The 223989-nt window shown below is 38.3% G+C and overlaps 2 protein-coding genes across 15 annotated transcripts; one reads left to right on the plus strand and one right to left on the minus strand.

The window, feature by feature from the left end:
• Positions 1-8491: 8491 nt before the first annotated feature.
• On the minus strand, positions 8492-26454 carry LOC128859309 (uncharacterized). 2 transcript variants are annotated; one of them, XM_054096197.1, is made up of 7 exons: positions 26334-26454; positions 23485-23787; positions 22253-23347; positions 10926-11136; positions 9716-10255; positions 9536-9650; positions 8492-9468 (listed from the first exon to the last, which is right to left on the minus strand). In XM_054096197.1, exons 3-7 carry the CDS (start codon positions 22520-22522, stop codon positions 8826-8828), a joined length of 1779 nt encoding a protein of 592 aa, XP_053952172.1. In that variant the 5' UTR covers positions 22523-23347; positions 23485-23787; positions 26334-26454; the 3' UTR covers positions 8492-8825. The 2 variants fall into 2 exon arrangements, with proteins under 2 accessions (XP_053952172.1, XP_053952171.1); XM_054096196.1 differs by lacking the exon at positions 23485-23787.
• Positions 26455-31562: 5108 nt separating this feature from the next.
• Positions 31563-212360, plus strand: LOC128859310 (potassium voltage-gated channel protein eag). Of its 13 annotated transcripts, none has more exons than XM_054096198.1 (19): positions 31563-32105; positions 77813-79369; positions 79476-79576; positions 155656-155776; positions 170933-171045; positions 176962-177066; positions 185829-185960; positions 187870-187982; positions 188220-188363; positions 191959-192055; positions 192207-192553; positions 192781-192936; positions 193087-193159; positions 196306-196505; positions 199662-199914; positions 200194-200603; positions 202353-202643; positions 203836-204003; positions 205079-212360. In XM_054096198.1, exons 3-19 carry the CDS (start codon positions 79498-79500, stop codon positions 206297-206299), a joined length of 4023 nt encoding a protein of 1340 aa, XP_053952173.1. In that variant the 5' UTR covers positions 31563-32105; positions 77813-79369; positions 79476-79497; the 3' UTR covers positions 206300-212360. The 13 variants fall into 13 exon arrangements, with proteins under 13 accessions (XP_053952173.1, XP_053952178.1, XP_053952174.1 ...); XM_054096203.1 differs by having other exon boundaries at positions 202356-202643; XM_054096199.1 differs by having other exon boundaries at positions 77813-79296.
• The last annotated feature ends 11629 nt before the right edge of the window (positions 212361-223989 follow it).

Below are 223989 nucleotides of genomic sequence, written 5' to 3' on the forward strand. Positions count from 1 at the left end.
CAAAACGAAACAGTATGTAAAGCAACTAAGAACTAAAATTGCATACCTACACATAACAAAAAACAAAATGTATTAAATTAAAAAAAAAACATGTCTAGCAGTTGCAGGCCAAATGAGCAACGATTTCAACGGTTTTGCGCTGAGAAAAAATTATATATAAATTCATAAAAATACATGAGAAAGCAGAATTCACAAAAAATAGAAAAGAATTTACTTTAAGCTCACGTACCATAATAAAAAAATATAATAATAACAACAACAAAAACACAAAGTGCTAGAAACTAAACAAAAGAAGGTTTAGTAACTAACTCATAAGCGCTAGTTGTAAAATCAAAATAAAGAAGTAAAATAATATAAAAAACCCAAAAACAAAAAAAAAAAGAGGTTGTCTGTAAAGTCGGTTTACTGACGATAGTTTAACGTGACAACGTCATAAGAAAATATTGATGGAATGGTTGCAATTTTCAAAACAAAATTTTAATTTTATTTGTTTGATAGATATTTTGTATGGATATAGAGGAGGAGGTAAATGGAATTGCAATGGAATGGGTCAAGTTACATTTACACAAACGTGAAAAATGACGAAACATTTATCAAATTCATGAAAGATATCTTCAATTTCGATTGTGCATCAGACGTTAATAAGTCAACAACACTAAGAGGCAACATCATCGATTTGCCTTTTTCAAGACACTTTACTCGAAACACTCCCTTTCATTTCCTATTTTTCCTATCATCGTTTATTCTCAACAGAGAATTGGTTCATTACCATGCACACAGGAAAAAGGCATATGCAAATATAAGTATGTGAATTTATATACAAATGCGCATATACATACATATACATACATATATATGCTCACTCAAGTAGGACAGAGCCAGATGTCGAACGTTGACGAACGCGGGGACCGATAGTGCTCTTTGTCGTTCGTTCCGCGCTTTCGCTTGCAGTTCAAGCACATTAGCTTACATTTGCTTGCGTACGGAATAGATTCGTATATTTGATATGTCCATATGATTTGTATGCATCTTTACATATAGATTTATTCTTTTTGAAAATTGCGCGAAATTGTATATGTATATGCATGTTTATATACATATATTAGTATACAACATATCTTATAAGGTATGTGGTAAATATTATTGTACCATACATTTTTTCCTTCATATATAATAAAAAAATTAATAATAATAACATTAAAACAACAGGTATTATTAACAAACTTGGTTTTATTTTAAATCCTTCAAGTAAATCAAATTAATAATAATCAATAAGAAGGCATATGCAAATACAAATACGTGAATTTATATATGTACATTTGCGCATATACATACATATATACGCTCACGTAAATAGGAGAGAGCAAGATGTCGAACGTTGCCTTTCGTTTGCTTTGTTTGCTTTGTCGTTCGTTCCGCGCTTTCGCTTGCAGTTCATTCAAGGTAACGACAAATGAGCAAGGTAACGGCAATGAGCAAGGCAACGACACATTTTTTCGTGCGTGCAGCCTGTTAAATCGAATTATAAGACGTTATCACGTCAAAACTGGAGGAACATTGAAAACGTCACTAATAAATAAATGCATTACAACAAAAAACGAAAATAAAAAACAAATAGCAGAAGTTACCAAAAGAAGCAAGTGTTAGGCATAGAAAAAAAAGTATAATAAATGAGAAAAAACTATATATGTATGTATGCATGTAAGTGAGTGTAAGAGAGCAAAGTTATATGGTTTGATGAGTTGTTTTTATTACAAGTTATATTTCTGTTGTTAGGTGAAAACAATATAATTCAACAATATAACAATAATTCAACAATATAAATATAATTCAACAATATAAGTGAAACGAAAAAAAAAACAAAAAACTATACAAGAGCAATGGAAAGTAGCGCAAAAGGCCAAAATGATTATATAAAACAAAAAGAAAAAGTTGAGCAAAAGTGACCGCAGAAAAATAAATATAACTAAATTGAAAACTGAACGAATAGAAAACAGCTGGCAAAATTTTTTAAATATTCAAATGATATGTGCCAAAAGGCCACACTTTATATTCCAATGTGGATTGAGAGTGAAATTGGAAGTGATTGTTGTTGTTGAATACTGCTAGAATGACAGTTCCCGACTGTCGTGGGAATGGGAAATTTGAAGTTGAATATTCCACTCAAACTTTAATTTAAGATCTGCCTCTTTAAGTAACCTTAAATTACCTTAAAGTAACTCAACAATCAATTCGTTTTCAGTGGTTCTCTACAGAATTTCAGCAAACCTTGCTTTTGTGCGATAGTCAGAATATTTTTAATTTTACAGCTGCAATCCATCAACATTCAATGCAAAGATAAACTCAATGGAGTGCGCCAACCTAGCTGTTATTTTTGACTAGGAGCTAAAGTGCCGGCGAAGACAAGCTGCATGTCATAAATTAGTTTGCCTGGCCCTTATTTAAGTAAGAAATTTAAAGTTCGTGTGCTTTCTCCGTAACAGCGTTAGTAACACTTTCAAAGACGGACGAATTTGTTGCAACTACTAAACTTTAATTTTTTAAATATCTTGTGGAGCCTTTTTGCACTCGATGCCGTCTGTTACGATTCGCCCTTGGGTTGCCATAGCTGTCGGGTGTTTATATACATATTTATATTCAAGGATTCCGAAAATCAGCAACATTTGACAAAAATTGATGGGTAATGCTTTATGCTATTACAGCAACAACAAACCCTGGTCTTCACCCTGACTCCTGACGCATTTACAGTCCCCATATCTTCAGTACTAGTGAAACATTTTCAAAATAGTAAGTTTTCTTTCTTAAAAACGATCCAGTTGAAAGCCACTGGAAATGCCAGCTCGGCAATGCTCTTGAGAGGAGAGGAGTGCGTCATATACCAGGATGACAGATAACAAGATTTGGCCATCCGAAGCAGAATTGTGAGAGAAACTTCGTATGCCAAGTCCTCGGGGATTCAGCAGCAGAATTTTTATCGCAGATTTCGCACGTCTTCTCACACATCACCACACACAAGTGCTGGCTGCTTTGATTTTTTTATATTACCAATACAATCTCAAGGTTTGGTCGTCGGAAACAAACTGCTTTCACATCCCCTGTTGCGTCAACAAATCATCTAATTCCTTCAAATTCATTGAGAGCCGGTTAATGGTCTGGTGCTGGCCACACCTTTTGAATGCCTTTCACTAAGCGTCATATGTATATGTATGTTGAAAACGCTCCAAATTTGACTCCCATTTTTTACACTGAAAAATTAAGTGCACTGTATTGGAACACCCTGTATGCAGCATCATTCATTCCAATAAACTATGTGCCTCATTTTAGCCTGCGCGCAGCTACATACATATGTACGTACATGTGCAAGTGCAGTAGAGCAAGTGGCAGGAGAAATGTTGGAAATAAATTTCGGCGAAAAATGTTGCTGCAATATTGTTTCCAGCTGAAAATGTTGATAGCATCAACTCGGCACCCAAAAAAGTGCCGAGCTAAGCGCTCGGGTGAGCCATATATGTATGTGGTGCAGCAAATGTTGCTGGCAGCATGTGCCTAGCAGAGAACTGCAGCGGTGTACTGCTACTGCTTGCACACCGCTTCAATACTCTGTTTTTCTGTAACTGAAACGCAAAAATTCCACAAATAAAATTTCAAGACCACTACTCATACTCAAACGGCAAGTGATTTGAGCTGAAGCATTCATTTCCATGACGGTCAAATGCAAAAACTGCTCTCTTTTTGTTCGATCTTCACAGTACATTTTCAGAAAAACTTCACGCATTTGAGCGGAAAGCAAAAGAGCGGTGTGTGTGCTGATCAATACCGCTATTACCGCGATTGCTGAGTGTATGAATATCTCGTATACTCGGGTGTTAGATTTGAAAGCAATCGTATATTCAACTTCGGCTAAGCGGTGTGACGTGTGAACTCTGTCAAATGAGGAAAACACCGCAAACACCGCGTCGTCATCCCTTGCAAATAGTGAGATTGTCTGCAGTGTAATTCATAGCAGCGCACGGAAAAAAAGGATTTTTATAAATACATATGTAGCAGTATTTTTAAATGAAAAGTTTTTTCTTTATTGAAGCAGTGATATTATTTTATTATATTATTGTATATTACTATTAATTATGACAGAAAATAAAATGAACTTTAAAATAAAAATTGAAAACCAAATTCATTCTTTTACAAATTACTTATCGTACAAAAACAAATAATAATTTTTCTTTTAACTTACTTCTAAAGATACTTATATATAAAGATATAAAGAAATTTTCTCAGCAATAAAATTTGAATTCTCCGCCATTATAAATCTTTTAAAAATAAACATATAATCACATGCACATTTATATATACATACATATCTGCAAGTAGAGTGATAATGCACTGCCGACGAAAACAAAGATAAAAAAAAATAAATACGAAAGTGGACTCTTTCGAGTGCTAATCATTTATGTATTGGGTGAACGCGCGATGGCATAGATATTTTTTAGCGGTACTCTTTTGCTTGTGTGTTATGATCTATTTGTGCAGGCGGTGTTTTCAGTACTTTTGTCATTCGGTAGCGGTCATATGCAGCACCGCATAGCCGAAGTGATCACACAAGCGGTAGTTATAAACGAAGCAAAGACTGAACAAAGAAAGACTCGGATGTACAAACGATATACATAGAACATTTACTGCTCTGTTGCGGTTCTGCTCAGCGCAAACACCGCTTAGTTTGCGTTGGTCGTACATATTGATACCGCTTTTTTTGTGAGTGGATCGCAAGTCAGAAAAATACCACCGCTTGCAGTTCTCTGGTGCCTAGTAACATTACTGCGTAAAGAAAATCCTCAACCATTTTTTTCGACAAAGTTAATGCCTGGCATTCTACGTACATCTACCCGTAAAGGTGATAATATCAATAATACGGCAGCAAAATGCGCCTGTCCACTCACACATACACACTAACATGTTGAAACTAATAGTGTAAGTGTGCGTGCTAGAAAGGTTTAAATAAAAATTAACAAGACAAATTTAATCTAATAAAGAAAATGTATGTATGTTAATTCTTATGTAAATCGTAACAGACGATCGAAAAACAAAATGTTAAAGAAAAATCGTTAAACTAAACAAAGATAAAGAAGTACGTAAAATTAAAAGCAAAAACAAAAACAATATAAATAATGTAGCAAGTAAACATATTGTGAAAACGAGTCGTAAACAAAAAAACAAAAAAAAAACAAAAGAGTAAAACAAAAGGCAGAAATGTACTAAAGATAAAGGTAAATTAAATGAAGACAAGATTATTATTTAACATTTAAATAAATCATGTAATTATATTAAAGAAATTTAAGAATTATAAAAGAAATAAAAAAAATATTCATTTATTCATTTGTATCATTTATTAGCAACTAAATCACGCGGCGCTGTAAGGAAAAATCTGTTTCTCTACAGAAAACGTTAAATTAGAGAATTCTCACGAGCTACGAATAGTGTGAATTGTCAAAAATGAAGTCTAACCGCCGCCGGGGTGTGGTGAAACTTTTAACAGAGATGTTTTACAGCGATTTCTCCTGTAGCATATTTGCCCTGCACAATTTTTGGCTTCTGTAGGAAATCAAATTGACGAATAGCCGACGGCATTTTGCAAAGTATTTGCTTGTGCATTTTTATGTTCGTTTTGGTAATTTTAAACCAAACAAATTTGATGAACATTTTTACTAATTTTTTGAGTCGAAATTAATTCATAGCATACAAGTGTTTTGGTATATCGACATATGTATTTACATTTGAATATGCATTTATTTGTTCCTTTGGCAAACCAAATTTTTTTCAATTTTTATTACAGGGAATAATAATATACATACATTTGTATGTATGCATTTTGTAGATAGTATAAAACTTTAAAATAAATAAAGGAAAACTTCAAAGAAACGTATTTGCATATATGGGACAACTAAGTTCAATTGCATCTTTATTAAATACAGTGTTGCACGCATACATATGTGTGCACTGAAGCAACATGACCTACCTCACGAGTATCGCCTTATATAATATTTCATGTAAATAACCTAATGATCCAATTCCTGCCTCACAAATGCTAAAACAAATTTCTTTTGAATATTCATGTACATATTATATTTGTATGTGCGTATGTGCACTTGGTGCCCATATCCCTTCAAACAAATCAAAAAATTCTGCATACAAAACGCTTCATTACCAGGCACACAGGAAGATGGCATATGAAAATATAAATATGTAAATTGAATTCAAGCAAAACAATGCTTATTAATATACACATATGCATGTGCATACAACCGCACATACAGGGCACTCACTTTATTCCTCAAAATGCGTATGTCGTTCAAAGCTAAAATTCTATGCCCAGCGACTACAAGAACAAAATGCAGTCATAGACGCAGGCGTAGCGGCCATCATTCTAGTTGCCATAGCGCTGAATAGTCGCGGCGGCGCCGAACAGTTTCAACTATTGTACTGTACAACAAAAACTCATCATCAAAAAATTCATTGATAAATTCGAGCTCATACTTCTAAGAGCAAGTACTTTCATTCATAAAACGAGCCGCCCATATGTCAATTTTCTCGACAATTCGAAAATAGTCAATATTGGAATCTGTTCTCTATTTCACCAGAGAATGTTAATGTTCCATTCCATTAACATTCTCTGCCATTAACTTCTCTGCTGTTAGTATGTACTCGAAAACAAGCTATTTAACATGTGCTCCTTCTGATTCCATTAACATTCTCTGCTAAAATATTCCATTCATCGGCCAGTGCACAAACCATTGGTGTACTGCCCACCTCATTAGCTTAGCAACGAACCGCATTGAAACTAGCGGAATTTATACGCTACAGTTGTCTTCAAAGTGTGAATGTATAAGCGATTCAGCGCATAGCAAATTCAACCCAAAGATCAAATTAAGTGGGTTTTGACTCACAATTTACTTAGGGCTGTGTTCGTAAATGCGACATGACTTGCATCATAAGCATCAGTGGCAACACTGCAAGTTTGACTTTGATACTTCTTATACAATTTTTGACAATTTGCAAATACGTTTGTTTGCGTTTTTGAACGCGTATAATACAATACTAAAATGGAAATTTTGCTGAATCTAACACTAGACGAAATTTGTGAGCAAAGAAAAGATAGATTTCCTTTAAATTTAAGAAAAAGAAGGCTATTGAAGTCAAAGAGAAAAATGTTTAGGTACAAATGTTTGTCTTTAAAAAGAAAAATACCTAAAAACAAATCGTTTATTAAAACAATAAAGTCGTTTCCCGAGGACATTTTCTATTCCCATTTCCGAATGAATTGGGCCACTTTTAAAGTAAGGTTTTATAAGTTTTATGAAAATTAATAATTTATAGTTTCACTTTAATTAGGCTTTGGAAAAGGCTTTGACTCCACACTGGGTAACTGCAAGGCTTGGCCGTGATGGTAATTCGTTAGAGAACTGTCTGTACATGACATTATGGAAGCTATGCAATAGCTATGCAGGGTGACGTTCCGACAGCTTTCGGATCGCTTCAACATTGCAAAAGGAACATCACACCGTGTATTTAACAAAACAATCCAAGCCATTTGTAATCTTAAAAGCGAAATAGAATGGCCGTCTGTTGACCGTCAGCAAGAGGTCATGACAAATTTTGAAAATAGCAGAGAAAGTCCTTTCCTTTTGTTATAGGATGTTTAGATGGAACGCATTTTAACATACCTACCCCAAGTTTAGATGCGATTAGTTATATTATTATGATCGCAAACTGTGTCTCCGCATTACTGAGATTTTCACTAAAAATTTAAAAATAATAATTTATACAATTATTATTAACATAATTTAATTAAATTTCAATACAAAAATTAAAATAAAACAGTTTTGCACTTACTTTTCATCAAACATCGTAGTTAAATGCAGTAAACAATTTTTTGATAGAAATTATGAGTGACAACTGATAGAATTGTTGTCTTTTTGAACGCTTGCAGTGCTGCCATATTGGCATTTCTGAACGTTCTGTTTGTTATGCAATTGTAGTTTGCGCGTCATGTTGCATTTACGAACACAGCCTAGTTTTTCATCATATTTGAATACTTCCCTCTAAAGTACCAGGAATTTTCACGTGAGTGCTAAATTCACGCCGATCTATCAAGGCAGCAAACGATGGCTAAACAGAAATGCTTTTAATGGCTAAACAGAGGCTTGCTGGCTATTTTGGCGAAAATGAAGTGTGTAGAGAGGCGTGCACTAATTCTGGGTATAAGAATTTTTGTTTTTATTGTTGCCGATAATTGTAGAAAAATCAAAGGTGTAAAAAATAATATTTTATCAGTAAATTTTTCTCAATTTCTTATATGTAGACCCATTTACTTTACTTTCATGCCCACATTTTTAACGAGCGGCAATCTGTCTGTCCAGGAAGGCAATTCGCCCATTGCTACATTTCCAATTCAAAAATTTCTCATTCCTTCATTAAAATTAAAGATATTCTCTCTGGATTCTTTTGTACGCTTACTTATGTAGCCAATTTATTACAATAGTTAAATGCATTATATATATACACGCACAGCGTTTTAAATGCTATGCGTGTGCACTTACATCTAAGCCATTTACAGCCACTATACAAATTTCGCAAGGCCTTTATAAAACTTAACTGGTAGAAAACATCTTCACAATTCTCAAAATCATAACAATTTTAAATGACTTTTGCCAATACAAAATTACAACCTACAAATATCTTATAACATGCGATCGATCGATCATCGCCCTCTTCTAAGGCCCAACCCTATAGTCTAGTCTAATCTCTACACATATCCCCTCCTTACCGCGTGCTTAGCTCGCGTATTGCGCTTTTAGATCTTTTCGCATTATTTTTCCCGTTGGATTCTTGGGTATTGTTTGAGCAAAAACGATGCCGCCGTCTAGTTTCTTATATTCCGCCACACGTTCGGCCACATAGTCGTAGATCTCTTCTTCGGTGGCTGTCATGCCTTCGCGTAGCACCACAATGGCGCGTGGAAGTTCGCCGGCAAATTCGTCTGGTCGTGGTATGACAGCTGCTTCTAAGATCTTTGGGTGCTCGCGGAGAATGCCCTCCAGCTCGGCGGGTGGCACTTGGAAGCCTTTCACTTTGATTAGCTCCTTAATGCGGTCGGTGATGAAGAAGTAGCCGTCGTCGTCGTAGTGGCCAACATCACCAGTGCGTAACCAACCGTTAGGGTAGAAAATTTCTGCATTGGCCTCGTCGTTGTTAAGATAGCCTTTCATGACTTGGGGACCACGAATGCATAGCTCGCCGGTCATATTGGGACCCAATCCCTTTTGGCTTGTACCGTCAATAGGTACGATTTTTGCCTCAGTATTGGAAGTAGGTGCACCAGCGGAGCCATAGCGGGTATTATTTGTTGGAACCATCAGAGTGAGCGGTGAAGTTTCGGTCATACCGTAACCCTGCAGCAATTTAGTATTTGGGAATCTGTGGATAGAAGACAGAGCATTTTGTCATAAAATCAACTTTAAATGGAATCAAATGGCATACTAACTTCTTTAGGAAACGCTCAATATCTGCTTCGGAGATAGGCGCTGCACCTATCACTGCGTATTTCAAATCGGGCACCATCTCTTGTGTCAGCTTTGGGTAGTTGATCATAAAAAGTGCTGCAATGTGTGAAAAGATTTATGTGAAAACAGCGCTGATGCCACAGTCGTGTCCAAACACTTACCGATTGGCGGCACGATGTTCAAAAATGTCCCCTTGTATTCGTGGAGCGATTTTATGAGATCTTCAGGACGGAATTGCGGCATGGTAACCAACTTGCCGCCAATTGCCAACTTCGAGAGCATAACAATGTTAAGACCGTAAATGTGGAAAAAGGGCAGAATGCCTGGCACCACCTCTTGCCTTCCGGAGGCCCTTAATTTAAATCCAATCTCCAGCTGCTCGCTGTTAACGACAAGGTTATTGTGTGAGAGCTGCACAGCTTTCGGTAGACCAGTAGTGCCCGATGAGAAGGGAAGAAAGGCCATGCTATCCGGATCGACGTCGTAATGCTTCAACTGTGAGTAGTCGGCGGCTTGTGGGTTGATGAGTTCAAAGAAATCAATAGCACCCGCGGGTAGTTCCTCATCTGGCTGTAAACGAATCACAGCGATGGGAAGATTCTTTTGTGCCAATTTGCAGGCATCTCGTATGACGCCATATCCAAGACTGGTGCCGACAACGAACTTGGCATTGCTCAGCTGAAGCTGACGACCGATCTCGTCTAAAGTGGAAGAAAGTACGAATAAAAAATAAGGGAAAGTTAGTTAAATAAAAGAATAGTGTTTGTGTGAAAGCTAGAGAAAGTTATGAAATATGAGACGAATTGGCTAGCGGTAGACGTCTAGCTTTCTTCGAAATCAGTCTTAGTTGAGCACAGATTTCGTTTTCAGGTACACCATACGAGTATATTGTCTAACGTGGCTTAACTTTTCATGCATACTGTGCTGAACTGCACTGAATCATTAGAAACTCGAAATGTGCTCATGCATGCGCAGTAGCCGTGAAGGTCGAACAGTGAACCTATCACAACACAACAAATAGCAAATAAATAAACAACTAAACAACTACGACATTGCACTCGTCAAGCCGAATTGAGCAGATACAGATACAACAAAACACCGCTGAAGTGGAACTAATCAAGCGGCGAGTGGGTTTATCTACATATACAACTCATACAATGCAACCTGGAACAAAGAACCTACGCATCGTAAAATTATATTAGTTGTTGCATTTATTTTCTCAACCTTATTAGATAAGAACTGAAATTGCACTGGTAGTATCGATTTGATAAACGTTCCAAGTTATGAAGAAAATAGGTATTGGCACGTCTTGGCTTGGAAGTCATACTGTGCTTAAATTTTTCTTTTACAACTTCTCCACCCTTCACTCACCTGCTGTGTATATTGGATTCACTGTTGTCACCGGTAGACCCGCCTCTATAGCGCCCAACACCGCAATCGGATATTCTGGCAAGTTTGGCAAGCACACGGCTAACGTATCGCCTAGTCCGAGCTTGAATTTGGTTTGCAGACGTGTGGCAAAGGCAGCGCTACTGTCACGTAACTGAGCATAGGTGTACTGACGGCCGCTGAGAATGCAAACCTGCAAGAAATTAAGCCCGAAAATATTTAAAATAAAATATAGAAAAATGCAATACATATAAATAATATAAAAATTGATTTATTTTTCAATTTAAAGATTTTTTATCAAAATAAAATATAGAACAAAAAATGGGCTGTAAAGTGAAAATAGTTAATTTATTTTTTTATTTAATTTTATTTTTTTAATTAAATTTTTTTTCAATTCTTGTTTCAATATTTTCTTTTCTTATAATTTATTTTAGTAATTTTTTTTTATAACTGTTTTTTTATAACTTTTTTTATAAATTTTTTTTTTAGTTTTTTTGTTTTTAATTGAAAATTTTTTATAGCTAATTTAAATTTTTTATCAAAATAAAACATAGAACAATAAAATGGGTTGCAAATTAAAAATGGGTTGGTTAATTACATTTATTTTTAATTTTTGAAATAGAAATGAAAATAATGAAACAAAATTATTTTGACATTTTTTCTCATCAAATTTGTTTCTAAAATTTTAAAACTCATCATCAAATTTGTTTCTAAAATTTCGAAAGGCGGAAAGTCGAAGCTGCGTCTTTTTAATAGATCAACAAAACAACAAAAATGTTTGATAGATAAGCAAATAACGTCAAAAGCTAAAGGCAGAGATTAAAAATAAAAAAAGCATAGCTGAACGTTCTAGCTGAGCCAGTTTTGCTAGATTTTTTATGTGTCAGATGCCTGAAGTTGAATAATCAGTTTGCTTTCATGCACTTTTTAAATTTTTACTGCAATTTATTATTTTTATTGTGCAATTAACTAAAATGTGCTGGGCGATGCAATTAAACAGTCGTTGACGCTTGGTGGCACTGGTTATTCCGTTATCAAAAAATTCGAGAAAAATAAACCAAACAAATAAATCAGCTAAATAACATGGTAGTGCATGATAAGAATATCATAGAGGGTGTTCCAAAAGAGCTCTCAAGATTCGAAATAAAATTCGAAATTGTGCAGACTTCTTGACACAAACAGCTGATTCGAACAAGAGCCACTGGTGCAAAAACTTATGGGTTTTGGGCAGAATCTCTTTACGATATCTGATAAGAATCGAAGACGTAGACGCAGCCAGTTTAATTCGATACGGGACAAATTTTTCCGAGAGACGCAATTTTGATTTCAATGGCTTCACATCAACTGTGTCAATTCTTTTCTCAAATTAACTAGTCAATTTACCGACTGGGATTATTTCCGCAAAATGTTAGAAGAATCTGAAGACAATACGTTTCCAATGGAATCAACAACAAAGATAGATGCTCTGCTTGGTCGAGCACACCTCCTTTAATGAAAATTTCCGCTGGCCACAAATACACAAAAGATATAAAAGAAATGGTGCTAAAAAAGCGAAAAATGCGGCGTAGGTGGCATCAAACAAGATCACCTGTTGATAAAGCAGCTTTGAACAAAGCAGCGAAAGATCTCAGCCATAAAATTAAAGAATACAAAAATCAATCATTTACAAACTACGCACAGCAATTAAATAATAAAAGAGACACAAACTACTCACTATGGAAATGCACCAAAAAGCTTAAACAGCCAGCTAACCATAATCCACCAATCAAAGTAGGCAATAATGGATGGGCGAAAACCAACATAGAAAAAGCAAACATATTTTCAGATTATCTAGCAAAAATCTTTACACCCAATAGCGACACATCACCAATACTAAATAATGATGGCATAGCCAATGATAATTATGGCGATATAGTACCCATAACTGAAGATGAGATGTGCGCCGAGATAAAAAAGTAGAAGTCGAAGAAATCTCCAGGGTTTGATTTAATAACTGCCGAAGTCCTCAAACAAGTTCCACGAAACATCATTACTAAGTTAACAAACATAATGAATGCTTCTTTAAGCTGCAATACTTTCCAATCTATTGGAAAATAGCTGATGTCATCATGATTCTAAAACCAGGAAAGCCTCCAAATGATGTAGCATCATATCGACCGATTTCACTGTTGCCCATCTTGTCAAAACTGTTGGAAAAATGTTTGATAAAGCGCCTGAACAATATCATAGAAAATAAACAAATAATACCAACACACCAATTTGGATTTCGCGCGCGCCACTCAACTATTGACCAAATTCACAGATTAACTCGTATCATCGAGAACACATTTGAAGAAAAAAATGTCTGTTCGGCTGTATTTCTCGATGTCTCTAAAGCTTTCGATAAAGTATGTCATGCTGGCCTGCTGTGGAAAATAAAGAATGTACTGCCAACAAAATGTTTTAATATCTTAAAAACCTACCTGTCTGAGCGCTATTTTCGCGTCAGGTACGAAGATGAGTTCTCTGAACTGAAAGAGATAAAAGCTGGTGTGCCGCAAGGAAGTGTGCTTGGACCTCTTCTCTATCTACTTTTCACTCACGACCTGCCAAACAGCAGAAATTGCTTTATAGCAACATTTGCTGATGATACTGCAATATTAACCGTCGGAAAGACAGAAATAGAGTCTACTGCACAACTGCAGCTTGCTATCAATAAAATATACAACTGGACAGATAAATGGCACATTAAACTGAACGAAACAAAGTCTGTACACATCAACTTTACAAACAAAAAGACCAACTACCTGCCAATATACATAAACAGCATTAAAGTACCATACTCTAATACAGCAAAGTATCTAGGTATGACGCTCGACACGAAACTTAGGTGGAGTGCGCACGTGAAAAAGAAAAGAGAAGAACTGGACCTAAAATTCCAAAATATGCATTGGCTAATGGGTAAGCAATCAGCGTTATCCGCACCCAACAAGATACTGCTTTACAAACAAATTCTCAAACCTATCTGGACCTATGGGATTCAGCTATGGGGTTGCACCAGCTATAGTAACACAGCGCAAATACAAAGATTTCAGACTAAGGCACTCAAGCATGCAGTTTGTGCTCCATGGTATATTAGGACGCAAGATCTAGAACGTGACCTCAATATTGATTCGGTTACGGCAACCATAAAGAAATTTGCAAAGTCGCACGCAGAGCGACTAAGCAAGCATGTGAACAATGAAGCCTCGATTCTTAACGATAATACAAAATGGAAACGAAGGCTCAAACGTAAAAAACCTCTAGATTTAAACTAATTAATAAATAAAAATCAGTTAAAAGTATGAATTGTATTTTGCTGAGGATTAACTCAAATTATTTGTTGTAACAAAACTCCACAAAAATTGCTCGTTAGTATATATATGTAATGTTATACTAGTTGCAATGAAAATACTAATAATAAAAAAAAAAATTCTTTTGCGTTTTTTTTTTTGATAAAAAAGCGAATAGGCCAAGGTACTATTGTAAGGGAAAGTGAAGCAAGAAAAGGTAAAGAGAGGATGTATTGGGAGACGACAGGTGTTACTTTGGGTTGAGTATGCAATTGAGCAGTAAAGTCCTGTCTTGACGATGGTTGAAGTGTCTGCTGACATGTTATACTGGCACGCCTGTCATTCCCCCCCACAGTCGGTTCTAGTTCGTTGTCATAACAACAACCACAACTGGTATAATTCACACTGTGGTCGGACCTGGTCTTTTCAGCTTTCATCTGAACGTTTTTTGTTTTTTATATTTTGGTAGTTTTTTGGAATAAAGGTTGAGTGGTTACGGACTTTCCATAAAGCAATAAATAAACTAGGACGCATAAGAAGTATTAATAACATTTTCAAGGCCAAATTATTTATAGTGAGCTTCACAAATATTATTTTAATTTTGGTTTTATTTTATTTTAAATTAAAATTTTTATTTATCTAAAATTGCCGCTTAACAAAGACTAATATTTGTATGTATGTGCATATGTACTATATATGGATGTGATTATTAAAAAATCTTTAGCGTAAATAAACAAAATTCAAGACAGACAATGAAAAAAAATTAATAAAAAAATTCGCGCTGTTTTTGTTTGTTTTTGATTTCTTTGTTTGATTTTCTGTATCATTCCAAAGTTCAGTAGACCAATGTCCAAAGTCTAGATCTAAATTCGTGTATGTGCCTTGGAGCGAGCGCGTTAAGTGGGAGCGCAAGGTGGTAAACAAACAGAATGATTTACGAGTCTGCGCAAACCCACACATCTACGTATAAATGTTTAAAAATACGAAACAGAAACGGCGCAGCGAACGGTAGTTGAAGGCAAGCAAAATTGTGTTGCTTAAATAAATGATCGCGATCGCGCTTGCTGATGATGCGTGTGTGTGCTGGGGGCGCGTCATACAATGACAAGCCGAATTTTTCACTGACAAACAAAAAACAAAAACCAGAGGAGAAAACCAACACAAACAATTGAAAAGATAAGCGATAGTAGCCAACAACACTGTAAGACCGACAATTAAACTGTTGTTCTGGCATTTAATATTGTAGATAGGCTAATTGCGCGATTGTGTGTGGGGAAGTGTTTACATTAACGTTTCAACAACTCTGCAGTGGCTTAAGGAGAAGTGATTATTATAGACATGCAAATGCATATACAGTATGCAAAGTTCGTATTAGTACACCCTCTTACAAATAAAAATACCACGTATATTTTCAAATTTACTTTAAAGCAATTGATTTCAATCGTAGTGCGTCATAGTCATAAAAAAATAGAATAATAACAAAAACTCCGAAACATTTGCATAGAATTGAAAAAAATAGCTTTAGTAGCAGTGTAGCTATTTCTACTGCAGGCAAAATTCGTATTAGTACATTTAGTATGCGTTGAATTTGTAAACAATTTTTTGGTATTTACCGCTATTTTCGAAACGATTGTGTTAAACATTCAATGTTTAACCTTGGACAGTTGCGTTTTAGTAGCCATTTGTTGAAGTTCGCGAAGTTAGTTTGCAATGTCGCCTAAAGTAAGAGAATTATCAAACGAAACTAGGAGATTAATAATAAATATGTACAAAAACGGAAAGTCTTTATGCGGAATTGCGAGAACATTGCAGAAAAGTGTGTCTACAATACAAAACGTAGTCAAAATTTATAGAGACAGTGGAAGGATTGACAAAAAGCTTCGAAATGTGAACAGGGTAAAGCTTGGACAGAGGCACAAGAGTTATTTGAAACGCCTTATCAGGAAAGATCCCACCGTCAGTGGAGTTTCACTAGCTGCAGAACTAGAAAAATACTTTTCTATCAAAGTTACACCTCAAACAGTGCGCAATTATGTAAAAAAATTGAGATTTAGAAGCAGAACTGCGGTTAGAAAACCGTATGTAAGCTCAGTCAATAGAAGAAAGCGTGTTATATTCGCCAGGAAATATTTAAACAAAAATATGCTGTTTTGGAAGAGGGTAATTTTTTCGGACGAGTGTAAGTTTAACATAAAAATGTCCGATGGACGCATAAAAATTTGGAGAGATTGTAATACTAGCCTTCAAAAACGAAATCTGCAGCCTTCTTTCAAGCACGGTGGTGGTTCTCTGATGGTACGGGGATGTTTCGGGGCAAACGGAGTAGGAAAGTTGCATTTTTTTGATGGAATTATGACTGCGAGGCAATATATTGATATTTAAAAAAAGAATCTACACAAAAGTGCCAAAAAATTGGGTTGCAAAAAAAAATTTATATTCCAACAAGATAACGTCCCTAAGCACACGGCGTTGGATACAAGGTTAGAGATCCTTTATAACTGTCCAAATTATCTCAAAACACCACCACAAAGCCCGGATATTAATCCCATAGAAAATTTATGGTCGATTCTCAAAAAGCAACTGAAACATCATCAAATAAGGAACCGAGAACATTTCAAAAAAGTCCTCAAATCAGAGTGGAAGAAGATTTCTCCAAATCTCACAAAAAAATTGGTGGAATCTATGCCGAAGAGATTGTGTGCTGTTCTAAGCCAACGAGGGTATCCTACAAAATATTAATTTTCTGAACTATCCTTTATTTACTCTTTAAATCATTAAAAATATATGTGTACTAATACGAATTTTGCTTCTGTGAAAAGTGTTAATTTTTTTCTTTCTTATTTTTTTTTTGTAATTCAATACACTTTGTGAGCGGTTTTGTTATTTGGCCTTATTTTAGTTAATTATCTATAAAACAAAATGGTTTCAAGCATGTACTAATACGAATTTTGCATACTGTACATAATTATGCAGTTACAGAGCAGTCATGTTTACCTTGATAAACTACGATTGCAATTATACTCGAACATATCTGTTGCCACAAGCAACAACTGCCAATTAAAAAGTAATGAAAAACTCTACTAACAAAGCTCCATTTCCACCCCTCGGCAAATATTTCTTTAATTTTTTCCGTTTATGAAAACTTAGAATAATAGAAAACTTTACTCTCATGCTCATATACCCTTATATGTATATATGTACCATATTGTATGTATTTCACCTGCTCTCCAGCGCAAAACCCAAAAATGTATTTATTTGTACGGAAGTTGGAAAAAATAAAAATATGGCACAAGGCGTTAGAATAAAATACTTGGACTCACCGGCAGAGAAGCGTACTTGTCTTGTATTTGCCAACCGTTTCTAAAAATATATTGGCTACTGTGGAGTATGCATACATACATATGTGTCGTTTACATTTACAACAGCTCTTTTTTTATGATTTCCGACTTAGTCACTTTTTGCTTGTGACCTCATTTACGCATTCTCATTAAGGTGGCTGGCAAATAAAAGTTGCTATTTTTCAGATTACAGCAAAAACTATGTATGTATGTTTGCATTATTTTATGGCAACCACCAAGTTTTTTCGATTCAGCAGAAGCAGATTCGTGAGCCAAAGATGTGATGCGATAGTCTCTCAAGAAACTAAACTCGTGTTTTTGACTGCAGTGCCGAATCAGTTCCCCGACGCACAGCCGGCACACGCACATACGAAGTGCTCTGCTTCACAGCCGAAAAACACATTTTATGTTATTCATATCAAAAAATTTTACTTAAATGCGATTAAAAAAACAAATAATTTTGTAATATTAGAAAGCAACAACACTAAAAATAATCAGAAATACCAATATTTCATAGATATTATAGAATTTCGCCTTTGAATATGCCTATGAAGCGGGGAACAACAACAACAGAAACAACTTAAAAAACAGTCAACTTTTGCCCAAAGCTGAGATTAGCTGATCCCTGTAAATATTTAGTACATATTAAAGTAATTCTATATGCCAACAACAACAACTGCACAATTTAATAAATGGACTCTGCTCGAATTCTAATTACCCTCCACAAGTGATTATCTGGTGTAATCAGATAACGAGCGATTTGCATAAAAATGAGCCTAAATTAGTTCGATACATATAAAAAACACCCTAACCAAGGTCAATTGTTGTTCTGACGCAATTAATTGCGTACCTTTTCTGGTACTAATCCCGTTTGAAATGTAAGAAAGTAGAAATCAGCAAGAAAACAATGGTTTTTGTCCAGTTGCCGCCGGTGATTGCTGGGTTTTCAGACCTGTTTAAGGGGTTAGGCCAATGTAGAAATGTCAAGAAATCGATGCTTTTCACTTAAAAGTTGCGCTAATAGTTTAAAATTGGATTAATAAGAGGATGATGGTGGGAAAAAATCCCTAAATACATCTAATTTTGAATTTTGGAGCAGTTGAAGTTAAATTTTTCTAGTAGGTCGGAGTCATAACTCGAAAAAGTCTTGACCGACTGATTTAAATTGTAACTGTATATTATTTTTTTTTATTATATTTCAGAAGTTAGTTTTCGAGTATGAAAGTGCGGATAAATTTTTTTGTTTTTATAAACAATTTTCGAAAAATTCTTTTTTGTTAATTGTTAATTTTTTGCCCAAAACTTTTTCTAAATTTTTTATTTTAAATTTTTTAATAATTTTTTTTTTAATTTCGATATTTATTAATTAAAAAAATAATATTTTAAAAAATCTTACGCACTTATATACTTATAAAATTAGAAATTGCAGCTGCAGTTGGTTCGGCTACGCGCTCGTCAAAAAGGCGTAATATGTAGAAGAAAAGCTCTGCAGGTGATATTTTCAGTCATATTAATTTTTACAGCTTAATAAATACAATGTAAAGAGCTTTTTAAAAACTTTCCGCTGGAATAAATTCTAAAAATATGCTTCATTTTTTATCTTAAGACATTGAACTCCAAAGTGACAATAAAAAAATTCTAATGTTGTGTTAAAATCAGAAAAACTTTGAAAACTAACGACTATCAGCTAACAATAATCTGTAGCTTCTTCCCTTTGGAGGCCAATCTCAACAAGCACAGCATAAAAATAAAATTTTCAACGCAAAAACTGAGATAAGCAAAAAAAAAAAATAAAAACTTCAGTACAAAATCGATGAATTAAAAAAACAACAGTTATTTGGCTTGCAAGAATTCAATGAACTCGCATGTGCCTCAAGTGCTTGCACGAGCATGTGAACACGTCCTCTTATACATAAGTATATACAAAAACATATGTATGTGTGTCGAGTATTTATATTTGCTTGCCTTCAATTATCGCCAATTGCCTGCAATCTCTGTAAAAATGTCTACTTCGGTGCAACAAGTGTTTTATCAGCATCGTGTACCTACGCACATACATAAGTAGGTACATATGTACATCTGGAACATAACTTGCATACTTCAATAACGTCAAGGGGCTGCATGGGTTTGAAAATTAAAAAAAAATAAAAAAAATTAAAAAAATTACAAAATAATAATAATAAAAAGTAAGATATGCTTTTTTTCTTAGTTCTCTGAATAGTAAAATATATTCAGCATATTCGCCCAAAATTTTAAGTCAATTAAAAGAATTAGTCTTTTTTAGTATCTTTAGGTTAACTCGCCCCAAATAAAGCTCGTGGGCATTAAGTTCTGTTACCTAGGAAGCCAACTACTTGAAAGTGGTGGATTTCCCTACAGGGATCTATAACAGAAATTGATATGAATGTTTTTGTACTTGGATTCCCAGTTGCACTTAGTTTTATACATACATACGTACATATGTAGCTGTGTGCATATAGACATTAAATTCTGTTCAATTGAAAAGCGAGTGCAACTTTTCACTTGTGCAATGAATCTCGTCAATTGTTAGTGTATTACGTGTATGAATTTAAGTAAGTAGCTACGTCAGCCTGTTATTAAATGCCTGAGTTGAGTAATTTTTCCGGCGATTAAGTCAACAAAGCATTTTGTCATCTCATAACTAAATTCTGATAAAAGTCTCAAATGAAATTATATGCCAGTTTTAGTGTATAATTAAAGTGTATGTAGAAGCAGTGATTTTCATACAATGCAAAAACTATTGAAAAATAATTAACAATTATTGTCGATAATTGATTGCTTTTTTTTCTTACTGGTGTAGAACAAAAACTCGCGAAAAGCTCAGCTGAAGAACGAAATGTCAGTTCTATTTTACTTTCATTACGTTTCCTTAGAATTTCGATTACTGTCTGGAATTGAATGTTTCGCGACAAATTGTAAACAAATTTTAATAATTCAAAATTCTTAGTAATAATAATATAATATATATATAATATTAAGATAAGTTTCATTAAATAAATCATTACACTTTGCGGCATTATACTAAACCCGACCCAATGTAAGAAACCCTAAATAAAAAAAATATACATATATATATATATAATATATATGAAAAAATAAAAAAAAATAAATATATATGTGTATCAAAAAAATTCAAAATAAAAAAAAATAAATGAAAAAATAAGTAAAAAATAAAAGAAGGGGCAAAGTCCGACTACAATTTCATTAAAAGCTCATTGTAAAATTTAAAATTAAATTTTCCGTTCATTTTTGAGCAGTCAAATAAAAGCGAACACTGGCGACAAAAGCTCACAAATTTTCTATCTACGATATATTTTTATTCTTGCTTGCTATATTTTGCAGGTGCCGTACAGGTGCAGGTGCACGTATTATGTGTATGCTTCTCATCTATGACTCCCCGTTTTTAACAACAACTCAAATTTGCTCCAACTTTGTAATCTTATCAGCGGCATTTAAATCCCCCGGTGGCTCTCGCTGTTCAAAGTTCGCTCAGTAATCAGCCATAGTTTTTTAGCTTTGAAAAAAAAAAAAATAAAACAATGCAATGCAAAACAAAGAAACAAAATTTAATTGTGACTATAAAATAATTGTTTTTGATTACGTTTTATTAACGTTTACGGGTTAAACATTTGTTGGACGGCTGATTTTTTTGCTGTTTTAACTTTTTTGCCGGACGACTGGCTGGGATTTATGGTTTTTTTAAGATACAGCTACTACACAAAATTCCGCAGCGAAATTTAAAACAATTAATAATAGTTGTTCCGGAAGAATACTGTACATAAATACAGGGTGTTTGAAAATAGCCTAGCCGAGCCCGGCAGCCAAAACAACTGCTTACATCAATATTTTTGTAATTTTTTCTAGCATCGATAACTCTCATGCAGCTAAAAAGACAGTCTATAATTGCCTTTGCCCTCAGGCAGAAAATGACAACCTTCCGTTGGCATTTCTGTCTTTGAAAACCAGCTCACGAAGAGTAATTTGCTGTTCGACAAAAATGTACTCGTTTGTTAAAAAAATAACAGGTTTCAATTACTTTACACTTCTCTGTTTACTTTTTTATAAATGCAAAAAAATTTCGATTGCGACACAAAATCTGACAAAGCTATACATTTATCGCCACTGAGCGCTCAGACATTTATTTTTTGTCTCATTTTGCATAAATTTGGAATGAACAAGCATAACTCCAGATTGCGTACCAAAAGCACTCTTGCTACTGAAAACGCTTAATTTTGCAGTTTAATCAACCAATCATAAACGAAAGCTCAGCTCATATTTACTATAAGAACAGAGTAACTTTAACAGCACGTCAATAAAATTCTTGTGAAAGCTACTCCCCGGCATGTGAAAGCTTCTCGCTGGATTTATTTACCGTTTTAAATTAACATAAGCACAGTAAAAAGATTTTGCAAGATTTTTTTCTTCCGCCACGCTGTTTATTTTCCACACTATGAAAGTTTCTTTCTGAAACGTGGAAGCTTATAAGCCGCAAATAAAAGCCCACCATTTTAGTGAAATTAAAAATATTATAAAGGAAATTCTTATCAGCTGTCGCGGAGAAACTAATAAGGAAATAAAGGCGCCGATGCTTCACTTACACAAATTATATTTACGAGTGAACGCTTTTTTTCCTACTCACCGTGGCAACATTTTTTTCATATTTTTTTATATCCCGCCACACATATTTGTCCATCGTCAGATTGAGCAGCTCGATCGGCTCAAAAGGCGATTGCTTGATGTAACCTTCCTCTTCGTTGTAGATTAGAAATTTGTCCGGGTGGCTGAAGCCCGTCTGCGTGGGTTGCGCGGTGGCAGCTGTGCTTAAATGCCGGGCGCTGGATGCAGCGGCAGTCGCGGAGGATTGCATAGGCGGCGCAATAAGCACGGAGCGTACCAAACGACGAATCATTTTTCAAAAGCGAATTAGAAGTGTACGTAATGCAATAAAATATTTTATAGTTATAAAAAAACTTAAATTAAAAATATTTTCTCTTAGTCCTGTTTGAGCCTTTGAGATCACTTCACTTTTTTGAGTTTGTTGGTGGACAAAAACACTTAACAACTTTTTCTTTATCACCGTACGGTGTTTAATAGACTTGTTCGTCTGTGCAACTTTTTAATATTTGTTTTTTCTTTTTTATTTGTTCGTTGTTGGTATTTAGCGCAAGCGCATCTAAAGTCTTTGGGTGTCGCGGCACAACTGATCGATGGTGGCCGGCTGTGTGGAGCTCTCGTCGCTGTGCAGGCCTTTTGTAGAGAGCTACGTTGTTATTTTTTGTTTTTGTTGTAGCTCTTGCGCCAACAGCACTGCCTACTAGTCCGATTGATATGAATGTGTATGTGTATGTGCGTGAACTGATACTTTTTGTTGTTGACGCTGTTTGATTTTGGCTGAATGTTTTGCGTTTTCGAGATTTCGAATAGGTACCGTATTTTTTGTTTACTTTTTTCGTACTTATGTTTTTGTAAATAGGCTGGTCCACTTACATTTTTTTATCAAATTTATTAACGAAGTTGTTCTCGTAATGTTTTTTATTTTTCAAAAATGGCTATTTGGTGCAAAGTGCAACCTGCGCTGACTTGTTGTTGTTATATTTGCTATTTTCAACGATTGCAGTTGTTCGTTGCATGCCCAATAGCGAAAGAACATTGAGTTTTTAAAATATATTTTCTTATTGTATATGTACGAATGTGTGTGCCTGTGCACAGTGCTTTTGCATTCGATTTATTAAATCTGTAAATAAAAAATAAATGAATGTAAAACAGGCATCGTAACTACTTATTTTTTCTTTACTGTTGAGCATAATTAGTATTTTTTACAATATTTCTATATTTTATAGTATTTTGTTATACACATTGAAGTTCCATTACGTTGAGATTACATACATATGTATGTACGTAGGTAGATATGCTTATGCTGCTGCACAGCAAATCGAGCAATTCTTGTGTACGAGTAACACTCTTTAAAATCCCTAATGAGGACTAAAAGTTTCTTGGCAGTCGCATTTCTATCACTTCAAAGCTCCAATCAATCATAAATCCCAGATAATATCATGCTTGGTTCACCCAGGGGGGTTAAAGATTAGGCTCCACCGAAAACAAACGAAGCGGGGTTCACTGCACTCACTTCAGCATATAAACATCTTAGTTCTCTGATATACGATTAAGAAAAATCTGAAGATAGGAGAAGAAGAAAACGTAAGGTCCGGATATTGATGAACTTTGACTTATGAATTGTGGAAACTCGTCTGATTCCTAAGATTTAGTTAAAAAGTGGGATCCAAATTCACCTAACCTCGTAAAAGCTGATCAGTTCACGAGTAGAGATAATCCAGCCTTATTTTTATCCAAACAGTTCTCACAAAAGCGGCTCGAAATTATATTGACTCTAATGGGTTCATAGCCGTCAACTTGGATTTTCATCGGACAGTGCCCAATCACTGAAGAGAGGTGCTGCTGTGTTAGTACCAGAGGCTGCACGACAGCATAAAATCTACCAGCGGTTAGAAATCATTAGTTTCGTTCAACTCGAAGATCTCCTGTCCAAAGCAGATCGCTGGTAGCCAGAGAAAGCCCCAGGTTAACTGTGCGCGGATAAACAAATTCAAACCAATTTAAACCCGGCTTAACTTAATCAAAATAATTTTGAAATTTCAATTTACTCCCGCCCCAGGCACAATTATTCCTTACTTTCTTGTAAGCGCTTAAAATTCTTAATCTCTCTTCAGTCTAAATGATGTCTGACCACATCTGTGACCTCGTCGTCAGCATCAGTATTTTCCTGTTTATTCTAGATGCTGCCTAGTCAGTCGCTGTGTCGTTGCGTCATTGACGTCACTTGACTTTGCTGATTACAAGCGCATGAAATACTTAGGTATGTATGAAATTATGAGGTATTATGTACGCGATAATGCGCTACATGCAAGAGACAACAAAGCGGTTTTGGAAATTCAGGGGGAAAGACATTGCGACTGTTCAGCTATAACAGCCTTTTTTGCTATAATTATCGAGGCGTCTATCGAAACCAAGTATAAAACTATTTTATATACATTTATTCTCTAAATGAGGCTCGAATGAAACTTCATCTCTTTTCATTACGAGTATCTTGCCGAATTAGATCTTACAGTCCCATTGGTAGTTGATGAAACTTTTTTTAGAGTCGTAGGCTAATAGAAAAGCCCTCTGGGCTTCTGATGCTGTATAGTTATGTAAAAAGCTTTGCAGATTACTGTGAAAGCTTTCGGATTTAAGGGGAAAGCACAAACACTTTTTTCGGATTTTAGAGTAATGTAACCGGACTCAGCTTTAATACACAAACTTGCAGTGATAATTTTCGGCCTTAGGCCTTTCTGTGCGGCTTGCATCGTGAATAATTTAATAACATTTAATAATACTTTGGCTGGTTGGACGGGTGAAAGTTCAAATTTAAGTAAAAATAGATGAAATACAATATTTAATACAATTGGATTTTATATAACGCATCAATATGAATTAATTAAACGGCTGTAATAATCTATAAAAATAATTAACATAGTGAGACGTAGTTGGAAAAATAATCTATCTTTCTGTTATTTTTCTGTCAATCGTTCAATTGAGTAAATATAATTTATGTATGTGTATGTGTATATGTATGTATATAAAAGTTATTGAACCGCCTCAAATGGTTGTACATCTTGTTGTTGTTGTAATAGTTCACTAGGCCCTGCAAGTGTGGTGTAGTCAACAATCGTTATCGTCTAACTCATCTAACGGTAGGACCAGAAAACGTGCTGTTTCGACAGGTTTGGTCCAGAGAGGGAGGGATGTTAGGTGAGCGAGTTTAAGAGGGCAGGTCTTGTAAGTAACGGGTGTTGTATTAACTGCACATGGCAATTTTAGCTCATCTAACCTCTGTGGTACATTTTGGATGACGGTCAAAGAAAACTAAAATACTGCTATTATTGTTCTCGTTTTATGAACTGAGGCACTTGAATCCCAGTAGAATTTTACTTCATTTCTTTAGAATCAATCTGAATTTGGAGAAATTGTAAGAATAATAGTATAATGATCAAAAGAGTACAAGATATACTTAGGCATATTCTTGGAGTGGTGCAAGTTTTTTAAACAGAAATCCTAACGAAAAGTAAATTTAAAAAATATATACTTAAATGCATACATACATATTTATATTATATTATACAGCCCTATCTGTCTGTTCAAAAATATGTTTACTTTCTGCTTTGAGAAATTTCGAAAGGACTCAGTATACTTTCCCTTACCTTACAAAAGTCGTCTGAAACTCAAACTCTTGGTCTACTCACAGCATCGATTTCTAGCATAAAGTTAACCATTTTTCTAGCACAAGTCTACCTTAGTGCTCGCTATCAATTATTAAGATACTTTAGTCCTCTTTTTTATATCAATTTAAAAAAAAAAATGATGAACTAATCGTATCATTTCATTTCTTATGCCAAGAATTAACTCTCGTTCCAGGTACTTTTAATATATCGGACTCGCTTTTCACCTTTGAGAAAACGATACTATCCTTTTTCCATAAATGACTAACGAGGGTATACCATGTAATTTTTGATCTCTATGCTTGTCAAACTGCAGCCTGTCTTGAGCTCCTCACGTAATCAACCAAGAAGTGCGATTTCATGGACTAAATTGTGATAAGCTAATTTTTGCATGCAAAAATATTTTATGTCATTTGTTAATGTCTACGAAAACTTCTTACTCACATAATTTGCTTTCTAGCACAAGTTGGAAACCGTAAAATAGGCGCAGAACAAAATAATTTACACCAGACGCTAAGTAACTGTACTTAACTAATAATGCAAGCGTTCAATGGGAGAGGCAAAAACAAACTGAATGATAAAATTTTTGTTTTCAAAAGGCGACTCATCACAGTAGCGGTATTCTCGATTAGTAGGACAGGGTCTGGCAAACGTACGGAAATTTATTAGGACATTTTGTATTATTTATGGAAGTACAAAAAAAAAAGTTTTTAATAGTTTTGATTTTACTGTTCTAATTTTGCTATTTTTGTTTAGAATTTTAGAAGCAAAACAGTTTTCTTTTCTTCTTTTATTTTTCAGACGTAAGTTTTACTGTTTTTTTAAGGAATTTTATTTTTAAATATTAAAAAATTATTATTACTTTCACATAATTTTTAGGAATTTTAGAACTAAATATGAATTATTTTTTGATTTTACAAACCTAATCTCTATTTGTGTATCTATTAAGAAATTTTGGATCTAAAGCAGCTTTTTTGGGTTTAATTAAAGTAAATTAATAAAATATTAGGATATAATATTTGAACTCTTTTAATATTTTGGAACTGTTTTTTATTTTATATAAATTTTGCAGATAATACATTTGAAGCTTTTTTTCAATATTTTACTTTATATTTTTTAATATTTCAGAAAAAAAATTTAAAAAACCTTTAAGGCCCACCCCTCGATTGTAATCATTTAGAAAATGTGAGTGCTCTATAAATAATCCTCGACTGGCTGCTTATCGCCTGCGCAATTCGTACGAACTAAACGAATACCGTAAAAGAGGGCACGTCTCTAAAATGCTCTTCTATGTTAAATGAGGGGACCTCTTAGAGTGTGAGAGAACTTGCTCGCTGGCTGGGTTGCCTTGATAACTTATTTACATATTTACACAATCTGCTTTGATCAGTGCTTTGCGTGCATTTGTGGCCGCTTAGAAATATCTATTCGAAGAAACAACAATAATAAAAACTTACCTGGATCGTTGATAGTTGCATTGGACTTTGCTCCCCTGATTAGCGTTTTGGAAACTGGTCGCTGCAACCTGCACGTATGCATAATTCATGTGTGTTTATTTATGTATAGGCATATACAAACATGTTTGTTGATTAACTGATACCGACATTTGTAAGTGAGCGAATCGAAGGGGAAACAAACAAGCATATTTCCCGTTGCAACTTATGCGTTACAGGTTATTGGATATTTTGGAAAAAATTCAATCACTTGCTGAGCTTTTAGAACTGTAGATTATCCAAGCAAAATGTTGACCTAATTATTAGGAATAATAGGCTTGAATTAAAATTTTACGCAAAAAAATTGCAATTGCTTTCTATACAGCAAGAAAGTTTTAAATAAAAATAAAATAAAAAAACAAACCATTACAAATTCAAGTTAATATTAATCCATCAATTCTCTGTATAGTTTTTAGCAGCATCTATGGGATTAATGATCGCTAATACATTATCTGACAAATGGATTTCTAAATTTTTCTCCTTTTTACTCTTTCTTAGCACAGCAATTGACCAGCGATTTTTTTACCAGCAGCGGAAATCTGGATTCCTGGCCATGTGTGAAGCATCAGAAAGAAAATTCACCGACGAAATAGCTAAATTTGAAAAAGAGCCTCTCTGCATACATAGGAGTATATTGCAATAAAAAGCGAATAGGATATGCAAGAACTGGATACACAAATGCATTAATTCCAGGGCTCAACCAAAAATTTGAACAATGTGAAACAGCGGTATTTCTGAGTTAACCAAAAGCCAACGTTAAGGGGATGCTGCAGACAAGCGATTAGTGAACATCACTGAGCAGCATCAAACTATTTTTAAAAAACCTTAGAAAAATGTAACATATTTTTAAAGTCTGATTAAGAGACATAGCCTCTAGCCTAAGATCATTAGAATTTTTTCATTTAAATAAATAAATCTAATCTACTCACTTTAGGAAGAAATGTCTTATTTATACGTTTTCGGTTATTGGGCTTGTGGGCGCACCATAATTAGTGCGACCATACATATTTGATTTGATTTGTACTATAAAATGCGACCTTTTGTGAGTATACCCCTCTATCACTGCTATTAGAGCTTTTTGTGTCAAATTATTTGCGCCAGCTTTCGTATCTTATATTTCGTTGGGGGTGTGGGACATAGGTATAATAAGTAAAAAACACAAAAACGGCCAGATGAGCCGAAAGCCTCACTAGTACCAAGTTGCCCGGGCTAAATTCTTTCAGTCAAAGTTCTATAACTCTCTCAGGTTTCCTCTGAATGCGAATGCCCTTGAATTTATGTCATTTTATGTCAATTTATGTCGTGTTGAGCGAACTCCTTTATCTATCTATACAACGTTTGAACCATTTAGTCTATGGATACAATTTGAACGAGTATCTGTGCTCCTGTCAGAGAGGTCAGGGATTTTTTAATCACATCATAACTTGCGAGCGATATTCACTTATACATAAATTGCAAAAAAAATTATCAGCAAAATTTTTAAACTGGACACGCCCGAGCGTTCGCTCACAAAAAAGTGCCATCAAGCGATAAGCTTCAATTCGATTTGAGTAAAATAAAAACTAGGAAATACGATTTTTGTTTATCGGCTTAGCAATTAAGCCATAAATTCAATTGTTCTGCGCAAAAATCGAAATAGGTGGGCAGCACAATGCGAATTTGGATAAAAAAATTGCAAAATAATAAAATAAAGAACTGAAGGAAGAGTGAAACTGCGTGTGGTAGGTGGTTATAAGAAGTCATAAATATTAAAAGAGGTTGTCTGTAAAGTCGGTTTACTGACGATAGTTTAACGTGATAACGTTACAAAGGAAAATTTTAATTTTATTTGTTTGATAGATATTTTGTATGGATATAGAGAAGGACGTAAATGGAATCGCAATGGAATTGATCAAGTTACATTTACACAAACGTGAAAACTTACGAAACATTTATCAAATTCATGAAAGATATCTTCAATTTCGATTGTGGATCAGACGTTAATAAGTCAACAACACTAAGAGGCAACATCATCGATTTGACGTTTGACACATTACACTCGAAACACCCTCTTTCATTTCCTACTTTTCCTATCATCGTCCTATTCTCAACAGAGAAATGGTTCATTACCATGCACACAGGAAGAAGGCATATGCAAATACAAATATGTGAATTCATATACATATGCGCATATACATATATGTATATGCTCACTCAAGTAGGAGAGAGCCAGATGTCGAACGTTGCTGAGCGCGGGGACCTCTTTGTCGTTCGTTTCGCGCTCTAGCTTGCAGTTCAAGCATGGTAACGACGCATGAGCAAGATAACGACGTATTTTTGGTGCGTGCAGCCGGCTACATCGAATTATAAGACGTTATCACGTCAAAAATAGACCGCTCAATATGCATTGACAAACTCGGTGAGAAACATCGGTTTAGTATGAATTCATCGAGGCGTCCGTTGTGGGGGCGCAAAAGACGAAAAGCCATTAAAATCAAACGGAAAAACCAGAAAGCCCCAGCGAAGCAAAAGTGTGTATGTGTGTCCATTTGTACGGATAAGTTGATGCATGTAATGTGAAACAGCCCTCCACTTTCTGGCTAAAGGGTATGAGTGAGTGGTCGAGGCAGCCGAGATGTGTGACCCTGAAGCAATAAAACGAAGCGGAGGTGCAGCTGTGATAGTAAACAAGTGCTAACCCACTGATTTTCGCGCCTTGGGAAGAATTTTTGGGAACATTTTTGGATACGTTGAGCTTTTTCGACTCATCCCTCCGATTGATGTGCCTGCTATGCCATAGCATATTTTTGTTTACGCTTAGAATTGTCAGTGGAAATTGTCAACTTGTTGGCGCGGAAATTGTGTTCAAGAGTTTTATTCAGTTGGCAACTTTTTGCGCGCATGGCAAGTTTATGCAACGTTTTGGTAGCTGAAACTTGCGCTAATGGCCACCAGATGACACCTTTGCATAACATTTGTGGTGGGTAAAAGATGAACATAACGGTGGTCCAGTTTTTCAGAGCAAACTTAACTTTAATTTCAAGTTAAACTAAGTTTAAGCGCTTATTTTCACAGGGTTAAGCTAAGTTGAAATATTTACCACAGTTAAACTTGCGTTCAAAAATTAGTCCTGAATGTGGTGAGAATTACGCAACGCTTCTGAAAAAGTTGTGAAAAGAATTTATATATTGAAAACAGCTCAGCGGGACTGATAGGCTTTATTTTTCGTTTAAAATTTTAATCTTTTCAGTTCACCACTTTCTCATTTTCAACACTTAACTGTGCACCAGATTTCCTATAAGAAACGAAACGAGATTTTATTCAATCGAGGCTGAAACGAATGGCTATTTTTCAGACTTGGAAAAATCCTAATATTCGGAAGGGATCAACAAACTAGCACAGCGTTCGAAGAAGTGTATAAGTCTAAAAAAAGACTATGTCGAAAAATAAAAAGGTTTACCCCAAACAATTTAGTAGTTTTTATTTTTGCACGGCCTTTTCAAACGACCCTTGTAGCTGCGTGTTCTTAAGCGCATATACGTCTGCGCTTAAATCTGTAAAATCTGAGACAATAAACGCACAATTTTATATGCGCTTATGAAATAGTTGCGCATAGAATCGATGCTTGCAAGTTGTGTTGCAATCTGCTTTATCGACGGCAAATATTGAAGGAAATTTCAACAGATAATTCCGAAAACAATTAAGATAAATGCAACAATACACACTTTCCTATTAAAACCTTTTCTTACTGCTTGCGGCTTCCAGTTCGTAGTTTACGTCAATAAATATTGATTGGATATTAATTGAACGGTCATTCCAAATGCTTTCATGGATTATGGACAATGGTCGATATTCTTTTTTTGTTGTAAGCGCTGATACATAGGCGCCTAGAAAAACATGGCTAATTTAACGTTTGCTTCAACTATTAAACAAAATTGTACTTCAACACACTTTCCCCCAACAGCTGTTCACAATTCACCTCAAAACTTTCAATTGCTCGCTTAACAAATGCTTGCTGTCTCTCTTTCGCACACTAAACTTCCTTTGAGCGCGCTCTCAATAGGCAGCATACTGATGCGTGGACTCTCATTTGTGGCTCTCTCAGCACGCCTGACCGGTGCCTGAGAATCCACCACTCGCTTCAAAGGTTCTTCTCAAAATAGTTCTGTGTCATTTTCGTAGTCAACTTTTAGGTGCGTAACCAAGTGCTACGTTGTCGCTACAACGGCGCGGACAATGTGTGTGCGTGTGTGTGGGAAAAACGTTTTTGAAAAATTACCAACAAAAAAGTTCACTTTATATCTAAAGTTATAGGATAAAAAGAAATATGCAAAAAGAGAATTAAATTCATGAAGCCCCATAAACTTTGTGGAAAAAATGTGAAAATGTGAATTTATTTTGCGTTGTCTGCGCAAAAACGCCTAAAAGTAGACCAGTCCCAGGAGTGACGGAAAAAATAAATTAAATTGGAAACGTGTATTCAACGAAAGGAAAGATTTGCGAAAATCGCAACGGTAAAGGTGATGAAAAGTGAAATTTTTAAAGAAAAGCGAAATTATTGTGTAATGACATTGAGTGTGGCGAGTGGCGAGCGAGTCACGACGACGACAACGGCAACAACGACGACCACGACTACAAAGACGGCGACGCGACAATTGCAAGGAGCAAGTAACAGTCGGAGTAGAAGCAGCAGGTCTACAGAAAAGCAAAAGCGCTGAAGTAGAAGGACTTTCGAAACACTGAAGTGAGCCAAAAAAACTAAAAACAGGAAAAAAGAAGAAAAAAACTATATACACGCATACGAACACAGGCGCGAACACAAAAGAATACGAATTCGAACACAAATAAAGCCATGCGGCACGCACGAACACGCAGCCACACACACACACACACAAATGAATGTATTAGAGCGCCAAGGAAGACAGACTGACTGGCTGGCCGACTGGTTGCTCTGTGTGCTGCTTTACTGTCTGACTCGCTGACTGCCAGGACGTTGGACCCTGTGTCTAATGGGCCGCCTGGACGGGTGCTCGGTTGGGCAGTCGGTCAAACTACTCGTGCGCTCGTTCGTTTTCCCCTTCGCCTCCTCTGCTTAGCCACAGCTGTGCGCTTGCAAGTCAACAGCGTTCAACAGGATGCAGCAGCATGGGTGTGCGTGTGTGCGTGTCCATGCGCTCTGGCATGCTGACTTTTCCGCGACTGCACTCGCGCGATTTCTGTGCGCCGCTTCGTGCGCGTTCGCATTGCTTGTTCGTTTTGAATTATGACATACACCTAAAGCAACACACACACACAGCTAAACATTAGAAGGAACGTAAATAAATGACATTTGGTATTTCCCTTTCGTTTATTTTGTGTGCCAGTTATTAAAAACGAAAACGCCAGAAAGTGACATAGTTTTCTCAAAGCGAAAGCGAGTTTAGCGAAAGTTTTGCGCCAACAATGAAAGCCGTGTGGTGCTCTATGATTTACGAATGCCAGAATATGAATTTTCTTCTTTAACTTTCACATGGAATGTAGCAACAAAGCGCCAGAAGAAATGACACAATTTCGCGTATGGCGCCTTAAAGTATGCTTCAGCTAAGAAATTGTGTGCCAAGAAGCAGTACTCGCAGTAGCAGCTTGATTTTGTATTTGTATGTGTGAGTGTATGCGGTGTGCTTGGGCGTTGAATTCGTTGGGGGAAAATGTTAAGGACATATCTCAAGCGATGAGTTTGTTTTACATAACGCCAACGAATTGTTGCGCACTTTATGGGGCAACCAATTTTTTTAATTCATTGGGTATTTAATCTTCGGATTGATAATCTCTTTAACTGTAGTTAATATGCATTAAAAGGGCTTACAGGTCAAATCTGGGACCTTAAAGTCTGAGGCCATGCAATAAAATTCCTCAAAGCCAGCGCCATCGGACCACTTCGACTAATTTTTAAACTTTCAGCATAACTAAATGCTTAAGAATTTGAACTGAATTATCTGAACATGCAAGGCAAGGCCGATAATATCGCGACCTGAGGTAATTAGTGAATGAAAGGTATGGTTTTATATGTATACTAGCTTTAACCCGCGGCCCCGCTCGCGTAGGAGTAGTTTTGAGGGATTTAGCATATGTATATAAAAGAATTACAAACAATAATTTCCTAGAAAATAATTTTTTATTAATAACCATAATATTACAATACCCGGTATCCGTTACTATGCCTCGTTGAATAAAATCAAAACAACCAATCAGAAAAATTTTATTTTTATTAATTTTCTATCTCAAACCGTTTTTGAACTTTGCATTTGGGTCATAGTTGAACAGCTTATGCGGATTATGAAGTCTAGAGTGTGCTATAAATAGTGGGAAATGGGAAAAAATAAGATTTTTTAGATTAAATTTAAGCAAATATTCGATTATTAGTGACGAATGAGAGTCGTGGCGCGGCCTGGGGGCTGTGGGAAGGGAGTTCCATCATAAAAGCATGCCTATAGCCTTCATTGGGTGAAAATATGAATGTATACAATTTTTTTCGTCATTTGGTGTTGTCGTTTCGTAGTGATGCGCGGACAACGTACAGACATTCTCCTTTATAGTATAAAGAAGATTTCTTACTTTTCCATTTTTTCAGGTGGAGTGCTTTTTTACAACCTGAGGACGAGAGTCGTTTAAAAATGTCGTCTGTATTAAAATGAAACCTACTTAATTGTTTGGGGTAAACTGTTTAAATTTTTCGGCATAGTCTCCTTTACCCTTATACACTTCATCCAACGCTGATCTAGTTTCTTGGTACCTTCCGAAAAATAAGATTTATTCAAGTCTGAAAAATATCCATTCGTTTCTGCCACTCATTTTTTTAAATTGGGAAACAAATAATCACTGAATATGTGAAATGTGAAATGAGTTGGAATTCTATTTCCATTAATCTTGCGACCACAACTGCTCTCGCAGGAGCTGGTGCTTTGTCCTAAAGGAAAAGCAAAATCACTCGCCTTTTTCCATGCATACGAAGGCCAAACACAAAGAAGGGGACCGTTCCGGTTGAAACTTTATGTGTGATCTTCCATGAGATGCTACTAACTAAACATAAACTCAATATGCTATCTCTTTCACTTCTCATGGGCTCTTCAAAAGGCCCTCGTATTATGCTTTATGCCACTGGAAAAATATTCTTCGGAATTCTCATCAAAGTGGTTTTCTACGGCCGCTTTCATGTCACTGTCGTGAGTAACATTTCGTCCGTAACTTTTTTTGATTTTGCAAAAATAAGGAAAAAATTATTGCCATCCACGTCTGCATAGAGCCGGTGGACAATTCCAGTGATTACCGAAGTTTTTAAGGCATCCCTCACATCCCGCGTTATGTGAACAGGCATCGCGATCGTCGAGAATTGCGATATCTAAAGCAGACAATTTTTAAATTTTTTTCATTTACAATTAATCATGTAAAAGCTCCCCAATTTATACTTTGCTAATCTGTAGGTAGCAAATAGCAGGCTACTACTCCATTCTTTCTTCGGGCAGTACTAATTTTTCGACTTTTTGAGCATTTCTCAGCTTGGGTCTCTACCGTCACTGAGGAATCGCCTGCACAGTTCGTTTTTCCTTGTTGAAATAGCTGAGCTCATTTTCCATTATATATGAAGATTTGGAAGTCCCAAGAACCGATTGTATTTCTTCAAGCTCGCCCAAGGTGAAGTGGCCTCTCAAGGCTACTAATTATGGTGGCATATAGAAGGTTAATCCCGGAGGATTGCGGATGTTTTTTCGAAGCATTTTGTAGAATTAGAGGTGGACTTATGTTAAATTATTGTTAAAAATTCCCGAAACTTAATTATCACATTTCGTAATTAGTTTCTAATGGGCTATAGTTTACGGTACATCCTCTGATGTGGTACAGCCTTTTATGCTTGAGCTCGGGCCTATAATTGGAGGCTTCTTATGAATTTGAGTCTCCTGTTGGCTCATTTAGAGCAAACCCACCCACTAACCTATAGTGAGTCTTCGTCATCCAAGGGCTACATATTCGCAGAGTGTGTACTCGAGTTTCATCGCCCAGCTCGCAAAACTGGCAGATGCTTAGTACTTATTTCCTGAAGTCATAACGAAGGCTACATTGCCCCGTGTTGTATTCAGTAAGTATTTGTAAGGCCTCTCTATCCGTTATTTCATTTCCTTCAGAACCACTTATGAAAGCAGTGAGAGAAGTGGATACTATCGAAGGCGAAAAGTCTCCGTATGCTCAGAGGAGTGGAACCTGCTGTGCCAATAGACATAAATGGGGCTCCACGTTGAAGAAATGTTAAAGCGGTTCCAAGGTGGAAATAAGTGAAGGAGGAGGAATGTTATTGAGTTAGTGGGAGCATGCTCCACTGACCACTGGAATGAGGTACAGGACATTCTGACATTTTCTACGCTTAGGAGCCTACTTGACGTTCTTTTAAAAGGAAGAATAAATTGTTTCGTCTGCCTCCCTTTTGAGCTGTCCATCCAGTATCTTATGAATTCTATGTCGTCCCAGCAACATGTCGTAATTTAATGTTTGATATACGGATTAGGTTTCAAGCATGGACCAACCTTCTCTAGTCGCCTTTAGAAAAATAAATTAACTGAAGAAGTGAAGTCCTTTGATAATTTGAAGCGCCGAAATGTCTCCGACTGTACACTGCAAAAGCTTACGTCACGCCGCTATTGAAACAGCCTTTACTTTAGGAATGTTCATACATTTCTTGAGACATTTTGCTAAAGAAAATTTGCCACTGGTTTTGATTTTGACACTCCAAGTATGCTGTAGAGCTTTTCACGCTTACGGCTAGGTTTTTCTTCCAAGCTTTACACTCATCCAAACCAAATTAAGAGAATTGAGTTCACGTATCAAAGGCTGCTCTCCCTGGTCAGCAATTTGCCAACGATTGAAATATTAAAAATTCAAAAGGATATTCGCAACAGCAGTAACGAGTAAGCGCACAAAATCTGCAGAAGTAATGTAACTCACACACACACACACACGTCGCTCACCTGGTAATGGGTCTGTTTTATGCAGCTACATACATTACTTATGATATTGTAATATATTTAAACAAGTATATGCATATTAAACAACTTGGCACATTATGCTGTAATAAGTTCTGTGTGGCACACGCAATCAGCAGCACCAACAGCTGTACGGGCAGCATAGGTAGCTTGTTCCTTGCGAGTAGCGGCTGTTGAATAAAAAATTATAAATAAATTTACGACCAGCGAAATGTTTGTGTGTGTACGTGAGTGGAGTCGACATTTGTGTGTGCGAAAGGTTGCTTGTTCAACTGTCAATGGCAATGCAACGAAGCGCGTCTGTCTACACACCGAGCCATCGAGTATGGCTGCCTACTGCTGAAAGCACCGCAATGCCACAAAAGCCACAGCCGGGTTGACGAGCTGCTCCGGCTCCAGGTGGAAGCAGCAGCATTTTTCAATACACTTCTACAACTTAATCCTTCTGGCTGTACTTCTTATGGAATTACACCTGAAACGCAAATGTTGTTGTATTGTGTGGCACAGACGTGTGTGTGTGTGCCAGTAAGAGCAAAGCGGAAGTGGCTGCTGGCTCCTGACTACAGCTGCTGTTGAATATTTCAGTTGGTTTTACCACTTCAGTCACTAAAGTCGAGCACACTTGCCGATTGCTTCTGCTGCCTCAACTACCGTTGCTGGTATCGAAGTTTTCATTGTAGTTACTGCGTTGCGTTTATTGCCACCACCAGCTCGAATCGTTATTTTGCAACGTACTTTCTATTTTTCACAGCCATTCTTATGCACAGATATGCCTCTGATTATATTTCTATTTTTATGTTCTTTTCTTGTATCCTTTTATGTGAGCATCCTGCGCTCGTATGGAATGAAGCCAAGCGCTTCAGTTAATCTCCTTGAAATGGCAAAAAAGACGCTTTTCCTTATTGTGGTTGCCTGGATATGCCAATGAAACTTGTTGGGTTCTGCAAATGTGAATTTGTGCCCTCCTTATCCTTTGAAGTGGCTTATGTGTTTATCTGCATAGTTCTGTAAATGCGTTTCTACGTACCTTTTATCCTTAGAAATGTTTTGTATAGATGTGTGTGTGGCCTCCGCAAATCTCACTGTATAGTTTTTACTATATCCGGCTCGATATTATCCAAAACTTCCTGTATCCGATCGCTGGTTCTTTCATGTGGGATTCTGGTGCGCTCGTGTATGTGTGTGTGCATGTTATATTGGTTTTTTGTTTTAATATTAACGACAGGTAAAGAGTTGCCCAGCAATAAAAGCAAATTGCATTACAGTCAACATGTGAACTTTTGTATTATTTACTTTGTGGTTCAAGTAACAGCAAATATGGTCGGCTGCGGCATGGGAAGGGCAACTTCCACTTGGATATGTTGACTATCCTCAGATGAAAGGTTGTTTTTCTAAGCAATTTGTGTTTAAATTGTTCTCTGCTGCCATTCAAATGAATCCTTCAGTAGCTATGTGAAGAGTGTTTTTTTCTATTGGTTAAGGCAGAGTGTAGTGTTGTTGCTTTGCTGATAGATAAGGGACACATTTTTCAAATTAATTTGTTTTTGTTTGGAAATGAATATCTAAAGCACTTATTTCCTTTTGGTTGTGTTGCTGTAGAGATTAAGAGGTTTTGTCATTGTGCCTCGAAAGAATTAAGCGTATTTTGGAATTTTTTTTTGCGAAACAAATAAGTCAAGTTTTGAAAAAGATACTTTATTTTACATTTCATGAGCTGTAAAAATTAATAGAAAATAAAATAGTGGCTGCGTAGCTGACTTCGACGAAACCGATTTCCTTTGAAGGGCCAAATTGAGCAACTATATCTGTAATTTATACTTGGCGGTCATAGAATAAAATTTCTTTCAATTATACAGTCAGTAGCATATTTTTCGGTATATGAAATTTGAGGAAGTTCAAAATTAAAAAAAAAACTGAATTTTTGTTTCCAAAAACTAATCAGCCAAACATCGACGACATTTGGTTCCAACAAGACTGCGCAACTTACCACACAATTGCAAGAAACAATTTGGTGACAACTTTCCTTCCAGAAGAGGTCCTATCCCCTGACCTTTTCGTTCGTAAAATTTAACACCTCTGGGTAATTTTTTATGGCACTATTGTTAAGTCATTGGCTTATGGTGACAAACCAACAACTCCTGAAGCATTGGAAGGCAATATTCAAGCCACCATTGACGCCATACGATCAGATTTATTGGAAAAATTAGTCAAAAATGGGCTAATCAAATAGACCAGTTAGGACCGGCGAATACTCGAATATTTCCAGCTGTGTTATTTCATCGCGAAATTGTTGCCTAACAAACTTTGAAAACGTTTTACTTGATCCAAACTCTCTCGTTTTATTTGAGTCATCGATGCCTAAGTTTCTAATTCGGTATGGCGCTTCAACACCGAGTACGGCCAGTATTGAGAACTGACTCTCATAAGTGTCTTGTAGACATATTTCACTCTTTTATGAACTAAAAGCGAAAGTTAAGTAGCAAGAAACTCACTTTCACAAAAAAAAGTACCACTTTTCCAACAAAAGCTACTTTCACTGTTTTTGGTTATTTTCACTTCCTGTTATTTTTACTTTTTTCACGCTTTTCACAGTTCACTCCCTGTCGTGTGTGTTTATTTTGTGTGACACATATTGCAGTGTTGCCTTTTAAGACATTTGGCGCATTGCCAATCGTTTCAGCCAGTTGACCGACATCAGAAAAAAGAAAGAAAGCCACTTTATATTTTCCACGTGAGTCAGGTAACGAAAGTTTTATAAGTAAATTGCCAACAAACAACAACAAATGTCTAAAACGTTTGCAATATCTGTGTCTATGGGCCGCTAGTGGCTCCTATTTTCGAAAAAAAGAGCTGAAATTGAATGTCGCCAGTGCTGGGGGCAGGCAACACCATATAATACGCGCGAAACCAGATCAATAATAGTAAAAAATCCAAAACAAAGGAACATAAACTGCACTGCTGATGTAACAACGGTCGTGTAGTTGCTGCAGATGCACCCCAATGCCGCACTCGAGCTGCACGCTGTTGCCTGCCACTAAAGCTGCACCTTACCGCAAATTTTGTTACATGCAACTGAGTGCGCGGCGCCAAATGGCCTCCAATGTCAGCTGTCAAGTTGAGTTTTCTGATGCTCGTTAAAAAAACAAAAACAGTGTTATTGCACAATGCCCATGTCGTGGTAGTTGCAAACGCCTTGCCACTGATTGATGGTCGCTGCATTAGCAGCTGTAACGCTGCTGTCTTCTTTCACCTCAGTGTTCTTTTTGCACTTTTGTAATTCTCGGCCACAGCTGTTGTTGGTTTTGTTGTTGCTGTTGCAGCGCATTTGTATGCAAATATTTTGCAATTACCAAGTTTCATTGCCACTTCCTGCCGTTTGGTGGTGGCCTTTGCCTTTAGCTGCTGCTTACACATTTGCGTCTCTTTAGCGCTCTTGCATCTCTGACATAAGTTGACATTAACCTTTGCTTTGCTTGCCTTTGAGGGGCATCAGCAAGTCGAGGCAGTGCCACGCACCCATAAAGCACCTAACTGGATGTGTAAGCTGCTTGCAACATGACCGCACACAAAAAAGGCACCAAAAACAAACACGAGCGGCTAATTACCACGTGCTTGGTGGTCTAGTCGTATAGGCGCGTGTGTCAGTGTATGTTTGTGGGCCCCGAAAAACAGGTTAATACGCGTCGCGATCTCTGCGCCACTTCCTTCTCTGCCACTCAGCTCTGATATGCGCTTCAACATATTTTTTTTAACTACTCGCGAGTTGATATTCTTTCTTTGTACTTCATTTTAACTTTCCCTTTTTTTATCGTTCACTTTTGGAGCGGCTTTTGTTAATTAAGTCTTGGCGTGTTTCGTGCGGCATTCATGGCCCTCACTGAACTGGTTCTTCCTCTTCTTTCTTCACTTGTAACCATTTTTATAGTTGTTGCTTGTTTCGCCTTCCCTTCTTTTCCCACTAAGGTTAATCGCTGTCCCTTCCATGACTGCTAACAACTGTATTTACATTGAAAATCCATTTAAGTTAATTTTGTTGCACGCATTTGTTCCGCCATTCCTCTATCACATTTCGGCTTCCTTCTACCATTTTCCGACTTCTGCCTCACTTTCCCAATTTTTATTAGTTTTACATAGCTTTTCTTCTTTTTCTTTCCAGTCCCCAAACCTTTTCTGTACCCATTAACACTTCATGCAACATTTACTTGCCACTCGAGTCCTCCTTTCGCTTGCACCTTACGCGTTTCTTTCTTTTCTCCGCACCAGCTAAGCGGATTACGCGTCACTTTTTGGCTTCGCTCTTCTGTTCTTCCTAAGCCACCTTGACTTCCAGCGCTTCTCCGCCCTGTGGTTGGTTCGCGCTGAAATATTTCATTACATTTTAATTGCATTTAATTGGGATTTATTAGCATTATTTTTCATAGGATTCGCTTTCTCTACCCATTTTCGATTTCATCGCCTGACTGTAGAAAATTCAAAGCCTAAAAGTATGCTTTTTTTACCAGCCTTTCATAGCGCTGTACGAATACATATATTTCGGTGTTTGCGATTAAGGCCAATTAACAGCAGCAAAAATGACTAATCGGTATAAATTCCCTTGCCAGTGTTTATTTTTTGTTGTTCTGTTAGCGTAGCTAGTCTCACAATACGACACTGTCATATCTCAAACTTCTTCTAAACCGAATTGTTTTGCTAATTTAGAGTGCAGCAGTATTGAGCATTTATCCTTTAACTAGTAACTATTTATTTATTAAACAACGAGGCTCAGAAATGCGTCATTATGAACCTCAGCTAGGGTGAGCAGCATTGCCTGGGAGACTACTTAGAGACAAACTACCTCCCACACATAGTTTTGGTTATATGGGATGCCTAGCAGAGCTCACAGATGACCACATAACCTTTTTTAGGTTCAACAATTCTCTCTTCATAAGTCTGATGAGAATTTTAGATCGGCTTTCAATTGCCAGGGAATTGTATTGTATTTGTAAAAGTCTGACTGTAATGTGAACTCACAACGTCATTTCATTCAACTATTTCTCGCCAAGTCATTTTCTACCTGACCTTTCCAACTCAGATAAAGATTTCCTCTGCCTCTGCTACCGAATACTTTCAGCCCACGAAGCCACTGGATCTTTATTTGCTGCGCTATGTCTATGTCATCGTAAAGCTCATACAGCTCATTGTTCCATCGCCTACGATACTTGTCGTCGCGAACGTGAAAAAGTCCAAAAATCCCCCGCAAAATCTTTCTTTCAAGCTCTCTAAGGGACGCGTCATCAGATATTTTCATCGTCTTAGCTCTGTGCCATACTATATGACGGGAATGATAAGACCCTTAAAAGGTGTTAGTTTAGTTTGTCGCGAGAGGACTTTACTACTTGATTGCCTACTTAGTCCAAAGTAGCACTTATTGGCAGAAAAGCTTCTACGTTGGATTTCAAGGCTAAAATTGTTATCGGTGTTATTGCTGGTTCCTAAATAAACGAAGTTTCTTAGAACCTCGATGATTCATTTGTTTATCTGCCAACAGGTAGGAAAATGTTGCGATTTCGCGCGTGATTACTCAAAAAGAAATCATTCATACTGAGCTCTCAGGCAACGAGAGGCATAACTTATATTTCGGAATAACTAAAATACAGTCGTATTGTCAGCGCCTTCGTATAGAATTCAGCTTTGTTAGGCGCCCTGTAATGTGCTTTTGGTACATAGGCACACGGCTGTAAATGAAATCGACACCAATTCAGTGCCTTTATTGCTGAATTATATTGAATATTCCAGAACTCATTCCGAGCTATCAAAAAGTTATTGGAAAATTATGACAGCTATTACAGCAAAAAAGCATAAAATCTCCAAAATAACGGTATATGTGTTCATTTGCCAACTTTTTTGCTTCCCTTCATATACATCTAATGTCGCGAGGCTCCAAAGGCATTAGTGGCCGATATTTTCAATTCAATTTCTACTATTTTAAATCTTTGAATTAGGAAGGAGACAAATTTTTCAGTTAAATCCCAAAGTAAAGTGCATGCGCAGAGCGTCTTTTCGAAATAAATAATTTATATGCATTTCTTGCAACAACAAAAACTATAAATTTTACTGCACTGATTCCCTGGTTTGTTTATTGTTTTTGTGATGTTGGTATAGTTTGGTTGGTTATGGAAGCTGGAAGCAAGACAAAAAAGCATTATGGAAATACGTGATAAGAATACAAGTGTTGCCAGATGACAGTGAATTGGAAGTGAAGGAAAACTGGAGTTCTTCTTACAGATTATTATTTACGATTACGGCTAATTATGTGGCTATATATTCACCATGACGGCTCAACTGGTTCATTTGAAACCGTGTCGGTTCCATTCAGCTAGCTTTAGCCGTATTCAGCGGCGGGTTTCTAACGAAATCTCTATGTTGATAACTAACGTATCTGGCTTAAATTCTGGTGCTTGTAGTCGTTTTCAGCATAGTAGCAAAATCCAAATTAATGGATATAACCACGTCATCAGATTTACGAGCTCAAAAGTGATAGTTTATTCAGCCAGCGGAATGAGTGTCTTAAGGGCGTACTTTCTTTTCACTCTAAGTTCACTTTCAGAAGTCTCCTGATGTCTCTCCAAGGCATATGCAAATTTTCCTTTCGCTTACATTTTCTTTTATTTTATTTTATTTATTTACGTCCATCTGGTAACTTTGCGCCAACAGCAAATGGTCGCTGCTGCATAAATCAATAAATACAGTTATATCCACGTCAGAATTGCTCAAAAATGTTGAATGTGAGAGGGCATTTGACTTTTGTTAAGCTAAAAATTGTAGCAACAAATACAAAAAAAAAAGCAAGAGAAACCGAAGACGAAGAATAAAATGTAAATGGGGGTCCTGAAAAACAACATTATTTCGTGCATTGTGTGACACATTGTGACCATGACAAAATACGAAATGACTTGTCCAATGCATTTTAAATTATTTCTTTTTAACGAAATTCGATACTTCCGAAGAGGGGCCCATCCGATGTGTGGAGTTGTGTGTTAATTCAAATGTATTTACGTATGAAAAGTGCCGGAAAAAAGCAGATGCGATGTGTTTTAGCATACTTTGCGGCGCAATATTACTCTTCGAAATGACAGGCTAATGGTGTCGACAATATCCGTTTATGAACGGAAGTGCTTCTGTTTACATGGACAGAGCTGTAAGTGTGTATTGTAGGTGTGCAAAAAAGCTGGCATACGTGAAGCCATTAATGTAAAATCATAAAAAGAATAGTTGATGTGAAGCGAAGGTGATAGGAGTTCACTTGAATTGAGTTCAGCGTGAAGAGGATATGAGAGCATGCGGAAATACAGCTGCCTACATACACACACACAAAGCTGCCCGTTGTCATGCATGTCTGCTAGTTGCAGTCGTGTCAATAAATTGACAATTTATGGCATGATAGATATGCTGGTATGCTGCAAATGAATGCACCTAGAAAACAAAAACAAAAAAAACACACATTTTTCATGTCATTCAAGCTGTGTGCAGGACAAGCGATACTTATTATATATATTACCTACATACATTTGTATATGCCACTTTCCGTTGTGTTGGTGACTGAAATATGCGTGCTGCATTCATCACTTTTGTTGTAAAATATTTTTTCAGGTAATTTATTTTCTTTGCTTGACGCATTCACAAATCCGTATGAATATTTAAAATAAGCAGATTTTCATTTAGTTCATAAATTTACAAATTCCAAAGGCCATAGGTGGAAAATCGCCAAAAGCAGACTTTTCCTTTATCTTGCTGAATTATTTAAATAGTTTTCAAATAAGACTTGTCAATAGCTAAACATTAATTTGGGCTGCAAACTAAATTGATGGGAAAAAGAGATTAGGAGAAAAGAAAAAATGTATATGAAAACTTTGTGTGAATCGAATAATTAAAGACTCAGTAAATATTCAAATGTAAATATTTAATACATATAAATTTAGAATGTGGCAAAAAGTTTAATACCTAAATTTATACAATTGTCCAAAAATATCTCAAAAAAATATAATATTTGGAAAATAAAATCTACTTATCTAGGAAGATTGAATGCAAGAAATCTTAATAGTCGGATTCAAAAAAAAAAAAAACAAAAATTAAACTACTTCCATCTAGGAACAATTTCTTTTTATCAGACATTCAATCAAAAAATTAAAAAAATGAGAAAACAAAATATTTCTGATTAGCAAAAAGTTTGTTCCAAAAAACTTTCTATTTCTCAAACATCCAGCCAAAAATTGAAAAAAAAACTTTTTTCCGAATTGAAAAACCCAAAACAAATAAGTAGTTCCGGATCTACTATAATATATATAAAACTCAACCTAGCTCAAATTTGGAGATGATTTTTGCCCATATTTACTAGACATAAAACCAGGAAAGTCACATAATTGAGCACGTAAAAAGCAAAAATTAAGAAAATTTGAAATTCTGATAAAAAAAAACAAATTATTAAATAAAAAAATGCGATTCAGAATGAAATCATAGACACATTTTTTCACCCCACATGCATAAGTAATCACAAGAAACTAAAATTCCTGGATTTTTAATAAATAAATTTCTAAAACAAAAACATAAAATTACACCAATAAATGAATAAGTTTTTCTTTATCTTGAATTTTTTGTATACAAAAATTTCAATTTTCGAAAAGAGAATTAAGGGTGAACGATATGAAGAATCTGCTTGTATCTGTAAAACAGCTCATGACATCAACGTCAAAATCGTTTTAATGACAGTTCAGTATATTGTTTATAAGCCATCAAAAGCATTTGCGTTTTGCATTTGTTGAATTTTTTTTTCTGTGATGAAATTCAAACGTAATAGTGTGATTGCGTTATATTTGGCTGGAAAATCACAACCAGTCGTGAGCTCAGTCACCTCAAAGTGAATAAAATATTTGTGTATCGCACTATAAAATGTTACAATTATACTGGTAGCATTGCAAAACGCTATGGAGGTGGACTAAAAAATCCAGAAATGGTTCGGAAAGTGAAGGCTCGACTTGAACGAAATCCACGTCGAAGTGGAAGAAAAATGACCAAAGAACCGAAAATATCACAAGACAGCATTCGACGCATATTGGAAAATGAGCTCAAGATCAAGGCTTACAAGTTCCAAAAAGCAAACGATCTTTCACACCACAAAACAAAGTTCGTTGCGAAAGAGCAAAGGAGTTGTTGCGCTTGCACGAACGTAGCGAAATTCCTAACATTATGTTTTCTGATGAAACAAATTTCCGAATTGAGCAGTTCATAAACACTCAAAACGATCGTGTTTACTTAACCGAACGCTCATACGAGAATTTGAGCCTACGTATGGCCACTCGAAGCAATTTCCCATCGCAAGTAATGGTTTGGGCCGCAGTGACCGCCGATGGACGCTCTCCAATCATTTTTATCGAGCCTGGTGTCAAAGTGAATGCGACTTATTATCGGGAAAATATTTTAGAAGCTGCTTTAGAGCCGTGGACACGCAAACATTTCGGTCGTAGACCATAGACGTTTTAACAGGACTGGGGACCATCTCATAAAGCTCGTGTGAACCAAGAATGGTTAAAAAATCATGTTCCACACTTCATTTCGTCCACACAATGGCTTTCGAATTCGCCAGACGCAAATCCGATGGACTATTCCATCTGGTCCATTTTGGAGAGCTAGGTGAGGACTAAAAAATATACCAGTATGGATGCGCTGAAAAAAGCGATTAAACGAGAATGGGCCAAAATACCTCAAGATCACATTCGTTCAGTATGTAACTCATTTTTTGACCGTTTGAAGGCTATAGTCAAGGCAAAAGGTGGTCATATCGAGCTAAAGTGAATATATGATAAAATTGTAATCATTTTTGAACATATGTAAACACGACAAATGAAATCGATAATGTTGACGAAATTGAGAAGGAAACAATAAAGCTGTCAGCACAGATACAAAAAGCTGCTTGGTTAAGTACACCTGTAAGAGTCCAAAAAATTAATCGCCAAAGATATCCTTCGAATATAATTGAACTCATAAAGGAAAAAAGAAAAATCAGAAAAAAGTGGCAGTCGATTAGGTCTCCATCACTTAAAACACAATTAAACAACCTCACCAAAACAGTGAAATATGCTATTCAAGAAAATAAAAACAGAACTTTAAATATAAAGCTACAAAACCTATCTGCAGATAAAACCTCTGATTACTCTCTATGGCGGACTACGGCACATATGAAAAGACCAATTCAACATAATCCCTCAATTAAACAGCCAAATAGCAACCAACCTTGGGCAAAAACCGATTCGGAAAAAGCTGAGTTATTTGCACAACACCTCCAAAAAATTTTTAAGCCATTTGAAACGATAAATTACACTTTGTTTCCCCATACTGTGCAAGAATCTGTTGAAATTACAAGTTTTACCACTGATGAGGTAGCAAATGAAATCTCCAAACTAAAACAAAAGAAAAGTCCAGGATTTGACTTAATCACAGCCGAAGTGCTAAAGAACTTATCTTACAAAGCGCTAATCAAACTCACTTTAATAATGAATGCATGCATTGAATTTAAATACATACCAATGCATTGGAAAATTTCTGAAATTAAAATGATCCCAAAGCCAGGGAAAAATCCCAACGAAGTCACATCTTACCGCCCAATAGCATTACTCCCAGCCATCGGAAAGCTATTTGAAAAACTATTTTCCAAACGATTAAAGGATATAATTTCTAATAAACAATTAATACCATCTCACCAATTTGGATTTCGAGAAAAACATTCAACGATAGATCAGATACATCGTATAGTACACATCATAGAAGAGGCCATAGAAAACAATCAAGTGTGTTCAGCAATATTCCTTGATATCGCACAGGCGTTTGATAAAGTGTGGCACGAAGGTCTAATCCGTAAGCTCAGAGCGATGCTCCCATATCAATATACTTTGCTATTGGAATCATATCTCACAGACAGATATTTTAGAGTGAAACAAAGACAAGCATACTCAAACATTAAAAAAATTGAAGCTGGTGTACCACAAGGCAGCATTCTTGGGCCAGTACTGTATTTGCTCTATACTGCAGATCTACCTGTTTCAAATACAAGTAAGATAGCCACTTTTGCTGATGACACGTGTATCTTAGCCTATGGAAATAACGCAAATGAATCAACTAGAAAGTTACAGGCATCGATAGACGGAGTTGTCGCATGGACTGAAAACTGGAGAATCAAACTAAATGAAAGCAAGTCTGTTCACGTAGACTTTACAAACAAGAAAATAGCCTATAACCCAGTGAAAATATCATCTGCTACTGTTCCATATAGTAATACAGCAAAATACTTGGGTATGACTTTGGATGCAAAGCTCAAATGGAAAGAACATGTCAAAATTAAAGCAACTGAAATCAACTTAAAAATTAAAAAAATGAAATGGTTAATTGGCAGAAAGTCTACATTGTCAATACAGAATAAATTATTAATATACAACCAAGTAGTTAACCCGGTATGGACATACGGCATTCAATTATGGGGATGTACCACTAAATCAAACATTGAAGCTGTACAACGCCTGCAGAATAAGATTCTCAGAGACATGGTCAACGCACCTTGGTATGTGCGAAATCACGACCTGCACAAGGATCTGTCGGTGAAAAAAGTCGCTGATATAATCCAAATTCTTGCAAGTAACCATGAAACCAGGCTGAAAGAGCACATAAACCCGGAGGCCGCAGAGCTTACCAAAACAGTCTGCACAAGAAGACTTCGAAGAACTAAGCCACGAGATTTAGTCGCCAACGCTGTATAATTGTTTGTAAAATATTTATAATTGTTTTTAAATTTCAATGTTAAGGATAGAATAATGTTACTTGTTAGCTTATGCTAGGCGTAATACCATGAAATGTATACAAATTTTATAACGTTTCAATAAAAAAAAAAAAAAAAAAAAAAAAAAAAATTTTTGAACAATTTTGTCTTTGAAATCAATAACAACTAATTTCACACAAAAAAGTTATGGTGTTTTGAATAGGTAACACTTCATATCGTCCACCCTGTATATCCATATTAAATAAAAAAGGAGAATAAAATATATCTACTTTTTTAACATCTTCAAAAAATCCCAAAATCCAAAAAAGTACACTTAAGACAAATAAATAATATTTTTTGTTGGCTACTTTATTTATAAAACACTTTATTTTCAAGAAACATGCATCATAATATTAAATAAGTAAAATAAATTTTGTGCTCTCATTTTTTGATGAACTTTTCCAAAATGAAAAAAAAATCTTCTTACTTCAATTTTATATATTATATGTAAAAAATTTAGTCTTCGAAAAGCCCAATTGAGTTTTTTTGAAATAATAAAATAATAATAATTCCGAATATCTGGGAATCTTCTTAAGTTTTCGGCTTCCCGAATATATGGCGATAATAAAAGGGTGAACTTATGGCAGTAATAAAAGTCGTGGCATTGGTACAGTGTGAACGTATAGCGGAATATGATATCTACCTTTTCACTGATATCTAGGCGACGATAAAACCGCCAACAAAGCAGTTGAGAATTTCCAAGGTAGCCCTGAAATGAGACTAGTTTTCTAAGTCATCCGCATAAAGCTGTTAGCGCTAATTTTAATATTTCTTACTGGGTTTTTGTTGGCGCAAATGAAGAAAAAATCCTCTATGAATGTATTAAATTGCCCACAATAATATGTACATACATACATACATATGTACATCTTGTATTTATAAATGATTTATGCATTCACTTTCTTTGCTGGTCGTCATTCATTGTCTTCACATTTTGTCTTCCCCTTCCTTATTTTTGCTTCGATATCTGCTCCTTATCTGCTATTTTTGGCAACTTAATTATTTGTAAACATAAATAAATTGCGGCCACTGCTATGTTGATGAGTGAGTTTATGTGTACTTGTGGGAGTGTGTGTGAGAGCTCGTTTGTATTGAAACGTAACCAGGATATGCGATTGGTTTAATTTCACATTTGATGCGTTTGCCAATTGCTGACGACAGCACCTCTGTTGATGGTCTGAAAGGGATTTTTAATTTGTGTGAAAAGTGGGTAGAGAGCTTTAAGAGTGGCACGAAGGCATAAAGGAGAAATTAATGGCTTTAAGTGTGGAATTATTATCGTATAGGCTATTAGTATTAAATATATATAGAGTAATGTGGGCGAATGTGATGGGGTTGAGGAAATATGATCAAAAAGTCTTAAACTTTAGCTAAAATGCACAAAATTTAAGCCAGTTTTAAAGCAAATGCATACAAAGTTTACCAAGCTATACTCTTTCGGTTAGAGTTTAATATCTCTGTAAAGCTTTCCCTGATCTAGTTGAAACTTTGATACAACATTTAGGAAAATTTTACTTCAGCTTACCTGGCTAGGCCAGGTTTCTGGTGCGCTAAATTACCCATTTAAGGATATATCCACCCAAGATTTGTGGGCAAGAATGCTTATTTGTCTTTTTGGTAATTGTGTGATAGAACTCAGTAGCAGACGCACATTTCTTTGTAGCATACATACACACAAACAGATATCACACATTCATGCCAAGGTTACTTCTGATCTACCAAACTCTCGTCTGCTTTCTTTTTCGTGGAGCACTTACGGTTCGAAAATACTTTCCTTTTGCTTTAAGTTTATGTCCTATTCTTCTTCCTTTGATGCAAAGTAGCCATCTGCACAGAAATTTATAGCTAATATAGAAAGTTGGTTGACCCTCAATTTACAAACCATTGCGTCTACAAACAAATGCTCACCTGCAGCGTGGGTTCAGCTATTACTTACGACGAGCCTGACGGGACCATATCACATAATGAAGGCGGTTCTACTTGCGTAGATCTTCACATCCTTTTTCCTTTATGCTTGTGTATGTGTGTGCGTGAAGAGGTCTTCCAACGCATGTACGTGATTGATTTTCAGTGCTGTGTTTATCCTCCGGGCAGTTATGTACAATTAGGCGAGCCTACACAGCTGCTATTGAACCCAAAACTACCCTGCAAGAAAATTGATCGCCACGTGACCCACCATCTGACCATCAGTGCTGAGAAATTTCTCATTTAATTTGCTCATTAAATTTTGAGGCCAATATGAACAATTTGGTATATTCTGTTATTGGCTTATGGTGCTTAATCACTCTCTAACATCAAATTATTAATCTAATAAGTCGAAATTTTAAGAGCGTATGCGTATGGGTTGGTTTTCATGTATGGTAAGTATTAGAGTTGCGGTCATTCATGAAAAGAGCTATTTTCTTATAGATGTATCTACACACACTTGTACATGCCCTTGTATGCATAAAGATTCCAGTAATTCCAGTATGAAAGCAGCCACCTGCCTATGCTGAAGCTTAATCAGGCTGAGTAGGTGCGAGGGGAGGGAGTGCCATAATTCAGCAGGCACAGAAGGCACTAATAATACATAATCCCGGAATTCACAAGAAATGCCAATCAATTAGTTTGAGGTTATGTTTGAGGAAGCGAGTGAGCGAGTGAATGTATCATGCGTATGTAAATGCTGAAGGGTAAAGGAAAACGAAAAGGAAGAGAAGTTTGAGGAGAAGAAATAATATTTGCCTTCGTTTTTAAAATACACACATTCCGTGTAGCGCATAAGTAGTTTGCCTTGAGACTAGGACATATTGGATATGGATAAATAAAATGGAGCTGCGTACAATTACGTAACTCAAAACACAGTATATCCACAGGCGCAAAGCTGATTTTGGCTGTCGGAGTGCGGTTTGCGAAGTGAATATGTGATTTTTTGTGGTTGAGTGAGAGAGAGAGAGTGTATGCTTGTGTGGTTGGCAATGAATCGCTTTTATGGCATTCTTTATGACATTTTTTTGTAAGAGATTCCAACTAAGATACATTTAATAAAACAAATATGGAGTGTAACTGGGATATAAAAAATGCAGTATTTTTTACATTTAATTACGCGATGGGAGTTTGCTCTTAGATTCGATAATAAAAAACCATTTGAGAGTAAATTAAAGGTCATAAGCAGTACAGTGTGAAAATCTGGCGTTTATATGATGATAAATTATTAAAACGAGCGCTAGAGAGTAAAAAAACATGAAAGTTATATCTTTTTAAGATTTTTGGTTCCCACGACAGTCGGTTCTACATTACCGGACCGATCCGGATTTATATAAGGACTGTCAACCCAGCAGCATTCAGCGTATATGTATGGGAAATATTTGCTATAACAACAACAACAAAAACTTCTTTTCTAGACAAATTAATTAGTTTTATGTATGAAAATGGGCTTCAAAGCCAAATGGTAGTGCTTAAAATACCTTTCTGTCCTTTTAAAAATATCTCAAGATGTTACATAACCTCAAACGGCAGTCATAACTGACATTTCGTTTGTTGGGGAATAAGCAGCCAAAATGGGCATCTCTCACGATACACACTGTCGCAGTTGTAAGCAACACGAGAAAAAGGAAACGATTTTCCATTTCCTCTGTGAATGCCCTGCCCTATGGAAGCAGGATAAACCACTGTTCGATAGTCTCAAACAACTGTCTGGCTTTGACATCAATAACCTAATAGGGTTCTTAAGCCGCACAGACTGGATAAATTCCTGATGTGAATATCCGTTAAACAAGTTGAAAACGAGGATGTAACAACAATGGCAAAATGATGCGGAGGCGATAGTTGTATTCTGGATGAATTACTATTTCAACCAACCAACCAATATAACTTAAAATTTAGTTAACAAATCATGTGGTTTGCTACTTTAAGTTGAAATGTCACGAAAACCTTACATCATGGAGATTCTGAGTAAGATTTGGGTTGAGAGCCTATGGAAAATTGTTTTCTAGTACTTGTTTCTGTAAGTCAAAAAAATTTTGTCGGCATTTGGTTCCTGCACCGCCACCTTAGCCAAGCCTAGAACTTATTTGAAAAAAAATTCCCGTTTAAACTAAATTAAAATTCCGTCTGTTGCAGATGTTTTGCTTATTTGAATCAAGTGATTATGATCTCAAAGAAGTGAGCTCCTTGCAAGCATTTTTTTCTCTGCACCTTTCCGCTGCCACATGACAATTTTTCTTTTTAAAACATTTAACTAATCTGTTAAATTTGTTTTCTCTACCAAATTTTACCGTCCCTTCAATAATTTGTGGTTTAAATTTAAAAACTTATTCTTCCATCATCTCTCCGCTTAACTATAGCTTCCGCACTGCCTTTTTTAGTGCTCATAATTGCCAATGAATTTACTTGTTTTACACGCAAAAACTTTTCGACGCAAGTTCGAAGCTACAAGAACCAACGGAAGGCAGTGAACAGCGGAATGAAAAAGAAGAAAGATGATAGAGGCGGTGGAGGCAGGAGGTGCCATTTTTCATTTTGCAGGTTAGCTAACGTCCGCTGCTGGCGCTTTGCTGCGTAATCGATTTCGATTTTGCGACCGTCTATCGCTTTTTGGTATCAACCACCGATTTATTGTAGTAGTTGTTGCAGCAGTCTTACAAGCAGCCTCATCGGCGCATCTTTCTCACCTCCACTACCAGCTTACCAGCTTACGACTGGTGTGGTGGGAATATTTTGCTCCTCGTTTTAAGCTTATGCCACGTTGCGGTATGTAAAAAATTCCCAATATTGCCTTGGCGGCGTTGTCTTCTGATGTCCTTGCCGAAAATATTCAGCTAAAAATAGTTAAACTTGAATATTGAATATGTTTTTGCTTGTGGTTTGCAGTTTGAAGAGTGGCCGGGTGGTAGAGGAGAGAGTTTCAAACACTTTTAGTGAGAAGCAGGCGGCAGGCAACTAAGAGAGGCGGCATTTAGGCGGTTAAAGGTGTCGATTGATTGAAAATGTGGAGGAATTGATTTAATTTTGGCAGAGCTTTAGGTCGAGTTGAATTTAAAGTGTTAGCTGTACTTTTTTACTAGCCACTTTTTTGTGGAAGAATTAGCTGAAATATGTAGGTTATGAATCCTTGAACTCGTTTGTGGCGATGGTAGCGGAAGTAAAAATATTTTATTTCTTTGGTTTTATATCTTTTGGTATTTTAATTTGTGTAGATTTATTATCTTTATTACTGTAGTTGAAGTATCTTCTGCGCTTAGCAATAGCCGCCTTGTTTCTCCTTAAATACTCAGCAAATTTTATTATATTTTATTTCATTTCTCTTTTTTTAGTCTTTTTGTGTTCTGCCAGTGGCGCCTTCGCGTGACCCTTTGTTACCAAATTAACTTAGGCTTTGTTCACTTTTGTGCTGGCGACAGTTATCTGTGCTGTCAGTCACGCTTGCAATGTTGCTTTTATGCAAGCATGTCGTGCTAAAGCAGAACTGTCACTCCCTCTTAACCTTTCACTTCCACTTCTGCTTAGCCTTCTCACACTTTTTCTTTGCGCTTCCAGTCGCCACTGTTGTTAATTAAATTTAATTGTGCCGCTCTTTCACATACCACCACTGTTGCACTGTTGCTGCTGCTGCACGCTGATTTTGGCATCGTCATCGCACTGGCTATTGTTCTAGCCCAATTGACATTTGCCATATGTTGCGGGCATAACCGGAATTAGCTGCGCTGGAGGTGTGAAAACGTGACTGAAGTATGGGCCAGCCATGCGCGCATATTTGGATTTATAAATATTTTGGAGGGAATAAAAAGATGGCTAAGGAGGAAGAGCCCTCAGAGAGGATGAAGAAGTGAGTGACGCAAGGTAGGAAGACAGCAAATTTAATTACGTGCTTCTAAATTGTCTTGAAAAGGTGAAGGTATGAGACATGCATAGTATTTTAAATACTAAAAATATATTCTCAATGAAAATGTTTCAATAGCCGAAACAAATTTTAAAAATTTTCTAAGCGCGAAAATGTTAGCAGCGCTCAATTCATGTGCTTCAGAAGACCCTCAGTATGATTTCGGATTTATATGCGAATAATTTTACTAGTTGAGTTGTGTTAGGGATGCCTAATGGCGAACAGCCGAAAAACAGACAGTACCGCAAAAAAAAAGATGTTTGTGACAAATTTTTATCGAAATAAGAAATAGTAATTTTCATATTTTGTGAACAAATAAAACTCAAATGTTCCTTGTTCATGGAATATCTACAATGAAAATGTAGTATAAAAGAAAGAAAGTACAAAATTTCTGCAATATTAGTTTTTTTAAATAAAATTTTTTTATAACAAGTTTTCGAGTTTATCGAGATTTTCATTATCGTTCCTCTAGCAACCTAAAAGTAACCAGTTCAAAGTCTTAAGTCTACTCTGCTGAGCGGAAGTAGTTTATCAGAAATTCCTCTGCCCGGCGTTAGGAATTGTTTCGCTTGTCGCTGACCGATAGAACCTCACCAGTGTTCAACGAATTTCTTCTCTTTCTACTTTCTGAGAAATGTGGCTTTTTTAAGTCCACAGAAAGGTTCAGGGAAAATTACAGGCATGTCTGGCCTTTTTAGGTAGACTATGGTGTTGGAATATCACTCATGGCCATGAACCTTTATTTTTGTTCAAATTTTCATGACTTTGAATCAGTTTCGTGCACATATAAACATTTATTTAGATACCCTCTCATCCATCCACAAGTACCACTCACTGTAACCAGCATGTATTATATGTACGATCGCTCAGACTTTCAAAGGAGGTAGAGAAAATTTGTTGATCAATTTTGTTAAAAAACAAATCAGCTCCACTATTTCTCGGTAGCAAGGAAAAGGAAAAGCAAAGCGAGCAAAATAAATAAAAGCAAAGCAACAATAAAAAGGGTCAAGTCCGACGCTCAAAATGCTAGTAGCCAATAAAATGAATGAAAGTCCTAACCATTATTTTTCTTTAATTCAATAAAATACAGCTGTATTCCAGAAATTTATTTGCTAACAATTTAGTGGCAATTTCAAGAGCAGTAGCAGCAATTAAAACGGCATGAAAAAGTTGGGCATAATTATTGGTTAGTCAAGTGCAAGCAGAATGGCGTTGAAAGAGGAGAAATAAAATAACAGTTATGTGTAAAAAATAAGACACGGGCGCTCATATGCCAGGGGGGGTGGCAAAATACTCGTGTGTTTATGTGAAAAAAATATGTTAGTGTACACAAACACAAGCACAAGAGAGAGCTTAGTTAGAGAGTAGAAGAGTAGAGCGTGAGGATTTGAGTGCGATATGGTGGTTATATGAAGCTTATACTCGTAACAATAGATAGGCTGGCACTTGTATACATGTAAGATGTTAGGCCAAGCTTCTTCTTCGATTTCTGGTGCGGGGCTTGGTGCGGCCTTAAAGAAGATTACTGGTATAAGGTGCCTCCAAGTGAAAGTTAGAGGCAGGTTTTCCATGACAGAAATGAACTCGAAGATGTGTCATCCCTTGCTGAGAAAGCATAGCCTTTTCATGTTTTATATTCCTAATGAGCATCGAACCCTGCACCTACAGTCTGTTTGTCATGCACAACAAAACTCGCCTGTGTCAACTCCTGAGTTTACAGTCAAACATCTCTCATATTTTGCCTTCCAACTGTAATTGCGAGCCATACACTTTGTTGGCAAGCAGTGCTTTAGTATGTTTGTGTATGCGCGTGTATGCGTAAGTGCATATTAATACAACTATCTGTGTGCACATGCCTCTGTATGCTTTTGCAACACACATTTCATTATATACGCTTTTATTTGTCCTGTGTGTCAGACAGTGTTGTCTCGCTGTGGCCATTTAATACTTTCCGTATGGTTGGCGTCGCAATGCCAGCAAATGAGTAATTAATGCAAGCAATTTATAGTTGAATTTTGAGCACAAATGCAAGCATGGAATACAAATTAAATACAGCGATTTATAGAGAACTAAAAAAGTTGGGACAGATATTATTTTTGAATTTTTTAGCACAAACAGTGTTTTTTTATATAATAAATGCAGTTCAGGTCCTTTTTTGGAAAAGGAAACTGAAGTGGAAGCTCTTCTCGGTTTTGCCCGCAATGTTAGGTTGAGATAGGTCGGGTTAGGTCAGGTTAGATTTACTAATGTTAGCAAGAGCCATAAAGGTCCGTTGTGAAGCTTGAAAAATATTGATCCAGCTCTTTTTCAACATGTTCTTAAACCTGGGCGGTCATCCTTTAAAAAGTTTTTATTTTTAAGCTTTCTAGTGTTTTCATAGTTTCTGTTGCTCTAATTTTTAAGTTAAAAAGCGATGAAATGTATTCTTTTGGGTTTGATTAAAAATTTACTAGACCTAAGAATAAAACCCATTTTAGACATTATTTATATACAGGATCTTTTTAATATTGATTTAGAATGGGCCGTCCTCAAAACGACTGTGGATGGGGCTTAGCGTGTATAAAAAATATGGCTTGTCAGGGTTAAACCAGCTTCTTCTGCTAGCGAATCCGATCAGCCTCTTCAAAGAATCATGTCTGAGTTGCCCAGGTATTCATAGAAATGGAAGCGAATTCTTGGAAATTGTAGGATGTGCTGAATGGGTTCAATCCTTCTCTTTCTGCAATGCTTCTATGGAAAATATTATATAAAAATTATTGTTCAGTACATTGCAAATATTTTTGGTGTGCCGCAACTGGAGTCAATCCAATTTTTGTTAAACAAATACTTCTCCTAAACAACATTAATTCATATTCTCTGGTCATCTAAATAAACCTTTTAAATTTTATATAAATAAAGAAGTGATTAATTTTTTCTAATTTTGTTCTTTCACCTCTTCACTTTATTCACATTGCTCTACATTTTTATTTAGAACTATTTTCCACTAATGTGAATACAAATTTCTGGCAATAATCTTAGTCTAACCAAAGCTATTTGCTATACCTGGCATACTTCAAGGCGTTCTAGTTCGGTTACAACCAAACATTTTGCTTCATTTTCAGATACTGCTGTTATTTTCTTGTATTTCTTACGCTCACTCAAAGCAGGCTCCCTCTATGTCCTCGCAAATTTTTGGCTGGCAGAGTGTTGGAAAACAACAACAGCGAAACTACAACAGCATACAGCCAAAATTATTTAATTATCGAAAAATTCCCAAATGTGCTGTAGCGCTCAATCTCAATAGCATGTGCAAGGGTACGCAAAAATTTACGCCAACACTCGCAGCAAATGTCAGCAGCTCAAAGTTGGTTGCTATGCTCCTCACCACCTCTTCTATTCAATAAAGCAAATCATTTAAACGCCAAGTGAAAGTTGCTGCCAAAAATTCTAACGATTTCTATGGAAATAAATGCAAAAGTGAGAGGCAAAGGGGAAGTGGGAGGTGGGTGGCTCTTCTGCCTCTTCCAAAGCCACATTGTGTGTACTAGGGCAATCATAAGCTAAGAAATCATTGCTGTCTGCGCTTTGTTGTACAGCTCGTGAGAGTGGCGCGTGGTTGTAGTTGTTTATAGCTGTTATCTATGGCGTCACTGTGCCCTGTTTCGCATCGCGTTTTGGCGTCAGCCAAACGCAGCATCTATTAGCTTCTTGGCGCACACATTCCCACGCCTATGTAGGTGGTACAAATGTGAACGCCCAATACTGGAAACCATGTCTGTCAGCTGCCAATCAATGCTCGCTGCTTCTTTGTTTACTTTTTGGGAATATTTTATATTTTAGTTCCTTTTCGAAACAACAAACTTTTATTTTTTGCTGAACTATTGTGACGGAATGGAAGTTGGAAAATATAGGTTTGGGGCAGTGAAGAACTGCTTAAATTAAAATAAAAACTGAATATAAATTTCAAATTAGGGCATCCGAAATGTCAAAAACTAAATCGATTTAGACCGATTAGGCAGTTGAAATAATGAAAAAATTAGTCCGTAATCCCATATAGAGAAATTATTTGGTTTAAATAAGCGGCAAATAGCATGTAAGGGGGTCATGCCGTGAGAAGGTTGTTTTTATACAATAGCTTTCTTGAAAAATTCGCATAATACATATTTTAGATATAAATACAATTTGCGGATATAGTACTTACCCTTTTTTTGTATTTTTCTAACTTCCTGTTGGTGCGTGACTACCAATCGGGATTCAGAGAGAACGTGGGTTCGAATCTCGATGATACACCAAAATTAAGAAAAAAATGTGTTTTTCTAAGAATGGCAGACCCTCGGCAGGCAATGGCAAACCTGCGAGCGTATTTCTGCTCTGAAAAAAGTCCTCATAAAAAATATCTGCCGTTCGCAGTCGGTTTGTAGCTGTAGGTCGCTCCATTTGTGGAACAACATCAAGACGCACGCACCCAAAAAGGGTGTACGCGCCTATTATATATATATATGGTATATAAATCCAAAATTGACGAGATTCTATACCTGCTCGACGTTAAAGCGATTTTCTGAAACTTGTTGTTTCTGAAGTCGATGAGTGCTATAACTAAAAACCTAGTCCACATTTTTGAAATTAAAGAAAGTAAAAAATTAGTCGATCTTTTTTAATTCAAAGTCGGTTTTTTGTTTCCAATTGTTACAAAAAATTCAAAAATGAAAAAAAGATCCTCGCATACATCGAGAAACATTTTTTTAAACAAATGCGTTTTGACTTATTTGGTTTAGCTCTGTTACGAGTACACCAGAAAAGAATTTTTATTCGGAAATTTTCTTATTTTAAAAATTAGAAAAATGGTTGCTTCTAAAAGCCTTCACACGAATTTTCAAGAAAATCTACATTTTCAACAAAAACAAAACAAAGTATTTAAATTAAGAAATAAGTACTACGATCAAGTACTAGTTCTTTATTCTTTTGGTGGTTTCTGTGGATCTTCTTCTTCTTAATTGGCGCTATAACCGCTTACGCGATTTTGGCCGAGTTTAACAAAGCGCGCCAGTCGTATCTTTCTCGTGTTAACCGGCGCCAATTGAACACACAAAGTGAAGCCAAGTCCTTCTCCACCTGATCTTTCCAACGCAGAGGAGGCCTTCCTCTTCTTCTGCTACCACCAGCTGGTACCGCATCGAATACTTTCAAAGCCGGAGCATTTGTATCCATTCGGACGACATGACCCAGCCAACGTAGTCGCTGGATCTTTATTCGCTGCGCTATGTCTATGTCGTCGTAAAGCTCATACAGCTCATCGTTCCATCGTCTGCGATATTCGCCGTTGCCAACGTGCAAAGGTCCAAAAATCTTACGCAGAATCTTTCTCTCGAACACTCTAAGCGTGGCTTCATCGTATGTTGTCATCGTCCAAGCTTCTGCGCCATACGTTAGGACGGGCATGATGAGAGCCTTGTAGAGTGTTAGTTTTCTTCGTCGAGAGAGGTCTTTACTGCTCAGTTGCCTACTTAGTCCAAAGTAGCACTTGTTGGTAAGAGAGATTGTACGTTGGATTTCAAGGCTGGCATTGTTATCGGTGTTAATGCTGGTCCCTAAATAAACGAAGTCTTTTACAACCTCGAAATTATAACTGTCAACAGTGGCCTGGGTGCCGATACTGTTTGTTTGAAGACAGGAGGTACTTCGTTTTGTCCTCGTTCACCACCAGACCCATTCGCTTTGCCTCTTTATCCAGTTTGGAGAAGGCAGAACTAATAGCGCGGTTGTTAAGGCCGATGATGTCAATATCATCGGCATACGCCAGCAATTGTACGCTCTTATACGAAATTGTGCCTGAGTGATTAAGTTCTGCCGCTCGTACGATGCTTTCCAACATCAAGTTAAAGAAGCCACACGACCGCGAGTCACCTTGTCTGAAACCTCGTTTGGTATCAAACGGCTCGGAGAGGCCCTTTCCAATTCTGACGGCGCTGCTGGTGTTGAGCAACGTCATCTTACATAGCCGTATTAGTTTTGTGGGGATACCAAATTCAGACATCGCGGCATACAGATAACTCCTCTTCGTACTGCAGCTCTGAAATCGACGAAAATATGGTGGGTGTCGATTCTCCTTTCGTGGGTCTTTTCCAAGATTTGGCGTATTGTGAATATTTGGTCGATGGTAGACTTTCCAGGTCTGAAGCCACACTGATAAGGTCCAATCAGTTGGTTGACGGTGGGCTTCAGCCTTTCACACAATACGCTCGCTAGAACCTTATAGGCGATATTTAGAATACTAATCCCGCGGTAATTGGCACAAATTGCAGGATCGCCCTTCTTATGGATTGGGCAGAGCACACTTAAATTCCAATAGGCAGGCATGCTTTCATCCGACCATATTTTGCATAGGAGCTGATGCATGCACCTTACCAGCTCCTCGCCGCCATGTTTGAATAGCTCAGCCGGCAGTCCGTCGGCGCCCGCGGCTTTGTTGTTCTTTAGCCGTGATATTGCTATTCTCACCTCATCATGGTCGGGTAACGGAACTACAATTCCGTCGTCATCGATTGGGGTATCGGGATCTTCACATTCTCTATGACATGCGCAGCTGTCACTGTTTAATAGGTTCGAGAAGTGTTCCCTCCATAATTTAAGATTGCTCTGTACGTCAGTCACCAGATCGCCGTCTTTGTTCTTACAGGAAAACGCCCCGGTCTTAAAACCTTCTGTGAGCCGCCGAACTTTGTGGTAGCATTTTCGGGCGTTGTTCCTATTGGCCAGCATCTCAAGCTCCTCGCACTCACGTATTTCGGCCTCTCGTTTCTTCTGTCGGATAATACGTCTCTCTTCCTTTTTCAGCTCTCTGTAGCGATCCCACATGGCTCGCGTTGCGCCCGATCGCAGAGTGGCTCTATAGGCGGCATCTTTTCTTTCTGCGGCAGCATGACATTCCTCGTCGTACCAATTGTTTTTTCGGGCTCGCCGGAATCCGATTTCTTCTTCGGCGGCGGTACGTAGGGAACGAGAAATGTTGCTCCATTGCTCGCGCATGCCGATTTGTTGGGCAGTGCTTTCGGAGAGCAGGAGTGAGAGTGGAGTGGCGAATCTTCTGGCTGTCTGTTGTGATTGCAGCTTTTCGATGTCGAACATTCTTTGCGTAGGTAGATGTACGTTTTTAGCTGCACAGAGGCGTGTGCGCAGTTTGGCTGCAACAAGGTAATGATCCGAGTCGATGTTGGGTCCTCGGATCGTACGTACATCTAATACACTAGAAGCGTGTCTTCCATCTATCACAACATGATCGATCTGGTTTCGTGTTTTTCGATCAGGGGACAGCCAGGTAGCTTGGTGGATCTTTTTATGCTGGAATCTGGTGCTGCAGACTACCATGTTTCGGGCCCCGGCGAAGTCGATCAGCCTCTGTCCGTTACCGGATGTTTCGTTGAGCAGGTTGAATTTTCCGACTGTGGGACCAAAAATGAATTCCCTGCCCACCCTGGCGTTGAAGTCGCCAAGCACGATTTTTATGTCGTGGCGGGGGCAGCGCTCATACGAAGGTTCTAAGCGCTCATTCGCTCAACATTTTTTAGTGGGTCACATAGCACTGCCTTCCGATGGCACCTTTCAGATGCATACGGCTTTTGCTAAGCCTAAAACGACCCAAGTGTTTCTAAGTTACAGCGGCCACCGACTTCGGAAACTCGAAAATGGGTAGATTTCAAAAGAAACGAGTTTAAACTCTGCCTCTTGGCCATCAAGTGTTTGAAAGCCTCTTACTAATTGCCGTATATCTCGGAAATTGCTTAATTAACTGACTTGAAAGTAAAATTTTAAGAAAGTTCCTAGTACTCTTACTTCACTTAACATAGAAATACTCCATAGAATACAGCGCTGGCTTACCAGTCAGGGGTTCTAAGTTTAATGCTTGAGAGAGATCTAATAAATTTGCAGTTCCTCAATTAATTTTTAAATTATTGTTGTTCCATTTATTATTTACGAACTTAATAATTTATTTGCCATATATTTATAATTTATATGAAAAATTTAAATGCGCACAATGTTTTGTGTACTCCCCTCATAGAAGAAAAACAGGCCACACCAGTTTTTAGCCAAAAACACGAAGCAATAATTTTTTGTGTCACAAACTGTAGCCATCACGCGACGCCACGGTCGTCATATGTGAGAAGGGCGATCATTTACGTTTACTATTTTACTTTTACTGCTGCACTGACAAATGGATAAATGCAGCTACTTTCAACATGAGTAGCGAAATGGTTCGCAATTGGCGAAGTCGTGCTACTGCTGAACCAGAAATTTACTTTCTCACACAAGCACACATACATAAACATATGTGATACAACTTCGGTCTACTGTTCCACTTGTGTGTAACTTTTCTTGGTATTTTATGGGTTACCGAGTAAAATGTCAACATCTGAGTGCATGGAAAGGCAAATAGTAGCTTTGGCTTTCGTTGTTTTAGTATAAATATTTCACATATGTATGTATTTATGTACAATAAAAACATACATATATACAACAAAAACATGGAACAATTGTTCTCATGTGTCATGCACCATTTTCCGAACTAATGCAATTAACCTCTTCCCTTCACCTGTTAAGCGATTGCTTGCTTTTGGTGGCCGAGTGCTTGTAGACACATCCGTTTAAAATAGTATACCCCTTTACTTTTATTTATTTTTCTAATATTTTTGATTTTTATTTAAAATTAAGTGGTGGCACCTTTACTGCAGTGTTCTATGCTATTTTCTCGTATTTTATTTAAAACATTTCCTGCCTCTTCCATTCGCCTCACAGATGGTAGTGGTTACCCTCGCTTGCGCCCCATGCACAATAACAAATTTGTCGCGTTTATATTTCCCCTATTTGGTAATTTTTGTCATTTACCAGCTTTACTGATGTACTGCCGTTCTTCTACTTCCCATTTTTTCACAAATTCTATTCACGCTGCAATTGTAGTTTTTGCTTCCCCTCTTTGCCTTGAGCGTGCAACTAAGCTAGCTGCCACAACGGTGGTTTTGTGCTCGACTATTGTCACACGGAATTGCTTAGGAGTTACTCACTTGCGCTACTTCAGTCGCCTGTCGGGCGCTTGGTCGAAGGGTTGGTGGGTCGGTGGGTTAATCTATCTGCCCGTACACGACCTTCTTTGAATGCTCCATTTTGGTTCCCTTACTCTTTCACACACACTCGTATGTATGTATGTGTGAATGTGCTCGTAATGTGGTTTTATTGTATGCGCCATTGCTATGGTTACTCTGCGTTGAACTACTGCACATGCAGGCGACAATATCGCGAATGTTTCCAATGCGGCCAAGGGGCAGCAACTAAGGTGCAGAGTATTCCCAACACTGCCGCTTGCCTCACTCGCTTCATTGCTTATTCAGTTGACATTTATTTACACAACACAAAACATACAAATATACATATAATCACATATATATACAGATCCTTTTGTATGTAAATATGTGCTTGACCTATTCGGCTCGACTAGTTGCCTGGCTGACTGGCTGAGTGGCACATTAACGTACCTCGAATGTGGCAGCAAAGAAAAGGTCGTTGATTATTGATTTTTTAATTAAAATTAAAGCAAACTGCGTGTGAGCAGGCGAGCAGCGGAACAGTCGAACAGCGGAACAGTTGAATAGCAGAATTGAACGCAAAAATACCTGAATGAAATGGTGAACTGAGAAGCACAAATGAAATTCCATACCAACAACGCGGTTTTAGTCGGCTGACAGTCTGACGCTCCCTTGCTCACCTTTCTAACTACCAGGTAATTAAATCGTAATACGATATATGCCGCAATTTAAGGCATTTTGGCTAATCCATAATTGAATGCCAATTGCTTTTGCTTTCACGGCAGAGTGCAGAGTTGGAGCAGCGCGAATGTGGAGCGAGGTGAACTGGACGTGGCTAAAACGATTTGTGCGTTGCCATTAAATGCCAACGTTAGGGCAAATGCAGTGCCTGTTGGTTAGGAGGCGGTGTTTGTTTTTCAAAATATCATATACTATAGAAAACTTAAACTATGCGCCAGATTTCAGATTTTTTACATAAGCACATGCGAAGCTGATGATTTGATATTAGAAGCTTCCACAACCAGCTGGACTTATGAAATGAAATATAAAAAAATGTTAAATATATTTGCACATACATGAATTTATTGTTAATAAGTACGCATTAAGAAAATGAAAGTAAATAAAAAAATTGATGCCCTCGACAACCAAGCCGTCAACTGGCACAGTTATTTTATTTGAATTTATTTAGGATAATTTTCTTAGCCAACCAGCAAACACAAAAAAGGCTTTAACTACCGAACCGAGAAACTATTTCTACCTTCAAAGTGCATCGAAGCACTCGAAGCATTTCCCATAAGTAAAACTATCAGAAAAGAATTTCATTCAATAAAGCAATGATTGAAAAAAGTTACTTGTTTTGGGGGAAGATTATCGAATGTTTACTGTGCAAATACAAGTCTAGGGGAATCACTCATTTCGCCTTGTATGGATTGAATGACACTTAAATTTTCATTCTGTGCTGGAGAATTAGTAAGCTGAGTAGGAAAGTTAAGCTGCTACGGAAACATAGATACGGATTTATCTTTAAATAGGTCAGTCAGTAATCTCAAAGATCCAAAGAAGAGAGTTGTTTTGAAATCTGCACACAATTTTTAAAAACTAAACGGAGCTGTTTATTAATCCAATGAAACTTCCGTGTACGATTAGCTGAGGGCAAGTGGGTAGTTTAAAGGAAAGAGGAGAAGTACTGGGGAGATTCGAGCTGAGTGTATAAGCGAGTGATTAACTTTTATCATGATGAAAAGATTTATAGGGGTGTGGAGAAGATCAGACCATTTATCGGCTCTCTGCGAATTGAAAAGGCTCACTTCATTAGCTGACGTCACATGACGGCGGTTTGTTTTCGAAAAAACTGAGATTGTGTTGGTGATGTAAGAAAAAAAAATTAACTCGGTCTCTGCTCATGTTACTTCGTTTTCGTCTGAATCCCATCTAATAGGACGAGTGTGTGAGTCCGTGGGAAATAAGCGGGCAGAATTCTGCTGCCGAGTGCCATGGGACGTGGCAACCGAAGTTACTCTCACTTTTTTGCTTTTTCACCGTAGCAGGTGGCCAAACCTGGTAGTGTTATCCTTATATTTTTATTACCAAGTGGCTTATTGAGCGATAAGGCTTCGAGTAATTTTTTATTTGCGTATGATAGCTTTCGGTGAGGTTAAAAGAGGTAGTAGTTCGCTTTTGCCTGAAAGCTGCTTCTCTCAAAACGCTCACTTTTTTACCTTTTTCAAACCAACCTGGAATCTTAAGCTTATAATTATCAAAAGATATGTCTACTTACCGCTTATTCAATTTTTTTTCCTTTATAATTGACTTATTACTGGACGAAATGTAGGTCAGTTTTTTAATGGCTCAATACTGCTCAGTTATCGACTTTTCGTAGGATCATAGAAGTCTGGAACTGACATAAAAGGAAATTTTTCGTTCACGCCAGGCTAAAAAAAAGGATTTTAGAATTGACTGCTTTAATTTTCCTTTTGATCAGCTTCAAATCCACTCGAATGCTTGGATATTAATGAATTATTAGTTATATCAATGCATCTCTTTCACAGCCTAAAACTCAGGCGGTAAACTAAAAGGCGGTAAAGATTCACGGAAAGTGTTCGCAGATGGGCTTCCCCCGTATCTCTTTCACATCAGATTCAGGTATTTTAATCATTAAATATGTCCACTAATAATACCAGAAGTTGGCTGTACCTACGTTTGCCCAGTAAAAGTGAATATCTCGCGCGATCTGCTTAGATTGCGAGTACCATGAGCTTAAGCCATCTGCAGTCATTTGATTCCTGGCAGTTATGAGTGAGTGAAATTCGTTGGCCATCCGAAGGTAGGTGCTAGTGGATGTGGGTCGTGAAAGATACTCGTGCAGTTAGAATCCACTTTGGCAAAATTTCTGAACTATTTGTACTATTAGTGGGCTGGTTATTTAATTGACTGTTGCAGACTCACAAATTCTGTCACTTAACTCAAACTCCGCGACGTAGCCCTTGACTCTTCAGCTTCCAATATTGAGACGTATTATTGCTATACGTGCTGTCCTTAAAGACTTTCTATCCTTCCCACTCAACTTAGGAGTTGTCGCTGAAAATTCTACTATGTATAAGCTCTCGTTGTTGGATGAAGCCACTTGACATCAAAGAACCTAACCTCGAGAAATTTTAATCTTTATCTACAAAATTAATTTTTTATCTACAAATTTGTTTAGCCACATTCATGAATTTAGTCACATTTATATAAATAAAATGTATTGAATTTCCTAAAAGTGTTCAACGAGGTTTCTAGTACACCTAAAATAATCTTATTCTTAAGATTTTTTCACACAATCATCAATAATAAAATTCCTTTCAAAGTTGCCCTTTCAGCAAAATTTGGATACTGCAGATGTATCCAGTCGAATCTTTTGCGCCAATTTCACTGATGTTAAATTTTTTTAAATTAACTTTATCTGAGGCAGAGAGGTGAAACTTTTTATGTCAGTTCAAAATTAATGCATGGCTACAGTGGTTCTTTTAGCGCATACATGCAGACAAATTCTCACTTTTTCTTTGTGGTCAGGAACCACTTCTGAGTTATTTCGAGAACACTACAGCTATCAGCTGTTTACGGTACTAACTCATATTTGCACAGAACTTTTTTCTTTTTTAATAAAACACAACTTAGCTGAATTGAGTCCATTAACGTGCTTGCATGTGTATGTGGGTGTCAAAGTTTTACTCTGCGCTACATAAAAACATTTACACCCGCCGGTCGAGTGGCGTTGGCGGACAAACAAACCAAAATAAATGAGTATACAGGGCAAAATCTGGGCTAGGTGGCGAAGGTGAGGAGGGCAGTGGCTAGAAACGATTTGTAGTAGTTGTTGTTTGAGAATATTTCATGTGGCGCACAAAAGCCACGCAGCTACACACACTACACAAACCAACATTAGTGCAAATAATAGCTATTGCAGCTCGTTGTCTGTCGCACTTGGCTGGATCTCATCCTAAGTGTCACGACGACTCGAGTGGCGTTTAATATTAATGAGCCAAACACACACACACACATACCCACATGTCTAGGAAAGTGGTAGTAAAATGTATGAATATTTGGAAATCCTGTGTTTGTGTGAATGTGTGTGTATGTGTAAATTTATATTCATTTGCTGGCTTACACATGTCCTGCCACTTTCACTTAATGCCAGCAGACGAAAGAGTGAAAGAAGACGAAGAATTGGAGGGAGGCGACATAACCAAAAAAAAGAGCAAACAAAAAGAAGGGAATGAGTTTCGGACATCAGCGCCACTGTATGTAAATGCGTAATAAAAGAAAATTGTTGCTTTGTCACAAATTCTTCTCCGAAAAAAATTAAAGTTCAGTAAATATAGTTTGCTGCACTTTTTCTAGCTTTGCCCCGCTACTTCTTCTTCTTCCGCTGCCTCGGTTCGCGTTGTTGTCGGCCACAGTTGATTTTTTCTATTGCACTGCTTTTCTTTAGTCCTCACTTGATTTGCTGTTGTTCGCCACATTCTGCATCTTATTGGAGTCGCGTGTAAATGAAGTTGCTGGAAAAATTTCAACGCGTGGGAAAATAGACGAGATATCAGGAAAGTGGAGATGCGCCAAGTCATAAAGTGCAAGAGGAAAAATGTTCGCTAATGACAAGAAAATTTGTTTACCCAATGAATAGCGGATATTAAGGCGAATACCATATTTGGATTGCTATGGGGCGGTTTAGAGGGTAAGCAGCGGAAATTAGAAAATGTCGGGGGAGTGAAGCATTTTGTAGTGTACACAAGTAAGTCAGTGCTAATGACCTACTGACATTATTAAGTACACTGATGCCGAGTACTGGTGGCTAAGGGAGGGACTTTCGTTCTTTTTATCCCAAATTGTAATGTGAAGATGTACATAGAAATTATTTATGTGGTTCGAAAGGCATATATCAGCGAATTTTTGGTTATTACTTTGGATAATCATTTATTTAAGTTCTAGGATATATAGTCCAATTACATTTTGAACAAGATATGGCACCTTTATGCTCAATTGTGCACTTTTTGTGAACAAAATTTCAAACTTTTTACTCAGAATTACGAAATTTTATAGTTCGTTGAATTTCGGTACGATAAGGTGCAAATTTTAAGTAGATCAAAAATCACTTTAATTTTTGAGAATTTTTTTGGACGCATTTGTGTGCATTTTCTCTATTTAAGACCTACTCCACTTTTTTTATATGGAAGAAAACATCCATCACAGTCAGCAGAAAAAAATGTCAAAAATCAACCCTATTGTTCGACCACTTGAAGCTTGCACTTTTTAGATTTAGAATTTAAAGGGTTATAAAACTATGTACGCAAAGATTTTCCAAGGAGGTCATCTAAGAATCAAGTTAAATTCCAGATGGAAGAATTTCACAATAGTCATCTACGACTCCGTGCTCCCCACGACGATTGTATTAGATGCGCGTGCGCATAAATCAGCGCCACACAATCGCCCCCTTTATCAATGCAAACTGTATGAAATTGTGCTTTATAAGAGCGGCTAAATTTCTATAAACATGAAATACTGGAATTACGCCGCCATCAATCTCTTCCTCCGCTGCCAACGCACAACTAGCTGATCGATGACATTTCCTGTGAGTTTTCGTTTTTGGTAATAATTTATAAGTTCTCTGCTGAACGCACGCTACTCTCGCCCTACACACACATACAGTCAATGTCAAAAGAAAGTGTACAAACTTTGAATGTATTAATATTAGCTTTATTGAATACTTTGATGGGTGATACAAAGAAACATAATAGGACTATGAATAAGTTCGTTTCGGTTTTACAACAGATGGCGTAACTTGATTATTATTCCATCGATCCACATTTCCAAACATTCATTGGAGAGCTACTGTCGTAAGGCACAAACGTCAGTATAAGTTTTTTATTTGAAGCGTAAACAACAATATTTTTACCACACTTGAAAATGTCGAATTTCGTGCCAAATAATGTGTTTTTGCGGGGAATTCTTCTTCATTATTTTAATATGAAGAAAAAAGCAGCCGAAAGTCATCGTATCTTGGTGGAAGTTTATGGTGAGCATGCTCTATCTGAGCGAACGTGCCAGAAGTGGTTTGCACGCTTTAAAAGTGGTGATTTTGGCTTGGAAGACGAAGAACGCGAGGGTGCGCCGCCAAAGTTCATGGATACCGAATTGGAGGAATTGCTCGATCAAGATCCGGCTCAAACGCAAGAAGAGGTTGCAAAAACTTTGGGAGTTGATCAATCAACCATTTCCAAACGTTTAAAAGCCATGGGAATGATCCGAAAGGTAGGCCATTGGGTGCCGTATGAATTGAAGCCAAGAGACGTTGAACGCCGTTTTATGGCATGCGAACAACTGCTTCAACGGCACAAAAGAAAGGGTTTTTTGCATCGAATTGTGACTGGCGATGAAAAGTGGGTCCATTACGACAATCCAAAACGTCGGGCAACGTATGTATACCCTGGCCATGCTTCAACATCGACGTCGGCGCAGAATATTCATGGCCTGAAGGTTATGCTGTGTATCTGGTGGGACCAGCTGGGTGTTGTGTATTATGAGCTACTGAAACCGAATGAAACGATTACGGGGGATGTCTACCGACGACAATTGATGCGTTTGAGCCGAGCACTGCGAGAAAAACGGCCGCAATACGCCGATAGACACGACAAAGTTATTTTGCAACATGACAATGCTCGGCCACATGTTGCACAAGTGGTCAAAACATACTTAGAAACGCTCAAATGGGATGTCCTACCCCACCCGCTGTATAGTCCAGACCTTGCGCCATCCGATTACTATCTCTTCCGATCGATGCAACATGGCCTGGCTGACCAGCACTTCCGTAATTACGATGAAGTCAAAAAATGGATCGATTCGTGGATTGCGGCAAAACCGACCGAATTTTTCACAAAGGGAATCCGTGAATTGCCAGAAAGATGGGGAAAAGTAGTAGTAAGCGATGGACAATATTTTGAATATTAAATTTGTAACCATTTTACGTCAATAAAGTTTCAAATTTCGAAAAAAAACCGCACGAACTTAATCATAGTCCTATTATTATATTTTTTTAATTCATATTTAATACTATTCGGATTTATACAAAAACATAAACAAAATTATTACAACGAAAAAAGTTATGAACGAAAAATCTTATATACTTCATAGTTTAGGCGTCAAATGAAAGTGTACAGAAGAGCAGGATGCATATTCAGTATTTTGTATGCTTTCCATTTCCCTTTATCACTGCTTGCAAACGTCGTGGCATAGAATTAACAAGGTTTGCAGTCACTTCTGGTGCAATTTTCTGCCATTCTTCAGAAATCGCGGCTTTGAGCATATCCTTACTAGTAATGGTTTTTTTTCGGATTTGTCTGTCTAGGTGCTCCCACAGATGCTCAATGGGGTTGAGGTCCGGTGACTGGGGAGGGTGATCTAATTGCTTGGGTACGTGATATAGCATCCATTCTTTGACAACTTTCGCAGTGTGCTTAGGGTCGTTGTCTTGTTGAAATACCCAAGACCGATCCAAGCTCAATTTTTCGACACTAGGGCGCAGGTTATTCTTCAATATGTTGAGATAGTCTATTTTATTCATAGTGTTTTCCATGAATGTCAAATTACCTACCCCGCCAGCGGCCATACACCCCCACACAATCACCGAGTCACCCCCATGCTTCACAGTGGATACTACATTACCTTCTGCAAGTGCCGTATTTCTGGTTCGCCAAATTTTTGTTGCTTTTTTCTTGCCGAACACCTCAAATTTGCTTTCGTCGCTAAATAGTACGTTATTCCAAAATGAAACGCCGTTATACTGGTACTTTTTAGCAAAGTTTAATCGCTTTATTTGATTAGTTTTCGAGATAAGAGGTTTTTTCCGCGGAACTCGCCCATAGAGACCGTTCGCATACAATGCTCGACGAATTGTGCTAGCACTAACCGGCTTTCCAGACGTTTGTGAAATATTATTGGACAAATTTATAGCAATTTCTGACGGATTTATTTTCACACTTCTCACAACCGGCCTTATTTCAGCAACATTTAGTCGCCTTGGTCTGCCGGATTTTGGACGATTTTCCAGCTTGCCATACTTTTGTTTCTTGTCAATAATTTTTTTTAGAGTAGTATAGCTTCTGTTAATAATACCACCGATTTCGCGCAAGGTTTTGCCTTCCTGTGATATTTTATCACGAGCTCCCGAATATCCAAAGACGTTTGTTTTTTCATTGCGATTTTTTTTTTTTTCAAAGCAACTACCGATTGCGACTAAGCAAAGACTTTAAATGAATCGTATACGATGACTCTCACAATAGACGGAACTATGTAACGGTTCTTTTCCAAGTCCGTTATCTGGCAAACACGTGGTCGATGATTTGTACACTTTCTTTTGGCACCTAATATATGAAGTATTTTCGATTTTTACTTCACAACTTTTTTTGTTGTAAGAATTTTGTTTTTGTTTTTCCATAAATTCTAATGGTATGAAATATCATTTAAAAAAATATAAAATGTTTTTTAAAATTACCCAGCAAACGTATAAAGAAAGCCTTTATTATCACATTTCACGTTTGTACACTTTCTTTTGACATTGACTGTACGTACATACTCGTATGACATGAGTAATGCGTAAATGAATTTCACTTTTGGTTGTCGCTGTGTAGTCCAAATGGTGTGCCAAAAATTGTGGCTTATAACGAAATTCGCAGATTTCGTCGTATATTTTTCACTTAAATTTGTTTTGTTTTACTTTCTTGTGCATTCACTTTTCACTTTCGCTTTAATTTTTTGCTGTGCTACGCTTCACGACACTCGCCTTGTTGAACGCTCTTGCAAGGTCTTTTTTTCAATGGAAATTACTAAACTTAAGCGTTTGCCTGTCTGTTTGGTTGGATGAACATGCAAAACGGTGGACGTGTGAGTGTTATTACTTTTAATATTGCTTTACTGCTTTACTATGTGACGCTGTTGCTAAGGTGGCATTATACGATACAATCGCAAATGTGGAAAACATTATTTGTATTGTTACTGTTATTGTCATTGCTGTTGTGATGGGATTATGTTGAAAGCACATTTCGAACAAAACTACGTTTTGGCTTTTGAGTGTACAGACATTCTTACATACATGCCTCCCTACACTAAGAGTTTCACTGTATTCAAATGCAGGTCCTTTGCATAAGAAAGCATGCAACTGCTTGAAATTTGGTGGAAAATTACTGACTAAGATTTGCATGTGTATTTGTAATGGTAAATATATACAGTTATGCGTCTCATTTTTAAAATTAATAGGCATTGCATAGGCTCAGCTACGTACTACGAGCCAGCTAATATGTGGACCTCAGCAGAGACTTTTTAGTACGCAATTTTATTGTTATTATTATTTAGCTTTGCATATCAGAAATGCTTGCAAGAACTGCTGGTGATTGTTATAATAAAATTTTGGTGCTAGCAAAATTTATTTACCTATAAAAGGTCAGCTTAGTACTCTATTTCATGCCAACTGTGAAGGTCAGTAACCAACCTTCATGTCAGGGTCACACGCCGAAAAGGCATTTACATGCAAATGGAAGTAAGTGTTGTTGTAGTGTCAAATTTGAACGTTTTTTTACAAATAATGAAATTAAAATAATAATAAAATGTCAACGTAAAGATTTATGTGCTGATTACTGGAACTCAAGGAATTTTCGTATGTTAAATTCTTTGCAATAACTCGATTTTCAGTTCAGTTGGCTACCATTTGGTAGTCCCGGGCTCGAAATCCCGAGCTTGAACCACCAAATGATAGACATATTGTTTTCTAATAGCGGTGGCCCTTTGGCACGCAATGGCACTCTACAAGTGTATTTCTGCCATGAAAACAGCTCCTCATAAAAAACCATTTGTCGTTCGGAGTCGGCTTAAAACTGTAAGTCTCTGCATTTGTGGAGCTACTTCAAGACGCAGGCCATAAATAGGAGGAGTAGCTCGACCAATCCCAGCGCAAGCACGCTAAAAGGGGGTAAGCGCAGTGATTTATTTATTTTATCTACAGAAAACGATTACGTGCACTCTGGCGCTGTACAGCTGTTAATGTAGGCTTCTCAGTTTGGTCAACAGCTTCTTTTGTTGACAATTTATACTCGGAGAGAAGTTTGGATATTAAGAACTAATTAAGTTGCACTAGAAGTGTCAGAAAATATCGTTTGCTCATTTGCAGGATCATCCTTTGGACATACACCGCAAATTGGCATAGACATTCATTTAAATACCAGACAGAAGGATGTCGCTCCATCCACAGTACCACTTGCACTGTTACACTACTCCCCATCTAATTTTAGTTTCTCCAAAAATTTAGCCCAAGCTATTAAGTCTTATGTCACTCGCTTGTGATTAATTAGCAAACCTTAAAACTTGTTCGAGATTGGTTTTGAAATTAAATCTCCCACAAACTCTGAATGCTTATACACTTACGATGGCACAAAAGAAAGTTTTTTATTTCGTAAAAGCATAAAATATACCGCAGGTAATCAGATAAGTTTGCGATAGCAAAACTTTTTAACAAAAATATTGCTGCAATGCACGCATACACACATACATACAAAACACAGTTAGCCAACTTGCTTGCAGCTCCCACAATCCCAGCGCTGCACTTCGGAAGGCTGCAAAAATTAAAAAGGTTCGCCGCACGCTTTCGATCCTTTCATATTGTCTCCTCTGGCGTGACGTGCGCAGCTTCAGCTGCAACTGCTGCAACATGACCCTTCTGCCCCCATTCATCTTGGTTTGCTGCTTCGTCACGGGGTGTGTAAATTGTGCTCTTAAAGTGTCGCTGTCGAACGCTCTGCTGGCTGCTCATAATAGCATTTGAGGGGATGCGAGGAAGCGCGGAAGAGCGCGCGTTTGTTTGCTGCAACTTTAGTGCTTGTGGTTGCGGGTTCGTGCAACACGTCACTGCCACAATGTTTCAAATAATTAACAAATTAGTTGCTGAATGTAGCAGCTGCTTGTAATTATAATAGGCGAAATACTTGGGTTGCAGCAGCGCGAGCGGCAACGGGAAGAAGAGGCAAAAGATAGAAGATGAAAAAATAAGTGAAAAAATAGGTGAAAAAAACCTACAACAAAAGGTCAAAATGTGCTACCCACAGCAGCTGTATCAGACAATAGAGTTGTTGTAATAACAGCGGACCACAAATAATTATACGCGTTGGCAGACAGCTGAAGGAGTGAGTGAGGCAGCGCTGGCGCATGACCAACAATGCACAATACTGCATTTTATGAATAGCAGCTGTCTAAGTTGCCGCTTGCAACAAGCTAGATTTTCGCTAATTAAAGCAAAATATATACCGTTATAGATACTTTGTTCTATTTCAGCGTATTATTATTGTGGTTGCTGTTTATAGCAGCTAAGCTTTTCATTGACTGCAGGCAGCTGGAAATATCAGATATTTGCCGTCATCCCACATTGACTGAGAATAGTTGTTGTAAGGCGGTAACTGCGTGAAGGCAAGCTCAGAATAGAATTTGAGCATTTTTCAGTATTTGCGGAGAGGGCGTTCGATTGGGAATTTAAGCGATGGGCGACTCACTTTAACTTTTAAATATTTTCCTAGACTCTCTTAGGAGTTGACTTAAGAAAAAAATGTGGATATAATAATTTTACCTCTTTGAATATCGGTTAAATAATAAGTTTCCGTTCAAAGTACTTGTTGAATTTAGATTGAACATACAAGAAAAAAAAATTGCAAGCCAAAATACGAGGCATTTTTCATGTCGGTAAAAAGATTATTTAGAATTTATTTATTTTATTTTTAAACCTAAGTCAAATAAATTGTTTGAAATATTTTTTATTAATTTTCTTTTTGTGTGCAAAATGGCATGCCACAAAGGCCCCTGGCATACCATATAATAGGAAGAATTTTGGTTTTCATTGATGATGTGCTAGCTTAACACTTTATTGCGTGTTGTCGTCCCCGTTTTTTATAAAAATGCCGTAGATTCACTTATTTTCTTTCTATTTAAGTGTTGTACTTTTTATATTTAGAAAGGGACTTAAATTTTAACTTTTTTCGTCTCCTTCATTAATAAATACTTTCCCTCCTTTTTGTACTTTATTTTGTGGAGTGAAAATTAAAAATGTGAAAAAATCCTCCTCTGCCATTTGCGCCCTACTACGCCCCTTCCTTCGTTCTTCCTTCCCAGCATCCGCCTGCACTTATTCACTTAAGCAACTGCTTTACTTTGGCTGCCGCTTTCTGTGGCGTTGCATCCTTTATATAATTATTTCCCTTTTCCGACACCTCAGCTCTAAGCGCCATAAGATATGCCTCTGAATTAAATTTTGGTGAAAGGAAAACGAAAATCAAAAGCATGAAAATGTAGTGCTTTTTGCTTCCACAACGCTTTGAGCTCTATGTGCGCTTTTGCTGCATTGCTGCATTACGCTGTGCTGCTGCTGTAATTATGAGCTGGTTGTTGTAAATATTTTGTAATTTTATATACTCACTTTTGATGAGCATTTCGTGTATCTACGCTGGTTGCCGCGGCGAGTCTGTGCATGATTTTTTTTTGTACAATTTTTCTGCTTTTAGTAGAATCGCGAAATATATCCCAGTTTGTGGCACCGTACTGCGCTGTGCCATATCCGTTTTATCTGTGTAAGTGTATGTAATTGCTGATAGCAATCGCTGAGCTGTGGTTATCTCTACCAACATAATAGCAATTTTTTCCCACTTATTTTTGCTTATGTTTGTCTGGCTTTGTTTTCGCCAAGCCACAAGCTACGCTAACTACTAGAAAAGTAGAGCATATTCTTTACGTATTATTCTCAGGAAACTATTTCCGTGCATAACTAACTGTAAAGTGACCACTATGTGGCGCATTGCAGGGGTGGTGTGATTGGGTAATATTTCTCTTCATTAAAATGTGATTTATTTTAAAGCAGAGTTCATTTATTTTGCACTCAGCAAAATGGACTTTCAGAAAAATTTATGTAACTTCAACTTTGCAAATGTGAGGAGTTAAACGAAATATTTTTTATTCTTTTTCTGAGGTGTTAATGGCCTCATTTGAATGTTGGTTGCATTTTTGCCCATAGTTATTTAGTTCATGGAGCTTACATATTATATATGGACTTGATTTTTGGCTTCACGTCAAAAATATTAAGAAAACAATGTTTTAAAAAATAGTTCCTCTCAGAAAAGTTAACCTTAATCAATTTCCAGTGAATAATTCCCAAGCGGAAGTAAAAGCTATTTGTCATCTATAGGATACGCATGACCGGCTTCCCAAGTTCTTTATCCAGTTAGAGTAGAAATACTCATTAAGCCATTTAAGAGGTGCAACTAGCCTAACGGTTTGAGAATTAGATTCCAAATAATTTTTATTTTTGAAAAAACTATTATAGATGACGGTGCTGGGTGTTTTCTCTCACATAGACAGTGCATTGAGAATTAGTTATATGAGTAAAATGCCTAAAATACCAGAAAAAATTACCAGACATCAATGTGAATTTTAAGTTAGTTGAAACTTGCACTCTATCATACCAAAATTCAAAGGACTATAAACCCGCACACTTTGAATACCTATGAAATATTTTTTAATCTGATTAAAAAGTGTGAAATTTTGATACAATTTTTTTTTCCAGTTACACAAAGTGTGAAAATTGGGTTTATATACAAATAACTTTTAAAAACTTGTTAATTAGTGCTATTTGCCAATACATACATCTGCGCGTAATAGTATTCTTTTATTTTTTGCATTTAAAGTTCATTTGAACAATTAAAAGAAAGTTGACAGGAGTAGACACGCATGAATCAATTTTTCCTTAGAAAAATGAAAAGTCAGTAACAAATCTTGAATACCACAAAAATTTGTTAAAATTTAGCAACCACAGCACGAAGGGCAACAATAAATACTATAAAACTTTCTCAAAAATTCAGTCAAAGAACTTTTGCTTACTTAACAGAAAAGTTATGCTCGATAAAGTTTACATTGCGCACCTCACTTCACTGCCTGTGTCCGACGCACGTGGCGTATGAGCAATCAAGACGTGCCGAGGAATGCCAATCGCGCTGATTGAAAAGGCGACTGTTTAAAAGATCACACACAGCCAAACATATCCACACTTAAAGGCCGTATAAAGTAATATATTTCATTTTCCAATTAAGTGGCGAATTGACCGCATGATCAGCCGATGCTGGTGGGTCAAAGATTGTAAAAGAACGGGTCTGCCGGTCGGTACAGTCAGCTGGTCAGCCGGTGCCTGGCAATCAGTATAATCCCATTGATTGATGCGATTTTCAGGAAGGCATGTTAGGAAGGTCTTGTTGATTTTTGCTTTTCACTTGTAAATGCATGCATTTGTATGTGTGCACGTATGTAAACAACAGCTGCAGCAATCAAGGAATAATTTGTTGGTTTTTATTGTTGTTGTTGACACGTGTTTACGTCAGGCATGAAAAATGAAAGCAAATAAAATGGAATGCTGGAGTGGATAGGTGGAGTTTTTACGGAAAATGTTAAAAAACCTCTGAAATCTCTATCCACATGTATGTTCATCCCTGTATGCATGGGGCGGACGGCGTGTGCCTCGCTGCGGGTCACTTGCTGGTCACCAACAACATTAATCAATTTCTGTGCTAATTTTTTTCGCTCTTTCGTTGTTTTTAATGCAATTTTTTGGTTATCTCTTATTTCTCATTGCAGTTCATTTCAAAACAACTGGCACTCACCCACACAGAGGAGGCCGTAAAGCAACAAAAGCTTGAATATTTCAATGGATGCGCCATAGCAGCTGCAACAGGCGAAATTTTCGCAAAACAAAGTGAAATGGAACTAAAAAGATTAACGCATTTTTTAGTCCGTTTCAGTGCAATTGTGAATATATGTGTGTGCTTGTGTGCGCGAAAGTGATTATGTATGCGTGTGACACCAGTGCGAATAACGTGCAACACGTTTGCTCGCAAAAAGCAAATGAGAAGAAAAATAAATAAATGCAAGTGGAGTGTGTGTTAAAAGTAAAGGAATTTTTATTGCAGCGCCGCAATGTATGCAATGAAAAAGTGTAAGCGATAAAGTGTTCAATATTTATACCATTTGTTACTGTCGATATTTACTGGCGAGTGCAATGAATTTGTGAAGCAATTAACATCAATGTGGGAAATAAAAAAATTACAACAAAAAGTGGTGAGAAATGTAAGCGAAGTGTTTAATTGAAAAGTGTGAGTTGACAGTGCCGAGTTGGAAACAAATTAGCACTTTTCCATTTGCAGAATGTACTACCAAAGAGCAAATGGAAAAAATAAAAGAATAAGGGCAGAGCGGAATACTTCTACAGATGGAGATGCTAACGGCAAACATTTTTATATTCCATAAAATTAGATCACGCCTAGAGAAAAAAAGGGAGAGCAAGAGTTAGAAAAATGCGAAACATCAGTAGAGTCAATAAATATAAGAATCTTTAATAATAATTAATTAAACCCTGAGACTCTATGTTCCACCTAGAAACCACAGGGAAAATATATTTATATAATTACACTTCATAAATAAACTTTCTTCAATCTTTCGAGGCTATTTTGCTCAGAGAGGCCATCAAAATAAAAAGAAAACACGAAGTACAAAACAACGCATATTTATTGAAATAGTAAATGATAGGCCTAAAGTGTCTAGAAACCGCAAAACAAAAGGAAAAATGTCTAACCTTTCGTTTAAAATTAATTTTAAATGATTCCGAACCAGCAGAAATATGTGTAAAAGTGCAAAAAAAAACGCCCGCTATTCAAAATTGTTGCCACCTAAAACAAAAGAAGGCGTAAGCTTTACGCTCGTTAGCTACGCCAACTTATCGCTGTTTCTTAACTGAAATCCATCAACGCTGTGAAACGGAAGTGAAAACTGGCTGAAGCAAAAACTTACCAGGCATTAAAAAACAAAAAAAGTAATAAATAAAAAATCTAAATCGCATAATTTATCATGTTTTATTACCAGCTCATCGCGCCACTCCGCTGCCACTGTACTCGCTCACTTGAAAAAACCTATGAAGCACGTGCGCGGCTGTAAAAAAATCCTTCTCGCGCGTCGTCTTTCATTGCCTTTACTTAAGACCACCAATATCAGTGTTAACACGCCATTGATAAATAACCGAAAACAGTCGTTGTTGCTGTTGTCACCGTCAACATTCGCCAAAGCCTGTGAGTCAACACTGTGCTGTCGATTTCCTGTTTTTGAAATTTCATAATTTTTTGTTGTTCTTCTTAAGCTTGGGTGCGTTAGCGTGTTACATTTTTTTTTGTTGTTATTGTTTTCTTTTCTTTTACTGTTGCCTTTGCCGTAATCACTACAACCAAAAATTGTGTTGCTGTTTCAATAGATAAGCAAACAACGCAAGCAAAATGCCGGGTGGACGTCGAGGACTTGTTGCGCCGCAGAACACATTCCTGGAAAACATCATCCGGCGCTCGAACTCACAACGTAAGTATTAGCATACGTAAATATTAGTACGAAATATATAAATAGAAATTAAGCTCTTAGATAAAGGACGCTGTCTCAAATGAAATCGTTATACTTTATTTCTAATCTTATACAAATAAACATAAAACTGCTGAATTGAGCTGAATAAAGATACATTGCAGAAATGCGTAAAAAATGCTTAACTCGAATAATTGGGATCGAGAAATTGTATGAGCAAATCTTTTAAAGGAGCTGAATTACGCTGAATTCCGTTGATGCGATATCTTATATTTGAAAAATGACTTCCTTAGTAATGTGTCGAAATAAGCTCAGTTTGATTCAGCCCAGGCGAATAATGCTGAATTGCAATAAAACGCGCTGAATAAAGCTGAACTGTAGGAATGGATAAAGAATTCATATCTTTTATAAAAAATCTAAAAAAGTCAGATTTGTTCGTTAAAATCCCATATTCTTCCGAAACAAAAATTTAAAGCAGGATACAAGTACGGAGAAAATTTATAGTATAAGTTCTGATTTAAAGTTTGAGCGCTGCCTGAATGTAAAGGCAACAAAAAATTTGATTTTGCTTTTACTCGAAGTTGAAATCTTTGTTTCAAGAATAATATTTTTCTTCCACTGAGATTCGTAGCTGCAATCGATGCCATTGACAAACTTATGTTGCCTGCTGGAAGCGTTCGCTATGCTAGATATAGCCTTGATGAACACAGGAAGTCAACAGACGTATCAAAAGGCGGGAATGGGGTCTATAATCGACCTTACCTTCGTGAGTTCTAGTCTTGTTCGCGACACGAAATGGTTCGTCAGCCAGCATTACACTCGGAGCGATCACCTCGCAATAATCTGTGAAATAAGGAAGCACGGCGAAGAAAGGTTCTCAAATAACTACGAAACGCGGTACAAAATTAAAACAATGGAGGCTGAGATTATCGAAATCATGCTGGCAGATGTAACTCTCGGAGGGGATGCATCTGAGAAAACAAAACAAACCATGAGACACCTAACAGAGGCATGCGACGCAGCCATGTCCAAAACGAGGCCCAATAAGCGCAACAGCGAACCTGTCTACTGGTGGACAGCAGACATTGCAGAACTGCGCAGCGAATGTTTAAGAGCAAGGCGAATCTACCAACGATCTAGGGGTACGGACAGTTTTCAAGAAAACCAGCTCCAATATAAGCAAAGAAGGAAGGCCCTAAAAAAGGCAATCAAAAACAGTAAACGCCGGTGTTTCCTGCAGCTATGCGACGATGCCGATAACGACCCTTGGGGCCTCGGTTACAGGCTTGTTATGAAAAAGCTCAAAGTCTTTAAGCCACTCCCAACAACATGCCCAACTACACTGCGTAATGTAGTAGAAACTCTGTTCCCCGTCCAAGACACTACAAGAGACCACGAATTGGTAGGATCCTGTGAAGGCGACCAAAATTTGCAGCTAACCAACAAAGAAGAACTCCTTATGGTCATAAAACGGATTAAAAATAATAAAGCTCCCGGACCGGATGGAATCCCCAACGAGGCCTTAAAAGTTGCTATCCAAAGTCGTACCGACATTTTTGTAGATCTCTACAATACATGCCTAAAGGAAGGTACATTTCCAACCCAGTGGAAGTTGCAGAAACTGGTTTTAATACCAAAAGGATCCAAGCCTGCGGAAGACCCTACAGGCTACCGCCCCCTGTGCATGCTCGACACTGCAGGAAAAATCCTGGAACGACTGATTGCAGTCCGTCTGGAGGCTGCTATAGAGGATGTAGGCGGTCTATCACCCCGACAATTCGGATTCCGGAAAGCCCGTTCAACAACAGATGCTGTGTCTGCAGTCAAGACCATTGCGCAGAAGGCAATTGAAGGTACTCGATGGCTAAACGGTAGCAAGGAGTATTGCCTAATTGCGACACTAGACGTCAAGAACGCCTTCAATACGGCGAATTGGAGCAAAATTCTGATCGCCCTTGATAATTTCCACGTTCCAAGGTACATTCGCAGGATTGTCGCCAGTTACCTTTCCGACAGAACACTGCGCTATAAAACCGATGCTGGGGTAAAAGAGCACAAAATAACTGGCGGAGTTCCACAAGGCTCAGTCCTGGGACCCTTACTTTGGAACGTCATGTACGATGGAGTCTTGCGCCTCAGTCTGCCTCTAGGGTCGCAAATCATTGGATTTGCTGACGACATAGCTGTTGTGGTCGTGGCCAAAACACTCCGTCGAGCCGAAGAAACATGTAACCGGGCTGTCGGCATGGTAAAGAGATGGTTATGTAACAGTGGTCTAACTCTTGCGGACCATAAAACTGAAGTCGTACTAATTAGCAGCAGGAAGATTGTGGAGTCAGCTAATATAATGGTGGGCGACCATGGTATAGAATCGAAGCCATTCATTAAGTACCTGGGCGTAATAATTGACCGTAGGCTCAATTTCAAAGATCACTTGGTGTACGCGAGCAGCAGGGCGGCAGAAGCAGTAACTGCGCTAACACGACTAATGATGAATATCAGAGGCCCTAGGCAAAACAGCAGGAGACTTCTTAATACTGTGGTCTCATCGATTTTGCTGTACGCAGCTCCGGCATGGGCGGAAGCCACAAACTACAGCTCGTACGTGAAGTGTATGAAATCGGTGTACCGATTGAGTGCCCTCAGAGTGTGCTGCGCGTTCCGCACGGTATCGGAAGACGCCATTATGGTCATAGCAGGTCTACTCCCAATAAATTTAATGGCAAAAGAGTACGCTGAAGTTTACCAAAACAAAGCTACTTCAGAACGACAGACAATACGCAGGATAGCAAGGGAGCGCAGCCAGCGTTTATGGCAGGAAAAATGGAGCTCGTCTCCCAACGGACGTTGGACGTACCGTTTGATTCCCATTATTTCCAAATGGATTAACCGTGAACATGGACAGTTAGATTACTACCTGACCCAAATACTGACAGGACATGGGTGCTTCAAATCCTACTTATACAGGTTTAAGCACGAAGACGACCCGTACTGTTCTCATTGTGCACCAATTGCAGAAGACGCAGAACATGTTTTGTTTGTCTGTCCGCGATTTGCGTTAGAAAGGGGGGAACTAAGCACTAGGGTGGGGAAGCCAATTACGGCTGATAACCTAGTCGATATTATGATAGAGTCCGAAGAATATTGGTCCGCTGTATGTAATATGGCAAAAATAGTAATCTCCAAACTGCGTAGCGCTGAACAACAGCGCAGATCTTCATGAAGAGGCAATAGGCCGCTCCCCCTTCCGTGAAGTACTACTTAACGGTTGTCCCGCGGGAGGGAAACGGAGCTGGGGTGGGTTTTTAGTGGGTGAGCCGAAAGGCAAGTCTCACACTTTTCGGCTTTCAATGCTTTGTGCCACCTCCATAAAAAAAAAAAAAAAAAAAAAAAAAAAAAAAAAAAAAAAAACATTGAATAAAGTTGTGAATGTGTGTGTGTGTGCATATGTTTGCATTTTGTGGCAGTGTTGGTACTCATAAATTGTCAAGAGCACAGGCGGCAAAGTGTTCAATAGGCATGCGATGTCTGGATCATAGAAATCTATACGGTGAGTGAATCCGCGTGCATACCTAACTTCGCATTTTTAATTCAAATGTTAAGTCTGTCCTTTCCTATGCTTTTGAAACATGGTGACCATCAGTTGAAACTGTTCATCCTGCACATTTGGTGGCCATATATAACGGAAAATGTAACGAAGATTTTCCTCATTGCTATTGGACTAACTTAAGTAGATGCTTCGACAAGTCTGAGTGGCTTGAAGAAGCAGTGAATCGTACAAAAAGACGATATCAATAATATTAGAGGAATTCCGCACATTAACTGGGTCCTGAACCAATTACTTATAAGAGGATACTTTCAAGCAACCAATCCTTCAAACTGGTCGCAGTAATATGTAAATTTCTTTTTTTTCGATTATCCGTTATTGCAGTGTTTTCAAGGCTGATGTATCAGCTATAGAATAGATCGAAGCAGTAGCGCTAGGATCAAGCATCTTCATATAATATTTAGTGACTCGGAGACGACAATAAGGGCTAGACCAACCAAAATAGCGTACCTATTTGGTTCGCGGGCCATAGCCACATAAAAGGAAGTTCTATGGTTAGCTGGTATGCCATAAGCCACTTGCACACTACTGTTTAAGGAATTTTCAAGTGACTGCTACTGCAACCTAATCAAACCTATGAGTAAATACTTCCATTTCTTCTTATTACCAAAACTTGCTAAAATTCGGTCTTACCTGCCAGTCTAGCAAGTGAAAGAGAAACCTATCAGCTTTGATTTAAAAACATCAGACGGAAACGGCAACACAGGCGCGCGCATACCTCAGGCATCCAAGTAAGCACAAAAGAAAATGAAAAATTCCTGCAAAATTCCACTAAAGTAGAAAGTACTTATGTCAGCATTTGACATCAAACATATATTGGCAAGCATGAGCAAACGGAGAAATAAAGAAATCACGTGCACGTATTTCAGGCGATGGGTGAGTAGGGTGCAGAGGATGCCAACCTTCATATCGCTTAAGCTGGATTAAGTGCTTTTTGAACTGTCAAGCTGGCTGCGCACTAACAACTGCCAGACCACATTGTGGAACTCCGGCTGCGGTTGATATGCTGCGGTCGAGCGGCATTTACGCACAGGTGAGTTGCTTGCAACATAACTCATGTGAGTGGGGATGTGGATTGCGTTATTCGTTTTATAAGAGCCTAAGGGTTCTGAGGGAGAAATGTGAAAAGTGCTTTTAAAATTTCGAAGCAAATAATCCGCGTAGAGAAGAAGTTCTATTTGTTCATGATATAAGCACCGAGAGACTGAGCGCATTGCAATGAATTTGAAAATTGAATAAAAATACTTGGCACGAGCAGTAAAAAAGACAATAAAAAGATTAAAGTTCGAAATAAATTAAAGAATTAATTACTCTCCTAAAATCACAAGTGCAGGCAAGCTAGCACTCAGCTAAATTTTTGCACAATATTGAATTTTCGCTTAAAAGCGCCGAGCCACATACCGAAACAGGATTTATTTTTTCCCAGCACCTTTGAGAACTTTCATTCGTTGAAACTATCGAACTAAGTAAGTGCTTGTCTTTCTTGCACAACCAATCAAGCCAATACAATTTTTAATCAGCGCGCTTTCAACGCGTTTTTCTACCAGCCCCGCGAACTGGTTGAAAAAAAAGCAGAGCACGTACCAAAATACGCGGCAGCAACCGGCTGGAGTGCAACTGTTGCTCAACGCAAGTTTTCATACCTATCTGTTACACTCGACCACCCATTTTCTTTGTATTTTTTTGTCACTCATTCTATTTCTTCCGCTACTCTGGCAACGCAACGCCACTCTGGGACCAACGGCGCTGTTATTGTCAGTCACCAACAATTCTGCTATGGCTGTTTCTGTGGTTTACATTTTATGAGATTTTTGCCAGCCGACATTTTCTATTTTAAGTTTTTTTTGTGTGGGAGAAACGGTGTGTTAAATGGCGCGTAAAAATTGTGCACCGACCGGGCTCTGAACGACTTTGTACGCGTCGCAGAGCAATAATTTCTGTCGCATGGTGCTGAATTTCGTAGAACGTAGATGCGTATTTTAAACTGAAATTTCTAGGTTTAATCTGCAGGTGGCCACTTCAATTTTTGTTTAGGAGGATTCAGACGAACACGAAAGGTTAGTAAAAATCAAAAAAAGTTCAATATTTTAAATAAAAAAGTTTGCTGAATTGCGCTGAATTGCACTTTAATGGCTTAAGGATATATATTTTTAGTGGAACATACTTTCAAGCTTAGCTGAATAAGCTTAGAAGGGCTGACATGAAATGATGAAATTTATCGGTCGATTCTGTTTAGCTGAGGAGAATTGAAGCGAATTTCTTTAACGGAGCAAACTAGAAATTGATAAAAATCAGAGAATATAATATTTTCAATGAAAAAATGTTTGATGAATTGCACTGAATACAGCTGAATTGTGCCGGTGTAGCAAGTCAGGATATTTAGTTTAAGTGGACAAGTTTTTGAACTCGGCTGAATAAGCTGAAAGGAGCTGAATTGACATGATTTACAGTGATGGTGTCTAAATTATGTTTTTTGCATAGCCACATGTGCTTTCAGTCGACTGAATGTGCCCAATTGAGCTAATCCACAAATTTGCAATTTAGTATATGGATATTTTAGCTCGGTCAAATGAGCTGAATGCAGCTGAATTTAATTATGGTTCTTCAGTTCCATTCTTATTGGAAACATTTTTCAGTTAGACAGAATAAGTTAATAATCTCTGTAAAATATCTCAGCTGAATGTGATGGTTTCAAAATTATTCGACTTACTATAAATGCTACTTTGTAATAGTAGTGCAATATTTTTGGCTGATAAAATTGAGCTGAGTAGGTGGCCTAAAAATTAATGGTTTAGACCTAGTTTGCCTGAAAATTGGAAATGGGGATTCAAGTTATAGTACCGTAGTATATTTATGTAAAATGTATTTTTAATAGTAGCACGCGATGATCTTTTTAATTAAGCTAGCTTAAAGATGCTGAAGAGAAAAATGTTTTAATTCGGCTGAATATGTTAAAAACCTCTGCGGAATAGAGCTGAGTTGAGCAGACTTAAAAAACGTCCTATTCAAATTCTCTTCTTAGTACATAAATTGGTTCAAGTCAGCTGAATAACTTCATAAAGTGGTAGAAAAATGCCTAAAGCTTTGTAGAAAGTACTGAGTTGAGGTGATTTAGGAATTATTGGAATGAGGAACTCTTTCTTCAATAGTAAGAAAATTACTAGCTGAATTGACTGAGTGGAGCTTATTTGAAAACTATAGTATTTAACTTAGCAGACTTTGAGGGATTATAAACCGAACTTTAAATACGAAATTTACTAAATCTTCAGAGCGCTTTAAGCCTAAAATTGCTGATTAAAAGCCGAGTTGTAGTATTTTAACCCTTTTCAATAATAAGCTTAAAAAAGGAATTTGTATGCGGGCTGATTTGCGATGTTAAGTGTTGATATTTTTGTTTTCTGTGAACTTATTAAAAATATAAAATAAAGCGTGGAAATAAATCAACTTAGTAAAATATAGATAATAAAGGCTGATTTTTTAGCTATTATCTTTTTAAACAGTTGGTTCAAACAGATGGCGCACGTTTCGTGTTTTGTTTCACTGTCAAACATCTTCAGTTTGGTCTATAATTTAATCACGAATCGTCTTACAAACGATCAACGCTTGCAAATCATTGAATTTTATTATAAAAATGCATGTTCTGTTAGGAAAGTTTAAAGTCGACAAATTGTGTTCAGCGACGAAACTCATTTTTGGATCAATGGGTACGTAAATAAGCAGAATTGTCGATTTTGGAGTGAAGATCAGCCAGAATAATTGCAAGAGCTACCAATGTATCCAGAAAAGGTCACAGTTTGGTTTATGGGCTGGAGGTATCATTGGACCGTACTTCTTCAAAGATGCTGCGAATCGTGACGTAACTGTGAATGGTGAGCGCTACCGTGAAATGATATCCAACTTTTTTTTGCCCAAAATGCAAGAGCTTGATCTGCATGACATGTGGTTTCAACAAGACGGCGCCACATGCCACGTAGCACGCATAACAATGGACTTGTTGAGAAACATTGGAAAGAGTATGCCAAAATTGGACTAAGCGGATGGACAATTTGAAGCGCAGTCGCGGTCAACATTTGCATGAAATAATCTTCAAACATTAAATTGTATGGACTTTACTATCGATTCAAATAAAAATTTCATGCATTTTTCTGAATTTTACGTGTGTTTTTTTGAAAAACTTTCCTATAGTTCTTAAAAAATCACCCTTCATTTCCTTAAAGTCAATATCCTCCCTTGAGACAATGAATAAGTACTCATACTAAGTAAGCCAATCCAATCCGTTAATGTGCGAAAGGTGCAGCAAAAGGAAGAGAAAATATGAAATATGGGATTTATTTTGCTGTCGTAGTCAAGAAGCAACAATTTTCTCGGAATTCACTTCAGATGAACTGCAATAATATTTGTGATAGGAGGTTGGGGTTGAGCTTTCAGCATCATTTTTTATATTTCATCATGAGGCGTTGAAAATTTATCGATGGCACAATTAATCAAAGCCTTGCCATAAACGTGCCATAATTGAAATTGGGATTAAAACGAGTAAGGAGAAGAGTCTAGGATAACGAATTGGTAAATCGGTTGGAGATAATTGCAAATAAAGATGAAGGAAAAATTAACGAAGCTATAAAAATGGGGGAAAATATTAAAATGCAATATAGAGAGAGATAAAATTGAATGTGAAATATGAAACAAAAATAAATTCTTAGATAATTTATGTACTTACTATTAATACAGCAAATGAGTGTTAGGAGTGAAATAAACAAGCGCTGAATGGCTACTGAGTAATCGAAATTAAAAAAAGAAAAATAGTTTTTCGATTCACTGAAGAGACTTTAAATGTGCTGAAAATTGCTAACTACACTTAATTGGAAAATAGTTTTTTAATGGTTTTGATGGGGGAAAAATTAAAAATAAAAAGCGTAGTTTGTAGGCTGAATAGAATCAAAATACGCCAATTCATTTGATGTTGCTTAAAATTGTGTAAAATAAGGTGCGTGCTGCTTGAAGGGTCGAGCTGGATTGACTTAAAATGTGTAAAATGTGCTTAATTTAAGCATTACTACTAAAATATTATCCAACAGGGTATGCCCTCAGCATTCATAGAAGCTGAGATGTGTTGAATGATTTGAATGTTACAAATAGAAAACTCCGAAATCTGTGTCTATATATTACAATAAAGCTAAATAGGGCAAACCAGGAAAGAAATAATTTCGTGTTACTTAAAAGCATCGGAATAAAACCATTTTGGTATATTAAGTTGAGCTGAATTGCGCTGATCAATGAGAAACTTAATAATCTTGAAAAATGTAGTACTCCAACGCTGAATAATACAAAACAATGCATAATTCATTAAAATTTAGTGAAAAATGGCAAATATAACAGGACTGATGAGTTTCAAAGAGCTGAGTTTAATTATTTTCCTTAAATTTGTGCTGCATAAAACTTTGTTTATGCTTTTATGTGTGCTGAATTGAACTAATTGAGTATATTTCGAAAATCGTGACAGCTGAAATAGGGTAGAATCGTGTAATGAAGAATACTCTTGCACTAAACAGCATTATATATAGCTAAATTTAAAAACTCTAAAAAAAATTGTACTAAATGGGAAAACGTGCCTACATTTGCTGAATAGAGCTGAATTAAGCAAGCTAAGCACACAAGCAAATATTTGTGCGTATTTCCGTTTTGATTTAAGGGGATATTACGACTAAGGCCTTTGTTTACTACAAAAACCGCAAACAAACAATATTATAATTAGATATTTGAACCGTTATAAATAATTTAAACAGGGGGGAGGAGGTACGCCTATAACAACTCAGCAACATTTATTGAGGAATTGTTTTGGAGAGTGAGACGGAATAAATTATTCATTAGCTAAAAGTTGAATAAACAATACCACATCATCTTGCAGAAAAAGTGTGTGTGAAATTATTTATAGGCTTATATATTACTTGGCAGCAAACAACACATTGAATATGATAAATTTTCATGTGCGTGCACCCAAACCTACTTACCGTATTTGGTAAGTTAATACCCCACTAAGCCTTTGTTATTCCTCCGCAGCTGGTATACATTTTCGAATTTTCTATCTGGTTCCTTTTTGCCTCCAGCGCCAAGCATGTTTCGCTCCTTTTTTCTCATTCCTCATAGTTCCACAATTCCTAAGTCAGTTGATTCTCCGGCCTTCATTTTGCTCTTGTGTTACCCGTCGCTTTTTTGCTAGCGCTTTGAATATTCTTCTAATGCCACAAAATCGTTTAACACTTTGTTATACGCCGTAAAATAGGCTACTTTCTCTTGCTGTCTTGTTTACATTTTGCCAACCGACAACAAACTAATGATTGCTCACTTTTTTATCATCTTTGGCCGAGTGCTGCAGTTGTGCGTTCGTCTAGCTGCTGTTGGTTTGTTTTTCTGCTGCTTGACTTTTGCCTTTATCTTTGCTATTTCGCCAATTTTTCTTATTTGAGTTCTTTTTTTTTGTCGGCGGAAACGGTAAGTGTTTGTTGTTATTTTTAGCATCATTGCAGGCGTTGCCGTTCATTAAAGCAGCTCACAGCTAAAGCCACAATCTTCTGTATTTCCTTTTGTCTCCTTACTGCCGGCACCTTCCTATGCTCTTCAATTTCCACTGATTACTTTCCCATTTTAATCGTTTTTCTAATGATGCTGACTCATTGAGTCACTTGTGTTTTGTTATCTCCACTTATTTCCTTCATCTTCGTTTTGTTGCTTGTTTTTTGAGAAGTCTACTTGAAGGCGTTCACACTCAAGTATTTGTTTGCTTGTTGGTATTTATTGCCCAGGCATGCTGTGTACGCCCAAATATGATTGTTGCTGTTGTGGCCTGCGGCTGCTTGGTGTTGTTGGCGCATTGTCAACATTTGATGCTTTTACTTGTGAAGTGTTGGCAATTTCGTTTTTTGTTATTTTTGTATTTTTTTCAACAACCAATTTTGGGAGATGCAACGCACGAGCGGATGTTTATCAATTTAGCAGCTTTCATTAAAGACTAATTCGTTAAGCTCGAATTCCTCTTTTTATGCAAAATGCATTTTAGGCTTATGAACTTTGTGTCTGGCCTTGTTGTTTTTGGCTGGTTCACTGCTTGGTCATGTTTAATGTTACGTTACTTTACAGAAAATTAATTTTCTTAATTAATTTCGGTGGAATCATTCAATCATTGAAATTTGAAATTGGATATAAATTGCATGCCTAAAGAAAGGAGCAGCCGATTAGAGATTGGGGTGGGTGCACAGGAATGAGTCAAAAACTTTGGTAGTGATAGTATTCCCTTATCCCCAAGGGCAAGTGCTTTTTGAGTGGTACTTAAGCAGACAAAACGCTGATCGTAAAGCCAAGTGAAGCAAGAGAAAAAATGTGGGGTAAACAGAAAAAGAAGAAAATCTTAGATTTGGCTTACGCGAGTGTTTTCTATCCTTTACCCATCATCTCTCAGCTCATAAAGGCAAAGTAAAAGCACGACAGGCTGGGTGGTTAAATACTTGTAGGCTGTTGTGATATCAATCTCCAAATAGCAATTATGGAAGAAGCTATTACTTACCAGGATTTTCATTCTTGGAAACCAGTTGGATATCTGACTCTGTGAATTGAAAAGTCAGCCTCGGCTGGTGGTTGAAAAAAAAACAAATAAAGGGTGGTTAAGTTTCAAGGGCCGGTGTTGATTTTTAAAAAAATACAATTTTTTAAATAAATTATTGTCATTTCTCTTTATTCTGATAATATTAGTATGGCTCAATTACGTATTGAACAAAATATTGGCCAAATGGCCGCGGCCTCGGCGGCACACCTCCATCCGATGGTCCAAATTTTCGATGACGCTGAGGCATAATTGAAGTTCTATGCCGTTAATGTGTCAAATTATTTCATCTTTTAGCTCTTGAATTGTTGCTGGCTTATCGACGACCACCTTTTCTTTCAAATAACCCCAAAAAAGAAGCCCAACAGTGTCAAATCACATGACCTTGGTGGCCAATTGACATCGCCGCGATGTGAGATTATTCGGCCATCAAATTGACATGACAAGTGGCACCGTCCTGTTGAAACCACATATCGACCACATCCATATCTTCCAATTCGGGTCATAAAAAGTTCCTTATCATCTCGCGATAGCGAACACTATTCACAGTAACTGCCTGACCAGCCTCATTTTGGGAAAAATACGGCCCATGCCGCTGGCCCATAAACCGCACCAAACAGTCACTCTGTGTGGGTGCATTGGTTTTTCGGCAATCACTCTTGGATTACGGCTTCAAATACCTTGAGAATTCAGTCTTTGAGGCTGGGACTTACTGGTATACAAAATGTCTTTTAGATCACGGAACTTTTTGCTTCTGCAACTCTCGCATTTCGAAAAATAAACTTGCACTCATTGCTTTTTCCGGTATTATAAAATATTTCGCTTTTAATTTTCTTGTCCTTTCCACAAAAATTTGCAATTTTATTGTTGCTAAAATGAGATTATTTAGAAAAAAGTAGTTGAGGTCAAATGTTGTCAAATATGATGCATAAATATATAAAAAATTAAATAGCCTTTCCCCACAAATAATTTACGAGCATTCATTGCATCTTCTTCATCTAAAGATGAACTGAAAGGAAAAAAGTAAAACATTTGGTTGGCAGCAGTGATAATATTGCTTCGGTTCTTGTCTAAAATACAGAATAAAAAAAAAATTCAAATGCATTTTTAGATGCTAATTTTCAAAGCAACAACTATTTCCCTTTGTTTTCTAACTTTTTTTTATTTTTTATTTTTTATTTTTTTTTTTCCAATAACGATACTTTTTTATGTTGTTTTGTAGGTTTCAAAGCAACAACTATTTCCCTTTGTTTTCTAACTTTTTTTATTTTTTATTTATTTTTATTTTTTTCCAATAACGATACTATTTTTTGTTGTTTTGTAGGTAATCAGGTTTTGGTATTCATCAAGTTTATTTATTTTATATTTTTAATTATCTATAGAATTTTATGCAATAATAGAGTAGAATGGGGTAAGATAGGTCATTTTTTTTTGAGAGCTCTTGCTACGGTGTTTTTGCATTGATTTTGAAAAATAAGCAAGATTTTGAAAGGTTATTTATCTGCTAACATTTTGGTTATACTGACTTATGTTTGGCTAAATATCTTGGAAGCTGCATTCAATAACACAAAGGTCCTTTTTTTCGATATTTTCACTATATGTGAGGGGAAAAGAACAATGTACATGGCTTGGAAATTAACGTTTTAACTTTTATTTATAGAGTATGAACACTGCACATGTTATAAAAGTTAGGAATTTCTCTTTAATTCATCACGCGAGCACGTAATGTTTCGAACGGAATTTTAAATTGTTTAGAGGCTGATCGAACACTAGCGCCATCTCGGACTGCCGCGATTGCGTTTTTTACGTCCTCTTCACTTCGTTTCGGCGTTTTTCGCACATAATTACGCACCATTTTGCTGCAAAAACAATTAAAATTTATTTTATTCAATTAAAAGTAATGACCTATAATGCCCCCAGACGGCTGACCTATAGTGCCCCCAAGCACATGTTTTATGTTAGTGTCGATATTTTTTTTTTAAACAAAAATATCAAAAAACTAACACATTATTCGTGTTCAGCATTATTTTCTACGTAAAATAAAACTCACCTGACAAATATTTACATACATTAAATGTACTGAACCGTAGAATAAAAAAATGCTATGTCGGAGAAAAGCTCACAAAAAACTGAACGACGCCAGAACTAGGATAACTAATCAATGGTGACGGCCGCAATGACAGTCGCGAACGTTGTTCCCCACCACGTATTCAATTCACATAAGACGAGTGACCTCTGCAAAAACAGTGCGACGGAAACCCCACCTACCTATTGTGCCCCCATACCTATCTTACCCCATTCTACTCTACTTTACAACGACATTACGAGGCTTTCAGACGTTTTATCAAGTTTATGTTTGGCTTCAAGTCCGCTGACTATTTAACTTGTTTGTATGTTTGGATTAGAATTAATGCACTTTTATTTAATTTTTTTAATTTATTTGGAATTAAAATTCGCATTTGAAAATCCACAAATAAACTAGCAAGCTGTGCATACTTATAGGCGCATAGGCACTCGCGAATGGAATGAAGTGAAAAACGCTTTCTACAACTTGCCAAACAATCTCCCGCTCCCTTCCTCTACCACTCAGCTCTTCTCTCTTCCTTTTTCATCAATTTTTGTGTACATTCGAGCGCAAAATTTATTAATATTTAATAACGCCTTACACGCATTTGCTTTGACCTACTTTGAACCTTGCAGTGCCTTCACTTGCAGGTGCACGGGTGTGCAAGGCAAACATTTATATTTGGTTTTCTACGCTGCTGCTGCTGATTGCTTACACTAAGAGTTTTGTTATTGTTGGCCTTGTTGCTATTATAACTGATCTTTGTTTTTGTAACAGCCATGAAACACGCAATAGATTGCTATTTATGCATTTTTCATAGATATTTGCATAATTCAACAATTTAATAAAGTCGTTCTAACTAAGTGTCTTTATGTACTCACACAAACGTAGTTGGAACAAGCACTCTCACACGTATGCGCACTCACACACACAGCGCAGCATTCTTTAGTCCAAATCGTATTTAAAGTCACGTTCCACCTGCTTAGATACGACGCACACACCTGCCCGATCTGCCTGTACCACTCTGCGTGCTATGCGTTCGACTTCTAGGTAGCCTATTTCTAGGCGCCGCCCTGCTCACGTTTGCTCGAGCTGCCTCTTCTTCAGTTTTTCGTCTTCCACTTTTACTACTACTTCTGCTTCTTCATCCGCTTTCAAGTTTAATGTTGCGCATCAATTTTTTTGGTAATTTTGCTGGGTTTTTTTTGTTGGCTAGCAACGCATACACACAAGAGAGCAACCACATTTATACTCGACTCTGTTGCTCATCGTACAGTCTCACACTGGACAGGTTGAAATGGTTTCTCTGTTATATGAATTTGCACAAATACTTTGCTATTTATTTAAAATTTCATTTTAATGGCATTTGTTAGCTCTTTCGGCTTTTTGGGAATATCCAACTCTACAAGCATTAGGAATTAGTTGAATTTTTAATACGGTCATTGTTGCCAAAATGAACTAGAGTTGTTCCGCCGCCATTCTGCTCTGTTTTGTGTTATTCAACACAATTCAGCACATCCTCTGGTCAACCAGTCGAACTTTCAAATATGTTTACTTGGCGTTGATTAGCTCGCTCTTTGATATTAAAACTGTTTTTGCGTTAAAAATGCATTCGCATAACTGCAATTGCCAATTGACTTTTCGCATTTGAAAGTTTGCTTGTTGTTGTTAGCAGAGACGCTGAGTGGCAAAAATGTAGATTAAAGTACTGCACATTAAAAATTCCATTGCGCTCGCTCACAAATTCAGGCCAAACAAGGCGATCCAATAAAATTTATGCTAAGTTTTGCTTCTATTTCTATTTCCATTTCACTTCCAAGTCCCTCAGATATGTGTTGTAGTCTGCTTTTAGGCGCTTGTGCACAAACTAATGCAATTATGCACAATGAAGGCAATTCTGTGTTGGTTGAAGCGAATTAAATAGTTTTTAATGAGTCGGAAGTGGAAATGAAAAAGAAATATTTGAGCGGAGGAATGGGAAGAGAAGTTCTTACACTTCAAAGTCAAGAAAGTTGTTGTGGTTATTTTTGTTGGAGGCTTTGGATAGGCCATATTAGGTGCTAAGTGGATGGACAGCGCAAATTAGAGCAATAAGAATAATAAAATAGGGATTATTAGCTATTAAGGATAATTAGCTATTACTGGAAAATCATTTGATAAGTGAAGAAAATAGTGATTAGTGAAGCGGACATTTTTAAATCCGTTATTAAGTGACCTAGAAAAAAATGCAATCGGTATGACTACTGCGATTGTTCTTGAAGTAAGCTTCTGTTACCTTTCAGTATAAGAACTTTTTTATTTAGCATGTAAAAGTATTCCTTATAAGTATAGAAATCCTAATTTTAGAGCATCAATTACAAAAAATAGTGAACTGCGGAAAAAATGTAATGTATGTATGTAAGCCTTCTGTTGTGAGGAATTATGTAAATCTTCTCTTAATCCTGTTAATTATTTTTTCCGAGTGAAAAACAATGTGTGGATTTGTTCACGCACCAAGTAGAAGTGGGTGCAATGTATTTTCTCAACCTTATTTATAGTATCAAATCTGCAAAGCATACACTGTTAGCTTAACGAAAAATACAGATAGAAAAACAAATATGATTAAAATATTATATGTATGTAAAGTGTTTTTCAGTAAGAGCGCTTCAACTTTTTTTTTTGAATAAAACTCAAACGGTTTGACTTTTTTAACTAATTTTTTTTTTATTATCGAGTTTGAACATATACATTTAAGTATGAAATTCGATTTCTTTTGCATGACACGTGTGCACGTTTTACGAAGTCCAATCGTTGAACCCAATTTTCGACCACTCTTTTGCATAAATCGGCCGAAATTCCAGCAATTTCGCGTTCAATATTGGCTCTGAGCTCACAAATCGTCGCCGGCTTGTTACTGTAGACCAATGACTTCACATAACCCTAAAGAAAATAGTCTAGAGGCGTCAAATCACACGTGCGCGGCGGCCATTCGACCGGTCCATTTCTGGAAATAATGCGCTCATCGAACTTACTCTTGAATAAATCAATTGTAGCGTGTGCTGTGTGGCTTGTGGCCCCGTCCTGTTGAAACCACATGCCGTCTAAGTCCATATCATTCAACTGCATAATCGTTTATCATGTCGCGGTATCGATTTCCATTCACAGTAACGTGGCGATCGTTCTCGTCAACGAAAAAATATGGGCCAATTACGCCGCCGGCATGTAAACCGCACCAAACAGTGATTTTTTCGGGATGCAACGGTGCCTCATGAATCACGTGTGGATTGCTTTCTGCCCAGTAACGCATATTTTGCTTGTTGACAAAGCCATTGAGCCAAAAGTGAGCTTCATCACTGAAGATGATTTTTTGGAAAAAATCTGGATTTCAGTAGGACAACAGAACGATTATTTTCATAAAAAATTTGCACGATTTGCAATCGTTGCTCAAGTGTGTAGCGTTCCATGATGAAATGTATACTAATGAAGTTTACAAATGGCAAGCGAAAAATAAAAAATATTGCGTCGTTCGCCCTCCCTATCGGAAAAAAGTTGAAGCGCACCTATTGAAAAACGCTTTACATGCAATGCTAATTTTTGGTACGGTTACAGATATCGGATGTTTCTACTGTTATTTTATAAGGAATGCCTGTAGGTATAACAAAGAAAGAATGACTGTAGGAATAATAAAGGGTATTTTCTATAATTTAAACTAAATGGGGGTTTATGCAGATTCCTGCTGCATACATACTCCCCCCGTTGGAAGGTGTAGGCTTTCAACCAAATCTGTTTCAACCGGAAGTGCTGAAATCTTAGTTATACAGGGCGGCTGATGAATTTTGCTACATTAAGAAACTCAAATAACTTTTTTTTTAGTGTATGGAATTCATTTATTTTTTTTTTTCAAGTTGAAGGTCATTAAATTTTATTAAATGTAGCTTAACTAGTTTTAAAAATAATAGGACTATGAATAAGTTCGTGCGGTTTTTTTTCGAAATTTGAAACTTTATTGACGTAAAATGGTTACAAATTTAATATTCAAAATATTGTCCATCGCTTACTACTACTTTTTCCCATCTTTCTGGCAATTCACGGATTCCCTTTGTGAAAAATTCGGTCGGTTTTGCCGCAATCCACGAATCGATCCATTTTTTGACTTCATCGTAATTACGGAAGTGCTGGTCAGCCAGGCCATGTTGCATCGATCGGAAGAGATAGTAATCGGATGGCGCAAGGTCTGGACTATACAGCGGGTGGGGTAGGACATCCCATTTGAGCGTTTCTAAGTATGTTTTGACCACTTGTGCAACATGTGGCCGAGCATTGTCATGTTGCAAAATAACTTTGTCGTGTCTATCGGCGTATTGCGGCCGTTTTTCTCGCAGTGCTCGGCTCAAACGCATCAATTGTCGTCGGTAGACATCCCCCGTAATCGTTTCATTCGGTTTCAGTAGCTCATAATACACAACACCCAGCTGGTCCCACCAGATACACAGCATAACCTTCAGGCCATGAATATTCTGCGCCGACGTCGATGTTGAAGCATGGCCAGGGTATCCATACGTTGCCCGACGTTTTGGATTGTCGTAATGGACCCACTTTTCATCGCCAGTCACAATTCGATGCAAAAAACCCTTTCTTTTGTGCCGTTGAAGCAGTTGTTCGCATGCCATAAAACGGCGTTCAACGTCTCTTGGCTTCAATTCATACGGCACCCAATGGCCTACCTTTCGGATCATTCCCATGGCTTTTAAACGTTTGGAAATGGTTGATTGATCAACTCCCAAAGTTTTTGCAACCTCTTCTTGCGTTTGAGCCGGATCTTGATCGAGCAATTCCTCCAATTCGGTATCCATGAACTTTGGCGGCGCACCCTCGCGTTCTTCGTCTTCCAAGCCAAAATCACCACTTTTAAAGCGTGCAAACCACTTCTGGCACGTTCGCTCAGATAGAGCATGCTCACCATAAACTTCCACCAAGATACGATGACTTTCGGCTGCTTTTTTCTTCATATTAAAATAATGAAGAAGAATTCCCCGCAAAAACACATTATTTGGCACGAAATTCGACATTTTCAAGTGTGGTAAAAATATTGTTGTTTACGCTTCAAATAAAAAACTTATACTGACGTTTGTGCCTTACGACAGTAGCTCTCCAATGAATGTTTGGAAATGTGGATCGATGGAATAATAATCAAGTTACGCCATCTGTTGTAAAACCGCACGAACTTATAAATAGACCTATTAATTGAATCGTTGACACAAGTGCGGCATCTTAGTAAAAAGTCGTTCATTGCTGCTTTGAGAGTTGCGACAGGAATAGCCGCAATTGTTGCCCGAATGGATTGTTTTAGTTCATCCAAATTTGTTGGCTTTGTTTTATAAACTTTTTGTTTACATAAACCCCACAAGAAAAAGTCAGGTGCAGTATGGTCAGGCGACCTGGGGGGCCAACGAAATTCGGAGTTTCGTGAAATCAGTTTATTGGGAAATTTTCGTCGCAACTCTGTCATAACAGTCTGGGCTATGTGAGCGTTGCCCCATCTTGTTGAAACCACACAGAGTTGAAAGGAATTCTCTTTCGGCGTAGTTCTGGATAGAAAAATTCTTTCAGCATTTTCAAATAACGGTCTCCAGTAACCGTAACGGTGTGACCATTTTCTTCAGAAAAATAAGGCCCGACAATACAGCGTGAAGAAACCGCACACCACACTGTCACGCGAAGAGGATGCAATTCCGTCTCGTGGAGTATCTGTGGGTTAGAAGTACTCCATATTCGACAATTTTGTTTGTTCACATTGCCGTTTAAATCGAAATGGGCCTCATCAGACATGAAAAGGCAGTTTAACATGTTTTGGTCTTCTTCCACCATTTGCAGGATCTTCTGGCAAAATTCCAAGCGAATCGGGAAGTCTGCTGCATTCAGTTTGTTAACCATTTGAATTTTGTAGGGAAATAAGTCTAAATCTTTGTGCATTATTGTTTGCAAAGACTGTCGGCTGACACCAAGTTGAGCAGATAAGCTTCTTGTTGAAACCCTTGGATTGCTTTGTATAGCTTCAGCTACAGCAGCGATCGTTTCCTCCGTCCGAACTGGTGGGTTTCGATGATAAGGCCTTCTTGCGACTGTTCCTTGCTCAGCAAAATTATTCACCAGTCTCATTATGGTCCATCTGCTCGGGGGATCGCCGCCAAACATCCGCCTGTACTCTCTCTGTACCAAAACTACGGACTCCAGTGCGTGATAGCGGCGGACTATCCAAATTCTTGTTTGCGTGTCCCAGTTATCCATTTTAATAAATTTTAAAGATCAATCTGCAAATTAAAACAAAAATGGAACAGATAACTTAAAAAGAAAAAAAAGTTATCCAACTTTTTTTTGGTAGCGGCTTTCATCAGCCACCCTGTAGCTCGTTTTACTGTCCCATTTGCTGTTTTAATGATTGCTGCTCTAACATATCCGTTAGCGCCACTGAAGGCGTGTTCAACCCGACCCAGACTTCATTTTAATGGCGGTTGATTGTCATCCTTTAAAAGCACCATAGCACCAATGAGAAAGTGCGCTGGTGTAAGCACGTCAAGATCGTCTGGATTTTTTGTAATTGGACAAAGGGGACGAGAATTTAAAATAGCAGAAGTTTCACAAATGAGAGTGCGAAGCTCATCGAAGGTTAAAATAGAGACGCTAACTTTGCTATAGAAATGAAGTCTTGCGGACTTGACCACAGCTTCCCATAAGCCGCCAAAATGGGGCGAGCGGGGAGGAATAAATTTCCAATCTTTTTGATTTTCAATGCAAGCTTCAGCTACTGCTCTATTGTGATTTTGATCGGCGAATAGTCTTCGCAGCTCTTCTAGCTCATTTTTTGCCCCAACAAAATTTGTAGCGTTATCAGACCAAATAGTGCTTGGTTTGTCTCTAATGCTGATATCGTTTGAGTGCAGCAATGAACGATGACGTCGATAAATCTTGGACAAGTTCAAGATGACATGCTTTCGTTGAAAAACAAACAAAGATACATAAGTAGCATTTCACGGGTGGCCGGTTGCGCACCTCACATTTGTACTGGAGTGGTCCACAATAGTCAACACCTGTTGTATTAAAAGGTCTAGATGGTCGCACACGGTCTTTTGGAAGTTGACCCATAATTTGCTGCAGTACCCTGGACTTAAGGCGGAAACACCTTTATTAATGATTTTTGAAACTATTTTGCTCCCACCAATAGGCCAAAACTGCTGACGGATTGATGCTAATAAGCTCTGCGGTCCTGTATGCAATTGTTTACGATGATAGAATTCAATGAGTGCGTAAGTGACTGGATGCTGCTTAGGTAGCAAAAGTGGGTGTTTTGCCTCGAATTCTAAATTCGAATTATAGAGGCGCCTTCCAACGCGTAATGAACCAAAGTCGTCGATAAATGGATTGAGTGACAGTAAACGGTTGCAGGAAGGCAACTGTTTGGTTTCTTTCAGTACTTTGTATTCTGATGAAAAGTGCACTTGCTGGATATGCCTGATTAGCAGCAGTCTACCACCTTTAATGTCGTCGACTGTGAGAAATCCAGCTGATGGTAAAGTTCGTTTTGATTTAATGTGACAAAATTTGTAAACGTACGCAAACACGCGCTGTAACTTGCTGAATGAATTTTGGAACTTGCAACCGTAAGTTGCATCGATTTGAGTTGCAGCAATTAAAACATGGTGCCGTCTTTCTGGAAGATTAGATAAGAAATCCATATTGCTTGGTCAATGCGCTGAATCAAATTGCAGGAATGAAGGTCCATTAGCCCAAAGGGTGTTATTTATAAGCTCTTTTGGAGTGCAGCCGCGCGAAAGAATATCCGCAGGATTCAGTTCGGTTGGAACGTGATGTCAGGTCATACCTGATGTAAGCGATTGTATTTTAGCCACGCGATTTGATACGAATATGTTAAAATTACTGGGAGCAGATCGTAGCCACGACAATACAACCATTGAATACGATCAACAATGGCACTCATATGATAGTTGACTATTTTCTAAAATATTTGAAACCAATTCCGCTAACAACAACGCAGCAGACAACTCGAGTTTCGGAACCGTGATCGGACTTGGAACATAGAAGATGTATTTTGTTGACGCCGTGCTTTTCAACGCGCGTGTAAACACAAGCACAATAAGCGGATAAACTGGCATCACAAAAGACATGAATTTGAACGCGGGCTTGCAGTGCAAGCACGTATCGTGGAAAATGAAGATTGCTAACGAATGAAAGTTGACCACACAATTCCAACCAAATGGACTATAGCGATTGCGGCAGGCTTTCGTCTCAAACCAGTTTTTCCTTCCTTAAGGCTTGCATGAAGATCTTCAGCTTTGTGATAACTGGGCATATTAAGCCAAGTGGATCGTAGAACCGCGCTATGACTGAAAGAATAGATCGCTTTGTAATTTTCTTCGAATTCAAGATTGCTGTGAAACTGAATAGAAAGTTGTCTGAGATACGTTCCCACACAAGGCCAAGTGCCTTTGTCACATCTGTGTCATCATGAAACTTTATGAATTTTTCAGAATTACTTTCGTCTTCATCTTTCAAAACATCAACTTTATTAGAACACCACTTTCGAATTGGAAAGCCTCCTCGTAGGAGTAGCTGTCTGATCTTTTGCTTCATTTGTATGACCTCCTCGATTGAATCGCCACCAGATATCAAATCATCCACGTAAAAATCTCTTCGAATGATTTTAGCGCCGACTGGAAAGATTCCTCCTCATCAAATGTAAGTTGCTGCATCGCTCTAATAACTAGGAAAGCTCAGATGGGTCATCGCGCAGTGATACGGTAAGTAGTAAACTGGTTTGTCTGCTTGAAATGATGCCAGCGACATATGACCAAGATCCTAATACTCCTGCATAAATGCCGAATATAAAAGTTTTGTGGATTCATCCTTTTGGAGTTTTCTTTCTAGCCCCCTGAATCTACGTAAAGCAAGATAATACGATTCACCAAGAGCATCAAGATCGGATTTAGGTGGCAGTCCTACTAAGTAGTCCCCTGAAGGCAAACGAAGAAAATTTTGTACGAAATGCTGCTCACAAAAAGCGCCCTCTTCTGATAATGCTGGATTTTCGATTTCCCAAAAGTGTTTAACAATGTTTGTAAGTGTATCAATACTATCATGTGGCGGTGTTAAATTTCTGAATGCCGAAAGAGTTATTAATTTATTATTGATATGTGATACGCCTCCAGAAACCACCCAGCCCAACTTAGTTTTTTGCAGTGTTGGTAGGTGATCAGCAATTCTAAATTGTCCAACGGAAATTAAGTCATAGAACAATTCCGCACCGATCAAAACATCAATACGATTTGCTTTAAAGAATGATGGGTCAGCTAAGTTAATGTTGTTCGGTATGTTCCAGCCCTCAATGCTGATATCAAAATTCGGCTGATAGTCTGTTATGCTTTGTGTTATTAAAGGTGTGAACGATGTTGAAAATCGACCATCTTGCGCTTGGGCAAATATGTCGACGCATCTGTCTGCATTGAGGCTCGATTCCCCAATGCCAGATACTGAAACTGGTGAATGATGAGACCGAAGTTGAAGTTGATTTGCTAACCGGGATGTAACGAAATTTAATTGAGACGCAGAGTCTAAAATAGCGCGACAAGGAATTAATGTACCAGCACGATTTTTTACTAAAATGATGGCCATTGCTAACAACACACAATTATTAGACATATTTTTCGAGGCTAAAGGTTTAGGACTTGCAACTAATGATGTTAATAGCGCTGATTGCGATGTTGTAACCTGGTTATTTTTTATAGGCGATGCCATAATTGGTTTTGGTACACTATCTTGCTTGCCATGTAAATGCAGTAAAGTGTTATGTTTTGCTTGGCAATACCTGCAATTGCCAGAATTGCATTGCTTGATAGTGTGGCCCTTACGTAGACAATTTAAGCTCAAATGAAATTTTTTTGCTTCCTTATAGCGCAAATTTGGAGAAAGATTCAAAAAAGAAGTGCAACCAGTAAAGAAATGCTCTTTGGAATCACAAAAAATACAGAGTGGAGTGGGCTTGCCACTACCTACAGTAACGAGTACGCTTGCTTTTGATTTTGCTTGAGATACAATATTTTTCCCCTGTTTGCCAGGTGCCTGTATGACCATAGCGTTTTCCAAATTCTCCATCATACGGCATCTTCTTTCCAAAAACGTTGACGTATCAATCCATGTAGGTAATTTGTGTGCAGATAAATTCTCTTCCCATTTTTCGTGCGTTTGTCGATCCAGTTTACTTGTAATGAGGTGAATGAGTAAGCCATTATATATCTCTTTAGTAGTTGCTAAAGTTTGCAGCGCTCGTAGATGTGCATTTACTTGATGGCTTAATTTTCGTAACCCCTCTTATGGGCCCATTTCCATACCTTGTAGCCCGAAAATTGCCTTTATGTGTGGCTGGAAATAAAGTAATTAATGAAAGTAATTAGAAAAACGTACTTTTAATAATTCTAAAGCTTTGTCATAATTATCTTCACTGGGCTCGAGTGAGCACACGGTGTATAAAGCTTCATCACTGAGACTGGTGATCAAGTACTGCATTTTTTCTAATTTGGACATCTCCACGTCTTTGTCTATTGCTGAAGTAAACGTGCTGAAAAACGATGGGCAGTCGAGATAAGATCCACTAAAAACTGGAATTTTAAGCTCAGGTAGCCTGGATCGTCGTTGTAACTGCTGCGGCGTAATGTCGTCCCAAGAAAATTGTCGTAGTGTTGAAGAGTGCGCGCCAGATGACTTATGCTTTGTATTCAGCCAACGATTTATTTTTGCCTCTACCTCAATATACACTTTGGAGAAATTTTCGTCAGCATCAGACTCAAATTCCTTGCGGCCCAATCGCCTAAGTGTTGATCGTGCATTTTCGAAGTTTGCCTGCAAACGCTCAGCATGTTTAAGTCGCGCAGAAAGTTCGGCCTCATCTAAGTTTTTTAGCTGCTCGTTCGTAGGGAAGCTATTGAGATTATCTAGCTGGCGTTGAAACGCATTGCCTTCCTTTTTGTAGAAAGCGGTTTCACCTGCCACATCAGGATTCTTATCAGATGACTTACACTCTTTCGGCATTTTATAAATATATTATATTTGTTTTGTTGAGTTTTATTTACTTTTCATTGCACTAATTGTCTTTATGTTTGTACTAATCGTTAACAGTTAATAGAAAAAACACCAAATGTCTTTGTTTTAAAGCGTAAAACAACCTGTTTGCCTTCGATAGCTGTACTTGTGTAAATGGTTATAAACTATGTGCGTACAAATATGCGTACCGAAATTACTTCTACTTGGGATACGAAAATTCGAATACGATGCGGTTAATCGAATAATTATATATGTATATTATGATTTATTCGATCACGTCGGGGTCACCAAATGTTATGAGGAATTAAGTCTTCTTAATCCTGTTAATTTTTTTTTCCGAGTGAAAAACAATGTGTGGATTTGTTCACGCACCAAGTAGAAGTGGGTGCAATGTATTTTCTCAACCTTATTTATAGTATCAAATCTGCAAAGCAGACACTGTTAGCTTAACGAAAAATACAGATAGAAAAACAAATATGATTACAATATTATATGTATGTACATGTAATGCTAATTTTTGGTACGGTTACAGAGATCCTGTTATTTTATAAGGAATGCCTGTAGGTATAACAAAGAAAGAATGCCTGTAGGAATAATAAAGGGTATTTTCTATAACTTAAACTAAATGGGGGTTTATGCAGATTCCTGCTGCATACACCTTCCCTTTCATTGTACTAAACAAAGAAGTATATGTGCTTTCATGTATTCAATGTATTTTTAATTATATACAAAATTAGGTGATCTTAACCTGTTGAGCGATTAGTTTTTCTTAGACAGTTCGATTTACTGTGCTGAATTAATTTCAAGCGAAGACTGTCGATGCAAAACCGGTTTTCAGCCAAATATTGGATTCACCGTGCGCGTTGGTTGAACGAATATGATAACGATTATCAGGAAATTCAGTGTTCATGCTTACTGTATAATGTGGAAATAACAGGGAAATTCTCGTTTTTTGCTTAACTTTAAATTTCATAGCAAATGTAATTTCCTTTTTCGGCATGACGCACATATACGACATTAACTTAAAAATTAACTTTTGAAATTGACGCATATATACGACATAATCGCTTAACAGGTTAAATTAAACTATTTCTTGGCGCCTAAAAATAGGATTCGTTATTCTTATATTAATAATGGCACTAAAACAATTTTTGTAGCATATTTCTAGGCAAATTCCATTTGTTCCAATTAATGCAATAAGTAGTTTTGCATAGAAAAAACCTTTAAGCGCTTAAAAGCATACTTTTTTAAATATTTGAAAATATTCTGCCATTTTCCTTAACCCCATATATTTAAAAGACTTTTTGTTCTACACTTAATTTTCATTTAGACGACACTTACGCATTCTCATTGTGCTGATTTCACTCACAATTACACAATGCGAGCCTATACGTATTTCTATCCTCATAATATTTATATGTAAATAAGTGAATAAATATGAAATGTCACATTTAATAGGAAAAACAGCCGTACGATACGTTTGATCTTATGTTGTGCTAACGCCTAAAGGTATGCAAACAAACCCAGGTATGTCTAAATTTTCAAATCTACTTATCACATAAACTAACTACTCAGCAATATTTGCTAACAAGGCCACTTTCTGGCAAACTCAACGCCTAAAGCCATATTTGCGTAAATGCGAAATTCTTTATTGCCACTAAAAACACAAAAACAAGTTAAATGCTGGCATTCAAATCTTCTTCCATCGCCTGCCGACTGTTGCATGGCATTGAAAATCGATAAAATGGCACTTGTTGTGTATTTCTGTGTGTAAAACCAGCTCAGCAGTCGAATGGCCCCACTAAGTATGCAACGCAGTGTACGCACGCAAGCTTAAATGACGCAGCGGGCGTGTGTTTGTGTGCACTGGGATTCTTTTAGGAAGGCTGTCAGGTAGCGTACATTAGAGCAAATAGTCGCAAAGACATTACGCTAAATCAATTTTATTGTGTAATCAGCGCCTGGACATATGCAAGCATTCGAGCGTAAACTGACGTGAAAGCATTTACTTCCATGTATTTGTGAATGCATACACAAGTCTATTGAAGCATGCACGAACGGATGAGCAAAATTGTAGTTGGAGCTTGTATGAGTAGCACATCATGCAGGGAGACACAAACACATACACACGCACACGCATGTAAGCATGGCTGATCGGACAGGGCAAATGGATAGGACATGAGTAGCAAATGTGTTGTTGCATGCAACAAACGACAGCGATAAATGCAATTAATAGAAGCAGGGGACATATAGAATCATACGTGCACACATACACACACACGTTTGAGTAAATGTCAATACTATAGCTGCATTCATTCGTAGTTATTTACAGCGCAATGCATTCTATTGCTCAGAGCACTAACACTAATTGCCATGAAAGGCAAGGTGTGTGTGTGTGTGCGTAGTACAGAGAAGGAAATTGCATATTTTAATTAAAAAGTTTAAATGATAGATGGACGTAGATGAAGATAGACTTAGCACAATAACTCAGCTAGGTGCATGCAGTAAATGAGAGAAAGAGATTTCTCTATCCACTTTTTATCGTTAATTCAGGAACCAACTAAATAATTTTTACAAAATTCACTTCTTCTGTTAGTTAGTGGTTTTCGTAGAGTACAAGTCGCTCCTTCCTGGTGGCAATTGGTGGTTAGTCGAAACACAATGCTAACCCAAGAGTTTCTCTACTTGGTCATTGGTAATTGGTTCTCATAGGCGGGTTGGAACAAGCTGAAGCAGTAGAGATTTACTCGTATGTGTGTGTTTTTTCAAGATATTGAGATCTAATCGGTAATTCTTTGCATATTGTTGAGCTTCCAATATTTTTTGGCAGCTGTATCGCGAAATAAGAAACTAGGTTTTTTTTAACACGTTATAATTTGTCTTTTAATTTATTGCGTGGCCGTGTTTATAACAAGTTCAACTGCTAATGCTTATTTGCGAATATTTGCACGTATATATATATGTGCATATGTAACTGTATTAGGCAAGCGAAAGGAGAAGTAACGTTATGTATACATATCTTATGCTAAGTAAATGCCTGCGTATACTTTGTATTTTTGTATGTTGTGCATATGTAACTGCATTAGACAAGCGAAAGGAGAAGTAATGTTATGTATACATATCTTATGCTAAGTAAATGCCTGCGTATACTTTGTATTTTTGTATGCCGTTAAGCGAAAAGGAATATTGTAAGGAATGTATAAAAACTGATAAATAATATAACATGACATTTTAAGGTGACCAGCTAACATAACATTTTAAGGTGACCAGCTAACATAACATTTTAAGGTGACCAGCTTATATAAATTATAAATATTGGCTATAGTTAAGAAGTTATTTTGTAGGTTGTGGAACGGGATTAGCTGCTGCTCCGAACATCCTCCCCCCCGTTGAAAGGTCAGGGCTTTCAACAGAAGCATTTACAGGAAGGACGCACAGCTTATTGATAGCTCTACGTGTAATGCCAGTAGGTGTACGCAAGACGGCTACTCGTGCAACATCGTCAGTTCCAGTGATGAGTTCAACTACCCGTGCCAAAGGCCATTTTAGTGGAGCCGTGTTTTCCTCTTTGATGCCCACAATGTCGTTGACCTGGATGCTAGGCTGAGGCGTCCGCCATTTAACTCGCTGCTGTAGAATAGTCAGATATTCTTGACTCCAACGCTTCCAGAAAATTTGTTGAATGTAGGATACGCGTTGCCATTGGTTGAGCCGATTATAATTCAGCGACGTAAGATTAGGTTCAGGAAAAGCGGTTGGTGGGCCACCAATCAAGAAGTGACCTGGCGTAAGCACATCAAGATCTTCTGGATTCTCTGAAAGTGGAACAAGAGGTCGCGAATTTATTATAGCTGTTATTTGACATACCAAAGTACGCAATTCGTCAAATCCAAGAATTGAGGACCCAACTGAACGATATAGATGCTGCTTGGCTGTTTTAACCGCTGCCTCCCATAGGCCCCCAAAATGCGGCGAACGAGGCGGTATGAAGCGCCAATCAAATCCATTGCTAATGCAGTAGTTATTAACTGCGCTACGATGGTTTTCATTGAGGACTAAATTTCGTAAGTCGTTTAACTCGTTTCTAGCGCCTACAAAGTTTGTGGCGTTGTCTGACCAGATGCAGCTAGGTATGCCGCGCGTAGCGACGAAGCGTTTGAGAGCGCCTAAAAAGGCGTCAGTAGAAAGATCTTTTACTAGTTCTATCCAAATTGCCTTTGTTGAAAAGCAGATGAAGACACTCAGGTAACATTTTTGTGGAGATTTGTTGCGAATTTCAGACTTATAATAAAATGGGCCACAATAATCTACCCCAGTTATCATAAAAGCCCGTGTAGTCTGAATGCGCTCTTTAGGTAAGTCAGCCATGATATGCTCGAGAAGACGCGGTTTTGATCTACAACATATGATACACCTTCGTATGGCTCGCGCAGTAGTTTTCCTTCCTCCTATGGGCTAAAACTGCATGCGAAGAGAAGCAAGCAAGGACTGCGGACCTGCATGGTGGTATTTACGGTGATAATGTGTTATTATGGCGAATGTCAGTGGGTGATCCCTTGGAAGGATGCATGGATGACGTGCTTCAAAGCTGAGCGTTGAATGTCTTAGTCTGCCACCTACACGAATAAGGCCAAAATCATCTAAAAATGGCGACAGCGAAGCGATGGGGCTTGAGGCGTGAACAAACTTATTGTTTTTCAAGGCCACATACTCGGACCACAACTGCGCCCTTTGAACGATGCGAATCAACAATTGAGTACCGCGATGAATATCCTCAAACGTGAGTTGCGAAGTTCTTGGTGAGATTCTGCTTGTTATAAACTTGTTTACATATCCAAAAATACGTTGCATCTTGCCAAACGAATTTATGTACTTAAAGGATAGTGTTAAGTCGGTTCGATCATTTGACAAGAGCAACACCTTTTGTCGAAGTTCTATAATTTTAGCTTTAGGTGCGCAAAATTGGGGCCAATTGTTGTCAACTTCTCGCAAGAACGAAGGCCCGTGCATCCAAAGTGGAGATTGTGAAAGTGTCGTTGGTGAGGCTCCCTTCGACAAAATGTCAGCAGGGTTTAATTCTGTAGGAATGTAATGCCATTGCATACCCTCTGTAAGTTGCTGTATCGCGCTTACCCGGTTAGCAACAAACACATTAAATTTAGATGGCTCTTCACGCAGCCATGAAAGCACAATCGATGAATCCGACCAACAGTGAAAGCGGCCGGCGAAAAATTTCATTTTGAATATCCCACTTACTAATTCCGCAAGCAAGGCAGCAGCGCAGAGTTCCAGTTTGGGTATCGTAAGTATCTTCAATGGAGCGACGCGAGCTTTGGAACACAGTAGATGCACTTGCGCGCGGTCATCCATTATCGAACGAATGTAGATACAGGCACCGTATGCTTCGATACTTGCATCACAAAATGCATGAATTTCGACGGTGGCTCCAGGCTGCAGTACGTACCGAGGGAATGATAAATGCTGCACTTCGACGAACTCGTTGCGAAATGTAGACCAAGCAGTGTTCAGTGAGTGCGGTAAGCTTTCATCCCACTCCAGCTTATCCCTCCACATGCGCTGTAAAAGAATTTTTCCTCTGGTCAAAGTGGGGCCAATGAGTCCAAGCGGATCATAACAACGAGCTAACGTAGATAACGCCGATCGCTTGGAGTTCTTGCAAAATTCAGGTTGTGACGTAAACGAAAATAGCAGATTGTCATCAAACGGCTTCCAGATCAAACCCAATGCCTTGGTGATGTCGCTGCCGTCATTAAACTTAAGCAAGTCTTGTTTATCAGTATCAGGAATATTACGAAGAACATCTGGACTATTGGAACACCATTTTCTTAGCTGGAAGTTACCTCGAGCGAGAATATTCGTTGTTTGTCGTTTGATTTCTTCTACTTCTTCCAAAGTATCGCCACCACTTATTAAGTCATCCACGTAAAAGTCTCGAATTATGGTTTGCGAACCAAGTGGATAAACTGAGGATTCATCCGACGCAAGTTGGTGCATTGAACGAATCGCTAGGAATGCTGCAGATTTAGTTCCATATGTTACAGTGTCTAATTTATATATATTTAAGTCATCTTCAGGAGAATCACGCCACAATATACACTGGAGCATGCTATCCGGTGGGTAGATCCGGACGCATCTATACATTTTGCAGATGTCTCCAGTGAGTGCAATCGGAAACGTACGAAAACGAATTAAAATATTGAAAAGTTTGGGCTGAATTGTTGGTCCAGTCATGAGTAAATCATTAAGTGATAAACCCGAGGTTGTAGCTGCAGAACCGTCAAAAACAACTCTTAATTTTGTTGTAGTACTTTCGTCTTTAATGACGCAATGATGCGGCAGAAAATATTTGCACTCATGGATAGCAGAGTTTGGAACTAACGACATGTGATTGAGGTCACGATACTCTTTCATGAATGCACAATATTTTGCCTTGAGCTCAGGATTACGTACGAGTTTTCTTTCTAGGTTTTGAAATCGGCGTCGAGCTTGTGAGTACGACTCACCTAACGAATCTAAATTTAGCTTTGTTGGCAGGCGAACCGAATATGCGCCTGAGGCTAAACGAATGAAATTTTGCTTGAAATGCAACTCACAGTCAAGCTCCTCCTTAGAATTTTTAGAAATCGGTTCAACGATATGATCGATCTCCCAAAACTGCCGGACTAAATCATCCAGCCGATCATCAATACTGATATCTGTAGTTGAGCTGTGACTTGCTACGAGTGTTGAAAGTTTGGGGGCCTGTTGCTTACCGCCAGACAGAACCCAGCCAAGGCGAGTTTTTTGAAGTAATGGTATTTCAGGTGCTAATTGAATCTGTCCTACGCAAAGTAGCTCATAGAAAAGTCCTGCTCCGATGAGCAGATCAATACGCTGGGGCACGTTAAAACCAGGATCAGCTAGTTGAATGTTTGAGGGTATGTTCCAATTAGCGATGTTTATTGAAGCGACTGGTTGACTATCGGTAATTGTTTTCACCACAACAGCAGTCATATTTGTACAAAAATCTGAAGTCCGCGACTTCAGAACTATATCAACGGAGCACCCATCAGTCGAAAAGCTTGCATCTCCAATGCCGGAGACTGCGACCAATGATTTCGTCCTAGTAAGTTGTAGCTGGTTAGCGAAACGAGTTGTAACGAAGTGAAGCTGCGAGCCCGAATCTAGGAGGGCGCGGCAAGGTACGAAGGTTCCAGCACGATTTTTAATTAGAACAATTGCAGTGGCGAGAAGCACAACATCAGGAGAAGGAGTATGAGCATGGGACGTGACAGATAATGATGCAGTCCTAGCATTCGATTCAGAAGTAGTGCAAGGTGCTTGGCACTGCGTAGTTGGTGGAATGGATAACCGATCAAAATGTAACAGTGTATGATGCTTCGCTTGACAGCTGCGACAGGGTCCCGATTTGCAGTCACGAATCTGATGACCTTTCTTCAAACAATTAAGACATAGGTTGAGCCTTTTAGCTTCTTTCTGGCGTAGATTTGGCGACAAATTGACGTAGCGTTGACAACGGTAAATTAGATGTTCGGGGGATTCGCAAAATACGCAACTACCTACTGAGCTATTCGAAGCAACAAAAGATTTTCTTGGATTTGTACTCACGCTTTTGATGACTTTTACTGGAATGCTAGCTTGTGTCTGCAATGCATATTCGACGTTTTCGAGTGTACGACAGCGTTTTTCTAAAAATCCAGCTAGTTGGTTCCAAGAGGGTAGGTCGTTGCTTGTCGAATTCTCCTCCCATTTGGCTTGAGTCACCTTGTCTAACCTTTGCACTATCAACTGAATCAGGATGCTATCGGATATTTGTTCTTTTGAGCCGATTGATTGTAGAGCGCGCATGTGCGCGATTGCCTTGTCTGTCAATGCCCGCAACGTGTGTACGGACGAATCCACCTTGTCCAACTCAAATATTCCCCTGATGTGTGCCTGAAAGATAAGACGTTTATTATCAAATCGTTTTTGTAAAAGTTCTAATGCAATTTTGTAGTTAGTGTCGTTTATCTCGAGTGATCCCACGGTGTCCAAAGCAGCACCACTAAGGCAAGACCGCAAATGTTGAAGCTTGTCCACTTGTGTCAGTTCACTGTCTTTGTCGATTACAGATGTGAACATTGCGTAAAAATTTGTCCACTCCGTGTAAGCCCCACTAAATTTGGGCAACGTTAGTAGTGGCACACGCGAACGATTTGCGTTTACAATTATAGACTGTGTGTCCGCGGTGTTCATCCGAAAAGTTGAGCAATGTTGTGAAGTACTGCGCTTCCCGATCTCCCGTTGCAGAGTGGCTCTGAGATTGACTAGCGTGGTATCGAATTTGGCGGGTAGGTCACTGGTAATCGACTCGAAGTCCAGTTCCTCCAAACTTGTGTGGGTGACCGAAAAACTGGATTTCAGCTCCACCAATAATTCCAGTATTGCGTTGAGAGCATATTCATCCTTACTGTGCAGATTATCAGGATCCAAGTCGGTGGCTATACTTTCAAGGCGATTAAGTATAGCTTTCGATTTCATCTTCAGAAATGTCACTCGGCCCATAGGCGGACCCATAGTCGGCCCATTGGTTGGACCAACATCACACATATCGTCTCTTGCTGGTGTACCAGTAGCCGGGCTGAATGGCATGGCGAACAAATAGGTTAACTATAACGCTGCGCGACACGTATAAAAAAAATAGGTGCGTTATACTCGACGACAATGTTATACGGTAAAAATAAATGCACCGTATCTAACTGGCCGGAACAACTGTTTTAATAAATTTCGCCACCGGTTAATAAGTTTATTGCACTATTTTACAGGTCCTATTTAATGTCTTATGTACTCCGCACTAAGTACACAACCAAAACAATGCTCGAAACCGCAACGGGAAAATATGCAACTTCAAAATTATTTAATTTAAATTATTAAATTAACGCGAAAAAACACGGCGATCACGTCGGGGTCACCAAATGTTGAGCTTCCAATATTTTTTGGCAGCTGTATCGCGAAATAAAAAACTAGGTTTTTTTTAACACGTTATAATTTGTCTTTTAATTTATTGCGTGGCCGTGTTTATAACAAGTTCAACTGCTAATGCTTATTTGCGAATATTTGCACGTATATATATATGTGCATATGTAACTGTATTAGGCAAGCGAAAGGAGAAGTAACGTTATGCATACATATCTTATGCTAAGTAAATGCCTGCGTATACTTTGTATTTTTGTATGTTGTGCATATGTAACTGCATTAGACAAGCGAAAGGAGAAGTAATGTTATGTATACATATCTTATGCTAAGTAAATGCCTGCGTATACTTTGTATTTTTGTATGCCGTTAAGCGAAAAGGAATATTGTAAGGAATGTATAAAAACTGATAAATAATATAACATGACATTTTAAGGTGACCAGCTAACATAACATTTTAAGGTGACCAGCTTATATAAATTATAAATATTGGCTATAGTTAAGAAGTTATTTTGTAGGTTGTGGAACGGGATTAGCTGCTGCTCCGAACACATATATAATAACAAAAACTATATACTGGAATTAATCCTGGATCTACTTTGGGGGTAATCGGTAAGTTCCTGCTGCCGAAAACTTAATTGGAAAATGTAGCAGAATGATAGTTTAGACTTGGCAGAGATTCAGCGATAAATTTAATAGTTTCAGGGCCGCTTAAATCAGAAGACGATTTCATGATGCTCAGCCGACTGATGCAGTTAAACTATTTGAAAAATTGTTTACAAGTGATAAATTGAAGTCACTACCATACGTAAAAGCGAAAGTTTTGTGAATAGGAACCCACAGTTGTGACAGCTGACCAGGTTAACCACAGGCTCCTATAGGCTACAACAGGCTTACCCCATATAAAGCGGAAGCGTGAAACTTCTGGCTAAGTGGCTCATACCAGCTTTTGTTGGGATTTTACCGTAGGTTTGACCGGAAGATTTCTGATTGAATTTGAACCACATCCTGGATGAGAATATTCTGCACCTATTTTCTGCAACTTTCGTTTGATGATATTGACGACAGCGAATGATAGTTTCATCTCTCTATGCAAGGATTTGGAATCCACTCTGAGCGAAGTAGATGATTAGCAGAGGATTAGAGCTCATTCTCAATCACAAATTGTGGGAATTAATGAGAAAAAGGCTTTAAACAGCATAAAATTTCCTAAAATAGTAGAAAGCCGCTGATGAAGTGAAATTTGTATGGAAGAAATGTTGCCAGGCACATAGCGCTGAATGCGAATGCAGCATAATCGCCGCTAGATGTCGCCCCTTCTGCTATCGAAAGCTGTTAGGTAGGGAAATGGGCTTTTCGTTAAACTGATGCTTTTGATATGTCAGCTGAGGAGGCTACATATGGATGTGATTGGTAGTTTTTTTTTAGTAAGACCCAAGTCAAATGTGCCTAAAAACCTAAAAGTAGGCAACGCTATTCAATTTTTTTCTGAAGTGCCCATACGATAAGCGTAGGGGAAAAGTGAAATCAGCAAAATAAGAGGCGTGAGGAGGAGGCGAGAGGAGGAGGCGAGAAGAAGAGAAACAAACAATTTCTAAAAAAAAAAAAATAAGTAAACAGTTTGTGTTAAGTACAGACATAAAAAGGATAAGAAAAACGACCCGCACAAAGACTTTGAAAATAAAATATACATTTTTTTGTGCTCTTTCAATTCCTACTTTTGAGCTTCAATATTTCGATACAAGTCTATATATGCGTGGGCGTGTTTGTGGGCCTCACATCTGACTATGTATGAGTGTATATCTCGGATTCGTGTTTTTTGAAAAAATTTGTGCCTGTGGCAGTAAAAATTCACTTATTTTTCAGTGAGTATTCATCACTCTTGCCTGGCATTTAAACCTAACAGGCTCTGGCTATTTTGGCAAGAAAAAAATGTGTCACTTATATGAATGTTTGTATACTTTTCTTTTTCCACTGTTGTACAAGGTGAAGCAACTTAGCTGAAGTTAGGGGTTCTTGTTCATTCTGTTGGGTTCTACGCACATTTTCGACTAGAGAAATGCTTCGAACTTTGTGTGCTTAGCCTCAATAGATCCATTTCCATGGGTGTGTGTGTAAATTTGCTCAATATTTATAAGTCCATAAGTGCTTTAGTTTGCTTACTTTGCAGTGTTTTGTTTGCTTGGCCTGTCTTCACTTAGCTGTTCAGCGGGGGAAACGAAATCAAATATGAAAAAATTAAAGAAGGTTTACTAAAAAAGCTTCTGGAGTTGTTGGAGCACATGAAGTAAGGGAAGGCTATCGATCTACATTCACGCACACATGGGCTGCTTCATATTGAGACATTGAAGCCAGCACATTGAAACGTGTGGATATGTGCTTCGCGTGACAATATGAGAGGTTGCATATATTGAGGGATGTGCAAAATAAGTTCACATAAATTTTATTGCTGATAAGCGTAAAACATGGCATTAACGACATTACCGAGGACCGACAAACGCTTTGAAATCACTTTACCAGCTGCCAGCAAAATGCCTCCCTCGTATTTCCTTCGAAATGTATGCCCCGCGTAGGAATCACGCGCATCAGTTGTCAAAGTCGGTGACTGGTGTTAGGAATCGCGTTACTGCTCAGTGAATATAATTTGTGTTGCGCTGTTGCTTTTCATATTTGCTTCAAGTCAAAGTGCGCAACAAAAGCTAAGCTAAGTTATTTCTTTTTGACTCTGAATGCAATTTTCGACACACTTAACTGTTTGGCACTGCATGGCTGCAATTATTTTTTTCAATATGCTGCTTAAAACGTGATGGATGTTGCAGTGACTTGTGTGATATTCTTTGATTACTTGCAACAATTGAGGAATAAACTTACTTGGTAATCTGTAAGCAATAAAGTTTTCTCAGAACTTTAAAGCTTACTTTAACTCTAAGTCGAATATATCTAACGCTTTTTCCCTCCTACCCAGTTTAAGACGATTAAGAGACTTTAGAATGAATGAATCTGAATCTTGTTTGACTACAATTAGTAGGGCTAGGGCAGAAAAATCTCAAAATATTCATATCTATATCGCTGAGTACCTGTGCTGATTCATATCAGCCACCACTTCAATCACTTAATTATTTCCACATCCAAGAATACAGAAGAAGGTGTCATTCAAACCTCATAGTAACTATTTCTTATTTCACGATATTAAGTTCTAATGCCCTTAGTGTAGCCAAGCTGAAATGAATATACATATGACCTACCTTTCAATAGACTGACTCTTGTTTCTCCACTAGGAAGACATTCCATTTATACATCAGAGAGGTTCAATGTCTAATCCGCAGCCATCAATCAACGAGCCATCAAAGTAGATGGTAATGCGATCTTTCTCATTAGATATGGTCGCCTTTGAGTTCTCTCTAACCAAGAACTGGTAATGAATCCTCAAATCAAAGCCCAGGCAACGTAACTTAATCTCGGCTACTAGCCAAGTCAGCTTTGATTCCATAATTCGGGCTATTTTAATTTCATCCAGGATGTATGCTTATCAAGAGTTTGCTTGCTTCCGTATGTTAGATGCAAAGTAGTTTAACCTTCGAGTTCATAATGTGTTAAGTTTTGTAGGGGTTAAAGTGAAAGATTAAATTGAACTTCTCCTAGGATGTAGTCTTTTCTAAGATGCTCAATGCTTTTGAACTGATTGTACTCCTTCTGACTGATCGCCTTTCTACTGATCCCTTTCTTCCTCTGAACTGTTGCTTTTCTGATTAGATTCGAACTACTATTTTGTCTTTGTCTTTATGAACCATGCACTAACACTCAAAAGACGTCTCAGTGAAACATGTACAATATTTAGGTGTGAGAGTTTAATTGAGTTCATCAAAATCACGAGACGGTTCAGATAAGGTGGGGTTGGTTTGGGAGTCAACCTTTTTGAGCTTCGAATAAATTTCGTCTCCAACAGTACGTCTAATGCAGCCCAACCTAACTTAAATAATTTAACCTTATCGACTTCTGAGAGCGCTGGCGCGTTTCTACCTTTCGGTTGGCACAGAGTTCGTCGACCCCTAAGGTCGCTCCCCGTATAAAGGTCTATCTACACACATTAGTTCCGTGTCACTTCAATATCTGTTGTTGCTTTAGTCTGAAATGGACCCTAGACCCGTTTCAAGATTTTCAAATACTTCGGTAGTTAGTTCCTCCATCAGAAAAAGATATCAGAACGTACACCAAAAACTGCTACACTCAACTGATTTCCCTTAGGAACTCTAAATTTTTGGGCTAACTAAGCGACTGACCAACTTTTTGAAGTATAATCATATCGAAATTGTATATATTTCCAGCTCTTCTAATTTGCATTCATGCGTAAATGTCTGCTGTTATTTGACTCCTTCATCTTCTCTTTCGTCTACATATTTTTTTTTTTGTATTTTTTGATGCAAGTTATAACTTTCGGTAAGTTCACATCCGCTTGCTATGTTGAAAACTTCAAAGCTATCAACGTAAATGCTGCTCTTATGCATTTCTTGCCACTTACTATGCGTATGTATGCGTATGTATTCGTGCATTTGCCTTATTTGTATTTTCATTTAACCGAAGGAATTGCAAAAGTTTTATTTTTGAATTTTAGGCCTGCAAACATTATTCCTTTCTGGTTTGTATTCGAACGCTTAGCTGCGCTCAGCTTCCGGAGCGCCGCCCTATTCTGTCCACTCACCCAAGTTTTGTTGCATATTTGCGGGCGTATGTCGTCGGCAGAAATCTTGGGGGGTATTCATTTTTTTCTCTGGTTTCTTTGATAGTTTTGCCACAACAGAGTTCAAATTTAGCCAAGTGGAAATAGTTAAGCAAGAAAAGTTTTGCTACAAATGCACGAAGGTTTTTCTCAGGCGCGGATGAGACGGAGGAATTTGCGTTTGAAAATAAGACAAAGTTTGCTAAGTATTTGGAGAAAAGTTTTATCTAATATTTTTGAAGCAGCTTTTTTTAACAATTTTGTTGGAAACTATTTTTAGATGCTTCTTTTTTATGAGATTCGCTGCCAAATGCGTGCGGATGTGGTGGGTTGAAAATAGTTTAATTTAATTGTTGCTCGAATATCTGAGTAAATGTTTATTCTCTTAAAGAGTAGTGCACTTTTGCACAGATCATCGACTGCTTGCTTGACAGCAGCTGTCTTCGTATGGAAGCCACTACAGTGATGCAGAATCCCTAGCTTGCGCTTTATGGCGAGCTCCGCAGAGAAGACTTCTGCAACAGTCTTTCCGTTCAACTACGTCATCAGCATCATCGGTTCCAGCTTTCCCATTCACGCATTTGACCTCAACTCTATTATTGCCGATCAGTGAATAGATTCACTAGGACTTGTTTCCAATGGACCATAAGTAGTCAAAAATCGAAAAGTGTCTGTGCTTTTATTGATATATGACGGACGACGAAGTAATAATCAGAGCGTTGTTTAAGGACTGGATGTCTATAGTTTAGTGTGATCGCCAAATGCAATGCAAAAATGTGACGCAAATGATGGTCATTTGGCTTGAATTCTTGGACGAGCTATATTTTATAGGCACGTAAGTCAAGATCCTTAAGTAACATTTCTCACGTAGTCAAAGGAAAAATGCCAGAAAGTTGAGAACGAGCATCGAACATCTATGAACATCGCGAGCAGATTTATTTTTTTAAAGTAAATTTCCATAGTTTGGAAGCGTTGTTCTGGCGTTAAACGATTAATGATGACTTTCAAACCTTATTGAACAGAAATTCCAGTACAGATATCAGCGGAAGAAATCCAATCCTTCTATCCAAACTATATTATATTTTTATAGCGAGCGAAGAAGATGAGATCCCGAGGTGACTGTTTTGTGTAGTTTAAACTCTCTAACTATGAAAGAGCTTAAAGTAAATGCAGAGAAGTTGGTCTAGATATTTTCCGTAGCCAGCAAAAACTAAACAGCAAAAAGGAGGTATACTTGGTTGCAAGGTACTGCTTACAATAATGCAATACTATGTTCTTGGGAACAGTTGCAGAAGCGTACATTCCATCTGCTGGATCACGAATTGTGAAGGCTGTTGACACATACTCCCATCTAGAGCCTTTAAAATGGGTTTTCGTTATGAAAGATGCAGCTGGATCTTAGAGGAAGACTAGTTAATAGCTAATAATGTTCGCACCTCATAAATGTGCCAGACCTCCACTCAATAGAAAATAGAAGTGAGGACGATGGAAGCTACTGACCAAAGAAAAGCAGAAAATGACTGAAATGATCTGTCGATGACAAACTGCTCAAGTGAGTAACTTAGGTAGGCGAACGCTTCAAACTGTCAGCCACATTACTCATTTTCGCTTAAACTTAAACTTTACGTTATACTTTGTGGCAATATTTCACCTTGCTTCCTTAAATTCCTCAAAAATACTTTTTTACGCTTTTATGCAGCTTTTTTACGATCAGCGGAATAAAATTTCTCATAGAAACCTTTCAGGGTAAAAGTGTTGGCTTTCATTGACTTTCAATTACTTTCTTTTAAATAAACACACCTCAGGCATTTACACTTACTGGGCCGAAAAATGCCAAGCGCCTAAAATGACATTTAACAGCAGGCGACATACTGGCGTAGGCACAACTGCAGGAAAGGGAAAGAGCGGGACATTGTTTGTCTGCAGCAAACACAAAACGATTTCGAAAGGTACTGAGAACCAGTTGCAGCAGTTGATAAAAATGTAATTGCACGAGTATTAAGTGTTGAACGATATGGCCATTTGGCTGCCGGTATGTTGCAGGCAGTAACAATTAAATTGAGTAACGGAAATGGTAGCTTAAAGGCAATAAAAGCAGGAAAAATAGGAAAAATTTATTTGCCTTGCTGCCTCTTGCGTGCTAAATGTAAACATAAAATAATTGGTTATGGGACACATTTAACTAACTGACTTTTTTTACTAAGGCTAAAGTCACTTTGGGCTCTAGTCGTTGTTTCTTAGAGGGAATGGTATAAAGGTCATAGAAGACGACGGTTTATAGAGAGAAAAAGATAGAAAAAGTATCGGTTGGGAAGTAAGGGTATGCTCTGTATGTTTTAATTGGTATGTTTTAATTGGTACAGCCATCTCGTTTTGGTTAAGTGTTACCCACTGCCTGACTGCCGACATGGGCAGTCTACCAAAATGAAACCTTTCTTATTCTCTTATGTAACCCCAGTATAGCTTGGAGCTGCTCTGCCTGACGCTGTAGTGGAGCAGGTTAGAATGCAACTAAGCATACAGCAAAGCTAGCAGCTGTAGCCACGCTGCCGTATAGTCACATATGTAGGTGACAGTTGCATACCTACGAAACCGGAGAAATAAAGAAACTTTTATGAGGGAGACCGCTTGGCTACCAAATTTTCAGTTTATCTGCCCGAAAAATGTAATTTCAACTCACATATTACTAAAAATATATTCTGTTCTTCTCTCTTTTAAATTCAGTTGTTCATTCATGTGTGATTCTGTATTTTACCCACTCGGCAGAAAGTGCTTTGCATCTAAAAACCATCAGCCTTTGAAAGGAAATATACAATCAAGTTAAAGACAGATGTGAATGTACTATTTTACCACACATAAGATACCAAAAACATCATAAAATTCCAACAGCACATTTGTAAGTAATCACCGCTTGAGAGCTTTCAACTAAGAAATTTAAATTCCATACAAAAGCCACAAAGCCAACACCCGAGTGCTTACGCACGCACCAACATTTCTAGGTGCAGGCAAAAACTTACAATAATATTTTCGAATATATGAAATTTCGTTTGGTTACCCCGCAAGCCGCTCAACAACACACGCTGCTAAATATTATATTTGAATACACAAAGCTTAAATCCCTAAAATTATGCAATGTAAATTTGCTTAAAGCAAATTGGTTACTAAGCGATTCTTTACATAAATCCTTCGAGTTAGATTTCGCAGAACGCATCAATCAATAAGTGAAAATTCATTGGATAGTTGTATGAATGTGTGCGTGTGTAATGGGCACGTGCATGCATAGTAAATATAAGCCTCAGTGTATGCGTAGGAACAATGACACTTGTAGTGTTTCTAAATCGCAGGCGTGCAAATGCTAGAGCAGAGAGGAGGGTATTCAAGCGAGCATTTGTATGGGTGTGTGTAATTGCGAGTAAGCGCGTGTTAGAGACACACAGTTGTCAGGAGCAACTGACTTAACGGCTTGCAAAATATTTGTGAATTTACTTTACTTACGTCTGGGAATGTGTGCGCACGCTCTCGTGTATGTTTGTTTACAATGCATGTGTTTGTTTATGTAACTTATGCCATTGTATGCTTAAGTGGCAATGTAATACGCAGAATTGCAACAACAAGCGCTCGAGTAGTTGCACTGACTTTGTGGGCGCGTGTATACAGATGTATTTACATATGGGCACAACTACATGCTCACCTACGTTTGCACCTTGCTGTGAAAAGCCACTCAAACTACTCAGCAAATATTCTAGTTCACGTACTAGTATTTGGTGGGTGAATGGCGTACTAGTTCGAAATGGCTTAGAATTGGACTAGTTAAAAAATATATGAATAGAGGTAAATGCAAAAAAAAATTCTGATATTTGAAATAAGAATGCTACAAACGTCAATCATCATCAGTCAATCATGTGTCTTTGGTGCGAATCGACAATGGTACAGAAAGACCAAATTCTGACATTGAAGAAATAATCACTGAAACTAGGATAACCTGGGCAGTGAACACGTTCAAACCATTTAAATCACCGGGCCCAGATGGATTATTCCCTGCCCAAATACAACATTCACTCAACTACATCATGGAGTGGCTGACGGCCATATTTAAGGCTGCTCTGAAACTGAAAAGTGTCCCATCAGTATGGAAAGAGGTAAAAGTGGTCTTTATCCCTAAAGCGGGAAAAAGTTCACACACAATACCTAGGGATTTCAGGCCAATAAGCCTATCCTCCTTTCTGCTAAAGACATTAGAAAGAATTTTAGAAGAGCATATTAAGGCTAACATCAGCCCTAATAAGCTCAGCATCTCACAACATGCGTACTGTAAAGGGAAATCAACTGAAACAGCACTTAACTCACTTGTTACAGAAATCGAGAAGTCATTGTATAATAAAGAATTCACACTGGTAGCCTTCCTAGATATCGAGGGCGCATTCAACAACATCCTACCGGATACCATAATAAAGGCACTGACGGATTTCGGGATCTCTGGCGCTCTGGTTGAGTTCATCAAAAACATGCTCTTGAGCAGATTTGTGATCGCAACCCTAGGAGCCTCAGAGATCAAGAAAAAAGTTAGCAGAGGAACACTGGCACTAAACTCATTGCTAAAGAGCCTAGAGGAGAGAGGACAACACGTAGTAGCATATGCGGACGATGTTGCAATGGTAGTAAGGGGGAAATTCCCCAATACACTTTGAGAAGTCGTGCAGGATTTACTAAATATGGTTGAAAACTGGTCAAAAGCAAATGGGCTAAGCGTCAACCCCAATAAAACTGAACTAATCCTATTTACCAGGGAACACAAAATACCAAATATAACTCCTCCGACTCTAGGTGGAACGGCACTGTCATTTAGTGATGAGGCCCGCTACTTAGGTCTAATACTAGACCGAAAGCTAACATGGAAGGCAAATGTCGAAGATAGAGTAAAAAGGGCGACAATAGCACTATACTCTTGTAAACAGCTGATAGGACTAAGTAGGGGTCTCTCCCCATCTATCGTATACTGGCTTTACACGGCAATTGTCAGACCTATCCTAACATACGGCATATTAGTATGGTGGCCAGCTTTAGATAAATTGTACATTAAAAGAACCATGGCACACGTACAAAGAATGGCCAGTCTGTGCATCTGCGGGGCCCTCAGAACCACACCCACAGATGCACTAAATATCATGATTAACATTTTACCAATAGAGCAGTACGGTAAGCAAACAGCTGCCAAAACAACTCTCAGACTAAGAGAAATCGGCCTACTCAGAACGAACCAAAGAGGACACTCCTCAATTTTAGAACAATTCCCCTGCATTCCCAACACAACGGATTTCTGTAGGACCAAGGACATCAATTTTAATAAATCCTTCGTCACAGTATTTCCTTCCAAAGAGGAATGGGATATCGGGCTCATTGTTAAGATAAATGACTTAAACATCTACACAGATGGCTCAAAACTATATAACAAAGTAGGTGGAGGGGTCTACTCCGACAAACTCGGAGTATGCCAATCATTTCGCTTACCTGATCATTGCAGTGTATTTCAGGCGGAAGTCACTGCCATAAAAGAGGGGCTTAAAGAAATAAAAACGAGAGTATTATCCACAAATGAAGTCTTCATTTACTCGGACAGTCAAGCAGCAATAAAAGCGCTGGAATCAAAAACGCACTCGTCAAAAACAGTTCTAGAATGTTTTAAACTACTAGATGACGTATCTAAGTGCTACAAGGTGCACCTTATCTGGGTACCAGGCCACAGGGACATTCCAGGAAATTGTAAGGCGGATGAACTTGCACGAGCCGGTACAACGCTCGATCTCGAACCGGATAAGGCGCTGATACCCATGCCTATAGCCACTTGTAAATTACTTATAGACAGGGAAACCATCAAAAAGGTAAATACAATCTGGCAAAACTAGCAGACAGACATGGCCGAACTGGAATAGCGGTCGATCGAAGATCTTGCTAAGATTCAACAGGGAATCTATAAGAAAAATGATAGGTGTATTAACAGGTCATTGTTTAATAGGCAGCCACGCTAGAAGGTTAGGACTCCCTTACTTCGATTTCTGTAGAAGCTGTCTAAATACAGAAGAAGAGGAAACAGTCAGACACCTTTTATGTGAGTGTGAGAGCCTAGCTAGGAGAAGGCTGCGCACTCTCGATACAGCATTTCTAACCGATGTAGCGGACATAGCCCATCTAAAACTAACGAAGCTCTGCTCGTTTATTAAAGCAACCGGATGGTTTGAAAGGGAACACGTAGAGTAAGGATAAGCTCCAGTGGTATCACAATGGACCTGCCGAAGGTCTAAGTGTGTCTTACGACAACCACCCTACCTACCTACCTACCTTGGTGCCCAGTGGTTAATAAGCTAGGATAAACTGATCCCTTCGGTTACTAGTTCATTAACTGGATTCAAAATTATGCCTTGAGTAACTAGTTCTATGAATAGTATAATGCTGATGTAAGGCATAATAACTAACTTTAAATAACATCGCTATGCTAAAAGCACCAAGAAAAAGCAAGAAATTGGACGACTTCAGCTGCAAAGCAAACTAGTAGTAAGGTATGCAGTTCAAAACTAGTAGCACTGTAGGGCCCATTTTATTACCACTTCTGGGCATTCGTTTGTTTGTGGCAAATGTTAACCGCAACAATTTAAGTCATTGTGTAATAACGTAGTAAAATTTTGCAAGGCTAGCCAATGCAATACAACTTAATCCAATTTGCAGTACAACATTGGCTCTGAGATGGAAAATTACTTATAACTACCAGTACCAAACGAGGTAGCTTGTGACTGATATAACTAAGTACGTTAGTAATGAAGGTAGAATACCCACAAACTCACTTCTGGTTTTTAATGGACACACTTGGGCTGCATTGTGGTGTGCATTGAGTGAAAGTGCCAAGGCTCTCAGTCATTAGACGGAATCACTTGAAAGATTTTTGAGAGTATTTTCCTAATTTATTAAAATGGAGCAAAACCGAGTTTGTCGACCAATAATAAGATTTTGCTATAAATCATAAGTGCCGAATCTCTAGTATAACTTTTGTAAACATCTTGATGTTGTTTTAAAAAAGGAGTTTCCTACAGTTTTTTTCCTACAGTTTAAGCAACTTTTCTCATTCAAATAATCTTTTATGCTCCTATTGGGCATCGGTCTCGGTTGCAATCGAATGTTAATAGCACAAAAGTCTATTCATGCACGTAAGGTGGATATAGTCACACAAAAAACATGATCTTGAGAATCAGTTTGTTAGTCAATTTCTGCGAAAAATCTTCGTGGGCAATGTGCTGTGGAAGCCTAGGCTTTTTTATTTAACTTTAGGGAGCCAAAAGTCGTTAAGCATGGCTCTATAGCGGTCGGTCCATGCTTTTTTATGAAGCATGATTCGCATTCAGCAATGTCTTTTTAGGGGGCATATCGGTATTTGGTAGTGGATGTGGCTTGCATAGGCTAGTTCTTCCCCAGGTATGGCAATTGTTTTTTTATTTTGCTTATTCACTGAGCTATAGGTGAGTTATATTAGCCAGAAGTGGAGACTGCAAGACTTTTTTTACTGAATATTGCTTCAAAAATTCGTTTTCGATAAAAAAAAGAATACATTTTCGCTTTGGATCCATTTAGGGAATTGATGCATTTTTCTTCGCGATAATTTGCTTACTTAGATGTGTAATTCAAATTTAATTGGTTATGCCAAGTGACATCAGGATGGGGGTAATTTGATAATGCCTGAGTGCATTTATAATCCGACAAGAAAGCCTTAAAGAAACACTGTTTTTAGGGCAGGATACCTGCCTAGATTTTTTTATAAAAGCTATCGATCGATTAATTTTGAATAACCAAATTGTCGCTATTGCGAAGCGTAACACTTCGTTAAGGTAGAGAAATCAAGCGCTATAAGGGATCCGCTTTTAATGCTGTGGTAGTTGAAATGTAGTCGCACACACACCCACACAAATACAAGCACAAAGGATCGCTGGCAAATGTGTGGCAAAAGCCGCCTGTTAGTGTTAGTCATCAACACTACGAAATTCGAACTTTGCCAATGCATATTCATACATGTATGGGCGTGTGTTTATGCACGGTTGTGTATTTTTCACTGCGCCAGCATATTTTCGCCTTTGTTTGCCATTCGTTGGCATGTTTCACAATTTGCCATATTACCACACGTTTTCGCACACATTGCGGCAATTCATCTATCAACGTCACCCATTGACTCGCTCCAAAGTGATGGCCAAATATACGATATATGGGGTATTTAGGCAAACATCAACGCACACATCGCTACATACCTATAGAAATTTGCATAAACACACGCATACATATATACTTGTGCATTTATGTGCACACAGGCTGGTCGGTATGTAATTTTCGTATTTATGTGTGAGTGCTTGCCCATCTGGCAACTAATAAAAGGTGTAAAATTCTGTTTATGAATGGCCTTTGTGCGTTTGCTGAAAATTCCATTAGAGGTGGCTGCTTTTGGCTCTGCTTTGTAGGTTTAAATTGTGCAGCTGAGGCTAAATTGCTATTTACGCTAAGATGGGTATGTCTGGTTGTATGAAGGCACTTTGAAGCAGGAGATTATACTTTATGAGAAAAAGCGTGTAATTTGCTGTTTTGGAGATGATGTAAGTTGTCACTCTATGCTGACACCACCGTTTCAAGGATCTACTTTTGCCTTTGCTGAACCCGGAAGAAATCTCTTAAAAAATAGGGGACACAATACGAAAAGACAACTGGATGATGTCATACACCCTGTATCCCGTCTTTTTTATATTAAAGTTTACCTTGACTTTTTCAGCTTAAAAAGCCCTACAACTATCAAAATATCATAATTCCTCCTCCCTCAAGTAGCTGCTCATAAAACTATTTGCCATTGGCGTGGACGACATTCGCCAATATTTGCTCAAAATTCCACTAAGCTTAGAAAAGTTCAGAAATTCTCATGCCAACCATAACTGCAACTAATTTTAGCTTTCGCAGAAACTACTAAACTTCGCCAATTGCAAAGTGTCATTTCGTTTATCCAGCGCATTTTTCATCGATGGCCAACCGCCAGTGCGCTGCATGCGCATTATCAACTATTATTACCAAACGAGTCAGAGATCATTACTCACCGAAAAGCGAGCATAAATGGTTTATATGGCACACAAACACATTCACACACACACAGCATATATATAAGTACTTCCACAGGCACATACACAACTTTACAATCATCCCAATAAATACTGTTATTGTGGGAAAACAGAAAGCGAGTAGCACCAAACTGCATGGCATGTGGCAAGCAATAGTACATTTGTGGAACATGCTTCCGTTGGTGCGGCGACCGACCTCCACTGGCCCACTTGTGCCACAAAATGAAACAAGCGCTTATCAATGACGTCAGAGCACCAGTGAAAAACTGGGCGAAGGCAGCGGCGAGAAGTGGGGCAGTATGTAACAAATACTCGCACACACACAAGCATACATCAAATACGAAAATGATGTGGCATGGCATGTTCTGTTGTGCTGTGGCATGTATCAGTCGATGGTTGTGTGCCAACCTCATTTTGTCGTGGCTGGTGACGTAGGTAAAGTGAATAAGTGTGCCATGCGCACACATATATACAAACACACGCACACACATAAATATATATATATATATATAAATGCACGGAGGGCGCGCTCCCCTGGGATCGGGCTACTAAGCTGTGCTCTAAGCTACCGTGGGGGTCGGCAGGTTGCGGATAGCCGGACGGCCTGTAGTAGCAGGTTAGTTGCGAATAAGTTCTAACAGGTAAGCAGCCCCCGACAATGAGCGGCAGAAACGAAGGAAGCGGTCTAAAAGCTAGCTAATCCGAGGTTTCTGTGACAAAGGCGAAAGGCCTTTAATAAAATAAGTGTCCCCCTCATCATGCAAAGGCATGGTGAAAATACAAAAATCCAGAAGGGACTGAATCATATTGGGCAGCTCCCTGGTCAGCGCCTGTCCTCCATGTTAGGGGCAGCTGTTAATTTAATACGATCTACATTAAGACCGAGCCCAGTAAGGTCCTAATCATGGAATACTGGAATACGTTAGGACATACTGCCACGAGCTGACTACTGTATTATTCTGTTTCCCTAGTAAACGGAGTGATATCTAGCTGAAACGGCATTCCGGCTAATAATCCAGTTGCCCCCGCCCCGTTAAAATGATAGCAAGTCTCTAAGAACGCTCTATATCCTATCGCCATTAAGTGTCGTCGTAGGTCTAGATGTAACATTCCTAGTTAACACTGATTCAGCTCTGAACTTAAGCTCTCGTAAGGAGCTTTTGTCTACCTTCGCATGGTCTCCCTGCTCCCAAAGATAACCATGGAATCATTTACAAGTGACTACGCATCAGGATATGGATAACGACTTATGAGTTGGGCCCAAAAAACTAGAATGAATTCAAACCAAGCAAACAAACAAACCACGGAAGGAAGTGAAGTTGCAACAAAAATAGCATCAGAGGTACCAACAACTATTGCAGATGGCAATAACGGCAGCGGTGAATTGCTCAAAAACCCGTTCCAAAGGAGCTCAAGGTTGGCATATTCACCACCAGGCACGAAAAGAACCACGTCGGCATCACCTTGCATGCAGCTCTTTGGCTTCACGAAAGCGATGACGACCGAAGAAATATATCGAGCCATCGGCGATAAAGTCAAAGAACTAGCCGAAATGATGGAGCTTTCGAAGAGGAACATAAACCAGCCAATGCGAGATTTGGTCACGTACATAACGGATCTACACAAAAAACCGGAGGGATCTATCCTTACTCCGGAAAACCTGGCGTTAAGAGGGGCGCATAGAGAACCATCTACTGTCAAAGATGGATGCACCCAAACTTCACCTCTTATTAAGCGTATAGAATCTACGCCAAAAAGGGCAATCGACAACGCCGCTGCAAGGAAAAGTCCTGCCAAAAGAAATAAAAATAACCGCGTCGAAGCTTTGAGAAATACGCCAGTTAGAATGACAGGGCATGTAGCAACCGAAAAATGAGAGATGGTTAAATCCAAGAAAACCTGGAAGGATTTAACACAAAATACACCCAAATCAGAGGAAAAGGCAGAAAGGAACGATGTAGGTTAGGTTATAATGGTTGCCCAGAGAGTAGGGCCCACTTGGACGAAATAGTTTGGTTCGTCCTTTGTGATACCATTTAAGGACAGAGAAGGGGGAGGAAGGGAAGGGATGGGGGAGTTGTGAGTGATTGTGGACTACGAACGGTGACTAGTCCGCGGTTGTGTTAACCTCATTATGCTGCTGATGTAGTTCATCAGATTTTTGTTATCAACACCTGCTATATCAGCAGGCGCAGAAAAGAAATGAGAACCAAGATACTTGAATCTTAGTCCCGCGAAGGCTGGGCAGCTAAGGAGCATATGCTGAGATGATTCCACCTCATCCTCCATGCAGCTGTCGCAAAAAGGACTCGAAGTGATTCCGAGTCTCACGGCATGTGTACCTCGCGGACAGTGCCCCGTGATGATGCCCACGAAATTTGAGAGATGATATTTTGTCATTCCCAGGATATCCCTCGAACGCCTCCTATCAAAACGTGGCCAGAAGGACTTCGCGACCCTACACGTTCGTGTATTTGCCCAGCGTTCGCTGAGTTGGTGCATAGCCCATCCTTCCAGGAGTAGAGCGCAGGTTGTCAAGGGGATCCCGATCCTCTCCATTCGCGGGCACATTGCCTCACAGGTCCCCTGTCTGGCCAGCTCGTCGGCTTCGCAGTTTCCTGCAATGTCACTGTGACCAGGTACCCAAATTATCTTTATGTCGAAGAATTCTGATGCAATCGAGAGTGAGACCAGGCATTCCCTGACCAGCTTCGAATGCACCATAATAGAGCCTAGGGCCCTGATGGCCGCTTGGCTATCGGAGTAAATATTTACTCTCTTAACAGTTGTTACGCAAGTAAGTAGCCAGTCAGCTGCTTCTTTAATTGCGGCCACCTCTGCTTGGAACACACTGCAGTGATCCGGTAGCCTGAATTTGAGTTTGATGGGGAGCTCTTTGCAGAATACTCCTCCTCCAACCCTACCGTCCAACTTCGAGCCATCCGTGAACAGGTTAACGAGGCCCTGTCCCCAGGTGTTGCCCCCGGTCCACTCCTCCCTTGGTGGAATATGGGTAGAGAAACTTCCACTTGGACTTAGCGAAGGCACACACTGGCCCGTCGACGAGGGGATGAACTCAAAGTTTCTGAGGATGCTTGAGTGCCCATATGTGAGGTTGAGCATATAGCCCAAGCCCCTCAGTCTGATTGCGGTACGAGCAGCGGCAATTCTGCCTGCGATGTCTATAGGTACCACGTTCAACATTACATTAAGCGCCAGAGTAGGAGTAGTTCGAAGCGCCCCACTGATTCCAATGAGTGCAGACCTCTGGACTCTCTCTAGCTTTTTAACTGATGTCGTTCTCTCTAGTGAGTTCCACCCGACAGTGACTCCATATAACAGAATTGGCTTTATTATGGTATTATAGAGCCAGAATACAACTCTGGGCGAGAGGCCCCACCTTTTGCCAATTGCGCCTTTGCACCCATACAAGGCGATTGTTGCCTTCCTTACTCTCTCCTCAATGTTGGGCTTCCACGTCAGCTTACTGTCAAGGATTAGACCTAGGTACTTCACCTTGTCAGAAAGCACCAGCGGAGCGCCCCCCATCGAGGGGAGCTGAGCTCTGGGTATTTTGTATTTCCTCGTGAAAAGGACGAGCTCCGTCTTAAGAGGATTCACTGATAAGCCGCAATCTGCTGCCCATCGAACAACTACGTTCAGATATCCCTGCATTAAATCATACAGGGTATCTATAAACTTTCCTCTAACAACTAATGCCACATCATCCGCGTAGGCAATCACCCTACAGCCCCTCCTCACCAGCTCCTCCAGCAAGTCATTGATAACAATGATCCAGAGGAATGGTGAGAGAACCCCGCCTTGCGGCGTGCCTCTGCTCACCTGCCGGCGGAGAGAGACGCCGCCCCACTCTGCCACGACCGTTCTGTCGCTGAGCATTCTGTAGATAAATCTGGAAAGGTCGGCTCCGACCCCCAGCTACCCAGAGCTTTCGTGATTGCCTCCGGGAGAACGTTATTAAAAGCCCCCTCAATGTCGAGGAAGGCGCCAACTGCGAGTTCTTCTGATATAGAGATTCCTCAATATCTTTAACAATTGTGTGCAGAGCAGATTCCACTGATCTGCCCTTACAGTAAGCAAGTTGGGTGTGCGACAAACGCCCCCGAGGAATTTCGCTTCTTATGTGTAGGTCAATCAACCTCTCAAGGGTTTTCAGCAAGAAAGATGAGAGACTGATTGGCCTAAAATCTTTAGGGGAGACATGTGAGCTCTTGCCAGCCTTGGGTATGAACACAACCCTCACAGCCCTCCAAGATCCCGGTATATAGCCCCTGGCTATGCAGCTCGCATAGATAGGGCTCAGCCAGCGGCATGATACCACTACAGATTTCTGTAGTTGGGCAGGTATGATGCCATCAGGACCAGGTGACTTGAAGGGCCCGAAGGAGCCAATGGCCCAGGCCAAGCGGTGCTCATCCAGCAGCCAGCCCCGGTTCTGAAGACAGATTGGTGTACTTCCCAAGCTGGTGCTGCTGGATACCGGATTCGTTGGAAAATGAGCGTCGAGAAGCATTTTTAGTGATTCCTCGCCGCTCATCGCCCATCGTCCCGATTCATCCCTCAGGTATCCCAAGGGAGCCGAGCTCCTCGTGAGTATTCGTCTGAATCTTGAAGACTCATGACAGCCCTCCACGCTTCCACAGAAGTTCCTCCAAGAGTCCCTCTTGGCCCTCCTAATTTCGGACTTGTAGATTCCAAGTCCTACTTTATACAGTTCCCATCCTGAGGGAGACTTAATTCTTTTAGCCCTATTAAAGAGGCGCCTGCACGAGGCCCTAAGCTCAGAGAGCTCTGCTGTCCACCAAGGTGGTTTCTCCTTCTTAGGGAGCGTTCTAAGTGGACATGAGCTTCCAAGAGCCTTATTACAAGCTGAGGTGAAGATCTCCACCAGATCATCGATCGCTCCCTCCGAGAGATCTAAGTTTTCCCTGGGTGCTTCGGGGAGAAGGTTTAGCAGATTCCTGCCGTAAGTATCCCAGTCCGTTCTCCTCAGATTCCTGTAGGAGGGTCTTTTTGGACGAGTTTCAGTGAGAGAGAATTGAATATACCTGTGATCCGAGAAGGAGTGGGTGTTAAGCACCCTCCAATCGGAGATTCGGTTTAACAGTGAGGAGGAGGCCAGAGTAAGATCCAGCACCTCCTCCCTGGTTGCGGTAATGAAAGTGGGGTCCTTACCCTTGTTGCAAATAAACAAGTCTTCGTTTAAAATAAAATCAAAAAGTGACTCACCTCTTGCATTTATGTTGGAACTTCCCCAACAGGTATGGTGGGAGTTTGCATCCGTCCCTACAATAACGCCGGTTTTCCTGCGCCTCGCTTCTGCCACGGCTTCCCTCAGCATCATCGGAGGTGGCTCCACCTCGTCCTCATGCGCCATATAGGCCGACATCAGCCATAGCTTCCCCGCAGGGCCTTCTAGGCTCACAGTCACAATGTCTTCATTGCTAAAATTAGGCAAAATAAATGCATTAAGTTCCTTCCTGATGAGCATACAAGATCTTGGTTTACCTAACCCGCTATGCGCCATCAGTTTATATCTTTTCGTCCTGAGTCCAGAAATGCCGCTGCTGCTCAGCCACGGTTCCTGGATCAGAACTATGTCAACTCCACCTTGTTCAAGATGGAGCAGTAGATTGGCGGACGCCGCCTTAGAATGCTGAAGATTTATCTGAAGAATAATCATCTTCGATAATCCTCTCCAGCATCCCAAGGTCGGTGTCCTCACTTTCCGAGGCCAGAAGCCTCTCCTCCTCCGCCCTGTCGAAGAATGACCCTATGCTAATAACGGACCCTGGTCGTGAGGGAGCGTCACCAGCACTGTCAACCTCCGACGTGACGGAGTCTATCTCCATGTCCACAGGAGCTTCCTCAGCTGTGGGCCCTTCTTCCTCCCGCACCTCCGGATGAGCAGAGGCATCCGCTCTGGCATCGCTTTGGTGGACCTTAAGGACTACCTTTTGAAACAATAGCTGATAACCCCTTTTGTTTCAGCGAGAGGGCCGAGAGATTCTGCATTCAGCAGAATCAGCGCTTGCCGATATGATCTCTCGGTCTTCTCCACCATAACCACCTTCCAGTTGTGCGTGGGGAGTTTCGGGTTGCAGTAGCGGAGGATTTCCTCCATTCCCTCGGTGGTAGAGGGTTCGGAAGGAAGCCAGACACGTGCTCGCGGACGCATAGGTAGACCCTTTTTATCTACCGCTTTCAGCTTAGCTCCTTTCCATACCTCTCCCACCAAGGCAACTGCCGCCCTGTACATATTAGCCGACCGTTCGTCAGCGCAGAGAATTCTTTTGAACATGCCGTAGTGCCATCCGGCAGTCTCACAGCAGGGAAGGGGGGGGGGCTCCAGGGTTTTCCCTTACTACCCTTATAAAGACAGCGGAGATGGCGGACGCTACTCTCTTCCATTCCTCCCTTGAGATGGCGCCGTCCTCTCTAGCGCTGTCCATGACTCCAAGAGTGATACGTCCTGCCTGTTTAGCGACTTCGCTAAATGATTTGGGTATGCCGCCGTCAGTTCTGGGTCTCTTTTCGAGGGAGACATCCTCCTCCTGGGATCGTTGTCTTTTTACCCCAGAATCCCCTTGTGGCGCACTCACTCCCTTTCCTCTGTCCTCTTCCGCCCTCCGTAGAACCTTCCTGGCCCACTCAAGCATCTGGGAATGTTTCTCAGATAGCTGAGAAGCATTTTGGTCGACGTAGCGCTCCAGGATTTTGGTCGCGAGACGGAGGTCGGAGAAGGACCGCTTGCTTTGCCCTCTCTGCCGTGTAGGCTTAACAAGGGGTCCCCGAAGAGGCAACCCCGAAGCCCCCGGAAAACTGATGGAGGACCCCTTGCTGGTACTGGCCACCCCGTCCAGTACTGCTAGATTAGGAGACGCAGTCGGTTCCGCCTGCGGCCTCCTACCTACCATAAGCGGGTTCCCGCTTGTGACCCCCACGTTCTTGCTGGAAGTCGGTTCCGACTTCCCCTCAAGGTCCCCCTCGTGTTCTGCTCTGCTAGTCGCTTCCGACATTTTGCTGCCACTGGGAACTTCAGCCCTCAGGGTAAGACCCCGGGAGAATTTACGGGGAGGCGATTTCGCCCCTCCTGTCCTACGAGAGATGGTTTTAGGACTCGGTTCCGAGTTCCCGCTGCCATCCAAGGTTTTTGTCGTTTGTTTTGTTGTGTTTGTTGCGTTGGTGTTCATGTTTATATTAAGTGGGTCCCAACTCGAAGCCGCTATCCAAAGCCCGTAGAAGTGTAGTCGTCCCTTAGAGGTCTCATGGTTGTCTATGCCGCAGCAGGGAGGCCATGCGAGGGTTGACGCATGCCCTCATGAGGCATGCGTTCAGAGCCAGACCGGACGCGAAGACGGGAGTCCTCTCAACCGCACCTACACCGCCAACCAAATGGCGACGGGTTTGGAACGTACTCCGAGGCCTGCCAGGGTTTTAACGGGACGGGGGCGGTTACGGCATTAGCCCACCAGCCATTTCTGTTAAGTTTCACCCTAACATACTCAGGTGGCAGAATGCCGCAACCACCAGCACAGGTTCAAGAAGATTCCAAATCGTATAGAAAATAGAGAAGGTCCAAAGACGAAAGCAGGGGTCGTCACCGTTCAGGTTGTCGGAAAGGCCGTTCAGGCCGCAGATCATTTGGCGCTATCCAGGGTGCACCACGCGGAGGCGATCTGCTCTACACCCCAAGGAACGATGTAAGAAGAAATCGAAAACGGCAGAGGCCACCGCGAAAGGACGCGATAGTAGTAAAAGCATTGGCAACATATCATATGCGGAAATTCTGAAGCAGGTTAAGTCAGAGCCAAACCTAAAGGAGCTGAATAATGGCATACAAGGGGTCAAAAAAACTGCCAAAGGGGAGTTAATTTTGGTGCTGGCAAAACCATCTGACCCAAACACCCTGAAAATCCATAAAGCTGTTAAGGCGGCTTTAGGAGAAGCGGTAGAAGTCAGGGCTCTAACGGAGCTGCGGCAAGTGGAATTCCGAGACCTTGATGAAATCACCACAAAAGAAGTACATGAGATGATAACAAAACAGTTCAAGGAACCTGACGTACCTGCCTCAGCGATTCTGGGTCTACGAAAAGCATACGGAGGAACACAAACAGCGACACTAAGAGTAACGCCGGAGACCGCTACCAAGCGGCTTGAAGCAAACAAAATCCGAATAGGCCTTGTAATTTGCCGCGCAGAGAAAATAGAACCAAAAAGATGCTTCAAATGTATGGAATATGGGCATGTGGCAGGAATTTGCAAAAGCCCAGCTGACTACACTAGCGTCTACTTTAAATGCGGCAACAAAGATCATCAGGCCAAAAATTGCACACAAGCAGCAAACTGCATAATAAGCAAGAAGAAAAATGTAAGCGACACAGGACATGCGATGACCAGCAGTAAGTGCCCAGTATACCAGAGAGCTCTGAAAGAAATACGACAGAAATGAAGATCTTACAACTAAACCTTAACCACTGCGAAAGCGCGCAAAACCTACTCACGCAGTCTATACGGGAACACAAAATAGACGTTGCTGTACTCAGTGAACCCTATAAACACCAAGAAGTCGTCAATCTGGAACTGTGGGACAAATAGCTCCCGACTTACGAGCGTGAAGGCAGATCGCGGATTTGTACGAGCGCATATTGGGGAAACATACGTCTATAGCTGCTACCTACCACCCAGCTTAACTCTGACTGAAGTTACCAGCATCCTAGAGAATCTCGCCCAAGATATTAAAGACCATAGACCTGTGGTCGTAGCTGGTGATTTTAACGCTTGGGCTGTGAACTGGAGATGCCCGCGAACAAGTCCAAGAGGTCAATCCCTTTTGGAAACTTTCGCCATGTTAGACATAGTCCTTATGAACACAGGGAACCCGCAGACATTCCAAAAGGCAGGAACGGGATCGATAATAGACCTTACTTCATGAATCCCAACCTTGTTCGCTCCACGAAATGGTTTGTTAGCCAGCATTATACCCGGAGTGATAATTTGCGAAATAAAAAAAACATGGCGAATCAAAGGTGCCATATACATATGACGCGAGATACAGGGTCGACTCAATGGAGGCTGAGGTAATCGAAGTCATGCTGGCAGATGTAACACTCACTGGTGATGCAACTGAGAAGGCTACGCAAGCTATGAAGCACCTAACAAAAGCATGCGACGCAGCCATGTCTAAAACAAGGCCTAACAGGCATGACAGTAAACCCGTTTACTGATGGACAGCGGACATTGCGGAATTGCATAGCGAGTGCAACAGAGCAAGGCGAGTTTATTCAACGTTCTAGGGGTACGCACAGTTTCCAAGGGAACCAGCTTCAGTATAAGCAAAAAAAGGAAGGCCCTGAAAAAAGCAATTAACGGGAGTAAACGACAATGTTTCCTCCAACTATGTGACGAAGTCGATAGTAACCCGGGGTTATAGGCTAGTCATGAAAAAACTGAAAGTTTTCAAGCCACTCCCAACAACGTTCCCAGCACAAGATGCTCTCTGAGCCTACGATTTGGAAAAATGTTGTGAGGAGGACCAAAATATGCAGTTGACAGACAAAGACGAGCTCCTGATGATCACTAAACGGATCAAAAACAATAAAGCTCCTGACCCAGACGGAGTCCCCAACGAGGCACTAAAAGTGGCAATTCGAAGCCATACCGACATTTTTGTAGGTCTCTACAATACATGCCTAAAAGAAGGCACATTTCCAACTCAGTGGAAGTTACAGAAACTGGTGCTGATTCCAAAAGGATCTAAACCAGCGGAAGATCCTACAGGCTACCTCCCCCTTTGCATGCTCGACACCGCAGGTAAAATTCTAGAGCGGTTGATCGCTAATCGTCTAGAGGCTGCCATTGATGACGCAGGCGGTCTATCATCCTCGCTCAACAACAGATGCTATAGCTGCGGTTAAAACCATTGCGCAGAAGGCAATCGAAGGAACTCGGTGGTTATACGATAGCAAGGAATACTGCCTAATGGCAACGCTAGGCGTAAAGAATGCCTTCAATACCGCGAACTGGAACCAGATCCTGATGGCGCTTGATTGTTTCCAGGTTCCAATGTATATACGAAAGATTATCCTCTGACAGTGACTGATTTCACTGACAGAACCCTTCGCTATAATACCGATGCGTGTTAGGGAATATAAAATAACTGGCGAAGTTCCACAAGGCTCAGTCGTAGGCCCCTTGCTGTGGAATATTATGTATGACGGAGTCTTACGTCTCAGTTTACCCCCAGGGTCCAAAATTATAGGGTTTGCTGACTATATCGCTGTTGTGGTCGTAGCTACTACACCAAGCTGAAGCAACCTGCAACCAGGCTGTCGGCATGGTAAAAGAATGGCTGCGCAAGAGCGGTCTAACTCTTGAGGATCAAAAAACGGAAGCAGTGCTCATTAGCAGCAGGAAGAAGGTGGAGTCGGCATATATAATGGTGGGCGAAAATACCATAGGATCGAAACCGTTCATTAAATACCTGGGCGTATTAATCAACCATAGGCTGAGCTTCAGAGATCACTTATCATACGCAAGCAGCAAAGCGGCAGAGGCAGTAACAGCACTGACGTACATAATGATGAGCACTAGGCCCTAGGCAAAACCATAGGAGACTACTTAATACCGCGGTCTCATCGATTTCGCTGTATGCAGCTCCAGCATGGGCGGAAGCAACTAATTGCAGCTCATATGTGAGTTGTATGAAATCAGTGTATCAACTGAGTGCCCTCAGAGTGTGCTGCGCGTTTCGAACGGTATCAGAAGACGCTATTATGGTTATTGCAGGACTACTCCCAATAAATTTAATGGCAAAAGAGTACGCTGAAGTGTACAAAACAAAGCTACTTCAGAATGACAGACAATACGCAAGGAAGCAAGAGAGCGTAGCTTGCGTTCATGGCAGGGAAATTGGAGTTCGTCCCTGAACGGACGCTGAACGTACCGTCTGATTCCCTTTATAGCCCAATGGGTTAACCGTAAGCATGGACAGTTAGATTATTATCTGACCCAAATACTGACGGAACATGGATGTTTTAAATCCTATCTATATAGGCTTAAGCACGAAGACGACCCGTACTGTTCCATTGTGCACCAGCTGTAGAAGACGCAGAACATGTTTTCTTTGTCTGTCCGCGATTTGTGTTCGAAAGGGAGGAATTAGGCGCTAGGGTGGGGAAGCCAATTTCGGCTGATAACCTAGTGGATATTATGTTAGAGTCAGAAGAACATTGGTCCGCTGTATGTAATATGGCAAAAATAGTAATCTCCAAACTGCGTCGCGCTGAACAACAGCGCAGATCTTCATGAAGAGGCAATAGGCCGCTCCCCTTCCCGTCACATGATACTTGACGGTTGACGTCGCTAAACAACACAGCGCAAATTTTCAAGAAGTCGTGCCTAACGGTTGTCCCGCGGTGGGAGGGAAACGGAGCTGGGGTGGGTTTTAGTGGGTGAGTCGAAAGGCAAGTCCCACACTTTTCGGCTTTCAATGCTTTGTGCCACCTCAACAAAAAAAAAATATATATATTGTATATATGATATATAAATGCATCTTTGTTTATAGTGGCAGTGGCTGGCGAACAATACAAAGTCTCAATTAGGATTTTTTTATTATTCAACATTTGCTTGGATTTGTTGCGCTTTTGTGGCACTAATTTATGTTTACAACTACAAAGCACAAATGTCATTAACGGGGTGGCACTTACAAATGGCTGCAGGTTTTTTCCGTTGCAATGTGGATTTATGTTCACTCGTAAGCTGCAATTGTATTGGTGATTCCGCTGTTGAACTGTTTCTGCAAACCAGAAAAAAAAACGGAATAGAAAAAAAAGTTATAATTTACTTTTTAAATATTACAATAAATGTTAAAAATAAGCCGATAATCTCGGCTGTGAGATTATATTAAAAAAAGCTATGAAAATGTGCCACAGAGGCTTGGAAAGGGTTAAGTTTAGATGGGTTGCAGAATATAGGTGTTTCACTTGAATGCTTTTATGTGTAGTGGAATCTCAGGTGGAGCATTCTACTCAGTGACAGCTCTTGCATCCGTCTTCCTCCTTTTTTGTGAACGTGAGGAACATTTGCGTAAATTATAAGTCTAAGTTTACCACGGAAGTAAGTATTAGACCTTCTGGTCGAATCTATCAGGGTCTCCGAAATATGAGAAAGAGCTTTAATGGTGGCTCTATGGACCCAAAAATTCAAAAACTCATTAAGCAGTTGTATGCAGGCGTCGCACTGAAACGATCGATTCGCCATATATGGAAAAAATAGAAATAGAGTAAATTAATATAAATAAGTAATTGTTCCACTCTGACAGTGACAGTGACAGTGGGGCTTTTACGAAAATTCTAGTAGGCATTGGATCAGTTGCAAGGCTTAGAGTCTCGTATAATGATTACTGTGAGGGCTGTGAGGGATGAAGAAGCTAAAGGCACGCTTTTCTAGTACTCCCAGCTTTTAATGTTTTTGTTTCGTTATTTTGACCATTGCTGTGGCGGTCACACTATTTTTTTGTTATGAAACGGCTTCTCATAAAGACCATCTGCCCATCTCTAGCCAAAGCTTAATATAAACATCTTGCAGGGACTCAGCAAATGGCGTTTGCCATGATCCCGTGCCGCTCTGCATCACTTCTAAAGTTTGCTCTTCCGAACTCTAAAAAGATGAGGAGAATGTCAATTTGTCGCCCACTGGTGCAAGTCAAAGAAAAAAATACACGCCGAACGGCTCCATCCCGGCGAGCACCTTAGCGACCCATAGAACTTAACCGGTGAAGGACACTTACTGGTAACCTGGCATTACGCTACTACTGTACTATAGATTTTGAGGGTTCGCTGAGAAAATGCTAAAATATATCCTTCATTACTGCCTGTGAATTATAAATCACACGCTTCAGAGAACAACTATCGCGACCACTTAAAATATTGGACAAGACATCCTCCAAAGTGCTATCAGTGGCGGCGCTAGACCAAATGTGTACGTCGGCGACATCAACTTCGCGAGGCCTCTTTACTTCGCAGTGAAAAAACCCGTAAAATTAAGTGGGTCAAATTATAAAATAATTTATGAGTTTAACGAGTTTTATTGTTAATAAAATGTTGACAAAAAATAATTACACACAAAAATTAAAATAGTCGAACTTTTCGGCTTTTAGCCACTATTTCAGGTTCAATTGACAGAACTGATAACGCGGATAGTCTGTCTTGGCTCATTGTGCTTCTCAAATAGGTTTTTATCAATTTCAACTTTGAGAAACTTCTCTCAGCGGAAGCTCTGCTGACCGGAACTGTGAGCATGATTCTAATTGTAATATAATTATTTGGATATATTTCTTCTAAATTATTTTCTAAAATGTATTGGATGAGTTGTTTCGCGTCGTTGATAGAGTCTAGTGAATTAGTTTTTAAAAGCTGTACCTAAATCAGTAAAATGTTTGAGAAGAACCTCTTTTGGAATAGATTTCAAATAATTGATATCATAAATAAAACCAAATTGCTCAAAATATTCATTGATCACTATAAATCGACATTCGGTATCGACTATTATAGCATATTATACCATTGTGTTAAAATAAATAACTCTGAACTGCATTTCAGGAGATTCAACTGGTTCATCAGTATGTTCGTAACTAAGCATTCGTTTTTTCCTGGCTATTTTTTTTCCTTAAATTGAGACTGAATTTCACAAATACTTTTCTCCACAAATAATCTAGCTTCTGTTACGCTTTTTTCAAATCCTGTATTTCGGAAGTCTTGAATCTAGCTACAAAATGAACGTAAAGTATCAATAGCGACTTGCAAGTTGACTTGAACCGATTGCCATAGTTTACTTATATTATTTACACGTAGCAAAACCTCATACCACACGTGTAATGCAACAATAAAATCAAAAGTTAACATTTCCTTCATTACTTCATTACATTACTGCTTCACAGTCGCTTAGAATTTCGGAATCATCAGTGTTATTTTTCAGTTCATTCACACATTCGATGACATCATCAAATTGTAAAAATATTGCTTTTACTGCTCCGATTCTACTCTCCCACCTCGTTTCAGACAGAGTTTGTAAAGTCAATTTTAATTTACTTTTTACTAATATATCTCCCAACGCTTCCTTGACTTTGAAAACAGCACAAAGATTTTATTGATAAAGCCGAAAAATGTTTTGGCTGTCGTTGAAGAGTTAACTGCATCTATCAAAAGTAAATTCCAACTGTGGCATCCGCATGGTGTGAAGAATGCTCTTGGATTTATATTGAGTATTCTTGTTCTGATACCTTTTCTAATTCCGACCATATTGGCGCCATTATCATATACCTGTCCTCGACAGTTTAGGATATCTAGATAATTTCTTTCCAGTTCTGGTAATATTGATTTTGTTAAATACTCTCCTGTTGTTTCTGCGACGTCAATAAGCCCAATGAAATGTTCTTCTACAGCTCCAGTTGACAAATTGCAAAATCTTAATATTATTGACATTTGTTCAACACGGCTTACGTCCCTGGTACAATCGAGCAAGATGGCATAGTAATAACTTATTTAGACATTAAAGTAATTAACTCGTTTTGGATGTCGTGGCTCAGATAATGTTGATTAAGTTGTTTTTCATTAAAACGTTGCATATGCTCCCGTAATGTCGGATCATATTTAGAAAACAACTTAACTAAGTCTAGAAAATTGCCAGAAATTTTACTATTGTTCAATTTCAAGAATTCTCGATAAGCTCTAAATGCCAAATTGTGTGAGGTCAAGTAGTTTATTATATCTATCAATCTTTCAAACAAATTATACCAATGCTTTTGGGATCCCCTAATCAATCTCTCGTTATCCTTATCTATTGTTTTACCGTGTTTGATTCCTTTAAAGAGTTCCGTCCATTTCATAATGCACTCCATGTGTCCTTGACTTTGTTCATGTCTTTGCAGTATCCGACTCAGATCCTTCCAATCACAACATCCTTCTTTTACAATCTGTGTCTGCAAATGTGAAAAAAGTCTACATGGAAAGCAATAAACTTTATCTTGAGGCATCTGCGATGTTGCGTTTCGCCGTTACTCAATTTTCTAGTATAATGAAATTTAGAAAAATGTCTTTTGGGTAATTTTCATAAGATTTCTCTAGGTTTTGATCGAGACCGTTTGGAATTAAGAGATGGCGCTGCGCATCATTTAGTGGCAATACCCACTTCCCGGGTCTAGGTCTATTAATGGCTCGCTTAAATGAACTTCTTGCTCTTGATTTTCTGACTCACACATATACTCACTTTCTAACTCTTTATTGAAATCAGAAGTTTAGGTCACAGCAGATTCACTCGATGTTGAAGGTAAAGTTGTATCAGAAATGTGACTAAAGGTTTCATTGAACTATGTAGCTAATTCTGTTTCAGAAAATAAAGATTCATCACATGACTCTGAAGCAGTGGCACCTGAAGAGGGCTTTTTAAGAAATTTCATCATACTGGAACTCAGAGCTTGGTTGGATACAACCGTTTCAGTCTTTCTTTTTCTTTTTGACGCACCGGATTCCCATTTTCTCCCTACATCTCTGTCTCTAGAGGGTCCTCCAGACATGATAACCTTACATATTTTTTAGTTAAGTTTGGTAAGAACGCAATGTTACAGGATACAGATTATAAGAGTTGGTTGATGATTATTAAATGAAAAGAAAACGACTATACAAAATTTACGAGTCAGCTGCCAACTTTGTATCATCATTATCATCATCTGAACCGGTAGGCATCTACTGCTGGATATAGGCCTCCCCTAAGAGCGCCACCTTGATCTGTCGCGGGCCTATGGTCTCAATGGTATTTTTATGTACGTACATGCCACAGATTGAATATTTTTATTTTATAGGCACTATTAAGAAGGCAAAGGTAAGTAGTACCAACCTACTTATTTTGTTGAATACGTAATGCAGAAGCAACTTATTATAAGCAAGTTCTTTCTATGGAGAAGTGAAATAATTCGTTGTAGGTACCTATTCATTCATATGATTTTGTACTTATTGTAGGAACACCGCAAGAGATGTAGGTATGTATGAAAAAAGAACTCTACTCGAAGGCATTGGTCGGGAGGCGAAATATTTCTATTATTTCGAGAAAAACCACTAGCGCAGGTTTAAAAATAAGTAGGTAGATACTTCACTTATCTAGGTAAATATAAAATCGAATATATTTATTGATTAATATTACGAGTATTTACGACTTATAAAAGATATAGGTAACTATTGATTTTGACGAAATAATTTTTCTTGATCACTCTGCCGAAAGTACGGTGTTTCTGGCCGCATTTGACTCCAGGAAGAGTGACTTTTGAGGCCTGTTCGAGCCGCAGCGCACTCTAGCGGATTACAAGACTTCCGTGGCCGGCTCGGCTTCGTCTCGGCCACCATCTCACACCCGCCAGGAAATCCAACTTTCTGGCCTTGGGTTGTAGAATACTATCGTTAAAGTCGTTAAAAAGTTGATGTTGACTTACCTTAACATTAGGTATGAAATTAATAACAAATAACGTAAAACTTGTATGCACTAGAACTGTGCACTAGAACTGTGCACTAGAACATCGGAGTGATGACTTTACAATACAATAAAAAGAAACTTTGCGCTTGCGAGTCTGCAAGTTGTCGTATGAAGAAAACTACTCTCACAGACAAATGAAATATAGATAAATAAACTAAACAACACGGGGATTCCCCGTCCAGAGTCTCGTGCGGCGTGCGCGAAATCGAGCGCTCGATATTGGCATTGGACGCTCATAATGAAGAGGACACACACACATTTTGTTTGTAAATATGCTAAGCTAAGACCTTTTGTACGTGTAACTGATTTATTTATTGCATTCATAGGTTTACCTACACCCATGAGTTCAATCAATAAATAAATGATAAATGCCACACACATTACTTACAAACATTTTCACCCAATACAGATATCGTGTCGGGCAGTGTGTGTGAAAACGCTCATTAAAGCGAAGCCAGGATGATTGGCGAAACGAAAATAAATAGGTAACTCGTTTATCTGCGAGGCCCCCTCAGGCGCGAGGCCGTCGGCGGGGGCCGACGTCGCCGACGCCTACCGCCGCCACTGAGTGCTATATTCAAAAATAGCATAGCTTTGCGATGATCCCATTTGGAATGATGTTTTGTCTGTCTGAACCTCATTTGCCTCATCGCTCAGTCATCTTATTTTAGGAGTAAGCACAAAATACCTTTTCAGGTGGCTGAGGTGGTAGTTCGTTTTTAAAGCAAACCCATAATAAAAATAATTCACCACACTATTTTACTATTTATTTCAATCCATTTGAAGTGTAAGCTTTTCCTCCATAATTACAGTACTTTCAAAAAATAAAATTAGTAAATTTATTAAACATAAACCTGCATTCACAAATTTATCGGAAAATTATGTAGATATAATTTAGTCATGCTTTAACCTTCACTGCACTCGCTCTTATATGCACACATACACATACATATATAGACTCACTCACTTACTCACTTTTATCACGGCGGAAGCCACACTTGCCACATAAAATGCAATTGTGTGCCACTATAACGCGGATTCCGAAAAACTCACTTGTTGTACCACTGCGCTACCCAGCAGCTCCCCAGCAAAAAACGCTCTTTTCCTTCATGCATCCCATGCATCACCTAGATTACACTGCCTTATGTACCACCTGTCATGCAAGATCCAACTTACATCACTACGCCAACCAGCTACACCTCCTGCTTTTGAAGCGCTCATCTTCTGTACCCACCATAACTTTTTGCTTCTGTTTCGCTTTCATTATTTAACCTCTAAAGCAAGGCCCACTTTCAGGTTCCACTTTCGCTGCTTTTTGTGCCATCCTTCTCCTCTGCTGAGAAATTGTTTTCTTTAATCTCCTTTCATATAGATGAAAACACTTGTAACTGCGCGCTCACCTTGGCGGTGCACCGCCGCCAATTCTTTTTTACCTTTTCTCTTTTCAGTTCTTTCATTAGGATATGTGGATATTTCTTTTTTAAAATACACAAACGACCGTATGGCCGCTTACTTGTTTTTCACTGCCACACTGCGTCTGTGGCATGCCACATATCCAATCGTATAGCAATTTTTTATCATTCTCTTCCCTCTTTATTCAGCAGTTTTTTTTCATTCTCATTTTTGTTTGTATATTCTGTGGCATGCCACTGAGGGTGACTGAGTATGCATGTGTAAGTACATAAATCTGGTTTGGTTTATGATTATATTTTTTTGCTTTTTATTTTTAGTATTTCCTTTTTGTTTTCTTTTCATTTTCCTACTTCTAGTGGTTTTGTTTGCATTTCGCTGTTGCAGCTGCAAGTGAAAAAACTAAGCCAAGAGCAGGCTTTAATGCCACACGAGCTTCTCGGCGCAGGGGCTTGTGGTAGATTATACCAGGCATGGAGATGAAGGGAAGAAGAAAATGGATTATTTTAGGAATGGTTGCATTTTTTGACTCAAAATGGCTATGCAGTTCGGAGGAACGCTCGAAAGCTTTTTGTGGGTTAAATTCTAACGATTTTTTATAAAGTTACTGATCTATGGAACCAAGATAGTACTTTTGGAACTGTGGTTGGTAAAAAAGTTATTTGGAAGAGAGAAGAGATGTGGTTCGGTAACCCTAGAGATGCCAAAGATGCTAAAATATGCTAAAGATGCTAAAATAACTAAAACATTCTGTAACCAAAACCAAAACCATTTTTAAATGTATGGAAATTTTGATTTATCAGAATAAGCGAACACTGCGACCTGAAAGGCCTGATCAGGGTTGGCCAGTACAACCTCCGTAGTATACGATTTCTTGACACCCAGAGGTTTGACTATAAAGAAACTTAAATGCGGCAAACTGCACCAGGTCAACGCCAACTATTTCTGCAAAATATGCTCGAATGCCTCGTTACTTTCAATGTAAAGCTGGTAGTCTGAAATAGACAGTTTTTATGCAGCGCACATAAAAATACAGTCAATTGAGGCTGATTCTATGACAGATTAGGTAACTAATGATTAACCTTGAGTCAGCCCTACCTAAAAATGTAATAACCAATCTAGCGAATGGATAACAAAATAGCTTCACCTATTCGTCAGCATTTACCTCGGCAAAAGATTTCCTTATAGAGTCATGAAGTCGGAAATTTTGGTATCATAAAGTCTTGTTAGAAGTCGGATATTAATCGATATCTAGAGTCCGCATGCTAGCGACCAAATGCATCCCTAGCCTTGCATATCCCAGAGCATGCTACTCCACTGACCCCTAAACTGGAAAGGAAGGAGTGAAAACTGTCCGTTTGCCTGTCGTTTGATAAAAACGAATCAAAGGTTTCTGCTTAAGAAACAAAAAATATGTTTGGGTATAATAGAAACTTCTTCTCTTCTTAATTGGCGCGATAACCGCTTACGCGATTTTGGCCGAGATTAACAAAGCGCGCCAGTCGTTTCTTTCTCGTGCTAACCAGCGCCAATTGGGCACTCCAAGTGAAGCCAAGTCCCTCTCCACCTGATCTTTCCAACGCAGAGGAGGCCGCCCTCTTCCTCTGCTACCACCAGCTGGTACCGCATCGAATACTTTCAAAGCCGGAGCGTTTGTATCCATTCGGACGACATGACCCAGCCAACGAAGCCGCTGGATCTTTATTCGCTGCGCTATGTCTATGTCGTCGTAAAGCTCATACAGCTCATCGTTCCATCGTCTACGATATTCGCCGTTGCCAACGTGCAAAGGTCCAAAAATCTTACGCAGAATCTTTCTCTCGAACACTCTAAGCGTCGCTTCATCGTATGTTGTCATCGTCCACGCTTCTGCGCCATACGTTAGGACGGGCATGATGAGAGTCTTGTAGAGTGTTAGTTTTGTTCGACGAGAGAGGACTTTACTGCTCAATTGCCTACTTAGTCCAAAGTAGCACTTGTTGGCAAGAGAGATTCTACGTTGGATTTCAAGGCTGACATTGTTATCGGTGTTAATGCTGGTTCCTAAATACACGAAGTCTTTTACAACCTCAAAATTATAACTGTCAACAGTGACGTGGGTGCCGATACGCGAGTGCGCCGACTGTTTGTTTGAAGACAGGAGGTACTTCGTTTTGTCCTCGTTCACCACCAAACCCATTCGCTTTGCCTCTTTATCCAGTTTGGAGAAGGCAGAACTAACAGCGCGGTTGTTAAGACCGATGATGTCAATATCATCGGCGTACGCCAGCAATTGTACGCTCTTATAAAAAATTGTGCCTGAGCGATTAAGTTCTGCGGCTCGTACGATGCTCTCCAACATCAGGTTAAAGAAGTCACACGACAGCGAGTCACCCTGTCTGAAACCTCGTTTGGTATCAAACGGCTCGGAGAGGTCCTTCCCAATTCTGACGGCGCTGCTGGTGTTGAGCAACGTCATCTTACATAGCCGTATTAGTTTTGCGGGGATACCAAATTCAGACATCGCGGCATACAGGTAACTCCTTTCCGTACTGTCGAATGCAGCTTTGAAGTCGGCGAAAAGATGGTGTGTGTCGATTCTCCTTTCATGGGTCTTTTCCAAGATCTGGCGTATTGTGAATATTTGGTCTATGGTAGACTTTCCAGGTCTGAAGCCACACTGATAAGGTCCAATCAGTTGGTTGACGGTGGGCTTGAGCCTTTCACACAATACGCTCGCTAGAACCTTATAGGCGATATTTAGAAGACTAATCCCGCGGTAATTGGCACAAATTGCAGGATCGCCCTTCTTATGGATTGGGCAGAGCACACTTAAATTCCAATCGGCAGGCATGCTTTCATCCGACCATATTCTGCATAGGAGCTGATGCATGCACCTTACCAGCTCCTCGCCGCCATGTTTGAATAGCTCAGCCGGCAGTCCGTCGGCACCCGCGGCTTTGTTGTTCTTTAGCCGTGATATTGCTATTCTCACCTCGTCATGGTCGGGTAACGGAACGACAATTCCGTCGTCAACGATTGGGGTATCGGGATCTTCACATTCTCTATGACATGCGCAGCTGTCACCGTTTAACAGGTTCGAGAAGTGTTCCCTCCATAATTTAAGATTGCTCTGTACGTCAGTCACCAGATCACCGTCTTTGTTCTTACAGGACAACGCCCCGGTCTTAAAACCTTCTGTAAGCCGGCGAACTTTCTGGTAAAATTTTCGGGCGTTGTTCCTATTGGCCAGCATCTCAAGCTCCTCGCACTCACGTATTTCGGCCTCTCGTTTCTTCTGTCGGATAATACGTCTCTCTTCCTTTTTCAGCTCTCTGTAGCGATCCCACATGGCTCGCGTTGCGCCCGATCGCAGCGTGGCTCTATAGGCGGCATCCTTTCTTTCTGCGGCAGCATGACATTCCTCGTCGTACCAATTGTTTTTTCGGGCTCGCCGGAATCCGATTTCTTCTTCGGCGGCGGTACGTAGGGAACGAGAAATGTTGCTCCATTGCTCGCGCATGCAATGGAGTATAATAGAAACAGACTTATTTATAATACAATATAACAGAAACTTGTTATTCAAACCTCTTCTACTCTCGTCAAAAAAGTTTTTAATAATTTCACATTTTAATATTTTTAATAATTTTTTCCTAAGCCTAGTTGAGTGAACTCGTGATTGATGACGACTACTTCACCAAATTAACTCGTCAAAAATTCATTCAAAGTCAATTGTGTCTAAACATGGCCTGTCTCTTTATGCATACCAACTGGCTGGACGATCATTTGTCTTCGTTTTGATTGTCGTCTAGTCACAAGAAACCTGCTGGCAGAAAGAAATATTAAGCGGATACTTAAAAGGCACAGGCATTTATGATAACACCCGGGACAGGGGAGACAAGCAAAGAAAATGCAGAAAAGCGGAGAAGAAGGTTACAATATACGTGAGGGTACAAATATAGAGGTACATTATCAGGCAATAATGCAAAAAAGGAGGTAGGCACCAAAAAAGTCAACGACTCTAAGTTGTAGAATCATCAATCAACTGCGGCAGCGGCAACTACGAAAGATTTTAATATATTTGTAAGGCGAATTGACAATTAATTTTACCAGCCTAGTACTTGGAGCCAGAAAAACAAAACAAAAAAAAAAAATAAATGGAATAGTATAAGGATTTGGTTAGTTTCAGAGCAAATTCTGAAATGATTTGCTATTATTAGATGCCGTTAAGTAAATAAAATCAAATTTAAATAATACAAATTAATTACAAGAAATTTTTGAAAAATATACAATATAAAAAATTAAGCAAAAAAAAAGATAAAAATAAAAGAAAATAATTAAAAAATAAAATATACCAAATAAAAGAACAACACTGAAAAATCAAATTAGAAAAAAAAAAAATATTTAAAATAAAAAGCACGATTAAATAAGGGAAGATAAATATGAGGAAAAAAATTTTTTTTTAAATCTAATAGTATTTTTGTTTTGTGAATTAAAGGCCCGTTTAATAATAAAATATTAAGTTAAATGATTGCTTTTATATATTTTTTATACACGTTATTCTATATTTCAAACCCAATTAAAAGTCATCTTCCGGCTTGAAAAAAAAACATATCTACATATTTTAATTGTTTACCCATTGATAATTTAAAAAAATGCACACAAATTGTCTGCGACTGGCCGATCCATTTTTAATGCTCATTATTATTATTATCATCATTATTATACGAAAAATGAATATTTCGAGGCAACTAAAACAGTTTCAATCAATATAAAAATAAAAAATAAAATGCAATAAAAAAATCGAATAAAATAAAATAAACTTAAATTCAAATAATATGAGAACAGAGCTATGCAATTTCTCAAAATGTTAGGGAGGGAATATATCGATAAATATAATAATCGCTGGATAGAAATTGCAGCTATCTGATTGTTCAACTGAAGGTTTATTTAAATAAATCATAAAATCATGAGGACATACATAATATCAAAAGAAAATATGGCTGTGTGAAAGATTTGTTTTGACAATACGTAAGGTTTCTAGGGGGAGATGGAGCGGGAAACAGGTTGGAGTTTTCAGTGATATTCAGGCTGCACTGAGGGGCCTGGAGAACGCGAAGCAAACCTGAAAGATTGTTCAAGAATGTAAGAAGAAGATTAATTCTGTCGGAAGACAGAACAAGCTTGTACTTATATGTGTTCCAGGACACTCCGGTGTTCAAGGAAATGAAATTGCCGATGAATTGATTAACCGTGGATAAGTGATTCCACCACAAGGGCCAGAACCAATAATCGGAATCAGTTCTGCAGGAATCATAAATTCGATCAGCGATTATGTATGCAATTTACATAAAGAGTGATGGTCCGGTCTAGAACGTTGCAGACCTACAAAGTGTTTTGTGACATTAGCTCTCAATACAATGGGCTTTTTAGCCTGAGTGTTTTAGGAGCCACCAAATCTCTTGCTGCCTCTTAGCTCGACCTATTCAAATTTCAAGGTTTCTAGGTATTTATTCTCAAAGTTTTCAGTAAATACAGAGGCTATGGCAACTTAATATTGGGCACTACCTGAAAAGAAAAATCTGAAATTGTGAAATTATGAAATTATCGAAATGAAAGAAATTTTGTAAAGTGTCCATCGAAGTAAAAAATAGGAAAGGTAATTTTGCTTGCTAACCCTGAAGTAATACTTTTATTCTTATGCTAGTAGAATTTGCAACACTGGGCTGTAGTGTTATTTTTTGCGTTTTTTGTTGTTGTTTTAGTAAGCTTATAGAATCTTTGTACAATTCCACCTAAATTATGGAAAAGGATGCTAATAAGCAATTTTCATTTGATAATTTAACTTGTTGTAAGAAGCATTTTACCAAATGATAGCTGCTACCGTCTTACGCTTTAAACGACTTTGAGAAGAATTCAGCCAAAGTAAGCAGGATGCCGCAACATTGACATAATTTTATAGTCGCTGTTTGTGAGCTGTTGTGAGCGTGGAAACAGGGTACAAAACTTACATTTTTGTCCTAAAACTGATAGAATTTCGCACAATCTACCTTCGACATTCGAAATCTGATCACTTAAAACTAAAAAAAAAAATTAAATTTAACCAAAAATTCTTGGTTAATCGCAAGTTTTAAGCAAATAACGAAGCAATTGTAGTACTCCCTTATTTGATGCAAAGCCCCATTTCTAAAACAAAACCATAAAAAAAATTCTTATTCGTTTTTTTGCATTCACCAACCTTAGTATATTAATTTATCAAAAAAGGCAGCAAAAAAAGAAAATATCTTTATAAATGTGCTATAAAATAAATTAAACGAGACATTGATTGACTTGTAGCTATCAATTTGGATTAATGATGTGGCCGCGAGGCACACAAAGAACAAAAACTGTGAATGAAAAAATAACATCAGCTAATTTTCGTAATTTTCAATGTTTTAATTATGCTCTCACATTTATTATTGTTTTTACATAACAAAACAAAATATATAAGTATAATTAATTTGCCTTAATATGTGTGGCGATATGTATGTAGATGTATGCAGATCCTATGCGTTAGCGCACATTCAGGCGTGAAACTTAGTATGTTGTCACAATGAAAATGGTAAAAAAACATAAATATTTTTATGCAAAAAGAAAGAAGCGAACATGAAACACTACTGATAAATGATATAACAAGTTTCTTTCTAAAGGCGGCCTAAAGCCTCACAGTACCAAGCTGCCCTGGCTAAATTCTTTGAGTCAAGGGTCTATAACTTCCCCAGTTTTCCTGTGATGTGCTTGAAATTTTTACACAGAATTGTGGAAACGTTAACCTTTTTAAAAATGTGAAAAACATAAAAATCGGTTAAAGATGATAAGATCGGTTGAATGAGCCTAAAGCCTCATTTTTATGTCCGTAAATGTATGTACGAATATGTATAGTACGACAAGCTAATTATGCATAAGCCAGCGTTTCGGGGTCACAAGCTGATCAAAACTAAAAAAAACGTAAACAAATTTTGGACACTCAATTATGTCAATTTAGTTTTCACCCTCATATAGATGTGTATATGCACACAATTAGCAATCACGCTTGTGTGGCCGCTTATCAAAGCTCTTTACTCTTGCCTTTTTCAAGTGTTTTCTTTTGTAATTTAGCTGTGCCTCTTACACCAAAATGTGCACAGAGAACATAATTATAAATGAAGGTATGTGGGTGTGTGTGTAAATTTCTGCTTGTGTCGGTTGATATCAGCTGGCAAAGCTTCAAACAACGCGCTTGAAGTGCTTGAAGCTAATAAGAGGCATCTTTTCCCTTGTTGTAAAAGCACACACACACGAACTTCTGCACCTTTCTAGATTTAGGAATTAGTTAGTCAATCCATTCACTGATATGAGAGGTACAAATAAAAGACATGAAAAAATTTAATTTAAATTGTTTCGAATTTGTTACCACCTCTATTGGATAAACTTGTTTGTTGCCCACAGAACTTGAAAAAATGTGAAATGAGCAGACTTGAGCTCATCTGGATTAAAATATTTGAAGAATGTCATACTTTAATTATCCAGTTTCCGGAAAAAGGGCGGATTATAAACTTCTAAATGCCTTCAATAGGCTGCTTGAAGATAACATCTATATATATATAAATACATATAATTGTCAGAGATGGCTTTTCATGAAGAACTTTTCTATGGCAGAAATACACTTGGAGGTTTGCCATTGCTTGCTGAGGGGCAACGGCCATTAGAAAAAACGTCAGATAATTTTGGTGTTTCATGCACGCAGATTCGTACCTGCGCACATCCGAATGGTAGTCATTTGGCTACGGCGGTGAGGTCATCAATATAGCGGTACAAAGTTCCCCTACTATCTCATTCGGTTTTTTCATGAAGCACTTAGTTGGTTCGCAGATACTGAGGGTTTACCATAAAAGGCTCATGAAGTAGTTCATGCGCCTTTTATATGCTAAATTCAAAAGGATGTAAAGGAGTGCTGATGAGAAATTCCGGTAGGTTGTTGATATCTAAACCTGAATGTTTCTCAACTTCCTTTAGTTAAAAAGTGAGAGTCAAAGTGCCTCAGACTTAGTCTCGTGAAGGGATAAAAAAGTTTGAAACAGAGGCTCAGATGGGCCCATCTCATCAGCTCTAATTAGGTTTCATATGTCTTTCGTTTATGGTCAGTAAGATATTTGGTAATTTTTTATTAAACCAAATAAGTAAATAAATAAAACAAGTCAGTTTTGCCTAAATATTTATGTTCCCTTTTGGTTTTAAACTCTCTTACATACCTTGGAACCCTCTTTTAACTCTTATTTTTATATAGTTCTGCCTACTGAGGAACCTACCTTGTACATATTATATTATGTTTAGCTGCACCTACAATTCATTATGGGCTTGAAATGCGCTCACAAGCGCAAAAGCAATTTAATACTCAATAACAGTGCAGGAAAGCGCCTTTGTCTTACCAACTCTATCTGCGCTCTAAATTTACGGTTAACAAATAAGAACGTATACATGTTATTACATACATATGTGTGAGTGTGTGCATTTTTATAGCCTTTCGCCTTTTCACTCTCTCCACCCGAGTGCTCGAACATTAAGTTGAAACGCGGATGGCAATAACCCAGCATTAAGAAGTTGTGGGGATTTGAAAGTTTCAAGGTCGCATTCTCGCGTATGAAATGAAGTTGCCGTTGTAAAAAAATAATGTGCGTATATACTTGTATGCGTGTATGTGTACACGTAATGTACATATATGGATACGAGTCTTAAGAGCGCCTTAAATGCGCTGGAATGTTGCTGTAAGCAAAACTTCCGGGGAAAACACTTAACGTCGCCTTAGTGCTCTTATCGTGTGTGTTGTAGTACTTTCGCTCGCACTTTAACTTTCACTCACACACTCATACTTTCCCTTATTTGCTTTAACTTACACCCTCTCGAACTTGCATTGCAGTTTATTTGGGTTGCTTTTATTGCATTGCATATAAATCTTTCAGTTTATCTTTTATCCGCATGCAAACCCATTCAAATAAATCGACAGTTGAAACGACACTGTGCGCTATTAACTATCGTCCGCATGCCCCCGCTCACACAGTTGCACACTCAGGCGCTGTTAATACCATTTCACGATTTATGGCTTGCAAATAAAAGTCGACACTTGCAGTAAACAGAGAAAAAATAGAATACAAAAAGTCGCTTTGGCGCGGAATGTTGCAAATCGCTTTTTGTTGTTGGCAGCACATCGCAGCTGCTATGCAAGTTAGGGCATGTGTGTATGTGTTGAAGTGCATGAGAGGAAGGATAAATGCATTTGCTACCGGTTGCGGTATTAGCAACCTAATACTAACTGCAGGCGCGTGGTGGCTTAAGTGGCAGCAAAAGTGATTACGCAGCCAAGAGTCTTAGGTGCGATAAGGCAAAGCATCGAATACAGGGGGCGAGTATAAGAAGGGCGAGGGACAGAGTAAGCAGCAGTTTAAAGTACAAAAAACAGATTCTGATGTGGTTTAGCTTAGCTTAACTTACAGTATTTGCGTTTTATTATCGAAAATCCTATTTACATATTGTAGAAGGGGGTGAGAGTAAAGCAAATTTTCTTTGTTTTTAAGCAGCAATCGGAACGCTAAGGAAGGCTTAAACACTAAGGGAGGGATGTGGCTCAAAAGTAATGGACTTGTTGTATAGAGGAAACGGGCAACACCGTGAAAGAAAAAACTCCAAAACTTACCGAGAATTTTGAGCTACTTCAAAGAAGCACTTTATTATACTACAATTAAAAAGATCAAAAAGTTAAAAACAAGGATGAAAAGTGCGAAGTTTTGATGGAAATTGGGCGAATGTTTAAAGATTTTGCTCAACGTTTGAAATTTGAATTTAAATGGTTTGTGGCTTAGAATGAAGTACATTTTAAAAAAATAAATTAGTTTCAAAGTAGGAAAAAATAACTCTATACTTACCAATATTACCTTTATCAAATAGTTCCCGGAATGTATTCAGACAGCTAAAAAAAAAGTGTGTTCCTCGCAAGTGTACTCCAGCGTTCGATCCAGCTCTTGAAACATTTCTAAAACTCTATTTTCGGTATAGCCATAAGAGGCGTCTTCGATTTCTCCATTACTTCCTTTCGGGGTCTTAAAACGCGTTCCCCATAGGGTTTTTTTGACCCCGTGAAACAGAAAAACGGCTCTCTGATGGTTTACTTGTGGTTATTGACCAGCTTTTCTTACACTTTTTTTATGTCTTCATCAATTTTCGTTGTCGATGGCCTGCCACTATGTTCGTCATCATGTAATACGCAGAGGTAGATTTATTCAAGACGGCGTAACTTTTACAAATGTCGAGCAATGGCAATACAATTTTCGTAGAAATGTTAATCACAGATGTGACAACCCAACAATAATAGCAACAAAAAAAAACCAGAACTCAGATCAATTGACTTAAAGCGTCACGTGATGGTTGTTCCGGAAACTTTTTGATGGAAATTATTATAGTCAGACGCTCTTCGAGTCAGTAGTATTTGGGTTAGGGAGTCGAAGAAGTTTGAAGTGGTGTTAAACATCCAATATGCTCTCTTCCATACCGGTCTTCCATCAATACTTCCTGCCTCTGGTCTTCAGAAAAATTGGGTCTTGGGTTTTCTAAATAATTTCGCAATAAAGTTACGACTACGCCACGGCGCTGCAGATTCTTAGCTCGAACTTAAGAGGCGAGGCTGCAAAAAATATATATTAGTTGTTATTATATTTATTATTATCATGGTTTTAATACAAGAATCTGCGCGGATTCCTATATGAGAAATTAGATTTTTAGATTTGTTTAAATTTTTTTAGTAAAAATGTTTTACTGTTTTCACATATGCGCTCACTGAACTTAAAATGTATGTATGTATGTACATATAATACATTTTTCATAGCTCTTTTCTTATTATATTTACTGCCTTTACTTTGTTCCATAACTGTTCATTAACATGTTCTTCTCCTTTCCAGCGGACAGCTCATTTCTATTGGCCAACGCACAGATTGTGGATTTTCCGATTGTCTACTGCAATGAGTCCTTTTGCAAGATTAGTGGCTACAATCGGGCTGAGGTCATGCAGAAGTCGTGCAGGTGAGTTCATGAACTATTATTATTATTAGAAGGCCATTACGCACTGCGACCAGAGCTGATCTATTGTGAAAGGCCTATTTTGTAACCCTAGAGTTTTAGGCTTTTTAGAAATTTTTAGCACAGTTTTGGGTTTGTTGTTCCAAATATTGCATGGAGATACCACGATACCACCAAGGTGGTGAAGTCTTTGTCTGCCCAACGCAGGACATTCACAAAGCACATGTTCTGAGCTTTCTATGTCCATTTCGCAAAAGCGGCAGACATTGGTATCGGATAGACCAATATTGCTTAGATGGTACCTCAGGCTGCAGTGACCTGTAAGGTATCCGGTTAAAAGACGCAGATCTACTCTGTTTAGTGAGAGAAGTTTGTCAGATATTCCTTTGTTGGGACTTAGGAATAGTTTGGCTTGACGCTGACCGGCACAGTTTAGCCAGTGTGCGGCAAGTTTTCTTTCCTCCCATTTCCTAAGGAATTCCTTAATGTGGCCTTTTGTTAGTCCACAGAAAGGCTCAGGACCAGTAAGTTGCATATTTGCTCCTTGTTTTGCAAGGTCGTCAGCCATTTCATTTCCCTCATGTCCTTCATGTCCCGGAATCCAACATAGTGTTACTGTGTTGAGGTTTCCTAACGTGTTTAGGAGGTTTAGGCAATCGTTTGCCAATTTAGAGGTGATGGTTGTTGATAGAAGGGCTTTTAAAGCCGCTTGGCTATCTGAAAGTATGTAGATGTGAGTACCTCTCATTTTCCTTCTAAGGCATTCTCTCACACATATTTCAATGGCATGTATTTCTGCCTGGAATATTGTTGGGTAGGATCCCATCGGAATCGATTTTTTGAATTTAGGCCCATTGATTCCTGCCCCTGTTCTACCATTTTCCAATTTGGACCCATCAGTAAACCATAGCTGGGAGCCAGGTTTGAAAGTGATAGAGTTAGTTCTCCAGTCTGTTCGTTCATTGATTATAACTTGGAAGTTCCTGAAGAGTATTGGTTTGGGTGATGGTATATCATCCCTATGATGAATGGGACTATGTAGGAAGTCTTCTAAGATCTTTAAATGTCCTTTCATATCCCCACTTTTAAGTTCAGATATACCTTTTAGTCTTAAGGCACTCGAGCGAGCTTCCCTTTCGATTAGAATTGGAAGCGGTGGTATGTTCAGGAGCACACCCAATGCATCCGTGGGACACGTTTTCATAGCCCCTGTAATACCAACACATACCAGGCGATGCAGTTTGCTTAATTCGTTTGCCGCCTTTCTTTGCTTGACCTTGGGCCACCATGCTAAGGATGCATAAGTGACTATGGGTTTTACAGCTGTGGTGAATGTCCAGAAGGTCATTCTAGGGCTTAGTCCCCATGTCTTACCAAAAAGCCTTGTACAGGCAAAGAATGCCCTTGTGGCTTTTGAAGTAACTCTCTCAATATGGGAGTTCCACGTAAGCGTTTTGTCAAGACTAACGCCAAGATAGTTCGCTTCTGTCGAGAGTTCAAGTGTTGTTCTATTAAGGGTCGGACATTTGAGATTTATGTTCCTTCTCCTAGTAAACGGTACAAGTGTTGTTTTGGATGGGTTGATGGAGAGCCCTTTTTCCGTGCACCATTTGTTTATTATTGTAAGGGCTTGCTGCATGCGATCCGAAATGGTTTCCTCATGCCACCCTAATACATAAACTACTAGGTCATCAGCGTAACCCTGAGTGTGAAATCCTAGGTTATTCAGTTTGTGGAGAAGTTCATCTATAACTAGAGTCCGCAGAAGAGGAGAGAGTACGCCACCTTGAGGGCAACCTCTTGTGGCTTTGATAGATTTGATTGTTCCTCCTAGTTCGGTGCTGATCGTCCTAGATTTCAGCATGAATATTATCCATCTAGTGATGGGTTCAGGTACCTCCTTTAGATATAGGGCATTATAGATTGCCTCATAGGAGGTGTTATCAAAAGCTCCTGATATGTCAATAAATACACATAGAGCTATCTGTTTGGACTCAATAGCCTTTTCAATAACTGTTACCAGGCTGTGTATTGCAGTCTCAGTGGATTTTCCCTGTTGATAGGCAAATTGAAGTCGATGCAGTGGGAATTTAGCTAGATTGTATTCCCTAATATACTGATCAACTATCTTTTCCATTGTTTTGAGGAAAAATGAGCTGAGACTAATTGGTCTGTATGATTTAGGCAATTGTTCGGGTTTTTTCCCTACCTTTGGAATAAATACGACCTTAACCTTAGTCCATTTTGTAGTCAAATATCCTAGCAGTAAGCTTGCTTTGTATAGTCTGGTCAAATTAGGGATAATATGGTGTGCACCCTGCTGTAAAAGACAGGGGAATATCCCATCAGGACCAGGAGATTTATATGGGCTGAATGTTGATATCGCCCATTGTACCCGCTTTTCATGGAATAGCTTGTTTGCTAGTTTTAAGTTCTCAGCACCCGCAGATGTAGTAGTTTCTGCCGGTACAGAGATCTCGTCTAGCACAAGTGATCCAGGGAAGTGAGTGTCCAGCAGAAGTTGACTGGTTTCCTCTGGATTCCTTGTGTAGCTTCCGTCTGGCTTTTTCAGGGTACTAATGCCGTTTGAGTGATCTTTTAGTAGGGCTTTTTGGATACGAATAGCATCCGGAAGACTACAAATCTTTTCACAGTGATTCATGAACTATTTTAAATATAATAAGTTCACCACTGCAAGTTATGTGGCCTACGAAAGTTTTGTGGGATGGCTCAAATTCAAGAAAATTTATCGTTTATCGTTAAATATATGTAAATGAGATCCGAAATAAATATGTACGCCAACACCTATGGACAGAATGTTCCGATTTGCATCGCCCGCTGTTTTGGAATTTTGCAGTCAATCCCTCATAGAGAATTTTTTGACATATATTGCATAAACTTACTGAAGATGCGTATCTATGAGCCAAAATGTGTTAAAAAATAATAAAATATATTTTACAATAAATCAAAAATTGCTCAACTGACTTAGAAAAAATAATCGAGGCACGTGAATCCATGAAAGCTCGCCGTAAAACGAACCAATTGCCAAATTTCTCTTTCCCCGCTTCGAGCGATGCGGCGCTTTAATGACATTTGAATGGCCACAGAAAACCAGTTAACATCGCTCTGCTCACCCTTTAAAATACACCACACACTGCTATCCCTTGTATTTAGGTAGGTAGGTGGGGTGGCTGTCGCAATGACACACTTAGACCTTTCATAGGTCCATTGTGATACCACTGGAATTTATCCTTACCCTATGGGTTCCTTTTCAAACCATCCGGTAGCTTTAATAAACGAGCAAAGCTTCGTTAGTTTTAGATGCGCTATGTCCGCTACATCAATTAAAAATAGCATCTCAAGAGTGCGGAGCCTCCTCACATAAAAGGTGCCTGACTGTTTCCTCTTCTTCTGTATTTAGACAGCTTCTACAGAAATCGAACTACGGGAGTCCTAACCTTCTAGCGTGGCTGCCTATCAGACAGTGACCAGTTAATACCCCCATCATTTTTCTTATAGTTTCTCTGTTAAATCTTAACAAGCTTTTTGATCGATCGCTGTTCCATTTCGGCCATGTCTGTCTGCTTAGTTCGCATGTTGCAAGGTTTTGCCAACTTGTATTTACCGTATTGATGGTTTCGCTATCTATCAGTAGCTTACAAGTGGCTAAAGGCATGGTATCAGCGTCTTATCCGCTTGGAGGCGAGCGTTGTACCAATTCGAGCAAGTTCATCTGCTTTGCAGTTCCCTGCTATATATCTGTGGCCTGGCACCCAAATAAGGTGTATTTTGTAGTATTTTGATACGTCCTTTAGAAGTTTAAAATATTCAAGGACATTTTTTGACGAGTCTGTTTTATATTCTAGCTTTTTTATTGCTGCTTGACTGTCTGAGTATATGAAGACTTCGTTTGTGGATAATACTCTCGTTTTTATTACAGTAATTCCCTCTTTTGTGGCAGTGATTTCCGCCTGAAATACACTACAATGATCAGGTAGGCGATATGATTGGCTAACTTCGAGTTTATTGGAGTAAACCCCAGTCTGAGAGCAGCCTTGGCAGCCGTTTGCTTGCCGAAATGCTCTATTGGTAATAGGTTGAGCATAATGTTTAGTGCCTCTGTGGGTGTGGTCCTTAGTGCCCCGCAGATGCAAAGACTGGCCATTCTTTGTACATGTACCATGGTTTTTTTGATATATAACTTATCTAAAGCCGGCCACCATACTAGTATACCGTATGTTAGGATTGGTCTTACAATTGCTATGTATAGCCAATATACAATAGATGGGGAAAGACCCCAATTTAGTCCTATTAGGTGCTTACAAGAGTAGAGCATTATAGTTGTTCTTGTTACTCTATCTTCGACATTTGATTTCCAACTTAGTTTTCTGTCTAGTATTATACCTAAGTAGCGGGCCTCATCACTAAATGACAAAGCCGTTCCATCTAGGTTGGTTGGTTAGAGTAGTGATTCATCCAGAATCCAACTAGCGCTTCCGCACCATTTTGTTGCCACATCCTCGTTAGCAAATTGTTTAACAGTTATTTGCAGCAGGACTATATCCAGTCTGTGCGGTTTAGGAACCGTTGACGTCTAAGACTAAGACCATCTAGAGTTGGAGGAGTTATTCTTGGAATTCTATGTTTCCTGGTAAATAAGATCAGTTCAGTTTTGTTGGGGTTGACGCTTAGTCCATTTGATTTTGACCAGTTCTCAACCATGTAAATAAAATACTTTATCACTTGGCTAAATAGTTTCGGGCATTCACATCTTTTAGATTCGCAGTAATCAGAGAAGCTAAAAAATTACCCCCACATCAATCACATAAAAGCTGTGATCTGAATTATTCATATACCTATATATTTTTGCCTCAACTTGTTTCCATATATGCATGGGTATACAAATAAAAGACACAACAGAGAAAGGTTAAAAGTACACATCGATCTTTCTCTACCAACCAACGCAGTAATAAAAAATTACCACGATTAGCTTTCGTTATGAAATCTAACGCACGAATTGCTGCAGTGCCTTTGTCTTATCTGCTTATCTTATTTATTTAACATATTTGCCCTGCGCTTATGCTTCTCCCTCCTCTGCCATTTGCAATAACTTGTTTCCAGTAACAATACAAATCCCTTTCATTAACTGCTACAGCAGTGTTGGATAACTTTTCTCCCCCAGGCTGCTATACAATGCCCGCGGGAGCTACAAAACTGAGCAAAATTTGTGCAAAGCATTTTTGTGTAGCAGGCGATAATATCTGAAGGGAGTAGGTTCTGATACTGGCAGCTGTACAAGCAAATACAAAAGGTTTCGTTTGGACGGGGTACTTGGGGGCTGGAAGCACGAGCCACAGCAGCTTAGGTGGTACTGCAGTGAAAAGGCGAATGGACAGACAGGCGAACTTTGTGAATGGTTGCGTCGGATTTGTAGTTGAAGTTAAAAAAGAAAATGTAATAAAATGGAAATAAAGATGAATACCAAAACGAATAGAAAATGAAAATGAATAGAGCGCATGTGCTGGTCACTAAGCAGCGCCATTTGCGCACTTCCATATCGACTAACTTGTTTAATAGACTGGCGACTGGCGAGTGTTGTCTGGCGTATACCTGCTTGGAATTAATTTAGGTGATGCTTCTACTTGAATTTATGTAGGTATACAAAATGGCGCTCCACAAATGGCGAGATCTACAAGTTTTTGACGCTGATAGTTTTTATATGAATTTGTTTTTATAAGCCGGAGAAACACTATCGATGCTTCTATAAAGAACTTTTATATTTTAGAGCAAATCGAATCCAGGAAGTACTGTCTGCATTTCGCACTGAACTAGTTTACTTATTCCCTTCTCCTTCAGGGTCATATCCTTGGTTCGGGCCGCCCCGCTGTTGACGTCTGTTGCATTGCCTAGGAAGTCTGCCCGTTGCTTACTTCGCTTTAACTGGTGTGCTCTGGACTTTCAAACACCACATTTATGGACAGCTGATTGCTTGGCATTCAGAAGAGTTTTTGCATTTACCTAACACAGTGGTTTTGTTTTCGTGACCTAGTCCATAAGAGGAAGTGCAATGGTTCGAAAAAGCGTGTAGTACGTGAAGTTTGGTTGGGTGTGGAAATTTTAAAGTGACACTCTCAAACATGTTAAGTCTAATAATCCGTAGTTAAAGGAAAAAAGAGAGGAATGGAAAATAGCAGAAGAATCTGGTAAGGAAAATATTATGACCGGTGTGTACCGATAAAAAAAAACTGCTTATCGACGAATAGCTGCTACTATTTTCTTTGGTAGCCGCATACGTACTTACTAACCGTTTGCAATAGCTCTTCGCTTGCTCAGGCGCCTCAGGTATTGCATTTACAGCTAACTCATTTCGCTTTTGTTGACTTTTACTTCTCATCAGTAGGCCACAGGCAATGTATATTTTTAGCCTTTTTGCTGCCTTAAAATATGAGACTTGTGGCTCAACTAGGCCAACAAAAGCATGGCAAAACCAGGTGAACGCTGGTTGATGAATGCGCCAAAAATATTTGCGCTCCTTTCGTTTTCCACTGTATGTCTAGGGCGTTTTATCTATTTTTATTTTTATTTTATTTTTATATTTTTCACTACTTTCGTCTCGATTCAGCCTAAATGTGAAAATGCTGTTAGTTTCTGCCCTTTGGTTGCGCCTTTATACTGAACTAGCAAACCCGGCCCCCTTCGCTGGGCACACTAAAATAGAATAGATATGGTTTAGAACAGAAAATATATGATTTTCATATTATTTATTTCTTTATTCTTTATTCAAGCGCTTTGGGATAAACAATATTTTTTGTTTTTCTATTTGTTTTTGAGTAAATATAAAATATAAATTGAAAATCAGGAAAAAAGAAGATTGTTTTTAAATTTCAAATCATCGCATATGAATAAACAATCGTCTTTTTTCCTGATCATCCATGAATTTTTCGTTTCAATTTATATGCTTTATTAAGCATTGGAGCTTTTTTAACCATTATCCATTTATATTTTTCAAAAAAAAAAAACGAAAAAAATTTTTTTTCCCACGAACACATAATTTCATTCGGATTTCACATTAAATTCTCAAATTTCGTAAGAAATTATTCACTGTTCCAAAATCCACTCCAAAAAAATTCACAAACAATTTTTACATGTTGCACTTACGTTTTTTCCTTATGGCATCCAAATCAGAAAGAAATATTGACACATTGTAACTCACACTGTCAATTTGACAGTTCAGTTCCGCCCCAAGCGTTAAAAAAGTAAGCGACATTATGGCTGGTTCAAAAGAACGCTGTACCCGTTGCCACTGCTCCGAATTACAACCAAACTTTACGAAACCCATTTTCAATACTTACTTAACAATGTGCGTAAGTTTGGTTTAATTCGGTGCAAAGACACGGCGGGTCCACGTTTTGGCATATATTTCGAGACCCTAGTCATCAATAGGTATGAAAATTACCCCGTATTAAAGCACTTATCAACAGCTTTCATTTGATACCCATATTGTACATACACAACCAAAGGTTACCCGGGTCCACGTTTTGGCCTATATCTCGAGACCCCAGTCACGGAGCGGCATGAAAAATACTCTGTACTAAAGCATTCACCAACAGCTTTCATTTGATACCCATATTGTACATACACGTCCGAAGGTTACCCGAGTCCACGTTTTGACCTATATCTCGAGACCCTATCTACCAATAGGTATTCAAACTATACGGAAATCATCTTCAATACCTACTTAACAATGTGTGTAAGTTTGGTTTAATTCGGTTCAAAGACACGGCGGGTCCACGTTTTGGCATATATTTCGAGACCCTAGTCATCAATAGGTATGAAAATTACCCCGTATTAAAGCACTTATCAACAGCTTTCATTTGATATCCATATTGTACAAACACATTCTAGGGTCCACGTTTTGGTTTCTATCTCGAGACCCTAGTCACGGAGCGGATGGAAATACTCTGAACTAAAGCATTCACCAACAGCTTCCATTTGATACCCATATTGTACATACACAACCAAAGGTTACCCGGGTCCACGTTTTGACCTATATCTCGAGACCCCAGTCACGGAGCGGCATGAAAAATACTCTGTACTAAAGCATTCACCAACAGCTTCAATTTGATATCCATATTGTACAAACACATTCTAGGGTCCACGTTTTGGTCTCTATCTCGAGACCCTAGACGATAATATTAGTATAGATAATAATTAAAAAAACGGATGTAGGGTATTTCTACCTGAAACACATATGGTCCATGAGCGTAGAGGGACATTTTTGCTTCTGCACGTTCATGAAACACATGTGGTTTATATACCCCCTGACGCACATATGGCTCAGGAACGTATCAGTGCTTATCAGGCGCACGTTTCCTGAACCATATGTGGCTCAGCGGACAGGGAACGTGTTAATTATGTGGGATTTACTAATATAGAACGTGAAAATAGCGTTTTATTTCGCTGTAAAATTGTATGTGCATATAATTACATGGAATTCAGTACATACATAGATACATATGTACATACGTCCGAAATGAAATAATGCGAGCGATTCGTAAATACATACATGCATACGTCACCATACGATCTAATTCAACATTAATGAGGTGTGGTGAGATTATCGCTTAACGCCTGTTGCTTCATTCGGTTGACAGCGAACAAACACACAAACAGCTTTTTTTGGAAAAAGAGCTGCTTTTGTTTAAACAATTTTGGTTAAATAACAAATATATCAATTTTTTTTTTTGATGCAGAACGAAAGTAAATATTTCAAAGTTAAACTCTAAGAAAGTTTCATTTTAATTGGTTGATTCGTTTATGATTTATGGCCGTGAAAACAAAAAAATTATGTTTTTTTGCCACATTTTGACCGATTGCCACGCCCCCTTTATATATTTCTTCACATTATATAGATATAAACCTTCCTCTTCAATCAATCTGTCTTTAAAAAAAAACCGCATCAAAATCCGTTGCGTAGTTTTAAAGATTTAAGCGTATACGGGGACATAGGGACAGAAAAAGCGACTTTGTTTTATAATATGTAGTGATGGCGCGTCACGAGCGCATTTAGCAGAGTAAACAGAATGAAATAAATAAAAAGCGAAGTATCATGGTAAATAGGCCGAACAGTTGAATGCAAGTGGCTAGAGGCGTATGCCATGAACCCCACGCATAATTACAAAAATTACTTGTATAGACTTGTATATGTTTTTTTTTCATACATCTTCTCATGAAAAGCGGAGTGCAAGTCCAAATTAAACTGAGAAACAAATTTGCTTCAACAGTCTAAAATTATGTGGCACAAGGCCTAAAAATATGCCATGGAAAATACTCAAATATAGTACCTGATTCATACTCTCCCTTCATGGCATTCAGGTTCATGTGTGTGCGTGCCTATGCGCATACCTGTTTATTGCCCGCAAGCGATATGTACATTTGCCGTGCGCTTTGACTTAGCTGCTGCCACCGAATACCGTTACATGCGAACACATTTCCTATATTTCCCTTTGCTTCGCCGCAATATACCTGAGTGATGAATGTGCTGGCCTGCACCTGCTTGGCTGACCCATTAGCTACCTTGATACCTTGGACCTCAGCTCACCTCACACCGACGCGCAATTAGCGCCGTGACAGCGCTTGATTTACCGACAACATGCCGCAAATGTTTGCTGTCCCCGCAAGCAGTTAATTTCTAAGAATAGTCAACTAGCAGCCAGTTGGACCTCTTAACGCATCTTCTACCGGAACATACACACATTCATACACAGGCAAGAATATCCGCAGCAACATTGACCCTTCGGTCGCCTCCTTCGCTTTGCTTACTTCTTTCTCTACTACTTGCAACTGGCTGAGTTACAAGCTGTAAATTTCGTGATTATACTCGCTTGGCATTCGATCACGTGCTGCTGTGCGGCGGCCTAAGCTGTAAATTGGCTTTTAGAGGTCTACAGCTGCTGCTCACGGCATTGATTTCTGTGGTTTGCATTCACTTTTTTGGGTTACTCTGCAACTTTTTTCTTTGGTCGCTTTCATATGTTCGCTGGCGCTGGCCACTTCCGCTGCTACACTCACAGTCGCTTGCGCTGAGTTTGAGCGGTGCTTGGTTTGTTTACACTTTTGTTTGTTTGCATTGCCTTGTTGTTTTTCTTATGTGTTGTGGTGCGCCAGAATTATTTTTAAATGCCCTTGTGCGCACTGCCTCCCAGCTTGGCTTGCTGGCTAATGGGTACGTTCGTGTATGTGTGTGCGCTAGCAACGCTGGGCTGCCTTTGCGACCATTTGGTCATGTTGGTCTGCCTTTTGGCCTACAATCCTCTTGATTCGCTCCATCTTGACGCGCGCCCATTTAAACTTATTTATCCTGTTTTTGGCTTTTATCTCTTTCATAGTTGCTTCTTCTGCATTCGCCTTCAATTAAATTACTTTTTAAGCACTTTCTATATATATTTTTGTTAATGTATCTTTAAGGAAACGACGTTTCTTCCTCTACTTTACTTGTAATTGGATTGTCAAGCGGGCACGTAATTACCCCCAAAAGCACTTGACTCTTTTATTTTTTGAAAATATATCTTTAAAGAAATTGAAATTTATAGTCAATTCCAGAATATTAATGCAAATAGCTTCCTAAGGGTCTCCTTCAAGTCACATACTTCACACAGTCACATATCAAATTGTGTTCTGGGGGTTCTGGGGAGTGCGACAAGCCTCAAATGTAACCTCATATTTTTAGTAATGGCAACGAGACAACTTATGCCTTATAACGAACAAGTAGAATATTTTGATTTATTTTTAGTCTGCAATAAAAAAGGCTTTTACAAAACAAAAAACGGAAAATTCACTAAAAGTATCCATGTAGAGGCACGCGGTTAAGCCCAATGTACCTCAGTAGATGCCATAGTGCAAAACGATGCCATAATAATAATAATAAAAATATTTACAAGCCAATCAGCCTTGGCTTCACGTACCACAAAGCAGCCCCGACGGTATGCCAAATGTCGAAACCTTTTTAAATGAAGCCCAAAAACATCCTACTCTACTCATTATTTTTGACCTTTATAGAATCCTTTACAGACCAATGCGCTATATTTTTAAGCAACAACAAACTGGCAACCCTCGCTATTTCTGTTGAAAATACTTAGCTCATACTAAAAATTACGCTGTACTCTCGCTGATATCTATAGAAGATCTCACTAACGCAGTTTCAGTCTCACTTGGATCGGCGGACATAGAGATATGGAATAAATAAATATAAATAGAGATATATAAATAGAGATAATAAATAATAGAAAAAATAGCAGTGCAATGTATGAAAAAGTAGATAGTTGTTTGGAAGAACCCATTAGCTTTAGACTTACTTAGGACATTTACATTTATACAAGCGGACCGTCTTCGATCTTCGCAGATCCGTCTCACATAACATAGCTGGCTTAGGTTTCTTTCTTTAGTGCGTTCGAAAAAGGACACCTGGCTAATAGTAACAGTGAGCCAAAGAAAGCAAAAAAAAAAATGATGTAGTTTTTTGATGCTTGATTTTTCAAATACTTTTGTATGTTATTTAGTGCGAATCAGTGAAGAACTCATCCTCAGGAACTATAATTACATTTTTTGATATTTCTTTTATTTTTTATTTATTGGCCAGCTTTGTCAACCTCTTTCGTCATTTAAATCAATATCTGTATAGTTAAATGACGCTCTGTCATATAAAGGAAAATGCTACAAAATCTCAATTAACCCAATTTAAGCCACTTTCCGTATTGACTTGCATTTTCTTCGCGCTCCGCACACTTCGCTCAAACATTGCTCTCGCTCGAATGCGGTACATCACTCCTTGAGCTAACCACAAAACTATCAGCTGTAATAAAATCAAAACACATTAGTTTGTGGCACAAATATGAGCACACTTGCAACTTGTATTTCTATTGCTTCTGTGGCACGAGCACCCTGAAGTCAAAGCTGCTAGTTCTGGACAAGTTAGTGAACTAGTTCATAGTTGACCCAAAAAAGCTGGTCCCCCATTGGGGCAAACTTCACCAATTTTGGATGTTGAGTTGAAAAAGTGAATAAAATTTGATAAATGGAAGTTTTAAAATTATTTAATATGAATTAATAATTTTAATATGAATAAATGTGGATTAAAATATTTACTACACAAAATTATTTCTATTGTATATTAATTTCTTGTTCGTCTTAATCTGATTTTATTTTTAAAACTATAAATTTGCTGAAATTTATATTTAATTTATTTAAGTTAAGTACAATTCTCCGTTGCTCAAAAACTTCGTTATCTTAAAGCATGCCCTTCGATTTTATATTATATGTGCCCTGTGAAGTAAGAATAAGTTGGATTTTGGGGATTCACTTAGTCGATGGTTGACTTCATCAATAATTATATGTGTGCAATTCGCGTTTTGTGCTAAACCAACTTTTTAAGCAATCATATTTATTCGTATAGTAATAGAAAAATATTTATTTTGCAGGCACTTTCGGTTAGCTATTTTGCAACTCGTCCCGCTCTACTCGCTTTCAAACTAGTCTGACTTCTGCCATGAACCACCAGTTCATGAACTATTTGTCGAATCTTTGCTAAATAGTTTAGCACTGCAGGATATGAGCACATTTGTGCATTTGCGCGTGTATGTGTGTGTGAGCGCATTGTTTGTTTGCTGATACACAACATATCGCAAGTCGCAAGTCAATTGCTTTCTGTTTTTGTTTTTCCAATTGTAAGCGGCTTAGTGACTGTTGTTGATGTTATTGTTTCCCTTTGTCGTTGTTGTTGTTATTATTGCTACTGCGGGTGTTGCTATTGACACCAGCTTTCATACTGCGGTTGCGGCTGCATTCTGTGGTTGAGAATTGTGGTGTGATATTGTTGGTGTTGTTCTAAATTGTATTTGCTTTTTGCCACTGTTTTGGCAACATTGCCTTTTTATACATTTTTGAAGTATGGCGTGTTGTTCTTTTTGGGATTTTTACTTAACCTAATACTTAACTCTACTAACCCAAGGCAATACAATGAAAAAGCGAAAAACAAAAAAAGTTAAGCGAGAAAGAAATTTTCATTATTCAACAGAGAATTTTTCTGAAAATTCCATGCCCCCACAGCTAAAAATATCAATCATTTGCGTGTTGAACTTACATTCGTGCAATCCTTGCTTGGTTACATAGATTCTTCCCACTCCTATCGCACACTCCTTGCTCAATCAGGCTTTGCTTTCACATACAATTCAACGTGTATTCATTTTGTGGTACAACAATCTTCGTGCCACTGGCCTACTAAGAATACTATCGCTAGTTTCCTTTGCCCCACCGCCACACCTTTTTCAAACCTTTTGTTCGGCTACCCTCGTTCGGCACAAGGATTTGTGTCATTTCTGCCAGTTTCTGTTTGCTTTATTGGCTTTTGTATTTGATTTTCTGCAATTGCCGCGGCATTTCACCGCCCGCCTCGCCACACTAGGGTTGCCTGTGTAAACTTTCGCTTTTGTTTATCGAATTTATTTATTTGACGTGTGCTGATTTTTCTTCATCGGCCTTTCGTAAATACAATCAAAAAATCGAACAACATTGATGAGCTTATATGTCTGTATATATCTATATATACATATATATGTATATGTGTAGTCCTTTGATATACAGAATTTCTTATAGCTGCTCCATATTTCATTCTCATATTCCTCCATAGCACTCGTGTGCCTCTGACGCACTGTTCCATTCCATTCTATGTACCTACTGGGCATATGAGTGATGATATTTGGTTAAGGTGTGCCGCAACAAATAAGGAAGACAAACATTTATAAAAAACAAACAGCAAAAATATCATACTTTACTTATATCATAAATGTGTGTGGTTACGTTGGGGCTGCGTTGGCGTTTTTCGTTAAAAAAATTTCCTGAAACAATTTTCCGAGCATAATTCTCGTGTAATTCTACTATGGAATATATACAATAAGATTTCTAACGGTAATCGAAATATAATACTTTTTACACATTATAAAAATATCAACATGCGACCAAAATTTGGAAAATTTGATTCAGCATGAAATAAATATAAAAAAGGGTAGTCTGCCGCAATTTTGTTCTGCAAAAATGATATTATGTAAAGAATCTTTCAAAAGACGCGCCTAGATGCGGTTTTAAAATTGGATTTTAGATTCATTCACGCTTCACTAGTTTTGTTTAAAGTACGGTTCTTAACAATCATATGTGAAAAATGGTAATTTAAATGCCGACTATGAGGTAAAATCTGCCACACAGTCGATTCATGAATGCCTAATTGTTGAGAACGTGTAGATACCGAGGTTGAAGGTTGTTCAGCAACACTTTGCGCTACAGCAGCAATAATATTGACATAACGTACAGTTTTTGGTCTGCCAGTCCTTTTCCTATCCTCGATAGAACCAGATTTTATAAACTTTTCACCAATCTTTGAATTGTCGACCCTTTCGCATAGTTATTTCCACCAAAAAACAAAATCACAAAAGGTACCATTTAAGTATTATTCGCTACTGACATTTAGACATCACTTTTGAAAATATCCTTTACTTCTTTATCTAAATTAATCTATACTATAAAGGTGAATGTCTGTACGTTCTCCGCGCATCACTACGAAACGACAACACCAAATGACTTAAAAATTTTTATACATTCATATTTTCTCCCAATGAAGGTTATAGGCATGCTTTTATGATGGAACTCCCTTCCCACAGCCCCCAGGCCGCGCCACCACTCTCATTCGTCACTAATAATCGAATATTTGCTTTAATTTAATCTAAAAAATCTTAGTTTTTCCTATTTCCCACTATTTATAGCACACTCTAGACTTCATAATCCGCATAAGCTGTTCAACTATGTCCCAAAGCAAAGCTCAAAAACGGTTTGAGATAGAAAATTAATAAAAATAATTTTGCTTGATATTTTTCTGATTGGTTGTTTTCATTTTATTCAACGAGGCATAGCAACGGATGCCGCGTATTGTAATATTATGGGTATTAATAAAAAAATATTTTCTATGAAATTATTGTTTGCAATTCTTTTATACACATATCTTAAATCCCTCAAAACGACTCCTACGCGAGCGGGGCCGCGGGTTGAAGCTAGTTCTACTATAAAAATCAAATTCTTAACCTGGTCTTTCTCGCTTCCATTCTCTCATTTCAGGTGCGGCTTCATGTATGGCGAGCTGACAGACAAGGAAACGGTGGCGCGCCTGGAGTTCACGTTGGAGAATCAGCAACAAGATCAATTCGAAATTTTACTCTACAAAAAGAACAGTGAGTAGAGAAGTAGAGGCAATCGAAATTAAAAAAAAAATTATTTGAGTAAGTTTTAAGAACTAAATACTAATTGCTAGTGAAATTGAAATTACGCTTTAAAGCATTGGAATTATATTTTAAACGAATACTTTCAAACAAGAAATGTATCGAACATTCAAAGGATGCATGAGAAGTGAAATGCCTCAAGTAGAACTCATTATACAAATTTAGGCTTGTAAGACTAGGCTTGTATATGGTATCATTTAACATTTGGTATTTATAATTAATTCGAGATTTTGAGATTAGTTAGATTGAAAAAATAAGGTAATGAATTCATTGAAGCTAATTAAATTTACAAAATATTTATCCTAAGCACTTGATGGGCTTTAAATCAGCTGTTTTTTAAGAGCTTGAGTACTTTTAGTACTTTTGTTATTATTATTTATTTAAAAAAGTAAATTAATTTCAAATTTAAATTTCTCGCACTAGCAGCAGAAGACCTTCGGCGAATCTTGGGAAATCTAAAATTATAATATAATAATAAAACATAAATATTATTGGAATGAATTTTTTTTATTATAATAATTCCACGGCATTCATTTTTTGAATATTGGAATGATATCCGGTTTATGTTCGCTGCGGCTACGAGTTGCATGGCCCATTCGATCAGTCAAATTTTTCACTACTTTTTCTTATAAATCTGCATAATAAATCTAAATGAGTTCAACCAGCAAAAGTTGGTCATTTGGCTTGAAATATTGCACGAGCTATATTTAACCGGGCACGTAAGCCAGGAACCTTACGAAATTGTTTCCCCGTAGTCGGAGGACAAAGGCCAATATTTTTTAAGTAAATTTCCTCAATTTAAAAGCGTTGCTTTGGCACTAAAAGATTCCTGATGACTTGTCAAACCTTGCTGAACGGAAATGTCAACACAGTTTGCTATTATCAGCTTTCAAATCATAGCTATCGATATCGCTGGTACTCATGCAGCTAAAGAGAGCACCCGATATATCGTCCCCTTAGTATTAAAACAGCCTATAAATTTTTTGATGTTTTGAGAAAATGAATTTCAAACTTTTTGTCGAAAGTAGCTCTCACTCAAATCTCGTTATGTCTGTAAATATTTATTATTTTTTGACTGACGTTTTGACCCACTTTGTGGAACTAGAATTTGACAAAATTTTGACCACATATAAAATCGACGATGGAGAATCCAAAAATTCAATAAAAAAATAATAGCCTATGAGCACATAGGCTATTGTTATACTAAGGGGACGATATGTAGACTTACGATTAGAGCTAAATAAAATAATAGGGAATGTTTAACATCAAAAAATTGCATACAGGAAATTTAGAAAAGCTGGTTCAAATAGAGTAAAGTCTATTTAAATATTTTGGGGTATTATATTGAATTCCCGCATGACCCTGGAAAAGCGAATAAGTATTGGAATATTAAGTGAACTGTAAATGTTATTTCGACAATTAGTTGTTCTAAAGTAATTAATTGGATCGCTAGAGCTGAGAATTTTTCCTCTTAAAATTAACAAAATTACATGACAGCCATTAGACGCCCCCAAAAATTTCATACAAAGCCGCATTTTAAACTAATTTAATGCATTATTCATGTAGCTGCGGCCCATAAGCAGGTGTTATGATTACATATGTATGTATGTATGTACATATGTACGCGCACAATAAACCTCACGCATGCGTACATTTGTGCGCTTACACTCGTAATGCCGATGTCAGCGAAATATCCTCATTTCGCGCGCCAACCAACTTTTTGGGAATTCTAAACAATAGGCGCTGATGAGCGAGCATTAAATATCGTACGCCAAATACAAGCAGACATCGACTAATGCCATTTCATGTGAGTGCAGGCATGCAACAAAAATGTATACCTCACCGCTAACAAACAAATTTATACCTATAATGCGAGTATTCTGCTTAGCTAACAGCCTTTGTCTATTTTGCCGCCGAGTATCTGCTTAATAATCTCTTACATTCATTAGCTTTGTTGTGTGCCTACACACCGGCGTGTAGCTATGTTGGTAACCCTTGATGTATGTGTGGGTGTGCGCGTGCTTGTTATAATGGCACTTGCTGCAAATGTATTCGCTTTGAATTTAGTGCGCTTTTCCTATGCAACGTGGGCCATTAAGTGGGTTAAAGTGGCCCATTAGGTGGTATCTCAAATGTGAATGAGGTCAAAGCGTCCAATTTATATGCAAGCTTTCGTGCAACCGAAGCAGGCGTCAGGAAGGCCGAGGAAGTCAGGCTCCGGTTACCCTATTGCGAATAGCTAATCGTATTACACATCACGATAATCGGCTCGAGCACAGATGTTTCCCTCGCGCCGCAATTACTACTCAGCGAAGTGGGGATACATAAAATATTTAAATATTTCATTGTCAACGCCCAATTGTATGTTTCGCTAATCAAATTAGTGCCAAATATGTATGTATTTGTAATTGCATATTTCGTCCTACATAATTAATTAATTATTCACGGCGCAGGGAGTGGGCAGTTACTTATAACGCTCGTGCTCAATTTCATAGCAACTTGTGGCACTTAAATAGCACTTAAAGGCGCTTAAGTGGTTGCTTTGTGGCAACCAGCCCATCTTTTCAACGCTTTATTAAGTTATTGTAACCGTTTACCTGCAGGCGGCCGCGTGTATACCTTCCTGCCGCCTACATACTCCTCCCAACATACGCCGCCTCAATATGCTTTCTGTATTCATTGCAATTGAATGTGATTTTGTCATTTCCGTTTGCTGATAAGCGATGAGCGATAAGCTTTAAGCGCTGGAAATGCATTTTACTGATGCTTCCGCTGGTGCAGCGACACTCGCTGACATTGAAGCGCGATGGTAAACGGCGAGTGCTACTCAAAGAGAATAAAGCAAATTTGATTTTCGCGCAAAAAAACGAATAAAACAACTACAAATTGAAATTTGCATGGAAAATATTCTTTTACTCATTTTGTGCACTCAGGCGCTGTATTAAAGTGATATTCAATCACTTTTCTGCATTTTTCAAATAATTGTTGCCTACTTTTAGGCATGGAAAAACGTTTGTGTCTCACAACTGTTATTTTTAATAAAGCATTGTTTCTGTTGCTTCGAATTCATCAAGTTAAATTTAAAGTATTCAAGAAATTTAGTAAACATTCACCAAAATTCGTGAGGCATATCGAAATTAGCATTCACTCGAAAAATACCAACAACAACCGGCAGCGAATTATTCAATTAACGTGAACTCTCTAATTAGCAGCGTGTTTTTATTTGATTAACCTTCGCATATTTTACAATTGCATACATTTAGTGGCCTAAAGAAGGCGTGCAAACAATGCTACTGCATCAGAAGATGTGCCAGTGTCTACGTGGGCTGCATTTGTTTACTTTTTCAGAAATTGTTTAAATAATAATTAAGGTATAAACCACACAGAGGTTATGCAAATATTTCTGTGCATATTTTTAGGCGCATAATAAAATAACATGCGTGTAGTGCATTAAGTAAATATATAGCTGGGCATTGTGGGCATATTTTCATTGACTGAAACCAATGAACTGTAAGGAAAAGTTCAGTTTTTTACGATTTCATGGCTTATTTGCAGGGTATAAGTACATAGTGCAATAGCAAATAATAACTAAAAATTATTTAAATTCAAAATAAAGGCAGTAAAATGAAGTTCGAAAGAAAAATTCGGCTACGGCGGCTGCGGTTACGTAGTTGCCCATAAAAGATGAACAGGCGACTTGGACTAGGAGAATAAGAGTCTCCAGCCGTTTTATTATCAATTGAATGGATGACATAGACGAAGAGAGGCCGAGAGCTTTGGCATGAGTAGACGCTTGTCATTTCTTGAAACTTACGTTAGATTTGCTAAAATCAAATCAGTTTCTTAAAACTCTCATAGGGTTACTTCTCATATAAAACCCTTGCGGTAGCATCTCAACAAAAGTTTCTTTACATTTTTTTTTTGCCAGTATGCATGACAGGCAATGACTTACGAGTGCATTTCGCGCAATGAAATATTTTCTCATAAAAAACTAATTGCCGCTGGTAGAGGCATACAGCTGCAGGTTCTTCCATTTCAGTCAGTGTTCTCTTAAAACACATTATTTAGCATTTATGTACACTCACCATTATATGTGGATGTTTGTTTGCTCCTGTCCACCGTATGCCAATATTTATATACCATTGTGTATCTCCTCAATTTTCTGTTGCCAGTTTAGTCATTTGCTGTAAATTTAATCGGAATGGAAGGCATTAAAAGTTTGCGAGTTGCGCGGAGTATTGACGGTTGTAGTGAAAGTGGTAGCACAAGCGAGAAAAGCGATATTTGCAGCAACAAGAACACGACTTTAAAAATGCAAACGAACAATGATAATTTAATGTTGAGTGCAGCATGCAGCCATGCAGTAACTTGGCTTTTTTCTCGGTATGACGCAGGCGACAACTTCGTTTGGGGCTGTTTGTTTTTCTTTGCAAAGTAAGCAAAACGCTTAATTACTAAACATTTCAAGTTGGGAACTATTCGAGTAGAAGTTGTGTTAAACTTTGGTTGAAGTTTCTTTTTTCAAATGCGCATTACTTCGCGTATATGCGCCTTGAAGTAGGCAGCATGCTCTGCCGGTAAGACCTACGAACTTTTGCGCTTCACATGTGATTGTTGTTGATGTGCCATTAACTCGGCAAGGCAGCGCAATACTTATGCATGCACACGCATGCAAGGTTAGTTAAGAGAGGCACTACTCACCCGCTTTGTCTCCTCCCTCTCTCTGGCTTACATTGGTACGGACTTAGCTGCTCATAAATATGCAAGTTAAGTTGCTTGTTGCAGGGGGTGCAGTTGCGCTCAACAACATAAGCTCTTACCAACACTAACTTGCGGGCACATGTAACCCATACATTTATTATTAGATTTTTAACACATGTTTTCAACTTGCCACACACACATGCACATGCACACTGATACAGCTTCTAAGGTAGTTGATTTTATTTTTAGCCAACGTCAAATTTAAATATGCAACAGCATAAATTGTGCAACTTGCCACTTGGCGTGCTGTGGCAGTGGTGAGTAAGAATAGAGGTTTACGCTGGTGTGCGTATTTTTGCTAACAACACGGCAATCGATTGCTTTAAACACGCACACACACAAGCAAATGAGTTGCATGCGGGCAAATTGCCGGTAGCAACCAATTCTTACACAAAAATATGTATTTAGCGCGCGTATAAGTAAGCAGGACGGATGTATGTATGTATGTGTGAGTGTAAGTGAAGCGCACTCATTGCTATCGTTAGTGCAACAGTATCGAGCGACTTATTGTGGTTGCTGGTTGCGTGTGTGTGTGCCCTCATAGGTAAATGAAAGAAATGCTAATAAAAGCACTGCAGAAAATATTTAGCATAAAGCCGACACAAAAACAAAATAAAAAAGTGCAGCTCAAGAGCAATTAAGCTAAGTGGCATTAGTAAAGGGTTAATTGCCTTTCATATCTCAACCACTGCACTAGTCGCTTATAAATTATCTGTTTTTGCTACAAAGTAATCAGCATTATTGCAACAAACAGGCAAACATACTCGTACATACAAAATAAATACATAAATGCACATACACAATTGACGTCATCAATGGCTAGGCAGTGAGAGCGCTTTATTTTATTTTTGTTTTTGCTTTCATTTATTTTTTTCTTTTACGAATTTATTTTCTTGCTTGAATTAAAGAAAGTAATAGACTTTTCGCAGTTTTTTTTAATTACGTGGTTTTCATATTTTTACTAATTAAATTTTTTTTTTAACATACCATTTTTTATAATGTGCTGCTTTCCATTTTCCCTTTTGTCTTGCAAATATTTATTCATCTTTTACCACATTTATTATCCTCTTCTTTTTACTCTTTATATTTTGTTTCAATTATTTGCAGGTGCTCAATGCGGTTGTGGGATGAAGCAATACGCAAAGCCGCACGCAAGTACAAAGCGGCCGGTTGACTCAAAGCTGCAGCAGCTAATGAAGAATGGCAAAATAGGCAAATACAATTAATTTTGTATAAATGATAAAAGACATTTTTATAAAATAAACATTTTAGTTAGACTAATGCAGTAGTAAGCTAGCAAAGTTATTAGCGATCATAATGTCTTGGAGAAATACCCCCAAATGCCTGGGTTTCTAATGAAATAATAAGTGAATATGGAGATATATATTTTACATAAAAATATGCGGCATACCTTTGCGAGTTGCTTACTTTGAGATTTTAAAATAATTACTTACTGACATCAAAAACCCTTTATTAGCTATCTTGATCGACGATTGTAAAACCAGAAATTCCACGAAATTTATGTAGGAAAAGCCTCCCTTTTGGACAGCACTTACAGACGCGAAGAACAGACCAGAGCACTGTTACCATGGGTTCACGTCTATTGGTTATATTCCTGTGAGTAATGGAATGGAATTGTGGGTGGCCGAAAATTTTTTAAGCACTCAGACAATACTTACCATTCCACTTATGGACAAGATAGACGATTTAAAGGGTAGGGTGCGAATGGTGGGCTGGGTATTCATTGGTGGCTGGCTCTATCAACTCTCCAAACTTTTTTAAGAATTTCAGCAGTTTATCTGGGGAGAGAATGCAGCTCGTCTATTCATAGTATATGCGAAAAGGTGCCGTCTCAGTCTGGCGTAAGCCGGACGACAGCAGTGAAAATGCTCTGTGAAGTAGCAATGCATACTGTTTGGGCTGTAGTTTTGCAGAAAGGATTTTTTTTAATGCTAGGAAGGGCTGAAATTTGTATGCACAAAATCAGGATCAGCTTTTTAAATATTTTTATAAAAGTCAAAAAGTTATTTTAGAGAATTTTGCTTCACAAATGCTTAGTCTCAGATTTGGATACAATTATTTACACACTTCAAGTTACGTGGCTGTGATGCGTAATTTGTCAGAATTTCTAATAGAGAATGAGTATTTTTAATAGCCTTCATGCCAGCCACATATCGATATGAAAACGTGCAATTTTTAGCAAATAAAATGTTGTGTTTTCGGTCGTCACATTCGGAAAACTTTAGCAAACTTTTCTTTTGCCATTCGCCATTTTACATCTTCATTTTCGCCTTCTCTATTGCTCATTTGACCTATAATCATATGGGAAAGATATTCGCCAAAGTTTTTTATTGCTGCCTTCTTGACATTATCGCTGCTTTTGTGTGTAATGATTACGGCGCAAATTGGGAAAGTATTTGAGTAAACAAAAACAGCAAAACATGCCAAGAAAAAGGCCATAAAGGAGCAGAAAGTTGAGATAAGTCAAACGAAAGTTGGTAGAAAGTGAAGAAATAAGGTCGGTTATGGGGATAAGCGGTGGATATATCTATTTAAGTAAAAAAAGTATGTAATTTTCTTCAAATCGGAGGTCTAGTTGATTTTGAGGAAAAAATAATATTATGAAATTGTGTATGCACCATTTAACACCACATTTTACAGTATTTTTCCTTTTTTTTTGTGAAATTGGGAAAAGTTTCATAATTTTTCTAAATCCATATAATTTTTAGGCTGCATTTTTGAATGTTTTTTTTTTATTGTGAAATTGGTACAAATTCCATATTTTTCCTAAAATTTCTTCGGTTTTGGCCTGACCAGGCATTTTTGATGGTATTTGTTTGTGAAATTGTTAAAAGTTTCATATTTTTCCTAATTTACATCATTTTTTTGGCTTCAAATTGGGACTGAATTATTGAAGTTAGAGAGTTTAAGACCAACTCATGCTTTTGTCGAAAAAAATTATTATCTACAAGTCAATTGGAGCAACTTTTGCACTCACTACAGTAAATTGCGATTATCCTTATCGCCGTAAAGTAATTTGTCTGGTCTTCAAGCTCTAAAGAAAATCAGAATTTGTGTTTATTTTTTGAAATTAATTTAACCCTCACCAAATTGCAACTCTACTATCGCCAAACTGTTCGCACTTCACTTTATTATTCCATTTCATAGTGTGCTCTGCATAAGCAGCAGCTTGTTGCTGCTCACTTTCGCCTCCTAGCAACTGGCGCCGCTAAATATGCAATACAAAGTCTCACAACGCACAGCTATACCAAGGAAATTGTGACGTTCACCAAGTATTCCCTATTTTTTAATGAAATATTATTTTCTTTTTTGGTGCAATCAAAGCGTTCGATAACATTTTTTGTAATAATCTTAATACAAAAGTTGATTTGAGTGCGAAACATAAAATAAGTCAATTAATGTCAAGTGTCAATTTATAGAATTTCTTTTTAATTTTTGCATGTCAAACTGAGTACAAAATATGACCACTTGTCACAATAATATTAAATTTTAATTAGATCTCTGGAATTATTATTATATTATTCAGCTTTAATTAAAATTTCAACAGAGAATCAATTAAACAACGCCTCCCCAAAGCCATCTGCATATTTGCCGTCGACCATTTGAGGGTCACTCTATTTTCGAGTTCCCATTAAACCCGCACGCACATATGCATTTGAATGGAAAATTTCGTAATAGCCTAAGGCATATGTATAGGCGCTAATCGCATGCACCAACGAACTTGTAATTATTTGAACACAAAATCTTATTGAAAAGGCTCAAATAGAACACAACTACAGTTGCAGGTGACATTTCAGGTCTGTTTAGGTTATGACAAAACCAAAGGCAAACATTGCGTGTGGGCGTTCGAATGGGTGTAGGTGGAACATAATTTTGGTGAATTGAAAATGGGACTCACTAAAGCTTGTCAATCTTCTCATGCCCGCTAATCGTAGAAAAATTCTTAGAATAATATTTATGGCTAAGAAGCTCACAGGTTCAATTTCTAGCGATTTCTTCTTTCTAACCTTTCTGCCCCTTTTTGGATATCAGAGCACTTTAAGGAAATTTTTTTTAATTGTGAAACGAGTTGCGGCCTAATTACTACGATTATGTTCTTACTCTCATTTCAATACTTTGAATATATCGGATCCCCTTATTTATTTATTTTTTAATTTTACCATCATTGAGATTATTCTACTCCCTTTTAATAAATGATTGACGATGGTATATTTCAAAATTTTCATTCAGCTGATGCATTTTACTTTGTAGGTAAACCATACGTCTGTCCAGTCCCCCTCATGTCGGTTGGGTGGGAACAAAACATTCGTTGAGTTTCCGATTATGCAAACTATTAAACCTCAGAATGGCCAATTGAGTCCAAGATTTTATAAATTCTTTTAAAAGGGCACACATTTGAAGAAATCTTGGGATATCGTCAACTATTATTTTGCACATTCTCTATAACCATCTTAATATTTTTAAAACCACCGGAAGATGACTGCCGAGAATGAGCACAATTCCAGAAAAAGTTTTTTCTAATGACGGTCGCTTATCGGCATATATTTATGTGAATATATATTTATGTATTTTGAAAACCTTGAAGAGACATTTTTTTATGTTATTGTATAAATGAACTTTATGTGAAATCTAAGAAGTGTATTAGGTTTCAGGTAGAGAACATCAAAAAAAGAAAAATATTTCTTATCTAACTTCACATTCCACTTACTTTCCTCCTGCGAAATTTTACGCCTCCACTCGCATAATCTTTTTTTTTTAATTTTGACGTGATAACGTCTTATAATTCGATTTAGCCGGCTGCACGCACGAAAACATGTGTCGTTATTTTGCTCATGTGCCGTTACCTTGTTTGAACTGCAAGCCTACTTGAGTGAGCATATATATGTATGTATATGCGCATTTGTATATAAATTCACATACATATTTGTATTTGCATATGTCTTCTTCCTGTGTGCATGGTAATGAACCATTTCTCTGTTGACAATAGGACGATGATAGGAAAAGTAGGAAATGAAAGAGGGTGTTTCGAGTGTAATGTGTCTTGAAAACGCAAATCGATGATGTTGCCTCTTAGTGTTGTTGACTTATTAACATCTGAACACAATCGAAATTGAACATATCTTTCATGAATTTAATAAATGTTTCGTCATTTTTCACGTTTGTGTAAATGTATTCAATTCCAATGCGATTACATTTACCTTCTTCTCTATATCCATACCAAATATCTATCAAACAAATAAAATTAAAATTTTCATTCCTTAAAACCTGAATGCTACCACTTTTTCAGCCACTTAGGCCGATTGACCGCTTTTTCCATATTTACCAAATTTATTATCATTGTGTTGGCTAACATAAATTGAGTGCGTTTGCGGTTGCATGTTGCATGTGGCACTGATTTTGGTTAAATAGCTTGCATTCATATATAAACAAGTGTATCCATGTATGAGTAAACATAAGTACGTATAGTTAAATGTATGCGTATGGTTGGGCGCAGTGAGGCAGATAACTTTTAGGGCTGTTTGTTGACCGTTTTAAGTATGCTAGTGTGTGAAATTGTGTGTGCTTATTGGCTGTATTGCTCAAATATTTATTTTAGGCGTATATGTTGCAGTGTGTGATAAGCCTGCGGCAATTACACAATTTTTAATTTAAATTTTTTCGGAAATATTTTTGTTTATAATTCCATGTAATTTTGTGCAAAATTTCGAATTGGTATGCAAATGAAAAAATGCGAATGTTCTGTTACGAAAAGTTTAACGATTGGCTTCTGAAATATGCCAAGAATTCATAATTGGTTCGGAAACCAGGTTTGCAATACTTCGAAAAGCACAGAGAATTCTATATGAACTCCAAATGACAAGGCAAATGCGAAAATACCAAAAATTTGTATGTCATGAAATTAAAGAATGTAAAACAAACTTGTTTGAAATGAAAATATAAAAAAGTGCCACATTTAGTTTTAAGTTTTGAGTTTCATGCAAAAATTTTGGGAAAAAAGTTTCAAATATTTACTTTCTGTTTATATTTCCCTTCAGAAGTTTTCGGTTAAGTATAAGCTGAGACTCAGTTTAGGCGGGAATTGCTTAATTTGCTATTGATCATTTCTCTAATTCAGTTCAAAATTTGCCTTTTAGTTCAAGGTATCATCATAAGCTTAAGCGTAGACTAAATTATCTGAGTCGAAGTTGATCTTTTGGCATCCAATTTTTTTAAGTTGTTTTCAAACATTTCTCTGATTCAGTTAAAACTCTGCTATTGAGTTCAAATTCCGACTTTGAGTTCAAATTCTGCCTTTCAGTTCAAATTCCGCCTTTGAGCTCAAACTCACATTTTGATTCAAACCTATTGAGTTAGTCAAGTTATATTAATCAGAAAATTGTGTCTAAGCTTACTTTTTATGTACGAGTCTAACGACCAATATGCGGGGAATTTTTGCAAGAAATGTCTTACTTACTGATAGCACTAAATTAGGGCACTTCCCAGCTCCGTTTCCTGTTCAATAGCATAACTAAGAATTTTTCACTGGTGAAATGTGAGCTATTTACGCTCAGACTACTTAAGTCAAAGAACACTATGCTATGCGATGTTATGTGTTGCTATGCTATGTTTAACTAAGCTCTGCTATGTTTCAAAATTTAAGGTTCTCGATTGAGATCTATGTCGCATTTTAACGTCTTAAATTTGTAACATGAAAATGACTGAAACGACTCTTGGCCTACAGGAATTTAAGATTGTTTTGAACCCCTAAAAAGTTTGATTCACTTCAATTCTTAAGTAAGAAATTGTACCGCCCTCCTTTTCTTTGAGTTTCAGTTTCTGTGCTTAGAAAAAGCTTTGCCGACTGACGTCACTTTATCAACCATCGCATGAAATTCACAAAAACTACCAAAAAAGGTCTAAATATGAAATTTCATCACCAATCAACATTTTTCATTAACCCTAAAAGGATTTTTTCAAATTAGTAGCAATGCTGCATTTCTTATTTGACTTATTATTTTATTTATGGACGGACATGCGGCTGCCAATTTCACTAAAACAATGTTGTCGTTGCCATTGACTGGAGAAAGCACAAAAAAGTGAAGGCAGATAGTCACCTGGAGTCAAGGAAAAACTGTTTCACTTGAGCAGAAGCGCAGTAGGACTTTGGAAGAACGCCAATGTCAGGGCGAAAACATGAAATAAAAAACGTCATTATGTCAAAGTGTGGCAAGCAAAACACAAAAATAGAAGAAAATGCTTAAATTTATTAGCAGCTGAAAACTGACTGCCTTTGGTGGCACTTAACTGCTATTTGACATGCCACGGTACCAACAGCAGCAACCAAAGTAGCAGCAGCTGATGGCGGCAATAGCAAAACGAGTATCAGCGCTGGCTACAAATCAATGGCCGCCGCTATTGCCCGAGGCAAGCGCTGTTGATTGGGAAAATTTTCTTGTTTTTCGCGCCTGTACCAGCGCTTGCTTCCTCAAATTGCGCCCTTTTTTGTCTTTGAGCGAAATTGATTAATTTTTTTGGACATGGGCGTTACAATTTTCCGTCTCTGTTTCCTATTCCTCTCTCTCTCTCTCTTTCGTGTAACGCCGCCGGCGCTTGCAGTAACTGCTTTTGTTGTTGATGTTTTTGTGCCATAGAAAAATTGATTTGTGTCAACACTCATGAAATTGATGACTTTTTCTGTTGTTTGTAGGCGCGGATTGACCTTCATGGCCGAGCGTGACCTCAAAAAATAATGAAAGAGTAGCGCGAAAAAAGGTGCAAAATTGGCGGCGACGGAGCATAGCAAAATATTACGAAATCCCACTGCAGTGCAGTTTTCCAAACAAAACAAAACAAGGAAATGCGACTTCCACAAACAAGGTTTGGAGGCTCTGAAACGAGTAGCTGTGCATTCATAAAAAATAAATTTAAAAAATTGGGCGCATGCAAAAAATAAAAATAAAATATATAGTAATAGAAACGGGGCCCTGCGACATGCAGCAGCTTGTGTGGACAGCAGCTTCGTTAACACACCACATTGCCACACATTCGCGCTCTTTTCAGAGACCTTAGTATGGTTTTAGGCGCTGTGCCACTATTTCATGTGTTCATGTGTGCGTTTGTGTGAATGTGTGTTGTGGCACTGTGTTTCCTTACTCACATGCCACGCGGCACAGTAGCAACTGTTGCGGCGCGAAACTTTCCGGCGGTAAACATTTATACACACACACGCGCTCTCATGTGAACAAACCTGCATGAAATTGGGACTGGTAGGCAGGGGAGAAGGATTAAAAGCGGCAAACAGGAAACTGTGCTAGGGCTGGTCAGTTGGCATACTGGCAATTAAGAGCGCGCGCGTGTAAGTAGTTAACTGTGGCAGTAGCATACTTTAGGGAGCTCACAAATTTTTATTAATGGCTTGGTCGTCTTTGTTAATGAATTAGCTGTGGTACACAGCATAAACCGTATTTTAGCATACTAATTAAGAATTTTAGGTCACATGCAAAAAATGAAGCCTTTCAAAGGCGTCGAATTTTTTCACGAAAGAAGAATTAATAAAACCATGTTTTTAGGAGCAGTAATTCAGGGACACTTTCAGCAAATGCAGCCTCAGCGCGTACAACACAACATATTAATATTTCTGAAATAAAGAATAAATATGTTTAAGGAAGTAACTAAAAACATTATAAAAAACATTTAGTTCACATCGAAAAAGGTTCAACATGTCCAAAAAAAATTTCAGAATTGTACAAAAAATATGCAAAAACCTTAGCATTAATGGATGTTTCAAAAAACAAAAAAAAGTGCGTGTAGCGTAGTACACATAACAGAAGTGAAACTTTCAAGGCAGACAAAGAAAGAGGGAGAGACCCGAGAGAGAAAAAATATATATCTAAATAAATTCACAACATTTGCAGAGAATATAAATAGACAAAATTTACAAAAACCGGAGAAGGGTCGACCGGTGGAGGTAAACCCCGGACACAAACCGTGGCAACAACGCGCACTACTCCGAGCGTTTATCACCCGCACAAACGCAACGATCTAGGACCGTAGAACTTTATAGTACGCACAAGCACTAGCCAGGAAACGAAAATAAGCGCCAAAAAATAGGCACCAAACAAACACGTCAAAAAATTGGGACCAAAAAACGCTCCAAACAGTAGGCACCAAGCAAATATAACGCCAAAAAGTAGGCACCAAAAATATATTTCCTACATGTTTGCACGAACTAACAAGCGCCAAAAAGGAGGCAGTGTTATTTCTCAGAAAAATAGCCTAGAGTGTATCTAAGATACATATAAGGTATAGCTCTCTCTCTCCTTTTCCTATACGTTATATCTTTTTTCTCTCTCGCGAAACTAAAGTGCCCAAAACGCTGCATGGCCCGAAACTTTACTCTCCATTCTCGCTCGTCCATCGACGCCTAAAAGTTCACTTCAAAAACTTTATTTCGAATCAGAAAATCCAGAAATTCTGAAGCTAAAGGCATTTTAATTATTTAGAAATTCTAATAGAATGACAAATTTCGATAAGAATAATTGAAATCTTACAGACCGACAAAAAAAAATTCTAAACTTGTGAAGTCTTTATTGAACTTATCCTTACCAAATTTAACGTCTAACTTGAAGAGAGCTCAAAACCGACAATTCTATGATGTAAAATGTAACCCAAGTTCAAACAATTTGGGCTTCAGTTACATGAATTAGAGATACTCGTACTAAAGTTTATTCAAGGCCTTATATGTATTATTACTGCTAAAATTTGTTAGCTAAAAGAAAATATAGAAAATAGTTTCCTCCGGAAAAATAAAACCCATAAATTTAAAAATTCTGCCCCAAACCAATCGAAGGCCAATTTGCGTTCGTTTTCGAAACTTAAAACACGAGTATTTGAAATTTCATGTAAAAAGTAGTCAAATTCGAAAATCAATTTCGTCTATCTCTAATTCGTTTGCTTCTATTTGCCCTCCACAGAAACCCCACTATGGCTGCTGCTACAGGTTGCGCCCATACGCAACGAAAGGGATTTGGTTGTGTTATTTTTGCTAACATTTCGGGACATCACCGCACTGAAGCAGCCAATCGACAGCGAAGACACAAAGGGTGGTAAGTAAACAAAATTAAAATAAATGTAGATTTTTTTTTTTTTTTTTTTTTTTTATTAATACTATCTTAACTCTTGAAAAAGTCGCAGCTGATTTACTGAAAATGTGAGCAGTGAGGATCTTACAGCACAAGCTCTTCAAATATGTGTTGAAGACATTTTTTTTAATAATAGCGAAATGCTCAATGAACTAACATGGAAATGTACAAATTAAGCGAGACATGCCCGCTCTAACTAATTTGAAATTTTATTTTGGTATGGAACTAAACAAAGGACTTCACTACACTCATAACAAGTCATCGCTCCAGAATTAGTTATGAAAATTGAAGGCCAAAGTATATTTAAAGGCACAGAGAAGTATTCAAATTCCTCCTAAAAGTTTTGATTTATTTTTGAAATTAATTACAAAATTGCAAAGTAATTAGAAAAAATACTTGCTTTAGTGGCAGATTTTGAAAATTTGCGTATACTGGCCTTGAGCTCATACATAAAAATACGAAAATTAAAAAAACAATTGTATTTCTTTAAAAATATTATTAAAAAATGGGTTTCAAATACGTTCGAAAGCATAAAAAGGTGCATACTTTTAGGAACAATACTATGAAATTGTTTTCTGGAAAATGTATACTTTGGTTCTTCAGTCTTGGTGCATCTCTTGCATGCGTACAGAATTCTAAAGTACTATTGCCCATTTTTTTCTCTAATAAACTTTTCGAAACTAGAAAATCCTATAGATTGAATACGTCTGAAAAATATTTGTTATTATTTTTTTAATTTTTCTTCAAATAAAAGTACTTTTACAATAAAAAACTACTTGCGTACGTGGGCTAAAAATTAGTTTAGATACAATTAAAAACTATTAAAAAATGGTCCAAAAATTATAAAATAAAATTTGATAAAATTAAATAAAAAAGAAAAATTCAATAAAATAAAAATAAAATAAATTAAAATCAAAATAAAATAATAAAATATAAATATTTTTCTATTACACCAAACGCCTTTCCATCCCATAGAGGTAGAAAAGGGCTCAAAATTATGAATGCCCTTTCAATTGCTTTTAAATAAATAATTTTTCAGAAAAAGTCTTAAAAACATGAACAAGTTTTTAATACACGTCCGATTTTTTTTTTGGTTTTATTGGAAAAATTAAAATTTCAGTAAAATTCGGAAAACAAAAATTTTTATAAATTGGTCTAGTTTCGAAATTCTCGCTTATATTTTTTTTTTGGTTTTTTTCTTTTCTTTCTCTTTGTTAAAATTGGCTTTGAGCTTATAATTGGCTTTAATTGCTTAAACTACTTGATTTCAATTTATTTGCTGCTCGCAAAGGCAAACTTTCAACAAAATTTTGTAGATTTCTGTGCAAATAAAAATTTCCGCAAATTCGAGTTTTTTAAACCCGCCAAAAAATATGTATATACATACACTAAGTCTGCTAAGCACCAAATCTCTGCATCAGCGTAGTGAACAATTAAGCAACACTTAAAGTTCGGATTTGAAACTTCAGCAACAAATAGGCAAATCGACAGCACCCGAACAAGAGCAGGGGCACAACACTCACTACCAAATCGGAATCACTTGTCAACTCTCGAAAATTTCTCAAATACAAAACTCAGAGGCCTAAATGATTGCCAGTTAGTAGAGAGTTGTCTTAGAACTCCAAAGCTGCAGCTTTCTTCCACAACATTTTAAACTCTTTTAAGACGATTCGCTATCATTTAGGCAAATTTTCCATATAAACTTCACCTTAGCACTTAGTCTCTTATGCGCTCACCGCCTGTACCTCTCGTATATTCACCTCTAACTATTGTTGGATTTTTGCCATTTTCTAACTATTCCGTTATATTTTAGTTGTCGTTGTTGTGTTGTGTTGTTGTTGTTAATGTGAACTTTTTGATATTTACTCTCAAGTTTTAGGTTTATCGAAATTCGCCAAACTGGCGCGTTCGGTGACACGCAGCCGTCAATTCAGCGCACATCTGCCAACACTGAAAGATCCAACGAAGCAATCGAATTTGGCGCATGTAAGTATGACTCAAGTAAATATCGCGTATGCAAATGACAAAGTTGCAAATTGATTAAATTACTTTTGCGAACATCATGAAAGCCATACATTCATCAATTTAAGTCGAAATTCCAAAGGACAGGCTAATTTTTTCATATTTCGTATCACATTTGAATTTCACAATCAAGGATACTTTTTCATATTTAATTATTAATCTACTATCTGTTCTATCGGCTATTCCATTTCGCTTTTACAGATGATGTCACTTAGCGCCGATATTATGCCGCAGTACAGACAAGAAGCGCCTAAAACGCCGCCACACATTCTTTTGCATTATTGTGCATTTAAAGCAATTTGGGATTGGGTGATATTGTGTTTAACATTTTATACCGCCATTATGGTAAGCTATAAGTGTAATGTCGTAAGCGAGCAAATGGAAATACGCACACAAAGGCATAAATAAATAAATTGACGAGATTTGAGGGTCGTTGGAATTTTTTGGGGTATACATATGGTTGATACTTTGAAGTCAAAATTACCTAGCAGAACTGGGAGGTTTACTATAATTTACTTTAATATTTTTGTTATAAAACATTCTTCAAAATAAACAGGTGGAAGAATGCTTAAAAATTGTGAGAGTTGGTGATCCAAAATAGTTTTTAATTACAAAGACTTTAATCTTCCATTATTTTGTAAACTGCTTGTATACTCCTAACATTTAAGCACAATTTTAATATAATTACGCTACTTTATATCAAAACTTGCTCTACAAATTTTGTAATTTTTGTTCTTTTAATTTAATTAGTTCATTTTTTGCCATCAAATGTGAATATAGAAGGAATTTAACCTCAAAAATATTTTTTTCGACTCAGTTTGGCTTGGGAATAACAAAGCTAAAACGTTGGCAACCTTATTTTAGATGCCCACTAGATCTAATACCCACTATTCTTTCTGCTTACGTTATTGGAATAGCCGAAATTGTCAACTTATTCTACATTCTCAGCTGATTTTCCAAAAGTCATCGTAGTGCTCAGGAAACCCTCGAACCTTACACCGCATGCTTAGCAATAATTGCAGGGTAGAATAAAATCCTGCTTATTAAACACTTTTTTTATGACTTATCACTTTACTTTTTGGCTTATTAAATAACTATTATGATAAACAACTTTATTGACGCTTCCGAAGTATTTTCACAGTTTTATTTATTTATTGATTTATTTACTTGGAATATAATTATAAATAATCAGACTACAAAATCAAGGCAACTAGCGGAAGAAGGTATTTACCATTTCTAATCAGTGCTTTAACGTTTGCAATACATAATTGTGTAAAATTTTCATTTCTCGCGAAAATGTGAGAGATTTCGAAATACATAATTAGCTGTTCAACCATCCTCAGAAAAGGTTGCAAGAAAATTATCCAGCAGTTTTTGAATTATAGGTATAAAAGGACATAATAAATGAACTTTCCAAAGATTTGGTGGGGCAAAAGTATTATTCGCACTGCTTTGGTGGGTCTCTATAAATCTAATCTTTTACATACGATAAAAAAAAATTTAATAAAAAAGGAGTAGTAAGAAAACCATATACCATAAAAGCACACAGAAACAAAATGAAAACGTTGCATAATTTTAAGCACAAATGCTTCAAATCGAAATCTTTGTACTCTCTTTTTATCTTTTGCAAATTCGCAGTGGGTGTCGCGTTAATATTGCATAGAAACATTAAATTCTCAACTCATGTCATTATTTCCAATTCGATCCATTTAACCTCAAAACTTTCGCGCTGGCCTTATCATCAAAAATATACGTCCTATGCATGCACATTAAACTACCGCTTTTATTACATTTGATATTCAAAATGTTCAAAATTTGTGCTTTGAATGTGGATTCTATGTGCAGTTACAAACACACGAGCAATTTGTTAACTCGTGTCTATGTGGGAATTATTAAGTAGAACCCCATGAAGCACATCCGCCTGTTTGCACTTGTATGTAGGTGGTTAAGTGCAGGCAGTAAGCTAACATTTATGTGCTCGTGTTCTTCTTTGTGCATAATAAATGCACCCAGACCACTGTGGTTCCTCTGCCGCGAGCAAATGGTTTCTCTCCAATCGCTGAGGGCTTGGAATCGTGCGATTTGTGCACTGAAGTGTAAATTATCGCCCCAATAACGAGGTCGAGAGAAGTAAAACGGTGCACATAAACCCAGCGCACAAAGGTGTGGGTTTATGTGTTTGCACTTTCAAGCCGTTAGAGGCCCCAGGTTATATGGAATGCTCAGCTCGGCTAATGTTGATTTCGAATAAAATTTCCGACACTTTATGGCAAATATGCGTGGATTAAAAAACGATTTGATATCTTCTAATACCATATTATTTGTTTTGACTTTTTTCGTTAGAAAATGTATCAAAAATATATGTCGAAGCATGTCTTTAATGAATAAATGAGTAAATATATTTTTTTTCGTTAAAGTCGTTTCTTGGGTTTGTCTATACTTGACATATAGACATATATATTTATATACTTGCACTTATTCAATCGTTTTTCTCTAAATACTTGCGCTTGTGCTCATGCCTTTGCCGTTTGTTTACCACTTGGGCACTTCATAGGTACCACAGTGCGGATGAGTAATGCGGTTTGTTGCGGTTAAATTAATACTTTGCGCTCGAAGCGCTCAACACACACTCATATTTACTTGTGTGTACCTATACTCTATGTTTACACTTAAGTGTATATTTACGCACACAATCACATCTACTGTTTACTTTTAAGTAAGCAAGAAAGAGGAGAAACATTAAGTACATCGATTAAGGCACAGCCTCAGGGCCCTCGTGCCATTCATTACACGCGTACACATACGCCTAAAAAACCTACACCGCAGTGTTTGTGTGCTTGTGTGCTAGAAATCGAAGTCATGGGGCGTTGCTGGTGGTTAAATAAACTCGTAAATTATATCTTACGCGAACGTTGAGTGCTGTTAACATCATAAAGCAAGCAAATATTCTCGAGAAATGTTGAAAATTAGGCGAATTGAAAATTGGAGAATGAGGAAGAAAAATAGGTACTTTTGCTCTTGGAAAATATTTTTTTTACTAGTTTTTGAAAGGTAAAAGTAAAAGTAAAAGTATTATTTTGTGATTAAAATGAGTGCACTAGCTGGAGAAGGGCGTTCTTAAGTTGAAACGAGAAAAAAATTATTCCTTGCGCAAGCCACAAATGACTCGAGTGCTAGCAGTATATTAAGCATCACCATCTGCACTGCATATTTTCAGTCTTCTACAAAAAAACTTCTCCAATAATAGAAATGAATATGTCGTTATGCGATATATGGAACGATCGAAAGAAGCTAAACTCTTTCAAATAATTTTGGGCATCGAAACTTTCAGATCAGAGGATTAAAATAATTTACATGCTAAGCCGTTTTTTTTTTTTGCAAATAATACAATAATATACAATTAAATAATTAATTACACTAAGACCACTCTTTCAATGAAATTGGGGTACCACTTTTTTTAACAGAAATTCAATAGCTAAGAATAATGGACATTTTTCAATTAAAAATTCGTATTGAACAAAGTAACAAAAAAGACATGGCAACGTCTTTGTTACTCTAGAATTTCTTTAGTAAATTTGGATTAGTAAATCTCGTCACCTGTGTTGACACTGGGAAAAGCAAAGCTCAACTTGTTTTCAGGTATAAATTCTTCTACCTCCTCAACATTAAAATTTTGTGTGCCTATTTCATTTGCAAGTTGGTTTAACCATAATAAACTAAATAGAATTAAAAAAATATATTTTAGGAATACTAATAAAAATAAAGAAAATGTAAAAAAGAGAGAAAATTAAAAAAAACTCTAAATATTTTGAGATAGATTTTTAGTTTTCAAAAGATCACCTATTGAAATTTTTAAATATTTATTATAAATAGTTTAATTGCACTTCTAATTCTTAAAGCAAAATTTATCAAATTCCCTGTGTATATATTTCTATTTCAGGTGCCGTACAATGTAGCTTTTAAAAATAAAACTTCAGAAGACGTTTCACTACTCGTTGTCGATTCCATTGTAGATGTTATATTCTTTATAGATATCGGTGAGTATAATTGGACTATGGATTTCTTCAGAGGGAAGTCACAAATGCGATTTTTTTCATTCTCTCTAATCCATACCAACGTCACAAATCGTGCGAGCTTCTCTCTGCGTGCCCTTTTTTCTCATTTCTCTCTTATTTCTTCTCTTTGCAGTTTTAAATTTCCATACAACATTCGTCGGCCCCGGCGGTGAGGTCGTCAGCGACCCCAAAGTGATACGCATGAACTACCTAAAGTCCTGGTTCATCATCGACCTACTCAGTTGCCTGCCATACGATGTCTTCAACGCCTTCGATCGTGACGAGGACGGCATTGGTTCGCTGTTCAGCGCGCTAAAAGTTGTACGTCTGCTGCGACTGGGGCGTGTTGTGCGCAAGTTGGACCGCTATCTGGAATATGGCGCCGCCATGCTCATCCTGCTGCTCTGCTTCTACATGCTGGTGGCGCACTGGCTGGCCTGCATCTGGTACTCGATCGGGCGCAGCGATGCTGACAATGGAGTAAGTGTGGTACATGACACAAACTGTTGCCCAAATGGAATTTAGCGATTATACAAATGGCATACTTGGCTGCTCTTCTCTTCTCTTCCCTTTCGCTTTGATTGCGGCAACTTCTTTTCTTTCTATTTCTTTCGTATTTCGCCTTTTGCCTTTCATACCTTCTATTAATCTCCTTTCCTTTCGTTGTTTCTGTTTGCACTTATTTGCTTGTTTTTATTTTCGAATAGATACAGTACAGTTGGCTGTGGAAGCTGGCGAATGTGACACAATCGCCGTACTCGTACATCTGGAGCAACGACACCGGACCGGAATTGATAAATGGTCCGTCGCGCAAGAGTATGTATGTGACGGCGCTGTACTTCACCATGACCTGCATGACATCGGTGAGTTGGGCATGGCGGCTAGGAAGTGTGACTAATAGTTTTTACTGTATTGTGAAAAAAACTAAATAAATTAATGAAAAATAAATTGAATTTTTGTGAATTTTCCTGTGGTGATCTTTCGTTGATGAAATCACTTTTGTATATTTGCAGGTGGGCTTTGGCAATGTGGCCGCCGAGACGGACAACGAGAAGGTGTTCACCATCTGCATGATGATTATTGCAGGTGCGGTGTCCGACACGTTCCGTTGCCACGTCAAATTTCGCTAAACGAAACGAAATTGCGCAACGCTTCGTAAGAGACGTAAACGCAAAACGGCAGCTGACAAATGTGTGCGCCCTGAGTAGGCAAAATAAAATCTAAAGATGCGATAAAGATAAATTCAGCGAATAATTCTAATTTGAAACGCGAAAATTTAATTTTGAATGGGAAATAAAAGAAAATAACTGTTACTAGCATGAATTTATACTTTGAACAAGTCCATAAAAATCTAATTCACTTTAAATATTTTCAATTAAAAAAATTTTCAGAATTACAAATTTTCAGTAATAATATAATATAATATTTTTTTTTTAGTTTTCAGAATTAAAATTTTTTTTTTAATTCCAAAATATTTTCAAAATTTCTAATTTCATATTCTAATTTTATGCAGAAAAATCGTGAAGTAGATCAGTTTCAAAAATCTAATCTACAACACACGGGCTCACACATTTCACTGCCGTCACGCCGCTAGAACTAATAAATGCTGAGTTGGTGTAGTGTGCCTTCGTTGATTTTTTTCATAAATCTACCAAATATGCAAAACTCAAGTATACTCATAAAAGTCCCCAAAAAATCCCACATTTAGTATGTTTGTTATTGTTGTTGTTGTTGAATCATGTTTCCCAAAAAAGTAACCATTTTTGGCAGTTCACATCACGTAGCTCTCTGTAGGCTAAATACAAAAAACTAAAACTAAACCAAAGCTATTCACCACTACTGACACCATTTCATGCATTTTTTATTGAAAAAAAAATTTAAATAACAGTTATGCTAAATTTTCAGGACATAATTTTCAAAACTCTCTTACTGAAACTATTTCTTTTCTCTCTGTACAAATTTTCATAAGTACCATAATTTTTAATATTCAAGTTTTTATTGTAAATAAATTATAAATATTCTCAAAATACAACACTGCATCACCAAATTAAAATAGTTGGACAATTCGTCGCTATGTGTGAGTTTTTCAAGCCTTATAAAAACAAAAATAGAGGCCAGTTGTTTTCGCTTTGCTTTTCGTTGGTGTTAGTTTTGGTGGTAAATCTGTAAGACTTGGGCTTAAACGTGCTTTACATAGAATTTTCAAAAGCGTTAATGCCATTTTAACAAATAAACAAATTTTTAAAGGAAATCCATCAGTTTTAAAAATGGGCACTTAAATAAAGTTAAATAAGTTCGGCTTTCAGAGAGAAAGCTTGCTTATTTTGCCTCAATGGCATATACTAAAACAGCGTTGCATACTTTTAAGCTAAATTTTTAACGAGGACATTTACATAGATGAAGTTTAATCGGAGGTCAATGGATTAAACAAAAAAACTTCTCATATTTGTCGCAATGGCAAATCAAAGCCAACTTTTCTTGTGATACTACTGCACATCGTTTAGTATACTCTCCAAGATCGTTCTTCAGGGAGGCAGTAGAAAGGTTGGCAGTGAATTGCAAGCTACATTTCTATTGCATCCCAGGCCACAAGGGCATTGAATGGAACGAGATAATTAGCGAAAAACAGGTGCTCTCTATCCTCGCATTTTGTGAATGAAATATCAAAGTCAATACGAATATTATACAAGGAAATAGAAGAAAACATGATCAGAAATTTAAGGATGTGCTGAGGGGACATAGCCCAATAGCTGCGTATGCTTTTAATATAAGAATATTGGGCAACGAGGAATGTAGGGAACAGTGCTCAAGGGAAACATCCTATGCGGATATTCAGCGTTATTAACGACACACTTTAAATTTCTGGGCGCACTACAGTTTGATGGATTGGAAGATATCATATCTGGGTTGGAAATGTCTCCTTAAATTCGCAATAATATAGAAAGAGGCTCCTTGCGGGTGGACTATTTCAAACCGCATAACTAATGAACTCCAGTTCGACCAGTTCAACCTAACCTAACCTAAAGCTAACTTTATAGTGAGGAGACTTCAACTAACTTGTTTTTTCTAATAGCGGCCACCCCTCGGCAGGCAATGTCAAGTATATTGATGCTCTGAGTATATTGTTGCCAGGCAAATGAAACAATTTTTAAAGTGAAGTATGTGAGGCGCTCTAAAATTGGCATTTGAAATTTACTGTATGCACCTATAGCCAAGAAATGGAAGTGCTCTTCATTTAACTACAGACTGATTGCTAGTTGCTGTCAGATCTCCTACTGGATATATCAAGAGTTGAGATGACTGCTTGGGAAGCAGAATTCAATTGGATGTGACACACTTTTAGTTCTACGGGATATATGTGCATGGCGACATTCTAGCTTTAGTTTTTTTTTAAGCAGTTTAGTTGAATAATTCACCACACAAGGATAAGTGGCATACTCCGCAAACTTCTAGGTTTTTAATGTGTAGAATTTAGTAAACAACTCAAAGCTTGCTTTGGAATAGTGAACCAGGCATTGTACCATTGAAATTCCTACAATTTGTACGAGTACCACAAAAGGCAAACAAAGTTAATGCTTTTGCCTGAGCTACAACTGTTTACTGTTTGGACACCAGAGTACTTAACTGCTTAGCTGCTCTCATCCGTCGCTCACGCAAAAGCATAAAACTGCATAATAAAAGTGATTGGCCTATTCCCCATTTTCTTGGTAGCTTTTCAATTAATCGTTACACTCAACCCCTTTCGTCCACCAATTTCATACTAATGACACAACAACAATTTTGGGCATTTATTACTGTTCTAGCTTGCGTTCGTAATTCGCGTACTAATTTCTTCAGCTCTTCTACGAGTACTATGTATTTTTCGCTCCAAATGTTCCTGTTAATCTCCTTTTGCACAACTTCTCTTGCACTTCCACCACCTCTTCGTTTACCTCATTTCCACTGCTCATCCTCCACCATTTCCACGTTACATCCTCCTCTTCATTTATACTCGAGCTCCTCGCCGTTTCAATTGTTATTCTGCTCAGTGTTAAGTATCCGAAAAGTATGCGACATAAAATAAATTATAATTGAAATGAAAATTTTACAAGCCCCATAAAATGTGCCACTTAACCCAGTGTGCTTGCGCACGCACGCACACAAGCACATAAACTTAATTTTCGTTTTTATTTCTTCCATCTGCTCTTCGTGTCTCTCTCTCTCTCTTTCTCGTCCTGCTCTACGCACTATAGCGCTGCTGTATGCGACGATTTTCGGTCACGTGACGACCATCATCCAGCAGATGACCTCAGCGACAGCAAAGTACCACGATATGCTAAACAACGTGCGCGAGTTCATGAAGCTGCACGAGGTGCCGAAGGCGCTCAGCGAACGCGTTATGGATTATGTGGTCTCCACATGGGCCATGACAAAAGGCTTGGACACCGAAAAGGTAATGCACGCAAGCACGCTCACGCATCCATGTACCAAAAAACAAAAACAAAAAAAAATGAAAATAAAAAATAGCCAGGCAGTCATAACTGTCGATTTAATGCGCTGAGTATGTACGTACGTCTGTATGTATGTATGCCAAGCAAGCAGAAAAGCTTTTGTAAAGTATGTAAATTGTATGCGAATAGTTGAGTATGTTAGTTGAGTAGTTAGTAGGGCTTCAGCTTAGAAGTATGCTCGACATTATTTCAAATGCAGCACACAAGCACACAATAAATGCAAAAATACATTAAAAAATTAAAAAAAAACAATACACAATTTGGTTCACACAACCACTCAGCAACTCTTTAAGTCCAACTTAAGCCACTTTAACACCCAAGGCGCCATACACCACGCACCACTGCAGCCTCAACGACGCGCAGCGGAACACAGCCAACTTCACACTTGCTAACCCACAGCCACACATTCACCGCTAAGCAGGCAACACTTTTACTTTTCTATGTGGCGCATAATCTAGGCGTTTTAAACAGCGTTGCTTATCGTTAGAAGAAAAACCACAGTCTCACGCGCCGCTTTTCATCAAAACGAAATCTCATTTCCACAAGAAAATACTAACTTGTAAAAATTGCTTAAATACATTCTTTTTGCGCGCCTAAAATACCTCTGCAATGTGCGCACTTGCTTTTCACAAGCGGCTTTCTGTTAGAGCTTTTCCTTCTCATGCCGTTTTTTATACTTTATCGAACGCTTTGTAAATGTTTGCTATTTTCCACTCGTTCCTTTTTGCGCTTAGTTGAATTTTTTACAATTAAAATACAAACTGAGAAAACTAATATACATTTTCCAACCAACTTCAATTTGCATTTTATTTTTTCTCTCTTTCTTTTTATTTCTCTATATTCCCTCAACTACGTTCAGGTAAGCTCGCTCGCTCGTTTGCTCGTCATGCTCGCTGTAGCGCCTCATAAAAACCGTAAATCCGTGCGCCAAAACGAAAAGCGTCCGTCAAATCCGTGCCTTTAGATGGAATTTAAACCAAATCACGGCATTTCTTAAAAGCACAGAAACTAAAAAAACAAAATTAAAAACTAAAAGAAAAGTCATTATATTTTGTCGTAAAAGCTTGTAGCGCATTTGGTTTAAATATTTAAAGCAGCGCGATTGCAGCGCTCGAAACAGATAGAAGCGACTTTATACCATTTTCGTTGACTGTAGTTTGTGCCTTAAAATAGTAGAGACCACTGTAACAGAAACACCAACACCAATAACAAAAGACAAAATCAATACAAAAAACTGTCATTTGTTAGAAAAAGCGTGGCATTTTGACTTAGTTTTTATGCCAATTATCTTTAGAACAGCAAATACTAACAAGGACTCACATTTAACACATCCACGCACACATGCAAATGACACACAAACCTAGAAACATTCGCGTCAGGAAAGAACACTTACTCTCACATAGCGAAGCAGCAAACTAAGTTGCCAGGTATCTCAGTCGGAAATGGAGTTGAAAGCGCGCTTAAAGAGTTGACATGACCCGAAAGCTCGACGAAAGCTTTGCCTACAGCTTTGGGGGTTTAGATTTTTCAAATTGTATTAAACGCTGTATGCTAGGAATGATAAAATGATAGAACTAAAAACACCAAACGAAGCCAAGTATTTCTTCACTTGCATTTTTGACTCCAGCTCTGATGGGGGGAATTAATTTGCGTGAAAGTAAAGTGATCATCTGAGCTCATCACATATTAGTGACGAACTCCTACTGGAAGCCTCATAACTCGCTCAAATAGGGAATATATTTCAGGGTATTGGCTACGCCTTTCAGAGCATTTGCCCCAGTTATCTCTTTTTTCACGCAAACATGCAAAGAAGTTATCCCTTTTTGGAATAATCTTCACCAAAATTATTGATGAGACCACTGCCGAAGTAAGCGTTTCCTGTTAAAAGCTTCCTTAGCCACACGTTTTGCGCTTACTATTTCATGCATCGAGCAGGTGACTGCGATTCTCAATAGGCTTTTGAAGTAAATTATAGTTAAGCCAGAGGTTTGTTGCCGGCCATTGTCTAATAACAATCGAAGTCTGGGTCACTGCCATTGGCTTTACCAGCAGGCTGACAGCTCATCGACTAGAAGTGGAACATTTGCCTATTTACGGGTTGCATTCGTGCAAGCGTTCTGGATTTTTAGAGGACCACTCCCAGGATCATGACAAGATTTGAAAATTAGGAAACCGTAATTGTGTCAGAGCTAAAGTTAAAAATTTAATTGATTATCGGTTTTTAAAGTTACCGAAGTTGGGGCTGTCGAAATTTAATTACATCAAATTAGTGAAAATATCAGATAAATACAAAAGTATGGCAAAAATGGAGCCATCAAAGGATATTAAATTAAATTAAATGTACCAAATAAATAAATGTACAAAAATTTGGCTTTCCTAACTTAAAAAATAAAAAAGAAAGCCAAAAGATCAAATTCTCTAAGCGCCCAGACTCAATTCCATTTCCCTGTGGGATTCAAAAATGTCTGTACGTATGTGTGAGTGTGCGTGTGTATCAAGCTATTTTTATACCTTAAGTTACCTGCTAGTTACTCTTTCAGAATATATCAAAATCTAAACTCTACTCCCTACTCATTTCCTCATCAACAAGGTGAAACACAAAATGTACTCAAGCCATAAGATAGCTGTAAAAATATGAGGCGGTGCATTAAAAAGGGTCATAGAAAGCTTGAGCTTTTACTTCAATGACTAGCTTTCATCCTTTGTTGTCTATGACAGTATGAACAAAAGTCAGTAAATAGCGTTGCCTGGCATTAGAAAAGCTCCTAAAAAGCTCAAGTTTCTGCGTCGTAAGATTAGTTAACATTTTGTGCTCTTATGGCTTGAGACTTTTTGAATATATTCTAAGCATTCCCCTCCACTTTCAAACCCACTTCACTTATACTATATTAATACTCTACTCCACGTTAAAGTTTCCACTCTACATACTTCGATGTGTCATATAAAGTTACTTCATCCCCTTTCTTCTATATATTTTTCTTTTTTTCATTCCATTTCCTTCATTCAACTTTATTTGCTCTACCCTCCTTTGATTTATTTGTGTTCTCGCACTTTGTTTGACGTTTTGCCGTTCATATTGCGGCTTGGCCACTTCGCAGGTACTAAACTATTGTCCGAAAGATATGAAGGCTGACATTTGTGTTCATCTAAATCGCAAAGTATTTAACGAGCATCCAGCGTTTCGTCTTGCCTCGGATGGTTGTCTGCGCGCGCTCGCCATGCACTTCATGATGTCCCACTCGGCACCCGGTGATCTGCTCTATCATACCGGCGAGAGCATCGACAGCTTGTGCTTCATTGTGACCGGCAGTTTGGAGGTGATACAGGACGATGAGGTTGTGGCAATATTGGGTGAGTGTGTCGAAGAAACGGGCGTTCACATATTTCAGTGGCCTCCTAAAGGTAAACTGTGCACCACAAATAGTAGCAGCTGTACAATTTGCACGCGTCCCTCTAATTTCATGAGTAATTTTATGCAGCCCACCATTGGGAGGTCACCTCCGTACTCCAAATACATTTTGCACTTAATCACGCTTCCCTTGCAGCGCCGCTGATCCTTCCCCAGTTTGTTTGCTCGCAATGCGGAATTGTAATTTGTTCACACATTTTCTCTCTTCTTTTGTTCGACAGGTAAGGGCGACGTCTTCGGCGATCAATTCTGGAAGGATTCGGCCGTTGGCCAAAGCGCAGCTAATGTGCGCGCCCTAACCTACTGTGATTTGCATGCCATCAAGCGTGATAAATTGCTCGAAGTCCTCGATTTCTATTCGGCATTTGCGAATAGCTTTGCACGCAATCTGGTGCTCACCTACAATTTAAGACATCGACTGATTTTTCGCAAGGTGGCCGATGTGAAGCGCGAGAAAGAATTGGCCGAACGGCGTAAAAACGAACCTCAATTGCCTCAAAATCAAGACCATTTGGTGCGTAAGATATTCTCGAAATTCCGTCGTACGCCACAGGTGCAGACCGGCTCCAAAGAGGCGGTGTCGGGTCAAAGTGATGTGGAGAAAGGTGATGTTGAAGCGGATCGCACCAAGGTGAGATGTTGGCAAGTGTTTGTATGCACAAGTAAATGTATGTGTGTGTAGCATAGGAGGTGTGTATATTGTATGGATTAATGCATGTGTGTGCGTACTTTTGTGCCGCTGTTTAGTGTTTTTTGTAAGGGATATTTTTTTATTTTTTGCTGAAAATTAGCGCATTTTTATTTTAAATTTTTTTTCTATCGCATTTGTTATTGTTTATATGCAATTGTGTTAATACATGTGAGTACTTGTCAATGGTTGGTGTGTATTTGCTGTTAAAACTGTTAAATGGCTTCGAATCTTGGACACTAATATTCTAGCGTATTTTTGTTTCTTGTGTAAAAAAATATGGGTTTCAAAATCTGAAATTGTAAGTATGAAAATTATGGGTTGCTGCTGTGACACCTGGATGCGAATTAGGATAAAACGAAACTCAAAGATAAAAATATAACGGAGTATTTCTTCATTTAAAATATATGAAATTTCTGGGAGTATAACTGGAGCCTCATTGATTTTCCAGATCTTAAGAAAAGCACCCGATCCCTTTTCGATTTTGGAACTTCAAAAATGCAGCTTTGAGCTCAAAACAACCACAATTTCTAGTTATGCGCCCAGTATAAATATTTGTATACTTTTTTGCATAGCAACTTTAAAGTGCAGCTACCCTCTGATTTACTCTTTATTTGAACATCTTACTTCTTTTCTTAAACTATTTGCTTATAAAAAGTCCAAAATTACCCCTTCGATCCTTTTGAGACAAATTCCTAGCAATAAGATTGATACCGTATAAAACCGTATATACCGTATATTTTAGTAATATTTACTTGTAATAAGGCTTTGTATATTTGTTTCTTCCTACTGCAATCCCAATCTCTTTCGCTCCACTGTGCTTAGACATCTCGCTTATTTCAATCTGTGCTGCATACTTTTAGGCCGTTTATAAAGCGTACTGTGCATATGAAACCGCCGACACTGAATTTTTCACTCCGATTGCATCTGTGAACCACAGCAGTAATCTTATGTGATAAATATTGCCTACGGTTAGGCGTAATTTTTAAGTAAATTCAATAATGCGACATATTTATCAGTCAAATGTAGCAAACTGTAAAAAAATCAAATAAAATTTAGGTAGTGTACATTTTTCGTTCTTATTTTGTAAAAATTATATTTGTTTAAAAAAAATTGTATTATGTAAAACAAAAGCAAAATATATATTGGTACTCGTACTTATGCTCGTTGTCTCTTCTTCTTTCTTCCCAAAATACCAACAAACCTTTTCTCCTCCTTCGTTCTACATCCAAACTATCTTCCTTTATGCAACCCTTCAATCATTTTCAACTTAATTCCTTCACGCTTTTTAAACTTTTTAAAATTTCTAAAAAATAAAATGGCTTTACAACTTTCCACTTAACCCTTGAGCCCTGAATGTGAATGTCTTTGGTGTTCGCTGTTGTATTTTCTGATGTTTACTTTTTAATTTTTAACACAAAACTACATTTGAAAAATTGCATACTAACAAAAAATTGTTTACTACTCCTTTTATCTCCTTTCTATGTACACGCTTAACCCCTTCGCGCCCAAATTACACCCCGACGCATTTCCCCACCTATGATTGCTGACAATCCCGCCACTCTTTACCGCATTCCTTTTTTTTTGTGGTTGTGTATGTTTTTCGTTTTTTGTTTCTTTTTTCCCTGCAACCTCCTGTTCCGGCTGCCTGCACTCCCCGCATTGCTCGTTTCTTGTGACATCCCATCCAAGAAGTTGCCTGCTAAATTAACCCTCACCGAGGATTCACGCATCCTAACAACAGCTGCCGCACCCTCTCCAACGCCATCACCCTCGCCCTCATCGGGTCCACCATCTGCGCGTAGTACGCGTGCTAGTAAATGGGGGCGCCTTCTGGGCAGTTCAAGTGTCGATTCGGCTAGCGATACCAGCGCCAAGGTAGCAGTCTCGAGAAGTTTGAGCGCCCGCGAAAGTCTGCGTGAGAGCACTGCCCAAGCGCGGCAGAGCAGTACTTCGAGTAGTAATGGTGGACAAGGCAATAAAGTAATTACAACAGCTTAAATAGATATAGAAAACCAAACCAAAAAGAAAAAAAAACATATTTTAAAAAAGAAAACTTAAAAGCTATTCATTTACAAATATTTTTTTTTACAATATATTTTTTTAATTAAGCTTTGCATTGCAAACAATTGCCTTACTTTTTTGGTTCCAATATTGGCGTTCGCGTACTTTTTTTTACCGGCTATTTTCAAAATTAGTTAAGTTTCCGAGAAATTTTTTTAAGTTTTTATGACTAAAACTTTAAAAATTTAATTCGGATCGCAGCGCAAAAATTCCATGATCTTCAAAAAGTTATAGAAGTATTAAAAAAAAGGGAAGCTTAAAACCAACCAGCTCTTAAAAATCAATATTTGATCAAACTTTTTTTAGAACTAAACATGAAAGTCTTGAAAATACAATCAGCGTTAAAATTTCACGCTTCGAAGCTTAAGCATAATCCTTCAAAGTGTTTAGAAAGTAATTGCTTAATAGCGTTAAAAGCTTTGGAAAGTTCTTAATGGGAACTAATTTTCGAAAAACCGAAATTTAAGGGTCAAGTACTAACAAGAAGAAGCCTAAAAAGTCTAACATTTTTAGAAAAATGTTAAAGTCCAATCTCTCGGAGCTTTCAAATTAATTAAAAAACAAAAAATCCCAACTTAAAAGCTTCAAGGTTAGAAAAGTTCACAAAATTTCCAGAGCATTAAACTTTAATCAGCTTTAAAATTCATAGTTTCGAAGAGAAATCAGTATAAAAGCTCCAAAAGCACAAGCTTTGAAACACGCAGTTTACTCTAATAAAGTTATGCTGATCAATTCCATAAAGATAAAAGTTTAACGCATAGCAAATCTCGTTAAATTTTATTCTGCCTGCCTTGTGGCTTTTAAAGCTCCGAATCTCGTCAAAATTCACTTAGTATCAGTAGCTTGAATATATCTGCTTAAAAGAGCTTTCAGTACTGATTAATGAACCAAGCCCGGTCTGTAAGATAAAGCTCAAAAGCTTATGAAATAAAGTTTTTATCAGTTAAACTGAACTACCACCGAAGACAAAATTACTTCGAGTATGAAGTTCCTGCCATTAGTTTCCAATCCACTCGCTAGATAGATTTTCGCTAGATATCCAATAAAGTCCTCTCCTCTGTCAGAATAAAAATCCAAAAACAAAAAGAAAAACGATGACTTTCCTTTGCAGAGCGCGGAATCTTTAGACACCAGTATTCGAAAAATAGAATTTAAGGATATTATGGCAACGCCAACGGCAGCAGCAGCTAAGCGCGTCAAGAGCCTGGAGTCGCTCACTACGGCGACCGGACACAACTCGTGGGTGGAGCGCAAGTGGCGACGCATACGCATACTGGATGTTAGTAGCCCCTCAGCGGACGCACACATACACTAGTTAACAAAGAAGAAAACTAGAAAAAATTTAGATATTTTTATTTTTATTTACATTTTTTTACATCTTTGAATTATTTTTTTCTTTTTATTTTTTTGTTAGTTTATTTGTTTAGCTCGTAAACGCTGACTAGCTGACAGTTCTGAGCAATAGAAAAGTAGTGTCTGATCTGTGCTAAAAAAACGAGTTGCGCCGTACTATGCCCTGCTATGAATGTAGTTATAACGCGCGCGAATGCTGCCACCCTTAAGTAAATAAAAAATTGTGCCTTAGCTGCGAGAAATTCGTTGACTGATTGGTTAATTAAATGTTTGGCTTTTTAGTTGGTTTGGCCTATGAGTTCTTTTTACCACTGGTATGTATTTCTAGTATTTATTTTTGTATCTGTTTTTAATATTCAGTTTCTATTCAGTTGGCAACTCTTAGAGAATGCCCGTTTCAGTTGTTGTAGCACTAACTTTTAGTTTGATTTAAAGACGGGCTCGTTCGTTGAATTAAAATAAAGTAAATAATATAAGACAAATTTTACACCATTTAACTAATAATTTATAAAAAATATTTCTCCCTCTCTCACTTCCCTCTCAAAAAAAAAAACAAACAAAAAAACAACAATATATGCATGCGTACCGTTTAACCCAACAAACCGTAATTATCCGCAATACCTGCACAACCATCATCACCTTTGCAACCCCGGATTGCCTTATTGCTGCAACATGCGTTTTTCGTATTGGATACGCGAAAATATCGTACTGATCGACGCACGCGCACTCACGAAATGCTCACTTCGTTTGCTGTCTTTCACATACAAATGCACTTTTTCCCCGCTCTAACTTTTCCTCTTCGTGTTCAATCACCTAACTGTTCTTCTTACAACACGCCCACTCCACCGTCCACCATACCAATCAACCCATCTATCAATACGTTTTTATTGCCTGCCTCTACCCGCCTGCCGGCCCGCATATATCTACCTTTACTTCCCTCTCACCACACTCTCGCTCTCTCTCTTTCTCTCTCTCTCTCTCAATTATGTGAATGAATTCAGGTTTTTCCTAAAGCTCCTAAACTACAGGCTAGCCAAGCGGCGCTCGCGCGCCAAGACACTATCGACGAGGGCGGCGAGATCGATGCCTCACCTCCCAGTCGCGAGACAAGGCTTATAGGCGAGGTTGGTTCTGCAGCAGCAGCAGCAGCGGCGGCACTGGCAGCCAAAGAACGCAATCTGGCATTGGAGCGTGAGAGACAAATCGAGATGGCTTCGTCCCGTGCCACCACATCTGACACCTATGACACAGGACTGCGCGAGCAGCCGCCGACGATGGCGCAACGCGATTTGATAGCCACCATGTTGGATTTGAAGGTAGATGTGCGCCTGGAGATGCAGCGTATGCAGCAGCGTATTGGACGTATCGAGGACATGTTAGGTGAGTTGATGAAACGTTTGCCAACACAGGACTCTTCGGGTCAAACGACGCCAGGCGATGAACTGGGACCGGGGGGTGGTAGCGCGGGTGGCGCTGGCGGCAGTGGCACTACAGGTAGCAGCAGCGGAGTTGGTAGTGGTGGTGGAACGCTGACTGCCCGCATTGGTGTAGTAGATGGCGGTGGGGGTGGCGGAAGCGGCGGCACGCACTCGACCGCGGTCACTCCAGCTGCAGACACTGTGATAACAATTTCTACGGTGCCGCCCACGCCACCCATTAGCACAACCGCCGGTGCGGGAGTGATGGCACAGCTCGGTAGTATAGGTGGTGGCAGCGCAGGAGGCGTTGGTGTGCCTACAACTACGACGTCCGCAGCTGTGGCAACGGTGGCGGTAGGCGCAGGCTCCAAGCCCATTCCACAAACACTCAGCCTACTCAGCCCAGCACAGATGGGATCAGCGGCGACAACAGGCGGTAATGGATTGGGACCGCTGATGCTGAAGAAACGGCGTTCGAAGAGCAGGAAGGCACCAGCGCCTCCCAAGCAGCCATCACACGTGCAGAGTCCAGAACAGCAGCGTTTGCTGGAGGATGAACCCATTGTAGCGGCAACGACGACGACGGTGGCGGCGACGACGGCAGCAACAACAGCTGCGGGGCCAGCGGTGACAACCCCAACAACCGCGACTTCGAGCAGCGCGGCCACTTCACCTACGGCAGCGGTACCTTCTTCGATAGGTGGCAGCGGCGTCGGTGGCGGTAATAACAGTGGTACGTCCAGCGGCAGCGGCAGTGGTGGCGGAGGCGGCGGCGGAGGACGTAACAAGCGTGAATTTCTCTAGCCCAAAATACTGGTGCGCCATCAATCAGACACTGGCAGCAGCTTCGAGCAGTAGTACGAGAGGTGAAGCCGGCTGCACAGAACGATGGCGTACAATGGAGAGGGGTGGGCGGAGATTACTTCGAGTTCATTTGCCACTGTTGCTTCTCTTTCCAGTTTAATTTAGTGTAAGAGGTAGCAAAAAAAAATTTTGGTATTAAACAATTTTTTGGTTTTATTGAAGCTTTCGGAAGCTTACATTTTACCAAAGAAAAGAGGGCATATTTCGAGCCTCTAGCAGAGTAAATATTTGTGATAACCAACCAGATATTATGACTATGAAAAAATTAATAAAGAAATTATTATTAGAAAATGTAAACGCCAATAGAAATATTTAAGAAGAACCAAGCAACACTAAAATGCCGCTTACCAAAAATTGTAAATTTAATTGTAAATATTACGAAGCGAGTCTCAGACGCTTGCTCTTTGAAGCTGTATAGATAAATAATACTCGTAAATAGATATGTACTTGTCTGTATGTTTTTGGTAGTCATTTGGGGCAGACACCGGCGGACATGCATCCGAGTACATAGATAAGTAGCTACATTCGAATAAGTTCTACTCGTAGATCGATTGCAATACATTTATAAGTACTTAGCTAGCTGAATACCTTTGCCTTTGAAGGAATTGAAAACCCACTGATTTGCGACCCACAGATTTTCTATCGTTTACCCAAGAAAAAGATCGCACGGCTTCACATCTCAAAACAACTTGGCGAAAAGTACACCCCCAACGATCTCAGCAAACTTAAGTGCTCCGTAAACAAAAACAAACTTATCTTTCAAAGTGGTTGAACTCAGCCAAGTCAGAATTGAATAGTGATGGGCTAGATCTTGAAAAAAGAAAATGAGTAGAAAATTAGAAAAAGTCCCATTAAGCTCAGTACAATGTTTTCCAACCTAAGTTAAACAAAAACAAAGCAGATAAACCGAACTGATGTTTTAGCAAATTCAAACAGCCAGATCGTTAAAGAAGAGATCAACCAACAATCTGAGGCACATTTTTGAAATGCGGAGCATTTTCACAGGAAGTCCGCAATGGATGCAGTTCACATAGAAATTATTGTGCTCGATTCTGTCTCGGATTAGCATTGCTGAAGCAATTCTTCAGTGTTCTTTATAGAAGCTATTTGTTTTTGAGAATCTCAAAAAGGTGCGTAATCTTTGTTCATCCAGGGTTGGCCAAGACGATACCCTTCAAATGGGCAGATGCATCTGACAGCTGTTAGTAAATACCTGCCCTCAAACCTTCTTCTCGATTCTTGATAGCAGGATGACAAGGAGAGCTAATAAGCTTGAACGTGAACTTTCCCCTTAACTTGTGAAAACAGAACCCACAGGGCCAAAGGGATAGGTATGGATTCTAATATGTACTCAAATGCATCGTCTGCCATGTTAAACCCTGTCAGATCACTTTGTTCCGGAAAGAATTGCGTATTGATCAAAACCAAATCCTTCAAACCTTTTGCTTCGATAGTACCCAGGAAGGGTGATCAGAGTTAGCAGAATTTTGTTTTGAACCAGAGAGCACCTCCCCGCGTTTGCTATTATCAGCTTCATAGCAGGAATGACCCACCAACCAACTTCTAAGCCCGAAAATCTAGCTAAGACTAAGAGCTGGGATTTTTTTTACACTTTTCAAAGCTCCCCAGATTGCACAGCGTTGCCACATGTTTACTTTGAATATAAGCAATTTTCTTCGAAGTGAGTTTATAAGAAAAAAATTGCATAATTAACTGCCATAGAAAAAATGAGCAAAAGTTTAGCAAAACCAAAATTAAATGCAGAAAGCAACTACGTAAATGAAATTGGAAAACGCAAACTTTGTAATACAATTTTCATTTAGAACCCGTCCTAAAAATGGAAAACACGCAGAATCAAACTGAAAAGAGAAAACCAAAAACCAAAAGCAGAAACAACAATTTTAAGCAAACGAAGAAAACAGTACTGATTACAAAATAAAAGTAAAAATAATTGTTAGAAGTTATTTATAAACAAAGAAAAGAAGAAACCAAAACAAACAACCAAACAACTACAACATGATTAAGCAATAAATGCAAAAACAATGCTCCATTAAAATTATCTAAGTAATTAAAAAAGTAAAGAAACCAAAAACAAATTAAAACAAAAACACTTAGCATTAAATAAAATAAGTGGCATATAAAGATTTAGGTTCCACACCAGAAGCGACAAACCCAACAAAACCAACTAAAACGCTAACCGTTTAACACAATGAAAAACAACAACCAAACGACAATCGAAAAACAAAGCAAAATGAAATAAGATACAATTTTCTCGAATTTTATTCTAAATAATTAATTAGGTGGCAACACGCCAATTGAGTTCGCGCGCATTGCTGCAAGCCAAGTTGTATATACGCAAACACATTTAATCACACACACCCATATACATAAAATCGTCTAGAACTTCACACACCCACTCACCCGAGCACTCATGGGTACAGTACAGGCACGTGCATTAAAAATGCAGCCATATAACAGTGCATTGCTTTGAAAAGTAAATAGGAATGGTTGGAGTTTGGTGAGAGCACTTGAGTGGTGCAAAAATTAGCATAGCATAGCATAGCATACTATTATAATGTTGTAATAGTTAAATACTTGCGTTGCCATACTTGTGATATTGAGAAAAAGGGAACGAAAATTTGATGTGTTAGTATTAGTAAATAATAGATAAGCGAGAGCTTTTAGGAATTATTTGGAGTTACATAAACTTTTTTTAATGGATCAGCAGTTTTGATTTTCATTTTGTAAATACTTTTTTGCACTTTAGCAAAAAGATCGTAAAAAAATGCGTCGGTTGCTTAATTATCAAAATTGTCAGCACCTGCATTTTGAATGAAGGATTTCACCTTGAATTTTTGCACATTAACACTCATTAGAATTTAGCTCTTTTATTAATTTTTTCTTAGCTTAGCATAGAACAGGGCATGCAGGCCAGCGCCTTAAATTATGCTGCGTTTGCCGAATGCCTGAAAAGGTTTCAACACTGAGTCCTAATATTTGCAAGTGCGCACTCTTTTCGATATTCTACGTTCCTTCTCTAGGCAAAAATATTAGATATAAAGAAAATTATATGAAGTTGTTATTTAAGGGTTGTTTTTTAGTAAGTAGAAAGAAAAAACTTATATAGAAAGTTTAGAAAGCGTTGCATATTTCTTTGAGTACCTTGAGTGAAATAATAAACATATAAAAATATTAATTTGTTACTAAAATAGAGCCTGTTAACTGAAAATTCCACCTTCCGTTTGCTTTAAAAAAAGTTTTGAAACTGAAATTTCTGTTCTTTTGAATTCCTTTAACTCTGTTGGTTGAGAATTGATGAGAAAACCACCAAATAGTAGTGGGAACGTACAAAAAAGACAGGGACAAAAAATATAAAGTTTCTGAAAAGCAAAAGTTTCTGATTTTTCAAAATGTTACAACTCTTTGGAATAAAAAAACAGTCTTCAAATATTTTAATGCATTACCGTTAAAATTTTAAGCTTTTTATCTTCCTATTAGTTTTCATTCTTTTTCTCAAATTTAGTGAATACAAAATTTCCTAAATTAAAAAATGTATATTTTGAATTTCTCGTTTTGTTTTCTGCAATTTTACTTAACGTAGAATTTTTGGAAATAAACAAAAAATGCCCTTTTAACTCTTTAAAATTTTACTGAACAACAAATTTTTCAAATAACTTTTTTTTTTCGAAACATACCTTCTTTTCCAAACATATAAAGTTCAAATTGCGAACCAAAAGCAACACAACCAACAAACATACTTTCATACCTGCATACATACAAACATACATACGATTTAAGTAATTTATAAATAATCTTAAAACACAAAAAAATGTGTTACCTGATTGCAACTATACTGCGCTTATTTGTTAATTTTTTTCAAACGCTTTTACGTAAAGATATTTAAGATATTAAAAATTGTTAATATTTGTTCACTCATATCTAAATAAGTATATGGAATGCATATGCATTTGTAGAAGCGGTGATTGTATATTTACTTATTTACCACACTGAAATATACATATTTGTACAAACGACAAGCAATTTACACACGGTATTAACACACCTACATAAAATTATTTGAAAGAATTGTTTAACTAATTTTTAGATTAAAAGAAAACTCAAAAATAACCATAAAATGTTAATAAATGTAAAATGTAGGAAATTTATTTCAAATCAAAAGTCTTAAACAATTTTATTAATTGAAATGTGTTAATAAAAATTGTAAATTATTGAAAAATACAAATTTTCAACCCGGAATGCTAGCGAGCTAAGGTAGGCATAGGGGAAAACTATTAGCTTCATAAAATATGGTAATAAACACTAACAAAAAATAATAAATAAATAAAATATATAGCATATTTATTGAAAATTACGATTATTTATAAATAATATAAACGCTTAACAAATTCGTCAACTACGCGCGCATACGAAATTAGAAAATTGCTAGAATTAAAAATAAAAGTGATACAAAAAAAAAGCAAATTGGAATAAATTAAGTGAAGCTTATAGAGAATTCTAATAAAGAAATTACACGAATATTTATGTATGTATAAGCGAATTGGCAACTTGTTATTTTATTTTACTTTTTTTTTTGAAAATTTTCCTTGCGAAGCCTTACATTTCGAAAATATGCAAAAGCAGACCAAAAAATGTGCAATTAATAAAAAAAATATTACTTTTAAATATTTAGGAATTATTTCAAAATGAAAATTGGACAAAACCATTTAAAAATAATATTGTAAATAACAGTAAAAATAGCGGTGAAGGGAAGAAACTATCAAAATTCTGTAAAAGAAAACTAAAAATGCTTGGAAAACTGCTGCAAAAATGCTTTGGAACTCAGAAAAATACGAAATATGGAAATCTAAGCTCGCAATGCCCTGAAAATGCAATAAAACATTCACTAAGATTGAAAAATGTAATACCTAAAGAACAAACAAACGCTTTTATACGCCATTTAACACTTAAAAAATACAAATTCTTTTTTAACAAAAAAACTAAAAATAAAATATATCGAATTTCACTAAACATTAGCAACCGCAGAGAGAAAAACGAACAAAGTTTACAAAATATACATTGGGAGCGGCCAGGACAATTTTCTTTGAATTTTTCGCAAAGTAACAAAGTAGCCATAACCTAAAAACACTAGAGGGAAAAATTTCAAATTTTTGCTAAACACCGCAAAGCTCGCTACACACTCACACTATATAAATAATAAAGTAAACAAATAAATAAATTATAATTAAACAAATGCATGTTAAATGGAAATGAAAATATGGTAAAAATAATGGAAATACATACATACATACAAATAAATTAAAAAATTTATGAAAACAATTTTACAACGCAAAATAATGCAATAAAGTAAAGAAAATATTATAAAAACAAAAAACGCAAGCTCCATTTTATTTCCTAAAATCACAAGGAAAACAACAACAACAACTTAATAGAGCGTACATACATACATACATACACACCAAGTCGCGCTATGCCAAATGAGTAGCAAAAAATAAGATATAAACACCTATTTAAAAAATCAAAAAAGAAACTAAGTTTACACATCAACTTAAACAAAAAAAAAACACACACACAAATTCGAAAATTAAATTTCCGAAACATCGCTTAGCACTTAAGAAATTTTTAAGCAGCAGCCAAGTTTGTTTACTTCAATGCAAGCGCCAGAGCTACTCAAAAATTTGCTAAGACGACGCAAATTTGCGAAAAGTATTATGTAAAATGGAAAAAAAACTACAAAAAACACGATACAGAAAACAGCCAGAAGCTGGCCACTAAGCTGACGCTAATGTAAATTCTAAGTGGAAAACTATACATTTAAAAACCAATGAAGATATGAGTGCAGAGAAATAAATTATAAAAAATGTTTTTTAAAAGAATTCTGAACTTCACTTCATTATGGCTGATGCAAATGTCTCATTTACGATGAAAAGTTACTTCTTTGGAATTTATGAAAAAGGTTGAGGTACGAGCGGTAAGTAGTAATTCCTGCACTTGTAAGTAACAACTTGCAACGCCTGCACTTAGGACTTTTCTGCTGCGAAACCCCCTTAGGAAGTTGAACTAAGCTAAGCTAAGTGCATTATGAAAAACGCGGTATGCACTTGGACGAAAATATCTATTTTAGTAATTAGCCTGTTATTTAATCAAATTTCACACCCAAGAGTCTAAGCTGCGACAGTTATCTTTTCCAGCGTATGCTAACCAAATTTTTTGGGAAGTATAGTTTTTTAAAGACTTTGAGGTTTGTATCAAGTTTTTTATGAATGTTTCCTTTCTTCGCTGTTTATGAATGTTTCGATTCTCGTGCCGAAAAGAAAGCAACCGAGCAAACTTTACAACTTCTTTCGACAGTGCATTCTTGAAACGATTTACTATATGTAGTTTGTTTGTTAGTCTTAGTTTGTTTCAGTTGTCTATTCTCGAGTAACTCGTGGACTATGAATCTATGTACCTCCCTTCGTCAAGTTAAACTTTTCAATTTTGGTACGCAAGCAAAACTTATGAAAGCTCCTCGATCAGCTGCAGGTAACAATATCTATATTTTCGACTTCGGGAGAAACCTACCCTTGGGCAAACATATGTTGATGATTTTGTTGTACGCTGGTGTTTTCGGGATAGCAAAAAACGCGTTTCAATACTTCATAGAGTCCCACCTTTTGGCCATAAACCATGAATTCGCGAATTCGGCGTGCTTCAAAAATGTATCATAACACTGATTGCTATGAATCGAAACCACATAGTTCCAGCTCAGATGCTCACAAAAGTTCTTTAGCAGAAGGAGATTATACAAAATAATCGTCTATCGCTCGACATAAATAAGTGCTTCCAAATTACCTTTTCGAAGCGTGCCACTGTTTTTGACCCCTCTTATCACATATCGAGAACACCCTTGTTACGTGTAAGTGAAATTAAAGACTTGGGTGTAATATTTGATTCGAAGTTTACTTTTATTAGTCATATATATTTAATTATTGCCAAATCTTACGCCATGCTTGCTTTTGTTAGGCGTCATAGCTCTTTCGCTGAAGCTTTTGTATACGGCGTTTGTCCGTTCCAAATTGGAGTATGCATCCTTTATTTGTGCTCCGTATTATTCGTGCCATGGTGCTAGAATTGAACGAATCCAGGAAGTATTCTTACATTTTGCTTTGCGTAATTAACGTTTTTCGGATCCTATCCCTACATATGAACCGCGATGCTTATTGATCAACTTAAAATAATTGCATAGCAGGAGAATAAACCTACCTTTATCTTTCATTTTCGACTTAATCCGTGGGGCTGTTGACTGTCCCATGCTTCTTGAGAGGACTTTTTTTAATATTCCGGCCAGAGCTCTGCGTAGGTCGGAGCTCTTCTATGTTGGTCTTTCAAAGTCCCTTTATGCTCAGAATGCTCCTATTTTCAGAACCTTAATTAAGTTTAATAAAATCTCTAAATTTGTTGAGATAGATTTTTCATTTTCAAAAAATCACCTATTAAAATCTTTGAATATTTATTATAAATAGTTTAGTTGTACTTTCTTTTTTTATTGCCTATTATGTCTACTTGGCATATAAGGATCCATTATATTCATTGGTTTAATAAATAAATAAATAAAATCATAGTAACGGTTTTTTGCGCTTTCTCTAAAGACCATGTGATTTAAATTTGAAAAATTTAAAAAATATCACATTAAGATGCGGTGACGTTGCCTGAAGCACACATCCCACACACCTTTCTGGGTATAATCCTGAAGTGGCGGTCCTTGGAAACCCATCACTTCGTGGCATTCTATGGTAACAGTTTAATACGGATGGTTGTTGCGGCGTGCAGTGGCCATTTCAGCCTGTATATTACACAGCTCACTTTTTTCTTATCAGCATCAACTCACTAAACCACCACGTGATCACATTACATGAAAAGAGCGCATGATCTACCGGTGATTAAACACAAATCACACCAATACCTTCACATCAACTGTCTACTACCTCACCTGATTGTAGTTGACTTTATCATCCCGTGGTACCAACTGGCTAGATTATATGACATCAAAATAAAAACTGCTCATTTGGATGCAATAAATCTTGGAAATACTGCACACTCACACTATCTGTTCTCAAATGTATTTTTAGTGAATTTTTGTCTGAGAGTTTTCTGTATATAAGATTGGCAATGCTGTTGTCTTCATTTACCTTTAATAGCTAATGGGCATAAGGCACTCAACTTAGTCGAGCACTACAGACACAATAAACAAAATTCTTCGATGTTCTCTTTTCGCATGCCTATTCCAAGTTGACTACAAAGAAGTGGCTATGAACAGGGTTGTTGGGCGCTAAGTTTCTGCCCTTAGAAATTAAACAAATTTTACCAGCATATTTTTGAAGCTACAAAAATCTATTTTGTATTTAAATTCAAACATTTTTTCTAAAAGTTACCTCTGCAAGTTTTACATGGTGCGTATACAAATATGAATTAAATAACACATTTCAGTAACTACAGAAAATGTCTAAAAATTATTTGAATGAAAACTGTCAAACCCTGCCAATGAGTACAATGACCAGCATACGGCGAGAGGAAGCGATCAATTGATAAAACACTCAAAGCACTCATTTATGCTCTTTCATCGCTCAATAGCCGATCCACAAAAAATTGTATGTGGTTGTAAAAGTAATCACGATTTAGTGATCTTCAAGCAGCCAAGTAGCCGCAGGTTCATTGCTAGCAGAGTGGGTTAGCTGAGTAGGTGAAATACGGCTATATTGATATGAAAAAATTTGTTGGAAGATAAAATGTATAGAAAAAGACGAAATTCCTAAAAAAATAAAATATTTGTTTAACAAAATGTATATCTTAATCTATAATTGAACTTAAGTGCACGCTACTAATCTACCAAAAAAACCACAGCGCCTCACAATTTGTTTTGAAGAGGTAACGAGCAAGACCAAATATGCAATAGACAGCGTTGCCAGATAGTTTTAGCTAAGCTTTTGCCCTAATTTAACATTTTCAGAACCTTCAGTATATTAAATGGTTGTCTCCAAAGAGAAGAGCTCACTTGGAAGTAAATATTAATTCGCCCGTTGTTGTACCATTAAACTTAGGAAAAGGGTTGGGAAGGAGTAGTATAAGCGCAATATTTGAAAGAAGATGAGTTTAGTGTAGCACGGTAGTATTCATTTGACGCCTTATATTCAAGCCAAATTGCCTGAACTTCAGTTCCAGGAAAGTAGATGAGGACATTGTGGTAGTGGTTGGAGGCTTGAAAGCTGTGGCTCTGTTAGTCAAGCGCCTTGTGCCCGGTGAGACTTCACGACTTTACAAGCCAATTACGAGAATAAGTTATGGAAGAGAAAATACTCTCGCGCCTCATTTTTCACCAGTTTCTACATATATCAAATTGAATGAAAACACCGTTTAAGATATTTATCGAAAAAGTGCCAATTCTTCAAACGACCTTTTTCAGCTAACAATTACAATTTTCAACATTTTTCTGAGGATTTCGAAAAAAATAAATAAAACGGCTTATCAATCTCAGCAGCATAACAAAACCAGTCGGCAGAGAGAACCATTGCTGCAAAAATATCTACATACATACTATACACACACACAGGCACATACATGAACACACACGGTTGTTGTTCACTCCACCGGGTTGAACGACTAAGCTGGGGGTCGGCAGGTTGCGGATAGCTGGAAGGCCTGTAGTAGCAGGTTAGTTGCGAAATAAGTTTAAGCGAATAAGCAATCCCCGACAATGAGCGGCCAGAAGCGGAGGTTGCGGCTAAATGACACCCCATCCGATGAGGCTTCCGGTGACAGAGGCCCAATGTCGATGACTCTGAGAAATAGTTTCCCCCCAAGCCCCCAAGGCCATGGGGAGCAAAACAAAACAAAAAAAAAAAAATCCAGGCGCGGCGGTTTCCATAATGGACGGCTTCCTGGTCAGCGTCTGTTCACCATGTTAGGTGCGGCTGCTAACTGACCGGTATATGCCGTGGCGCACTGGGAGTCTCTCATCACTTCAAGAACCATCTCTGTTGTTGAAGTGAAGGGAGTGATGTGAGCTTGCTCTGCCGAGGTGTTAGCTGCGGAGTGTATCAGTGACCAGCCCCTTGGGGTCCTGGTCAGGGAGTGTGTATTGGACGCAGAGGTAGTAATATGCGTTGCCCCGGGTGAGCTCCGGTCCGTCCGTGTTTTCCGGGACCGGTAAAGCGAAGAACAGGCCTCAGGGAACTGGGGTAGGGGCACCGTCCCCAAGGGTATACCTGTTCCTGTTTATTTCGGCCCGCCCCCCTACACGCGATGCGCTGGTAAACAAAAAAAGAATGGAAAAATATATGAGAAATACAACAAACAACAGCAGTAACATTTATGGAGCCATTATGGGTAGCGGAAATGAAAGCGTGGAAGAGGCTAACAGAAAGGTACCAGGTGCAAGTGGATCGAGTGATCTACTAGTTGACTAGGCTGGCGAAAATCCTCCACTGAACCCTCCCTGAGGGTGCCAGCTGGTAATAAGTACCACAGTTTTCCTATTTTCAGGAGGTACTTAGCTAAGTTAAGGGTACTATGGGTAGGGTTCGATACTCCTCAATATTACAGCACTACTCAAAGTACCTTTAACGTGGTCGGGGGTGAAGGGCTGGATTAAGGTGTGATGCGACCCGTGCCGAGAATCTGTCAGGCTTGGAGCCCTTCTAATAAATAACCAAGTCTCGAACGGAGATTACGGATAACTGGCGCCCTCCGTAATAACTAGCCTTACCCGTGTAGTTCGGAGCTATGCACGGGCGGACATCCTTTCTCCGACACTCGTGGGTCCAAAATGCAAAGAAACTATCAAAAAATAAATAAAAAAAGGAGATCGGTCCTCCTTCTAATAGACCGACAGGAACAAACAGTTCCGCAACAAGAGCAGCGATCGCACCGAGCTCAAGGAAAACGCCATCCATCGGCTTAATAAGTCGATCTAAACATATAGCGACAGCCTCAGCGAAAGCGAGGACAGCTGACACACTCTCAGAACTGGACACAGGTCCAAGTACAAGTAGGGGTGCACTTGCCCGGCAGTCAACTGCGCTTCAGCCCCCAAAAACGGTCCCGACCGGAAGCAATGCTACTGCTAGCTCCGGTACCGAAGGATGGCCGCTTTTGAGGGTGGTAGACCCAGCGAAAGCGAACTACCAGGATCGCAGAAACGCAGCTAGGCTCCTAAGAAGGGTGCACGAAACTCACCCAAAGGAAGGTGAAATGTCATAGGAGTTGAAAGCGGCGATTGATAGAGCGAAAGCGATCATTCCTGATTTCAACCCCGACTTCAAACCAACACAATCGGCTGCAAAACGACAGCGGTCCTTGGAGGATAATAAGCCAAACGCAAAAAGGCACAAATCAATGGGCGTGACGCCCAGAAGATCATTTGCGGAGGTTGCAAAATACCGCCTTATCATAGGAATCCTGGACGGGAACCACCCGGAAGGTATGATCCCCAAGGCCCAGTGGAAATGGGTCGAGGCCGAGCTAACGAAAGTGGCACTGAAGGTTATTCTGGAGAACCCCGGCCCCTCGCCTGCGTGCGAAGACTTAGGCTGGCACCAAGGCCAGATAAAAATTATAGCATGCGACGACGAGAGATCGGTTCAACTGTATAAAGAGGCCATCTCCAAAGTCGGCGAAGTGTACCCAAATGCCAAGCTAGTGGTCGTGGACAGGAAGGACATTCCGTCCAGGCCGCGAGCAAGGGTTTGGATACCTTCAACCGTCGAAGACCCGAAAGAGATTATGAAGCTCATTCGGGTCTGCAATCCGGACATCCCAACGCAGGAATGGAGGTATGTCAAACCTCTTACCAACAAAAATAGCGCGGAAGAATCGAAAGAGCAGAAGCACGCCACCATGCAGGCTCTCCTGCTCCTCACAGAGAACTCAATCGAACCATTAGCGAAATGCGATGGGCAACTGAGATACGGTTTCGTAAAGGTGAAGCTTCACATTTACAAAACCGACACAGATGCAATTGAGTTCCTCGCCACTAAGGAAGGTGAAAAGCACATGGGCGAACTAGAACCCATGAGCGAAACCGAGCCAATGAGCGAAGACGACCGGCCCACCGAAGAAGAATACGCCTCTTCAGGCTCAGAAATGGGCTTAGGGAGACTGTACTTCGAACGGGATAGTAAGTATTACACACAACAGCGTAAGTATTCCGAAAGGGAACTCTTATGCGAAAGCAAAGAAGACCCAGACATAACGCTAACAGCTGATGCATCTTCTACAGATAAACCTTCATCATTGTAAAGAAGCCTGCCTTGCCCTCCTGGAGCGTCTGGCAGAAGACCAGCCGGACGTAGTCCTCATCCACGAACCCTGGGTACGTAATGGCGAAATCTGCGGTCTGAGGACATCAGGGTATAAAGTATACAAGACCAATTGTGAAGGTACTAAAAGAGCATGCATAATGGCAAAAGCACATCTTAATATATTTATGATTCAAAATTTCAGTAACGCAGATACTACGACGGTTAGCTGGGAAGTGAGCGGAAGCAACATCTGGCTAACCTCGTTCTATTTTGCCGGAGACAACACAGGTGCACTGCCGTCGCCGCTAATAAGAAGCCTTGTGGAAGACTGCAAGGCACACAACCGCAAACTAGCCCTAGGAGGTGATGCCAATGCCCACCATACCGTATGGGGGAGCTCGGATACAAACGAACGAGGTGAGACCCTCTTTAATTATATTATATGTAGCAAGCTTTTAGTGTGTAACAAAGGCAACGAACCTACATTTATTACGCGCAATAGACAAGAAGTTTTTGATATTACGCTAGTTTGTCAATCCCTCTACGGAAAAATGACGCAGTGGAGGGTTCTGAATGAACACTCTTACTCCGATCATCGCTATATAGAAATAAAATTTGGGGGAAACAACTCACGGGCCCCGCCCGCCAGCAGGAACTTGAAAAAGACCAACTGGCATATATATAAACGGGAACTTAAGGAAAGACTTCCAAATTCCCAAAATATTACTATTGAAGACAAAGAATCATTGAACGAACACGTACAAATCCTTACGGAGGTCTGTAGAACTGCGCTAAACAAGGCTTGCCCCTTAATTAAGTATAAGGGGAAGAAAAAGCCGCCCTGGTGGTCAGAAGACCTGTCTACACTAAGAAACGACAGCAGAAGACAGTTTAATAGAGCGAAAGCGACACGAGAGAGTAAAGACTGGGACTGATACTGCTACTACCGTAAGCTAAAAATTTACAAAAAAGAACTTAGGAAAGCGAAAAGGTCTGGTTGGAAAACGTTCTGTGGAGAAATCGAAGGAACCTCAGAGGTCTCCAGACTGCGTAAAATCCTTTCAAAAAAACACTATACCACCGGATACCTCCAAAAACCGGACAGGAGTTGGACTACTTCGAGTGACGAAACTCTGAAGTTGCTAGTGGACACACACTTTCCCAGCAACGAATCATCTAACGTGTTAATCAACAATGGTACAGAAAGACCAAACTCTGACATTGAAGAAATAATCACTGAAACTAGGATAACCTGGGCAGTGAACACGTTCAAACCATTTAAATCACCGGGCCCAGATGGACTATTCCCGGCCCAAATACAATATTCACTCAACTACATCATGGAGTGGCTGACGGCCATATTTAAGGCTGCTCTGAAACTGAAAAGTGTCCCATCAGTATGGAAAGAGGTAAAAGTGGTCTTTATCCCTAAAGCGGGAAAAAGTTCACACACACACCTAGGGATTTCAGGCCAATTAGCCTATCCTCCTTTCTGCTAAAAACATTAGAAAGATTTTTAGAAGCGCATATTAAGGCTAACATCAGTCCTAATAAGCTCAGCATCTCACAACATGCGTACTGTAAAGGGAAATCAACTGAAACAGCACTTAACTCACTTGTTACAGAAATCGAGAAGTCAATGTATAATAAAGAATTCACACTGGTAGCCTTTCTAGATATTGAGGGCGCATTCAACAACATCCTACCGGATAACATAATAAAGGCACTGATGGATTTCGGGATCTCTGGCGCTCTGGTTGAGTTCATCAAAAACATGCTCTTGAGCAGATTTGTGATCGCAACCCTAGGGGCCTCAGAGATCAAGAAAAAAGTTAGCAGAGGAACACCTCAAGGCGGCGTGCTCTCCCGTCTCCTATGGGTGCTGGCACTAAACTCATTGCTAAAGAGCATAGAGGAGAGAGGACAACACGTCGTAGCATATGCGGACGATGTTGCAATGGTAGTAAGGGGGAAATTCCCCAATACACTTTGAGAAGTCATGCAAGATTTACTAAACATGGTCGAAAACTGGTCAAAAGCAAATGGGCTAAGAGTCAACCCCAATAAAACTGAACTCATCCTATTTACCAGGAAGCATAAAATTCCAAATATAGCTCCTCCGACCCTAGGTGGAACGGCACTGTCATTTAGTGATGAGGCCCGCTACTTAGGTCTAATACTAGACCGAAAGCTAACTTGGAAGGCAAATGTCGAAGATAGAGTAAAAAGGGCGACAATAGCACTATACTCTTGTAAACAGCTAATGGGGTCTCTCCCCATCTATCGTATACTGGCTTTACACGGCAATTGTCAGACCAATCCTAACATACGGCATATTAGTATGGTGGCCAGCTTTAGATAAATTGTACATCAAAAGAACCATGGCACACGTACAAAGAATGGCCAGTCTGTGCATCTGCGGGGCCCTCAGAACCACACCCACAGATGCACTAAATATTATGCTTAACATTTTACCAATAGAGCAGTACGGTAAGCAAACAGCTGCCAAAGCAACTCTCAGACTAAGAGAAATCGGCCTACTCAGAACGTACCAAAGAGGGCACTCCTCAATTTTAGAACAATTCCCCTGCATTCCCAGCACAACGGATTTCTGTAGGACCAAGGACATCAATTTCGATAAATCCTTTGTCACAGTATTTCCTTCCAAAGAGGAATGGGATAACGGGCTCATTGTCAAGATAAATGACTTAAACATCTACACAGATGGGTCAAAACTGGACAACCAAGTAGGTGGAGGGGTCTACTCCGACAAACTCGGAGTATGCCAATCATTTCGCTTACCCGATCATTGCATATTAAGGCTAGAAGTCACTGCCATAAAAGAGGGACTTAAAGAAATAAAAACGAGAGTATTATCCGCAAATGAAGTCTTCATTTACTCGGACAGTCAAGCAGCAATAAAAGCGCTGGAATCAAAAACGCACTCGTCAAAAACAGTTCTAGAATGTTTTAAACTACTAGATGACGTATCTAAGCGCTACAAGGTGCACCTTATCTGGGTACCAGACCACAGGAACATCGCAGGAAACTGCAAGGCGGATGAACTTGCAAGAACCGGTACATAGCTCGATCTCGAACCGGATAAGGCGCTGATACCCATGCCCATAGCCACTTGTAAATTACTTATATACAGGGAAACCATTAAAAAGGTAAATACAATCTGGCAAAACCTCACAACATGCGAACTAAGCAGACAGACATGACCGAACTGGAACAGCGGTCGATCGAAGATCTTGCTAAGATTCAACAGAGAATCTATAAGAAAAATGGTAGGTGTTTTAACTGGTCATTGTTTAATAGGCAGCCACGCTAGAAGGTTAGGACTCCCTTACTTCGATTTCTGTAGAAGCTGTCTTAATACAGAAGAAGAGGAAACAGTCAGACACCTTTTATGTGAGTGTGAAAGCCTAGCTATGAGAAGGCTGCGCACTCTCGATACAGCATTTCTAACCGATGTAGCGGACATAGCCCATCAAAAACTAACAAAGCTCTGCTCGTTTATTAAAGCAACCGGATGGTTTGAAAAGGAACACGTAGAGTAAGGATAAGCTCCAGTGGTATCACAATGGACCTGCCGAAGGTCTAAGTGTGTCTTACGACAACCACCCTACCTACCTACCTACCTATTGAGGAGTACAAGACCCCCAAAGGCCGTATAATCACGGGGGCTGATCCCTTTAAGCGTGCACCAAAGCTGAGACGAAGTCCTATCAAGACGCTCAGTGTAGAAAGGCCTGAGAGAGCAAAATCGTCGCCACCTGCGTTGCAAGAAAGTTTACTGAAGCAATGCGTCTACCGCAACGCTCGATTAACAACCACATAAGGGAACTCCTCGAAACGATCACTAAGCTACATTCGAGAGCTCAGGAAGAAGCGAAAAGCAAGGAAGCCAAGCGAAACGTTCTTGGAAGTGTAATGGCTGAAGGAACACCGAAAAGACCACGCGATGATAAGCAGCTGGGCAGAAAAACGCTACCCAAAAAAAGCAAAACCACACATGAAGAGGAACACAAAGTGTCAGCAAGTGCAGACAAAAAAGACAAAGGAGAGAGTAATACCAAGAGTACAAACGGGGCTATGGAAAGTGGCTGGATGAGTGTCAAGCGCAAACCAGCCAAGAAGAAAGTGACAAATAAACCACCCCCGAGGCCGGATGCGATTGTCATTGCGCGTGCCGGAACAATGACGTACAGTGACATTCTCAAGATGGTTAAAAAAGATGATGCCCTGCAAGATCTCGGCGAAAACGTTACGCGCATAAGAAAGACGGCCAAAGGCGAAATCCTGCTTCAATTGAAAAAAGAGCAGATGGCCAATACAGGAGTATACCAGAAGAAGATTGGCAAGGTGCTAGGTGACCAGGTGCAAATCAAGCTCCTAACCCACAAGATGTTGGTGGAGATCCGTGATTTAGATGAAATCACAACCAAAGAGGACATAGGTGAGGCTATACGAACGCAAGTTAACGAGCTTAACCTATTTAGTGAAAACGCAATAAAAAGCGTTAGAGCGGCGTATGCAGCCACGCAAACAGCGGTGATAAGCCTACCAGCACTGGAAGCAATGCGACTGCTTGAGAAGCAAAAACTCAAAATCGGCTGGGGGGTATGCCGCATAAGAGAAAAGCCTGACTTGAGGAGATGCTACAGATGTCTGGAGTATGGGCACCTGGCGAGGGCATGTACAAACGAAGACGACAGAAGCCAGAACTGTCTCAAATGTGGAGAAAAGGGTCACCAAGCGAAAGTATGCGAGAAAAAGCTTGTAAAAGAAATGGAAGAGAAGATACAAGCCATCAGATTGGAAGCAGAAAATGTCCCCTGTATCAAGCGGCGTATATTAAAACGAAAAAATAAGGATTGAGCAGATCAATCTGAACCATTGCGAGGCTGCACAGGAGCTCCTTAAACAAAGGGTACACGAAAATAAGGTGGATGTTGTGCTAGTCAGCGACCAGCATAAAAACCTAAACGTCGGAACGTGGGTCTCGGACAGGAAAAGTAAAGCTGCTATTTGGGCCTGTGGAGGAAATACCCTGCAGGACAAACCGCTCACCGACAGTGATTACTATTCCTGAGCAAAAATATGTGGCATCTATTTCTACAGTTGCTACGCGCCACCGAAACTGACGCAAGTAGAGTTCGAAAACCTACTGGAAGAACTTGTGCAAAACGCTCGTGGTACCACACCAAACGTGATTGCAGGTGATTTCAATGCGTGGGCCTTGGAATGGGATAGCAGATACACCAATAAAAGGGGAGATGCCTTGATTAAGGCATTCTCACTGCTTGATGCGGTTCTGCTAAACACTGG

This window comes from Anastrepha ludens, chromosome 3 (genome assembly GCF_028408465.1).
Source record: "Anastrepha ludens isolate Willacy chromosome 3, idAnaLude1.1, whole genome shotgun sequence".
NCBI lineage: Eukaryota > Metazoa > Arthropoda > Insecta > Diptera > Tephritidae > Anastrepha > Anastrepha ludens.

Excerpts from the sequence above, each read along its gene's own strand:
- LOC128859309 (XM_054096196.1), bottom strand. The coding sequence starts at position 22,522 with ATGATTCGTCGTTTGGTACGCTCCGTGCTTATTGCGCCGCCTATGCAA. Across the intron at positions 10,256-10,925 it reads GAATCCAATATACACAGCAG|ACGAGATCGGTCGTCAGCTT; the intron begins GTGAGTGAAGGG and ends CTTCCACTTTAG. Across the intron at positions 9,469-9,535 it reads ATTGAGCGTTTCCTAAAGAA|ATTCCCAAATACTAAATTGC; the intron begins GTTAGTATGCCA and ends TTCTATCCACAG.
- LOC128859310 (XM_054096198.1), top strand. The coding sequence starts at position 79,498 with ATGCCGGGTGGACGTCGAGGACTTGTTGCGCCGCAGAACACATTCCTG. Across the intron at positions 155,777-170,932 it reads GTCATGCAGAAGTCGTGCAG|GTGCGGCTTCATGTATGGCG; the intron begins GTGAGTTCATGA and ends CTCTCATTTCAG. Across the intron at positions 192,056-192,206 it reads TATATTCTTTATAGATATCG|TTTTAAATTTCCATACAACA; the intron begins GTGAGTATAATT and ends TTCTCTTTGCAG.